Raw genomic sequence first — 284,624 nt, 5'->3', positions numbered from 1 at the left:
CTCATACCCCTGCATCCACTTGACCAGTGACTTCAGTCACTGTCCAGTATTGTGACAACTGAAAATGCCTCCTCACATTTCCAAACCAGAACAGGAACAGACTGTGGGAGTCAAAAAGGGCCCTTCTGGGTCATTGAAATGTTTAATAATTAACATTTCACTAACTTTGACTTCTAGTTCCTTAAGTATGGCCTTTTGACTGAATCCAAATTTTACAGAACAAATCTTAGATTTGTTTTCAAAATCATATAAAAGGATTTTATTAAAATAGAAGGCCACATGTTCCCTACCCCTGGTTTAACTTCTTGATATCAGTGGTAGTTACAGGCTATGTTCACTTTCTAGATATTCATTGAGTTATATTCTTAAAATGTGTACATTTTCGAGGGGGTAGAGAAAGATGGCAGCCAAGTAACAGCTTCTTTACAACCAGGCACAGCGAGTCTGGGGAGAGAAGACTTCAGTCATCTTTGGCTTGTGGGCTCTGCCCATAAACATCCCTTTGAGGATGCAGGAAGACAGTGAGAGACTTCTGGACCCCAGGAGGAGGACAAAAGCAGTGGAGAACAGGCAACTGGTTGCATCTGGGTCATGGCTGCCACTGCTGTATCAACAACAGCAGCGAAACTGCAAACAGAAAAGGCCTTTCCTGTGGGTTGCTTTTTATGGACTTGGGCACTCGGTTGAACTACCTTGGGAGAACTTGGGCGAGAATGTGGATGACATTAAGTGTTGTCTAGGGCCCTAGACTGAGCCACTGAGCCAAAACGGAGCTAATATTGTTCGGCTATGGGGCTCACAAGCAGCCATTGTGGGAGAACTGCCCCTGCAGGCCCTGCCCTCAGGGTGGCAGAGATAGGCTTGGGCTGAGCGACCTTGGACAAGTGACACTGTGACTGAGCAGGCCAAAGGCCAGGAACGAGATGCTGGGGAAGATGGGAGCGTTCAGGGTTTGGTAGTAGAAAGGCTGCCTTGCAACCTTGGCCATCAGGGGCATAGAGTAAGACTGGTTTTGGCATACTGGATAAGCGGGCAGCCTCTTCAGGAGAAATCCCAGCCACAAGTGCTTTCCTGGGTAAGCTGCTTAGTCAAGGTTAACAGTTTAAAGTGTCTTTTAAGCAGGCTGAGGAGAGATTTAGGATCTGAACCTGGCGGGGTTTGAGAAATCAGCAGAGGCCTCCAGTCGCCATCTCACACAGCTGTATCAGCATTGTAATTAGCATTTCATACCCACAAATATCACCTGTTGTCCAGACACTGGACAATATTCAACAAGATGTATATACTGCTTTGGGTATTTTTTTTTTTTAATTTCAACATTTTTCCTCCAGATTTTTCTTTTCTTTCTTCACTTTTCTAGTTTAAATAGAATTTTCCATTGTTGCCCTTGTTAATAATAAGAACTTCATTTTTGCTAGTATTTCTGCCACTATTATATGGCTTTCTCCCCAATTTTATCCTGTAAAGTTTTTTGTTTGTTTGGTTTGGTTTGATTTTTAGTATTTCTGTCTTTCCTCTCTATTTGGCAGAAGTGGGGTACTGTGTCTATTCAGGCTGGCAAAGAGCTTCTGACCTCAAGGGAACCACCCAACCCAGCACCCCCAGAGGTTGGGGTTTTTTAAGGGTGGGTCAAAGTACCCTACTGTACACCTTCATTACTTCTGTCTCCCTTTTTCTATGCCTCACTTCTTTTTGTCAAAATTCCCTTTTACTCACACTATCTCTCTCTCTCTCTTTTTTTTTTTTTTTTTATCTTTTTCCCATTCTTGCTCTTCAACCTTCTCATCCCTTTGGTCCTGTACCAAAAGGACTCATCAAAATCTTAGGCCAGAGGCACGGTAACTTAAAGAGCAAGAGAAAGTAAAAGGAAAATCAGGGCAAGGAAACAGATAAAAGAAAACACTCATGAGGAAGAATCAGCAGAAAAATCCTGGCAACACGAAAAACCAGTCCAGAGCAACCCCCCAACCCCAAAGGACTGCGAGATAGCTACTGCAGAGGATTCCACCTATAAAGAAATGTTAGAAATGACAGAAGGGGAATTTAAAATACAGATAATGAAATCAAAGGAAATGAAGGAAATTGCTGATAAAGTGGAAAATAACCAAAAGGAAATCCAAAAACAGAATCATATAAGAGATGAGTGATATGAAGAATATAGAAAGGATATAGCAGAACTGAAGGAACCAAAGAGTCAATTAGGGAACTTAAAAATGCAATAGAAAGTATCAACAACAGATTAGACCATGAAGAACAAAGAATCTCAGAGGTAGAGGACAAAGCTCTTGAGATAACTCAGATAGTTAAAGAGGCAGAAAAGAAGAGAGAGAAGGCAGAATGTTCACTGACAGAATTATGGGACTTTATGAGGCGTTCAAACATACGAGTTATAGGTATCCCAGAAGGAGAAGAAGAATGCCCCAGGGGAATGGAAGCCGTACTAGAGAATATTATAAATGAAAATTTCCCAAATATCACCAAAGATTCTGACACACTCCTTTCAGAGGGATATTGGATCCCAGGTCGCCTCAACTCTAACCAAGCTTCTCCAAGACACATTGTGATGAACCTGTCCAAATTCAAGATCAAAGAAAAGATTCTTCAAGCTGCCAGTAGTAAGCGCCAGTTGACCTACAGGGGCAAATCCATCACGGTGACTGCAGACTTCTCTAATGAAACTTTTCTAACAAGAAGACAATGATCATCTGCCTTTAATCTACTTAAACAGAACAATTTACAGCCCAGAATTCTCTATCCTGCAAAGCTAAGCTTTAAAATAGACAGAGAAATCAAATCACTTACTGATACACAAACACTGAGAAAATTTGCCTCAAGACCAACTCTACAGGAAATACTTCAACCTGTTCTAGATACTGACCATAACAATGGATCAAGAGCAAAGTAAGAACTCAGAAATTAAAGGACAGAACCTAACTTCCACAGTGATGCAAAAGATAAAACTAAGCAGTGGACTCTCACAAAATAAGATGAACAGACCACTACCACACTTATCAATTATCTCAGTAAATGTTAATGGCTTGAATTCTCCACTGAAGAGGCATAGATTGGCTGACTGGGTTAAAAAACACAAGCTGTCTACTTGCTGTCTGCAGGAAACACACCTAGATTCAAAAGACAAATTAAAATTGGAAGACAATTTTTCAGGCAAATGGAATTCAAAAGAAAAGTGGAGTTGCAAACTTATTTTCAGATACATGTAGATTTAAAGTAAATAAAGTCAAAAAAGACAAAGATGGTCATTTATATTGGTCAAGGGAAAAATACAACAAGATGATGTTTCAATTCTAAATATGTATGCACTCAATTTAAATGCTCCCAGATTCTTGAAACAGACCTTACTCAGTATGAGCAATATGATATCCTATAATACCATAATAACAGGGGAATTTAACACCCCTCTTACAGAGCTGGACAGATCCTTTAAACAGAAATTAAACAAAGATATAAGGGACTTAAATGAGACCCTAGAACAACTATGCTTGATAGATGCATATAGAACACTCCATCCTAAAGATAAAGAGTATACATTCTTCTCATTGCCCCATGGAACATTCTCCAAAATTGATCATATCCTAGGACACAAAACAAACCTCAACAGAATCACAAGAATTGAAATTTTACCTTGTATCTTCTCAGATCACAAGGCACTAAAGGTGGAACTCAACTCTAAGAAAAACGTTCAACCCCACACAAAGGCATGGAAATTAAACAACCTTCTGATGAATGACACTTGGGTGCAGGAAGAAATAAAATAGGAAATCACTAACTTCCTTGAGCATAACAACAATGACAACACAAGCTACCAAAACCTGTGGGATACTGCAAAAGCTGTTTTGAGAGGAAAATTTATTGCTTTAGATGCCTACATTCAAAAAACAGAAAGAGAGTGCATCAACAAACTCACAAGCCATCTTATGGAATTGGAAAAAGAAGAACAATCTAAGCCTAAACCCATAGAAGAAAATAAATCTTCAAAATTAAATCAGAGATCAATGAAATTGAAAATAAAAGAATCATTCAGAAAATTAATGAAACAAGGAGTTGGTTTTTTGAAAAAATAAATAAAATAGATAAACCTTTGGCCAGACTAACTAGGAATAGAAAAGTAAAATATCTAGTAACCTCATCGGAAATGATAAAGGGAAAATAACAACAGATGCCACAGAGATATAAGAGATCATCTTTGAATACTACCAGAAACTCTATGCCCAGAAATTTGACAATGTGGAAGAAATGGATCAATATTTGGGATCATACCCTCTCCCTAGTCTTAGCCAGGAGGAAATAGAGCTTGATTCAATATTATAATGTGCACATCACCAAGATAATGTTCATTGTACTGGTTAGGTAGGTTTTCACCAATCCTCTCTTCCACCACTGCTCTTTTTGATTTCCACTGAATTTTATGTACATCTGTGCACATGTGTTCATGGTTATTTACTATTTAATAGGTAGTACATGTGGTGTTTATCCATTCTTTAGATACTTCACTTAGGATAATGGTCTCCAATTCCATCTAAATGTTTGCCAAAAAGTCTAAATTCATACTTCTTCATGGCTGTGCCATATTTCATGGTATAAATATACCATGTTTTGTTGATTCACTCATAAATTGATGGTCAGTTTGATTGAATCCATATCTTTGCAATTGTGATTTGTACTGCAATAAACATTCAAGTACAAAAAAAGTGTGTATATTTTCTTGGATAATGTTACATTTCAATTTTTCTTTTGAGATAGAGTCTCACTCTGTTGCCCTGGGTAGAATGCCATGGCATCATAGCTCACAGAAACAGCAAACTTTTGGGCTTGAGCAATTCTCTTGCCTTCATCTTCCCAAAGACCTGGGACTACAGGCACTGCCAGTTATGACACTTGACTAGTTTTTCTATTTTTAGTAGAGACAGGGTCTGGCTATTGCTCAGGGTGGTCTTGAACTCCTGAGCTCAAGCAATTCCACTGCCTTGGCCTCCCAGAGTGCTAGGATTGCAGACATGAGCCACCATACCTGGCCTTATTTTTCAATTTAAATGTTTCTAGAAAACACTTGTAGAATCCAGCTTAAGGGAACATACAGAGGAAAATTTATATTGTTAAATAAACATATTGGGAAATAATGCTGAGAATATTTGGCTAAGTGTCCCCATCAAGAACCTATATAAAAAAATGATTTCAAAAAATATAAAATAGATGAAGGTAAATGAGATTTTATAAATAGCAAAAAAATACTATATTTGGTAAATTAAACCAAAACACCACTAAGAGAAAAAATTCATTCTAAAGGCAGAGTCTATTGTTAGGTCTAGGTTATAATGGAAAAATACCGGTTAACTCTTAGCAAATTTCTGGACTGCAAGCTTTCAAATGAAATGAAATAAGTCTAGTTCACTCCCAAGATAAATGAGAAAGTACTAATTGATTTCTTGTTTCTAGTTCATTTCCAGTTTCTTGCTTGGCTGACTCCCTGGGAAACAGACCAGGAAGTACCAACTGTCCCTGGACTGACCTTTAAACAATATCAGGTAGAGAAATTACTGAAACTAAGATGTATAGAAGGAAAGTACTGAAACTGAGATGTATAGGGGAAAAATGTTAAAATAAAGATGTATGACGTATGGCTAACTAACCGCAAAATCCTGCTTCTGTACAGTGCTTGCTTGCTACTCCACCCAAACGCACCTGGACAGCCTGTGTGCCAACCAGGATGCAGACCAAGCCTTAAAAACCCAATCCCTTAAGCACTCGGGGCTGCTCTCAGAAACCCCATGTTCAGACACTGAGGCAGTCACTGGCCAGCTCTTCAATAAAGGGACTCTGCTGTGAATTTGGCTTGTTTGGCAGTGTGGTCTTTGTGGAACTCCTGGGTGCAATACTATAGACCACTCAAATCTGATTAAGAGAAAATTGAGGTGAGAATAAAACAGAATCAGGGATGAGAAAGGGAACATGAGTAACATACCCAGAGATGTTGAAAGTATGAGAACACAACATGACTCTTCCAAATAAACAGGGTGGATTGGCCACAAGCATTTAACTCATTTTTTTCCCCTAAGACACAAAAATATATGTAAGCAAATTTTCTTTCTAATGCATAAACTCACCACGTGGACAGAAGGAAGAGGTGAGATGATGTGAGGACACAACAGATTTCTGTAAATTAGCCAAAGGAGTGGACAGAGACCCAGCCCAGATCATCAGTGAACATACATCCATGTCAGCCCAGAAAAAAGCCCCAGGGACACAGGACACTAGATACCATGTCCCCAGGAGGGATGGGGTGTGGCTTGGCAGCAGGCAACTAACTTAATCCCAGGTCCTTCCTTCAGTATGCTGGCAAGAATGGGAACGAGCTCAAAAGCAAGCTAGATAAATTCATGGTGACAGAGGACAGAACAGTGGTTGCCTCTGGGTGGTAATGGCTGGGAGGCAGCACAAGGGTGCAGGAAAGGCTCTAGATCCTGAAATGGGTGGTAGTCACATGAGCGGCCTATTTCAGACTTGTGCACGTCTTTGCATGTAAGTTGTACTTCAAGAGAAAATGTAATGCAGATATGCCAAAAGCCTATGCACAGCACATAGTCTTCCTCTATAGGATTTCTATTCTATTTGCCACCTCTCACCCCCTTTCTCTTACAGAATTTCTAGTATCTTCCTCTTCCCCTCCTTCCCACCTGGTTATGTTCCTCCTGTCCCCACCCCTCTGTGTTCTGCTGTGCTCTCTCACAACATTCCTTTCTTCCTTCCCTCCACATCTAGGAGCACATCATTCCACCCTCTCATTATTCTTCTCCCCACTCCTCTCACAAGACTCCTATGTCCCCTCCCTCTTCCTTCATCCACAGCAGGAAGGCAGACCAGATTCTCCAATGGCCATGCTACCACTGCCCAGTTTTCCTTCCATCCCCTTATTCCTGTAGGACTTCTGCCATCATACCTGACCCCTGACTGATGACTATAATCCCTCTTCTCACCTGCAGCCTTCCCTGCCTCCACGGTGCCCAAGGAGGCTCCCACTCCTGCAGGGGGCACTGCCAAGTCCAGGGCACTTTCTTCCACCAACTCTCCCCACTTCCAACTCATGAATTCTCTCCAGTGTAGTCACTTCATCCCAGACTCATGTCCCCTCTTGCCTCTGATATTTCATGCACATTCACTTTCTCAGTACCTGACAGGTAGTTTTTGATCCCTCCCCCCCTCCTTCTGAGTCTCCAAAGTCCATTGTACCACTCTGTATGACCATGTATACCCATCATTTAGCTAATACTTATAAGTAAATACATGTGGCATTTGTTTTTCTGTTCCTAAGATACTCCACTTAGGATAATGGTCTCCAGTTCTATCCAAGTTGCTGCAAACGACATTATTTCATTCTTCTTTATGGCGGAGCAGGATTCTATGAAGAGATCTCTCTCTCTCTCTCAATACACACACACACACACACACACACACACACACACACACACTTTATCCACTCAGCAGTTGATGGGCTGATTGCCTAATTGTGCTGCAATAAATGTATAAGTATAGATGTATTTTTTGTAAAGTGACTTCTTTTACTGTAGGTAGATACCCAGCAGTGGGTAGGTCTGCTTTTAGTTCTTTGAAAATATCCATACTATTTTCCATAGAGGTGGTAATAATTTACATTCCCACCAAAAGTGTATTAATATTCTATTTTCACCAACATACACTGACCATTCTGACAGGGGTAAAAATGGTATCTCTTTGTGGTTTTAATTTGCATTTCCCTCATGATTAGTGATGTTGAGCGTTTTTTAATATGCTTATTATTGTCCATGTGTATATATTTTTCTGTAGTATATATTTTTCTGTAAAATGTTTGTTTATATTTTTGCCCACTTTTTAGTGAGGTTATTTTTTTTTTCTTGCCAATTTGTTTGACGTCCTTGTAGATTGTGCATATTAGTCCTTTGTTGAATACAGAGTTTGAAAATATTTTATCCCATTATGTAGGTTGTCTATTTACTCTGTTGATTGTTTCTTATGCTGAGCAGAGACTTTTACCAATGTCTCATTTATTTATTTATTTGAGGTCCTAGTCATAAAAGGTCAATGTCCAGAAAAGCTTTTTCTAAATTTTCTTCTAGAATCTTTATGGTTTCTTGTCTTTCATTTAAGTCTTTAATCCTTCTTATTTTTTGTGTATGGTGAGAGATAGGGATCTAGTTTCATTCTTCTGCATGTGGCTGCCCAATTTTGCTAACACCATTTATTAAATAGGACATCCTGCCTTGGGAAGTTGGATGGCGGCTGGGTGGCGGCGGCGGAGCTGAAGACTTGAGTGTGAATTAATTACCCAGCTACCGTTGCTGAAGATATGTTGGAGTACTGGTGAAACTGCATTTTATTCACTAGAAGACAGTCTATTTGTTTCACGTCTTTTTGTTTTCTTTACTGCTTTGAGCTCTACTGTAATGGCTGAAAAACTAAGAAAATAAAATGAACATGCTGTGGTCTTGAACATAATGTTTTTGAGGAAAAATTAAAGTGCCAGAGTGAAAGCCAGAATGGCATCCAGAGAGAGACTCTTTGAACTTTGGATGCTTTATTGTACAAAGGCAAATTAACATATTTCTTGGGGCAGAGACAAGATGGCTGACTGAAGCCAGCTTTCCACAGAGGCTCGCATCCAGAAGGAGAGTTGAAAGACAGATATTTAGCAAGTAACCTGGTAGATTGGAGCTGCACCAAGAGAGAAGGTTGAAGAACGCATATCAACCCCACTGCAGTGAGCTGTGACCCCAAGGATACAAACAAAGGGTGCAAGATCCATTGCCAAGTGGATGGGAATCCCCACAAATGAGAATGGCTCAGATTGCCCCACAAACAAATGAGCAGAGTTCAAAGGTCCACCCATTATACTCCATGGGAGAGACCCTCTAAAAATTAGACCTACCTCCCCTGCTAGGGTGCCATGGCACTCTCCCGCCAGGCATGAAACTGTGTAAAACTGTGTATGCCTTCTATCTGCAGCTGTGAGCTCCCAGCACTCCCCTCCACTCTCACTCTGAGGTCTGGAGGCCTGTCCCCCAGGAGTCCAGATTCTTGGGTGATTTCTCGAGGGGTGTGGACAGGGCCTGGACTGCAGCTGATTCTGGGGCATGGGAGTGAGGAGAGGGAATCACACCAGAGTGGCAGTGCCCAAGGCACAGAGCAGCAGCTATTTTTGGCAACAATAGGCCTCACCCAGGGATATTCCGAAGTCACACCCCCTGTCTCTCTGGGCATCTTCTCAGGTGGCAGCCACCACAGAACAGATCTGGGACGGAAACACAGGCCCCGTTAGTAAAGGGTTTGCCTGAGGCGTACAGGCCTGGGTGGAGCATGGGGACTAGAAAAAGCACATGCAGAGCCAGGAGATTCCCAGGGTGGGGCTGACCCAGAAAACCACTTTACTGAGCCTAAGATGCACCCGGCCCCCAGGGGACCATCAGCTTAAACAAAGGAGGGCAGGCAGAGGCTGTATCTCACCGGTAACCATACTGTGAATACAAACAGCTGAGACTGTACAGCAGTACAGACAGGGCCTGAGGCACAGATTCTGGGAACTCAAAACAGCTTCTCTTCTGCAGGGGAATTTAGCAGAGACAGAAACAAATTCCTGCAAAGTTGTTCTGTTCTGTCAGTAACATCAATCAGGGGTCGGGCTGGAACTGAGTGAACACCCCCCAGCCTCCACCAAGCACACAAGGTTGTCAGGCCTCACCACCCCTTGCTGGATAGAGGGAGAGAGCAGCGGCCTGGCTGAGCAGATATAGATTTCCTTGTGATTCAGGCAGGTGCAATCCCCTGGAGTATCTGCTCATTGGAGGCAACTGGGTCACAGCCCTGAGGGGTTATCAGTGACTGGGTGTGACAGAGGTGCAAGGTGGGCAAGGAGGCATCAACCTTCCCAGACTAATCTATTTGCTGGGTGGGTCCTCCTGACTTTATGGAGGACTGGAGCAAGCCATATTTGAATTGTCAGCAGACCCCTGGGATCTAGTTGCCAGAGACCTTTTAAACTCTTCCACCTGAGAAAGGTGCTGACTGAGACAATTTATTTGGACCATTTGAACTGAGCCAATCACCTGAGGACTATCCAAGTGGTGCCCTGGGTGTGTGGTTGTAGGAAGGATTGATTTTCCTTTTCTAATTGTTAACTGTTGGGGGCAGGGTGACTTAATTGCTGGTATTTCTCCACAGCTGAGACTTCAACCAAGAGTAACTGTTTCACTAGGGTCGGATAGAGACAAGCTGAAAACAACACAGAGCCACTTAGCCCCACCACACCAAACAGGTCCCCAGTTTCTCAGGCCACGGCACTGTACGGGTCCTTGACAAAGCTCCAGGGGAAAAGTCAAACAGTGTAAAATAATCATGGGGCGGAATCAGCGGAAAAACTCTGGTAACATGAATAACCAGAATAGATCAACTCCCCCAAGGAAATATATGGCAGATGTAACTGAAGATCCTATACATAAACAGCTGGCCAAGATGTCAGAAATCAAATTCAGAATTTGGATTGCAAACAAGATTAATGGAATGGAGGAAAATTTGGAATTAGAAATTCAAGGAGCAATTCAAAAGTCGGAATTAGAAATTCAAGGAGAAATTCAAAAGTTGTCTCAAGAATTTAACAAATTTAAAGACAAAACCACCAAAGATTTTGCCACACTGAAGTAAGAATTTGCAGCCCTCAAAGATCTGAAAAAACAGAAGAATCCCTGAGTAACAGAGTGGACCAAGAAGAAGAAAGGATTTCTGACATTGAAGACAAAGTTTTTGAATGCTCCCAAACCCTCAAATAGGAAGAGAAACGGAGAGCAAAAATAGATCATCCTCTCAGAGAGCTCTGGGATAATTCAAAGAAGGCTAATATCTACCTCATTGGAATCCCTGAAAGTGATGAAGTGGCTTCGCAAGGCACAGAGGCCCTTCTACATGAAATTATGAAAGAGAATTTTCCAGACATGCCAAGAGATTCTGAAATTCAGATCCCCAGAACCCCAGCATGACTCAACCCGAATAAGACATCCCCCAGGCATATCATAATTAACTTTGCTAAAATTAATATGAAGGAGAAAATTCTGAAAGCAGCCTAACGTAAGAAATACATTACCTACAAAAGGAAGAATATTAGAATGACTGCAGATCTCTCTGCTGAAACTTTTCAAGCCAGAAGAGGGTGGTCATTGACTTTTAATCTCCTAAAGCAAAATAACGTTCAACCCCAGATTCTGTATCCAGCTAAATTGACTTTCATTTATGATGGAGAAATTAAATACTTTAACGACATTCATATGTTGAAGAAATTTACCATAACCAAACCAGCTCTTCAGGATATTCTCAGAGCTATCCTCCATAATGACCAGCCCAATCCTCTATCACAAAAGTAAACTCACTCAGAAACTTTTGATCAAAATCCAACTTCCAAAGTGGCAAAAGGACTAAAAATGTCCACTGGAATTCGAAAAACTAGATACCCAAAATTTTACCAGACTTATCAATATTCTCCATTATTGTGAATGGCTTAAACTGTCCTCTAAAGAGGCACAGGTTGGCTGACTGGATACAAAAACTCAGGTCAGATATTTGCTGCATACAGGAATCACATCTTACCTTCAAAGATTAATATAGACTCAGGATGAAAGGATGGTTGTCCATTTTTCAGGCAAACGGTAATCAGAATAAACCAAGTGTTGTAATTCTATTTGCAGATACAATAGGCTTTAAACCACCAAAAGTAAGGAAGGATAAGAATGGTCACTTCATATTTGTTAAGAGTAATACTCAATATGATGAGATTTCAATTATTAATATTTATGCACCCAACCAGAATGCACCTCAATTTATAAGAGAAACTCTAACAGACATGAGCAACTTGATTTCCTCCAGCTCCATAATAGTCAGAGAGTTTAACACTCCTTTGGCAATGTTGGATAGATCCGCCAATAAGAAGCTGAGCAAAGAAACTTTAGATTTAAACCTAACCATCCAACATTTGGATTTAGCATAAATCTACAGAACATTTCATCCCAACAAAACTGAATATACATACTTCTCATCAGCCCACGGAACATATTCCAAAATCGATCACATCTTAGGTCACAAGTCTAACCTCAGTAAATTTAAAGGAATAGAAATAATTCCTTGCATCTTCTCAGATCACCATGGAATAAAAGTAGAACTTAGTAATAACAGGAATCTGCATACTCATACAAAAACATGGAAGTTAAATGAACTTATGCTGAATGATAGTTGGGTCAGAGATGTGATTAAGAAGGAAATTGCCAAATTTTTGGAACAAAACGACAATGAAGACATGAATTATCAGAACCTCTGGGATACCACAAAGGCAGTCCTAAGAGGGAAATTTATAGCACTGCAAGCCTTTTACAAGAGAATAGAAAGAGAAAGTTAACAACTTAATGGGACATCTCAAGCAACTGGAAAAGGAAGAACATTCCAACCCCAAACCCAGTAGAAGAAAAGAAATAACCAAAATTAGAGCAGAATTAAATGAAATTGAAAACAAAAGAATTATACAACTGATCAATAAATCAAAAAGTTGGTTTTTTGGAAAGGACAATAAAATAGATAAACCTTTGGCTAACCTAACCAGGAAAAAAAGAGTAAAATCTCTAATCTCATCTATCAGAAACAACAAAGACGAAATAACAACAGACTCCTCAGAAATTCAAAACATCCTTAATGAATATTACAAGAAACTTTATTCTCAGAAATATGAAAATCTGAAGGAAATTGACCAATACTTGGGAGCACGTCACCTTCCAAAACTTAGCCAGAATCAAGTGGAAATTTTGAACAGGCCAATATCAAGTTATGAAATAGCATCAACCATACGAAATCTCCCTGCAAAGAAAAGCCCAGGACCAGTTGGCTTCACGTCAGAATTCTACCAAACCTTTAAAGAGGAACTAGGACCTATATTACTCAACCTGTTCCAAAAGGTAGAAAAAGAAGGAAGACTACCCAACACATTCTATGAAACAAACATCATCCTGATCCCCAAACCAGGAAAAAAACTAACAAGAAAAGAAAATTATAGACCAATATTACTAATGAATATAGATGAAAAAATATTCAACAAGATCCTAACAACAGAATACGGCAACACATCAAACAAATTATACATCATGACCAAGTCAGTTTTGTCCCAGGGTCTCAAGGCTGGTTCAATATATGTAAATCTATAAGTATAATTCAGCAAATAAACAAATTAAAAAACAAAGACCATATGATTCTCTCAATTGATGGAGAAAAAGCTTTTGATAATATCCAGCATCCCTTCATGATCAGAACATTTAAGAAAATTGGTATAGAAGGTTCATTTCTTAAACTGATAGAGGGCATCTACAGCAAACCCACAGCCAATATCGTATTGAATGGAGTTAAATTGAAGTCATGTCCACTCAGATCAGGAACCAGACAAGGTTGGCCATTGTCTCCACTGCTCTTTAACATTGTAATGGAAGTTTTAGCCATCGCAATTAGGAAGAAAAGGTGATCAAGGGTGTCCATATAGGGTCAGAAGAGATCAAACTTTCACTCTTCGCAGATAATATGATTGTATATCTGCAAAACACCAGGGATTGTAGTACAAAACTCTTAGAAGTGATCAAGGTATACAGCAGCGTCTCAGGTTACTAAAATCAACATTCATAAGTCGGTAGCCTTTATATATACACCAACAATAGTCAAGCTGAAAAAACAGTTAAGAACTCTATTCCATTCACAGTACTGCCAAAGGAGATGAAATATTTGGGAGTTTATCTAACAAAGGACGTGAAAGATCTCTATAAAGAGAACAATGAAACTCTAAGAAAATAAATAGCTGAAAATGTTAACAAATGGAAAAACATACCATGCTCATGGCTGGGAAGAATCAACATTGTTAAAGTGTCCATACTACCCAAAGCAATATACAATTTTAATGCAATCCCTATTAAAGCTCCACTGTCATACTTTAAAGATCTCAAAAAAATAATACTTCATTTTATATGGAATCAGAAAAAAATGCAAATAGCCAAGACATTACTCAGAAATAAAAACAAAGCAGGAGGAATCACGCTACCAGACCTCAGACTATACTATAAATCGTTAGTGATCAAAACAGCATGGTACTGGCACAAAAACAGAGAGGTATATGTATGGAACAGAATAGAGAACCAAGAGATGAACCCAGCTACTTACTGTTATCTGATCTTTGACAAGCCAATTAAAAACATTCAGTGGGGGAGAAGATTCCCTATTTAACAAATGGTGTTGGGTGAATTGGCTGACAACCTGTAGAAGACTGAAACTGGACCCACACCTTTCACCATTAACTAAGATAGACTCTCACTGGATTAAAGATTTAAACTCAAGACATGAAACTATAAAAATACTAGCAGAGAGTGCAGGGAAAACTCTTGAAGAAATCGGTCTTGGCAAGGATTTTATGAGGAGGACCCCGCAGGCAATTGAAACAGCTTCAAAAATACACTACTGGGACCTGATCAAACTAAAAAGCTTCTGCACAGCCAAGAACATAGTAAGTAAAGCAAGCAAACAGCCCTCAGAATGGGAGAAGATATTTGCAGGTTATGTCTCCGACAAAGGTTTAATAAACAGAATCCACAGAGAATTCAAATGTATAAGCAAGAAAAGAACAAGTGATCCCATCTCAGGCTGGGCAAGGGACTTGAAGAGAAACTTCTCTGAAGAAGATAGGCACACGACATACAGACATATATAAAAATGCTCATCATCCTTAATCATCAGAGAAATGCAAATCAAAACTACTTTGAGATATCATCTAACTCTAGTAAGAGTAGCCCATATCACAAAATCCCAAGACCAGAGATGTTGGCATGGATGTGGAGAAAAGGGAACGCTTCTACACTGCTGGTGGGAATGCAAATTAAAACATTCCTTTCAGAAAGATGTTTGGAGAACACTGAGAGATCTAAAAATAGATCTGCCATTCAATCCTATAATTCCTCTACTAGGTATATACCCAGAAGACCATAAATCACATTATAACAAAGATATTTGTACCAGAATGTTTATTGCAGCCCTATTCATAATTGCTAAGTCATGGAAAAAGCCCAACTGCCCATTGATCCATGAATGGATTATTAAATTGTGGTATATGTACACCATGGAACATTATGCAGCCTTAAAGAAAGATGGAGACCTTGCCTCTTTCATGTTTATATGGATGTAGCTGGAACATATTCTTCTTAGTAAAGTATCTCAAGAATGGAAGAAAAAGTATCCAATGTACTCAGCCCTACTATGAAACTAATTTATGGCTTTCATATGAAAGCTATAACCCAGTTATAACCTAAGAATATGGGGAAGGGGGAGAGGGAAGGGAGGGAGGGGGGAGGATGGGCAGAGGGTGGTTGATTGGTGGGATTACACCTGCGGTGCACCTTACAAGGGTACATGTGAAACTTAGTAAATGTAGAAGATAAATATCTTAACACAATAACTAAGAAAATGCCAGGAAGGCTACGTTAACCAGTGTGATGAAAATGTGTCAAATGGTCTATAAAACCAGTGTATGGTGCCCCATGATTGCATTAATGCACACAGCTATGATTTAATAAAAATGAATAAATAAATATATAGGACATCCTTTCTCCAGTGCATGTTTTCATATGCTTTGTAGAAGATCAATTGAGTGTAGGTATATGGTTTTATTTCTGGGTTCTCCATTCTTTTCCATTGATCTATGAGTCTGCTTTTATACCAGCACCATGTCGTTTTGGTTACCATAGCCTTTTTGTTCTGAAACAGGGTATCACTCTGTCACCCGAATGCAGTGGTGTAATCCTATCTCACAGCAACCTCAAATTCCTGGGCTCAAGTTATCCTCCTGCCTCAGCCTTCCAAGTAGCTGGGACTACAGGTGCACACCACCATTCCCAGCTATTTTTTTTTTTTTTTGCAGTTTTTGGCTGGGGCTGGGTTTGATCCCGCCACCTCTGGCATATGGGGCCAGTGCCCTACTCCTTTGAGCCACAGGCACCACCCTCCCAGCTAAATTTTTTTCTTGCTCTTGCTCAAGGCTGGACTATAGCCTTGTAGTATAATTTGAAGTTGGGTAATTTGATGCCTTCAGATTTGTTCTTTTTGCTTAATATTGCTTTGGCTATCTAGCCTCTTTTTTAATTCCATATGAAATTTAGGTTTTTTTTCTAATTCTGTGAAAGATGACATTGGTATGTTGATGGAAATTGCATTGAATCTGTAAATCACTTTGTACGGTATGGATGTTTTAACAATATTAATTTTTCCATTCCATGAGCATGGGATGTTTTTCCATTTTTTTGTGTCATCAATGATTTTTTTCATCATTGTGGGGTTTTTTGTTGTTATTTATTTATTTTTATTTTAGGTTAACGTGATGGTACAACCAGGTCACATTATTTGAATTTGTTAGGTAGAGTCCATCTTGTACTTATGTCCTGCCTCTAAAGGTGTGACATACACCCCTACATTGTTCCCATTCAGTGGGAGCACCCCAAACACCTCCTCCCCTTTCACCTCTTCCTTTCTCCTTCCCCACACTTGAATTGAAATGAGTTTTTCTTCTATGTGGGCGTGAATTAGATTGTCTACTGGCTTCACATTAGTATTGAGTACATTGGATATTTGCTTTTCCATTCTTGTGATACTTTAGTGAGAAGAATGTGTTTCAACTCCACTCAGGTTAATACAAAAGATGTGAAGTCACCATGTTTTTATGGGTGAATAGTATTCCATGGTATACATATACCACAGCTTGTCAATCCATTCCTGAGTTGATAGGCATTTAGGTTGTTTCCACATCTTGGCGATTGTAAATTCAGCTGCAATAAACAATCTAGTGCAATGTCTTTATGATAAAATGACTTTTCCTTCTGGGTAGATGACTAGTAGTGGGATTGTGGGGTCAAATGGGAGATCTAATTTGAGTTCTTTGAGGATTCTCCATACTTCTTTCCAAAGAGGCTGTATGAGTTTGCACTCCTACCAATAGTATGAACATGTTCTCCTCTCTCCGCATCCACACCAGCATCTGCAACTTTGGGACTTTGTGATGCAGGCTAATCTTACTGGGGGTAGGTGATATCTCAGGGTGGTTTTGATTTCCATTTATCTGATCATAAGGGATGATGATCATTTTTTCATATGTTTGTTAGTTATTTGTCTTCTTCAGAGAAGATTCTGTTCATGTCTCTCGCCCAGTGATGGATCAGATTTTTTGCTCTTTTTTCGTTGATTGATTTGAGTTCTCTATCAATCCCGTTTATCAAGCCTTTGTCAGATTCATAACATGCAAATATCTTTTCCCATTCTGAAGGTTGTATAATTCATTTTTGTGGTTGTTGCAATTGCCAGTCATCTTCATAAAATCTTTTCCCAGGCTGACATTTTCAAGAGTTTTTCTCACACTTTCTTTTTTTTTTTTTGAGACAGAGTCTCACTATGTCATCCTGGGTAGAGTGCTGTGGCATCACAGCTCACAGCAACCTCAAACTCTTGGGCTTAAGCAATTCTCTTGCCTCAGCTTTCAAAGTAGCTGGGACTACAGGCACCTGCCACAACACCCATATAGTTTTTGGTTGTAGTTGTCATTGTTGTTTGTCAGGCCCCAGCTGGATTTGAACCTGCCAGCTTTGGTGTATGTGGCTGGTGCCCCATCTGCTAAGCTACAGGCGCTGAGCCTTTCCCACACTTTCTTCTAGCATTTCTATCATTTCATGTCTTATATTTAAATCTTTTATCCATCTCAAGTTAATTTTTGTGTATGGTGTAAGATAAGGGTCCAATTTCATTGTTTTGTATTTGGATGTTCAGTTTTCCAATATCATTTATTCAAGAAACTATCCTTTCCCTATTGAGGATCTTTTGGCACCCTTGTCACAGATTAGTTGACCTTATGTGTGTGGGTTTGCTTCTGGACTTCTGGTTTATTTGATATCTTTCTTATTTATTAATGTAGACATTCATCTCTCTCAGTACTGCTTTTGTTGCATGCTATATACATTTTGATATGTTTTATTTTCATTTTGTTGGTCTCAAGATACTTTTAAAATTCCCTTTTGGATGTCTGGTGGAGATGTTGAAGTTAACATCAGATCTGAAATATTTAAAGTGGATACAAAACTATTTCAGCAATGCAGACAGTTAAGTGCATTGTGGTAGGCAATGGTGCTGTTGGTAAAACATGTCTCCTGATATCCTACACAACAAACAAATCTCCATCTGAATATGTTCCAACTGTTTTTGACAATTATGTGGTCACAGTTATGATTGGTGGACAGCCATAGACTCTTGGACTTTTTTGTTTTTTTGAGACAGGGTCTCAAGCTGTCACCCTGGGCAGAGTGCCCTGGCATCATAGCTCACAGCAACCTCCAAGTCAGGCTCAAGCAATCCTCTTGCCTCAGTTTTTCTATTTTTAGTAGAGACAGGGCCTCACTTTTTCTCAGGCTGGTCTCAAACTCGTGAGCTCAAACAATCCATCCACCTTGGCCTCCTAGAGTGCTAGGATTACAGGTATGTGCCACCGTGCCCAGCCAACTCTTGGACTTTTTGATACTGCAGGACAAGAGGATTATGACAGATTATGACTGCTGAGTTATCCACAAACAGATGTATTTCTAGTCTGTTTCTCAGTGGTCTCTCCATCCTTATTTGAAAAATGCGAAAGTGGATGCCTGAGATAACTCACCATTGTCCAAAGACTCCTTTCTTGCTTGTTGGGACCCGTATTAATCTCAGAGATGACCCTTCCACTATTGAGAAACTTGCCAAGAACAAAGAGAAGCCTATCACACCAGAGACTTCTGAAAAGCTGGCCCATTACCTGAAGGCTGTCAAGTATGTGGAGTGCTCTGCATTTACACAGAAAGGCTTAAAGAATGTATTTTACGAAGCAATATTGGCTGCCCCAGAACCTCTGGAACCGAAGAAGAGCCGCAGGTATGTGTTGCTATGAACATCTCTCGAGAGCCCTTTCTGCACAGCTGATGTCAGTATCATAATAAACACAATCTTTAAATCAAACTGAAGATTAAAAATTAAAATTCTTTTTGCAATAATGACAAACATCCTACACCTACTCACATGCACTCGTGTCATACAAGGATCCTAGGTATGGCCCCCCTTTCCACTCCCAATACTAGTTTTTTGAGTAATTGTGTATTGTCAAAAAAGTGATCAGTACTAGTTTTTGTTTTGTTGTTTCAAAAAAATTTTTTTTAAAGCAAGGCAAGCTTGTGATGACGCTGTACCAGACTAATTTGAATTGTTGAAACTACTCTCTGGTTCCACTCTGGAGAATAATCTGGGACATCTTGGTGGTCTTTTTTCCCCTCTGTTTTTGCAGGGAGGGTGTGTGGAGTTTGTTTTTTAGTCTTGTTTTTCTTTTAATTCATTAACCAGTGGACAGCCCTTAAGGGGAGGAGGATTAATTGATTCCACATTCCACTTTTTAGAGTTAGTTTAGAAAACATGTTCCCCCTCTGGTGCTCTTAGGAAGGAGTATAGTTAATGCCTCATTTAATAACATACTCCTTTTTGAAAGTTGGCTTTTCTCTCCACCCTTGAGTAGATCCAGTATTTGATGAAACTCAGGAAAGTGGGTGGAACCTGCTTTGCCCCTTCTCTTTTCTAGGATGCACTATATATGTGACTGTGACTTTCCAGGAAATTTGTTTGCCATTTGCTGATTTTTTTGAAAGTTAATTTCTAACTTCTTTCACTGATAAGTGAAGAAAAGTATTGCACCTTTGAAATATACCAAATGGATTGAGTTTATAATTAAAAAAACTTTTTTCCTGTCAAAAAAAAATTCCCTTTTGATTTCCTCTGTGACTCAATGGTTATTCAAGAGTATGTAGTTTAGTTTCTACACAATTGTGATTTTTTTCTGTTTTTCTTGCTGTTATTAATTTCTAGTTTCATTGCATTGTAGTTGAAAAAGATACTTGGAATGATTTTAATCTTAACTGTATTAAGATTTGTTTTGTGACCTTACATGTGATTGCTCCTGGAGAATGTTCTGTGTGCACTTGAGAAGAATATTCTTAGGCTATTGAGTGGAAAGTTCTGTATATGTACCTTAAATACATTTAATTTATAGTGTCATTCAAGTCTGTTGTTTTTTATTGATTTTCTGTCTGTATGTTCTATCCATTATAGTAAGTGAAGTATAGAAGCCCCCTATTATTATTGTATTACTGTCAATATCTGTCTTTATATTTGTCAATATTTACCTTACAAATGTCTTAGTCCACTTTCTGCTGCTATAAAGGGATACTTGAGACTGGGTAGGTGATACATAAAAAACAGAAATATATTTCTCACAGTTCTAATGACTGGGAATTCCATGATCAAGGTGCTGACATTTAGTATCTAGTGAGGGCCTTCTTGCTGCATCCTCACATTGTGGAAAGCAAAAGGGCAATAGAGAGACACTTACTTTCTTCATATGGTAGAAGAGCAGAAGAGTGAACCCCCTCCTACAAACATTTTAATAGTAGACTTAATCCATTCATGAGGCGGAACCCTCATGACCTCAACACCTTCTATTACAGTGGTTCTCAACCTGTGGGTCGCGACCCCTTTGGAGTTCGAACGACCCTTTCACAGGAGTTGCCTGAATACATCCTGCATATCAGATATTTACATTATGATTCATAACAGTAGCAAAATTACAGTTATGAAGTAGCAACGAAAATAATTTTATGGTTGGGGGTCACCACAGCATGAAGAACTGTATTAAAGGGTTACAGCATTAGGAAGGTTGAGAATCACTGTTCTATTATATAAAGCTCTACCTCTCAATATTGTTGCATTGGGAATTAAATTTTAACATGGGCTTTGGAGGGGACAAAAACATTCAACCCCATCATTATATTTAGGCGCTCTAATGTTGAGTGTATATATGTTTATAATTGTTATATCTTTCTGTTGATTTGGCTTTTTTTATTATGTAATGATATAATATGTATCTAGAGACAATTTTAGATTTAAAATCTATTTTTCCTGAGAGAAGTATAGTCATTCCTGCTTTCTTTTGGTTATGATTTACATGCAATACCTTTTTCTATCTCTTCACTTCAGTCTATGTGTCTCTTTAAATTTAAATTCAGTTTATTGTAGACAACATATCACTGGATCCTGGTTTATCTTTTAATCCATTCAGCACTCTATGACTTTTGATTAGTGATTTTTAACTCGTTTAGTACTTTAAATATGCCATCTCACATTTTCCTAGCTTGAAAGGTTTCTATTGATAAAGCCACTGAGAGTCTTATGGAGATTCCCTGATATGTGACAACTTGCACATATTTTCTTTCTCTTGCTGCTTTAAAAATTCTCTTTGTCCTTGACTTTAAATAATTTGTTTATAATGTATCTCAGTGAAGATCTTTTAATGTTTATCCTATTTGAGTTTTTTAGGGGGCATCATGAGTCTCCATGTTCATTTCCTTCCCTGGTTAGAAGTTTTCTGTCATTGCTGTCATGTGCCACATAATATTTTAGTCAATGACAGAACATATTGATTTCACAATCTTGTGAAAGTGGTTCCACAAGATTATAACGGAGTTGAAAAATTCCTATTGCCCAGTGATGTCTTAATGATACTGACTCTATGAAGACTGAGACTAACATATGCATTTGTGTCTTAGTTGGTTTTTTTTTTTTTTTGGCCGAGGCTGGGTTTGAACCCACCACCTCCGGCATATGGGGCCCGCGCCCTACTCCTTTGAGCCACAGGTGCTGCCCATGTATCTTAGTTTATAACAAACATGTTTTAAAAGTTAAAAATTTCTTTAAAAATAGAAAAAGCATATAGAATAAGAATATAAAAGAGAAAATATTTTGTATAGCTATAAAATGTGTTTTAAGCGGGTGGCACCTGTGGCTCACAGAGTAGGGTGCTGACTCCATATGCCAGAGGTGGCAGGTTCAAACCCAGCCCGGCCAAAAACTGAAAAAAAAAATATGTGTTTTAAGATAAGTGTTATCACAAAAGAGTCACAAGTTTAAAAATAGTTTATAATTTACTAAAAATTTTAGTAAACTAAGATTAATTTGTTATTGGAGAAAGAAAATATTTTTTATGAATTTAGTGTACCCTAAGTGTACACTGATTATAAAGACTACAGTTATGTAAAGCAATGTTCTAGGCTATCACCTTCACTCACCAATTACCCACTGACTAACTCAGAGCAACTTTCAGTCCTGCAGGGTCCACTCATGGTAAATGCCCTATGCAGGTATACAATTTTTAATCTTTTATATTGTACTTTTACTGTACCTTTTTTTATGTGTAGGTATGTTTAAATACACAAATACTTACCCTTGTGTTACAACTGCCTGCAGTATTCAGTATAGCAACATGCTGTACAGGTTTGAAGCCTCAGAGCAATAGAATACACCCCATGGTGTGGGTGTGTAATAGATTATATCATCTAGGTTTGTGTAAGTACACTCTATAATCTTTGAACAATGATAAAATCACCTAACAATTCATCTCTCAGAATATGTCCCTGTCTTTAACATAACTATATTTCTTTAAATAAGTTTTCTACCCCTTTCTCTTTCTCTTCCTCTGTTCCTTCTTGAATTCCCATAATGCAGAAATGGTTTCATTTGATGCTGTCCCATTTGTTATATATGCTTCTCCATTCTTTTCCTTCTTTTTCTTCTTCTGTCTTTGACTAGATAATTTCAAATGATCTGTCATTTAGTTTCCTGATTCTTCTGCTTTAATTGAGTCTGCTGTCAAAGCTCTCCATTGAATTTTTTAATTCAGTCATTATATTCTTCAGTTCTAGACTTCTCATTTGGTTCCTTTTTTTGTGGTTTCTATGTCTTTGTTGAACTTTTCTTTTTTTTTTTTCACATATTATGTTCCTGATTTCATTTAGTTGTCTGTCTGTGTTTCCTCTCTCTCTCTCTCTTTTCTTGAGACATAGTCTCACTGTCACCCTGGGTAGAGTGCCATGGCATCACAGCTCACAGCAGCTTCAAGCTCTTCAGCTCAAGATATACTCTTGCCTAAGCCTCCAGGGTAGCTAGGTTTGTCTAGTACTTACACAAACTTAGATGGTATAGGTGCCCACCACAATGCCAGCCTAATTTTTCTATTTTTATTAGAGACAGGGTCTTGATCTTGCTCAGGCTGGTCTTGAACTCCTGAGCTCAAGTTATCCTGCTGCCTTGGCCTCCCAGAGTACAAGGATAACAGGTGTGAGCCACTGTGCTCAGCCCCTGTCTGTGTTCTCTTGTAGCTCATTGAACTTCTTTAAGATAGTTATTGTAAATTCTTTGTCATGCAATTCATAACTATCCATTTCTTTAGGAAATTTTTGGTGTTTAGAAAATTATTATGTTCTATTGGTGGTGTCCTGTTCCTTTGATTTTCATGTTTCTTACACCCCTGTGTTAATATCTGTGTATTTGAGGGAGCACTTCTGGCCTTACAGACTGAATTAGGTAGAGAAATACTTTCACCTACATGTAGGTGTGAGGGGACCATCTGAGTGAGATACAGCACTTCCAGCTCTAGGGAAGGCATAGTGGTGTAGTCTCTGTGCTCAGCCAGTTGGCCAAGACTTTAGGGGTCCTCAGTAGCCAAGGCTGTACCTGTAGTGGTACTGAAGGATGTAGTGGTCCTCAGGAGCAAAGGATGCTGGGGTATTTCTATTTTCTTTTCTCCCCATGGGGGAAGTTATGGCCAAGGGACTCCCCATTGGTGCCAGGTCCAGTACATGTGCATGTTCATGTTGGTGCTAGTGTCCAACGTATGAGTGTGTGTGAAGAGACTATCGCTCCAAGGTACAGGGAGCAGGCATGCCTACTGTGGTAGTGGCAACAGTGTCTGGAGCACAGGTGCTCTTACTTCAATATTAATGAATATATCTGAGGTGTGGATGTGCCCATTGTAGCAGTGGTGCTAGTGTGTGTATGGCATGGGTACTTATGGTGCAGTTGCAGATCCAGAGTCAGGAGCATGGGCACATGTAGGCCAAACACAGCTCTCAGTTCTGGGTGCAATGCTGATGTCCAGGGCATAGGCATGTGTGCTTTGGTGGTGTGCAAGGCAAAGGCACTTATGGAGTAGCTATGTAGCTGGGTTCCAGAGCACACACACGAATGGTGCAGCCTAGCAATTTATTTTTATATATTAAAAATCAATTGTCTCTCTTCTTTTGAAAAACTTCTGTTCACGTCTTTTTCCCACTTTTTAATAGGGATTAACAAAATTTGGTATATGTATACCATGGTGTACTACTCAGCCATAAAAAGAATGAATTCTCCAATTTGTACAAATAATCAACACATCGAATCCCATAATGGCATAAATGTGTTTATGATCTATGTACAAATGACTTAATAAAAAACAAAGAATGAATTAATGCCTTTGCATCAATTTGGAAGGAACTGGAAACGATTATCCTAAGTGAAGTATCTCAAGAATGTAAAAACAAATACCACATGTACTCTTTAATAAATTGGAATTAATCTACAGGCACACAAGTACACAAGGGGAAGAAAAAGTTATTGGAAATCAAGCAGCATTGTGGGGAAGAAGGAAAGGGCAAAAACCCTCCTAACAGCTACAATGAACACTATGTGGGTGATGGGTACACTTATATAGTCCTGACTCAAGCCTTGTATCAAAAACATCTCTACCTCCTTAATGTTTTGAAATAAAAAAATCAATTGTATATTTTTAAAATTTGAGAAGAGTATTAAAAAATATACCTATCCATAGAAATATTATCTGACTTTAGAGCCAGTTTTCACCGTTAGACCTAACATAACTTTGGAACAGACAATGATTTAGTCTGAAGACAGTTATAGGCCTAGAAGTGCTATCTTCATCCTTGGAAAGTTAACTTGTGGAACAGGGGTGAGGCCATGAGCCCAGCAACTCAGTAAGGGTTACAGATAACAGAGGAATAGCTCTCTGTGGTATGACTCTAAGAATCATTGTCTTGAAGGTCAGAGGACAGCAATAAAACCCTTCAGGCTGAGGGAACTATGGAAAATAAGCAGAGGAGATAAGATTTGAGCTGTGTTTAGAAGCATGTAAAGGATCCAGATATAGAGGACAAGAGAGACCTCTGGGGCTATGACCATTCTATGTAGGGAGATATGGCTGGGGAGATAAACTGGAATCCAGTTGTAGAGAGTCCTACTTCACATAGTCCAGAAAAGTGGCCATGACTGACCCTGTTTGCCAGCTAGGACATTATTTTTAGACAACCGAGGTCCCAGAAACTGAGTGGAACTATGCAGACCAATAGTACTTGAGATTGAGTTTAAGGGAAACCTGAAAAGATACCTATCTTTCAGAGCCTAGACCTTTCAGCTACTATATGAAAAATGTCTTTTATACTGATGACAAGTGGATAAAGGTTCTAAGAGTCTTAGAAATTATTTTTATAGATGGATGGAGAAAAAATGAGCACCTGGCCAATCCTGGAAGTGACCAGTGAAGGCTTATGACTAATTCTTCATTTATTCAAAATCACAAACAAAGACATTCACTGGAGGAAATATAAATTAGCCTGACTCATTGTGCTTCTTGAAAATTCCACAGAGCATCTCATGTACCATGAGTACAGACTACTTTTGAGTATAACCTGAAAGACCATGCTGTCTGTAAGTCCCAAGGCCATAGCCCCATGGGAGGCCCAATCAACTTCCTTGGGAAGAGGAATTTTGGACATGAGTGCAGCTACTACTCTCTTGTGGAATTTAATTTACACAGAGTGAGGGACAGAGATGGATGTGGCAGTCACATTATCAAGCCCAAACCCACCTCTCACAGATAAATTCTTGAAACCTGAGTGGATAAAAACTTTCAAAAAAACAAAATAAAGAACTTGCATTAGTCAAAGGATGGAACTCCAGTGAGAACCACCTCATTGTATAGCTCCAGGGAAGCCATTCATATTCTACTCCTGCTAATGGCTCTCCCTGAAGTTCTGCAGTATCCAACCTGACAATGGTGGCTGTGCCAGTGAGTAGACAGAGGGAGGTATGAACAAATGAATTTTGTATTTTAACATGTTCCCAGACTCTTTTAAACTATCTTTAGCGCCTGTAACTTTCTTTCAGTACACAGCTGGTATCTCATAACTCTTCAATCCATTACGGTGCACTTAAGACTGGCATTAGTTTCTTACTATTGAGGAAACTTGTCTACAGAAAATATAGTATATATATAAGCCCTAGGAAATAGTTTTCACAGTCCCAAGTGTCAGTGAAAACAGCAGCCAGACTTAGGATTTGGCTTCATTCTGAAATCTGATTTTACATAGTCTTATTTTTCATGTATTGTCTGGAAAAGCTTTCCCTCAGTTATGGGAACGTTTTTAAAAAATGAGATTTGTTTATTTCTCCCTTTGCATTTTTTAATTATACAAATATGCTTTATTATAAGGAAAATTTAAATATAACCAACAATACTGAAAATAATGTAGCTGGCATTTATTGCCTTGGTTGGAGTTCTTTATTAAGCAGCCATTTGCTGTTCCATGAACAGTTAACAATCAGATTATGCAACAAAATAGATAACTTTAAAAAGAGAGCAAGAATACAAAATGATGAACCAGGAATTTGGAATTCTTTTATGTTTTTTTCTTGTTTAACGGAATGACTTTTAAAATAAAATCTGAAATAGAAAACAAGTCATCTTCATGTAGAGAGTTCTCTTTTCCTATAAGGCTTTGCAAAAATTTTAAACAGTGTTCTAAAAGGTGGCTGAAGTTATACTTTACAGACTTTATTTAGCTTCTCATATATACATTATCAAATTAGCATTCTTTCTTTTTTTTTTTTTGAGACAGAGTCTTACTGTGTCACCCTCAGCAGAGTGTCGTGGCGTCACAGCTCACAGCAACCTCAAATTCTCAGGCTTAAGCGATTCTCTTGCCTCAGCCTCCCAAGTAGCTGGATTACAGGTGCCTGCCACAATGCCTGGCTATTTTTTTGTTGCAGTTGTTCAGTTGGCCTAGGCCGGGTTCGAACCCGCCACACTTGGTGTATGTGGCTGGTGCCGTAACCATTGTGCTACGGGTGCCAAGCCTCCAATTAACATTCTAACCACATTTTCATATACCAGTGGGACCATAAACATTCTCCAATGAGACTACACTAGCCACAAAATAATTCTAACCACATGTATGTATATTCTTTTGAAACAGGGTTCAAAAAAGAATTTGCTTATTTAAAATCAGATAACTAGGTCAGGTACAGTAAATCATGCCTGTAACCCTAGCACTCTGGGAGGCCAAGATGGGCAGATTGCTTGAGCTCAGAAGTTCAAGACCAGCCTTAGCAAGAGTGAGACCCTGTCTCTACTAAAAATAGAAAAATCGAGGCAAGAGGATCACTTGACCTCCTTCCCTGCCCTCCCCCTCCTCTTTCCCCTTCATCTCGGGCTGTAGTTGGGTTATAGCTTTCATATGGAAGTGTGGATATTTATAAATTGGTTTCATAGTAGGGCTGAGTAAATTGGATACTTTTTCTTCCATTCTTGGGATACTTTGCTAAGAAGAATATCCATCCATGTAAACATAAAAGAGGTAAAGTCTCCATCTTTTTAAAGGCTGCATAATATTCCATGGTGTACATATACCACAATTTACTAATCCATTCGTGGGTTGATGGGCACTTGAGCTTCTTCCATGACTTAGCAATTATGAATTGGGCTGTAATAAACATTCTGGTGCAAATAACTTTGTTATAAAGTGATTTTTGGTCTTCTACATCTATACCTAGTAGAGGAATTTCAGGATGGAATGGTAGGTCTATTTTTAGATCCCTAAGTAATCTCAAAACTGCTTTCCAAAAGGAACATATTAGTTTGCATTCCCACCAGCAGTGCAGAAGTGTTCCCTCTTCTCCACATCCATGCCAACATCTATGGCTATGAGATTTTGTGATGTGGGCTAATCTTACTGGAGTTAGATGATATCTCAAAGTGGTTTTGATTTGCATTTCTCTGATGATTAAGGATGATGAGCAGTGTACAAGTTTTTGATTGAACATCTCTTTTCAATTACAGACAACTCTTGACTAACAAGTTTTGGACTTTAGGATGGTGCAAAAGCAGTATACACTCTTTGGAAGATGGTATGGTACTCTCTTATGGTACCGGGCAGCTCCAAGTCAGCCATATGATTACAAGGGTAAACAACCAATACTCTACATTGTATTATGTTGCCATATTTTGTCCAACAGTAGGCTAATGTAAGTTTTATAAACATGTTTTAGGTAGGCTAGGCTAAACTATGATGTTAAGTAGGTTAGGTATATTAAATATATTTTTACCTTATTATAGGCTTATTAGGAAGTAACCTCACTGTAAGTCCAGGAGCACCTGCATTTTGGGTATATAATTAGGAGTGGAATTTATGAGTCATATAATGATTCTATGTTAAATTTATTGAAGAACCACCAAACTATTTTCCCCATAGGCCAAACCATTTTATATTCCAACAAGCAATGCATGAGAGTTCTAATGTCTCTACTTTATTGCCAACATTTCAGAATACAAAACCTCTACCACAAAAAAAGGGGAATGAACACTTTTCAACTCATTTTATTAGGCTAGCATTACCCAAATACCAAAACCAGGAAAAGGTATGACAGAAAAAGAATACTGCAGACCAATATCACTCATGAATATGACATAAAAATCCATAAAAAAATATTACGCATGTGTTAGTTATGTATATAAAATATACAAGAACTATTATATATATATAAATAAGTACATATATAAACATATGGCAACAGAGGTGTTCCTGCCATGAACACCAATTTCCACATTGTAACCAATCATTGTAATTCACCATATTAACAAACTGAGTAAGACAAACCATGTCTCAGTAGATGCAGAGAAAGCATATGAAAAAATTGAATGAGTTTTAAAACTCACAAGCAAACTAGGAATAGAATGAAAATTCCTTAACCTAATAGATGGCACCTACAAAAACCTATAAGTTACATCACACTGAATGGTGAGAAATTGTAGGTCTTCTTTCTAAGATCAGAAACAAGGAGAGGATATTCTCTCTGATTGCTCCTGTTCAACATTTTACTAGAAGTCCTAGAAAATGCAATAAGATATGGAAAATAAATCAAAGGCATTTATATCAGAAAGGGAGAAAAAAATTCCATTTGTATACATTATTGTCTATGTAGAAAATATTAAAAATCTATAAAAATTTACTAAAATTAGTAAATGAGTTTAGCAGGGTTTTTCAGGATATACTGTCATATACAAAAGTCAATTATATCCTACATACAGCTACGAACAGTTGGGTCTTGGAATTTAAAAATATAACACATACAGTATCACCAAAATATTAAATACTCAAAGGTAGATATAATAAAATGTGTGGGATCTGTACATTGAAAAAATCAATAAAAGAAATCAAACATTACTTAAATAAATGGAAAAATAGACTATGCTCATGGATTCTAAGACTTAATAGTTAAGATGTCAGTTCTCCCTAGTTTGATCTACAGATACAAAATAATCATAACCCTTTGGTGAAGGGCTCAACTACAACTTGGACTTTACCTGACAAATACAAACAATGTACCCTAATCATTTGTACCCTTAAGCCAATCTGAAATTAATAAGAGATAATAGGCCCATATGAATGTAGTCAACAGTTTCTTTTTCCTGTTAGAGAAGTACAAATAAGCAAGGGCAGGGAGAAGACTAGAAGGAATCCTGTGGAGCTCAGTTCAATTTGGAGATATCAATGTGAACTTATGTTAATTTAAAAATATATAGAGAAATACAACAAGGAGACATTTCAATTTTAAATATTTCTGCACCAAACATAAATGTTCCCAGATTTATGAAACAGACCTTGAAGGATCTGAGCAATATGATATCCCATAACATCATACTAGTGAGGGACTTTAACAACCCTCTGACAGAACTGGACAGATCCTATAAACAGAAACTAAACAAAGACACAAAGGACTTAAATGTGAACCTAGAACAAATGGGATTAACAGACATATACAGAACACAACCATCCCAAAGCTAAGGAATATACATTTTTCTCATCAGCCCATGGTACGTACTCCAAAATCAACCATATCCTAGGATACAAATCAAACCTCAGCAAAATGAAAAGAATAGGAATTATACCCTGTATATTCTCAGAACACAAGGCAATAAAGGTGGAACTCAACTCCAACAAAAACATTCATCCCCAAAGACTTGAAAATTAAACAACCTTATGTTGAATGATAGTTGGTTTCAGGAAGATATAAAAGAGGAAATCATTAAATTCCTCACATATAACAACAATGAAGACACAAGTTACCAAAACCTGTGAGATACAGCAAAGCAGTCATAAGAGGTAAATTTATTGCATTAGATGCCTACATTCAAAAAACAGAAAGTGAATCAACAAACTCATGAATCACCTTATGGAATTAGAAAAAGAAGAACAATCTAATCCCAAATCCAGTCAAAGAAAAGAAATAACCAAAATTAAATCAGAGATTAATGAAATTGTAAACAAAAGAATTATTCACAAAATTAATGAAACAAAAAGTTGGTTTTGCCAATAAATAAATAAAATCAATAAGCCTTGGCCAGATCGACTAGAAACAGAAAAGAAAAATCTCTAACAACTTCAGTCAGAAATGATAAAGGGGAAATAACAACAGATGCCACAGAGATACAAGAGATCATCTCTGAGTACTACAAGAAACTCTATGCCTAGAAATTTAATAAGAAATGGATCTATACCTGGAATCACACTCTCTCCCTAGACTTAATGAAGAAGAAACAGGTCTCTTGAATGGACCAATTTCAAGAACTCAGATAGAAGAAACAATAAAAAAATCTTCAAACAAAAACATGCCTCCTGCTAGTGGCTTCACACAAGAATTATATCAAACCTTCAAAGAAGAGCTTATACCCATACTGCAGAAATTATTCAAAAAAATTGAGGAGAAAGGAATCTTTCCTAACATGTTCTATGAAGCAAACATCACCCTGATACCAGAACCAGGAAAAGACTCAACTAAAAAGTTGAATTTCAGACCAATTTCACTAATGAATATAGATGCAAAAATTCTCAATAAGATCCTAGCCAATAGATTATAGCTACACATTAAAAAAAATCATTTATCATGATCAAGTAGGTTTGATCCCGGGGATGCAAGGCTGTTTTAATATATGCAAGTCCATAAACGTAATTTATCATATCAACAGAAGCAAAAACAAAGACCACATGATCCTCTCACTAGATGCAGAAAAAGCATTCAATAAAATTCAGCATCCTTTTCTAATTAGAAAACTTAAGAATACAGGCATAGGTGGCACATTTCTGAATCTGATCAAAGCCATCTACAACAAACCCACAGCTAATATCTTACAGAATGGAGTAAAACTGAAAGCTTTACACTTAGAACTGGAACCAGAAAAGGTTGTCCTCTATCACCACTACTATGCAGCATACTTCTGGAAGTTCTAGCCAATACAGTCAGGCAAGAGAAGGAAATAAAGGACATCCAAATGGGTGCAGACAATGTCAAACTCTCACTCTGCTGACGATATGATCTTATACTTAGAGAACCCCAAAGACTCAACCACACTACTCCTGGAAGTGAGAAAAAAAAGTACAATGTCTCAGGATGCAAAATCAATTTCCACAAATCAGTAGCCTTTGTATGTGCCAATAACAGCCAAAATGGGAAGCTAAACAAAGACACAATTCCCTTCACAGTAGCTTCAAAAAAATGAAATACCTAGGAATATACATAACAAAAGAGGTGAAGGACCTCTACAAAGAAAATTATGAAACTCTAAGAAAAAAATACCAGAAGATATTAACAAATGGAAGAACATACCATGCTCATGGCTGGGAAGAATCAACAGTGTGGAAATGTCTATGTTACTCAAAGCAATCTACAGATTCAATGCAATCCCCATCAAAACACCATCATCATACTTTCAAGATTTGGACAAAATAATTCTTTGTTTTATATGGAACCAGAAGAAACCCTGTATAGACAAGGCAATTTTTAGTAATAAAAACAAAGCTGGGGGTATCACTCTTGCAGACTTTTGGCTATACTACAAGGCCATAGTAATCAAAAGAGCATTGTATTGGCACAAAAATAGTCATTGATATTTAGAACTGAATAGAAAACCATGAGATGAAACGAACATCTTACAACCACCTGATCTTTGATAAACCAAACAAGAACATACACTGGGGAACAGAATCCATATTCAAAGAATGGTATTGGGTATGAAAGAATAAAAAATTCTTGAAGAAAATGTGGAAAAAACATTTGAAGACATCAGCCTGGGGAAAGATTTTATGAAGAAGACTTCCATGGCAATTGCAACAACACCAAAAATAAATAAATGGTACTTAAACTGAAAAGCTTCTGTACAGCTAACGAAACAATAATCAAAGCAAATAGATAACCTTCAGAATGGAAAAAGATACTTGCATATTAAGAATTGGACAAAAGCGGAGAGGAGAGCAAGACGGCGGCCGAGTAACAGCTTCCTTGCATCTGGGCACCGTGAGTCTGGGGAGATAGGACTCCAGGCATCTCTGGCAGGTGGGATCTGCCTATCATCACCCCTGTGAGGATACAGGGAGTCAGCAAGAGACTTCTGGACACCAAGAGGAGGACTAAAACAGTGGAAAACTGGCAAGTGGTCGCGTGTGTTCAATCGGTCTAAAGCCGCCTGCAACTGTAAGTTCAGTAGCAGCGAGACTGCAAACTGGAAAGGCCTTACCTGTGAACTGTTTCGGTGTCCTTGGACTTGGCACTCAGTTGAACCACCTGGGGGAGAAGCTGAGCGGGAGTGTGGAGAACTTTGGCTGTTGTCTAGGGCCCCAGTCTGAGCTGCTGAGCCAGATGGAGCTAATAGAGTTTGGCGGTGGGCCACAGGGAGCCATTGTGAGTGATCTGCCCTGGCAAGCTCTGCCCTCAGGGTCACAGAGCTAGAATCAGGTGGGTGTTGGTAACCTAGCAACTGACTAGCCTAAGGGTGGGGGTCTGAGCCGCCTTGCAGCCGTAACCCTCAGGGGCAGAGTGAGACCGGTTTTTGCACACTAGGTAAGTGGATAGCCACTTCAGCAGTGATTCCAACGACAAGCATGATCCTGGGAAAGCTTCTGCTCAGCAAGTTTACAAGTTTAAAGTGCATTTTAAGTGGGCTGAGGAGAGAGTTAGGGTGTCCACCTGCTGGGGTTTGAGAAATCAGCAGCCTCCAGTCTTATCAGAACTGTGATTAACATCTCATACCCCAGAAGACCACGTGTTGCCCAGACAATATTCAACAACATATACATACTGCTTTGTTTTTGGTTGTGTGTGTGTGTTTTCTTTTTCTTTTTCTTTTTTTTTTTTTGGTTTGGTTGTTTTTTTGTTTATTTTGATGTTGTTGATGTTGTTTTGTTTTTTAATTTCAACCTTTTCCGTACAGATCTTTTTTCTTTCTCAATTTTCCTAGTTTAATTATAATTTCCCATTGCTGCCTTTTTCAATAACTAGAACTTCATTTATCCTAGTGTTTCTACCGCTATTATTTGGATTTTCACCCAATTTTATCCCGTAAAGTTTTCTGTTTGCTTGTTTTGGTTTGATTTATAGCATTTTTGTCTTTCCTCTCTACTTGGTGGAGGTGCGGTAGTGTGTCTGATCAGGTTAGCAAAGAGCTGCTGACCTCAATGGAACCACCCAACTGGGAACCCCCAGAAGGAGGGTTTTTATTAAGGTTGTGTCAAAGTACCCTACTGTACACCTACATTGCTCTGTCTCCCTCTTTCTGTGCCTCTCTTCTTTTTGTCAATATTCCTTTTACCCACCCCCTCTCCTTTCTCTATTTTTTTTTCTTATCACTCGGTCCTCCTTTATTTCATCCCTTTCTTGCTCTTCAACCTTCTCACCCTTCTGGACCTGTACCAAAAGGACTCATTGAACCGTTAGTCCACAGGCATGAGAACTTAAAGAGCAAGAGGAAGTGAAAGGAAAATTAGGGCAAGAAAACAGGTAAAAGAAATCACTCTTGAGGAAGAATCAGCAGAAAACTCCAGGCAACATGAAGAACCAGTCCAGAACAACCCCGCCAAGGGACCATGAGGTAGCTACTGCAGAGGATTCCACCTATAAAGAAATGTCAAAAATGACAGAAAGGGAATTTAGAATACACATGTTGAAAACAATGAAAGAAATGAAGGAAACTGCTAATAAAATGGAAAATAACCAAAAGGAAATCCAAAAACAGAATCAAATAAGACATGAATGATATGAAGAATATAAAAAGGATATAGCAGAGCTGAAGGAACTGAAACAGTCAATTAGGGAACTTAAAGATGCAATGGAAAGTATCAGCAACAGGTTAGACCATGCAGAAGAAAGAACTTCAGAGGTAGAAGACAAAGTTCTTGAGATAACTCAGAGAGTAAAAGAGGCAGAAAAGAAGAGAGAGAAAGCAGAGCATTCACTATCAGAATTATGGGACTTTATGAAGGATTCCAACATACGAGTTATAGGAATCCCAGAAGGGGAAGAAGAATGCACTAGAGGAATGGAAGCCATACTAGAGAATATTGCAAAAGAAAATTTCCCAAATATCACCAAAGATTCTGACACACTGCTTTCAGAGGGATATCAGACAACAGTTTGCCTCAACTCTAACCGAGCTTCTCCAAGACACATTGTGATGAACCTGTCCAAAGTCAAGACAAAAGAAAAGATTCCTAAAGCTGCCAAGAGTAAGCGCCAGTTGACCTACAGGGGCAAATCCATCAGAGTGACCACAGACTTCTCTAATGAAACTTTCCAAGCAAGAAGACAATGGTCATCTACCTTTAATCTACTTAAACAGAACAATTTCCAGACCAGAATTCTGTACCCTGCTAAGCTAAGCTTAAAAATTGATGGAGAAATCAAATCATTTACGGATATACAAACACTGAGGAAATTCACCACAACAAGACCAGCTCTACAGGAAATACTTCAACCTGTTCTGCACACTGACCACCACAATGGATCAGCAGCAAAGTAAGAACTCAGAAATTAAAGGACAGAACCTAACCCCCACACTGATGCAAAAGATAAAACTAAGCAATGGACTCTCACAAAATAAGACGAATAAAATACTACCACACTTATCAATTATCTCAATAAATGTTAATGGCTTGAATTCCCCACTGAAGAGACATAGATAGGCTGACTGGATTAAAAAACACAAGCCAACCATTTGCTGTCTGCAAGAAACACACCTGGCTTCAAAAGACAAATTAAAGCTCCGAGTCAAGGGTTGGAAGACAATTTTTCAGGCAAATGGAATTCAGAAGAGAAGAGGAGTTGCAATCTTATTTTCAGATTCATGTGGATTTAAAGCAACTAAAGTCAAAAGAGACAAAGATGGTCACTTTATATTGGTGAAGGGAAAAATACAACAAGAAGACGTTTCAATTCTAAATATTTATGCACCCAATTTAAATGCTCCCAGATTCTTGAAACAGACCTTACTCAGTCTGAGCAATATGATATCCGATAATACCACAATAACAGGGGACTTTAACACTCCTCTTACACAGCTGGACAGATCCTCTAAACAGAAATTAAACAAAGATATAAGAGATTTAAATGAGACCCTAGAACAACTGTGCTTGATAGAGGCATATAGAACACTACATCCCAAAGATAAAGAATATACATTCTGCTCATCACCCCATGGAACATTCTCCAACATTGATCATATCTTGGGACACAAAACAAGAATCAACAGAATCAAAAGAATTGAAATTTTACCTTGTATCTTCTCAGACCATAAGGCACTAAAGGTGGAACTCAACTCTAACAAAAATGCTCGACCCCACACAAAGGCTTGGAAATTAAACAATCTTCTCTTGAATAACAGATGAGGGCAGGAAGAAATAAAACTGGAAATCATTAACTTCCTTGAGCATAACAACAATGAAGACACAAGCTACCAAAACCTGTGGGATACTGCAAAAGCTATTTTGAGAGGAAAATTTATCGCTTTAGATGCCTACATTCAAAAAACAGAAAGAGAGCGCACCAACAATCTCAGAAACCATCTTATGGAATTGGAAAAAGAACAATCTAAGCCTAAACTCAGTAGAAGAAAAGAAATATCCAAAATCAAATCAGAGATCAATGAAATTGAAAACAAAAGAATCATTCAGAAAATTAATGAAACAAGGAGCTGGTTTTTTGAAAAAACCAATAAAATAGATAAACCATTGGCCAGACTAATGAGGAAAAGAAAAGAAAAATTTCTAGTATTAGAGGAGAAATAAAGGGGAAATAACTGATCCCACAGAGATACAAGAGATCATCTCTGAATACTATCAGAAACTCTATGCCGAGAAATTTGACGTGAAGGAAATGGATAAATATTTGGAATCACACGCTCTCCCTAGACTTAGCCAGGAAGAAATAGAGCTCCTCAACAGACCTTTCAAGCACTGAGATCAAAGAAACAATAAAAAAATCTTCCAACCAAAAAATGCCCTGGTCCAGATGGCTTCACACCACAATTCTATCAAACCTTCAAGGAAGAGCTTATTCCTGTACTGCAGAAATTATTCCAAAAAACTGAGGAAGAAGGAATCTTCCCCAACACATTCTGTGAAGGAAACATCACCCTGATACCAAAACCAGGAAAATACCCAAACAAAAAGGAGAATTTCAGACAAATCTCACTCATGAATATAGATGCAAAAATTCTCAACAAAATCCTAGCCAATAAATTACAGTTAATCATAAAAAAAGTCATTCATCATGATCAAGTAGGCTTCATCCCAGGGATGCAAGGCTGGTTTAACATACGAGAGTCCATAAACGTTATCCACCATATTAACAGAGGCAAAAATAAAGATCACATGATCCTCTCAATAGATGCAGAAAAAGCATTTGATAAAATCCAGCATCCTTTTCTAATTAGAACACTGAAGAGTATAGGCATAGGTGGCACATTTCTAAAACTGATTGAAGCTATCTATGACAAACCCACAGCCAATATTTTACTGAATGGAGTCAAACTGAAAGCTTTTCCTCTTAGAACTGGAACCAGACAAGGTTGTCCTCTGTCACCTTTACTATTCAACGTAGTGCTGGAAGTTCTAGCCAATACAATTAGGCAAGACAAGGAAATAAAGGGAATCCAAATGGGAGCAGAGGAGGTCAAACTCTCCCCCTTTGCTGATGACATGATCTTATACTTAGAGAACCCCAAAGACTCAACCACAAGACTCCTAGAAGTCATCAAAAAATACAGTAATGTTTCAGGATATAAAATCAATGTCCACAAGTCAGTAGCCTTTGTATACACCAAAAACAGTCAAGATGAGAAGCTAATTAAGGACACAACTCCCTTCACCATGGTTTCAAAGAAAATGAAATACCTAGGAATATACCTAACGAAGGAGGTGAAGGACCTCTAAAGAAAACTATGAAATCCTCAGAAAGGAAATAGCAGAGGATATTAACAAATGGAAGAACATACCATGCTCATGGATGGGAAGAATCAACATTGTTAAAATGTCTATACTTCCCAAAGCAATCTACCTATTCAATGCCATTCCTATCAAAATACCAACATCGTACTTTCAAGATTTGGAAAAAATGATTCTGCGTTTTGTATGGAACCGGAAAAAAACCCGTGTAGCTACGGCAGTTCTTAGTAATAAAAATAAAGCTGGGGGCATCAGCATACCAGATTTTAGTCTGTACTACAAAGCCATAGTGGTCTAGACAGCATGGTACTGGCAAAAAAACAGAGACATAGACACTTGGAATCGAATTGAAAACCAAGAAATGAAACTAACATCTTACAACCACCTAATCTTCGATGAACCAAACAAGAACATACCTTGGGGGAAAGACTCCCTATTCAATAAATGCTGTTGGGAGAATTGGATGTCTACATGTAAAAGACTGAAACTGGACCCACACCTTTCCCCACTCACAAAAATTGATTCAAGATGGATAAAGGACTTAAGTTTAAGGCATGAAACAATAAAAATCCTCCAAGAAAGCATAGAAAAAACACTGGAAGATACTGGCCTGGGGAAAGACTTCATGAAGAAGACTGCCATGGCAATTGCAACAACAACAAAAATAAACAAATGGGACTTCATTAAACTGAAAAGCTTCTGTACACCTAAGGAGACAATAACCAAAGCAAAGAGACAACCTACACAATGGGAAAGGATATTTGCATATTTTCAATCAGACAAAAGCTTGATAACTAGGATCTATAGAGAACTCAAATTAATCCACATGGGAAACAGCCTAAATGCCCACCAACCCAGGAATGGATTAACAAGCTGTGGTATATGTATATCATGGAATGCTATTCAGCCATTAAAAAAAATGGAGAATTTACATCCTTCGTATTAACCTGGATGGAAGTGGAAGACAATTCTTAGTAAAGCATCACAAGAATGGAGAAGTATGAATCCTATGTACTCAATTTTGATATGAGGACAATTAATGACAATTAAGGTTATGGGGGGGAAAGCAGAAAGAGGGATGAAGAGGGGGTGGGGCCTTGGTGTGTGTCACACTTTATGAGGGCAAGACATGATTGCAAGAGGGACTTTACCTAACAATTGCAATCAGTGTAACCTGGCTTATTGTACCCTCAGTGAATCCCCAACAATAAAAAAAAGAAAAGCCAACAATCCCATATATCAATGGGCAAGAGACATGAATAGAACCTTCTCTAAAGATGACAGACGAATGGCTAAGAAACACGTGAAAAAATGTTCATCATCTCTATATATTAGAGAAATGCATATCAAAACAACCCTGAGATATCATCTAACCCCAGTGGGAATGGCCCACATCACAAAATCTCAAAACTGCAGATGCTGGCGTGGATGTGGAGAGAAGGGAACACTTTTACAGTGTTGGTGGGACTGCAAACTAGTACAACCTTTGTGGAAGGAAGTATGGAGAAGTCTCATAGCACTCAAGCTAGACCTTCCATTTGATCCTGCATTCCCATTACTGGGCATCTACCCAGAAGGAAAAAAATCCTTTTATCATAAGGAAACTTGTACTAGACTGTTTAGTGCAGCTCAATTTACAATCGCCAAAATGTGGAAACAGCCTAAATGCCCACCAACCCAGCAATGGATTAACAAGCTGTGGTATATGTACACCACGGAATACTATTCAGCTATTGAAAAAAAATGGAGACTTTATATCGTTCGTATTAACCTGGATGGAAGTGGAAGACATTATTCTTAGTAAAGCATCACAAGAATAGGGAAGCATGAATCCTATATACTCAATTTGTTGTTATGAGGACAATTAATGACAATTAAGTTTATGGGGGGGGAGGAAAAGCAGAAAGAGGGAAGGAGGGTGGGGCCTTGGTGTGTGTCACACTTTATGGGGGCAAGACATGATTGCTAGAGGGACTTCACCTAACAATTGCAATCAGTGTAACCTGGCTTATTGTAGCCTCAATGAATCCCTAACAACAACAAAAAAAAAGAATGGGAAAGCAACCATCACCTGTACTAGCTATAAAATTTTTCTTGTTTTGTTTTCCCTCTTGTGTTACGGTTTATAAGATCTGTGAGCTATAACTTTTGGGTGTTTTTACACTGGTGGATTCCTATTGTGCTGTTCCATACATAAGTTACTTTTGAGAATTTCCTCTAGGGAAGGTTTTGTAGTGAAAAATTACCTTAGTGTTTTCCTGACTGAAATTTTTTTCTTTTTTTTATTGTTGGGGATTCATTGAGGGTACAATAAGCCAGGTTACACTGATTGCAATTGTTAGGGAAAGTCCCTCTTGGAATCATGTCTTCCCCCATAAAGTGTGACACACACCAAGGCCCCACCACCCTCCCTCTGTCCCTCTTTCTGCTTTTCCTCCCACCACCATAACCTTAATTGTCATTAATTGTCCTCATATCAAAAATGAGTACATAGGATTCATGCTTCTCCATTCTTGTGATGCTTTACTAAGAATAATGTCTTCCACTTCCATCCAGGTTAATACGAAGGATGTAAAGTCTCCATTTTTTTTAATAGCTGACTAGTATTCCATGGTGTACATATACCACAGCTTGTTAATCCATTCCTGGGTTCGTGGGCATTTAGGCTGTTCCCACATTTTGGCGATTGTAAATTGAGCTGCAATAAACAGTCTAGTACAAGTGTCCTTATGAGAAAAGGACTTTTTTCCTTCTGGGTAGATGCCCAGTAATGGGATTGCAGGATCAAATGGGAGGTCTAGCTTGAGTGCTTTGAGATTTCTCCATACTTCCTTCCACAAAGGTTGTACTAGTTTGCAGTCCCACCAGCACTGTAAAAGTGCTCCCTTCTCTCCACATCCACGCCAGCATCTGCAGTTTTGAGATTTTGTGATGTGGGCCATTCTCACTGGGGTTAGATGGTATCTCAGGGTTGTTTTGATTTGCATTTCTCTAATATATAGAGATGATGAACATTTTTTCACGTGTTTGTTAGCCATTCGTCTGTCATCTTTAGAGAAGGTTCTATTCATGTCTCTTGACCATTGATATATGGGATTGTTTGCTTTTTTCATGTGAATTTTTTTTTTTATTGTTGGGGATTCATTGAGGGTACAATAAGCCAGGTTACACTGATTGCAATTGTTAGGTAAAGTCCCGCTTGCAATCATGTCTTGCCCCCATAAAGTGTGACACACACCAAGGCCCCACCCCCTTCCCTCCATCCCTCTTTCTGCTTTCCCCCCCATAACCTTAATTGTCATTAATTGTCCTCATATCAAAATTGAGTACATAGGATTCATGCTTCTCCATTCTTGTGATACTTTACTAAGAATAATGTCTTCCACTTCCATCCAGGTTAATACGAAGGATGTAAAGTCTCCATTTTTTTAAATGGCTGAATAGTATTCCATGGTATACCTATACCACAGCTTGTTAATCCATTCCTGGGTTGGTGGGCATTTAGGCTGTTTCCACATTTTGGCGATTGTAAATTGAGCTGCAATAAACAGTCTTGTACAAGTGTCCTTATGCATTACTGTATTTTTTGATGACTTCTAGGAGTCTTGTGGTTTTTGTCATTGGGGTTCTCTAAGTATAAGATCATGTCGTCAGCAAAGGGGGAGAGTTTGACCTCCTCTGCTCCCATTTGGATTCCCTTTATTTCCTTGTCTTGCCTAATTGTATTGGCTAGAACTTCCAGCACTATGTTGAATAGTAAAGGTGATAGAGGACAACCTTGTCTGGTTCCAGTTCTAGGAGGAAAAGCTTTCAGTTTTACTCCATTCAGTAAAATATTGGCTGTGGGTTTGTCATAGATAGCTTCAATCAGTTTTAGAAATGTGCCACCTATGCCTATACTCTTCAGTGTTCTAATTAGAAAAGAATGCTGGATTTTATCAAATGCTTTTTCTGCATCTATTGAGAGGAGCATGTGATCTTTATTTTTGCCTCTGTTAATATGGTGGATAACGTTTATGGACCTGCGTATGTTAAATCAGCCTTGCATCCCTGGGATGAAGCCTACTTGATCATGATGAATGACTTTTTTGATGATAAGCTGTAATCTATTGGCTAGGATTTTGTTGAGAATTTTTGCATCTATATTCATGAGTGAGATTGGTCTGAAATTCTCCTTTTTGTTTGGGTATTTTCCTGGTTTTGGTATCAGGGTGATGTTTCCTTCATAGAATGTGTTGGGGAAGATTCCTTCTTCCTCAATGTTTGGAATAATTTGTGAAGTACAGGAATAAGCTCTTCCTTGAAGGTTTGATAGAATTGTGGTGTGAAGCCATCTGGACCAGGGCATTTTTTGGTTGGAAGATTTTTTTATTGTTTCTTTGATCTCAGTGCTTGAAATTGGTCAGTTGAGGAGCTCTATTTCTTCCTGGCTAAGTCTAGGTAGAGCGTGTGATTCCAAATATTTATCCATTTCCTTCACGTCAAATTTCTCGGCATAGAGTTTCTGATAGTATTCAGAGATGATCTCTTGTATCACTGTGGGATCAGTTATTTCCCCTTTATTTCTCCTCTAATACTAGAAATTTTACTTTTCTATTCCTCATTAGTCTGGCCAATGGTTTATCTATTTTATTGGTTTTTTCAAAAAACCAACTCCTTTTTTCATTAATTTTCTGAATGATTCTTTTGTTTTCAATTTCATTGATCTCTGATTTGATTTTGGATATTTCTTTTCTTCTACTGAGTTTAGGCTTAGATTGTTCTTCTTTTTCCAATTCCATAATATGGTTTCTGAGATTGTTGGTGCGCTCTCTTTCTGTTTTTTGAATGTAGGCATCTAAAGCAATAAATTTTCCTCTCAAAACAGCTTTTGCAGTATCCCACAGGTTTTGGTAGCTTGTGTCTTCATTGTTGTTATGCTCAAGGAAGTTAATGATTTCCTGTTTTAATTCTTCCTGCACTCATCTGTTATTCAACAGAAGATTGTTTAATTTCCAAGCCTTTGTGTGGGGTCGAGCATTTTTGTTAGTGTTGAGTTCCACCTTTAGTGCCTTATGGTCTGAGAAGATACAAGGTAAAATTTCAATTCTTTTGATTCTGTTGATACTTGTTTTGTGTCCCAGGATATGATCAATGTTGGAGAATGTTCCATGGGGTGATTAGAAGAATGTATATTCTTTATCTTTGGGATGGAGTGTTCTATATGCGTCTATCAAGCACAGTTGTTCTAGGGTCTCATTTAAATCTCTTATATCTTTGTTTAATTTCTGTTTAGAGGATCTGTCCAGCTATGTAAGAGGAGTGTTAAAGTCCCCTGTTATTGTGGTATTATCAGATATCATATTGCTCAGACTGAGTAAGGTCTGTTTCAAGAATCTGGGAGCATTTAAATTGGGTGCATAAATATTTAGAATTGAAACGTCTTCTTGTTGTATTTTTCCCTTCACCAATATAAAGTGACCATCTTTGTCTCTTTTGACTTTAGTTGCTTTAAATCCACATGAATCTGAAAATAAGATTGCAACTCCTCTTCTCTTCTGAATTCCATTTGCCTGAAAAATTGTCTTCCAACCCTTGACTCGGAGCTTTAATTTGTCTTTTGAAGCCAGGTGTCTTTTGTGCAGACAGCAAATGGATGGATTGTGTTTTTTAATCCACTCAGCCAATCTATGTCTCTTCAGTGGGAATTCAAGCCATTAACATTTATTGAGATAATTTATAAGTGTGGTAGTATTGTATTCGTCTTATTTTGTGAGAGTCCATTGTTTTGTTTTATCTTTTGCATCAGTGCGGAGGTTAGGTTCTGTCCTTTAATTTCTGAGTTCTTACTTTGCTGCTGATCCATTGTGGTGGTAAGTGTGCAGAACAGGTTGAAGTATTTCCTGTAGAGCTAGTCCTGTTGTGGCGAATTTCCTCAGTGTTTGTATATCCGTAAATGATTTGATTTCTCCATCAATTTTTAAGCTCAGCTTAGCAGGGTACAGCATTCTGGTCTGGAAATTGTTCTGTTTAAGTAGATTAAAGGTAGATGACCATTGTCTTCTTGCTTGGAAAGTTTCATTAGAGAAGTCTGCGGTCACTCTGATGGATTTGCCCCTGTAGGTCAACTGGCGCTTACTCCTGGCAGCTTTAGGAATCTTTTCTTTTGTCTTGACTTTGGACAGGTTCATCACAATGTGTCTTGGAGAAGCTCAGTTAGAGTTGAGGCAAACTGTTGTCTGATATCCCTGTGAAAGCAGTGTGTCAGAATCTTTGGTGATATTTGGGAAATTTTCTTTTACAACATTCTCTAGTATGGCTTCCATTCCTCTAGTGCATTCTTCTTCCCCTTCTGGGATTCCTATAACTCGTATGTTGGAATGCTTCATAAAGTCCCATAATTCTGATAGTGAACGTTCTGCTTTCTCTCTCTTCTTTTCTGCCTCTTTTACTATCTGAGTTATCTCAAGAACTTTGTCTTCTACCTCTGAAATTCTTTCTTCTGCATGGTCTAACCTGTTGCTGATACTTTCCATTGCATCTTTAAGTTCCCTAATTGACTGTTTCAGTTCCTTCAGCTCTGCTATATCCTTTTTATATTCTTCATATCATTCATGTCTTATTTGATTCTGTTTTTGGATTTCCTTTTGGTTATTTTCCATTTTATTAGCAGTTTCCTTCATTTCTTTCATTGTTTTCAACATGTGTATTCTAAATTCCCTTTCTGTCATTTTTGACATTTCTTTATAGGTGGAATCCTCTGCAGTAGCTACCTCATGGTCCCTTGGCGGGGTTGTTCTGGACTGGTTCTTCATGTTGCCTGGAGTTTTCTGCTGATTCTTCCTCAAGAGTGATTTCTTTTACCTGTTTTCTTGCCCTAATTTTCCTTTCACTTCCTCTTGCTCTTTAAGTTCTCATGCCTGTGGACTAACGGTTCGATGAGTCCTTTTGGTACAGGTCCAGAAGGGTGAGAAGGTTGAAGAGCAAGAAAGGGATGAAATAAAGGAGGACCGAGTGATAAGAAAAAAAAATAGAGAAAGGAGAGGGGGTGGGTAAAAGGAATATTGACAAAAAGAAGAGAGGCACAGAAAGAGGGAGACAGAGCAATGTAGGTGTACAGTAGGGTACTTTGACACAACCTTAATAAAAACCCTCCTTCTGGGGGTTCCCAGTTGGGTGGTTCCATTGTGGTCAGCAGCTCTTTGCTAACCTGATCAGACACACTACCCCACCTCCACCAAGTAGAGAGGAAAGACAAAAATGCTATAAATCAAACCAAAACAAGCAAACAGAAAACTTTACGGGATAAAATTGGGTGAAAATCCAAATAATAGCGGTAGAAACACTAGGAAAAATGAAGTTCTAGTTATTGAAAAAGGCAGCAATGGGAAATTATAATTAAACTAGGAAAATTGAGAAAGAAAAAAGATCTGTACGGAAAAGGTTGAAATTAAAAAACAAAACAACATCAACAACATCAAAATAAACAAAAAAACAACCAAACCAAAAAAAAAAAAAAAAAAAAGAAAACACACACACACAACCAAAAACAAAGCAGTATGTATATGTTGCTGAATATTGTCTGGGCAACACGTGGTCTTCTGGGGTATGAGATGTTAATCACAGTTCTGATACGACTGGAGGCTGCTGATTTCTCAAACCCCAACAGGTAGACACCCTAACTCTCTCTTCAGCCCACTTGAAACACACTTTGAACTTTTACATTTGCTGAGCAGAAGCTTTCCTAGGAAAGTGCTTGTCGCTGGAATCACTGCTGAAGTGGCTATCCACTTACCCAGTGTCCCAATACCGGTCTCACTCTGCCACTGAAGGTTAGGGCTGCAAGGTGGCTCAGACCCCACCCTTAGGCTACTCAGTTGCTAGGTTACCAGCTCCCACCCAGATTCTAGCTCTGCAACCCTGAGGGTGGAGTTTTCCGGGGCAGATCACTGACAATGGCTGCCTGTGGCCCACCGCCAAATACTATTAGTTCTGTCTGGCTTAGCAGCTCAGACTGGGGCCCTAGACAATGGGCAAAATTCTCTGCACTCCTGCTCAGGCTCTCTCCAAGGCAGTTCAACTGAGACCAAAGTCGAAAGACACCAAAACAGTTCACAGGTTAGGCCTTTCCGTTTTGCAGTCTCGCTGCTACTGAACTTACAGTTGCGTGCGGGTTTAGACTGATTGAGCACACACGACCACTTGCCGTTTTTCCACTGTTTTAGTCCTCCTCTTGGGGTCCAGAAGTCTCTCGCTGACTCCCTGTATCTTCACAGGGGTGATCATAGGCAGATCCCAACAGCCAGAGATGCCTGGAGTCCTATCTTCCCAGACTCACATTGCCCAGATGCAAGGAAGCTGTTACTCAGCCGCCATCTTGCTCTCAACCCCCAGACTCAAAATTTTATTTCTCCATAATTAATAAAGCTGAATTTTACCAGGATACAAAAAAAAAAAAAAGAATCGGAAAAAACTTGATAACTAGGATCTATAGAGAACTCAAATTAATCAACAAAATAGGACCAACAATCCCATATGTCACTGGGCAAAAGAGATGAACCTTTTCTAAAGAAGACGGATGAATGGCCAACGTATGAAAAATCCTCATCATCACTAATCATCAGAGAAATGCAAATCAAACTACCCTGAGATATCACCTAACCCTAATAAGATTAGCCCACATCACAAAGTCCCAAAGTTGCAGATGCTGGCACGGGATGTAGAGAGAAGGGAACACTTTTACAATGCTGGTGGGACTGCAAATTAATGCAAACTTTTTGGGAAGAAGTATGGAGAATCCTCAGAGAACTCAAATTAGACCTCCTGTTTGATCCTGCAATCCCATTACTATGCATCTACCCAGAAAAAAAATATATATTTTTATCATAAGGACATTTTCACTAGACTGTTTATCATAGCTCAGTTTACAATCGCCAAAATGTGGAAACAGCCTAAATTCCCACCAACCCAGGAATGGATTAACAAGCTGTGGTATATGTTACTACTATGGTATACTATGTGGTATATGTTACTACTCAGCCATTAAAAAATATAGAGACTTACATCTTTTATATTAACCTGGATGGAGGTGGAACACATTCTTCTTAGTAAGCATCACAACAATGGAGAAGTAAGAATCCAATGTACTCTATTCTAATATGAAAGTAGTAGATGAGCTAATACAAGGGGGCATAGGGTAATGAGCAAGTGGGGAGATTGGAGGAGGGAGGTAGATCGGGGCTAATGGTATATGGCACACCTCTTGGTGGCGGGATACAATTATAAGAGGGGACGTTATCTAACAAATGCAATCAGTGTAACCTAATTCTTTGTACCCTCAATGAATTCCAAACAATAAAAAAATTAAAAAATTGAAAATACAGAGGCGGAGCAAGATGGCAGCCAAGTAACAGCTTCCTTGCATCTAGGCACCGTGAGTCTGGGGATATAGGACTCCAGGCATCTCTGGCTGGTGGGATCTGCCTGTCATCACCCCTGAGAGGATACAGGGAGTCAGCGAGAGACTTCTGGACCACGAGAGGAGGACTAAAACAGTGGAAAACCGGCAAGTGGTCGCGTGTGTTCAATCCGTCTAAACCCGCCCGCAACTTCCCCAGGCACGAGAACTTAAAGAGCAAGAGGAAGTGAAAGGAAAATTAGGGCAAGGAAACAGATAAAAGAAATCACACATGAGGAAGAATCAGCAGAAAACTCCAGGCAACATGAAGGACCAGTCCAGAACAACCCCACCAACGGACCATGAGGTAGCTACTGCAGAGGATTCCACCTATACAGAAAAGTTAGGAATGACAGAAAGGGAATTTAGAATACACATGTTGAAAACAATGCAAGAAATGATGGAAACAATGAAGTAAATTGCTACTAAAGTGGAAAATAACCAAAAGGAAATCCAAAAACAGAATCAAATCAGAGATGAACGATATGAAGAATATAAAAAGGATATAGCAGAGCTGAAGGAAATGAAACAGTCAATCAGGGAACTTAAAGATGCAATGGAAAGTATCAGCAACAGGTTAGACCATGCAGAAGAAAGAATTTCAGAGTTAGAAGACAAACTTTTTGAGATAACTCAGATAGTAAAAGAGGCAGAAAAGAAGAGAGAGAAAGCAGAACGTTCACTGTCAGAATTATGGGACTTTATGAAGCGTTCCAACATACGAGTTATAGGAATTCCAGAAGGGGAAGAAGAATGCCCCAGAGGAATGGAAGCCATACTAGAGAATATTATAAAAGAAAATTTCCCAAATATCACCAAAGACTCTGACACACTGCTTTCAGAGGGCTATCGGACCCCTGGTTGCCTCAACTCTAACCGATCTTCTTCAAGACACATTGTGATGAACCTGTCCAAAGTCAAGACAAAAGAAAAGATTCTGCAAGCGGCCAGGAGTAAGCGCCAGTTGACCTACAGGGGCAAATCCATCAGATTGACTGGAGACTTCTCTAATGAAACTTTTCAAGCAAGAAGACAATGGTCATCTACCTTTAATCTACTTAAACAGAACAACTTCCAGCCCAGAATTCTGTACCCTGCTAAGCTAAGCTTAAAAATTGATGGAGAAATCAAATCATTTACGGATATACAAACATTGAGGAAATTCGCCACAACAAGACCAGCTCTACAGGGAATACTTCAACCTGTTCTGCACACTGACCACCACAATGGATCAGCAGCAAAGTAAGAACTCAGAAATTAAAGGACAGAACCAAACCTCCACACTGATGCAAAAGATAAAACTAAGCAATGGACTCCCACAAAATAAGACCAATAGAATACTACCACACTTATCAATTATCTCAATAAATGTTAATGGCTTGAATTCCCCACTGAAGAGACATAGATTGGTTGACTGGATTAAAAAACACGAACCATCCATTTGCTGTCTGCAAGAAACACACCTAGCTTCAAAAGACAAATTAAAGCTCCGAGTCAAGGGTTGGAAGACAATTTTTCAGGCAAATGGAATTCAGTAGAAAAGAGGAGTTGCAATCTTATTTTCAGATACATGTGGATTTAAAGAAACTAAAGTCAAAAAAGACAAAGATGGTCACTTTATATTGGTCAAGGGAAAAATACAACAAGAAGACATTTCAATTCTAAATATCTATGCACTCAATCTAAATGCTCCCAGATTCTTGAAACAGACCTTACTCAGTCTGAGCAATATGATATCTGATAATACCATAATAACAGGGGACCTTAACACTCCTCTTACAGAGCTGGACAGATCCTCTAAACAGAAATTAAACAAAGATATAAGAGACTTAAATGAGACCCTAGAACAACTGTGCTTGATAGACGCATATAGAACACTCCATCCCAAAGATAAAGAATATACATTCTTCTAATCACCGCATGGAACATTCTCCAAAATTGATCATGTCCTGGGACACAAAACAAATCTCAAAAGAATCAAAAAAATTGAAATTTTACCTTGTATCTTCTCAGACCATAAGGCACTAAAGGTGGAACTCAACTCTAACAAAAATGCTCGACCCCACCCAAAGGCATGGAAACTAAACAATCTTCTGTTGAATAACAGATGGGTGAAGGAGGAAATAAAACAGGAAATCATTAACTTCCTTCAGCATAACAACAATGAAGACACAAGCTACCAAAACCTATGGGATACTGGAAAAGCAGTTTTGAGAGGAAAATACATCGCTTTAGATGCCTACATTCGCAAAACAGAAAGAGAGCCATCAACAATCTCACAAGAGAGCTTATGGAATTGGAAAAAGAAGAACAATCTAAGCCTAAACTCAGTAGAAGAAAAGAAATATCCAAAATCAAATCAGAGATCAATGAAATTGAAAACAAAACAATCGTTCAGAAAATTAATGAAACAAGGAGTTGGTTTTTTGAAAAAATAAATAAAATAGATAAACCATTGGCCAGACTAACGAGGAATAGAAAAGTAAAATCTCTAGTAACCTCAATCAGAAATGATAAAGGGGAAATAACAACTGATCCCACAGAGATACAAGAGATCATCTCTGAATACTACCAGAAACTCTATGCCCAGAAATTTGACAATGTGAAAGAAATGGATCAATATTTGGAATCACACCCTCTCCCTAGACTCAGCCAGGAAGAAATAGAGCTCCTGAACAGACCAATTTCAAGCACCGAGATCAAAGAAACAATAAAAAATCTTCCAACCAAAAAATGCCCTGGTCCAGATGGCTTCACTCCAGAATTCTATCAAACCTTCAAGGAAGAGCTTATTCCTGTACTGCAGAAATTATTCCAAAACATTGAGAAAGAAGGAATCTTCCCCAACACATTCTATGAAGCAAACATCACCCTGATACCAAAACCAGGAAAAGACCCAAACAAAAAGGAGAATTTCAGACCAATCTCACTCATGAACATAGACACAAAAATTCTCAACAAAATCCTAGCCAATAGATTACAGCTTATCATCAAAAAAGTCATTCATCATGATCAAGTAGGCTTCATCCCAGGGATGCAAGGCTGGTTTAACATACGCAAGTCTATAAACGGTATCCACCATATTAACAGAGGCAAAAATAAAGATCACATGATCCTCTCAATAGATGCAGAAAAAGCATTTGATAAAATCCAGCATCCTTTTCTAATTAGAACACTGAAGAGTATAGGCATATGTGGCACATTTCTAAAACTGATTGAAGCTATCTATGACAAACCCACAGCCAATATTTTACTGAATGGAGTCAAACTGAAAGCTTTTCCTCTTAGAACTGGAACCAGACAAGGTTGTCCTCTGTCACCTTTACTATTCAACGTAGTGCTGGAAGTTCTAGCCAATACAATTAGGCAAGACAAGGAAATAAAGGGAATCCAAATGGGAGCAGAGGAAGTCAAACTCTCCCCCTTTGCTGACGACATGATCTTATACTTAGAGAACCCCAAAGACTGAACCACAAGACTCCTAGAAGTCATCAAAAAATACAGTAATGTTTCAGGATATAAAATCAATGTCCACAAGTCAGTAGCCTTTGTGTACACCAATAACAGTCAATATGAGAAGCTAATTAAGGACACAACTCCCTTCACCATAGTCTCAAAGAAAGTGAAATACCTAGGAATATACCTAACGAAGGAGCTGAAGGACCTCTATAAAGAAAACTATGAAATCCTCAGAAAGGAAATAGCAGAGGATATTAACAAATGGAAGAACATACCATGTTCATGGATGGGAAGGATCAACATTGTTAAAATATCTATACTTCCCAAAGCAATCTACATATTCAATGCCATTCCTATCAAAGTACCAACATCGTACTTTCAAGATTTGGAAAAAATGATTCTGCGTTTTGTATGGAACTGGAAAAAACCCCATATAGCTAAGGCAGTTCTCTGTAACAAAAATAAAACTGGGGGCATCAGCATACCAGATTTTTGTCTGTACTACAAAGCCATAGTGCTCAAGACAGCATGGTACTGGCACAAAAACAGAGATATAGACACTTGGAATCGAATTGAAAACCAAGAAATGAAACTAACATTTTACAACCACCTAATCTTTGATAAACCAAACAAGAAGAAACCTTGGGGGAAAGACTCCCTATTCAATAAATGGTGTTGGGAGAACTGGATGTCTACATGTAAAAGACTGAAACTGGACCCACACCTTTCCCCACTCACAAAAATTGATTCAAGATGGATAAAGGACTTAAATTTAAGGCATGAAACAATAAAAATCCTCCAAGAAAGCATAGGAAAAACACTGGAAGATATTGGCCTGGGGAAAGACTTCATGAAGAAGACTGCCATGGGATTTGCAACAACAACAAAAATAATGAAATAGGACTTCATTAAACTGAAAAGCTTCTGTACAGCTAAGGAGACAATAACCAAAGCAAAGAGACAACCTACACAATGGGAAAGGATATTTGCATATTTTCAATCAGACAAAAGCTTGATAACTAGGATCTGTAGAGAACTCAAATTAATCCACCTGAAAAAAGCCAACAATCCCTTATATCAATGGGCAAGAGACATGAATAGAACTTTCTCTAAAGACGACAGACGAATGGCTAACAAACACATGAAACAATGTTCATCATCTCTATATATTAAAGAAATGCAAATCAAAACAGCCATGAGATATCATCTAACCCCAGTGAGAATGGCCCACATCACAAAATCTCAAAACTGCAGATGCTGGCGTGGATGTGGAGAGAAGGAAACGCTTTTACACTGCTGGTGGGACTGCAAACTAGTACAACCTTTCTGGAAGGAAGTATGGAGAAACCTCAAAGCACTCAAGCTAGACCTCCCATTTGATCCTGCAATCCCATTACTGGGCATCTACCCAGAAGGAAAGAAATCCTTTTATCATAAGGACACTTGTACTAGACTGTTTCTTGCAGCTCAGTTTACAATCGCCAAAATGTGGAAACAGCCTAAATGCCCACCAACCCAGGAATGGATTAACAAGCTGTGGTATATGTATACCATGGAATACTATTCAGCCATTAAAAAAAATGGAGACTTTACATCCTTCGTATTAACCTGGATGGAAGTGGAAGACATTATTCTTAGTAAAGCATCACAAGAATGGAGAAGCATGAATCCTATGTACTCAATTTTGATATGAGGACAATTAATGACAATTATGGTTATGGGGAGGGAAACAGAAGGAGGGAAGGAGGGAGGGGGATGGGACCTTGGTTTTGTCACACTTTATGGGGGCAAGACATGATTGCAAGAGGGACTTTACCTAACAATTGCAATCAGTGTAACCTGGCTTATTGTACCCTCAATGAATCCCCAACAATAAAAAAAATAAATAAATAAATAAATAAAATAAAAAAAAGAAATAAAACATTAAAAAAAATTGAACATATAGCGAGAGCTTAAAAAATATGTGAATATATGTGTGTGTGTGTATGCATTTCCTAGTTCTGTGACACTGTGAGCAGTGACACAACAGTCGAAATGAAAATACCTAATGTCAAAATAAAAAAAAAAATGAGTGACTATTGAAATAATAATAATCATACCAGAATAGAGTGATTTTATAATGACTGAAGTATAGCCTCAACAAGAGGACAGAACAATCCTAAATGCTTGTGTACAGAGCTTCAAAATATACAAAGCATAAACTGATATAACTGAAAGGAGAAATAGACAAAAATGCAATTTTAGTTAGGGATTTCAATACCTTGCTCTCAATAACCAATAGAACAAATAGAGTAGTCCCTCTTTATCTGCAGTTTTCACCTTTCCACAGTTTCAGTTACCCACAACCAACTACAGTGTTAAAATATTAAACAGAAAAATTTCAGAAATTAACAATATATAAATGTTAAATTACATGTTGTTCTAAGTAGCACGATGAAATCTCATGCTGTCCTACTCCAACCTGCCTAGGAAATGACTTCCTTCTGTCCAGTGCTGCCTACCTGTTATTCACTTAGTAGCCATCTTGGTTATCACATTTAAAAAAACATAGCATGTGTAAGGTTCAATACTATCTGTGGTTTCAAGCATCCACTGGGGGATCTTGGAACTTACCCCCTGCAGATAAAGGGAAACTACTGTAGACAGAAAATCAGTTAATCTATGAAAGACTTGAACTATACTATAAAAAAATGGATAAATCATGACACACAACAATAGCAGAATGCACATTCTTTACAAGTATGCATAGAACTTTTAGCGATACAGACCATATTCTGGGCCAAGATATGAAACAACTAGAACACTTACATCCTGCTGGTAGAAATGTAACATGGTATAACCACTTTGGAAAATAGGGGATCTTGAGGAAGATGGCTGACTAGAGGAAGCTTTTGCCAGAGGCTCCTGTCTAGAGGAAGAGATACTGGACAGAAGTGGACTCAGTGACGCTAAAGGTGGGGAGCTGAGCTATGAAAGAAGATAGACAAGTGCTCATCATCTCTTCTGAGGCAAGCTGTTACTCCAAGAAAGACAACCGAAGAAAACAAATTCCAGGTACGAAGCCTATCACCAAAAGGACAAGAGACCCCCTCCCCCAAGCAGGAGGTTTGCTGTGGGCTCTCTGCAAGTGAGCAGGGAACAAAAGACCTCCCATTTTACTCCATGGGAGACAGCTTCTAAACACTGGGCCTCTTTCTCCAGGTAGCTCCCATTTGTGAACCTGTTTGGCATAAAATTGAACAAATATTTTCCCCACAATTCTGAACTCCCAATCTACCCTTCCCACTTCACTTGGCAGTCTGAAGGTCTGCCCCATGCATAATCCAGAGCATTTGGCAATTCCCTGAGAGGCCTGAGCATTGTGTGGGTCAATGGACAGCAGTGCAAAAAGAGTGACTCAAGTGGAAGTCTGGAGGGCGTGGGAAGAGAGGGATATATGGGAGAGAGATGCACCACATGGCACGTGATCTCTTCTGAGATCTCAGTGGCTCACTGGAGAAGTACAGGCTCCAACTCGCTTGCAGAATTGAATTGCCTGTGGATTTCTACTACTGGGCCACTGGAGACCCTTTGAACTTTCTCTGTTGAGCAGTGATTGTACTTTCTGGGACAATTAGAACTCTTGACCTGGGCTGTCCGCCTGGGGACCCTATGAGGTTGAGTGGCAGTTGTTTTGTAGTGGGAAAGGACTGATTCTCCTCTTCCAGCTGTCACTGGCAGGGGGTGGGGTGCCACAGTTGCTTGTATCTCTCTCTAGCTAAGATTTCAACCTAATACCATGACTCATTAGGATTGGGTAGAGGCTGGCTGAGTTCAAGACAGAGCCAGTTTGCACTATGTCACCAAGCAGGTCCTCAGAGTCTCTGACTGCAGCTCTGAAAGAGACCCTTGTAAGGCTGTATGGGAAAAGCCGCAATCATAAGCCCGAGCTCATTGGTAAAGGACTGTTTAACTATACTTCCTGGGGCCTCAAATCCAATTTCACCCTACCAGTTTTAATTGCCAAATTGATGAAAATACTCATGGGGCGGAACCAGAAGAACTCCGTAACAGGAATAATCAGAGTAGATCAACTCCGCTGCAGAATGACAAAGGAGATACAACAGAAGATGCCATCATAAACAAATGGCTTAATTGTCAGAAATAAATTCAGAATATGGATGGCAAATAAGATGAATAGAATGGAGGAAAAGATAGAAGTAGAAATCCAAAGAGTAGTTCAAAAGTTGTCTCAATAAATTAATGAATTCAAAGACAAAGTCACCAAGGATATGGACATAATGAGAAAAGATATAGCAGAGCTCAAGGAAGTAAAAAAGTTATTCAAAGAGCTTCAAAATACAGTAGAATCCCTCAGTAATAAAGTTGAGCAGGCAGAAGAAAGGATCTCAGAAATTAAAGGCAAGGTTTCAGAATGATCCCAAGCATTCAAAGAGGCAGAAAAATGGAAAACATGAATAGAACATTTCCTGAGAGAGTTGTGGGATCATTCCAAAAGATCAAACATCTGATTTACAGAAATTTCTGAAGAAAAGGATGGTCCTAAGGGTACAGATGCTTTACTCCAAGATATTATGGAGGAGAATCTCCCAGCCACTGTAAGAGATACAGAAATTCAGATAGTGGATAGTTTCAGAACCCCAGTAAGACTCAATACAAATAAAGCATCTCCTAGACACACTGTAATTAACTTTGCCAAAGTTAATATGAAGGAGAAAATCCTGCAGGCAGCCATATGTAAGAAAAGAAGAAATATTAGAATGACTGAAATATTAGAATTATCTACAAAAGAAGAAATATTAGAATGACTGCAGATCTTTCAGCTGAAACTTTTCAAGCCAGAAGAGGATGGTCATCGAACTTCAATCTTCTTAAACAAAACAACTTTCAGCCCAGGATACTGTATCCAGCTAAAATTGAGTTTCATTTGTGATGGAGAAATCAAATACTTTGCTGACATATACATGTTTAGAAAACTAAACCATAACTAAACCAGCTCTCCAGGAAATACTCAAACCCATTTTCCATAATGACCAGCACAGTGGTCTACTACCAAAGTAAACTCACCCAGAATTTATTGAACAAAACCTCACTTCCACTATGGTGAAATGATTAAAATATGCACCAAACTTGTGAAAAACATGATGACCAAACACTACCATACCTATTAAATCTCTCAATTCATGTGAATGGATTAAATTGTCCTCTAAAGAGGCATAGTTTGGCTGACTGGATACAAAAACTCAGGCCAGGTATCTTACCTCAATGGATTAAAAAAAGACTTGGGGGTGAAGGGATGGACATCTATAATACAGGCAAATGGAAATCAGAAAAAAAGCAGGGGTTGCAATTTTATTTGCAGATACAATAGGATTTAAAGCAACAAAGATAAGGAAAGAGAAGGATGGACACTACATATTTGTCAAGGGAAACACTCAACATGAAGATATTTCAATAATTAACATTTATGCACCCTACCTGGATGTCCCTCAATTTATAAAGCAAACCCTAATGGATATGAACAATTTGATATCTTACTGCACTATAATAGTTGGAGATTTTAACATCCTTTTGTCAGTTCTGGATACATCCTCCAAGAAGAAGAAACTAAACAGAGAAATAATGGACTTAAACTTGACCCTAGAAAAATAGACTTAACAGACATCTACAGAACATTTCATCCTAAGAAAACTAAATGCAAATTCTTCTCATCAGCCCATGGATCATCTCCAAAACTGATCATATCTTAGGATACAAATTTAATGTCAACAAATTTAAAAGAATAGAAATTATTCCTTTCATCTCGGACCATCAAGGAATAAAAGTTGAACTCAACAGCAAGAGAAATCTTCATACTCAGAGTAATGGAAACTAAATAACCTTAGGCTGAATGATAGCTGGGTCAAAGATGAGATTAAGAAGGAAATCATCAAATTTTTTGGAACAAAATGATAAAGACGCAAATTATCAAAACCTGTGGGATATTGCAAAGGCAGTTCTAAGAGGGAAATTTATAGCATTATAAACCTTCATCAAGAAAACAGAGAGAGAAAGTCAACAACCCTAATGGGTCATCTCAAGCAACTGGAAAAGGAAGAACAATACAACTCCAAACCCAGCAGCAGAAGAAAAATAACTAAAATTAGAGCAAAATTAAATGAAATTAAAAACAAAAGAATCATTCAGAAGATAAAGGAAACAAAAAGTTGGTTCTTTAAAAAGATTAATAAAATTGGGGAGGCGGAGCAAGATGGCAGCCGAGTAACAGCTTCCTTGCATCTGGGCACCGTTAGTCTGGGGATATAGGACTCCAGGCATCTCTGGCTGGTGGGATCTGCCTATCATCACCCCTGAGAGGATACAGGGAGTCAGTGAGAGACTTCTGGACCCCAAGAGGAGGACTAAAACAGTGGAAAACCGGCAAGTGGTCGTGTGTCTTCAATCAGTCTAAACCTGCCGCAACTGTAAGTTCAGTAGCAGCGAGACTGCAAACCAGAAAGGCCTTACCTGTGAACTGTTTTGGTGTCTTTGGACTTGGCACTCAGCTGAACTGCCTTGGGGAGAGCCTGAGCGGGAGTGCAGAGAACTTTGGCCTTTGTCTAGGGCCCCAGTCTGAGCCGCTGAGCCAGAAGGAGCTAATGGTGTTTGGCTCTGGGTCACAGGCAGACATTGTGAGTGATCTGCCCCGGCAAGCTCCGCCCTCAGGGTCGCAGAGCTGCAATTGGGTGGGAGCTGGTAACCCAGCGACCAAGTAGCCTAAGGGCGGGGTCTGAGCCGCCTTGCAGCCCTAACCCTCGGGGGCAGAGGGAGACCAGTTTTGACACACAGGGTAAGTGGATAGCCACTTCAGCAGTGATTCCAGCGACAAGCACTTCCCTGAGAAAGCTTCTGCTCAGTAAGTGAACAAGTTCAAAGTGCCTTTTAAGTGGGCTGAAGAGAGATTTAGGGTGTCCACCTGCTGGGGTTTGAGAAACTAGCAGCCTCCACTCGTATCAGAACTGTGATTAACATCTCATACCCCAGAAGACCACGTGTTGCCCAGACAATATTCAAGAACATATACATACTGCTTTGGTTTTGGTTGTGTTTATTTATTTATTTTTTTTGGTTTGGTTGTTTTTTTTTGTTTATTTTGATGTTGTGGATTGTTGTTTTGTTTTTTAAGTTCAACGTTTTCCATACAGATCCTTTTTCTTTCTCAATTTTTCTAGTTTAATTATAATTTCCCATTGCTGCCTATTTCAATAATTAGAACTTCATTTTTGTTAGTGTTTCTACCGCTATCATTTGGTTTTTCCAGCCAATTTTATCCCGTAAAGTTTTCTGTTTGCTTGTTTTGGTTTGATTTATAGCATTTTTGTCTTTCCTCTCTACTTGGTGGAGGTGGGGTACTGTGTCTGATCAGGTTAGCAAAGAGCTGCTGACTTCAAGGGAACCACCCAACAGGGAACCCCCAGAAGGTGGGATTTTTTTTAAGGTTGTATCAAAGTACCCTACTGTACACCTATATTGCTCTGTCTCCCTCTTTCTGTGCCTCTCTTCTTTTTGTCAATATTCCTTTTACCCACCCCCTCTCCTTTCTCTATTTTTCTTTTTTTTTTTTTATCACTCGGTCCTCCTTTCTTTCATCCCCTTTTTTGCTCTTGAACCTTCTCACCCTTCTGGTCCTGTAACCCTTAGTCCACAGGCACGAGAACTTAAAGAGCAAGATTAAGTGAAAGGAAAATTAGGGCAAGGAAACAGATAAAATAAATCACCCATGACGAAGAATCAGCAGAAAACTCCAGGCAACATGAGGAACGAGTCCAGAACAACCCCGCCAAGGGACCATGAGGTAGCTACTGCAGAGGATTCCACCTATACAGAAATGTTAGGAATGACAGAAAGGGAATTTAGAATACACATGTTGAAAACAATGAAAGAAATGATAGAAACAATGAAGGAAACTGCTAATAAAGTGGAAAATAACCAAAAGGAAATCCAAAAACAGAATCAAATCAGAGATGAACGATATGAAGAATATAAAAAGGATATAGCAGAGCTGAAGGAAATGAAACAGTCAATCAGGGAACTTAAAGATGCAATGGAAAGTATCAGCAACAGGTTAGACCATGCAGAAGAAAGAATTTCAGAGTTAGAAGACAAACTTTTAGAGATAACTCAGATAGTAAAAGAGGCAGAAAAGAAGAGAGAGAAAGCAGAACGTTCACTGTCAGAATTATGGGACTTTATGAAGCGTTCCAACATATGAGTTATAGGAATTCCAGAAGGGGAAGAAGAATGCCCCAGAGGAATGGAAGCCATACTAGAGAATATTATAAAAGAAAATTTCCCAAATATCACCAAAGATTCTGACACACTGCTTTCAGAGGGCTATCGGACCCCAGGTCGCCTCAACTCTAACCGAGCTTCTCCAAGACACATTGTGATGAACCTGTCCAAAGTCAAGACAAAAGAAAAGATTCTGCAAGCTGCCAGGTGTAAGCGCCAGTTGACCTACAGGGGCAAATCCATCAGATTGACTGGAGACTTCTCTAATGAAACTTTCCAGGCAAGAAGACAATGGTCATCTACCTTTAATCTACTTAAACAGAACAATTTCCAGCCCAGAATTCTGTACCCTGCTAAGCTAAGCTTAAAAATTGATGGAGAAATCAAATCATTTACAGATATACAAACATTGAGGAAATTTGCCACAACAAGACCAGCTCTACAGGGAATACTTCAACCTGTTCTGCACACTGATCACCACAATGCATCAGCAGCAAAGTAAGAACTCAGAAATTAAAGGATAGAACCTAACCTCCACACTGATGCAAAAGATAAAACTAAGCAATGGACTCTCACCAAATAAGAAGAATAGAATACTACCACACTTATCAATTATCTCAATAAATGTTAATGGCTTGAATTCCCCACTGAAGAGACATAGATTCGTTGACTGGATTAAAAAACACAAGCCATCCATTTGCTGTCTGCAAGAAACACACCTGGCTTCAAAAGACAAATTAAAGCTCCGAGTCAAGGGTTGGAAGACAATTTTTCAGGCAAATGGAATTCAGAATAAAAGAGGATTTGCAATCTTATTTTCAGATACATGTGGATTTAAAGCAACTAAAGTCAAAAAAGACAAAGATGGTCACTTTATATTGGTCAAGGGAAAAATACAACAAGAAGACATTTCAATTCTAAATATCCATGCACCCAATTTAAATGCTCCCAGATTCTTGAAACAGACCTTACTCAGTCTGAGCAATATGATATCTGATAATACCATAATAACAGGGGACCTTAACACTCCTCTTACAGAGCTGGACAGATCCTCTAAACAGAAATTAAACAAGGATATAAGAGACTTAAATGAGACCCTAGAACAATTGTGCTTGATAGACGCATATAGAACACTCCATCCCAAAGATAAAGAATATACATTCTTCTCATCACCGCATGGAACATTCTCCAAAATTGATCATATCCTGGGACACAAAACAAATATAAACAGAATCAAAAGAATTGAAATTTTACCTTGTATCTTCTCAGACCATAAGGCACTAAAGGTGGAACTCAACTCTAAAAAAATGCTCGACCCCACCCAAAGGCATGGAAACTAAACAATCTTCTGTTGAATAATAGATGGGTGAAGGAAGAAATAAAACAGGAAATCATTAACTTCCTTGAACATACAACAATGAAGACACAAGCTACCAAAACCTGTGGGATACTGCAAAAGCAGTTTTGAGAGGAAAATTCATCGCTTTAGATGCCTACATTCGAAAAACAGAAAGAGAGCACATGAACAATCTCACAAGAGATCTTATGGAATTGGAAAAAGAAGAACAATCTAAGCCTAAACTCAGTAGAAGAAAAGAAATATCCAAAATCAAATCAGAGATCAATGAAATTGAAAACAAAACAATCATTCAGAAAATTAATGAAACAAGGAGTTGGTTTTTTGAAAAAATAAATAAAATAGATAAACCATTGGGCGGACTAACGAGGAATAGAAAAGTAAAATCTCTAGTAACCTCAATCAGAAATGATAAAGGGGAAATAACAACTGATTCCACAGAGATACAAGAGATCATCTCTGAATACTACCAGAAACTCTATGCCCAGAAATTTGACAATGTGAAAGAAATGGATCAATATTTGGAATCACACCCTCTCCCTAGACTCAGCAGGAAGAAATAGAGCTCCTGAACAGACCAATTTCAAGCACTGAGATCAAAGAAACAATAAAAAATCTTCCAACCAAAAAATGCCCTGGTCCAGATGGCTTCACTCCAGAATTCTATCAAACCTTCAAGGAAGAGCTTATTCCTGTACTGCAGAAAATATTCCAAAAAATTGAGGAAGAAGGAGTCTTCCCCAGCACATTCTATGAAGCAAACATCACCCTGATACCAAAACCAGGAAAAGACCCAAACAAAAAGGAGAATTTCAGACCAATCTCACTCATGAATATAGACGCAAAAATTCTCAACAAAATCCTAGCCAATAGATTACAGCTTATCATCAAAAAAGTCATTCATCATGATCAAGTAGGCTTCATCCCAGGGATGCAAGGCTGGTTTAACATTCGTAAGTCTATAAACGTTATCCACCATATTAACAGAGGAAAAAATAAAGATCACATAATCCTCTCAATAGATGCAGAAAAAGCATTTGATAAAATCCAGCATCCTTTTCTAATTAGAACACTGAAGAGTATAGGCATAGGTGGCACATTTCTAAAACTGATTGAAGCTATCTATGACAAACCCACAGCCAATATTCTACTGAATGGAGTAAAACTGAAATCTTTTCCTCTTAGAACTGGAACCAGACAAGGTTGTCCTCTGTCACCTTTACTATTCAACGTAGTGCTGGAAGTTCTAGCCAATACAATTAGGCAAGACAAGGAAATAAAGGGAATCCAAATGGGAGCAGAGGAGGTCAAACTCTCCCTCTTTGCTGACGACATGATCTTATACTTAGAGAACCCCAAAGACTCAAACACAAGACTCCTAGAAGTCATCAAAAAATACAGTAATGTTTCAGGATATAAAATCAATGTCCACAAGTCAGTAGCCTTTGTATACACCAATAACAGTCAAGATGAGAAGCGAATTAAGGACACAACTCCCTTCACCATAGTCTCAAAGAAAATGAAATATCTAGGAATATACCTAACGAAGGAGGTGAAGGACCTCTATAAAGAAAACTATGAAATCCTCAGAAAGGAAATAGCAGAGGATATTAACAAATGGAAGAACATACCATTCTCATGGATGGGAAGAATCAACATTGTTAAAATGTCTATACTTCCCAAAGCAATCTACCTATTCAATGCCATTCCTATCAAAATACCAACATTGTACTTTCAAGATTTGGAAAAAATGATCCTGCGTTTTGTATGGAACCGGAAAAAACCCCGTATAGCTAAGGCAGTTCTCTGAAACAAAAATAAAGCTGGGGGCATCAGCATACAAGATTTTAGTCTGTACTACAAAGCCATAGTGGTCAAGACAGCATGGTACTGGCACAAAAACAGAGACATAGACACTTAGAATCAAATTGAAAACCAAGAAATGAAACTAACATTTTACAACCACCTAATCTTTGATAAAACAAACAAGAACATACCTTGGGGGAAAGACTCCCTATTCAATAAATGGTGTTGGGAGAACTGGATGTCTACATGTAAAAGACTGAAACTGGACCCACACCTTTCCCCACTCACAAAAATTGATTCAAGATGGATAAAGGACTTAAGTTTAAGGCATGAAACAATAAAAATCCTCCAAGAAAGCATAGGAAAAACACTGGAAGATATTGGCCTGGGGAAAGACTTCATGAAGAAAACTGCCACGGCAATTGCAACAACAACAAAAATAAACAAATGGGACTTCATTAAACTGAAAAGCTTCTGTACAGCTAAGGAGACAATAACCAAAGCAAAGAGACAACCTACACAATGGGAAAGGATATTTGCATATTTTCAATCAGACAAAAGCTTGATAACTAGGATCTATAGAGAACTCAAATTAATCCACATGAAAAAAGCCAACAATCCCTTATATCAATGGGCAAGAGACATGAATAGAACTTTCTCTAAAGACGACAGACGAATGGCTAACAAACACATGAAAAAATGTTCATCATCTCTATATATTAGAGAAATGCAAATCAAAACAACCCTGAGATATCATCTAACCCCAGTGAGAATGGCCCACATCACAAAATCTCAAAACTGCAGATGCTGGCGTGGATGTGGAGAGAAGGGAACACTTTTACACTGCTGGTGGGACTGCAAACTAGTACAACCTTTCTGGAAGGAAGTATGGAGAAACCTCAAAGCACTCAAGCTAGACCTCCCATTTGATCCTGCAATCCCGTTACTCGGCATCTACCCAGAAGGAAAGAAATCCTTTTATCATAAGGACACTTGTACTAGACTGTTTATTGCAGCTCAATTTACAATCGCCAAAATGTGGAAACAGCCTAAATGCCCACTAACCCAGGAATGGATTAACAAGCTGTGGTATATGTATACCATGGAATATTATTCAGCCATTAAAAAAAATGGAGACTTTACATCCTTCGTATTAACCTGGATGTATGTGGAAGTCATTATTCTTAGTAAAGCATCACAAGAATGGAGAAGCATGAATCCTATGTACTCAATTTTGATATGAGGACAATTAATGACAATTATGGTTATGGGCGGGGAACAGAAAGAGGGAAGGAGGGAGGTGGGTGGGGCCTTGGTGTGTGTCACACTTTATGGGGGCAAGAGATGATTGCAAGAGGGACTTTACCTAACAATTGCAATCAGTGTAACCTGGCTTATTATACCCTCAATGAATCCCCAACAAAAAAAAAAAAAAAAAGATTAATAAAATTGATAAACCTTTGGTTAGCCTAACCAGAAACAGAAAAGTAAAATCTCTAATAACATCAATCAGAATCAATAAAGGAATAATAACAACAGATACCACAGAAATTCAAAAAAATCCTCAACGATTACTACAAAAACTCTATTCTCAGAAATACGAAAATCTGGAGGAAATGGACCAATACCTAGAAGCACATCACCTTCCTAGACTCAACCAGAAATAATAAGAAATTTTGAACTGAGCTATATGCAGTGCTGAAATAGCATCAACTATACAAAATCTCCCCCAAATGAAAAATCCAGGACCAGATGGCCTCACATCAGAATTCTAGCAAACCTTCAAAGGGGAACTAGTACTTATATTACATAACCTTTTCCAAAACAGAAAATGATGGAATCCTCCCCAACACATTTTATGAAGTAAATATCACCTTGATGCCCAAACCAGAAAACTATAGACTAATATCATTAATGAATATCAATGTAAAAATGTTCAATAAGATCCTAGAAAACAGAATTCAATGACACATCAAAAAATATATACACCATGATCAAGTTGGATTTATCCCAGGGTTACAAGGTTGGTTTGACATATGTAAATCTATAAATATAATACACCACATAAATAAAATAAAAAACAAAGACCATATGATTCTATCAATTGATGCAGAAAAAGCTTTTGATAATATCAAGCATCCTTTCTTGATCAGAACACTTAAGAAAATAGGCTTAGACAGGTTATTTCTTACACTGATAGAGGTAATCCATAGCAAAGCCACAGCCAATATCATATTGAATGGAGTAAAACTAAAAACATTTCCACTCAGATCTGGAACTAGACAAGGATGCCCATTGTCACCACTGCTATTCAACATAGTAATAGAACTCCTAGCCATCACAATCAGGCAAGAGAAGGGGATCAAAGGTATTCAAATGGGGTCAGAAGAGGCCAAACTCTCACTCTTCATGGATGACATGATCTTATACCTGGAAAACTCCAGGGACTCAACTACAAAGCTCTTAGAAGTGATCAAGGAATACAGCAGTGTCTCAGGATACAAAATCAATACTTACAAATCAGTAGCTTTTATATATACCAACAATAGTCAAGCTGAAAATATAGTCAAGGATTCTATTTCTTTTACAGTAATGCCAAAGTAGATGAAATACCTGGGAATTTATCTAACAAAGGATGTGAAAGATCTCTATAATGAGAACTATGAAACTCTGAGGAAAAAAACAGCTGAAGATGTTAACAAATGGAAAAACATACGATGCTTGTGGCTGGAAAGTATCAACATTGTTAAAATGTCCATACTACCCAAAGCAACCTACAGATTTAATGCATTCCCTATCAAAGCACCAATGTCATACTTTTAAGAACTGAAAATGTAGTACTTCATTTTATATGGAATCAGAAAAAACCTCAAATAGCGAATACATTACTTAGAAATAGAAGCAAATCAGGAGGTATCACATTACCAGACTTCAGGTTATACTACAAATCTATAGTGATTGAAACTATATCACATATAGTATGGTACTGGCATAAAAATAGAGATGTAGGCTTGGTGCTTGTAGCACATTGGCGCCTGTGTGCCAGCCACATGCACTGACGGTGGCAGGTTCGAACCTAGCCCATGCCTGCTAAACAACAATGACAACTGCAACAAAAAGTAGCCGGGCATTGTGGTGGGCACCTGTAGTCCCAGCTACTTGGGAGGCTAAGGCAAGAGAATCGCTTAAGCCCAAGAGTTTGAGGTTGCTGTGAGCTGAAACGCCATGGCATTCTACCAAGGGTGACATAGTGAGACTGTCTCAAATTTAAAAAAAAAAATAAAGATGTAAATATATGGAACAGAATAGAGAATCTGGAGATGAACCCAACCACATATCGTCATTTGATCTTTCATAAGCCTAACAAAAACATACACTGGGGAAAAGATTCTCTATTTAACAAATGGTGCTGGGAGAACTGGCTAGTGACCTGTAAAAGACTGAACCTAGAACCTCATCCTTTCACCAATAACAAAAATTGATTCTCACTGGATAAAATATTTAAATGTAAGATATGAAACTATAAAAATACTAGAAAAGTGCAGGGAAAATGCTTGAAGATATTGGCCTGGAAAAATATTTCATGAGGAGGACCCCGCTGGCAATTGAAGCAACACCAAAAATATATTACTGGGATCTGATCAAGCTAAAACACTTCTGCACAGCTAAGGGCACTGCAAGTAAAGCAGATAGCCTTCCAAACGGGAGAAGATTTTTGCAGGTTATGATTCCGACAAAGGTCTGATGACTAGAATCTACAGCAAACTCAATTAATCAGTGAGGAAAGAACAAACAACCCCATTTCTTGTGGGCAAGAGACTTGAACAGAAACTTCTTCAAAGATGATAGGGATATGGCCAACAACCACATGAAAAAATGTTCATCATCTTTAATAATCAGGGAAATTCAAATCAAAACCTCTTTGAGATATCACCAAACTCCAGTTAGACTAGCCCACATCAGAAAATCTCAAAACTGCAGATGTTGGTGTAGATGCGGAGAGAAGGGAACACTTCTAGATTGCCTGAAGTGTTCTAGGTGGGATTGCAAACTAATACATCCTTTTTGAAAAGAAGTATGGAGAATTCTCAAGAAACTAAAAGTTGACCTACCATTTGATTCTGCAATTCTATTACTAGGTATCTACCCAGATGAACAAAAATCATTTTACAACAAAGACATTTGTACCAGAATGTTTATTGCACCCCAATTCATAATTGCCAAGTCATGGAAGCAGCCCAAATTCTCAGCAACCCATGACTGGATTAACAAATTATGGTACATGTATACCATGGAATACTATGCAGCCATAAAAGGATGGAGACTTTAAATCTTTTATGTTTACCTGAATGGAGGTGGAAGATATTCTTCTTAGTAAAGTATCTCAAGAATGGAAAAAAAAAAGTATCCAATATACTAAACACGAATATGAAACCAATATATAATCACTGGATATAGTCACCCCATCACAAATACAATCCAGCAAGAAGGACGGGAGAGGAGAAAGAGGGGAGGGAAGTGAGGAGGGTGAGTAGAGGGAGAGTATTTGGTGGGATCTCACCTAATGTACACAATGCAAGGGTACATTTCAAAACAACTAAGAGTATATTATAAATGTCTTACCACAAAAAATAAGTGAGGTGATGGTTATAACTGTATACATTTATGGGGTACAATATGATGATTTAATACACAATGTGGAATGCTTAAATCATCATATTGTACCCCATAAATGTATACAGTTATGATTTAGTAAAAATTAAGTTAAAAAATAAAAAAGAATTACATATTAAAAATACTTTAAAGACAAAAAAAGGTTTTTTTGTTTTTCATTTTTCTTGTTTTCCTTTCTTTCTTTTTTTTAATTTTCAGAGATGGGTTTCACTCTGTCATCCAAGCTGGAGTGCAGTGGCATGATCATAGCTCACCACAGCCTCCAACTCCTGGGCTCAAGGGATCCTTTCCCCTCAGCCTCCTGAGTAGCTGGGACTACAAGTGTGCACCATACCTGGCTAATTTTTTGTATTGATGGGGTCTCACTCTGTTGCCCAGGATGGTCTTGAACTCCTGGCCTCAAGCAATCCTTCTGTCTCAACTTCTTAAAATATGGGGATTACAGGCATGAGCCACCATGCCCAGCCCTCAGTTCAGCAATTTCACAAATAGGTAAGTATACGTCTGTCATATGACTAAGACATTGACTCTTGAGCATTTACCCAAGAGAAATGAAAACTATGTCCACATGAAGTCTTGTATACAAATGTTCATATCTGTTTTATTTGTAATAGGCAAAAACCAGAAACACAAATTTCCATCAATACATGAATGAACAAATTTTGGTAAATCCATACAATAAAATGCCATGTAGCAATAAAAATGAACATAGATACATGTAACACATAAATGAATCTCAAAATAATTATACTGAATGGAAGAAGCTAAAGGAAGAGTGCCTATAGTAAGATTCCATTTACATAAAACTGCAGAAAATTTAAACTAATCTGTAATGACAGAAAACAAATCAGTGGTTGTGTGTAGATGAGGGATAGGGTAGAAGGAAGGAGGAATGGATAACAAAGGAGCATAAGGAAACTTTTGGGGGGGTGATGGATATGTTCATTATTTTTACTGTGATGGCTTGAAAGATACAGACATGTCAAAACCCATCAAATTGTATACTTTAAACGGGTTTTATTCATTATATGGTAATTATATCTCAATTAAAGCTATAAAATGTATTTTAAGGACAATGGGAGAAATTGAAATAAACTTAACACAAGATATCATAGAATTAGATAATGATATTCTAGTTATGTGAGAGAACATCCTTATTTTTAGGAGACAGATGCTCAATTATTTTGGGGTATAATGTTATGTCTATGACTTACCATTGATATTGCAGGAGAAAATTTACACGTACATTGTTAAATCTAGATGGAAATTACATGGATGTTTATTGTTATTTCAATATTTCTGCATGATTGAAAATGTAAATAATTGATATTTGGGAGAAAATATTAAAATATTGTTACATTTTTTATTGCCCATCTTATTCAGAGTGAGAGCGCGAGAGAAAGAGAGGATCTTTATTAACTTGGAATATAACCAAATCTCTGGGAATATCTCTAGGCAGGAAAACATTCTCTGGAATGTTAAAAAAAATGAGAAATTTGATTATTAACGTCTAAATATGAAGAAACATGAGATGTTCATGGAGGACTGTCTCCATTCAGGAGGCTAGAGTCAATCACATAAACCAAAAAGAATAATGATAAGAAGTAACTGTAGAAGATGACAAAGATATCTTACATATGCATAACTGATGTCCCTGAAGAAGCAAAGAAATGAATCAGAGAAAAGGTAAGCAAAATAAAAATTCTGAAACTAATGGTTGGAATGGCTCATGGTAGTCTGGGTGAAACTAATACACAAAGATCAGGACCAAGGCATATGCTTCGATAGATCCTTAACTTCATGAATAAAAAAAGAATCATATGGCAGAAAGGCCCATTATGGACAAGAAAAAGGAGAGCAAGCTTCTTCTTAACAGTATCACTCAATTTTAGAAGAGCAACATCTATCAAATTCTCAGGAAAAGAATGTGTAACTGTATCAATCAAGGAAGTATAATGAATATTAAAGAATAAGGGATTTTTAATTATTGATAAGACCATGCAAAATTTATAGGAGTAGCTGAGGAAGTAAAAGTATGGAAGTGGGAGCTGGAAGATTAGAAAAGTCACTAAACCAACCCTTTTGAGACATTGGCATGAGTGTACAAACCAGAGCTTTCAGGAAAATCGGAGAATCCAGGCACATCCAGCTGCTGATGGGGATGTCTATTACAAGCTGTGGCCTTCGCAAACCTGCAGCCAACCATCTGGTAGTAGGCCTGAGGCCACTGTGGGTCAGCAGGACTGGGAGATGCAAAGAAGGGCTGGATATAGATTGGAAGAGAGTGAGGAAAAACCGGAACCTGAAGGCTACCTCTGTATCTGTCCTTCACTGTATCTAATCTCAAAGACTTGCAGGAGTAATGGTTGCTTCTTTCCTTTGACCTTCCAAATGTCATGTAATTTCTACTTATGGCCAGCTCTTATTTCTCAGTATAAACCAGAGATCAACAGAGCAATCCAGCCCAAGGCCTGATATTTTTCTATCAGAAAAGGTGCTTTATGGTGAAATAACATTACCCAAATTCAGAAATACCTTCGTTTGCTCAATTGCTTTCTTTAAATTCATTTCCAAAATTGCTTTCATCAAAGTCAAAAATGACCTCCTTGTTACAAAATCAAGAACCAGTTTTTTACCCACATATGAATTGACCTCCAATTTGGACAAGGCTTCTACTGAAACCCTCCTTGGAAATACTCTGTCTTCTTTGAGCCTCTTGCTCACCTAGTATGTTTCACCCACTCTGGCTGTTCATTCTCATTAGCTTATGTGGCTATTCCCTCCCGGGCCTAGTCCTCAAATGTTGGTACCACAAGCTTTGGTCCCACTTGTTTTCCCTGTTACTCCACCCATTTTCTTAGATAGTTAGATAAGACCAAGATGCCACAAATACACTCTTAAATCCCATCTCCATCCCAAGCACAAAGACTTGTAGAGGGACCTACACAGGCTCAGGAAGTGGGGTGTATCTAATATTCATGAATAACTTTTCTCTATGCATTGTTCTAAACGCTTTACACAAAACACATTACCTTCTTGTTATGGGTTGAATTGGTTCCTCTCCAAAACATATGTGGAAATTCTAATCCCCAGGAGTAAGTTTTTTTACCGTCTTCTCAAGAATCCCTTTCCATCTTTGGAAGCAAAGATTTTTTGTTTCACTTTCTCCCTGTCTGACTGTTGCTTGCACCTTTGCTCACTCACCTTTGTGTTTATAATGTTCTCTGCCGCCAGTGGGGGCACTAAGCTAGTTTGAAGTGCAGGTGGCCTTTGAGAAGTTTTGGAGAGTCTGAGAACAAGACAGAGAAGAAAAAGAAGGTTCCTGCTGTGCCAGAAACCCTTAAGAAAAAGCGAAAGAATTTCGCAGAGCTGAAGATCAAGCATCTGAGAAGGAAGTGTGCCTAAAAGATGCTTCAAAAGCCAAGGAGGAAGCTTACCTATGAAAAAGCTAAACATTATCATAAGGAATACAGGCAGATGTACAGAACTGAGATTTGGATGGCTAGGATGGCAAGAAAAGCTGGCAACTTCTATGTACCTGTAGAACCCAAACTGGCTTTTGTCACCAGGATCAGAGGTATCAATGGTATGAGTCCAAAGGTCCGAAAGGTCTTGCAGCTTCTTTGCCTTTGCCAGACCTTCAATGGAACTTTTGTTAAGCTCAACAAGGCTTCGATTAACATGCTGAGGATTGTAGAACCGTATATTGCATGGGAGTACCCAAACCTGAAGTCAGTAAATGAGCTAATCTACAAGCGTGGTTATGGCAAAATCAATAAGAAGCAAATTGCACTGACTGGTAACAGTTTGATTGCTCCATCTCTTAGTAAAGATGGCATCATCTGCATGGAGGATCTGATTCATGAGATCTATACTGTTGGAAAATGCTTCAAAGAAGCAAATAACTTCTTGTGGCCCTTCCAAGATATCATTTCCACCGGGTGAAATGAAGAAAAAGACAACCCACTTTGTAGAAGGTAGAGATGCTGGTAACAGGGAAGACCAAATCAATAGGCTTATTAGAAGAATGAACTAACATATCTGCCCTGATTATTTGTGTAATCTGGTCAGTTAATAAACAGTGACTGCTTTCAAACTGAAAACAACAACAACAAAAAACAAGAACAAACAAAAAAACCAAAGAAATTCTAATCCCCAGAACCTTGGAATGTGACCTTCTTTGGAAATAGAATATTTATAGAGGTAACCAAGTTAAAAATGAGGTCATTAGGGTAAGCCCTAATCCAATATGCTGATGTCCTCATAAAAGGGGAAATTTAGAGATAGACATGTAGAAGAAACATGATGTGAAGATACACAGGGAGAAAATGGCCATGTGATAGGAGTGTTGCATCTTCATATGGACAAGCCAAGTAATGCCCAAGCCTGCCAGAAGCTGGGGGAGAGGCATAAAATAATTCCTTCCCTAGTACTTTCAGAGGGAACATGGCCCTCCTGACACTTTAATTTTTACTTTTAGCCTCCAAAACTGTGAGATGATAAATTTCTGCTTTTTTAGGCTGCCTAATTTGCGGTCCTTTATAATAGTAGCCTGAGGAAACCATTATACTTCTCAGTCAAATCTATGACGCAGGTACTCATGTGAGTATCTTTTATAGTTGAATACAATCAGGATGGAGAGCTTAACTAACCTGCCCAAGGTCACATATCCAGTAAATGGTAGAGTCAGGATTGAAAACCTGGCAAACTCATTCTTGAGCCTATCTACCTCACCACTATACAAACTACCTTTTAATATTTTTTAGCAGCATTGTTCCTAGTGACAAAAAAGGCTGAAAATGGGTGAATTTTAATAATTTAATAAATACCTGAATAAATTATTGCATATCCACCCCATGAACTATCATGCAACCATTCAAGAGATATTGCTAAGTAATACAGCAAAATGCAGATATGGTTGTAACGCCATGATCCCATTTTTAAATCAAAGAAGGAAACAATCCTTATATAGCTTCTGGGTGATTCTGAGTAACATTATGTATGTCTATATATGATTATGAGCAGAGGTTAAAACATGAGAATGCTCCCAGTAGTTGATTAGTGTTGGTTATCTGTTGGGAAAAAATAGTGGAGGAGGAAATTCAGTAAATAATAAATTTATCAGTTAGCTCTTTCTAGGTTTCAAGCCACCCAAAACTTAGGGACTTAAAATAATGAATATTATTCTGTTAGTTGTTTGGGATGGGTGTGATGAATGGTAGCACTTTCCTAGTCTGGGTCAGTGCATTACTAACCTACTACCATGCAATGAATTACCCTAAAATTTAACAGCTTAAAACAACATTTATTATCTCACTCTTTCTGTGGGTCAGGAATTCAGCTGTGCCTCAGTAGGGTGCCTATGTCTGAAGGTCTCTCATGAGGTTACAGTCAATCTAGCTGGGTGTATTCTCATCAGGAGACTAGACTAGGGGAGGATATGCTTCCAAGTTCACTCACATGGGTCTTTCCACTGGTCTGCCTCATGATGTAGCACTGGGTTTCCCCTAAAGTGAACCATCGGAGTAAACGAGCACCCAAAACCTTAGAAGTAACATCCCATTACCTCTGCCTCATTCTATTCACTAGAACCAAGTCAGTAATTACAGCCTAAACTAAAGGGAAGGGGATTATATAAGAGTGTGAATACCAAGAAGTGGAGATATTCGGGGTCATCTCAGAAGCTGCCAACCGCAGGTGCCTTGACCAGGTTGGATGGCCAGGATGGCTTTATTCATGTCTTGCTTAATATCAGTTGAAAATCTGGGTATTGTAGGGTGCTTCAACTGGGACAGCTAGTCTTCCCTGAACCACTGCTCCATGTGGCCTCTCATCTTCCGATAGCATGGTTCAGGCTTTCTCACACATGGGTTCAGGATTCCAAAGAGAAGCAAGAGTGGGCAAACCTCATTATGTAAGCATTTTTCAAAGTGTCTGCTTGTGTCATATTTGCTAATGTCCTAACTGGCCAAAGAAATGGCCAAGTCCAGTTTCAAAGGCTGAAGAAACAGACTCCACCTGTTGATTGGTGAAATGGCAAAATCACACTGAAAAGGAGCACATATATTTTGATATTAGGGGCCAACAGAAACTGTCCAGACTTCTAGCTTCTGCCTGGGGATGCAGACATCTGGAAAAAATACTGCTCCCATCCTTGTAACAAGCAAAATTTTTGGTAATCGACAAAATCATAACTTTTTTTGAACCCATCAAAGAGCTAAGATCACACAGCAGTCAACTAGCTTGAAATATTAGAAAAGATGAGTGCCTCAAAGGAGGAAGTTATCACTAGGTCATATGTAGCACAGCAGGAAGGGAGATGGAGCCACCATATGTATAGTAAGAATTCAGCAAGAATTTTTAATGGATTACTAAAGGCTGAGCATGGGAGACCCCTGAGAGCTGTAGACCTAAGAGTAGTTGGCCCCACTTGTAGACTTTTCTCCACAGATCTCTACTGAGTGCCCACAAGAAACACTGGGGACAGGACAGGAGACTGGAGAAAGCCTCTTCCATGGCGTATGCCTTCAAGGGACCAGGTGCTAATAAAAAAAATGGCACAAAGCCCCAATAGGGCATTAATCCTCTATATAACAAAAGGCTTAAGCCACTGGAGGAAGTGCAGCACATCCTGTTGTCCTAAATATACAGGTGAAGATCTGTGATGAGGATGAGGAAAGGGGGAAAAAAATCTCTCACCCATGATAGAAGGGCAAGAAACCATTTTAGGCCCAGACAATTAAAAGTCAGGATAACTGGCTCAGTGCCCATAGCACAGTGGTTAAGGCACTGGCCACATACACCGAGGGTGGTGGGTTTGAACCCAGCCTGGGCCAGCTAAACAACGACAATTGCAACAAAAAATAGCCGGGTGTTGTGGTGGGTGCCTGTGGTCCCAGCTACTTGGGAGGTTGAGGCAAGAGAATCGCTTGAGCCCAAGAGTTTGAGGTTGCTGTGAGCTGTAACACCACAGCACTCTCCCAAGGGTAACACAGTGAGACTCTGTCTCCACAAAAAAAAAAAAAGAAAGAAAAGAAAAGAAAGAAAGAAAAGAAAAAGAAAAAGCCAGGATAACTGAAAAAAACCTACCTTCAAGGCCCAGGGATATAGGGCCTGACAAAAACTGAGGCTGGCTCAAGATAATCCCTGTCCCCCACTCACCAGGTCAGCAACAACCAAGTAGTTAACAGCAGCCTAAAACTAAAGTAGAAGCAAGAGCATGGAGAGACAGATTTCTGAGATGTAGGCACACAGGAAAAGCCTAAAGGTAAGTGCAGTTCAGGATCATTGAGAAAAATTTTCTGGGCAAGCCAGTGGCTACTCCAAACACAAAAAGGAGCTCAACTCAAAATAACATTAGAGGAATTTGAAATCTATGGTATACTGAAGGTGTACACAGTAACAACAAAACCCAAACCCAGCCCAGCTCTATTAGGGGACTCAATCCTGTCATGCTAATGGCCTATCAAAAGGGCAGCCATGTCTATTTTCAGGAGTAGATACTATTTATCTCAGTTTCTACTGTCCTACATACCACACCTGACATTCAGCTCAAAATTATTAGACAAAAAACAGCAAGAGAAAACAACTCACCATTGAGAGATAAAGCAACCAACTGACCCAGATTCAGTTGACCTAGTTTGTTGAACTTGATAGTTCAGAATTTAATACAAGTATGATTAATATGCTAGAGGGTGTTATGGGCTGAATGCCTGTGTCCCTCCAAACTTCCTATGTTAAAGTCCTAACCCTCAATGTGATGGTTTTAGGAGGTCGAGCCTTGGGAGGTAGTTAGGTAACGGAGGTTGAGCCCTCATGAATAGAATTAGTGCCCTCATAAAGGGGATCCCAGAGAGCTCTCTAGCTCTGCCCATAGGTGAATTCAGAAAGTTGGCAATCTGCAACCTGCTGCAACCTGGAAGAGGGCCCTTTCCCAAACCTGACCATGCTGTCCTCTGTTCTCAGACTTCCAGCCTCCAGAACTGTAAGGAATACATTTCTGTTGTTTATAAACCACCTACTCTATGTACTTTGTTATAGCAGCCCAAACTAAGACAAAGGGTACAGTGGAAAACAGGAAAAAATGCATAAACAGATGGAGAATTTCAGTAGAAATATGAAAAATGTAACAGTCAGATGGAAACATTAGAAGTAAAAAATTAAACTGAGATGAAAAATGCCGTCAATGGGTTCATCAGCAGACTTGGTAGAGCCAGAGTGGGAGTAGAAGTCAGCAAACCTGAAGAGAGGTCTACAGAAATTATCCAACTGAAACACAAAGAGAAAAAAAGGCTGAAAAGGGACACACACATAAGAATGAAAGAAATTTGTAGCATTTTTCTATCTAACAATGTGTCTTCTAGTTATAAATTATTTACATTAGTACCCCATGCTAAATATGTTCACTCCCCTTCCTGGACCTTAATATGCCTCATCCAAAACTGTATCATCAAACTCAAATCCAGAATCGCAAGTCTTCTGTACCAGGTTCAGATGTGGCCGATGCTTCTTGGGCATAATTTTTAAGTTTCTTGATCCAGATACCTGTGAGCTAAATGACAAGTTATGTGCTCCCCAAATACATACAGTATATATACAATGGTAAGATAGGGATAGATTAACTACAATACTTCCATTCAAAAAGAGGAGGACCGAGAGGCACATAGCAGTCACTGTTCCACAGCAATTCTGAAATCCGACAGAGTAAATATTGTCCATATTCCCAGATCTATCTGTTTCTTGATTAGGGCACAGTTCTCCCTGGGAATGGCTCCACAGTCCATTTTAATAAATTGTTCTTGGGCCTTCCCTTTGAGACATCTTTCATTTCCCATAAGAAATGGCCCATTTTGCAGCTGAGTAACTCTCTCAGCTTGCATCCTGTTCATAGACATCAGGGAATTGAATCCAGAAGCCACTTTCATTTTGAACTTTTTTTGTCCCTATTAGTCTAACCTGCAGGTAGTTTCCTTGGTAAAACTCTATTTAAAATTTTTTCTCGTTTTTTTATTCTGCTATCTTTTTTAAAAATTTCAGACTGATATATGGGTACAAATGATTAGGTTACATTGTTTTCGTTAGATAGGCAAAGTCCAAGTTGTAGTTAAGCCCTTTACCCAGGATGTATGCCATATACCCTTATATTGTACCTGTTAAGTGAGTCTATTTAAAACTTTGTTTCCTATAAACCTGGTTTAGAGCTACTCCATGCCTCAAATGCCACATCAACAATTCTTTTTAAGATAGGCTTCTCCCCACTTGAGCATTGTGTAGGCAACTGTGAGATAATGTCATGATGATTTTTAGAAGCCCTTAAGTTTAGCTGAGAGGGTCTTACAAGCACCAACCTAAACATTTCACACACTGTAAAAGGGTCTTACAGACACACCCATGATTTCATCTTCACCATGAGGCCACTTTTTACCTTAAGCCTCTTTTTACCTTAAGAACATTCTGATGGCTGGAGAGACTAACGATGTGAAACAGTTATTTTCCAACCCAGCAAGTCCTGGCTTTTCTATATTTCTTTGGAATGCTGCTTTCCAATGAAGTTATTTCTTTAGTTCATTTCTCTCTTTCTATACCTTATCATATGCAGCTAAAAGAAGCAAACTGATACTTCTGGTATTCTGCTGTAATCTCCTTAGCCAGATCCACACATCCATTTGATCCATTCTCTTATCTTCCCACAGAGCATGGTGACTACTTTGCCATTTTTCCCCCTACTAAATACTAGAGCCTGCCATCTTCCCAGCCTTTTAAAACAGTTTTCCTCACTGTTTTTCCAGTCTTCACCTGATGCCCTGGCCCAAAGCCAAAGTCAATAATGTGACATGTCTTATGTTTTGGTCAAATATTCCCTCCCCAAACACACATATACATTTTTAAGTATCACTCAGAATTTACTGTACCCCAAAACATAAGTTGATTAAAATTATAATCATTTTATTTATCTCAGTTCTGTAAGGTGGCTTGAATACCTGGTATGGCTCTTGTGGAGGGTGGACTGGCTTGGCTGGGGCTAGGGATCTAGGAAGGCCTCATCTTCATGTCTAACAGTTGGCAGGCTACTTTGTCTTAGGGGTGTCAGCAGGGATGAATTGCCTTTGCTCTAGGTGGTTTCTCATTCCCCAGGAGAGTAATCTGAGCTTCTTCACACAGAGGTCTCAGAATTCCAGAGAGCAGCAAGAGAAGGCAAGCCTCAAGGCAGGCTTTTCACACTTCTCAAGCCCCTTCTTGAATCTCTCTGCTAATGTCCATTTGGCCAAAGCAAGTCACATGGCCAAGTTCAAAGTCAAGGAGTAGAGAAAGAGACATTGCTTCTTAAATAAGAGAAACAACAAAGCAATATTTCTTTTTTTTTTTGGCCGGGGCTGGGTTTGAACCCGCCACCTCCAGCATATGGGACCGGCACCCTACTCCTTGAGCCACAGGTGCCGCCCAACAAAGCAATATTTCAAAGTGGCACACCTAAATGGGATGGGAGGAATCTGTGGCTATTTTGCATTGTACCACAATGAAAGAAAATAAGAATACTATGTCATAGAAACCAGCATGAATGATTGGATTATATTTACATATTTATGTAAAATTATATCTTCAGATATATGTATATATAATACCAAAGTGACTTTTAAATTATGGATTCATTTCATAGAAACATTCGAGATAAGAAACATATTTCATAGATACAATTATTCTCAATTTGAAAAAGAATTTCAATTAAATTATCCTTCCTGTTATGTAATATGCTCTGCTGCAAACACCCCACAGAACTGAGAGTAGGTTTACACATCAATTATATTACTTTGTTGTCCTTTCATTTTGTTGTCACTTTAAACTGATCAACATAGTATGTATAGTAAACATAACTGTCATTTAGATAATTTTGCACATTTCTTCTAAAAAGAATTTGGTAACAATCTGCCTTATAATACTTTCTATAGGAAGGCTCTTCCTAACACATCAAATTGACATTATTTTCTTCAGTATAACTTCTATTATATTTTGTGAGGCTGTGCAAATAATGGAAATTCTCCCTCCTCTAGTGCATATTTAGAGGGTCTCTTCAGAATAATTTTTTTCATCCTAGGTGAGACAGCCTGATGAATGTTTTGTTATACAACATATTCACATAGGATGTCTTGGATGAATTTTCTAACATACACTTAAACCTGACTTCTATGATAAGGCTCTCTCATTTTCAAGAACCAGGGTTACTCTTGAGAATCAGGGTTACTTTCATGTATGAATATTGCGATGCATACTGAGAACTGATTTTTGCGTGAAGCCCTTTCCACAGTCACTGCATTTATATGGTTTATTTCCAGTATGAATTGCCTGGTGTTTATTAAAATTTGACCTGTCAGTGAAGGCCTTCCCGCATTCTGCACATATATATGGTTTCTCTCCTGTGTGAATTCGCTGATGTACTTTGAGATGTGGTTTCTTGGAGAAGGATTTCTCACAGTCAGGACATTTGTAAGGCTTCTCTGTAGTATGAATTCTCTGATGTGTAATTAACTCTGACTTCTGGATGAAAGCCCTCCCACAATCCACACAAACGTAGGGTTTCTCTCCAGTATGAATGGTCTGGTGTTTATTGAAATTTGATCTGTCAGTGAAAGCCTTCCCACATTCAGCACATATATAAGATTTTTCTCCAGTATGAGATTTCTGGTGAGTATTGAGATTTGATCTGTTGGTGAAGGCCTTCCCACATTCAGTGCATATATAGGGTTTCTCTCCTGTGTGAATTCGCTTATGCATCTGGAGCTGTGACTTAGAAGGGAAAGATTTCCCACAGTCACTGCATTCATAAGGCTTCTCTCCAGTATGAATTCTTTGATGTGCAATCAAGTGTGCCTTCTGGATGAAGGCCTGCCCACATTCTGTACATATATAGGATCTCTCTCCTGTATGAATTCTCTGATGCATCCTGAGTGTTGATTTTTGGGTAAAGGCTTTCCCACACTCACTACATTTGTGATGTCTCTCTCCAGTATGAATTTTCTGATGTATATTGAGGGCTGAGTTCAGGGAGAAGCCTTTCCCACATTCACTACATTCATAGAGTTTTTCTCCAGTATGAGTTGTCTGATGCCTGAGTAGAGATGACACCTGGAAAAATGATTTTCCACATTCACTGCACTTATAGGGTTTCTCTCTAGTATGAGTTTTCTCATGAACAATTAATTCTGAATTCTGTATGAAGGCTTTCCCACATTTAGTACATACATATAGTTTTTCATCCCTATGAACTCTCAGATATATACTAAGTAGTGGTTTCTGTGTAAAAACATTTACACATTTGCTAAGTTCATGAGGTTTTTCCACAGCATGAATTCTCTGAGGTGCAAAGAGGTGTGACTTCTGAGTAAAGATCTTCCCAAATTCAGTACATGTGTTTGCTTTCTCCCCAACAGGCAATTTCAGATTTTGACTGAGTGAGTGTTTAAAGCTGAGGACTTTTCCACATTGATTATGTTCACAGAACTTCACTTCCATCTGTGTGTTTTCATGGAGAGTACAGGAAGAGCTCTGGGTAAAAACATGACCATTTTCAATAGTTTTATCAAAGTTCTTTGCTGTATTGTTTTTATTATGAATATGTAAGTTTAAATTATGCTTAAAACTCTTCCCAAATGAGCCATATTTATGGGGTCTTTTCTGTGAAAGAATGAGTTTAGGGTTTGGATGAACAAATTTTCCAGTATCTTTATGTTCATAATCCCACTGTGTATTCAATATTTTCTTATTGATAAAAGAACCATAATTCAAAACTTTGTTTTGTTTTTTCTGGCATCTCTTTATCTGTTTAGCATCTTGCCACAGTTCTTCTAAAATGGAATACAGTGAATCATCGCTTGCATCTTCACTCTCCATTTCACTATGAAATGTAGCTTTTCCAGGAATTCTTTTTTGTGAAATCTTAATTCCAAACTTCCCATCTAAAAAGAGAAAGAAAAACTAAACTAGTCACAAGGAACAGATAGCAGAATATTAAAAGGTACACATAAGCTAATCCAAATTGAAGACATAGAAATCAGTGAATCTAATGATGATGATGTCAATGATGACAGAAAATGTATATGTATCACTTATTATATACCAATCTCTTACACAATATTCCATGCATTGCTTTAAGAAATACATACAGCCATGCATCACTGAAGGACAGAGACATGTTCTGAGAAAAGAGTCACCAGGCAATTTTGTCATCAAGCAAACACCGTAGAGTGTACTACATGCCTAGGCTATATGGTCTAGTTTATTGCTCCTAAGCTACAGTAACATGTTACTGTACTGAATACTGTAGGCAATTAGAATACAGTGGTAAGTATTTGTGTATGTAAACATAGAAAAGGATACACATTGTACTATGATGATAAAACAGCTACAGTGTCACTAGATGACAGAAAGTTTTCAGCTCCATTACAATCTTACAGGTTCACCATCATATACATAGTCCATCATTGACCAAAACATTATCATGTAGCACATGACTGTGAATGAAGGGGTTTGGGTTCACCAGATTAGGGGTCACCAGATTAGGGGTTTTTGATGCAAAGAATGAAGAGGCTTGATACAAAGTCTGTGTCAGGGGACTGAGGAAGTCTAGGAGGAGCCCTCCTGAGCTAACCTCAGGTCTGTATTTATTATCGTAAATCATGAAAAAGTAGTTAAAAGTTACTTATCAAACATCAGCACGAAAAAGTTGGAACATGGAACGTGTTAGACAGAATGTCTCTAACTTGTTTTTGCAACACTGCAGACCTCAAGCAAGACCTCTGCCTCCAGCATCAAGACATCTTGGAATCTGGAGAATCTTCACCATAACCTTTATTCCTGCTATTGCCACATGTCACATATACATTCTCTCTTGGAGGCCAGTTTTCTGGCCTCCTGCATGCACACAACTCACATGCCATTCTCGTGATTCTCTAGATCTCTCAAGCAGGAAGAGAGTCTTATGCTGAAGATCAGGGCTCAATTTAACCAACATGTGCATATGAATTCATTTAATGCTTTCCAAAGCCCCACAAGGTATCTACTGTTACCCATCTTTTGTAGATTAGGAAAACGAAGCTCATAATGGTTGCATAATTTGCCCTAAAACACAGTTATTAAGTGTTGTAGGCTGTAGTTCAACATAAACAGTTTTAGCTCTATTTTGGTAGAAATCTGAACTATCAAGTAGAGTGGACAAAGGACTGATAAAACAAGGATTTTCTGTAAAAATAACTGTGGAGAGCCTAGGACTGAAGGAGGTAATTCAAAGTTTAAGTCTTCATTAGCTTTCAATTGTAAATCTTCACTAATCTCACTGCTTCATCTTACTTATTAGCAAAAATACCAAATTAATGTGATAAAAATGATTTATTCATGTCTATAGAAAAAATATTATGGTCATAGCCATCCTCACCTATAAAAACAACAAATAGGCAGCCCAACTCTCTATCCAGATATGATTGTTTCCTTGGACCTAAATTATACAGGGTGTCCATAAAGTTTGTGTGCGATTTAAAATAGTTTTAAGTTTTAAATTGCACATGAACTTTATGGATATATATATATGTATATGATAAGAAATATAAAATAAGAGAGGGGACAAGCCATCTATGGTACCAACTGAAAGCTGTCCACTAGAATCTGATTCTCTGTTCTTTTGCACTAACAGAACAGCAGCTAGATATATGGCTGCCTGGTCATATAACATTTCTCAGCCCCCTTTGTAAATTGGTGTGGCCATCTCATCAACAGAATGTGAAAGAAAACAATGGTGCCACTTTCAAATAAGAGCACGGACACAGTAGGCATGTTTTCTCCACACTTACTTCTACCTTCTTATGTACTAAAACCTGGGCTTGGTAGCAACACAGATTCAAACAGACAAATGCCACAGAAAACCTAAGAGATGATAGAGTAATGTGCTGGAAAAAGCCTGGATTCCTGAACAAACATGAGCAAGGAGGTTTTCTACAAGAGAGAAATAAAATTCTTTAGTATTTAAGTGACTGTATCATACAGTATCTCTGCTATTGCAAATTAGCATTGACATAATTTATATACTATTCTTGCCCAGGGTGGGTGTTACAGACACTTCCATTCCTAATACAGTGCATGAGACTTACTAGATAATTGATCATTTTTAAATGAAAACAATATACCACTGACTTATCCTAAGAGATTTTAGACACTGAAAATGTTCTGATGTCATGAAATCCAGTTTCCCCCTTAGTCAGTTTGATACTGTATTCCAGACACATGACCCATCCAAAATCTCATCCCCCTATTCTTAAGTTGCATTTGCATTCACACTTATGTGGTTTTAATTTATTCTGGATATACTGAACACTGTATTCCTAGGTATGGTTTTATTTATTTTTATTTTGTTAAGACAGAGTCTCACTCTGTCACCATGGGTAGAGTGCCATGCTGTTATAGCTCACAGCAACCTCAAACTCTTGGGCTCAAGAAATCCTCTTGTCTTAGCTTCCCGAGTAGCTGGGACTACAGGTACCCGCTGCAATGCCCAGCTATTTTTTGTATTTTTTTTTTTTTTTTGTACAGACAGAGTCTCACTTTATGGCTCTTGGTAGAGTGCCGTAGCATCACAGCTCACAGCAACTTCCAACTCCTGGACTTAGGTGATTCTCTTGCCTCAGCCTCCTAAATAGCTGGGACTACAGGTGCACGCCACAATGCCCAGCTATTTTTTGTTGCAGTTCACCGGGGTCAGGTTTGAACCTGCCACTCTTGGTATATGGGGCCAGCGCCCTACTCACTGAGCCACAGGCACCACCCTATTTTTTGTATTTTTAGTAGAGACAAGGTCTCCCTCTTGCTCAGGCTAGTCTTGAACTCCTGAGTTCAAGGGATCCATCCACCTTGGCCTCCCAGAGTGCTGGGATTACAGGCATTAGCCTGGCCCCAAGGCATGGTTTTAGAAGCAGTTCTGCTTTTCATTTTATTTAACTTATAAATCCCTTGCTGTATCAGGCCATATTTATTAAATCACTAGTAACAGTATTCATTGTAAAAAAAAAAATTTCTCTTGCAATAATACCTCTCCTGAGCTCACAAATTCTGCATAAACAGTACACAAATGAAGAGTCACAGTCTAGAAAAAAGAGTGGGCCATATAAACTTACATTCTACTTGTTGCTGACAAAAATGCCTCAAAAAGAATCTAGCCCATTTTCAAAGCAAAGGACATATTCATGTCCTTTCCCCAAACTAGCATTTTCCGTTATGCTACTTGAAAAAGTATGTGTGCTTCAGGAAGAAGTTTAAGATTTTACTTTGAAAGTTAATCTGATCATATTGCTAGTAAGATTTGTTTCTGAGTTTCAAAAGCAGACACTCTCTATGCTATTCATTTTGCTAATCGCATAAAATACATCTATTATAACAGAAACATAATACGCAGAAGATAAGTGTTTTAATATTTGATCCCACTGTCTCTACTTTCTAACAAAAATCTAGGTCTGTTGAATTCCTCTCAGTAGAATTTTTAAAAATCCTTCTGGAACAGGTGGGAGGTGGAGCAAGATGGCGGCCGAATAACAGCTTCCTTGCATCTGGGCACCATGAGTCTGGGGAGATAGGACTCCAGGCATCTCTGGCTGGTGGGATCTGCCTATCATCACCTCTGCGAGGATACAGGGAGTCAGTGAGAGACTCCTGGACCCCAAGAGGAGGACTAAAACAGTGGAAAAACGGCAAGTGGTCGCGTGTGTTCAATTGGTCTAAACTCACCCGCAACTGTAAGTTCAGTAGCAGTGAGACTGCAAACCAGAAAGACCTTACCTGTGAACTGTTTTGGTGTCTTTGGACTTGGCACTCAGTTGAACTGCCTTGAGGAGAGCCTGAGCGGGAGTGCGGAGAACTATGGCCGTTGGCTATGGCCCCAGTCTGAGCCGCTGAGCCAGATGGAGCTAATAGTGTTTGGCTGTGGGTCACAGGGAGCCATTGTGAGCGATCTGTCCCGGCAAGCTCTGCCCTCAGGGTCACAGAGCTAGAATTGGGTGGGAGCAGGTAACCCAGCGACCAAGTAGCCTAAGGGTGGGGTCTGAGCCGCCTTGCAGCCCTAACCCTCAGGGGCAGAGTGAGACCGGTTTTGGCACACTGGGTAAGTGGATAGCCACTTCAGCAGTGATTCCAGTGACAAGCACTTTCCTGGGAAAGCTTCTGCTCAGCAAGTGAACAAGTTCAAAGTGCCTTTTCAGTGGGTTGAAGAGAGATTTAGGGTGTCTACCTGCTAGGGTTTGAGAAATCAGCAGCCTCCAGTCGTATCAGAACTGTGATTAACATCTCACACCCCAGAAGACCACGTGTTGCCCAGAAAATATTCAATAACTTATACATACTGCTTTGTTTTTTTTTTTTTTTTTTTTGGTTTGGTTGTTTTTTTTTTGTTTATTTTGATGTTGTTGATGTTGTTTTGTTTCTTAAGTTCAACCTTTTCTACACAGATCCTTTTTCTTTCATAATATTTCTAGTTTAATTATAATTTCCCATTGCTGCCTTTTTCAATAATTAGAACTTCATTTGTGCTAGTGTTTCTACCACTATTATTTGGTTTTCCACCAATTTTATCCTGTAAAGTTTTCTGTTTCCTTGTTTTGGTTTGATTTATAGCATTTTTGTCTTTCCTCTCTACTTGGTGGAGGTAGGGTACTGTGTCTGATCAGGTTAGCAAAGAGCTGCTGACCTCAAGGGAACCACCCAACTGGGCACCCACAGAAGGTGGGGTTTTTTTAAAGTTGTGTCAAAGTACCCTACTGTACACCTATATTGCTCTGTCTCCCTCTTTCTGTGCCTCTCTTCCTTTTGTCAATATTCCTTTTACCCACCCCCTCTCCTTTCTCTATTTTTCTTTGTTTTTCTTATCAATCGGTCCTCCTTTCTTTCATCCCTTTTTTGCTCTTCAACCTTCTCACCCCTCTGGTCCTGTAACCAGTAGTCCACAGGCACGAGAACTTAAAGAGCAAGAGGAAGTGAAAGGAAAATTAGGGCAAGGAAACAAATAAAAGAAATCACTCATGAGGAAGAATCAGCAGAAAACTCCAGGCAACATGAAGAACCAGTCCAGAACAACCCTGCCAAGGGACCATGAGGTAGCTACTGCAGGGGATTCCACCTATACAGAAATGTTAGGAATGACAGAAAGGGAATTTAGAATACACACGTTGAAAACAATGAAAGAAATGATGGAAACAATGAAGGAAACTGCTAATAAAGTGGAAAATAACCAAAAGGAAATCCAAAAACAGAATCAAATAAGAGATGAACGATATGAAGAATATAAAAAGGATATAGCAGAGCTGAAGGAACTGAAACAGTCAATTAGGGAACTTAAAGATGCAATGGAAAGTATCAGCAACAGGTTAGACCATGCAGAAGAAAGAATTTCAGAGGGAGAAGACAAAGTTCTTGAGATAACTCAGATAGTAAAAGAGGCAGAAAAGAAGAGAGAGAAAGCAGAACGTTCACTGTCAGAATTATGGGACTTTATAAAGCGTTCCAACATACGAGTTATAGGAATTCCAGAAGGGGAAGAAGAATGCCCCAGAGGAATGGAAGCCATACTAGAGAATATTATAAAAGAAAATTTCCCAAATATCACCAAAGATTCTGACACACTGCTTTCAGAGGGCTATCGGACCCCAGGTCGCCTCAACTCTAACCGAGCTTCTCCAAGACACATTGTGATGAACCTGTCCAAAGTCAAGACAAAAGAAAAGATTCTGCAAGCTGCCAGGAGTAAGCGCCAGTTGACCTACAGGGGCAAATCCATCAGAGTGACCGCAGACTTCTCTAATGAAACTTTCCGAGCAAGAAGACAATGGTCATCTACCTTTAATATACTTAAACAGAACAATTTCCAGCCCAGAATTCTGTACCCTGCTAAGCTAAGCTAAGCTTAAAAATTGACAGAGAAATCAAATCATTTACGGATATACAAACATTGAGGAAATTCGCCACAACAAGACCAGCTCTACAGGAAATACTTCAACCTGTTCTGCACACTGACCACCACAATGGATCAGAAGCAAAGTAAGAACTCAGAAATTAAAGGACAGAACCTAACCTCCACACTGATGCAAAAGATAAAACTAAGCAACGGACTCTCACCAAATAAGACGAATAGAATACTACCACACTTATCTATTATCTCAATAAATGTTAATGGCTTGAATTCCCCACTGAAGAGACATAGATTGGTTGACTGGATTAAAAAACACAAGCCATCCATTTGCTGTCTGCAAGAAACACACCTGGCTTCAAAAGACAAATTAAAGCTCCGAGTCAAGGGTTGGAAGACAATTTTTAGGCAAATGGAATTCAGAAGAAAAGAGGAGTTGCAATCTCATTTTCAGATACATGTGGATTTAAAGCAATTAAAGTCAAAAAAGACAAAGATGGTCACTTTATATTGGTCAAGGGAAAAATACAACAAGAAGACATTTCAATCCTAAATATTTATGCACCTAATTTAAATGCTCCCATATTCTTGAAACAGACCTTACTCAGTCTGAGCAATATGATATCTGATAATAGCATAACAGGGGACTTTAACACTCCTCTTACAGAGCTCGACAGATCCTCTAAACAGAAATTAAACAAAGATATAAGAGATTTAAATGAGACTCTAGAACAACTGTGCTTGATAGACACATATAGAACACTCCATCCCAAAGATAAAGAATATACATTCTTCTCATCACCCCATGGAACATTCTCCAACATTGATCATATCCTGGGACACAAAACAAGTATCAACAGAATCAAAAGAATTGAAATTTTAACTTGTATCTTCTCAGACCATAAGGCACTAAAGGTGGAACTCAACTCTAACAAAAATGCTCGACCCCACCCAAAGGCATGGAAATTAAACAATATTCTGTTGAATAACAGATGGGTGCAGGAAGAAATAAAACAGGAAATCATTAACTTCCTTGAGCATAACAACAATGAAGACACAAGCTACCAAAACATGTGGGATACTGCAAAAGCTGTTTTGAGAGGAAAATTCATCACTTTAGATGCCTACATTCGGAAAACAGAAAGAGAGCGCATCAACTATCTCACAAGAGATCTTATGGAATTGGAAAAAGAAGAACAATCTAAGCCTAAACTCAGTAGAAGAAAAGAAATATCCAAAATCAAATCAGAGATCAATGAAATTGAATACAAAAGAATCATTCAGAAAATTAATGAGACAAGGAGTTGGTTTTTTGAGAAAATAAATAAAAATAGATAAACCACTGGCCAGACTAACGAGGAATATAAAAGTAAAATCTCTAGTAACTTCAATCAGAAATGATAAAGGGGAAATAACAACGGATCCCACAGAGATACAAGAGATCATCTCTGAATACTACCAGAAACTCTATGCCCAGAACTTTGACAATGTGAAGGAAATGGATAAATATTTGGAATCACACACTCTCCCTAGACTCAGCAGGAAGAACTAGAGCTCCTGAACAGACCAATTTCAAGCACTGAGATCAAAGAAACAATAAAAAATCTTCCAACCAAAAAATGCCCTGGTCCAGATGGCTTCACTCCAGAATTCTATCAAACCTTCAAGGAAGAGCTTATTCCTGTACTGCAGAAATTATTCCAAAAAATTGAGGAAGAAGGAATCTTCCCCAACACATTCTATGAAGCAAACATCACCCTGATACCAAAACCAGGAAAAGACCCAAACAAAAAGGAGAATTTCAGACCAATCTCACTCATGAACATAGACGCAAAAATTCTCAACAAAATCCTAGCCAATAGATTACAGCTTATCATCAAAAAAGTCATTCATCATGATCAAGTAGGCTTCATCCCAGGGATGCAAGGCTGGTTTCACATACGCAAGTCTATAAACGTTATCCACCATATTAACAGAGGCAAAAATAAAGATCACATGATCTTCTCAATAGATGCAGAAAAAGCATTTGATAAAATCCAGCATGCTTTTCTAATTAGAACACTGAAGAGTATAGGCATAGGTGGCACATTTCTAAAACTGATTGAAGCTATCTATGACAAACCCGCAGCTAATATTTTACTGAATGGAGTAAAACTGAAAGCTTTTCCTCTTAGAACTGGAACCAGACAAGGTTGTCTTCTGTCACCTTTACTATTCAACATAGTGCTGGAAGTTCTAGCCAATACAATTAGGCAAGACAAGGAAATAAAGGGAATCCAAATGGGAGCAGAGGGGGTCAAACTCTCCTTCTTTGCTGACGACATGATCTTATACTTAGAGAACCCCAAAGACTCAACCACAAGACTCCTAGAAGTCATCAAAAAATACAGTAATGTTTCAGGATATAAAATCAATGTCCACAAGTCAGTAGCCTTTGTGTACACCAATAACAGTCAAGATGAGAAGCTAATTAAGGACACAACTCCCTTCACCATAGTTTCAAAGAAAATGAAATACCTAAGAATATACCTAACGAAGGAGGTGAAGGACCTCTATAATAAAACTATGAAATCCTCAGAAAGGAAATAGCAGAGGATATTAACAAATGGAAGAACATACCATGCTCATGGACAGGAAGAATCAACATTGTTAAAATGTCTATACTACCTCCCAAAGCAATCTACCTATTCAATGCCATTCCTATCAAAATACCAACATCATACTTTCAAGATTTGGAGAAAATGATTCTGTGTTTTGTATGGAACCGGAAAAAACCCCGTGTAGCTAAGGCAGTTCTTAGTAATGAAAATGAAGCTGGGGGCATCAGCATACCAGATTTTAGTCTGTACTACAAAGCCATAGTGGTCAAGACAGCATGGTACTGGCACAAAAACAGAGACATAGACACTTGGAATCGAATTGACAACCAAGAAATGAAACTAACATCTTACAACCACCTAATCTTCGATAAACCAAACAAGAACATACCTTGGGGGAAAGACTCCCTATTCAATAAATGGTGTTGGGAGAACTGGATGTCTACATGTAAGAGACTGAAACTGGAAAGGCGGAGCAAGATGGCAGCCGAGTAACAGCTTCCTTGCATCTGGGCACCGTGAGTCTGGGGAGATAGGACTTCAGGCATCTCTGGCTGGTGGGATCTGCCTACCATCACTCCTATGAGGATACAGGGAGTCAGCGAGAGACTTCTGGACCCCAAGAGGAGGAATAAAACAGTGGAAAACTGGCAAGTGGTCGCGTGTGTTCAATCCGTCTAAACCCGCCCACAACTGTAAGTTCAGTAGCAGCGAGACTGCAAACCAGAAAGGCCTTACCTGTGAACTGTTTTGATGTCCTTGGACTTGGCACTGAGTTGAACTGCCTTGGGGAAGGCCTGAGCGGGAGGGCGGAGAACTTTGGCCGTTGTCTAGGGCCCCAGTCTGAGCCGCTGAGCCAGACGGAGCTAAAACTGTTTGGCGGTGGGTCACACGGAACCATTGTCAGTGATCTGCCCCGGCAAGCTCCGCCCTCAGAGTCGCAGAGCTAGAAACGGGTGGGAGCTGGTAACCCAGCAACCAAGTAGCCTAAGGGTGGGGTCTGAGCCGCCTTGCAGCCCTAACCCTCAGGGGCAGAGTGAGACCGGTTTTGGCACACTGAGTAAGTGGATAGGCACTTCAGCAGTGATTCCAGCAAGAAAGCTGGGAAAGCTTCTGCTCAGCAAGTTTACAAGTTCAAAGTGCCTTTTAAGTGGGCTGAAGAGAGATTTAGGGTGTCTACCTGCTGAGGTTTGAGAAATCAGCAACCTCCAGTCGTATCAGAACTGTGACTAACATCTCATACCCCAGAAGACCACGTGTTGCCCAGACAATATTCAATAACATATACAAACTGCTTTGCTTTTGGTTGTGTATTTTTTTCTTTCTTTCTTTTTTTTTTTTTTTTTGTTTGGTTGTGTTTTTTTTGTTTGTTTATTTTGACGTTGATGTTCTTTTGTTTTTTAATTTCAATCTTTTCCATACAGATCCCTTTTTCTTTCTCAATTTTACTGGTTTAATTATAATTTCCCATTGCTGCCTTTTTTAATAACTACAACTTCATTTTTGCTAGTGTTTCTACCACTATCACTTGGTTTTTCACCCAATTTTATCCCCGTAAAGTTTTCTGTTTGCTTGTTTTGGTTTGATTTATAGCATTTTTGTCTTTCCTCTCTACTTGGTGGAGGTGGGGTACTGTGTCTGATCAGGTTAGCAAAGAGCTGCTGACCTCAAGGGAACCACCCCACTGGCCACCCCCAGAAGGTGGGGATTTTTTAAGGTTGTGTCAAAGTACCCTACTGTACACCTATATTGCCCTGTCTCCCTCTTTCTGTGCCTCTCTTCTTTTTGTCAATATTCCTTATCCCCACCCCCTCTCCTTTCTCTATCTTTCTTTTTTTTTCCTATCACTCGGTTCTCCTTTCTTTCATCCCCTTTTTTGCTCTTCAACCTTCTCACCTTTCTGGTCCTGTAACCCTTAGTCCACAGGCACAAGAACTTAAAGAGCAAGAGGAAGTGAAAGGAAAATTAGGGCAAGGAAACAGATAAAAGAAATCACTCATGAGGAAGAATCAGCAGAAAACTCCAGGCAACATGAAGAACCAGTCCAGAACAACCCCGCCAAGGGACCATGAGGTAGCTACTGCAGAGGATTCCACCTATAAAGAAATGTTAGGAATGACAGAAAGGGAATTTAGAATACACATGTTGAAAACAATGAAAGAAATGATGGAAACAATGAAGGAAACTGCTAATAAAGTGGAAAATAACCAAAAGGAAATCCAAAAACAGAATCAAATCAGAGATGAACGATATGAAGAATATAAAAAGGATATAGCAGAGCTGAAGGAAATGAAACAGTCAATCAGGGAACTTAAAGATGCAATGGAAAGTATCAGCAACAGGTTAGACCATGCAGAAGAAAGAATTTCAGAGGTAGAAGACAAAGTTTTTGAGATAACTCAGATAGTAAAAGAGGCAGAAAAGAAGAGAGAGAAAGCAGAACGTTCACTGTTAGAATTATGGGACTTTATGAAGCGTTCCAACATACGAGTTATAGGAATTCCAGAAGGGGAAGAAGAATGCCCCAGAGGAATGGAAGCCATACTGGAGAATATTATAAAAGAAAATTTCCCAAACATCACCAAAGATTCTGACACACTGCTTTCAGAGGGCTATCGGACCCCAGGTCGCCTCAACTCTAACCGAGCTTCTCCAAGACACATTGTGATGAACCTGTCCAAAGTCAAGACAAAAGAAAAGATTCTGCAAGCTGCCAGGAGTAAGCGCCAGGTGACCTACAGGGGCAAATCCATCAGAGTGACCGCAGACTTCTCTAATGAAACTTTCCAAGCAAGAAGACAATGGTCATCTACCTTTAATCTACTTAAACAGAACAATTTTCAGCCCAGAATTCTGTACCCTGCCAAGCTAAGCTTCAAAATTGACGGAGAAATCAAATCATTTACGGATATACAAACATTGAGGAAATTCGCCACAACAAGATCAGCTCTACAGGAAATACTTCAACCTGTTCTGCACACTGACCACCACAATGGATCAGCAGCAAAGTAAGAACTCAGAAATCAAAGGACAGAACCTAACCTCCACACTGATGCAAAGGATAAAACTAAGCAATGGAGTCTCACCAAATAAGACGAATAGAATACTACCACACTTATCAATTATCTCCATAAATGTTAATGGCTTGAATTCCCCACTGAAGAGACATAGATTGGCTGACTGGATTAAAAAACACAAGCCATCCATTTGCTGTCTGCAAGAAACACATCTGGCTTCAAAAGACAAATTAAAGCTCCGAGTCAAGGGTTGGAAGACAATTTTTCAGGCAAATGGAATTCAGAAGAAAAGAGGAGTTGCAATCTTATTTTCAGATACATGTGGATTTAAAGCAACTAAAGTCAAAAAAGACAAAGATGGTCACTTTATATTGGTCAAGGGAAAAATACAACAAGAAGACATTTCAATTCTAAATATTTATGCACCCAATTTAAATGCTCCCAGATTCTTGAAGCAGACCTTACTCAGTCTGAGCAATATGATATCTGACAATACCATCATAACAGGGGACTTTAACACACCTCTTACAGAGCTGGACAGATCCTCTAAACAGAAATTAAACAAAGACATAAGAGATTTAAATGAGACCCTAGAACAACTATGCTTGATAGACGCATTTAGAACACTCCACCCCAAAGATAAGAATATACATTCTTCTCATCACCCCATGGAACATTCTCCAAAATTGATCATATCCTGGGACACAAAACAAATATCAACAGAATCAAAAGAATTGAAATTTTACCTTGTATCTTCTCAGACCATAAGGCACTAAAGGTGGAACTCAACTCTAACAAAAATGCTCGACCCCACCCAAAGGCATGGAAATTAAACAATCTTCTGTTGAATAACAGATGGGTGCAGGAAGAAATAAAACAGGAAATCATTAACTTCCTTGAGCATAACAACAATGAAGACACAAGCTAGCAAAACCTGTGGGATACTGCAAAAGCAGTTTTGAGAGGAAAATTCATCGCTTTAGATGCCTACATTCGAAAAACAGAAAGAGAGCACGTCAACAATCTCACAAGAGATCTTATGGAAATGGAAAAAGAAGAACAATCTAAGCCTAAACTCAGTAGAAGAAAAGAAATATCCAAAATCAAATCAGAGATCAATGAAATTGAAAACAAAAGAATCATTCAGAAAATTAATGAAACAAGGAGTTGGTTTTTTGAAAAAATAAATAAAATAGATAAACCATTGGCCAGACTAACTAGAAATAGAAAAGTAAAATCTCTAGTAACCTCAATCAGAAACGATAAAGGGGAAATAACAACTGATCCCACAGAGATACAAGAGATCATCTCTGAATACTACCAGAAACTCTATGCCCAGAAATTTGACAATGTGAAGGAAATGGATCAATATTTGGAATCACACACTCTCCCTAGACTTAGCCAGGAAGAAATAGAGCTCCTGAACAGACCAATTTCAAGCACTGAGATCAAAGAAACAATAAAAAAGCTTCCAACCAAAAAATGCCCTGGTCCAGATGTCTTCACTCCAGAATTCTATCAAACCTTCAAGGAAGAGCTTATTCCTGTACTGCAGAAATTATTCCAAAAAACAGAGGAAGAAGGAATCTTCCCCAACACATTCTATGAAGCAAACATCACCCTGATACCAAAACCAGGAAAAGACCCAAACAAAAAGGAGAATTTCAGACCAATCTCACTCATGAATATAGATGGAAAAATTCTCAACAAAATCCTAGCCAATAGATTACAGCTTATCATCAAAAAAGTCATTCATCATGATCAAGGAGGCTTCATCCCAGGGATGCAAGGCTGGTTTAACATACGCAAGTCTATAAACGTTATCCACCATATTAACAGAGGCAAAAATAAAGATCACATGATCCTCTCAATAGATGCAGAAAAAGCATTTGATAAAATCCAGCATCCTTTTCTAATTAGAACACTGAAGAGTATAGGCATAGGTGGCACATTTCTAAAACTGATTGAAGCTATCTATGACAAACCCACAGCCAATATTTTACTGAATGGAGTAAAACTGAAAGCTTTTCCTCTCAGAACTGGAACCAGACAAGGTTGTCCTCTGTCACCTTTACTATTCAACATAGTGCTGGAAGTTCTAGCCAATACAATTAGGCAAGACAAGGAAATAAAGGGAATCCAAATGGGAGCAGAGGAGGTCAAACTCTCCCTCTTTGCTGACGACATGATCTTATACTTAGAGAACCCCAAAGACTCAACCACAAGACTCCTAGAAGTCATCAAAAAATACAGTAATGTTTCAGGATATAAAATCAATGTCCACAAGTCAGTAGCCTTTGTATACACCAATAACAGTCAAGATGAGAAGCTAATTAAGGACACAACTCCCTTCACCATAGTTTCAAAGAAAATGAAATACCTAGGAATATACCTAACGAAGGAGGTGAAGGACCTCTATAAAGAAAACTATGAACTCCTCAGAAAGGAAATAGCAGAGGATTTTAACAAATGGAAGAACATACCATGCTCATGGATGGGAAGAATCAACATTGTTAAAATGTCTATACTTCCCAAAGCAATCTACCTATTCAATGCCATTCCTATCAAAGTACCTACATCGTACTTTCAAGATTTGGAAAAAATGATTCTGCATTTTGTATGGAACCGGAAAAAATCCCGTATAGCAAAGGCAGTTCTTAGTAACAAAAATAAAGCCGGGGGCATCAGCATACCAGATTTTAGTCTGTACTACAAAGCCATAGTGCTCAAGACAGCATGGTACTGGCACAAAAACAGAGACATAGACACTTGGAATCGAATTGAACACCAAGAACTGAAACTAACATCTTACAACCACCTAATCTTCGATAAACCAAACAAGAACTTACCTTGGGGGAAAGACTCCCTATTCAATAAATGGTGTTGGGAGAATTGGATGTCTACATGTAAAAGACTGAATCTGGACCCACACCTTTCCCCACTCACAAAAATTGATTCAAGATGGATAAAGGACTTAAATTTAAGGCATGAAACAATAAAAATCCTCAAAGAAAGCATAGGAAAAACACTGGAAGATATTGGCCTGGGGGAAGACTTCATGAAGAAGACTGCCATGGCAATTGCAACAACAACAAAAATAAACAAATGGGACTTCATTAAACTGAAAAGCTTCTGTACAGCTAAGGAGACAATAACCAAAGCAAAGAGACAACCCACACAATGGGAAAGGATATTTGCATATTTTCAATCAGACAAAAGCTTGATAACCAGAATCTATAGAGAACTCAAATTAATCCACATGAAAAAAGCCAACAATCCCTTATATCAATGGGCAAGAGACATGAACAGAACTTTCTCTAAAGACGACAGACGAATGGCTAACAAACACATGAAAAAATGTTCATCATCTCTATATATTAGAGAAATGCAAATCAAAACATCCCTGAGATATCATCTAACCCCAGTGAGAATGGCCCACATCACAAAATCTCAAAACTGCAGATGCTGCCGTGGATGTGGAGAGAAGGGAACACTTTTACACTGCTGGTGGGACTGCAAACTAGTACAACCTTTCTGGAAGGAAGTATGGAGAAACCTCAAAGCACTCAAGCTAGACCTCCCATTCGATCCTGCAATCCCATTACTGGGCATCTACCCAGAAGGAAAAAAATCCTTTTATCATAAGGACACTTGTACTAGACTGTTTGTTGCAGCTCAATTTACAATCGCCAAAATGTGGAAACAGCCTAAATGCCCACCAACCCAGGAATGGATTAACAAGCTGTGGTATATGTATACCATGGAATACTATTCAGCCATCAAAAAAAATGGAGACTTTACATCCTTCGTATTAACCTGGATGGAAGTGGAAGACATTATTCTTAATAAAGCATCACAAGAATGGAGAAGCATGAATCCTATGTACTCAATCTTGATATGAGGACAATTAATGACAATTAAGGTTATGGGGTGGGAAGCAGAAAGAGGGATGGAGGGAGGGGGGTGAGGCCTTAGTGTATGTCACACTTTATGGGGGCAAGACATGATTGCAAGAGGGACTTTACCTAACAATTGCAATCAGTGTAACTGGCTTATTGTAACCTCAATGAATCCCCAACAATAAAAAAAAAAAAGAGAAAAAAAAAAAAAAAAGAGACTGAAACTGGACCCACAGCTTTCCCCACTCACAAAAATTGACTCAAGATGGATAAAGGACTTAAATTTAAGGCATGAAACAATAAAAATCCTCCAAGAAAGCATAGGAAAAACACTGGAAGATATTGGCCTGGGGAAAGACTTCATGAAGAAGACTGCCATGGCAATTGCAACAACAACAAAAATAAACAAATGGGACTTCATTAAACTGAAAAGCTTCTGTACACCTAAGGAGACAATAACCAAAGCAAAGAGACAACCTACACAATGGGAAAGGATATTTGCATATTTTCAATCAGACAAAAGCTTGATAACTAGGATCTATAGAGAACTCAAATTAATCCACATGAAAAAAGCCAACAATCCCATATATCAATGGGCAAGAGACATGAATAGAACTTTCTCTAAAGACGACAGACGAATGGCTAACAAACACATGAAAAAATGTTCATCATCTCTATATATTAGAGAAATGCAAATCAAAACAACCCTGAGATATCATCTAACCCCAGTGAGAATGGCCCACATCACAAAATCTCAAAACTGCAGATGCTGGCGTGGATGTGGAGAGAAGGGAACACTTTTACGCTGCTGGTGGGACTGCAAACTAGTACAACCTTTCTGGAAGGAAGTATGGAGAAACCTCAAAGCACTCAAGCTAGACCTCCCATTTGATCCTGCAATCCCATTACTGGGCATCACCCAGAAGGAAAAAAATCCTTTTATCATAAGGACACTTGTACTATACTGTTTAGTGCAGCTCAAGTTACAATCGCCAAAATGTGGAAACAGCCTAAATGCCCACTAACCCAGGAATGGATTAACAAGCTGTGGTATATGTATACCATGGAATACTATTCAGTCATTAAAAAAATGGAGGCTTTACATCCTTCATATTAACCTGGATGGAAGTGGAAGGCATTATTCTTGTAAAGCATCACAAGAATGGAGAAGCATGAATCCCATGTACTCAATTTTGATATGAGGACAATTAATGACAAGGTTATGGGGGGGGGCAGAAAGAGGGACGGAGGGAGGGGGGGTTGGGCCTTGGTGTGTGTCACACTTTATGGGAGCAAGACATGATTGCAAGAGGGACTTTACCTAACAATTGCAATCAGTGTAACTGGCTTATTGTACCCTCAATGAATCCCCAACAATAAAAAAAAAAAAAAAGAAAAAAAAAAAGAAAAAAAAAAAAGAGGGACTCTACCTAACAATTGCAATCAGTGTAACCTGGCTTATTGTATCCTCAATGAATCCCCAACAATAAAAAAAAAAAAAATGGAAAAAAAAATCCTTCTGGAACAGAGTAAAATACTCTTTTATTCTTATCCCCCACAAATTCAGAAAGTTAACATTGGTATTTTCTCTATACTGAACATTTGAATAATGAAAATAAGCCACAAGGTCTTATTTTCAGACAGCTTTGGAAATTACTAGAGGCAAAAGCATCTGGGACATGGGGAAACAGAAATGGGGAAGAGTAATAAATTTGGAGTAGGCACATGCCATTTCATAGAATACATAATAGCCTGATACAAAAGGAAAATTTCTATTGCCTGATAGGCAGGAACACAAAGTAATAAAAAGTCTAGATGCACAGACATACTTTACATACAGTAAGCATTAAAGACAAAGTGAACAATTTTAGGAAAGTATGAATTAAGGAAACTGTACAGATATAATGTTAAATTGGAAATAATGACCACGTTGTACTAAAGCCTGGGCTTGGTAGCAACACAGATTCAAACAGGCAGATGCCACAGAAAACTTAAGAGATGGTATGGAGTATATATAATATATATAATATGTGTAATATGGAGTAACTCTGCACTTACTTCATAAAGCTAATAACAAAGACAGATGCAATGTCTTAGGTAATGAAATCTATCAGTAACATTTAAGATCAACCAGAAACAAGGATAAAATTTGCAGCTCCCATTAGGAACAGAATAATCTAAGCGTAAGAAAATATAGATCTGTTTTTGGGTAGCTACTAGGAATTAAGATGAGAGACTACATTTTTGGCAATTAGGCTAAAGCTGGTATCAACATATTTATACATTTCTTTTAGTAGACGTATGCACTCATTTCTCTTAAATATGCCTAGGAGTGGCCTTACTGGATCACAGAATTGGTGTACATTTAGCATTAGTATTTGTTGACTGTCTTCCAAAGTGGGTGAAATAATTTATACTCCTACCATCAATGTGAATTCCAGTTACTCCAAATACTGAAAACTTAACCATTTTAGTCTTTTAAATTTTAGCCCTTCTTTTGTATGTATGCGTGTAGGGCTGCTTCATTGTGATTTTAGTTTGCATTTCCCTGATGAGTAATGATATTTAGCATCTTTTCATATGTATAATGCCCAATTGGATACTTCCTTTCTGAAGTGCATTTTATAACTTTTACTCACTTTTTCCCTCTTGATTTGTAAGAGCTCTTTTTATATTCTGAATATAAAGTCATTTGTCAAATCAATGTATTGAAAATATCTTCTTCCAGTTTATGGTGTGCCTAATTATTTTCTTAATGATAACTTTTGAAAAAGAGTAATTCTTTATTCTAATATAGTTCAATTTGTCATAAAACTAGAAGTAAAATGTTCTCTTTTCTTTTCCTCAGAAGAACTTAAATAATAATGGTATTATTTCTTCTCTAAATTCCTGGAAGAATTCAACAGTAAAACCATGTCGTTTGAGAGCTTAATATAGAAAGGATTTTTTTTTAATTTCAGGTAAATGTGAAGGTACAAATAACCAAGTCACAATATTTGAATTTGTTAGGTAGAGTTCATCTTGTAGTATTGTCCTGCAACAAAAGGTGTGCCATACACCCCTACATTGTGTCCATTCAGTGGACCCCCCCTTTTCTCCCCTCCCCCAAAGTTGAATTGAAATGAATTTTTCTCCTAAGTGGATGTGAATTAGTTTTTCTCCTAAGTGGGTTTTTCTCTACTGGCTTCATATTAGTATTGAGTACATTGGCTATATGCTTTTCCATTCTTGTGATACTTTACTAAGAAGAACGTGTTTCAAATCCACCCAGGTTAATAAAAAAGGGTAAAGTCTCCATCTTTTTATGGCAGAATAGTATTCCATGGTATACATATACCACAATATGTTAATCCATTCCTGAGTTGATGGATATTTAGGTTGTTTCCACATCTTGGTGACTGTAAATTAAGCTGCAATAAATAATCTAGTGCAAATGTCCTTATAATAAAATGGTATTTTTTCTTCTGGGTAGATGCCTAGTAGTGGGATTGCAGGGTAAATGGGAGATCTAATTTGAGTTCTTTGAGGATTCTCCATACTTCTTTCCAAAGAGGCTGTATGAGTTCGAAGACCTACCAACAACATAAAAGTGTTCACCTCTCTCTACGTCCATGCCAGCATCTTCACCTTTGGAACTTTGTGATGTGGGCTAATCTTATTAGGGTTAGGTAATATCTCAGGGCAGTTTTGATTTGGATGTCTCTGATGATTAGGGATGATGCGCATTTTTTCATATGTTTGTTAGCCATTCATCTGTCTTCCTCAGAGAAGGTTCTGTTCATATCTCTTGCCCAGTGATACATGGGATTATTAGCTCTTTTTATATTATTTTGAGTTTTGTATATATTCCATTTATTAAGCCTTTGTCAGGATCGTAATATGCAAGTATCTTTTCCTATTCTGAAGGTTGTCTATTAGCTTTGATTGTGGTATCCCTAGCTGTGCAGAAGCTTTATAGTTTAAGTCTTGTTTATTTTTGTTGTTGCAATTGCCACAAACATCTTCTTCATAAAATCTTTCCCCAGGCTAAGATCTTCAAGAATTTTCCCCACAATTTCTTCTAGGATTTGTAATATTTCATGCCTTAGATTTAAATCTTTTATCCATCTTGAATCAATTTTTGTAAGTGGTGAAAGGTACAGGTCCAATTTCAGTCTTTTGCATGTGGTTATCCAGTTCTCTCAGCACCATTTATTGAATACAGATGCTTTTCCGCAGTGTATGCTTATCTGGTTTATCAAAGATCAGATGGCTATAAGAAACTGGTTTTATCTCTTGGTTTTCTAATCAGTTCCAAATGTCTATGTCTATATTTTTGTGTCAATACCATGCTGTTTTGATCACTGTGGACTTGTAATATAGACTAAAGTCTGATAGAGTAATGCTTCTGGCCTTGTTTTTAGTCCTAAGAATTGCCTTGGCTATACAGGTTTTTTTTTTTTTTTCTGGTTCCATACAATATGAAGAAATATGTTTTCCAAATCTTCAAAATATAATGTTGGTATTTTAATTGGGATTGCATTGAATCTGTAGATTGCTTTGGGTAGAACAAACATTTTAACAATGTTGATTCTTCCCAGCCAGGAACATGGTATGCTCTTCCATTTGTTAATGTCTTAAGCTATTTCTTTTCTTAGGGTTTCATAATTCTTTTTGTAGAGGTCCTTCACCTCTTTTGTTATGTATATTCCTAGGTATTTAATTTTCTTTGAAGCTACTATGAAGGAACTGTGTCCTTGATTTGCTTCTCAACTTGGCAGTTATTGGTGTATACAAAGGCTACTATTTTGTGGACATTGATTTTATACCCTGAGAGGTTACTGCGTTTCTTGATCACTTCTAGGAGTCTTGTGGTTCAGTCTTTGGGGTTCTCTAAGTATAAGATTATATCATCAGGGCAGCACCTGTGGCTCAAAGGGGTAGGGCGCTGGCCCCATATGCCGGAGATGGTAGATTCAAACCTAGCCCGGGCCAAAAACTGCAAAAAAAAAAAAAATTATATCATCAGCACACAGTAAGAGTTTGACCTTTACTTCCCCTGTTTGGGTGCCCTATATATCCTTCTTTTGCCTGATTGCATTGGCTAAAACTTCCAGAACTCTATTGAATACTAGTGGCAATAGAGGACATCCTTGTCTGGTTCCAGTTCTAATTGGAAAAGCTTTCAGTTTTACTCCATTTTGTATGATTTTAGCTGTGGGTTTGTCATACATGGTTTCGATCAGTTTAAGAAATGTGCCACCTATGCCTATTTTCTTAAATGTTTTTGTTAGAAAAGGATGCTGAATTTTATCAAATGCTTTTTCTGCATGTATTGAGAAGATCACATGGTCTTTGTTTTTGCTTCTGTTGATATAGTGATTTGCATATGTTAAACCAACCTTGAATCACTGGGATGAAGCCTACTTAATCATGATGTATAATTTTTTTAATGTATAGCTATAATCAACTGGCTAAGATTTTTTTGAGCATTTTTGCATCAATATTCTTTAGTGAAATTGGTCTGAAGTTTTCCTTTGTAGTTTGGTCTTTTTCTGGTTCTGTTATCAGGGTGATGTTTGCTTCATAGAACGTGTTGAGGAAGATTCCTTCCTTCTCAATGTTTTAGAACAGTTTCTGCAGTATGAGTATAAGCTCTTCTTTGAAGGTTTGATAGAATTCTGGTGTCAATCCATTTGGTTTAGGGCTTTTTTTTTTTTTTGGAAGATATATATATATATATATATATTTTTTTTTTTGAGACAGAATCTCACTGTGTCGCCCTTGGCAGAGTACCGTGGCATTACAGCTCATAGCAACCTCAAACTCTTGGGCTTAAGCAATTCTCTTGCCTCAGCCTCCCAAGTAGCTGGGACTACAGGTGCCAGCCACAATGCCCAGCTATTGTTTTTTTTTAATTGTTGTTGCCATTGTTGTTTTAGCTGGCCCAGGCTGGATTCAAACCCACCAGCCTTGGTGTATGTGACAAGCGTCCTACCCACTTAGCTATGGGTACTGCCTTAGAGATATTACTTTTCTATTTCTAGTTAATCTGGCCAATGGTTTATCAATTTTATTTATTTTTTCAAGAACCAAATTTTTGTTTCACTAATTTTCTCAATGATTCTTTTATTTTCAATTTTATTAATTTCTGATTTAATTTTGGTCATTTTTATTCTTTAGCTAGATTTGGGATTAGATTGTTCTTCCTCACCATTTCCTTAAGATGATTCATTAGTTTGTGGATGTGCTTTCTTTCTATTTTTTGGATACAGGCATCTAATGAGATAAATTTTTCTTTTAGGACTGCTTTTACAGTATCTACGGATTTTGGTAGCTTGTAGCTTCATTGTTGTTATGTTCAAGGAATTTAACAATATCCTTCTTTACCTTTTCCTTGACCCAACTGTCATTTAGGAGAAGTTTATTATTTCCATGTCTTTGTGTGGGGATGAATTTTTTTGTTGCAGTTGAGGTCCACCTAGTCTGAGAAGATACAGGTATAATTTCAATTCTTTTAATTTTGTTGAATTTTGATTTGTATCCTAGGATTTGATCTATTTTGGAGTATATTCTATGGGCTGACGAGAAGAATGTATATTCCTTAGCTTTGGGATGATATACTCTGTTTATGTCTATTATGACCAACTGTTCTAAGGTTGTGTTTAAGTCCCTTGTATCTTTGTTTAGTTTCTGTTTAGAGGATCTGTCCAGTTCTGTCAGAGGGGTGTTAAAGTCCCTAGCTATTGTGGTGTTATGGGATATCATATTACCCAGACCAGTCAATGTCTGTTTCATAAGTCTGGGAGCATTTACGTTGGGTGCATAAAGATTTAGAATTTAAATGCCCTCTTGTTGTACTGTTCCCTTGACCATTATGAAGTGACCATCTTTGTCTTTCTTAACTTTAATTGCTTTAAATCCACTTGTATTTGAAAATAAGATTGCAATTGCTCTTTTCTTCTCATTTCCATTTGCCAGGTGTGTTTCCTGCAGACAGAATATGGATGGCTTGTGCTTTTTATCCAATCAGCCAGCCTGTTCTTTTTCAATGTGGAATTCAGGGCATTAGGACATTCAGGATATTAACATTTATTGATAGAATTGACAAGTGTGGTGGAGTTCTAGTTATTTTGTGAGAGTCTGTTGCTGAGTTTATCCTTTGCATCATTGTGAAAGCTAGGTTTTGTCCTTTAGTTTCTGGGTGTTATTTTGTGGGTGGTCCATTGTGATGGTCAGTGTTGAGAATAAGTCTAAGTATTTCCTATAGAGCTGATCTTGATGCTGTGAATTTCCTCAATGTTTCCGTATCAGTAAAAGATTTGAATTCTCCACCAATTTTGAGACTTAATTTGGCAATTTGGCAGGATACAGAATTCTGGGCTGAAACTTGTTTTGTTTAAGAAGATTAAAGATAGATGATCATTCTCTTCTGGCTTGGAAATTTCCAGCTGAAAAGTCCACTGTCACCAGGATTGATCTGTAGGTCAGTTGGTGCCTACTACTGGCTGCTTGCAGAATTTTCCCTTTCATATTAACTTCAGAGAGGTTCATTATAATGTGTCTTGGAGATCCTCTGTGTTGAGGTGACCCAAGATTTGATATCCCTGTAAAGGGAGTGTTTTGGAATCTTTAGTTAAACTTGGGAAATTTTCATTTATGATATCCTCCAGTAGGGCTTCCATGCCTTTGGGATAGTCTTCTTCCCCTTCAGGGATCCCTATAATTTGTATGTTTGCTTCATGAAGTCCCACAATTCTTTGAGTGAATATTCTGCTTTCTCTCTCTTATTTTCTGCCTCTTTAATTACCTGGGTTAGCTTAAGAGTTTTATCCCCTAGCTCTAAGATTCTTTATTCTTCATGGTCTAATCTGTTATTGGTACTTTCTACTGCATCTTTAAGTTCCCTCATTGACTCCTTCAATTCCTTAAGCTCCAGCAAATCCTTTCTATATTCTTCACATCTTTCATCCACTTTCTGTTTCTGTTTTTCTACTTTCTCATCAATCACTTTATTGCCTTTGCCATCCATATATTAAATTCCATTTCTGTCAATTCCATTAATTCTTTATAGGTAGGGTCCTCTGTAGTAGCTGCCTCATGTCTCTTGGTGGGGGGGGTTGTTCTGTTTTGGTTTTTCATGTTGCTGAAATTTTTCTACTGGTTCCTCCTCATGTGTGTTTTCTTCTTTTTCACTCCCTTGCCATTCTTTTTCTTTCTCACTGTCTCCTTCAGTTTAAATTACCTTATCTCAGAGCTTAGGCATTGAAGTGGCCTCTTGGTATAAGGCCAAAAAGGATTGAAGGGTAAAGACTGAGTAGTGAGAACAGGCAGAAAAAGAAAGGAAATTTAAAAAAGAAAAAGAAAAAAAAAAAACAAGGACAGTGAAAGAAAATAATTGAAGAAAAGGAGAGAAGGACAGAAAGACAGAAAGAGATCAAGCAGAGAAATGGAGTTGTTTGGCAGGGTACTATGGCCACATCTGCAATTCTAGGATTTTGGGGTGCTGGGCTGGGAAGGTCCCTTAAAACCCAGAGATCCTTATTAGGGTAGGCAAAAGCAAGATCCCTCCTTTGACAAATATAGTAAGAGAAGGAAATAAAAAAAAAAAAGAAAGAAAGAAAAATTCCATAATATGTCACAGTGGGGCCTGCCAATACTGTCTTTCCAAAGGCCAAAGCTAGAAGAACAACGTGGACTGTGAGCTTGTGATGTCTTTGAGCCAGACCCACTGCCAAACCAATGCTGTGGCCTCCCAGCAAAGAAAAATAATAAAAAAAAAAAATAAAGAAAATGTTGCATGAGAAATTCATGTGGGAAAAATGAGAAAAGTAGAAAAGTCTCTACCAAAAGAAAGAAAAAAGAAGAGAAATAAAAAAGGAGAGAATGCCCCAACAATAAAAAAAAAGGAGAGAATGAAAGAGCCTGAAATACCTTAACAAAAATGGAAGATCCCTTGCTATTGAAGAAAGTAAAAATGAAGATTAAGAATACAACCGATCAGGCCCAGCACGGTGGCTCATGCCTGTAATCCTAGCACTCTGGGAGGCCAGGGCAGGTGGATAGCTTCAGCTCATGAGTTTGAGACCAGCCTGAGCAAAAAGTGAGACCCCATCTCTACTAAAATTAGAAAAACTGAGGCAAGGGGATCGCTTGAACCCAAGAGTTGGAGGTTGCTGTCAGCTATGATGCCACTGCACTGTACCCAGGTGACAGTTTGAGACTGTCTAAAAAAAAAAATTAGGAAAGGGGAGCAAAAATAATAGAAATATATATACATGTATGTATATATATGTATATATAACTATATATATATATAAAACTATACATATATATATTTTGCCTGGATAACAGGTGGCACTGTGGTGTTAGGAGACAGAGAACATGCCACCAGAAACTACTCTTTAGTTACCAAGGAGATGGGGGTCCTGTCTTCCTGACTTAATTGCCCTCAATTAGTGCCTGGTTATTTCATCAGTATTCAATCCCTGGAGGGTTGAGTCTTAAAGCTCTGGCCAGAATTCTTAGGCTTCACATCTCAAGTGCCCCCTAACATCAATTCCCAGGGGTGCAAGAACCACTCAGTTCACCCCAAGAGTGGATGTCCAGGGTCATCAGGCTCACCACAGCCAGCCCTGCACTAGGACCCTGTGGACCATTTCTCCCTCACAACCTTCCCACAATGGCAACCCAGCCCTCAGCCACTCCGATGAAAGATCCCCCCACCCAGTATTCAAATCCAGCTGCTGAACACAACTTTATGCCAAAAATTTGACAACTTAGATGAAATTCACAAACTCCTTGAAAGAACAGGGTTTTTTTGTTTGTTTTTTCTTTCTGTTTTATTACAGATTGATATGAGGATATAAATGTTTAGGTTACATTGTTTTCATTTCTAAGGTAAAGTTCAAGTTGTAGTTGAGACCTTCACCCAGGGGGTGTGCTCTGTACCTTCACATTGTGCATGTTAGGGGCGAACATGCCAATCACCCTTTCTCCTCCCCTTTACCCTTTCCCTCCTCCCCCCACTAGAATATACTTGTGTTTGTCTTTCATGTAGGCATGTAGTTGTTTATATATTGGTTTCACATTAGTATTGAGTACATTGGATACTTGCTTTTCCATTCTTTTTTTTTTTATTGTTGGGGAATCATTGAGGAATTGTTTTTTTATTGTTGGAAAATATAATGATCCAGGTTATACTGCTTGTGTTTGCTGGGTGAAGTCCCTCTGCTTTTCCATTCTTGTGATACTTAACTACAAAGAATATGCTTCAGTTCCATCCAGGTAAATACAAAAGATGTAAACTCTTCGTCCATTTTTATGGTTGAATGGTACTCTAAAGTATACATATAACACAGTCTGTTAATCCATGCATGAATTGATGAGCACTTGGACTACTTCCATGTCTTAAGAGATTGTGAATTGAGCTGCAATAAACGTTCTAGTGCAAATGTCCTGGTGGTAAAAATATATTTTTTTCTTCTGGGTAGATACCTAGCAATAAGACTGTGGCATCAAATGGAAGGTACACTTTTAGTTCTTTGAGAATCTTCCATACTTGAAAGAACGAACTACTAAAATGAGAAGAAACAGAAACTCTAAATATCCCTATATTAACAAAACTAAATTTGAAATCAAAGATAGTCCCACAAAGAAAACTTTGGATGACCCAGATGAGTAAACTGATGAATTTTGTCACATATTTAAGGAAAAAAATAGAAAATTTAAAGCAATCCTGGGGCGGCGCCTGTGGCTCAGTGAGTAGGGTGCTGGCCCCACATACTGAGGGTGGTGGGTGCGAACCCAGCCCTGGCCACACTGCAACAACAACAACAAAAATAGCCAGGCGGGGCATTGTGGCGGGCGCCTATAGTCCCAGCTACTAGGGAGGCTGAGGCAAGAGAATAGGCTAAGCCCAAGAGCTGGAGGTTGCTGTGAGCTGTGATGCCACAGCACTCTACCGAGGGCGACAAAGTGAGATTCTGTCTCTAAAAAAAAAAAAAAAAAGCGAGGGAAGAAGGGAGAGGGGGTGGGGCCTTGGTGTGTGCCACACCTTCTGGGGGCAAGACATGATTGCAGGAGGGACTTTACCTAACAAATGCAATGGGTGTAACCTGGCTTATTGTACCCTCAATGAATCCCCAACAATAAAAAAAAAGCCAAAAAATAAAAAATAAAAAAAGAAATCCTGCATAAAATCACAGAAAGAAGAGTAAATGTTGAAAACTTCCAGTAAATATAGCCAATTTCACAAAAGTCCTTAAGAAAACAGAGCAGGCATGAAATTTCCCAAATCATTTTATGATACCAAAATAAAAAATATTATCAGAGAAACCCCCCAAAAAATAAAGACCAATATCTCTCACAGACGTATACATTAAGATCTTTACTATTAGCAAATTGAATCAAGAAATATATAAAGAGGATAATACACCATGATCAACTAAGATTTATCCCAGGATGAAAGGTCAGTTTAACATCTATGAAATGGATTTAGTAAAATAAAATGCTTATTTCAATATGAAGTATTTGGAAAATTCAATATCTATTCATGTTTAAGACTCTCATCAAACTAGCAATGGAAAGAAATTGCCACAAATTAATAAAGGGCATCTATGAAAAACCACAGCCGATACACCTAATGGTAAAAGACTGAAAGTTTTTGCCTTCAGATTGGGAACAAGATAAAATAAAAATTGTCACATCTCACTTCTGCCACCACTTGTCAGGGCCCGGGACTGGCCAGGTCTTGGCCCGGCTTAACTAGGTTCCGGACGTGGACCGCTAAGTTACCTTGCTCAGGTACAGTTTCTCTTAGGTACCTGAGGGCTATCTACTTTAGCTGGAAAGAGAGAGTGTGTCTTAGAGAGAGTAAAGCAGTCTTCTTAGAAAGACAGATCTTAGTCTTTAGTAGAGCTTGGTAATCTTCAGCAGAGAGACGCGGTGTTGGCGTTCTGCAGGCAGAAGAGGAGACGGAGTCAGAGTAAGGGGGTCCGTGATAGAATGCACATGCTCCTGACTGCCTTCTCCTCCAGCCTAATATAAGGCTGATCTTGTGCCTCTCAACACGACAGGTGCAGAGACTGCCAGTTCACCACTGTTCTCATCTCGTGAGCTCTCATTTGGAGAACTAAATTCCTCTCCATGCCCTTTCCATCAAGGTGTTCCCTTATTGAGTTATAAAGGTATTTCTTATAACTGTCACTCCTCCTAGCCATAGGCTATATGGGCTACTACAAAAAATAAACAGCATATAAACTAAAAAGGAAATGATAGAAATACTTAATTACATATGCATAACATTTTAAAGTACTTACAAAAGACCCATTAGAATTAATATGTGGATTTAGCAAAGTCTCAGAATACAAGGTCAATGTACAAGGATCAGTTTTAAGAGTTATATTGTGTAAGTTCTGTTATGTAAGCCCCTAAAAAGGATCCATCTACAGACAGTAATTATAATCCATAGAAGAACAACTCAGAACAAAACAAAACAAAAAAAGACAAGACAAAAGCAGGCAGATTTTGGACGGGGTCAAAAGTTAGAGGAAGTGACCAGCAAGTAGTATACCCCTGATTTCTCATGTTTCTGTTGAGAGTAGCTGCAGTCCTAGCAGCAGTCCAAAGCACTAAACCCCCCATAAATGTTTGTCATCTTTATGTCAGAGCAATCAGAAGCAGAAGGCTGCGGCACCCAGGGTGGGGGGGACAACCCAAGAGAAATAACCAAATCAATCAAACCCTCAGTTCTGTGCTACTCTCTGCTTACATCATTGGCTGACTCCTCAACCCTGCCTGGGTGGGACAAATCAACAGAGTCTGAACTGAAATCTGAGTTGCTACCCACTTTAGGAAAAACAGTATTTTCTGTTTGAGTCTAACCTAGTAAATTAATAGGCTATGGCAAGAAGACCGATGCTCTTCAGAACAATATAACAGAATACAGTGTTATTATAACATAACATTAATAATGTTCAGGACACAATCCAAAATTATTCAATATTTGATGGACCAGAAAAATGTTCTTTTGATCATTCTCTAGTGTCTTTGGTGGCTAGTTTATAGAATGTATTTTCCAAGGGTAACAGTTTTTAATCTGCAGGTGGGTTGATCCAATAGAAACAATTCAATAATACTAGAACTTGAGTTAATTTTTGCATATGGTATAGTATGGGTTAAACTATCAACTTTCCCCCAGTACTGACATTCATTTGTTCCAGCACAATTTGTCAAAAAGACTCCCTTTGAATTGCATTAGCACCTTTGTCAAAAATCTTGGATACCCCTAGATAAACCATATGCTGAAATCACACAGAGTATGTTCTCAGACCACAACAGAATTAAATTAGACAACATAGAGAAAATAGTCAAATTTCTTGAAAAACATACCTACTATATGAGCAAAAGATGAAACCAAAAAATAGAACAACCCTAGGTCTATTAAAGAAAATGAATTTGTTATTAAAATTTTCCCATCAAGGAAACTCTAGGCCCAGATGGTTTTCCTAGCAAATTCCATGAAATATTAAAAGAAGAAATAATTCTTACACAAACTATTTCAGTAAATAGAGAAGGGGACACCTCAAAATTCACCGTATGTGGCCCATATAACCGTAATATGAAAACATTGACAAAAAAGTCTATGAACCAAAATCACTCACGAAAAATACAGATATTTTTAAACAAAGTATCAATAAATAGAAGCCAACAATATAAAACAAGACTAATGCATCATAATCAGCTAGTATTTATCTTAGAAATGCAAGGTTAATTCAACATTTAAAGATCAATAAAGTCACCATAGTAACAGAACAAAAAAATAAAAACTTCTTATTATCCCTCTAATTGATGTAGAAAAAGTATTTGAAAAAATTCGACACTCAATAATGATTTTAAAAACTCAGCAACAAGCTATGAAGGAACCTACATAACCTTATAAAGAGCAGCTACAAAAAAACCCTATAGTTAATAATCATACTTAATAGTAAAAAACTGAATTTTTGGCCCTGATATTGGGATCAAGGCATGTCCACACTCATCATTTCTATTCAACATTGAACTGAAAGTCTTAGGACAATAGAATAAGAACTATATTTTTAGGTGATAATGATTGCATACATGAAATAGGTAGATTTAGCAGTCCCTTAGCATACAGAGTCAATGTACAAAACTCAAGCACTGGCAACTTATACTAGCATTAAACAATCTAAAATAAAATTTTACATCTATATATTACCAATGAACAGTCTAAAATAAGTATCATTTAAAACTATCAATTAACATCAAATACTTAGAAATAAACTTAATGAAGGATTCAGAAGACTTCTATGTTGAAAACTATAAAACCCCACTGAAAGAAATTAAAGATCTAAATAGTTGCAGATATATACCATGGTCACAGATAAGGAGGCTCAAAATAGTTAAGATTTCAATTGTCCTCAAATTAGTTTAGAGTCAATTTGATTCCAAATAAAATTCTAATAGGATTTTTTGTAAAAAATCACAAACTGATTATAAAATTAATATACAAATGCAAATAACCAAGAAGAACCAAAGTAATTTTAAAAAGTAAAATTGAAAGAATTATACTACCTAACCTAAAGACTTACTACAAAAGCTACAGTAATAAAGATAGTATGGGTTTACCGAAAGGATAATGTATTGACTATATTTTCTTACATTCCTTTTTTTTTTTTTTTTGAGACAAAGTCTCACTCCGTCACTTGGGGCAGAGTGCTGTGGTATCATCATAGCTCACAGCAACCTCAAACTCTTGGGCTCAAGTGATCCTCCTGCTTTAGCCTCCTGAGTAGCTGGGACTACAGGTGCCCACCATGGCGCCCAGCTAGTTTTTCTATTTTTAGTAGAGATGGGGTCTTGTTCTTGCACAGGTTACTCTTGAACTAGTGAGCTCAAGCAATCCTCCTGCCTCAGCCTCCCACAGTGCTAAGATTATAGGTGTGAGCCACTGCACCAACTTTCTGTATTCTTGATGTTCTGGATCTGGGGCTTAACCGATCCTGGAAAGATTGCCCCTCTAAGGGATAGCTAATTCCTAGAGATTGCAAATAACTTGACTTCGAGCATGCCTTTCCTATTTAAACCGATTAATACACAGCCCCTACCCACAACTACCGCCTTTATTGAGCTCTCACAGGTTGAACCACTATCCCCCTGCTCTTAAACCTGCCTAGCCTGTATATACTGCTTTATCCATTCCTTCCCACAAAATCACAATGAAGGCTCTGATCAGTGCTTTCCCCTCACTCCTACCTCCTGACTGATCCTGATGCTTTCCATGTGGCCCTAAAGAATGTGGTATGCCCTATTCATTCTTAGAAACTGTAAATAACAAACTATCTTTTCAATAGCAGTTGTCTGCTGATCTGTTGGCTTCAGCATACCTGAATAATAATAACACCTACCTTTTAAAATAGATAGAAAAACATATTAATTGAATGGAAAAGAGAGCCCCCAAACAGGCTCATATATATAAAGTCAATTGATTTTGATAAACATGCCAAGGAAATCCAATAGGAAAAAGAAAGTCTCTTCAACAAATATTTCTGGAATAACTAGATATTAGTATTAAAAAATGGAACATCAATCCTTCTATTAGATAAAAAATGAATCATAGAGCTAAACTGAAAATGCTAAAATGACAAAACTTATTTTAAAAATGAGAAAATATTTGTGACCTTGCAATAGGCAAAGATTTCTTAAACATATAAGAAAAAGTACTGACAATAAAAAAGATGATAAATTAAGCTTCATCAAAATTAAATGTTTGTTCTTTGATAGGCACCAGTAAGAAAATGAAATTGCAAGCCACAGATTAGAAGAAAATATTAGCAATATATATATATACACACACATATATGGCAAGGGAATTGTATCCAGCAAATATATTAAAGCTTAATAACAAGAAGACAAATGACCCGATAAAATATGAAAATGATATGTAAGCACATCATTACTCTCATCAAAGGAAGGCAATTTAAAATCACAATGAGATAACATTACACAATCAGTCTAACAGCAAAAATTAAAGCGACTGATGATAATTGGCATTGGTAACGATGTGGAACAACAGTAATTTTCTTTTTTTTTTGTAGAGAAAGAGTCTCACCTTATCGCCCTCAGTAGAGTGCCATGGTGTCACACAGCTCACAGCAACCTCCAAATCCTTGGGCTTAGGCAATTCTCTAGACTCAGCCTCCCAAGTAGCTCGGACTACAGGCGCCCGCCACAACGCCCGGCTATTTTTTTGTTGTTGTTGTTGCAGTTTGGCCGGGGCTGGGTTTGAACCCGCCACCCTCGGCATATGGGGCCGGCGCCCTACCCGCTGAGCCACAGGCGCCGCCCGGAACAACAGTAATTTTCATGTATTACTGTTAGGAATGTAAGATGGTAAGACGTAATTACCTAATTAGGGTAGTTTGGCAATTTCATATAAAGGTAAGTATATACTTATTACATGACCCAGCAAATTCAATCCTAGGTTTTTACTCAAGATAAATGTAAACAGATGTTCACACAAAGACATACCAGGATATTCATTCCAACTTTATTTTTAATAGGTAAATATCCACTTATCCATCAATAGGTGTATAGATTTAATAAATTGCAATATATTCATATCATGAAGTACTATTCAGCATCCAAAGGAAAAAACTAGTGATGTACCCAATAACATGAATGAATTGCAAAATCATTATGCTGAGTGAATGGCATCAGATTCAAAGTGTACACACAGTATGATCCATTTATATGAAACCCTAATAAAGACAAGTCTAATGTGTAGTGATAAAAAGCAAGTCAGTTGTTTCCTGGGGTCAAATTGGTGATGAGTATTGACACAAGGGGCTTGACAAAGCATTCTCTGTGATGGAATGTTATATATCATTACTTCCACGTCCCCACCCCCCTGGGTCACATTCACTCACCTGAACCACTCTGGTGTGGGGCTCCCTCCTCCAACATCCATGGCTCTTCTCCTTGCTCCAACTTGAAAATGACCTCTGGTTTGGGAACTTCAAACCCTATTAAAAGGACATGATAGAGAATTGGGACCAGCTAATTTCTTTGTATTTGTTTTTTGGGAAAACAAATTTCATTGAGGACATAATAATATTCACAGAGGTGAAAAGGAACTGAAGAATCTCAGACAGATCAAGGAAGATACCATTGCATACCTCAGATGCCCCCAAAGTCTCAGCAGCTAAGAATGCAAACACCCTCACAGAGGTGTTGTATTAGTTATTGCTACTGCAACAAAGTACCAAAAACTGGGTGGCTTCAAACAACACCATTTTATTGTCTCACATTTGTAGAGGCTAGTAGTCTGAAAGCAAGGTATCAGCAGGGCCACACTCTCTCTGCCAGATCTGGGATAGAGTTCCCTGGCTTGAAAGGCACTCCAGTGACATAGCCACCTTCTCCTTGGGTCCTCACATTGTATTCCCTTTATATATACTTGTGGAACCATCACCCTAATCTTTTCCTTCATCTTTACATGGCATCCTCCCTCTGTGCATGTCTCTGGGTCCAAATTGACACTTTCTATATGGATAGGAGTCATATTAAATTAGAGTCTACCCTAATGACCTCATTTTAGCTTGATTACTTCTATAAAGACTATTTCCAACTAAGGTCACATTCTGATGTACTAGGGGTTAGGATTTCCACACAGCTTTTGGGGAAGACACAATTCAACTCAAAAGAGTCTACCCTTTATCCCCTCAAAATTCAGGTCCTTCACACACACAAAATATATTCACTCAGTATCAAGTCAAAAATCACATCTAACTAAACATTTTCAACCAAATGTCTCAAATCTCATCATCTAAATCATCCAAATCAGTTAGGGGTGAGACTTGGGGTATGAGTCATCCTGGGTAAAAATTCCTCTCCATCTGTGAATCTGTGAAATCAGACAAGTTATCTGCTTCCAAAATATAACGGTGGGACAGGCATAGGATAGATATGTCCATTCTGAAAGGGAGAAATCAGCATAAAAAAAAGATCATGGGTCCTAAATAAGAAAATACAGCAGGGATTGGTGGGATTACACCAGCGGTGCATCTTACAAGGGTACATGTGAAACTTGGTAAACGGTCTGTGAAGCTAGTGAATGATGCCCCATGATCATATCAATGTACACAGCTATGATTTAATATATATAAAAAAAAAGAAAATATAGCAGGGAAAATTTCATTAGATTTTAAGTCTTGACAATAATCTTCATTGGCTCTAAGTTCTGTCCTCTGAACCCACAAGAGTGGTGGTGCTGTCCTATCAGCCCTGCGCTAGGAAAGATATCCCTCATTATTACCCCTAGTGCTGTACTAGCAAAAATTTTGCTTCCCATACCTGTAACCTTATGCTTCACTACTCTAGAGGTCTTAATTCCAAAGGGAAGAATGAATCATATCAAAAATACACTGGGACCAAGGTCATTCCTATAATCCAGAGGCCAAGGGAGGAGGATTGCTTGAGCCAGGAGTTTGAGATCAGCCTGAACAAGAGCAAGGCCCCATCTCTACAAAAAATAGAAAAATTAGCCAAGTGTAGTGGTACACACATGTAGTTCCATGTAGCTACTCAAGAGGCTGAGGCAGAGGGATCTCTAGAGCCCAGCAGTTTGAGGTTGCTGTGATGAAGGCACCGCACTGTAGCCAGGGTAACAGAACTAGACCCTGTCACACACACACACACACACACACACACACACAAGTACACTGATGGCAAAGCTAGAATTTGCTTTTCTGTCCACTGAAATGACAAAGTTTTCTTGGATTATTGGTCTGCTCTTAGTAGAAGATTGTAAAAGTTTTTCCTTACCTTTTAAGTAATCTGCCTAGGAAATAGGATTTTGTGTATTATAAGAATAATTTCCTATACTAATCTTTATTGTGTCCTTGACTAAGATATCTAAGACTTTCCACTTTTAAAATAATTAATTCTTTTCATTTCTGATAACTTCATTTTCTCCAAATCAAATCTTCCACAAAATCGTGATCTTGGGCAGCACCTATGGCTCAGTAGGTAGGGCGCCAGCCCCATGTACTAAGGGTGGCGGTTCGAACCCTGTTCCAGCCAGCTAAAACAGCAGTGGCAACTGCAACAAAAATAGCTGGGTGTTGTGGGGGGTACCTGTTGTCCCAGCACCTCGGGAGGCTGAAGCAAGAGAATCACCCTAGCCCAAAGAGCTGGAGGTTGCTATGAGCTGTGACACCACAGCACTCTACTGAGGGAGACAAAGTTGAGACTCTGTCTCTTAAAAAAAAAAAATCGTGATCTCAAATTGACCTTGAGCTTTTTCAGAGAACCCCTGGAAAATCTCAAAGCTTGTTTTTTTTACCTTATAAAAAGGGAAATGTTAAAACTATTTTCGGGCCAAATGTGGTGGCTCATGCCTATAGTCCCAGCACTTTGGGAGACAAAGGGAAGAGGACCATTTGAGGCCAGGAGTTTGAGACCAGCCTGGACAACATGGCAAGACCATAACTCTACAAAAAATAAAAAAAATTAGCTAGTCATGGTGGCACAGACCTGTAATCCTAACTACTTAGGAAGCTGAGGTAGGAGGATTGCGTACCACCACACTCTACCCTGAGCAAGAGAACAATTCCCTTTCTTTAAACAACTAATTTTAAAATGAAAAGTAAATTAAATTTTAAAAACCTTAGTTTATTTGATATGTTTAATTGCATGAAAAGGCACTGTCTAATAGGAAGGGACACTTAATTTTACTTGGGTTACATTTGTGTAGGTAAATATGTAAGTTTTTCAAAAATTATACAAAGCTCATAGAAATCTGTCATTTCTATCAGCCCTCATTGTCTGTGGTTAAGTTCTCATATAATGTTATCAGTCATAATTCTGATTATTATTTTAAAATGTTGATGCCACGAAAATAAAGTTTCTTGTCAAATGAACTTCTCATCAGATGTTTGACGATGGCCATTTTAACTTATCATTCATAGATAAATTTTTATTTTATTCTAATTTGTCTCTGAATGTGTTTTCAATAAGCCACAGGTTAGAATTCTTCATGATGGCATCACTTGAATAACTTTGTGACCTTACCAGTGGACTGAGTAAGGATTTCAATGGAGAAGCTGATGGGTTCATAAAACGGCTAACCCAAGTTAAAGCAGATTAAGAATTACTTACTTATTTATTAGGGGCTGAATGAACTGACAAAGGATGATAGAGGGTTTTGTTTGGAACAGTGTTCATTGTTTAATGTTCTGTTTTCCAGACATAAGGAATTTCTTTTCCTTTTCTCCTAAGCTCCCTTTACTATCCTTTTATAAACAGAAATGAAACATTTATCTTTTCTCTCTGCCTGATCCCTCCAGAATTCAGAAAATCTTATTTGAGTGCTCTTATTTTCATAGCAATATAATTATTGGCATATGTTCAGTAAGAATCTGTTCTGCTTCTAACAGGTCATAATTGGAAACACTGGTTATATAACCAAGACTTGACTGGGATGTCATATTTTCAGACATGACCAGATGGTTTTAAGAAACTAAGATTGACTTTATGGAGCCAATACTTATAAAGAAACTGGCCCGGGACCTGGCTTATAGGGTTCTCAGCCTTACAGATGAGTAAGAAAGGTCACTTTCTGCTGGCCCAGGAATGCTGGAGTATCTTGGGGTCTGCAAGAAGAGAGGAATTCATCTGAATCTCAAGAGAAGAGGAATCTGAAGTCTGGTGGTTGAGCTTCTAGCCTCAAGAGGTTTTTAAAAGTCTATAATTCTCAAGGCTGGGTGCAGTGGTTCACATCTGTAATCCTAGCACTCTGGAAGGCAGAGGCAGGTAGATTGCTTGAGCTCAGGAGTTTGAGAGCAGCCTGAGCAAGAGTGAGACCCTGTCTCTACTGAAATAGAAAAATTAGCCAGGTGTTGTGGCAGGCACCTGTAGGCCCAGCCACATGGGAGGCTGAGGCAAGAAGACTGCTTGACTCCAAGAGTTTGAGGTTGCTATGAGCTATGACTCCATGCACTCTACCTAGGCCAACAAAGTGAGACTCTGTCTCAAAAAATAAAAATAAAATAAAATAAAACAAAATAAATAAAATAAAAGTCTAAGATTCCTTACCAAAAGTTCTAGCAAAGCAAACTCCAAAAGGCCTATGCAGTCAATTATCATTCTTGCTCCACTTACATAAATAATCAGGCAAATCTAATGAGACCAGACTTACTTTGTAAACAAGAATAATCTCATATTGGTTATCTTTGAACAAAGAAAAAGGGGTTACCGTGAAGAGAAATTTTGTTTTTCAATGGAATGCTATAGCACACCCTTGTGGATTACAACCTGTAAACTACATTAGATCAATTCTAGTTTCCTCTAATATCTGGCTATAACTCTCAAAACTAACATTTCCAATTTTTCTCCCACTCTCTTGACTTGGCATCTTTGAGAACTAAGCTGCCTTTCCTGATGCCCTATAAGCTAAAGCTGGATTTGATATAAACTTCAAAGAAATCAGCACAAGTGATCATATACAACCTTCATTCCTGCTTCCATAAGCCAATCAGAAGGTGCACAGGAACACCTGATGCCATCAGCAGCGATTCAAACTGTAAACCAGGAAATCCGGTTTGCTGCTGCCATCCTCTCTCTACCATCTAAAGATGCTTTGACCCCAGCATCTACAACAGTGGTTCTCGACCTTCCTAGTGTCATGACCCATTATACAGTTCCTCATGTTGTGGTGACCCCCAACCATAAAATTATTTTTGTTGCTACTTCATAACTGTAATTTTGCTACTGTTATAAATCGTAATGTAAATATCTGATATGCAGGATAACCCCTGTAAAAGGGTCGTTCGACACCCAAAGGGGTTGTGACACACAGGTTGAGAACCACTGATCTACAATCTTCTTGACTGGCTGCTCTCTGGATTCAAAAATGAAGTTTCCAAGTATTAATCTTTGTTTTTCTTTTCTTTTCATAGAAATCCCATTCATTAAATGTCTGTTTGCCAGAAACATCCAGCAAATGTCCTCCACTACCAAGTCTCAGCAGATGGTTCAACTGATCCATAATGAACAAAAGGTGACTGAATGAGAAACAGACTTACATTGTTCAAAGGAAAGAACAGTGTTTCTTCTTTTCTTAAACAAGAGGAGGAACAAAATAAAGAGGCTTTCCTAGCCCAAGCTTTAGTCAAGTTCTTCTGAATCCTCTTCCCAACTAGGACTCCAGCTTTGCATTGCCCAATTTTATCAAGAATTCTGTTAAATCAATTCAGCCAGATCCCTCAACCTTGGCATTGATCCCTCTCAATATCTGATCAGGTTCCTCATCCTGAACCAGCCCTCAGGTGATGTCTGACTCCTCTGGCCTGTCTTTAGCAGGAATCCTGTTAAGTCAGTTTAGCCAGAATCCTCCCTTAGCCCACTGTTCCTCTCAGTCATTTTCTAGTCACTGATCCCCACCCTTCCCCTTGGCTGTAGATTCCCACTTGTTCATGTTGTATTTGGAATTGAGCCCAGTTCTACACCAAAGTCTCTGTTCCCCTACTCTAAAAGTTTTAGATAAAATATGCTTTTATAGTTTTAACTACTATCAAGCTTTGGTTTTCTTTGACACAGGAATGAAGGTTTGGGTCTCACCACCAGGTAAAGAACTACATGTATGACCAGCTAAGGTGCTTGCTGAGAGAGTGGAAGAAGAAATTCTGCCTAAGACAGCTGCATAAAAACCTTGCCTCAGTTTTCTGCTGGACAGCCTCCATAATTGGGTGATTCAATTCCTTAAAATCAATATCTCTCTTCCTCTCTCTCTCTTGATTATGACTACATAAATAGATATCTCCTATATCCTATTGGTTCCATTCCTCTAGAGAATCCTAATACAGATTTTGATGCCAAGAGTGGTTCTAGATGAACAGAATCTGAAGTGTGAGTTTTCTGAACTGCTTCTGGGATTTCTGTAATTGATCCTCTAAGTAGAATAGATTTCAAGACACTAATAACTCTATTTCCAATAGTAAAGAGAGCACTGGCTTGAACAGAGCTATGGTGTTGACTAATCACAGTATTCCTAGAAGTTAAATAGATAGAAAGCCTCCTAAATTCTTACTTGATCTGTAAAATCAGAAAACTTCCAGGTTAACTGAATGGAAGTCTAACTCAAATCATAAAAGCAGAGAACCATGCCCCCTCATTCAATTCCCAGATTTGAGCCAGCTTACAGACCCAGAACCCCTTGAATGAAGGGATGTCAGGTCCTCTTGACAATAGACCATGGTATGCTACCAAAAATTTATACTGATAATCTGTTTCCCAGCCTTCCCCAAAGGGACCTATGGCCTTTTATCAGATAATTGTGCTTTAGGAAAAAGGAAATAATCAGACATTTGGGGACTTAATGGATACTGGCTCTGAGCTGACACTAATTCTAGGAGACCCAAAACACTACTGTGAGTCACCAGAGTAGAAATTTACGGAAATGAAGTGATTAATGGAGTTTTACCTCAGGTCCATCTCACAGTAGGGCCAGTGGGTCCCTGAACCCAATCTGCGCTTACTTCCCCAGCTCCTGAATATGAATTTGGAACAGGCATACTCAGCAGCTGGCAGAATTCCCATATTAATTCCCTGACCTATAGAAAGAGGGCTATTATAGTGGGAAAGGACAAGTAGAAGTTACTAGACCTACCTTCACCTAGGAAAATATATAAACCCAAAGAAACACCAAATTCCTGGAGAGATGGAAGAGACCAGTGCCACCATCAGGGACTTGAAGGATGCAGGGGGTGTGGATTCCCTCCACATCCCCATTAAACTTGCCTATCTGGCCTGTGCAGAAAACAGATGGGTTCTGAAGAATGACAACAGATTATCAGAAGCGTAACCAGGGTGTCACTCTAATTGCAGTTGCTCTTCTAGAAGTGGTTTCACTGCTTGAACAAATTAACACATTCCCTAGTACTTGGTATGTTTTTTTTTTTTTTTTTTGTGGTACCATTGCTTACACCTTCACTGTTCTACCTCAGGGGTATACAATTCTTCGGCCATGGGTCAGAATTCAGTCTTCAGGGAGCCATCACTGTCTTCCCCTTCCACAAGATATCACACTGGTCCAAGTCATTAAGGATACTGCGCTGTATGGACCTAGTGAACAAGAAATAGCAACTACTCTAGACTATGGGCAAGACATTTACATATCAGAGGGTGGGAAATAAATCTGACAAAAACATAAGGGCCTTCCACCACAGGGAGATTTCTAGAGGCCCAGTGGTATGAGACATATCAAGCTCTCCCTTCTAAGATGAAGGATAAGTTTCTATATTTGTCCTTTCCTAAAAGCAAAAGAGAGATACCCCTCTGAACCTCTTTGTACTTCAGAAGCAACACATTCCTCCATTGGGTGTACTACTCTGGCCCATTTACAAAGTGATCCCCAAAACAGCCAGTTTTCCATGGGGTGCAGAACAAGAGAGTGTCTTGCAACAAGTCCAGGCTGCTGTCTACACTGCTCTGGCACTTGGGCCATTTGATCCAGCCCACCACTTCACTGGTGCTTGAAGTGCCAACAGCAGACAGAGATGCTGTTTGGAGCCTTCACCAGTCCTCTCCAGGTGACCTACAGCACAAATCATTAGGATGTGGGAGCAAAGCCCTGTCATCTTCTATAGATAACTACTCTCCTTTTGGGAAAGACCTTTAGGCTGCCGTTGGGCCTGAGTTTACTCACCTGCTAAATTTAAGCATATTAGTTAGTAGAAGAGAAGAAACTTAAAAAGGGTTCCCTCAGTAACAGCAAGTGAACAGGGCTGAATCTCTGCCCCACAGTGGGGCACCAAAAAGGTAGCATACAAAAGACCTGCTCCCCAGTGCTGCTCATGGCTGAAGTCCTAATTGAGGCCCAGCCTGTGGATGGTGTTAGCAGCTCCTGGTACACTAGGCCTGGGCATTATTGGAGTCGTGTTGCTTGAGATTGTAGCCCAAAGTGGGTGGCAAACTCCATCTCAGGCTAAATGCCAGCACAAATTGACAGTTAACAAGTACCATAAGGAGAGCTGAAAAGAATTTTAAAAGAGACAGTTCAAGAGTATATGAAACTGGCCCAGCACCTGCAGCACAGTGGGTATGGCGCCAGCCACATACACCGAGGGTGGTGGGTTCAAACCTGGCCTGGGCCAGCTAAACAACAATGACATCTGCAACAAAAAATAGCCAGGTGTTGTGGCGGGCACCTATAGTCCCAGCTACCTGGGAGGCTGAGGCAAAAGAATCACTTAAACCCAAGAGTTTGAAGTTGCTGTGAGCTGTGATGCCACAGCACTGTACCGAGGGTGACATAGTGAGACTCTGTCTCAAAAAAGAGTATATGAAACTGTTAACAGGTATAACCTCAGATCAGACATGGCAACCTCATATCTTTGGCCCTGGGAGGTAGCACTGGCCCCTCAACTCTGGAAACAAAAAGATAGCCCTGCCTTCCAAAACTCAGGAGGCAGTGGCTCCCCCATCTCCCCAGGCTGTGTCCTCAGGGACTCAGGTAACAGCTGCAGCCATACTGGCCTCTGAACCACCCTTGAAGTCATTCTTGCCTTTTCTTGAAGGATAACTCATGTTCACAATCAAATAGCCTTACCATCCCATTTCCCGTCTTATAGAATCCCAGAAGTCAGCTTGGCGCCTGTACTCAGTGGTTAGGGCGCCGGCCACATACACCAGGGCTGGCAGTTTCAAACTCAGCCAGGGCCTGCTAAATAACAATGACAACTGCAACAACAACAACAACTCCCAGCTACTTGGGAGGCTGAGGCAAGAGAATTGCTTAAGCCCAAGAGTTTGAGGTTGCTGTGAGCTGTGACACCATAGCACTCTATCCAAGGTGACATAGTGAGACTTTGTCTCAAAAAAAAAAAAAAAAACTGTGGCACCTGTGGCTCAAGGAGTAGGGTGCCAGTCCCATATACTAGAGGTGGCGGGTTCAAACCTGGCCCTGGCCAAAAATTGCAAAAAAAAAAAAAAAAGAATTCCAGAAGTCTAACCACCTTCCTTCATTCTCTTCTATCTCCATCTCCTTCAGCCAACCTGGAAGGGTTTCTACTGAGACATTTGATTCAAGCCATAATGATACACCTAATCTTTTTAGCAATCAGGTGTCCAGACACACACTTGATGTTCCACACCCTTGATGTCCTTCCCAGAGTACACTTTGTCAACTTTTGCACTATAGGTAGGATGAGAGTTTTCCAAACCTTCAAGTTCTAGTACCTTTGTTCTCCCTCTCACATTTTACTATAAGCAACAAGGAGAAACCCAGCTGTGCTTTCAAACACTGCTTAGAAATCTCCTCTGCCAGGCCAGGTGCAGTGGCTCACACCTGTAATTCTAGCACTCTGGAAGGCCCAGGCAGGTGAACCTCTGAGCTCACAGGTTCAAGAGCAGCCTGAGCAAGAGCGAGACCCCGTCTCCAAAAATAGCCGGCCCTGTGGCAGGCATTTGTAGTCCCATCTGCTTGAGAGGCTGAGGCAAGAGGATTGCTCAAGCCCAAGACTTTGACATTGCTATGAGCTATGATGTCACAGTACTTTACCCAGGGTAACAGAGTGAGATTCTGTCTCAAAAAAAAAAAAAAAAAAATCTCCCCAGCTAAAAATTCAAATTTGTCAGTTACAAGATCTACATTCCACTCAACAGAATACAATTCAACCACATTCTCTGGTAGCTTATAACAAGGATCGCTTTTCCTCCAGTTTACAATAATATGCTCCTAATTTCTATCTGAGACCTCAAAGCATATCAAAATGCAGCCTCTACCTATTACCCAATTCCAAGGCCTACTTTCATGTTTCTTTAGATGTTTGTCACAGCAACACCCCATTTCCAAGTATAGAAATCTATATTAGCTTTCTAGGTCTTCTGTAACAAAGTACCGTAAATTGGGAATCTTAGAATGCCAAAAATGTATTGTCTCACAGTTCTGGAGGTCAGAACTCCAAAACCAAGGAGTCAACAGGACCATGCTCTCTTTGAAAGTACCAGGGAAGGAACTATTCCAGGACTCTCTGATAGTTTCTTGGTGGCCTTAGGTGTTTTTTGACTTACAGATGAATCAGACATATCACATGCCATCTCTTCCCTCTGTGTCTTCACATTGTCTTCCATCTCTGTGTGTGTGTCTGTATCCAAAATTCCCCTTTTCGCAAGGACACAATTTATATTGGATTAAGGCTCACCCTAATGACCCTGTTTTAGCTTGGTTACTTCCAAATAAGGTCACATTCTTAGGTACATATAGGGGCCAGGACTTTAACATACTTTATTTGAAGGACACAACTGAACCCATAACAGACTCCTCACTGCTTCACAGGATGGCTGTGCTTACCCACTGAGAGTAGGTGGCTGTAGTTCTCCAGCATTACATCCTGGTATAGGCGTCTTTGAGTAGAGTCTAGCTGCTGCCACTCCTCCTGGCTGAAGTCCACAGTCACATCCTCAAATGACACTGGTACCTGTAACAAAAGAATCCTGTTCAAGGCAACATATTCAACACTAGAGGATGGAAGAAGACAGATAGGAAGTTGTTTTTAATTATTTTTAATCATAATATACCATATGGTATACCTATTTAATATCTAGTTTTACACATCTATTTATCTATATATAATGCTATGCAGAGGCCAGGTATAGTGGCTCACACCTGTAATCCTAGCACTCTGGGAGGCCAAGGTGAGTGGATAGCTTAAGTTCATGGGTTCGAGACCAGCCTGAGCAAAAAGTGAGACCCCATCTCTACTAAAAATAGAAAAACTGAAGCAAGAGGATTGCTTAAGCCTAAGAGTTGGAGGTTGCTGTGAGCTATGATGCCACAGCACTCTACCCAGGGTAACAGCTTGAGATTCTATATCAAATAAATAAATAACAAAAAAATAATGATATGCAGAATATAAATGCTAATCATAAATTTCTGCTATTCATTACATATGACACCTAGTCTTTCATTTTAAAAAATAATTTTATATAGGATTTGACCTTGATCCTATTTTATTTGCTCAATTTTATTGAAAATTTGGGTTCTATAACTTTTAAAAGGAAGCATGTATATCGTCCCCCCATTTTTAACTTCATATAATGCCTTCTAACATTGATTCCATTTACTCTTTAAAAATGCAGCCATTTTCTCTTGATGCCTTTTTATGATCATTTCTAATTTAATTCCATGGTGGTCACAAAATATACTCTGTATGATTTCAACATATGGTCTACCAGTCCAGGTGCAGTGGCTTATGCTTGTAATCCTAGCACTCTGAGAGGCTGAGGCAGAAGGATCCCTTGAGCTTAGGAATTTGAGACCAGCCTGAGCAACAGTGAAAGCCTATCTCTACTAAATAAATAAATAAATAAAAAATAAAAAGAAGGAAGGAGGGAGGGAGGAAGGAAGGAAAATTAATTGGATATTGGGGCAGGTTCTTTTAGTCCCAGCTATTCAGCAGGCTGAGGCAAGAGGATGGTTTGAGCCCAGGAGTTTAAGGTTGCTGCTGGGCAACAGTGAGACTCTGTCTCAAACAAACAACATATGATCTATCTAAGAGAATGGTCCATATTTTCCTGAAAAGAATGTATATTTGACTGTTGGTGAGTATAATATTCTATAATATATAAATCAAATTGGTTGAGTGTTCCTGACATTTCTTATTGCCTCACCAAATTGTTTTCCACTTGTTCATTCACATATTTGTCAAACTTTGGTAAAAACTGACAAGATGTTAGTTTATATGACTTTGAAAAGAACCTAGAATATCCAAAAGCAAGAAAAAGTATGCAGAATATATACTACCTAATGTTAAGATTTAAATAAAACTATAGTAATTCTGATTGTAAGGACAGACAGATATATCATTGCAATGGGAGAGAGTCCAGAAATGTAACCACACATATGTGAACAACTGTTTTTTGACAAAGATGTCAATGAGTTTCAATGGCAGGAGGAAAGTGTTTTCAACAAATTGTTCTAGAAGAAATGGGTATTACTTCTGGGGAAAGAATAAACCTTGACTCATACCTCACATTGTATACAAAAATTAGCAAAATTAAGTTTCATTTCTTTTTTATTTTTATTTTTTGAGACAGAGTCTCACTCTTTCACAGTGGGTAGAGTGCTGAAGCATCATAGCTCACAGCAAACTCAAACTCCTGGGCTTGAGTGATCTTCTTGTTTCAGCCTCCCAAGTAGCTGGGACTACCAGCGCCGGCCACAACACCTGGTTAGTTTTTTAATTTTTAGTAGAGACTGGGTCTGCTCTTGCTCAGGCTGATCTCAAACTCCTGAGCTCAGACAATCCACCTGCCTCGGCCTCCCTGAGTGCGAGGATTGCATGATGTCAGCCACTAGGCCTGGCTCGAAATTAAGTTTCAGTTTGACTGCATTATATTTATTAGACCAACCCTCATACAGAGAACAACTATAAATTCTGAACAAAATATAAAAAATAACTATCTGAAGATGCTAAAGAGCAACTCAAATCAGGCATCTACTGGAGGAAAACTGATACTAGGAAGAAGGGATGGCACTTCAACTTGTGAACAGGCTTAGCTGGTGCCATGCAGGGTAACATAATTCCAATAGAATGCCATAAAGTTTTTTTTTTTTTTTTGAGACAGAGTCTCATTATGTTGTACTTGGTAGAGTGCTGTGGCATCACAGCTCACAGCAACCTCAAACTCCTGGGCTCAAGTGATTCTCCTGCCTCAACCTCCTGAGTGGCTGGGACTACAGGAGCCTGCCACAACGCCCAGCTACTTTTTCTTTTGGTTGCAGTTGTCATTGTTGTTTAGCAGGACCCGGCTGGGCTCAAACCCACCACCAGCTTCGGTGTATGTGGCCAGTGCCCTACTTATTGAGCTATGGGCGCCAAGCTAAGCCATTAAGTCTTATTTGACTTGAAGAATCAAAGGAGAGTTTGAGTCATCACTACCACTGGAAACTCAGGATGCGGGGGATCCAGAAAGAGATCTAGAGAAAGAAAGGTGCTTAAATTCTATGAATGAACGCTGCCCAGATCTTTGGTTGAACACTTAAAGGAACTGAAATTTGAGCTAACCCATACCAACCATAATTTCTAGTTTGAGTCAAACCAAGTTAAATCCTCACTATCCAGGAAAAGAAATCAGCAATATTAAAACATATCAAATATCTCTACAATATATGTTTCATAACCAAGATACAATCCAAAATAACTCAACATGGAAAGAGACAGAAAGGTGTGAAGAGACTGACAAAAGGTTCAAGATAAAATGCAATCTGAGACTAACATAAGGTGATCTAGATGCTAGAATTAGCAGGAATTAATTTTAAGCTAGTTATTTATAATTATGCTCAAGAACATAAAAAAAAAGAACACAGAGAAAAAATATGTTCAAAAATGAATGGAAAAAATAGGATAGTTTCAAATGAGAAATGTAAACTATAAAAAATAGGGCTAGGTATGGTGGCTCACACCTGTAATCCTCACTCTCTGGGAGGCTGAGGCAGGTGGATTGCATGAGCTCAGGAGTTGAAGACCAGCCAGAGCAAGGGTGAGACACAATCTCTACTAAAAACAGAAAAACTAACTGAGCATAGTGGTATATACCTCTAGTTCTAGCTGCTCAGGAGGCTGATGCAAGAGGATTGCTTAAGCCCAAGAGTTTGAGGTTGCTGTGGACTACAAGGGTGCCATGGCACTCAACCTATGGTTACAGAGTAAGACCCTGTCTTTAAAAGAAAAAAAAAACTATAAAAAATAACCATCTGAAAAATTGTGAACTGAAAAATACAATCTGAAACTAAAAAATTCTCTGGATAGGCTTAACATAAGAATGGAGATAACAGAAGAAAGAGGTAATGAACTTAAAGACAGACCAACAGAAATTAGGCAATTTGAAAGGTAGAGAGAAAAAAATGAAAATAAAAATGAACAGATTCTCGGGGATGGTGGTGTGGTTTGAATGTTTGTGTCCTCGCTAAAATTCATGTTGAAATTTAATTTCCAATGCAACAGTCTTGAGAGGTATAACCTTTGGGAGGTGATTAGGTCATGAGGGCTCTACTCTCATGAAAGGATTTGTGCTCCTATAAAAAGGCTGGAGGGGGCTTGGCGCCCGTAGCACAGTGGTTATGGCGCCAGCCACATACACCAAGGCTGGCAGGTTTGAATCCGGCCTTGGCCAGCTAAAACAACAAATGACAACTGCAACAAAAAATAGCCAGGGATTGTGGCAGGTGCCTGTAGTCCTAGCCACTGGGAGGCTGAGGCAAGACAATCGCTTAAGTCCAAGAGTCTGAGGTTGCTGTAAGCTGTGATGCGACAGCACTCTACCGAGGGTGACAAACTGAGACTCTGTCTCAAAAAAGGGGGAGGGGGCTGGAGGGAACTAGCTAGGCTCCTTCCTTTTTGCCCTTCCATCTTTTCCACCATTCAAAGACACAGCATTAGTCCCCTCTGGAGAGGACAGCAACAGACGCCATCTCGGAAGCAGAGAACATCCCTCACCATACACCAGATCTGCTGGTTGCCTTGATCTTAGACTTCCCAGTCTCCAGAACTGTGAGAAATAAATTTCTATTATTTATAAATTACCTAGTCTTTGGTATTTTGTTACAAAGCACAAACAGACTAAGACAGATAAGTCAAAACAGATTAATTTTACATCCATGTAATTTGAGACCTGGAAGGAGAGCAGAAAAGGGCAGAAAACATATGTTTAAAAATAATGGTCAGAAACCCCCCAAATTAGGTGAAAGACATACATTTGTAGATTTAAGAAGTTTGGCAAATCCACAGAAAACCGTACCTAGGACACATCATAGGTAAACTGTTGAAAATCAAAAAAGAAAAGATTTTGGAAGCAGCCAGAGCAACAAAAAACAAAAACACACTGAAACACTACATACAGGGATTAGTGATTCAAGTGACTGCTTACTACTCAACAGAAGAAATGAAGGCCAAAAGATAGTTGAATGGTATTTTTTTTAATTGAAGAAAATAAAATATTATCTGTCTGGAGAAATGTTAAGAGTTCTTTGAATAGGTCTCAAGGCCTAAAAACAGTTCTTTTTTTTTTTTTTGAGACAGAGTCTCAAGCTGTTGCCCTGGGTAGAGTGCTGTGGCATCACAGCTCACAGCAACCTCCAACTCTGGGGCTCAAGTGATTCTCCTGCCTCCACCTTCCAAGTAGCTGGGACTACAGGCACCCACCACAACGCCTGGCTATTTTTTGGTTGCAGCCGTCATTGTTGTTTGGTAGGCCCGGGTTGGATTTGAACCCACCAGCTCAGGTGTATGTGGCTGGCGCCTTAGCCACTTGAGCCACAGGTGCTGAGCCCAAAAAACAATTCTTCACAGTTTTTGACTCCAGTTTCTTTGTTCTTAGCCCCAACATCTGAGTCGTACTTCCTTTTTCATGAATGCCAGCAGAAGCATCTTGCTTGACCTGGCTCCTGCTAGAAGAATTTTAGAGGTGTAAACATCTTCTTTTCATTTTGTATTGTTTGCATCCATTTCAGTCCAAGGTGGTAGTGTTGCGCTTACATGGTTTACCCTAAAATTATTGATTTTCTGTGAATCTCATTGGGGTTACTCCATTAGACAAAAGCTGCACCCAGAGATCTCTTCACAATAAGCCTTTCTCTACCTTAGACCACTGAGGCCTGAAGGATAATACTCTTCAGCTTCCTAGAGGCCCCACTGTTTGAGAAGATCTGTGAGGCACCTTTAATCTCTTTGAAGGGGCTTTTGTGTACCTGAATACTCTGATCCTCTGATCTTTCTGACATCTTAAAGCAGTGGTTCTCAACCCACAGGAACTGTATTAAAGGGCCGCGGCATTAGGAAGGTTGAGAACCACTGTCTTAAAGGGTTGTATAGTCACATCCTTTGCACTGTATCTCTAGATCACATTTTCCTCATGGTACTGCAAAGCCATTTCTTAATTTTAGCATCTTGTACTATCTGGAGAGGCTAATAATTTTCAAAACCATCAAGTCCTGGATCCTCTGTATTTAATAGTCCTTTCTTTAATTTATTTGTTTCCTTTCACATTTTGCTATAAACAGCCAAAGGAAGTCAGGCACTTTCAACATTTTACTTGGAAATATTAGATCACCAAGTTCATTTTCACATTAACTGCAGATGACAGTGTTGCTAAGTTTTCTGTCACTCTATATCAAGGATCCTCCATTTTCCAAAACATGTTCTCAATTTCCTTTTGAGCCCTCCTTGGCAGCATACACCAAGTCTGAATTTCTACCAACAGTGTGTTTAATCAATTTAGAATTTTTCAAACATGCTCCTTAAATTCTTTTCCAGCCTCTACCTACTTCTCAGTTCATTTGTTTATTTATTTAATTTATTGAAAGAGTTTCACTCTGGTGCCCTGGGTAGAGTGTGTGGCATCATAGCTCACAGCAACCTCAGAAAGATTTTGGAAGCAGTCAGAAAAACAAAACTCAAACCTCAAACTCTTGGGCTCAAGAGATTCTCTTGCCTCAGCCTCCCAAATAGCTGGAACTACAAGCACCTGCCATAACACCCAACTTGTTTTTCTATTTTTACTAGAAACAGGGTTTCACTCTTGCTCAGGCCGGTCTCAAACTCCTGAGCCAGGCAATCCATCTGCCTCAGCCTCCCAGAGTGCTTGAATTACAGGCATGAGCCACTGCACCCACTTCCACTTCCCAGTTTGAAGGACACTTTCTTATTTTCAGGCTGTTCCACTCTCAGTACCAAAATCTATGTTAATTATCTATCTTATACATAACAAATTACCCTAAAACATAGTGATTTCAAACAACATCTATTATTTCATAGTTTCTGTGGGTCAGGAATCTAGATGCAAATCCAGGTGTTAATCAGACGGGTCCTCTTCCTCACGGACTGTCAAGAGGCTACTATAATCAAGGCTTGGCTGAGGCTACATTCATCTTGAAAATTGGGGAAAGATCCTCTTCCAAACTCACTCAAAGTGATCACCAGTAAGATTCTGTTTCTTGTGGCTGTTGTCTTAATGACTCAGTTTTTCACTTGCTGCTGGCCAGAGACAGCCCTCAGTTCCTTTCCAGGTGAGGGTCTACATAGGGTAGCTCACACCATGGCAGCTTGTTTCATTAGAACAAGCAAACCAGGAAAGCCAGGGAGAGTGCACCACACCAGCAAGACAGAAGTTATAATCTCTTATAACCTGACCTCAGAAAGGCCATCTCAACACTTTTGCCACATTCTATTGATTAGAAGAAGCAAGTCACTAGGTCCAGCACACACAAAGGGGAGTGGAGTACACAGGATGTGAATATTGAGCAGTGGATCACTGAAAGCCATTTTAGAAGGCTTCTTACTATAACATATCAAAATCTGTGAGAGGCAGATAAAAAACAAATTATAAGAAAATTTACAACTCTAGAAAAGTCTAAAATTAATCTCCTAAAATTTAGCCTCAATGAGCTAGAAAGTGAAGGATGAAAGAAACCTAAAGGAAGTAAAAGAGAGAAACTAGTAAAGACCAAAAATTAATGAAATAGCGAAGAAGACACAGGAAAAAAATAAAAAAAAAATTAACTCAATCTGGATTATAGACCTCAACATAAAAGCTAAAACTAACAATGCCATAGAAGGAAACATAAGAGAATGTCTTTGCAATCTAGAAGTAAGTATGGATTGCTTGACACAGTACATAAAGCAAAACCATAACAGAAAGTTTTGATAAACTAGACCTTATCAAAATTAAAACTTCTGGGTGGCACCTATGGCTCAGTGAGTAGGTACCAGCCCCATATACTGAGGGTAGCAGGTTCGAACCCAGCCCCAGCCAAACTGCAACAAGAAATAGCTGGGCATTGTGGCGGGCACCTATAGTCCCAGCTACTTGGGAGGCTGAGGCAAGAGAATCGCCTGAGCCCAAGAGCTGGAGGTTGCTGTGAGCTGTGACGCCACAGCACTCTACCGAGGGTGATAAAGTGAGACTCTGTCTCTAAAAGCAAACAAACAAAAAAAAAAACACTTCTGCTCATCAAAAGAAGCTACTGAGAAAATGAAAAGTCAAGCCACAGACTGGAAGAAAATATTTATGATACATATACAAAACACCCATATTAAGGATGTAGAAAGGGCTCAGTGTCCATAGCACAGTGGTTAAAGCATCAGCCACGTACTCCGGGGCTGGTGGGTTCGAACATGGCCCAGGCCAGCTAAACAACAATGATAACTACACAAAAGAATATCCGGGTATTGTGGCGTACGCCTGTAGTCTCAGTTACTTGACTGAGGCAAGAGAATTGCTTAAAACCAAGAGTTTGAAGTTGCTGTGAGCTGTGAGCCATGGCACAGGGCAACACAGTGACACTCTGTCTCAAAAGAAAAAAAAAAAAAGAATGTAAAAAGAACTATAAAGTAACAAGTAAAAGATATGTAACCCAGAATTCAAAAGGACAAAATAGTTGAATAGCCACCAAAAAGATAGACAAATGGGCAAAAAATTACATGAAAAGATGTTCAACATCATTTGTTGTAAGAGAAATGCAATTTAAACTATACTGCAATAGCACTATACAACTCAGTAGAAATGCTATAATTAAAAAGAAACTAAAAAATTGCTGATGGAAATGCAAAACTGAACCATCCTTTTGGAAATCTGTTTGGCAGTTTCTAATAAAGTTAAACATGCAACTACCCTATAGTCTAGCAATTCCATTTCTTGGCAGTTGCTATAAAGAAATGAAAATATATATCCTCAGAAAACTCCTATAGGAATTATCCACAGCAGGTACAGGCATGATAACCGAAAGCTAGAAACATTCCAAATGTTCACCAACACATGAATATCCAAACAAATCATGATGTGGGCATACTACAGAACACTCAACAATAAAAAAGGAAAGAACTAATGATAGATACAGCTACTTGGGAGGATAAGGCAAGAGAATCGCTTAAGCCCAAGAAGCTGCTGTGAGCTGTGACAACATGGCACTCTAACCAGGGCAACATAGTGACACTTTGTCTCAAAATAAAAAAAAAAAAAAGGAGAGGGAGACAAGATGGCGGACTGAAGCCAGCTTTCAACAGAGGCTCCCGTCCAGAAGGAGAGTTAAGGGACAGGAATTTAGTAAGTATCCTGGTGGACTTGAGCCACACCAAGAGAGAAGGTTGAAGAACGCACATCAACACCGCTGAAGCAAGCTGTGATCACAAGGACACAAACAAAAGGTACAAAATCCACCACCAAGCAGACGGGAGTCCCCCTCCCCCATGAGACTGGCTCAAGAGCCCCACAATTAAACAAACGGGCAGAAATTAAAGGCCCTCCCACTACACTCCACGGGAGAGACCTTCTAAAAACTGGACCTACCTCCCCTACTGGGGTGCCGTGGCGTTCTCCTGCCGGGCATAAAACTGAATAAAACTTTAAAAATCCTTTGCCAGCAACCCTGAATCCCCAACACTCCCCTCCCGCCCACTGAGGTCTGGAGGCCTGTCCCCCAGGAGTTCGGATTCTTGAGTGATTTCTCAAGGGGAGTGGACAGTCCCCGAGTTGCGACTGGTCAGCATTGACTCTGAGGCACGCGAGTGAGGAGAGGGCACTGGGCTGAGGGGGAGTCATGCCTCGGCAGCACTTCCCTGTGGTGTGGTGCAGCAGCCATCCCCGTGCATCAATACGGCCAGGCATAAAACTGAATGAAACTCTAGCTTCCCCCCCACTCTCACTCGGGGTCTGGAGGCCTGTCCCCCAGGAGTTCAGATCCTTGGGTGATTTCTCGAGGGGAGCGCACAGTGCCCGAGCCGCGACTGGTCAGCGCTGACTCTGAGACATGCGAGCGAGGAGAGGGCACCGGGCTGAGGGGGAGTCACGCCTCCGCGGCACTTCCCTGCAGTGCGGTGCAGCAGCCCTCCCCGGGCAACATTACCGCCGGGCACAAAACTGAATAAAACTCTAGCTTCCCCGCTGAGCGCCCCTACTCTCACTCGGGGTCTGGAGGCCTATCCCCCAGGAGTTCGGATCCTTGGGTGATTTCTCGAGGGGAGTGCACAGTGCCCGAGCTGCGTCAGGTCAGCGCTGACTCTGAGACACGTGAGTGAGGAGAGGGCACTCTGCTGAGGGGAAATCAAGCCTTGGTGGCACTTCCCTGCAGTGCGGTGCAGCAGCCCGCAACAATACGGCTGGGCATAAAACTGAATGAAACTCTAGCTTCCCCCCGACTCCCACTCGGGGTTTGGGGGCCTGTCCCCCAAGAGTTCAGATTCTTGGGGGATCTCTCAAGGGGTGTGGACCCAGCATAAACTGCGGCTGCTCAGTGCTGACTCTGGGGCGCGAGACAGAGGAGAAAAGGGTCGGCTGAGTGCCCACACCAGAGCGGCAGTTCCCTGGAGGCAGAGCAACAGCCATTTTTTCTTTAATGGCAGAACAGCTCACTTCTGGATATTCTGAGGCCACACCCCCTGTCTCCCTGGGCAACCAGAGGAGGCCACCGGTGAGCGGGGGATTTCCTGACACTGCTCACAAACCCGGGAAGCTTCCAGGGCGGGGCCCACCCAGAGAGGTGATCCGACGCAAACCTTCAGCAGCAAAGACGTTTGAACTCAGAACAGCCCATCTTCTGTAGGCAGTTTGGGCAGGAACAGAGACAGAACCCCGCAAAGTTGTCTGTTCTGTTCTGTTCTGTTAACAGCATCCATCAGGGACGGGGCTAAGCCTGAGTGAACACCTCCTTCCCATCACCTGCATCAAGCACTCAAAGATGTCAGGCCCCATCTCCTCCTGCTAGATAGCGGCAGTCTGCGGGGGCCTGGCAGACTTCCTTGCAATTCAGGCAGGTGCAAACACCTGGAGTGTCTGTTCACTGCAGGCAACTGGGTTAGCCATCTGCAGATATACCAGTGACTGGGTCCGACGGAGGGGCAAAGCGGGGAAGGAGACGTCAACCTTCCCAGACTGCTCTGTTTGCTGGGTGGCTCCTCCTGACTCCACACTGCACTGGGATGAGCCGTGTCAGAGGAGTCATCAGGCCCCTGTGATCCAGTTCCCAGAGACCTCTTGAACTCTCCCACCGGAGACAGGTGCCGATTGAGACAGTTGATTTCGACCTTTTGAACTGGGCTAATAGACTGAGGACTTTTCAGGCGGTGCCCTGGGTGTGCGGTTGTAGGAAGGTTTGATTCTCCTTTTCCAAATGGGGCCAGAGGGGGGCAGGCGGGGTGACTTAATTGCTGATTTTTCCACACAGCTGAGACTTCAAGCCAGAGTAGAAGTTGCAATAGGATCGAACAGAAACCAGCTGAAAACAAGACAGAACCACTTAGCTCCACCACACAAGACAGGGCCCCAGAATCTCAGGCCACAACACTGTATGGGCCCTTGATAAAGCCCCAGGGGAAAAATCAAAGGGAGTGAAATAACTATGGGGCGGAATCAGCGGAAAACCTCTGGTAACATGAATAACCAGAATAGCTCAACCCCCCCCAAGAAAAGATACGGCAGATGTGATTGAAGATCCCATTCATAAACAACTGGCTGAGATGTCAGAAATCGAATTCAGAATTTGGATTGCAGACAAGATTAATAAAATGGAATTAGGAATTCGAGGAGAAATTCAAAAGCTGTCTCAAGAATTTAACGAATTTAAAGACAAAACCACCAAAGACTTAGACACACTGAAGCAAGAACTTACAGCCCTCAAAGATATGAAAAATACAGTAGAATCCCTCAGCAATAGAATGGAGCAAGCAGAAGAAAGGATTTCTGACATTGAAGATAAAGTCTTTGAACGCTCCCAATCTCTCAAAGAGGAAGAGAAATGGAGAGCAAAAATGGATCACTCACTCAGAGAGCTCTCAGATAATTTGAAAAAAAGCAATATACGAATTATTGGGATTTCTGAGAATGATGAAGTGGCCTCGAAGGGCACAGAGGCCCTTCTGCATGAAATTATGAAAGAAAATTTTCCAGACATGCCTAGAGAATCTGAAATTCAGATAGCAGACAGCTTCAGAACCCCAGCATGATTCAACCCCAATAAGTCATCCCCCAGACATATCATAATTAGCTTCACTAAAGTTAACATGAAAGAGAAGATTCTCAAAGCAGCCCGGCGAAAGAAAACTATTACGTACAAAGGTAAGAATATTAGAATAACTGCAGATCTATCTGCTGAAACTTTTCAAGCAAGAAGAGAGTGGTCATCAACTTTTAATCTCCTAAAGCAAAATAACTTTCAACCCAGGATCTTGTATCCAGCTAAACTGAGTTTCATCTATGATGGAGAAATTAAATACTTCAATGACATTCATATGTTGAAAAAATTTGCCATAAGTAAACCAGCTCTTCAGGATGTTCTCAGACCTATCCTCCACAATGACCAACCCAATCCTATACCACAAAAGTAAACTCACTCAGAAACTTCGGATCAAACTCCAACTTCCACACTGGAAAAGGATTAAAAATGTCCACTGGACCTTTGAAAAACTCGATACCCAAAATTCCACCAGACTTATCAATACTCTCCATCAATGTGAATGGCTTAAACTGTCCTATAAAGAGGCATAGGTTAGCTGAATGGATACAAAAACTCAAGCCAGATATTTGTTGCATACAAAAGTCACATCTTAACATAAAAGACAAATACAGACTCAGGGTGAAAGGATGGTCATCCATATTTCAGGCAAATGGTAATCAGAGAAAAGCAGGTGTTGCAATTTTATTTGCAGATACAGTAGGCTTTAAACCATCAAAAGTAAGGAAGGACAAGAATGGTCACTTCATATTTGTTAAGGGTAATACTCAACATGATGAGATCTCAATTATTAATATCTATGCACCCAACCAGAATGCACCTCAATTTATAAGAGAAACTCTAACAGACATGAGTAACTTGATTTCCTCCAGCTCCATAATCGTCGGAGATTTCAACACTCCTTTGGCAGTGTTGGATCGATCCTCCAGCAAGAAGCTGAGCAAAGAAATCTTAGATTTAAACCTAACCATTCAATATTTAGATTTAGCAGACATCTACAGAACATTTCATCCCAACAAAACTGAATACACATACTTCTCATCAGCCCACGGAACTTACTCCAAAATTGACCACATTTTAGGTCACAAGTCTAACCTCAGTAAATTTAAAGGAATAGAAATTATTCCATGCATCTTCTTGGACCATCATGGAATAAAACTTGAATTGAGTAACAACAGGAATCTGCATACTCATACAAAAACATGGAAGTTAAATAACCTTATGCTAGATGATAGCTGGGTCAGAGATGAGATTAAGAAAGAAATCGCCAATTTTTGGGAACAAAACGACAATGAAGACACAAACTATCAGAACCTCTGGGACACCGCAAAGGCAGTTCTAAGAGGGAAATTTATAGCACTGCAAGCCTTCCTCAAGAGAACGGAAAGAGAGGAAGTTAACAACTTAATGGGACATCTCAAGCAACTGGAAAAGGAAGAACATTCCAACCCCAAACCCAGTAGAAGAAAAGAAATAACCAAAATTAGAGCAGAATTAAATGAAATTGAAAACAAAAGAATAATACAACAGATCAATAAATCAAAAAGCTGGTTTTTTGAAAAGGTCAATAAAATAGATAAACCTCTGGCCAACCTAATCAGAAAAAAAAGAGTAAAATCTCTAATATCATCAATCAGAAACAACAAAGACGAAATAACAACAGACTCATCAGAAATCCAAAAAACCCTTAATGAATATTACAAGAAACTTTATTCTCAGAAATATGAAAATCTGAAGGAAATTGACCGATACTTGGAAGCACACCACCTTCCAAGACTTAACCAGAATCAAGTGGAAATATTGAACAGACCCATATCAAATTCAGAAATAGCATCAACTATACAAAACCTCCCTAAAAAGAAAACCCCGGGACCAGATGGTTTCACGTCAGAATTCTACCACACCTTTAAAGAGGAATTAGTACCTGTATTACTCAACCTGTTCCAAAACGTAGAAAAAGAAGGAAGACTACCCAACACTTTCTATGAAGCAAACATCACCCTGATCCCCAAACCAGGAAAAGACCCAACAAGAAAAGAAAATTATAGACCAATATCACTAATGAATATAGATGCAAAAATATTCAACAAGATCCTAACAAACAGAATCCAGCAACACATCAAACAAATTATACATCATGACCAAGTTGGTTTTATCCCAGGGTCTCAAGGCTGGTTTAAGATACGTAAATCTATAAGTGTAATTCAGCACATAAACAAATTAAAACACAAAGACCATATGATTCTCTCAATTGATGCAGAAAAAGCTTTTGATAATATCCAGCATCCCTTCATGATCAGAACACTCAAGAAAATTGGTCTAGAAGGGACTTTTCTTAAACTGATAGAGGCCATCTACAGCAAACCCACAGCCAATATCATATTGAATGGAGTTAAATTGGAATCATTTCCACTCAGATCAGGAACCAGACAAGGCTGCCCATTGTCTCCATTGCTTTTCAACATTGTAATGGAAGTATTAGCCACCGCAATTAGGGAAGAAAAGGCGATCAAGGGTATTCATATAGGGTCAGAAGAGATCAAACTTTCACTCTTCGCAGATGACATGATTGTATATCTGGAAAACACTAGGGACTCTACTACAAAACTCCTAGAAGTGATCAAGGAATACAGCAGCATCTCAGGTTACAAAATCAACATCCATAAATCGGTAGCGTTTATATACACCAACAACAGTCAAGTTGAAAAAGCAGTTAAGGACTCTATCCCATTCACAGTAGTGCCAAAGAAGATGAAATATTTGGGAATTTACCTAACAAAAGATGTGAAAGATCTCTATAAAGAGAACTATGAAACTCTAAGAAAAGAAATAGCTGAAAATGTTAACAAATGGAAAAACATACCATGCTCATGGCTAGGAAGAATCAACATTATCAAAATGTCCATACTACCCAAAGCAATATATAATTTCAACGCACTCCCTATTAAAGCTCCACTGTCATATTTTAAAGATCTTGAAAAAACATTACTTCGTTTTATATGGAATCAGAAAAAACCTCGAATAGCCAAGACATTACTCAGAAATAAAAACAAAACAGGAGGAATCACACTACCAGACCTCAGACTTTACTACAAATCGATAGTGATCAAAACAGCATGGTATTGGCACAAAAACAGAGAAGTAGATATCTGGAACAGAATAGAGAACCAAGAGATGAATCCAGCTACTTACCGCTATTTGATTTTTGACAAGCCAATTAAAAACATCCAGTGGGGAAAAGATTCCCTATTTAACAAATGGTGCTGGGTGAACTGGCTGGCAACCTGCAGAAGACTGAAATTGGACCCACACCTTTCACCATTAACTAAGATAGACTCTCATTGGATTAAAGATTTAAACTTAAGACATGAAACTATAAAAATACTAGAGGAGAATGCAGGGAAAACCCTTGAAGAAATTGGTCTGGGTGAGTATTTCATGAGGAGAACCTCCCGGGCAAGGAATACAGCAGCTTCAAAAATACACTACTGGGACTTGATCAAACTAAAAAGCTTCTGCACAGCTAAGAACACTGTAAGTAAAGCAAACAAACAGCCCTCAGAATGGGAGAAGATATTTGCAGGGTATATCTCTGACAAAGGTTTAATAACCAGAATCGACAGAGAACTCAAATGCATCAGCAAGAAAACAACAAGGGATCCCATCGCAGGCTGGGCAAGGGATTTGAAGAGAAACTTCTCTGAAGAAGACAGGCGCACGGCCTTCAGACATATGAAAAAATGCTCATCATCTTTAATCATCAGAGAAATGCAAATCAAAACTACTTTGAGATATCATCTAACTCCAATGAGACTAGCCTATATCACAAAATCTCAAGACCAGAGATGTTGGCATGGATGCGGAGAAAAGGGAACACTTCTGCACTGCTGGTGGGAATGCAAATTAATACATTCCTTTTGGAAAGATATATGGAGAACACTCAGAGATCTAAAAATAGATCTGCCATTCAATCCTGTAATCCCTCTGCTGGGCATATACCCAGAAGACCAAAAATCACAACATAACAAAGATATTTGTACCAGAATGTTTATTGCAGCCCAATTCATAATTGCTAAGTCATGGAAAAAGCCCAAGTGCCCATCGATCCACGAATGGATTAATAAATTGTGGTATATGTACACCATGGAATACTATGCAGCCTTAAAGAAAGATGGAGACTTTACCTCTTTCATGTTTACATGGATGGAGCTGGAACATATTCTTCTTAGTAAAGTATCTCAAGAATGGAAGAAAAAGTACCCAATGTACTCAGCCCTACTATGAAACTAATTTGGGGCTCTCACATGAAAGCTATAACCCAGTTACAACCTAACAATAGGGGGAAGTGGGAAAGGGGGGGTGGTGGGTAGAGGGAGGGGGAGCAGAGGGATCACACCTGTGGTGCATCTTACAGGGGTATTTGCGAAACTTGGTAAATGTAGAATGTAAATGTTTTGGCACAGTAACTGAGATAACGCCGGAAAGGCTATGTTAACCATTGTGATAAAAATGTGTCAAATGGTCTATGAAGTGAGTGTATGATGCCCCATGATCATATCAATGTATACAGTTATGATTTAATAAAAAAAAGAACCTAGATGAATCTCAAAAATATTACAGTATTTTATAAACAGAAGCCAAACACAGAAGCCAGACACAGACTGTATGATTCTCCTATAAGGACAGGATGATCAAGGATTTTTAATTCCTGTAGATTAAAAATCTTCCCAGTGTTGCCTCACGGGGAAAGTACTGACTGGTGAGAAGGAACTTTATATATTTTAATTTAAGTGATGGCTACATGGGGGTAGAGTGTGTGTGTGTGTGTGTATATACACATTTGTTGAACCCATCAAACGCCACATTAAGATCTGGTTAATTCAGTGTGTTTCAACTATAAATGAATTTTAAAAAAACAAAAGGGCATATTAGAAATATATTCAGGGTACACTGTGTTCTCCAAATAGAAAACAGTCAATTCTTTGACAGGTGTAGGTTTAGGTTACATAAGTTGGTACAATTTATATTAAATCTTGGGGCCGGGTGTGGTGGCTTACACCTGTAATCCTAGCACTCTGGGAGACTGAGGTGGGTGGATTGCTTGAGTTCAGGAGTTTGAAAACAACCTGAGCAAGATCGAGACTTCAGCTCTACTGAAAATAGAAAAAAACTAGACAGGTGTTGTGGTGGGTGCCTGTAATTGCAGCTACTCAGGAAGCTCCGGCAAGAGGATCACTTGACCCCAGGAGTTGGAGGTTGTTGTGAGCTATGTCCATGGCATTCTACCCAGGGCACAGAATGAGACTCTGTCTCAAAAAAATTGAATCTTGGACAAAAATAAATGTGAAGATAAAAGAGAGAAATATTTTCCAGAAGAGACAAGGAGAATGGTATAGAGACAGGAAAATACATGGTGAATTATGGAATGAATGAATGAATAGTTCTATAAAAAAGAAAAAAGATTATTTATATATCAGTACTATGGTTTTAATATTTTTCCCCTTCAAAATTTATGTTAAAATTTAATCCTCAATGTATTGAGAGGTGAGGCCTTTAAGAGATGATTTGTTCATGAGGGCTCTGCCTCCATGAACAGATTAATTCATTGATGGATTAATGGATTATCATGAGAGTGGGACTAGTGGCTTTATAAGAAGAGGAAGTGAGACCTGAACTAGCATACACAGCCCCCTCACCATGTGCAGAGACCCCACCAGCAAGAAGGTTCTCACCAGATGTGGTCCCTCAACCTGGGACTTCTCAGCTGCTGTAACTACAAGAAATAAATTTCTTTGCTTTATAAATCACCCAATCTCAGATATTCTGTTACAAGCAATAGGAAACAAAAATAAGATAAGAAGGTAACTAAAAACCAAAAAAACTAAGTATGCTAGAGTCTGATCATGGAAATAGCTTAAGATTCTTTCAGTAATAGATTGACAATGAAGTGTTTGATATATCAGGAAAAATATATGACTTGAGATTTATATTAAAATGATTATCCGACTTATAAGTACTTCACTTCAGGGTAAACCAATAGTTTATGATGGCAATTTATTCTTTACAGAAGAATCCCAGCTAAGAAATGCTAATAAAAGCAATGATCATCAATGGCTGGGCTGTTAAAACCACTGGATGAAAGATTGAAGGAATTTTATAATCTATGGATCAGGCTGATGAGCCCTGAACACAGAGGGATAACCAGGTATTATGTGCCTCCTGGGGGAATGATTAGCAAGCATTAAACACTGCCTATGAAGTGTTCTTGCCAAAATACTGAATATGAATTGATTAAGCCTTTAGAGCTCAGTTAATATAAAAATAGGGATACAGAAATGCATTAAATACCACCATAAGAACATGACTAGCAAATTCCAAAATGTGGGACACAATACAGGGAAAATAGCCCAGTTTCTTCAACAAATATATAGCAAGGTAACAAGAGGGAGGAGAATCTAGTGGATCTGCTATAGATTAAAAGGGACTGGAGAGAGAGTTGGGAGATGATTCTTCAAGGACTCTCATATTTCTGCACATCTTGCAAGCAGACTCACTGACTGCCTTTTTTCCGACCTATCTTTTCAAGATTTTTTTTAATTTTAATTTTTACATATACACAGGTTAATTAGGTTTCCATTTTTTTGCCTTCAAAAAATTAAAAAGACATAAAATATAATAACAATAACAATGTTTAAGATAAGGATTAGAAACAAAAACCTTGTAAAGAACAAACAAACATAAATACATTCAGAAAAGGAATCAGACAATTGCTACATTGAAATATTAAGCAATAATAATAATGCAAAGAAAGTAACATTCACATTGTCAAATAAAAGTACATCTATTATAGAATGCTTTGACTCTGATATTCAATATGGAGTCATCAGTTAATTTATTATTTTTCTTTTAAGTATCAGAAAATAAACAACTAATATTTATAAATAAAAGTAAAAGATAATTTCAAAAAACAGATCATGCTAAATCTTATAGACAATAGAAAAAGAAGAAATACATCAAAATCATTCTACTTGATCTGGGTATGCCCGACATTAAAGTTGGAGAAAATATATTATTATAAAGGAGAAATTACAAATATATGTCACTTATAAATGAGGATACAATATCTTAAACAACATATTAGCATGTTGAGTTGAAAAATTAATGTTTAAGTAATATACTTGGTCAAAATTAAAACCAATTTATGTAAAGATTAGTCACCATTTTCTTTTCTTTTCTTGTTCTTTTTTTTTCTTCTTTTCCTCTCCCTCAGCCCTTCCCTCCTTCTCTGTCTGCTCTCCCCTGCCCCCATGCTCCACCATGTCATTAATTGTCTTCAAATCAAAGTTGAGTACATAGGATTCATACTTCTCCACTCCTGTGATGCTTCCTTAAGAATAATGTGTTCCACCTCCACCCAGGTTAGTACAAATGCTGAAAAATCTCCATTTTTTTATGGCTGAGTAACATTCCATCGTATACATATACCACAGCTTACTGATCCATTCCTGGGTTGAAGGACATTTAGGTTGTTTCCACATTTTGGCAATTATAAATTGGGCTGCAATAAACAGCCTAGTACAGGTGTCTTTATAGTAAAAGATTTTTTTTCCTTCTGGATAGATGCCCAGTAATGGGATTGCAGGATTAAATGGGAGGTCTAGGTTGAGTCCTTGAGGTTTCTCCATACTTCCTTCCAAAAAGGTTGTACTAGTTTGCAGTCCCACCAGCAATGTAAAAGTGTTCCTTTCTCTCCACAACCATGCCAGCATCTGCAGTTTTGAGATTTTGTGATATAGGCCATTCTCACTGGGGTTAGATGATATCTTGGGTTGGTTTTAATTTGCATTTTTCTAATAATTAGGGATGATGAACTTTTTTTTATATGATTGCTGGCCATTCGTCTGTCATCTTTGGAGAAGATTCTATTCATCTCTCTTCCCTATTGATGTATGGGATTGTTGTTTTTTTTTCTTGTGAATTAATTGAAGTACTGTATAGATCCTGGTTATTAAGTGTTTGTCTGATTCAAAATATACAAATATCCTTTCCCATTGGGTAGGTTGTCTATTTGCTTAGGTTGTTGTCTCCTTGGCTGTACAGAAACTTTTCAATTTAATTAAATCCCGTTTGTTTATTATTGCTGTTGTTGCTATTGCCATGGCAGTCTTCTTCATAAAATCTTTCCCCAGGCCAGCATCTTCCAGTGTTTTTCCTATTTTTTCTTTGAGGATTTTTATTGTTTCATGCATTAAATTTAAGTCCTTTATCCATCTTGAATAAATTTTTGTGAGTGGAGAAAGGTACGGGACCAGTTTTAGTCTTTTACATGTGGATATCCAATTCTCCCAGCACCATTTATTGAATAGGGAATCTTTCCTCCAGTGGATGCTCTTGTTTGGTTTATCGAAGATTAGGTGGGTATAAGTTGTTGATTTCATTTCCTGGTTTTCTATTTGATTCCAAGTGTCTATGTCTCTATTTTTTGTGCCAGTACCATGCTGTCTTGACCACTATGGCTTTGTAGTACAGCCTAAAATCCAGTATGGTGATACCCCTGGCTTTGTTTTCATTACTAAGAACTGCCTTAGCTATACGGGTTTTTTTCTGGTTCCATACAAAACACAGAGTCATTTTTTGCAATTCAAAATAGGATGTTGGTATTTTAGTAGGGATGGCGTTGAATCAGTAAATTGCTCTGGGAAGTATAGACATTTTAACAATGTTGATTCTTCCCAGCCATTAGCATGGTATGTTCTTCCATTTCTTAAGGTCCTCTGCTATTTTCTTTCTTTTCTTTTCTTTTTTTTTATTGTTGGGGATTCATTGAGGGTACAATAAGCCAGTTACACTGATTGCAATTGTTAGGTAAAGTCCCTCTTGCAATCATGTCTTGCCCCCATAAAGTGTGGCACACACTAAGGCCCCATCCCCCTCCCTCCATCCCTCTTTCTGCTTCCCCCCCCATAACCTTAATTGTTATTAATTGTCCTCATATCAAAATTGAGTACGTAGGATTCATGCTTCTCCATTCTTGTGATGCTTTACTAAGAATAATGTCTTCCACTTCCATCCAGGTTAATACGAAGGATGTAAAGTCTCCATTTTTTTTAATGGCTGAATAGTATTCCATGGTATACATATACCACAGCTTGTTAATCCATTCCTGGGTTGGTGGGCATTTAGGCTGTTTCCACATTTTGGCGATTGTAAATTGAGCTGCAATAAACAGTCTAGTACAAGTGTCCTTATGATAAAAGGATTTTTTTCCTTCTGGGTAGATGCCCAGTAATGAGATTGCAGGATCAAATGGGAGGTCAAGCTTGAGTGCTTTGAGGTTTCTCCATACTTCCTTCCAGAAAGGTTGTACTAGTTTGCAGTCCCACCAGCAGTGTAAAAGTGTTCCCTTCTCTCCACATCCACGCCAGCATCTGCAGTTTTGAGATTTTGTGATGTGGGCCATTCTCACTGGGGTTAGATGATATCTCAGGGTTGTTTTGATTTGCATTTCTCTAATATATACAGATGATGAACATTTTTTCATGTGTTTGTTAGCCATTCGTCTGTCGTCTTTAGAGAAAGTTCTATTCAAGTCTCTTGCCCATTGATCTATGGGATTGTTGGCTTTTTTCATGTGGGTTAATTTGAGTTCTCTATAGATCCTAGTTATCAAGCTTTTGTCTGATTGAAAATATGCAAATATCCTTTCCCATTGTGTAGGTTGTCTCTTTGCTTTGGTTATTGTCTCCTTAGCTGTACAGAAGCTTTTCAGTTTAATGAAGTCCCATTGTTTATTTTTGTTGTTGTTGCAATTGCCATGGCAGTCTTCTTCATGAAGTCTTCCCCCCGGCCAATATCTTCCAGTGTTTTTCCTATGCTTTCTTGGAGGATTTTTATTGTTTCATGCCTTAAATTTAAGTCCTTTATCCATCTTGAATCAATTTTTTTGAGGGGGGAAAGGTGTGGGTCCAGTTTCAGTCTTTTACATGTAGACATCCAGTTCTCCCAACACCATTTATTGAATAGGGAGTCTTTCCCCCAAGGTAAGTTCTTGTTTGGTTTATCGAAGATTAGGTGGTTGTAAGATGTTAGTTTCATTTCTTGGTTGTCAATTCGATTCCAAGTGTCTATGTCTCTGTTTTTGTGCCAGTACCATGCTGTCTTGACCACTATGGCTTTGTAGTACAGACTAAAATCTGGTATGCTGATGCCCCCAGCTTTATTTTTATTACTAAGAACTGCCTTAGCTATACGGGTTTTTTTCCAGTTCTATACAAAACGCAGAATCATTTTTTCCAAATCTTGAAAGTACGATGTAGGTACTTATAGGAATGGCATTGAATAGGTAGATTGCTTTGGGAAGTATAGACATTTTAACAATGTTGATTCTTCCCATCCATGAGCATGGTATGTTCTTCCATTTGTTAATATCCTCTGCTATTTCCTTTCTGAGGATTTCATACTTTTCTTTATAGAGGTCCTTCACCTCCTTCGTTAGGTATATTCCTAGGTATTTCATTTTCTCTGAAACTATGGTGAAGGGAGTTGTGTCCTTAATTAGCTTCTCATCTTGACTGTTATTGGTGTATACAAAGGCTACTGACTTGTGGACATTGCTATTTTCTTTCTTAAGGTTACATAATTTTCTTTATAGAGGTCCTTCACCTCTTTTGTTAGGTATATTCCTAAGTATTTCATTTTCTTTGGGGCTATGGTGAAGGGAGTTGTGTCTTTAATTAACATCTCATCTTGGCTGTTGTTGGCGTATACAAAAGCAACTGACCTGTGGACATTGATTTTATATCCTGAAACATTACTGTATTTTTTAATGACTTCCAAGAGTCTTGTGGTTGAGTCTTTAGGGTTCTCTAAGTATAAGATCATATCATCAGCAAAGAGGGAGAGTTTTATCTCCTCTGCTCCGATTTGGATGCCCTTTATTTTCTTGTCTTATCTAATTGTATTGGCTAGAACCTCCAGCACTATGTTGAATAGTAATGGTGACAGAGGACAACCTTGTCTGGTACTAGTTCTAAGAGGAAAAGCTTTCAGTTTGACTCCATTCAGTAAAATATTAGCTGTGGGTTTCTCATAAATAGCTTCGATCAGTTTCAGAAATGTGCCACCTATGCCTATACTCCCCAGTGTTCTAATTAGAAAAGGATGCTGGATTTTGTCAAATGCTTTTTCTGAATCTATTGAGAGGATCATATAGTTTTTAATTTTACTTCTGTTGATGCGGTGGATAACGTTTATAAACTAGTGTATATTAAACCAGCCTTGCATCCCTGGGATGAAACCTACTCAAGGATGTTTTTGCATCAAGTAGTCTTAGAAAATAGTTTCCCTCCAGAGCAACGGGCAGGGTATACCAGAAATTATACTATACATAATTTCTCCCTCTGAGACAAAAAATCAGGCAGACTAACTGCCCATTTGGAAAGATTTGGGGTCCACAAGCTTGGAGTTTTTCTCCTATGATGTAACCCACTGTATTTGCAGGCCCTCTGCAGTGCCAGTAGAAACTGAGGGTTGGAGAAGCGGCACAAATGCTGATACTCTGGCTACCATTATTACTAGGAGTATTAAAGTCCTTTGTCTCTTACCGAGGAGTCTTTTGTTTTCTGCCAGCACCCATGAAACAGTGGCAGGCTAACTTGTTAGTTTGCAACTAGGGTAAAAAATCTCAGACACTTCATACTTTTGGGAATTTTGGTGATTAGGATGGGCTTTTCACAGAGATGTGGTTTTCTGGAAAGGGAAAGATGAGGGCCTGGTGGATCCCTGGAAGAAAAATGCCCTCCCTACGATGTCAGCATTCTAATCCCTGGAACCTGTGGATATGTTATACTACATGGCAAAGGGGAATTAAGGTTGCAGATGGACTTAAAGTTGCTGGTCAGCTGACCTTAAAATAGAGAGAGTATCCTGGATTATCCATGTGGGGCCTATGTAACCACAAGGATCTTTAAAAGTAGGAGGAGGCAGAAGAGAAGATCAGGGTGATCCAATGTGAGAAGAGCTGGACCTACTGTTGCTGGTTTTAAAGATGCAGGAAGGCCACCAGCCAAGGAATAAAGGTGGCCTCTAGAAGCTGTAAAAAGGAAAGGAACGGGAAGGAAAGGAAAGAAAAGGAAAGGATTTTTCCCTAGTGCCCCTTGAGAAATGAATGCAGCCCTGCTAGCATCTTGATTAATTTAGCTCAGTGAGAACCATTTTGGACTTCTGAACTACAGAGCTATAAGATAAAAAACTTCTATTGTTTTAAGCCACTAAATTAGTGCCACTTCGTTATAACAGTGATAGAAAACTAATACATGGGACAATTAAGGGATTTAAGGGAATTCCAGGGAAATCAGTAGTGAATTATGTTGATCAAATTGCCTGGTCAACTGTGCAATAAATGGGCCTCTACTGCACTGCCTGTTAATGAGGAGGAATTGGGGAAGTTATTGCACACCAAGTATCAGGAAGTAGGTTTAAAGAGTCTCCTGTTGTTTCTCTCTTCCAGACAGAGGACTTCCTCACCAATCTGGTGGCCAGTCCCAGATCCTCCACTGGGACAATTAGAACTAAGAATTGTGGAGGGCGGGGGACTTTCCCACATTTCTTCAGAGAACAATTACAGAAATAAGCCTCTACATCCAGAGTGCAAGGAGGGCCATCTGTGACCAGTACGGGCAGAGACCAGGCAGATGGGCAGAACTTGGCTGATTGGGTCGCAGGATGATCAGGAGGGCATGTTAAGCAAGAGTGACAACAGCTGGGAAGTCTGATGGCTCAGCCCCTCGTACAATCTAACACGCCAACCGTACAGCCACCCAGAAGCAACAGAAAAAGGTCTCAGAGGTTTTCCGCAGTAGATCCTGGCTGCTATAATTTAGCCTATTCTTAGCCCACTCAGCAAACCTCCCCTGAGACAAATCCCTGTGGGCAGCCACGGATGAGGTAATGACCCGCACTGGCTCTTACTGCTCCATGCTGGATCTGCAACACTGACAAAGATGATTCACTGGGAAATGAGAAACTAACCCAAAGAATTCAAGGTAAGTTTTTTTTTTTTTTTTAATTTTTTTTTATTAGTTTTTGAGATTATCCCCACTGCCCTGGAACACTCCCTTATCTTTTATGTTTAAAAGTAAGCAAAAACTTAATATATGCAATCATGAAAATGGGCAGCAATGTGGCAGATTAATGTGGACACAGTAAGAAGTTGCTACTGTGCTGGTAAAGCCTGAGTCTGCCGACAGGCATGATCAAAAAGCAAGGTGACTGTGGCTGTGGCTGTGGTATTGAGACATCAGAAGCTGAAATAGTCAGTAATGATGCCCTTGCCACCCAATACAGAGCTCTGGGCATATGGAAAATACCAGAAGTTCATGGGGTTGAGTCCTGAGCAGTTGCCACAAGGCTTGAAACCAAAAGTTAATGTTAGGCTGGCACGGAGGCTCACGTCTGTAATCCTAGCACTCTGGTAGGCCAAAGCGGGTGGATTGCCTGAGCTCAGGAGTTCGAGACCAGCCTAAGCTACAACAAGACGCTGTCTCTAAAAAAAAAGCCAGGCGTTGTGGCAGATGCCTACAGTCCCAGCTACTCGGGAGGCTGAGTCAAGAGGATCGCTTAAGCCCAAAGGTTTGAGGTTGCTGTGAGCTATAACGCTAAAGCACTCTACCAAGGGCAACAAAGTGAGACTCTCTCTCAAAAAAAAAAAAAAAAGTAAATGTAAAGACTCACTTGTTGGCAGATCCCACCATCCCCTTCTACCCTGAAATCAGATGCTTTTAATAAATGATTAAGGATGGAACAGAGGTCTCCTCATTTCTAAGAGGGACCAAATGCCATACACACCCTTCTGAGTGTGCTGGAGAACTTCAGGGAAGGGAGAGACTCAGACTTTTAAGGCTTGATTGGATACAGTCACCCAAGTGACCATCCTCTCTGATTTTGAGAGGGTGAGGGAACATCCAAATTCAACTGATGGTGTGTAGGCTGGGATTCATGAGCAAAGAAACCTAAAGTGACCTTGCAGGTGGAGGCCCTTAAAACAAATTCAATGTACTATTATTGTGGCTTCCACAGCTGAATGTATAATTGGTGTGTTTTACCATGCTTGTCCTGTAAATGCTCGTCAAGTCTAAAGGGGATTCTCCAGTCCAGGGACAGCCATATGCAGACGCATGGTAGTGGGACATGCAAACCACTCCCCACTCCCCAGTCCTTCTCCCTTTCTCTCCCAGATGGTCCAACAGAAATAAGCGATAGGGGCTTGGCACCTGTAGCTCAATGATTAGAGCAACAGCCACATGCACCAGGGCTGGTGGGTTCAAACCAGGCCAGGGCCTGCCAAACAATGACGATAATAACAACAACAACAACAAAAAATAAGACAGCCAGGTGTTGTGGTGGACGCCTATAGTACCAGCTACTTGGGAGGCTGAGGCAAGAGAATCGCTTAAGCCCAAGAGTTTGAGGTTGCTGTGAGCTGTGATGGCACAGCACTCTACCGAGGGCGACACAATGGGCACTCTACTGAGGGCGACACAGTGAGACTCTGTCTCAAAAAACAAAAAAAGAAAAAGAAAGAAAGAAAGAAGACATATTTCCTGGAGGACAAAGGGAAATCACAGACTTGACTGAGGACTAAAAGGCAGCAGGTATAGTAAGATATGTATATATGTCAATACAACAGCCCTGCGTGGCCAGTGAAAAAGATTACAGGAACTGGAGGCTTACAGGCTTCCTGCTAACTGAACTCAACTGTCGCTCCCAAGCCTTGGCTGCTGCAGGCATCGTGGCTGTAACTGGATACAGCACACAAACTGATGGCGTTTAGGATGATGTGTTGGACACTGCCTAAGTTTTCTTTTCTATCCCACTGGAGTTGGGAGACACTCTTCCGTGAGTCTCTTGTGCTCCTACACAACTTTCTGGCTATGAACAGAAACTAAGGCCCTCAATGCTCTTGATGTGGGTATTCCTCACGTTTATGCCTGCAGCAAGCCACTTTAACACTTGCTGGCAGGCTGCTATTAGACAGCAGGTACACCAGGCTCAGCATTCATTTCCTATAATGCACCCCACTGCACACACAGACGTCCATCAAGGACAACCTGAGCTGCCCCTGAGGGAACTGGGCTTTAGGGAACCTACAAGGTTAAAAAAAATTGAATTTTCCTATTGCCAAAAAAGGGGAAAATGCCCTTTCCCCCTTTTCTTTTCTTAGAGCATTTTCTTGAGAAGAATTTGTATTTGTAAAGCTTTCCACTATCCCTTCAATATGTATGTATTTTTTTAAAAAGTTACATGAGCCTTTTTTTCAGTATTATAGCCCAGGATATTTTTCTTAAGAGCTTGGGAGCTAGCTTCCTATTTGCATCCACAACAAAGCTGATGCTATTAAGAAGCTATCCAGACTCACAAGGGGAACTGGAAACAGTAAGAATCTACAGGCCCTCACAGCCACCTGATCTTTGATAAACCAAACAAGAACATACACTGGGGAAAAGAATCCCTATTCAATAAAGGGTGCTGCTAGAACTGGATGACCACATGTAAAAGACTGAAACTGGAATTACACCTTTTACCACTTACAAAAATTGATTCAAGATAAATAAAATATTTAAATCTAAGGCATGAAACAATAAAAATCCTAGAAGAAAGTGTGGCGGAAAAACTTGAAAATATTGGCCTAGGGAAAGATTTTATGAAGATGGTAACTGCAACAACAACAAAAATAAACACACAGGGCTCGGCGCCCATAGCTCAGTGGTTAGGGAGCTGGGCACATACATGGAGGCATGCAGGTTCGACCTGGCCCAGGCCTTCTAAACAACAATGACAACTGCAATAAAAAAATAGCCAGGTGTTATGGTAGGTGCCTGTAGTCCCAGCTACTTGGGAGGCTGAGGCAAGAGAATTACTTGAGCTCAAGAGTTTGAGGTTGCTGTGAGCTGTGACATCATGATACTCTACTGAGGGTGACATAGTGAGACTCTGTGTCAAAAAAAATTAATAAATATATGGAATCACACCCTCTCCCTAGACTCAGCCAGGAAGAAATAGAGCTCCTGAACAGACCAATTTCAAGCACTGAGATCAAAGAAACAATAAAAAAGCTTCCAACCAAAAAATGCCTTGGTCCAGATGGCTTCACTCCAGAATTCTATCAAACCTTCAAGGAAGAGCTTATTCCTGTACTGCAAAAATTATTCCAAAAAATTGAAGAGGAAGGAATCTTACCCAACACATTCTATGAAGCAAACATCACCCTGATACCAAAACCAGGAAAAGACCCAAACAAAAAGGAGAATTTCAGACCAATCTCACTCATGAATATAGATACAAAAATTCTCAACAAAATCCTAGCCAATAGATTACAGCTTATCATCAAAAAAGTCATTCATCATGATCAAGTAGGCTTCATCCCAGGGAATGCAAGGCTGGTTTAACATACGCAAGTCCATAATCGTTATCCACCATATTAATAGAGGCAAAAAAAAAGATCACATGATCCTCTCAATAGATGCAGAAAAAGCATTTGATAAAATCCAGCATCCTTTTCTAATTAAAACACTGAAGAGTATAGGCATAGGTGGCACATTTCTAAAACTGATTGAAGCTATCTATGACAAACCCACAGCCAATATTTTACTGAATGGAGTAAAACTAAAAGCTTTTCCTCTTAGAACTGGAACCACACAAGGTTGTCCTCTGTCACCTTTACTTTTCAACATAGTGCTGGAAGTTCTAGCCAATACAATTAGGCAAGACAAGGAAATAAAGGGAATCCAAATGGGAGCAGAGGAGGTCAAACTCTCCCTCTTTGCTGACGACATGATCTTATACTTAGAGAACCCCAAAGACTCAACCACAAGACTCCTAGAAGTCATCAAAAAATACAGTAATGTTTCAGGATATAAAATCAATGTCCACAAGTCAGTAGCCTTTGTATACACCAATAACAGTCAAGATGAGAAGCTAATTAAGGACACAGCTCCCTTCACCATAGTTTCAAAGAAAATGAAATACCTAGGAATACACCTAACGAAGGAGGTGAAGGACCTCTATAAAGAAAACTATGAAATCCTCAGAAAGGAAATAGCAGAGGATATTAACAAATGGAAGAACATACCATGCTCATGGATGGGAAGGATCAACATTGTTAAAATGTCTATACTTCCCAAAGCAATCTACCTATTCAATGCCATTCCTATCAAAATACCAACATTGTACTTTCAAGATTTGGAGAAAATGATTCTGCGTTTTGTATGGAACCAGAAAAAAACCCATATAGCTAAGGCAGTTCTTAGTAATAAAAATAAAGCTGGGGGCATCAGCATACCAGATTTTAGTCTGTACTACAAAGCCATAGTGGTCAAGACAGCATGGTACTGGCACAAAAACAGAGACATAGACACTTGGAATCGAATTGACAACCAAGAAATGAAACTAACATCTTACAACCACCTAATCTTCGATAAACCAAACAAGAACATGCCTTGGGGGAAAGACTCCCTATTCAATAAATGGTGTTGGGAGAACTGGATGTCTATATGTAAAAGACTGAAACTGGACCCACACCTTTCCCCACTGACAAAAATTGATTCAAGATCGATAAAGGACTTAAATTTAAGGCATGAAACAATAAAAATCCTCCAAGAAAGCATAGGAAAAACACTGGAAGATATTGGCCTGGGGAAAGACTTCATGAAGAAGACTGCCATGGCAATTGCAACAACAACAAAAATAAACAATGGGACTTCATTAAACTGAAAAGCTTCTGTACAGCTAAGGAGACAATAATAACCAAAGCAAAGAGACGACCTACACAATGGGAAAGGATATTTGCATATTTTCAATCAGACAAAAGCTTGATAACTAGGATCTATAGAGAACTCAAATTAATCCACATGAAAAAAGCCAACAATCCCATATATCAATGGGCAAGAGACATGAATAGAACTTTCTCTAAAGATGACAGATGAATGGCTAAGAAACACATGAAAAAATGTTCATCATCTCTATATATTAGAGAAATGCAAATCAAAACAACCCTGAGATATCATTTAACCCCAGTGAGAATAGCCCACATCACAAAATTTCAAAACTGCAGATGCTGGCGTGGATGTGGAGAGAAGGGAACACTTTTACACAGCTGGTGGGACTGCAAACTAGTACAACCTTTCTGGAAGGAAGTATGGAGAAACCTCAAAGCACTCAAGCTAGACCTCCCATTTGATCCTGCAATCCCATTACTGGGCATCTACCCAGAAGGAAAAAAATCCTTTTATCATAAGGACACTTGTACTAGAGTGTTTGTTGCAGCTCAATTAACAACTGCCAAAATGTGGAATCAGCCTAAATGCCCACCAACCCAGGAATGGATTAACAAGCTGTGGTATATGTATACCATGGAATACTATTCAGCCATTAAAAAATGGAGACTTTACATCCTTCATATTAACCTGGATGGAAGTGGAAGACATTATTCTTACTAAAGCATCACAAGAATGGAGAAGCATGAATCCTATGTACTCAATTTTGATATGAGGTCAATTAATGACAATTAAGGTTATGGGGGGGAAGCAGAAAGAGGGACGGAGGGGGGTGGCCTTGGTGTGTGTCACACTTTATGGGGGCAAGACATGATTGCAGGAGGGACTTTACCTAAGAATTGCAATCAGTGTAACCTGGCTTATTGTACCCTCAATGAATCCCCAACAATAAAAAAAATAAATAAATAAACACATGGGACTTAATTAAACTGAAAAGCTTCTGTACAGCTGAGGAAACAATAACCAAAGCAAACAGACAACCTTCAGAATGGGAAAAGATATCTGCATATTATGAATTGGACAAAAACTTGATAACTACGATCTATAGAGAACTAAAATTAATCAACAAAAAAAGACCCTACAATCCCATACATCCCTGGGCAAGAGAATGACTAGAACCTTCTTTTGATGTTAACAAATGGAAGAACATACCATGCTCATGGTTGGGAAGAATCAACATTTTAAAATGTCCATACTACCCAAAGCAATCTACAGATTTAATGCAATCCCTATTATGGCACCGTCATCATACTTCAAAGAGCTTGACAAAATAGTGCTTTGTTTAACATAGAACCAGAAAAAAACCTCAAATAGCAAATATGCTATTCAGAAATAAAAACAGATCAGGAGGTATCATGTTACCAGACGTCAGGCTATACTATAAATCTATGGTGATCAAAATAGCATGGTACTGACACAAAAATAGAGAGGCAGATGTATGGAACAGAATAGAGAACCAAGAGATAAACTTTGACAAACCTATTAAAACCCTTTAAAAACATTAAATGGGGGAAAGATTCCCTATTTAACAAATGGTGCTGGGTGAACTGGCTAGCAATCTGTAGAAGTATGAACTGGACCCTCATCTCTCACAATTAACAAAGATTGATTCTCACTGGATAAAATTTCTAAACTTAAGACATGGAAGTATAAAAATATTAGAAGATAGTGCAGGGAAAACACTTGAACAAATTGGCCTTGGAGAATTTTTTATGAGGAAGACTACCTGGGCAATTGAAACAACACCAAAATTATATTACTGGGATCTAATCAAACTAAAAAGCTTCTGCACAGCCACAAGCACAGTAAATAAAGCAAACAGACAGCCTTCAGAATGGGAAAAGATATTTGCAAGTTATGCTTCTAACAAAGGTCTGATAACTAGAAACCACAGAGAGCTCAAACTCATCAATAAGAAAAAAAAATGACCCCATTCTATGTGGGCAAGAGACTTGAACAGAAACTTCTCTGAAGAAAACAGGCACATGGCTTACAAACACATGAAAAAATGCTCACCATTTTTAATCATCAGAAAAATGCAAATCAAAACCACTTTGAGATATCATCTAATTCCAGTAAGATTAGCCCACATAACAAAATCCCAAAACTACAGATGTTGGCATGGATGTGGAGAGAAGGGAATGCTTCTACACTGCTGGTGGGAATGCGAGCTAATAAAGCCTTTTTGGAAAGAAGTTTGGAGAATACTCAAGGAACTAAAAGTGGACCTACCATTTGATCCTGCAATCCCCCTACTAGGTATTTACCCAGATGATCAAAAAATCATTTTACAATGAAGACATTTGCACCAGAATGTTTACTGCAGCCCAATTCATAATTGCCAAGTCATGAAAGCAACCCAAGTGGCCATCAACCCATAAATGGATTAACAAATTGTGGTATATGTACACCATGGAATACTATGCAGCCATAAAAAAGATGGAGACTTCACATCTTTTATGTTTACCTGAATGGAGGTGGAACATATTCTTCTTAGTAAAGAATCTCAAGAATGGGGAAAAAAGTATCCAATGTATTCAGTACTACTATGAAATCAGTAAATAATCACCTACACATTCATAGGGATGATAAAACATAACTATAGTCCAGAAAGAAGGAGGGAAGAGGAAATAGAGGGGAGGGGAGAGGAGAGGGAGGCCAAGAGAAGGGAGGGTATTTGGGAGGATCCAACCTAATGTGCATAATGCAACAATACATTTCCATACTATTAAGAATAGAGTATGAATGTTATTGCCACAACAATAAGTAAGCAAGGAGACAGTTATGTTAATCAGTTAGATATAGGCATTCCACATTGTATATCAAATCAACACATTGTACCCATAAATGCATTAATGTACACAGTTATGATTTAATAAAGAATTTTTTTAAAAAAACAGATGAATGGCTAACAAACATATTTTAAAAATGCTCGAGTTTTTGTATCCAGTCAGCTAACCTATGCCTCTTTAGAGGACAGTTTAAGCCATTCACATTGATGGAGAGTATTGATAAGTCTGGTGGAATTTTGGGTATCAAGTTTTTCAAAGGTCCAGTGGACATTTTTAATCCTTTCGCCAGGGTGGAAGTTGGAGTTTGATCCGAAGTTTCTGAGTGAGTTTACTTTTGTGGTATAGGATTGGGTTGGTCATTGTGGAGGATAGGTCTGAGAACATCCTGAAGAGCTGGTTTACTTATGGCAAATTTTTTCAACATATGAATGTCATTGAAGTATTTAATTTTTCCATCATAGATGAAACTCAGTTTAGCTGGATACAAGATCCTGGGTTGAAAGTTTTTTTGCTTTAGGAGATTAAAAGTTGATGACCAGCCTCTTCTGGCTTGAAAAGTTTCAGCAGAGAGATCTGCAGTTATTCTAATATTCTTACCTTTGTACGTAATAGTTTTCTTTCGCCGGGCTGCTTTGAGAATCTTCTCTTTCATGTTAACTTTAGTGAAGCTAATTATGATATGTCTGGGGGATGACTTATTGGGGTTGAATCGTGCTGGGGTTCTGAAGCTGTCTGCTATCTGAATTTCAGATTCTCTAGGCATGTGTGGAAAATTTTCTTTCATAATTTCATGCAGAAGGGCCTCTGTGCCCTCAGAGGCAACTTCATCGTTCTCAGAAATTCCTATAATCCTTATGTTGCTTTTTTTCGAATTATCTGAGAGTTCTCTGAGTGAGTGATCCGTTTTTGCTCTCCATTTCTCTTCCTCTTTGAGAGATTGGGAGCGTTCGAAGACTTTATCTTCAATGTCAGAAATCCTTTCTTCTGCTTGCTCCATTCTGTTACTGAGGGATTCTACTGTATTTTTCATATCTTTGAGGGCTGTAAGTTCTTGCTTCAGTGTGTCTAAGTCTTTGGTGGTTTTGTCTTTAAATTCGTTAAATTCTTGAGACAATTTTTGAATTTCTCCTCGAATTCCTAATTCCATTTTATTAATCTTGTCTGCAATCCAAATTCTGAATTCGATTTCTGACATCTCAGCCAGTTGTTTATGAATGGGATCTTCAATCACATCTGCCGTATCTTTTCTTGGGGGGGTTGATCTATTCTGGTTATTCATGTTACCAGAGTTTTTCCGCTGATTCCGCCCCATGGTTATTTTACTCCCTTTGGTTTTTCCCCTGGGGTTTTATCGAGGGCCCGTACAGTGTTGTGGCCTGAGAAACTGAGGCCCTGTCTGGTGTGGTGGAACAAAGTGGTTCTGTCTTGCTTTCAGCTGGTTTCTGTTCGATCCTATTGCAACTTCTACTCTGGCTTGAGGGGGTGGGTAGAGGGAGGCGGATCGGTGGGATCACACCTGTGGTGCATCTTACAGGGCTATTTGTGAAACTTGGTAAATTTAGAATGTAAATGTTTTGGCACAGTAACTGAGATAACGCCGGAAAGGCTATGTTAACCACTGTGATAAAAATGTGTCAAATGGTTTATGAAGCAAGTGTATGATGCCCCATGATCATATCAATGTATACAGTTATGATTTAATAAAAAAAATAAAAAAAAATAAAAATGCTCATTGTCCCTAATCATCCAGAGAAATGCAAATCAAAACTACCCTGAGATATCACCTAGTCCCAGTGAGAATGGTCCACGTCACAAAGTCTCAAAGCTGCAGACGCTGGTGAGGTTGGAGAGAGAAGGGAATACTTTTACACTGCTGGTGGTACTGCAAACTAATACAACCTTTTTGGAAGGAAGTATGGAGAACCCTCAAAGAACTCAAATTAGACCTCCCATTTGATCCTGCAATCCCATTACTAGGCATCTGCCCAGAAGAAAAAAAAAAATCCTTTTATCATAAGGACATGTGTACTAGACTGTTTATAGCAGCTCAATTTACAATCACCAAAATGTGGAAACAACCTAAATGCCCTCCAATCCCAGGAATGGATTAACAAGCTGTGGTGTATGTATAGCATGGAATACTATTCAGCCATTAAAAAAGATGGAGACTTTACATCTTTTGTATTAGTCTGGATGGAAGTGGAACACATTCTTCTTAGTAAAACATCACAAGAATGGAGAAGCGAGAATCCAGTATACTCAATTCTAATATGAAGGCAGTAGGTGAGGTAATACAAGGGAATGGGTAGGGGAATGAGGGCGAGGTGAGGAGGAAGTGGGATGGGGGTCATGGTGTATGTCACACCTCTTTGGGGTGGGACACAATTATAAGAGAGTCTTTACCTAACAAATGCAATCAGTGTAACCTAATTCTATGTACCCTCAATGAATCCCAAATGATAAAAAAAAAAAAAAAAATTAAAAAAACATGCCCTCAACTCAGCCAGTATTACTCATTTAAGGGTTTCTTTTCCTGTACCCAGGCAACCCATAGGATTTTGCACAAGAACTCGGCAGCCTGCAAACTCACACAGGGGCTTTGCACTAACACCTGCATGGAATTCTGCCAACAGCAGGCTTTGCTCATTTGATGAAACAAGTTATGTCAGGGACCCAAAGGTGACCCATTGCAACAAGGGGTACTGTAGACAAAGACTCTATCTGCCGCTCTCCACAGCCATGGAAGTACTTCAGGAACCCACTGAAAAGGGCCACTAAGGGCCATACTTGGATTTTTTCTACTGAAAGTGAACTGGGAGAAATTACAGCAGTGGATCCAGAAGAAGAGTGAGTCTCTTGTTGATTTCTCTCAGCAGTCTGTTGAGGCCTTCTCAAAATTTACCAGTACAGATCTAGGGACAGATAAAAAACACCCACTAGGCTGACCACCCATAGCTCAGTGGTTAGGGCACCAGCCACATACACCAGGGCTGGTGGGTTTGAACCCAGCCCAAGACTGCTAAACAAACAAACAAACAAAAATAGCCGGGCATTGTGGCGGGTCTGTAGTCACAGCTACAAGGGAGGCTGAGGCAAGAGAATTGCTTGAGGCCAAGAGTTTGAAGTTGCTTGAGCTGTGACGCCACTGCACTCTACCCAGAGTCTCAAAAAAAAAACCACCCCCTAGTCCTATCCATCTTTGTCTTGACCAAAGATAGATTATTATTCAAATCTTAGCAGCAGCTACTCAGTTTCGGGACAAGTTAGAGAAAGATAAGGAAGAAAAGCAGCAATTAAAGACGAGTGTGTTAGTCGCTTGGTAACAACTATTTTCTAAAGAATTATGACTATCCTAGACAATCTATGAAGGGAACCGAGGACAATTAGAAAACTCTATGTCATTATTGGAAGCCAGGACATCAGAAGAGGGATTATAGAAAGAGACTCCAGAGGATGCAGACATTGCAGGATAAGGGGGCATCACAAAAGCCCAGGATAAAACCCTCAGCTAGAGAACACTGGCAGTTGGCTCAAAATTGAGATTTGAGGGAATTTCAGAGGTGGAAACTGGTGAGCCCCAAGTGTCGATAACTTTCCCTCCGGCTAACCTATCTTTCAGGTAGTTTCTGGTGCTACTTATTCAGAATAGCTCACTTGCCATCTGGTGACGGGCCACCACAGGTTGCTAACATTTCAGGTCAGCCTTCTACCTGTTTCTTTCCCTTCACAGGTTTCATAGATGGGCCTTCTGATGAAAAATGTGCTTCTTTGCTTTTTTTCTGATAATACTAAAATAACATAAACATCTAAGTACTCAAGCCCTAAATCTGATGCAAAAATGTTTTGTTAACTGGTTTGACTGGAAGAGTCCTTACCAAAAAAAGGAATTCATTAACTACACTAACAATCCATGTAACAATAGTTACGAGTAAGGCCACTTGAGATTTGTCCTCTTACCTTTACTATGGTAGGGGTTTGGTTCTACTGATGGTGGTAAAGATAGTGAAGGTACATCCAAACTGGTTGAAAGAACTGTTCTCTAACAAGAAAAGTTTCTAACTAGCAGTCACTTAGAGTAGCATGAAACCTGCCTCTAAGGTTAGGTATCATGAGTCTCCCTCCTACAGAGATGTTTGCCCAGCAACTAAAAGAAGCTGAGCAGACAGAAGAAGGTATAAATCCTCAATGACATTTGCCAGAGCTGGTCAATTCACATTCCAAAGGGAAAAGGAGTCTCTGGAAAGGGGAGGAAAGAGGAGACTATCTGATGGACTGTCACTGCCTGTAAAAAAAAAATTTTTTTGAGTTTGTTTAAAAAGCCTTGACGAGTTCCTGAGCAGGCAGTGAGTATGAGCTTCCTCCACCTCCTCATAGACAGATGGCACCAGATGTCTCCCTCTGTCAATCTATGGCCAAGAAGCAAGAAGAAACCAATTCCTGTTATGAACCTGCTGTGGGAGAAATGGAAAAAGACAAGGTCAGCAGTTTCTCAACTATCTCCTGCTAATGAGGCTATGGTCATAAATCCCTCCCACCACTCCTCAGCCTGCCCTGATAAAGAGTCAGGGTTATTTGGCCTCGGGGCCAGAATCCCTCTCATTTCTGGTGCTGGGCCCTCCTTTTCTTCAGAGAAAGAATAATGTAGTAAACTGTATGCTTCTTTCTAACCTGAACTCTGTCTGAGAACTTTTCCTCACCCATATATGGATTTCATACCCCAATACTGCTCGGAATGTTTTCAACATACCCCTCAAAATACAGATAGTAGAGATCCTTCTACTATGTTTGGGACATGGCAATGCCCTGAGCCTATATTAGTAGCCTCCAATATTATAGGTGGATGGTTTTCCTTAAAATATCTGAGGCTAAGTCTTCATAACTAGATATGTATCTCTAAAGCCCTTCCAATATGATATTTGTTTATTAAGAGTTCTTATTTGGGACCATCCAAGGGCAAAAGGAAACTTACTAGAACATAATCCCGGGAGGAATAGAAACAGGCACAAGCATACCTAACTTTTTTGAGATTTAGACTTTAAATAATAAACCTAGTGTTTTGTGACAATTACAAAAACACATAGTCGCAAACTGGATGGAATCATATCATGCAAGATATTTAAAAACAATTTCAATCAGAATGAAAATGAGAAAATTTGGGTATTGGACTGGTTACAATAATGATGGAACAAAAAGAATCACCACAAAGGTCTCAGGTACTCATTTGTAAAGCAATTAGCTATGAGATAGCTGCAAGATACCATCACTAGTTTAGAATTATAGGGCTGTTCATATCTAAGGGAACAGATAGGTGCTGGACTACCACTATACCAGAAGAGAGAGAAGAATGGTGTAAAAGCACTTAATTAATAGACAGATCTAGCATTTACAGATAGAGACTGCAGAAGATAGGTATAACATCACTGCATTAAGACACAAGTTTTTTCCAATCCTAGTATATACAGATAAACACAGGTGGATGCCTGTTATTCATGGAGATTTTACTAGCCTGGGATCACAACTGATTTAGATGGAGGCAAGCAATGGAATGAGCTTCAGAGTTTTCGTTGTACAGCACACAAAACCCTGCAACAATAATGAATGCCACTCAGCAAGACACCACCACACATTAACACAAACACAGCTATGAGACCCTGATATACCAAGGTTATGAAACCTTACCAGTTCTTTGAACAGTGCTGCCAATGTAAATTCACAGTGGCAAGTTTGCAAACTTAATTTTCAGTCCCTGTACAACAACAGCTCTAATAGTCATTCCAGAAAAAGAGTTCCAAAATTGCTATGAAGGGCAGACTAGGTGCTGGCGGTAATGCACAGCTTCCCAAGGGCAGTATTTCGAAGATGACGGTAGTGATATCAGCAATGAGGTGCCTAGCACTTTTTCTAGGATGAGTTCCTGAACTTAATTGTCTTATCTCATATGTAAATAGACCTCATTTAGAGATCCACAAGTCTCTGTCAGCATTACAGCCCAGGAATGTTTTCCCTGAGAGCTTGGGAGCCAGCTCTTTGATATTTAAACATCAAAGGTGCCTTCTCCCAGACACCCTGGGAGTTTAGCCTTAGGTTTTTGGCTCTAATCTGCTTGTCATAGATAGAAGCTTGGTTTTTTTCCTGCAGATGAAGGCAATTAGCCAGCACAGATGGCCACCTGAATTACTGGTGAATTTAGGATGAACTAAGAATGTAGAGACAGGTTATCATTTATCTTGAGAACTTGTATCTGCTCAGCTACATTAAAAGAGTGAGATTTCTTCCTGTCTTTGCAACCTGATTATCAGATTGCTTGAGTTACACATTACAGTCTGGTTTAATTTTTTCAATAATAAAATTCTTTTCTTTCTATTCTTGATTTGTAGAGAGATTTCCTGGGTTGCCTGGAGATTTTAATTTTTTCCTGCAACATGCAACCAAGCTAACTCTAGCTATTACTTTTTCTCTGAGTAGTAAGTCTTTTGTCACTGATTCCAGAATCCTGTGACTTCTACCAACACACTTGCAAATGTGGCAAGCCTACTTACTCACTTATAAATAAAATCTCAGACCTTTTACAGTTCTTGACACCAGGGGCCAAGACCAATTTGCATTCATGCGGCTAGCCATTCAATTCAATTTAGCTGCACTCCCTAGAGGCAATGAGTACCAAGTACCTTGTCATTTAACACCAGTGAGTGGGGCAGACCTTAGGGTGTCTCTAGCCCCTGATGTCCAAAATTTTCACTATAGATTTCAGTCTTCTTGGTTGGCAAGTCAGAAACTTCAGTCTCAATGGCTCTGACTATGGTATTAGCATGTCTTTGCCATCAGGGGTGGCTGGTAAACCCTGACAAAATTCAGAGGCCTGCTCACAAAGTAAGTGTCTGGGACCTCTGGTGGATTCACCATGCTCTATATCTCTCACAGTCAAGAAAATACTTCCATCACGTTGAACGCCACACCAAAAAGGAAACTCAAAACGAGAACATACTGGGCACCTCAGTTATAGGAGACATTACATGCCTCACTTAGACATTCTACTAGATCCTTTATACTGACTAAACTGAGAACCAATGTCCTTTGAGCAGGACCCAAACCAACAGGCAACGTGGGCTGCTGTCCAGCAAGCTGTGGCATATTCTCTGCTCTCTACCTTCACGGCCTCCTAACCCTCAGTGACCCTGAGCTCCTAGTCTTTGTAACTGACCATTTTACCTAACAGGGTCTCTAACGAAGGAGGCAGTCTCCATCTAGAAGAGCATCTTGGGGTTTTGGATTTGTCATGTTCCTTACATGCTACCACCTATGTCCCTTATTAAGGCAGCTATTAGCCTAGTGTTAGGCCCTTGTCAAAACTAAACTGACCAACGGAGGCATTGTGACTCTCTGCCTGATGGATATTCCCATTTTGTGGTAGGTTGAGTCAGACTCCATGACTAACAAGGTGGAGAGGGCACAGCATGCCTCACTTATCAAAAGGAAAAGTGTATTCAAAAGCACAATTGGCTGAATAGTATTCCACAGCCATAAAAAAAAATGGAGACTTTACACCTTTTGCATTAACCTGGATGGAGTTGAAGAACATTCTCATTAGTAAAGTATCACAAGAATGGAAAAATGGCTCGGCGCCTGTGGCACAGTGGTTACGGAGCCGGCAACATGCACCGAGGCTGGCGGGTTCAAATATGGCCCAAGCCAGCTGAACAACAATGACAACTGCAACAAAAAAAATAGCTGGGTGTTGTGGCAGGTGCCTATAGGCCCAGCTACTTGGGAGGCTGAGGCCAAAGAATCTCTTAAGCCCAAGAGTCTGAGGTTGCTGTGGGCTGAGATGCCACAAAACTCTACCGAGGGCAACATAATAAGACTCTGCCTCAAAACAAACAAACAAAAAAGAATGGAAAAGCAAGTATCCAATGTACTCAATACTAATAGGAAACCACTAGACAAACAACTACATGCCCACATAGGAGAAAAAAACAAATAAATTCAAGTAAAGGGAAGGCAGAAGGAGGGGGATTCATGTGCTCTCACCTAATGGGCACAATATAAGTGTACGTGGCACACTTTCTGGTTGAAGGGCTCAAGTACAACTTGGACTTCACCTAACAAATGCAAACAACATAATCATTTGTACCCTCAAATTAATCTGAACTAAAAAAAACACACACGACTGGCCTGGTCCCAGCAGCATCTCAGCTTTATGTGAAAATGGGACGACTATCCTTTGGGGGGTAAATTTATTTCCCAATCTGCCAACCAAAGCAAGGCTGCTAGACTTAATGGGGCCCTCAATTCACACAGTTTCACCCAAATGCCTAGACACGATCTACTAATGGTTTGGCTAAACTGAAATCTGATGGTCCACTGGCTGTGTGACTGTTCAGCCACAGCAGAACTGGGAATAGATGTGGATGCTCGACTTAGCAGGCCATTGTCATACTCTCCCCAATATTCCCTTCAATATTTATTGACTCTTGAGCTATTTCCAATGGCCTAGCTGTTCAGTCTACCACTCAGAAGACTACAGACTGTGACTAGTCAGCCCTCTTTGGTATCACAGACTGTGGAAACAAACTGCAACTATCGATTGAATAGTCAGGGTCATCCATGTAGATTCCCATGGCAAGAGTCCACTCTCTGATGAAACTGAGTGGAATCAAGAGCTGATTGAGCCTTAACTGCCCAGAATACTGCCATTGCTGCCTGGATCCATCATCACATTGGACATAGCAATGCATCCATTGCCATAAACTGGACACAAATTACAGGACTCTATGTTTCTGAGGCAGAAGCTACTATTATACCCCAAACTTGTGACTCCTAAAAGACGACCTATTGTGATAAGGAGGGTCACATCATATGAGGTATGGCCATACTTGCTCCTGGCAAATTTATATCACCCCTCAGACCCCCTTTCAGAGCTTTCTCTAAGGCTGACATTTTTTCAAGTTAAAATATGGAGACTTTAGCTATTTCGAGCCACACAATTATAGCAGTTTTCAGGTTGTTTAGGGACTACTTGCAGCCTGAAAATGGTACTACTTTTATTACAAAAGCCACATAACAACATGCTGATGTCAAGGTATTCGATGGGATTCCTTACTCCTTACCAGCCACAGGTATCTGGTATTGTTTTTTAATTCTTTTTTTTTTTTTTATTCTTGGGGATTCATTGAGGGTACAATAAGCCAGGTCACACTGATTGCAATTGTTAGGTAAAGTCCCTCTTGCAATCATGTCTTGCCCCCATAAAGTGTGACACACACCAAGGCCCCACCCCCCTCCCTCCTTCCCTCTTTCTGTTCCCCCCCATAAACATAATTGTCATTAATTGTCCTCATATCAAAATTGAGTACATAGGATTCATGCTTCTCCATTCGTGTGATGCTTTACTAAGACTAATGTCTTCCACGTCCATCCAGGTTAATACAAAGGATGTAAAGTCTCCATTTTATTAAATGGCTGAATAGTATTCCATGGTATACATATACCACAGCTTGTTAATCCATTCCTGGGTTGGTGGGCATTTAGGCTGTTTCCACATTTTAGCGATTGTAAATTGAGCTGCAATAAACAGTCTAGTACAAGTGTCCTTATGATAAAAGGATTTCTTTCCTTCTGGGTAGATGCCCAGTAATGGGATTGCAGGATCAAATGGGAGGTCTAGCTTGAGTGCTTTGAGGTTTCTCCATACTTCCTTCCAGAAAGGTTGTACTAGTTTGCAGTCCCACCAGCTGTGTAAAAGTGTTCCCTTCTCTCCACATCCATGCCAGCATCTGCAGTTTTGAGATTTTGTGATGTGGGCCATTCTCACTGGGGTTAGATGATATCTCAGGACTGTTTTGATTTGCATTTCTCTAATATATAGAGATGATGAACAATTTTTTCATGTGTTTGTTAGCCATTCATCTGTCGTCTTTAGAGAAAGTTCTATTCATGTCTCTTGCCCAATGATATATGGGATTGTTGGCTTTTTTCATGTGGATTAATTTGAGTTCTCTATAGATCCTAGTTATCAAGCTTTTGTCTGATTGAAAATATGCAAATATCCTTTCCCATTGTGTAGGTTGTCTCTTTGCTTTGGTTATTGTCTCCTTAGCTGTACAGAAGCTTTTCAGTTTAATGAAGTCCCATTTGTTTATTTTTGTTGTTGTTGCAATGGCCATGGCAGTCTTCTTCATGAAGTCCTTCCCCAGGCCAATATCTTCCAGTGTTTTTCCTATGCTTTCTTGGAGGATTTTTATTGTTTCATGCCTTAAATTTAAGTCCTTTATCGATCTTGAATCAATTTTGGTGAGTGGGGAAAGGTGTGGGTCCAGTTTCAGTCTTTTACATATAGACATCTAGTTCTCCCAACACCATTTATTGAATAGGGAGTCTTTCCCCCAAGGTATGTTCTTGTTTGGTTTATCAAAGCTAAGGTGGTTGTAAAATGTTAGTTTCATTTCTTGGTTTTCAATTCGATTCCAAGTGTCTATGTCTCTGTTTTTGTGCCAGTACCATGCTGTCTTGAGCACTATGGCTTTGTAGTACAGGCTAAAATCTGGTATGCTGATGCCCCCAGCTTTATTTTTGTTACTAAGAACTGCCTTAGCTATACAGGGTTTTTTCCGGTTCCATACAAAACGCAGCATCAATTTTTCCAAATCTTGAAAGTATGATGTTGGTATTTTGATAGGAATGGCATTCAATAGGTAGATTGCTTTGGGAAGTATAGACATTTTAACAATGTTGATTCTTCCCATCCATGAGCATGGTATGTTCTTCCATTTGTTAATATCCTCTGCTATTTCCTTTCTGAGGATTTCATAGTTTTCTTTATAGAGGTCCTTCACCTCCTTCGTTAGGTATATTCCTAGGTATTTCATTTTCTTTGAAACTACGGTGAAGGGAGTTGTGTCCTTAATTAGCTTCTCATCTTGACTGTTACTGGTGTATACAAAGGCTACTGACTTGTGGACATTGATTTTATATCCTGAAACATTACTGTATTTTTTGATGACTTCTAGGAGTCTTGTGGTTGAGTCTTTGGGGTTCTCTAAGTATAAGATCATGTCGTCAGCAAAGAGGGAGAGTTTGACCTCCTCTGCTCGCATTTGGATTCCCTTTATTTCCTTGTCTTGCCTAATTGTATTGGCTAGAACTTCCAGCACTATGTTGAAAAGTAAAGGTGACAGAGGACAATCTTGTCTGGTTCCAGTTCTAAGAGGAAAAGCTTTCAGTTTTACTCCATTCAGTAAAATATTGGCTGTGGGTTTGTCATAGATAGCTTCAATCAGTTTTAGAAATGTGCCACCTATGCCTATACTCTTCAATGTTCTAATTAGAAAAGGATGCTGGATTTTATCAAATGCTTTTTCTGCATCTATTGAGAGGATCATGTGATCTTTATTTTTGCCTCTGTTAATATGGTGGATAACGTTTATAGACTTGCGTATGTTAAACCAGCCTTGCATCCCTGAGATGAAGCCTACTTGATCATGATGAATGAGTTTTTTGATGATAAGCTGTAATCTATTGGCTAGGATTTTGTTGAGAATTTTTCCATCTATATTTATGAGTGAGATTGGTCTGAAATTCTCCTTCTTGTTTGGGTCTTTTCCTGGTTTTGGTATCAGGGTGATGTTTGCTTCATAGAATGTGTTGGGGAAGATTCCTTCTTCCTCAATTTTTTGGAATAATTTCTGCAGTACAGGAATAAGCACTTCCTTGAAGGTTTGATAGAATTCTGGAGTGAAGCCATCTGGACCAGGGCATTTTTTTGGTTGGAAGATTTTTTATTGTTTCTTTGATCTCAGTGCTTGAAATTGGTCTGTTCAGGAGCTCTATTTCTTCCTGGCTGAGTCTAGGGAGAGGGTGTGATTCCAAATATTGATCCATTTCTTTCACATTGTCAAATTTCTGGGCATAAAGTTTCTGGTACTATTCAGAGATGATCTCTTGTATCTCTGTGGGATCAGTTGTTATTTCCCCTTTATCATTTCTGATTGAGGTTACTAGAGATTTTACTTTTCTATTCCTCGTTAGTCTGGCCAATGGTTTATCTATTTTATTTATTTTTTCAAAAAACCAACTCCTTGTTTCATTAATTTTCTGAATGATTCTTTTGTTTTCAATTTCATTGATCTCTGATTTGATTTTGGATATTTCTTTTCTTCTACTGAGTTTAGGCTTAGATTGTTCTTCTTTTTCCAATTCCACAGGATCTCTTGTGACAATGTTGATGTGCTCTCTTTCTGTTTTTTGAATGTAGGCATCTAAAGCGATGAATTTTCCTCTCAAAACTGCTTTTGCAGTATCCCACAGGTTTTGGTAGCTTGTGTCTTCATTGTTGTTATGCTCAAGGAAGTTAATGATTTCCTGTTTTATTTCTCCCTGCACCCATCTGTTATTCAACAGAAGATTGTTTAATTTCCATGCCTTTGGGTGGGGTCGAGCATTTTTGTTAGAGTTGAATTCCACCTTTAGTGCCTTATGGTCTGAGAAGATACAAGGTAAAATTTCAATTCTTTTGATTCTGTTGATATTTGTTTTGTGTCCCAGGATATGATCAATTTTGGAGAATGTTCTATGGGGTGATGAGAAGAATGTATATTCTTTATCTTTGGGATGCAGTTTTCTATATGCGTCTATCAAGCACAGTTGTTCTAGGGTCTCATTTAAATCTCTTATATCCTTGTTTAATTTCTGTTTAGAGGATCTGTCCAGCTCTGTAAGAGGAGTGTTAAGGTCCCCTGTTATTATGCTATTATCAGACATCATAATGCTCAGACTGAGTAAGGTCTGTTTCAAGAATCTGGGAGCATTTGAATTGGGTGCATAAATATTTAGAATTGAAATGTCTTCTTGTTGTATTTTTCCCTTGACCAATATAAAGTGACCATCTTTGTCTTTTTTGACTTTAGTTGCTTTAAATCCACATGTATCTGAAAATAAGATTGCAACTCCTCTTTTCTTCTGAATTCCATTTGCCTGAAAAATTGTCTTCCAACCCTTGACTCGGAGCTTTAATTTGTCTTTTGAAGCCAGGTGTGTTTCTTGCAGACAGCAAATGGATGGCTTGTGTTTTTTAATCCAGTCAACCAATCTATGTCTCTTCAGTGGAGAATTCATGCCATTAACATTTATTGAGATAACTGATAAGTGTGGTAGTATTCTATTCGTCTTATTTGGTGAGAGTCCATTGCTCAGTTTTATCTTTTGCATCAGTGTGGAGGTTAGGTTCTGTCCTTTAATTTCTGAGTTCTTACTTTGCTGCTGATCCATTGTGGTGGTCAGTGTGCAGAACAGGTTGAAGTATTTCCTGTAGAGCTGGTCTTCTTGTGGCAAATTTCCTCAATGTTTGTATATCCGTAAATGATTTGATTTCTCCATCAATTTTTAAGCTTAGCTTAGCAGGGTACAGAATTCTGGTCTGGAAATTGTTCTGTTTAAGTAGATTAAAGGTAGATGACCATTGTCTTCTTGCTTGGAAAGTTTCATTAGAGAAGTCTGCGGTCACTCTGATGGATTTGCCCCTGTAGGTCAAGTGGCGCTTACTCCTGGCAGCTTGCAGAATCTTTTCTTTTGTCTTGACTTTGGACAGGTTCATCACAATGTGTCTTGGAGAAGCTCGGTTAGAGTTGAGGCAACCTGGGGTCCGATAGCCCTCTGAAAGCAGTGTGTCAGAATCTTTGGTGATATTTGGGAACTTTTCTTTTATAATATTCTCTAGTATGGCTTCCATTCCTCTGGGGCATTCTTCTTCCCCTTCTGGAATTCCTATAACTCGTATGTTGAAACGCTTCATAAAGTCCCATAATTCTGACAGTGAACGTTCTGCTTTCTCTCTCTTCTTTTCTGCCTCTTTTACTATCTGAGTTATCTCAAAAACTTTGTCTTCTCCCTCTGAAATTCTTTCTTCTGCATGGTCTAACCTGTTGCTGATACTTTCCATTGCATCTTTAAGTTCCCTAATTGACTGTTTCAGTTCCTTCAGCTCTGCTATATCCTTTTTATATTCTTCATATCGTTCATCTCTTATTTGATTCTGTTTTTGGATTTCCTTTTGGTTATTTTCCACTTTATTAGCAGTTTCCTTCATTGTTTCCATCATTTCTTTCATTGTTTTCAACATGTGTATTCTAAATTCCCTTTCTGTCATTCCTAACATTTCTTTATAGGTGGAATCCTCTGCAGTAGCTACCTCATGGTCCCTTGGCGGGGTTGTTCTGGACTGGTTCTTCATGTTGCCTGGAGTTTTCTGCTGATTCTTCCTCATGAGTGATTTCTTTCATCTGTTTCCTTGCCCTAATTTTCCTTTCACTTCCTCTTGCTCTTTAAGTTCTTGTGCCTGTGGACTAAGGGTTACAGGACCAGAAGGGTGAGAAGGTTGAAGAGCAAAAAAAGGGATGAAAGAAAGGAGGACAAAGTGATAAGAAAAAGAAAAATAGAGAAAGGAGAGGGGGTGGGTAAAAGGAATATTGACAAAAAGAAGAGAGGCACAGAAAGAGGGAGACAGAGCAATATAGGTGTACAGTAGGTTACTTTGATACAACCTTAAAAAAACCCCACCTTCTGTGGGTGCCCAGTTGGGTGGTTCCCATGAGCTCAGCAGCTCTTTGCTAACCTGGTCAGAGACAGTACACCACCTCCACCAAGTAGAGAGGAAAGACAAAAATGCTATAAATCAAACCGAAACAAGCAAACAGAAAACTTTACAGGAGAAAATTGGGTGGAAAACCAAATAATAGCAGTAGAAACACTAACAAAAATGAAGTTCTAATTATTGAAATAGGCAGCAATGGGAAATTATAATTAAACTAGAAAAATTGAGAAAGAAAAAGGATCTGTATGGAAAAGGTTGAACTTAAAAAACAAAACAACAATCAACATCATCAAAATAAACAAAAAAACCAAGACAACCAAAAACAAAGCAGTATGTATATATTATTGGGCAACACGTGGTCTTCTGGGGTATGAGATGTTAATCACAGTTCTGCTACGACTGGAGGCTGCTAGTTTCTCAAACCCCAGCAGGTAGACACCATAAATCTCTCCTCAGCCCACTTAAAAGGCACTTTGAACGTGTTCACTTGCTGAGCAGAAGCTTTCCCAGGGAAGTGCTTGTCACTGGAATCACTGCTGAAGGGGCTATCCACTTACCCTGTGTGCCAAAACTGGTCTCCCTCTGCCCCCAAGGGTTAGGGCTGCAAGGCGGCTCAGACCCCGCCCTTAGGCTACTTGGTCCCTGGGTTACCAGCTCCCACCCAATTCTAGCTCTGCGACCCTGAGGGTGGAGTTTGCCGGGGCAGATAGCTCACAATGGCTGCCTGTGACCCAGAGCCAAACACTATTAACTCCGTCTGGCTCAGCGGCTCAGACTGGGGACCCAGACAAAGGCCAAAGTTCTCCGCACTCCCGCTCAGGCTCTCCCCAAGGCAGTTCAGCTGAGTGCCAAGTCCAAAGACACCAAAACAGTTCACAGGTAAGGTCTTTCTGGTTTGCAGTCTCGCTGCTACTGAACTTACAGTTGCGGGCGGGTTTAGGTGGATTGAACACATGCGACCACTTGCCGGTTTTCCACTGTTTTATTCCTCCTCTTGGGGTCCAGAAGTCTCTTGCTGACTCTCTGTATCCTCTAAGGGGTGATGATAGGCAGATCCCACCAGCCAGAGATGCCTGGAGTCCTATCTCCCCAGACTCCCGGTGCCCAGATGCAAGGAAGCTGTTACTCGGCTGCCATCTTGCTCCGCCTCGGTATCTGGTATTGTTAAGCACTGGAACAGCCTCCTCAAAAATTGACTCACACAGACTTCAGACTCTATCTATCTCCCTCCCCCACTCCTGGTCCACAAACCTTAGTAAGGCAGTTTGGTCAATGAATATGGCTGGCCCCAGAAAGGCATCAGCTTTCAGCAGCTCTCTGGTTAAGGATCAGAACAAAAGGTGTTCAGGGTAATGTGGACATTTTTTATTTATTTTTTTTTATGAGACAGAGTCTCACTCTGTCACCTTGGGTAGACTGCCGGGGGCATCATAGCTCACAGCAATCTTAAACTCTTGGGATCAAGAGATTCTCTTGCCTCAGTTTTTTCTATTTTTTTTAGTAGAGATGGTATCTCACTCTTGCTCAGTCTGGTCTCAAACTCTTGAGCTCAGGTGATCTACTTGCCTCAGCCCTCCAGAGTGCTAGGATTACAGGTGTGAGCCACCGTGCCTGGCCCATGTAGCCATATTTTAAAAATCTGAGATTCTGTCTTAAACATTTCTGGATACAGTCTTCTTTCTTTCCTCTACCAGCAATTCCAGACTAGAGTGGTTGGTAATCCACTGGGTTGTAGCCCAGCCAGAAGGGCGCCTAAAAGATTACATTTAATTCTGTTTCAGACACCTGGATTCTCTGGTTGGATCGACATTGTCCTAGATGCAAGGAAAACTACCACTTGGTTCAGTACATTGCTCATTGTGTCCCCCTACAGTGACTCATGTGGGCCAAAGTACAGAACATAATAGATCTCTGTAAATTTATAAAAAGTGCCTTTGTCCATCTTGCACCTAACCCACTCAGATGAAAGGTCTGGGAACTAGCAGGGGACGGCTGTAAGGCAAATTTACAGCTACTAGAATGGACCACAATGATTTTGCATCAGTTGAGGGAAAACAACAACTCAGAATTTAAAGAGGGACCATCTTAGACCCCAGGAGGGACAAGGGGGGAGGACTTTTATGATCTTTGTCTTTCAGAGCTACCTCTGGAACATTTCTTAAAAGGAAAATGCCCTGATGTGCCTCTCTTCCCAAACAGTTGCAAAAGCCTTAAATTTAACTGTTGAGTTTGCCAACAACTCATCCAACTCTATGCCAGGGAGGGTCCCAGCTCCAGTATCTCACTTTCAAAACACCTATCAACACCTCTAAATGTCTTCCCTCTGCCCAGCTATCACTCAGTCATTGTGCAGGGTAGGAGAATGTCCTGCGGCTAGTGGCATGGATGTGTAGGACTGGTTGAAATGACTGCCTGACTGCCCTCAGGTAGCCTCTCCAATAACAAGAACTAGCCTCAAATTTTCGAACAGAACTGAGAACCCTCAACAACCCTGAACTTCACCTGTGCCCTTGAAACAGTGACAGATAAGAAATCTTCCCACCTATTTGTGTTCCTTAAGAAATGATTTAGCACAAAGAACCATTCTCCCTATAAAGTTTGATGTCATGACACTCTGTCATGACTCCACTATGACTCACAGGGGACTCTATTGTCTGTGACAAGACCAAACACAGACTTTTTCCCTTTTGTCTGAACCTGTGGCCCACACAGACTCTCAACTCCGCCTTCTTTGTCTCATGAATGCTTAGACACACAGTTGTCCTGAAAGTAGCCAAACACAAAGATAAACATTTCCTGGTCAGCTGACTGAGACCTCCCCTGATCATAAAAACAATCTTCCCTATAAATCTCTGCACCTATAACTTGCCTACTACTCCTCCCTACAAAAGTATAGGGTGAAAGTACCCTGTCCAGACTCCACCATGCAGATCTGGGGCACTCTTCCTATTGTGATGGCCTGGATGAAATCAATTTTCTTACTTGTTCTATTTGTCTTAGAGAGTTTGGTGCCAAACTTGAATGAGACGGAAGCCCCTTGTGACCACGTTCTCCACCTCTCCAGCCCACTGCTTGCCTCCCCTGGCTGGCAGTCCAGGGATCCATGATAAATCCCGCCCCCGATCCCAGTGCTCTGGATGTTTGTCCACAGTAGCATAGTAAGGAGTGATTTTCATTCTTTGAGTCATCTTTTGATTTTGTTTTGTTGCCAGTTTTTGTTTAACCTTGGTGCGCATTTCAAACTCTCAATCCAATTCTCAACCCTCTTAAAAAACTCCTGCCAATTATAGAGTTTGAGGTTGTTGTGAGCTATGACACCACAGCACTCCACCAAGGGCAACAGCTTCAGACTCTGTCTCAAAAAAAAAAAAATTAATCTAGGGTGGCGCCTGTGGCTCAAGGAGTAGGGCGCCGTTCCCATATGCCGGAGGTGGCGTGTTCAAACCCAGCCCCAGCCAAAAAAAATTAATCTAACAATGCTGTATGTTGGACACCATATAACTCATATCCTATATTCAACAATGTATAGCCGATCACTAGTCAATGTTACTTCTGTAAAACAATGAGGATTACTATCAAATAACTTTATATCAGTCTACCTCTTCTTCCCTTTTTCCTATAAAAACCTGCTTGTAACAAAGGTCAAATAGCACTCCCCAAGACAACTTGGAAGCATTTACCATGCAGCTATCCTCACTCTGGCTCAAAGAAACTCTTTAAAATCATATTTTGTGCCTCAGCTTCTTTCTTTAGGTCTGTATCATCAATGGTCAGCTTACTGTGTTTGGTATGAGGAAGCTAAAAAAATTAGAAAATGTCTCCAATCTATCTCAAAGTGTTCGTCTCGAAGAACTGTCTCTCCCCCCCACCAGTCCACTCCTCCTGCCCCTCATTCACCCCAACTAAACCTCACAACCTTTCTCACCCAAATCCTCCATGTATGTCACCCCTACCCTTTCTTTACCCATTAATTCTACAGATTCTCTTCTTCCTATACAGCCCCCTCTCCTCTTCTTTACCCTATCTGGCTCCATTAAACTCCTGTGCTCCCAATTCCCCATCATAACATGCATTATTTGCCTTACTCCACCTGGGATGATGGACGGTCAATGACCTGAGCGCCCACCTGGCCTTGGTCTTGCTCAGATTTACATGCTATTGTCAAATACTTTATATACCCCTGTAAGAATGGAGAATAATTTAGTAATCAATTCAGACTGGTACTCAGAACATATTTTCCTGGGCTCTCTGTCTTATATCAATTTGTACAACTGCTTAGTGGGCCCCCTAAGAGGGACCTTCAAAGAAATCAGAAGGCTCTATGGCAGTCTACAGCCATACCACCCAAAACTCTCCATCTCAGAAGCTAAACAGGGTCAGACCTGGTTAGTACTTATATGGGAGAATACCCTGAGGCTTACAGGTAAGTTAAAACCATAGGAGAGAGGCTTTTAGAATACATTCCCACTGTCTTCACCTTCAAAAATTTATTAGTCAAATAAAGAAGATTATAGGCAACAAAGAGATTAATAGATCTCTAAATAGAGATTGAGATTAGAAAACGTTTGGAAGGACTACTCCAGTTTTGGTCTTGAAGATTAAACCTTATCTGTCTTGGTCATTAACTTTGTAAACAGCTTACAACCAGAAATTAGAGACATTATTCAAAAATATGATGTAAATCGGTGAAATGCTCCTCTTTCCTAAATGCACACTAGTTCAACACCATATAGACTTCACTCCAGGGAGGGTTTTTTCCCACTAGACTGAAAGGTGGCTGCAAACACTGAAGGACACTGGCTGTGGAATTTGTGACTTTGGTGAGATTGGAATCATGGTAGATCCAGAAACTGATGCCCAATTCTAGTTCGCTGGTATTAAAAAATATTTCAACTCTTATACTCTCACAGGTAGAATGAATTGTGTACTGGCCACATATAGAAGCATTGTTTGATGATCTTCTTATACTTCAAGTTAAGATCTAAAAAACTCCAGCGGTGAAAGCAACATAAATGGATTCTAACCTGTACGCCATCTGCCAAGTTCCCATGCCTGGAGAAGCTAATGTCACCTCATTATATGATACTCAATTTGTACAATAAATTATGAACCTGGGGGGGGATTTCACTCCAGAAAAGGCCAAATCAGCACAATGCAAGCCTGTGGCTTTACAGCTTAAATAATAAGAAGGGAACAAGCCAGGGCAATCTGTTCCTCCGAACCCTCATAAATAGGGACATTTGCAAATATCATTATAACAAAAGATAAGACACTGAAATTCCTAGCCCTAAAACACAAAAGGGAACAAGAGTATAAAAATCCATCTCCCCAGTGACTTTCCTTGGAGAGAACTTCCATATTGTGTCCACAACTGACTCAATGGGCAAGGAGAGACAATCATCCCCAGCCATGGACATCCTGCCACCTTCCTAGTACATATAAGGGGAACACTTTCCACCATTAATGCCTTTTATTTTCCCACTACTCTGCCTCAGAGTATACAAACCATACCTGTGGTGGAACTCTATAATCTATCATAAGATTTGCCTTCATCTACGCAGTGTTACTAGGGCCTCATTACCCAGCAGAGCTTTCTTCTTAGCTTCAATGTGCCAGTAAGCCCACTGGGGAGAGAAGAGCTCTTTTATATGATGCAGTGAACTATAACCTACTTGTGTCCATATGTATGCTTGTGTGTCCGTAATTAATATTTTTCTACCTCTGGGAAAAATGAATATTCCTAAATTTACCCCCAAATAACTTGAACTTAATAAAAAGGTAAAGTATTCCCTCTTATCCATGGGGGATAGGTTCTAAGACCCCAGTGGATGCCTGCAACCACAGACAGTACCGACTTGGCAGGGTTCTTTCCCATTTGATAATTGAGACAGCTGTTAAGTTACTAATGGGCAGGAGTATAGACATCCTGGATCCACTGCACAAAGGGATAATTCACATCCCTGGTGAAAGAGCGTGACAGCACAAGATTTTATCACACTACTCAGAGCAGTGGCAACTTCAAACTTATGAATTGTTTACTTCGGGAACTTTCCATTTAATATTTTCATTTTAGTTTGACCATGGAAAACTAAAACCAAAGAAATCTAAACTGCATATTGGGGGGGACTACTGTATGCTTTTTTTTTTTTTTTGTGAGACAGATTCTCTTTGTCACCCTCAGTAGCATCATAGCTCACAGCAACCTCGAGCTCTTGGGCTCAAGCGATTCTCTTGCCTCAGCCTCGAATAGCTGGGACTACAGGCACCCACTACAATGCCCAGCTGTTTTTAGAGACAGGGTCTCGCTCTAGCTCAGGCTGGTCTCCAACTTGTGAGCTCAGGCAATCCACCCACCTCAGCCTCACAGAGTGCTGGGATTATAGGCGTGAGCCACTGTGCCCAGCAGGACTACTGTATTCTCATAGAAATTAACACAAATATTTTGGGAATTCAAGGTCACATAATTTAGGTAAATCTTTGGCAAACAACACTAATAATATTTAGTTAGTTAATAAAAATAGCTGTGCCTTCTGCATCATCAGCATCAAGTATAATACATACATACATTTTTTTTAAATTGTAACCTGAATTTATTTTTAATGAAACAGAGTAGAGAAGATAAAATATCCCAGAACATCTTTTCCAAAGACTATTGCTTCTAAAACTTTTGTTTCTATTACATTTTATGTGTGTGTGTGCATGCATGCATGTGTGTAGCACAGTGGGGAGAAATACAGCATGTTCATGAAGTTTGTGTGCAATTTTAAAATGCACATGAACTTTATGGATACTCTGTACACACACACACATATATATACACACACACACATACATATACACACACATATATACTATTCACTGTGTAAAATGTGCTTCTCACTGTGCACTGTGTATCATAGTCAAAAATGTTGGGAAAAAAAATTCAATGACTCTTCAAGAAATGTTTGAAAGCCTCTGTTCTATAACCTAGCTTGCCTTAAAGAGCAAACAAAGCAACAGACTACAATGCCATTTTCTATTAGATAAAATATTTTCCTGAAGCATATCAAGTATCTGGTTGAAGCCTACAAAGTCAGCATCTTTCTCCATGGATAGGCAAAATACCAGGGAGCTTCTCATCACAACAGTGCTTCGTGGACAATAACCATCTTGCTCTTCATTCCAAATTACCATCTATCACTACATCACTGGCTTCACCACATTCCCCCAGAGGCTAAGCAGTTCTTGATCATTCCTGGTACAGCTACAGCATAAAAAATAAATAAATAAATCTATAAGTAATTCAAGAACTTCGTTTCAGGTGATTGTCTACATAAAAATTTAAACTGAACAGAAAGAAACATACATTTCTACTCCACTTTGGTATATTCTTTCTAAGTTTATCCAGTTTACTGATTAAATAAGCTATTGTTAGATGTACCAGATATTCAAGATTATGAAAAATGTGTATCTGTCTTTAACAAAATTGAATCATTATTCTGACAAACCTTATTTCAACAGTAATTATGTTTTATAGTATGTCAATTTGAAGATAGTTGCCAATATCTTTAGTAACTTAGGATCACACCTGTAATCCTAGCACTCTGGGAGGCCGAGATGGAAGGATCACTTGAACTCAGGAGTTTAAGACTAACCTGAGCGAGAGCGAGACCCCGTCTTCACTAAAAATAGAAAAATTAGTGGACTGTCATGGCAGGTGCCTGTAGTCCAACCTACTCAGGAGGCTGAGGCAGGAGGATCACTTGAAGCTGGAGTTTGAGGTTGCTGTGAGGTAGGCTGATGTCATGGCACTCTAGCTCAGGCAACAGTGAGACTCAGTCTCAAAAAAATAAATCTTGGACTTATGTCAAATTATGTTAATTACTGATTATTTGTTAGATACACAGATCATTTGTAAGTAAGGAAAAAATGAAACATTAAGCAAAAATTTAAGTTTATGTACATATTGCATCTTATTTTTATAGGGTACAGAGAGGCTATATATACATATAAACATATATACACATAAACACACACATATACACAAATATATACATATACACACACGTATATATATACATACATGTATACATATATGTATATGTACATATGTATATATGTATGTATTTGGGTCTGTTAATGACCATGTTCAGTTTGGCCATTTTGAGAAGTTATAATATAAAGTATGTATATGGCTATAAAAAATTATGAGACAGTGCGGTGCCTGTGGCTCAAAGGAATAGGGTGCCTCCCCATATGCCAGAGGTGGTGGGTTCAAACCCAGCCCCAGCCAAAAACTGCAAAAAAAAAAAAAATTATCCTGATACCAAAACCAGGAAAAGACCCAACTAAGAAGGAGAATTTCAGATCAATTTCACTAATAAATATAGATGCAAAAATTCTCAACAAAATCTTAGCCAACAGATTACAGCTTATCATCAAAAAAGTGATACATCATGATCAAGTAGGTTTCATCCCAGGGATGCAAGGCTGGTTTAATATACGCAAGTCTATAAACATTATTCACCATATCAACAGAAGTAAAACCAAAAACTATATGATCCTCTCAATAGATGCAGAAAAAGCATTCGATAAAATCCAGCATCCTTTTCTAATTAGAACACTGAGGAGCATAGGCATAGGTGGCACATTTCTGAAACTGAATGAAGCTATCTATGACAAACCCACAGCTAATATTTTACTGAATGGAGTAAAACTGAAAGCTTTTCCTCTTAAAACTGGAACCAGACAAGGTTGTCCTCTGTCACCATTACTATTCAACATAGTGCTGGAAGTTCTAGCCAATACAATTAGGCAAGACAAAAAAATAAAGGACATCCAAATCGGAGCAGAGGAAGTTAAACTTGCTCTCTTTGCTGATGATATGATCTTATACTTAGAGAATCCTAAAGACTCAACCACAAGTCATTAAAAAATACAGTAATGTTTCAGGATATAAAATCAATGTCCACAAGTCAGTTGCTTTTGTATATGCCAACAACAGCCAAGATGAGATGTTAATTAAAGACACAACTCCCTTCACCATAGCCCCAAAGAAAATGAAATACTTAGGAATATACCTAACAAAAGAGGTGAAGGACCTCTATAAAGAAAATTATGTAACCTTAAGAAAGAAAATAGCAGAGGACTTTAAGAAATAGAAGAACATACCATGCTAATGGCTGAGAAGAATCAACATTGTTAAAATGTCTATACTTCCCAGAGAAATTTACTGACTCAATGCCATCCCTATTAAAATACCAACATCCTATTTTCAAGACTTGCAAAAAATGATTCTGCATTTTGTATGGAACGAGAAAAAAAACCCGTACAGCTAAGGCAATTCTTAGTAATAAAAACAAAGCCGAGGGTATCACCATACCGGATTTTAGGCTGTATTACAGGGCCATAGTGGTCAAGACACCATGGTACTGGCACAAAAATAGAGACATAGACATTTGGAATCAAATAGAAAACCAGGAAATGAAATCAACAACTTATACCCACCTAATCTTCGATAAACCAAACAAGAACATCCACTGGGGGAAAACGTTTTATTCAATAAACAGTGCTGGGAGAATTGGATATCCACGTGTAAAAGACTGAAACTGGACCCGTACCTTTCTCCACTCACAAAAATTGATTTGAGATGGATAAAGGACTTAAATTTGAGTCATGAAACAATAAAAATCCTCAAAGAAAAAATAGGAAAAATACTGGAAGATATCAGCCTGTGGAAAGACTTTATGAAGAAGACTGCCACGGCAATAGCAACAACAGCAATAATAAACAAATGGGATTTAATTAAACTGAAAAGCTTCTGTACAGCCAAGGAGACAACAACCTAAGCAAATAGACATCCTACCCAAAGGGAAAGGATATTTGCATATTTTGAATCAGACAAACACTTAATAACCAGGATCTATACAGAACTTCAATTAATTCACAAGAAAAAAAACAACAATCCCACACATCAATAGGGAAGAGAGATGAATAGAATCTTCTCCAAAGATGACAGACGAATGGCTAGCAATCACATGAAAAAATGCTCATCATCTTTAATTATTAGAGAAATGCAAATTAAAACCACCCTCAGATATCACCTAACCCCAGTGAGAATGGCCTATATCACAAAATCTCAAAACTGCAGATGCTGGTACAGATGTGGAGAAAAAGGAACACTTTTACACTGTTGGTGGGACTGCAAACTAATACAACTTTTTTGGAAGGAAGTATGGAGAAACCTCAAAGAACTCAACCTAGACCTCCCATTTGATCCTGCAATCCCATTATTGGGCATCTATCCAGAAGGAAGAAAAACCTTTTATTTTAAAGATACCTGTACTAGGCTGTTTATCACAGCCCAATTTACAATTGCCAAAATGTGGAAACTACCTAAACATCCTTCAACCCAGGAATGGATTGGTAAGCTGTGGTAAATGTATACCATGGAATATTATTCAGCCATAAAAAATGGAGATTTTTCAGCATTTGTACTAACCTGGGTGGAGGTGAAACACATTATTCTTAGTGAAGCATCACAGGAATGTAGAAGTATGAATCCTATGTACTCAATCTTGATATGAAGACAATGACAATTAATGACATGGTGGGGCACAAGGGAAGAGGAGAACAAACAGAGAAGGAGGGAAGGGGTGAGGGAAAGGAAAAGAAGAAAAAAAAAGAACAAGACAATAGTGACCAATTTTCACATAAATTGGTTTTAATTTTGATCAAAGTACATTACTTAAACATTAATTTTTAACTCAACTTGTCAATGTTCTTTAGGATATTGAATCCTCATTTATAAGTGACATATGTTTGTAATTTCTCCTTTATAATAATATATTTTCTCCAATTTTAATATTAGGTGTACCTAGATCAAGTAGAATGATTTTGAAGTATTTCTTCTTTTTCTATTATCTGTAAGATTTAGCATGATCTATTTTTTGAAATTATCTTTTACTTTTATTTATAAGTATTAGTTGTCTATTTTTTGATACTTAAAAAAAATAAGTTAATTGATGACTCCATACCGAATCTCAGAGTCAAAGAATTCTATAATAGACATACTCTTATTTGACAATGTGAATGTTACTTTCTTTGCATTATTATTATTGCTTAATATTTCAATGTAGCAATTGTCTGATTCCTTTTCTGAATATATTTATGTTCGTTCATTCTTTACGAGGTTTTTATTTCTAGTCCTTATCTTAAACATTGTTATTGTTATTAAATTTTAAGTCCTTTTAATTTTGTGAAGGCAAAAACAATGGAAACTTAATTAACACATGGACATGTAAAAATAAAAATAAATTATGAGACATATGTTAATAAGCTCTGCTAGTCTGTTACTAAATGCTAATGTATGACAATTCACATTTATTCACAGTTTTCTCTGTGAAATAGAAGTTATTGTGGTTAAAAGTTATAATCAATATATGTCAGTGAGACTCTACTAGAACGTAAGTGGCAGACAGGAGTAACTTTGTATGCAAGGTACCCAGTATATGTTTTTATTGAGGAAAAAGTAAGTAGTTTTATCCTAAAGTGAAATAGTTGTTATAGAATGAGAAAAACATAGGACAAAACTTGACTTAATATAAAAAGTTATAGAAGACCCACAGAAAGGAAATTTTATTTGTTGTGGTCAAAGTTTAATGAGTTTATTTGTAAGAATTTCAAAATGAGCTTTGGTATCAAATATTATATTGATGCCAAATTATTATTATTATTGTTATTATTTTTTGCAGTTTTTGGCCGGGGCTGGGTTTGAACCTACCACCTCTGGCATATGGGGCTGGTGCCCTACTCCTTGAGCCACAGGCACCACCTCCAAATTATAATTTGATTTCTTCTGTTAAAATTAGCCCCTGCCATTTTACTTCTTTGTCTGCTCTTTATCATATTTCTCTTTCTTTTCCATTGACCTCTGACCCAACCATGTCCTTCTGATCCAGAACTCCAAGATGGCTTTGTCCCTCATGGTGCTCTCTGTCCTCTTCCTCCTTTTACATTCCCATGGTACAAACAAAGAGGGGGACTAAATTCCTCGTTTGCTTTTCAACTATTGCTACGGCTCTCAATCTCACTGGTTGTTGGATATGTCCTCCTTCCCCTGACTCCCAGGACAGACGTCTAATCACCATTCTCCTTAACACATCCCTTTTCTCCTTTAATGGTCCATTTTGGTATTTAAACCACCCCACATCATTCAACTCCAACCTTCCGGCACATACCAACTTCACTTTATCTCCCAACATAATCAAAGCTTCTCTTGAAATCTCCAAACTCCATAATTCTACTTCCTCAGAATTAGGCCCAGGAAAAAAACATGGCAGAGCTTTTATCCCCAATAACCACCATTCTCTCCTGCACCATTTTTCATTCAGCCTTATAGACTTTGTTCTACTCTACACGAAGTCTCTGCCCTCCTGAGGAGAGGTCTACTCTATGATGAACTGCAATTATTATGAATAATTCCTACACCACAAATATTGTACGTCACACCTATGATACTACTTTTCATGTAGCCAGCCAGTCTACACCTGTTTTCCCCACATTAATCTTTTCTGTGTCCTTGGAATTTTTGTCCAGGGCCTCCAAATATTGAAAATCACCAGCCCATCTGTCAACCATATGTCCCTCTGGAGACTTAATCACTTAGTCACAATGAGGCAACTATATAGTTTTCAGGAAAACTCTTTAGGGGAATCAGTAATTCTTTATGCACATTATAAGGGTCATTTTACTAAGAAAATTATACAGTTAGAAAAAGTAGGTCAGAACCTCTCCTAAACCCTTGTAGAAGTAATAAATGATACCACTTCTGCCCTAGCAAAGAAGTTGAAACTCACTGGCCCAAATTAGTACAATCTAGCTCTCCACTGCCACCTAGCTAGCCAGGGCCAACACCTCTTGCTGCAACTGCATGAACACCAAGCCATGAAGAATGAATGGCCAATCACTAAACTCAAGGGAAAGACTACTTGCCTATCTAAGGTGGATATGAATGGCCTATGGAGCACATTCTCCTTGGAAAAATTTGTAAACATGGCTTGGCGCCCGTAGCACAGTGGTTACAGAGCCAGCCACATACACCTGGGGTGGCAGGTTTGAACCTGACCCGAGCCAGCTAAACAACAATGAAAACTGCAACAAAAAATAGCTGGGTATTGTGGTGGGCACCTGTAGTCCCAGCTACTTTGGAGGCTGAGTCAAGAGAATTGCTTAAGCTCAAGAGTTTGAGGTTGGGTAGCGCCTGTGGCTCAAGGAGTAGGGCGCTGGCCCCTTATACTGGAGGTGGAGGGTTCAAACCCGGCCCCAGCCAAAAACTGGAAAAAAACAAAAAGAGTTTGAGGTTGCTGTGAGCTGTGACACCATGGCACTCTACCAAGGGTGACATACTGAGAAAAAAAAATTTGTAAACATAGGAACATAGCTTCAAGATACAGTGAAAAGATTACTAATCCTTCTTCTGTTTATAATCTTAAGCCTTGCAGTTGGGGGTGCGGCCTGCCTAGAGTCTTAGATGCTACTATGCAGCTAGTCTTGACATTTTTAAACCATTACTCAATCCATATCATAATCTAGCCCAGGCGTCCTCAAACTGCGGCCTGTGGGCCACATAAAGTGGTGTGAATTGTATTTGTTCTCATTTTGTTTTTTACTTCAAAATAAGATATGTGCAGTGTGCATAGGAATTTGTTCATGGTTTTTTTTTTTAAACTATAGTCCAGCGCTCCAATGGTCTGAGGGACAGTGAATTGGCCCCCTGTTTAAAAAGTTTGAGGATGCCTGATCTAGCCCATCTGAGAACAATTGCACTTTCAACTGACTTTGTGCACAGAGACTAAATCTGAGCCAACAATTTTATGTGTAGAGGTCAAATGTGGAATGATGATGGTATAGACCAGGACATTTCCAGTAGCCTTGTTTCCAGAAATAGTCATTCAAGGACAACCTTATGGCCACCTTGAACAAGAACAAGAAGCATTCTGACAATGTTGAATTCCATCCGAGCCCTGAAAATAGCAACAATTAAAAAAAAAATTCTACTACCCTTGGGTGGTGCCCCTAGCTCAGTGGGTAGGGTGCCAGCCACATAAACCGAGGCTGGCAGGTTTGAACCCAGCCCTGGGCCTGCTAAAACAACAATGGCAACAACAACAAAAATAGCCAGGTGTTGTGGTGGGTGCCGTGGTCCCAGCTACTTAGGAGGCAGAGGCAGGAGAATCGCTTAAGCCCAAGAGTTTGAGGTTGCTGTGGGCTGTAATGCCACAGCACTCTACTCAGGGTGACAGCTTGAGACTCTGTCTCAAGAAAAAAAAAATTCTACTACCCTTTTATGTTTTGGAAACAACTGACTGCAAAGGTCCACCCTCCCCTATGTGACTTAGATAAAAGGTTCCCTATCCACTCTTTCTCACTACTCCTGCGGTTTACCTGTGACAAAGCCAACACAAGCCTTTCTCCTTTTGCCTGTACCTGCTGAAAGACCTGAGACAGACTCTCCAACTCTCTGTTTTTTGTTTTATGTATAACTGAGATTAGAAGCTTGTCCTCCTGAAACTAGTTAGCCACAAAGATAAACATTCCCTGTTCTGGTATGACTTCCCCAACTGCAAACCCCCATAAAGCTCCCCACTCTAGGAGTTAATTTAGATTTAAGGATTGAGCTTTTTTGCTGATAGATGCTATGAGAGTGTCAGAACACTTCAGCTGAACTTTATCAAACTGAGTGGCAGATTGGTTTATCTAAATTGAGGGCTTTTCCCCCCTCTACCTTTTAATTGTGGATTATTCTTAAGGTGTTCTATTATAATTGTTCACAGCTTGTGCTGCTTTATTGATTAAACTGCTGTGAAGCTTTCAGTGAAAGTACAGCATAAACTATGTGATGCAAGCCTTTTAATGTTATTATTATGCTTGTAGTCAGATGGCTGTACTTGTGAGGGCTGTGATTGAAAAACAAATGAGGAGTCCCTGGGGGAGCAGAACAGACACCACACACAGCCAGAGCTTGGTGCTAGGATTCAGTAGATCGCAGCCGCAGATCTGAGTCATAGATCGAAGCCAGAGTGTGGAGGAATTAATGTCTGGGAGAGACTCAGCAAGATGGCGGCAGAGTAACAGCTTCCTAGCAACTGGACACAGTGAATCTGGGAGACAAGACTCCACGCATCTCTGGCTGGTGGGATCTTCCCATAAACATCCCTTTGAAGACACAGGGAGTCAGCAAGAGACTTACGGACCCCAGGAGGAGGACAAAAGCAGTGGAAAACTGGCAAGTGGTTGCGTATGTTCATTCGGTCTAAACCAAATGGCAGCTGTAAGTACAGCAACAATGAGACTGCAACCTGGAAAGGCCTTACCTTTGAGCTGCTTTGGTTTTTTTGGACTTGGCACTCAGTTGAACTACCTTGGGAGAACTTGGGCAAGAGTGCGGAGGACTTTAAGTGTTGTCGAGCAAGGATCGGGTGGGAGCTAGTAATCTATTGACTGAGCAGCCTAAAAGCAGGGACTGAGACACCTTGCAGCCTTAGCCCTCAGGGGCATAAGTGAGACCAGTTTTGGCACACTGGTTAAGTGGATAGCCACTTCAGGAGTGATCCCAGCAACAAGCACTTTCCTGGGAAAGCGTCTGCTTAGCCAAGTTTAAGAGTTTAAAGTGCCTTTTATGTGGGCTCAGGAGAGATTTAGGATCACCACTTTAGGCTCTTCGCCCTGCAGGGTTTGAGAAATCAGCAGAGGCCTCCAGTCTCCATCTCATACAGGCTTATCAGATTGTGATTAACATCTCATACCCCAGAAGATCACCTGTTGCCCAGACATTCAGCAAGATATATATATATACTGCTTTGTTTTGGGGTTTTTCTATTTCTTTTTTCTTTTTTTTTTTTTTTGGTTGTTGTTGTTTTGTTTTGTTTTTTAATTTCAACATTTTCCCTTCCCATTGTTGCCTTTTTCAACAATTAGAACTTCATTTTTTCTAGTATTTCTACCACTATTATTTGTTTTTCCCCCAATTTTATCCCGTAAAGATTTCTGTTTGATTGTTTTGGTTTGATTTATAGCATTTTTCTCTTTCCTCTCTACTTGGTGGAGGTGGGGTACTGTGCCCAAACAGGCTAGGAAAGAGCTGCTGACCTCAAGGGAACCACCCAAACTGGCAACCCAGAGGTTGGGGGGTTTTAAGGTTGGATCAAAGTACCCTACTGTACACCTATATTGCTCTCTCTCCCTCTTTCTGTGCCCCTTTTCTTTTTGTTAATATTCCCTTTTACCCACCCCCTCTCCTTTCTCTTTTTTTATTCTCTTGTTTTTTTTTCTTTCTTTTTTCCCTTCTTGCTCTTCAACCTTCTCACGCTTCTGGTCCGGTACCAAAAGGACTCATCGAAACCTGGTCCAGGGGCACAGCAACTTAAAGAGCAAGATAAAGTGAAAGGAAAATTAGGGCAAGGAAACAGATAAAAGTAATCACTCATGAGAAAGATCAACAGAAAAATCCTGGCAACATGAAAAGGATTCTACCTATAAAGAAATGTTAGAAATGACAGAAAGGGAATTTAGAATACAGATGATGAAAACAATGAAGGAAATGACGGAAACAATGATGGAAACTGCTGATAAAGTGGAAAATAACCAAAAGGAAATCCAAAAACAGAATCAAATAAGAGATGAATAATGTGAACAATATAGAAAGGATATAGCAGAGCTGAAGGAACTGAAGCAGTCAATTAGGGAACTTAAAGATGCAATAGAAAGTATCAACAACAGATTAGACCATGCAGAAGAAAGACTTTCAGAGGTAGAGGACAAAGCTCTTGAGATAACTCAGATAGTTAAAGAGGCAGAAAAGAAGAGAGAGAAAGCAGAACGTTCATTGACAGAATTATGGGACTTTATGAAGTGTTCCAACATATGAGTTATAGGTATCCCAGAAGGGGAAGAAGAATGCCCCAAGGGAATGGAAGCTATACTAGAGAATATTATAAATGAAAATTTTCCAAATATCACCAAAGATTCTGACACACTCCTTTCAAAGGGATATCAGACCCCAGGTCGCCTCAACTCTAACCGAGCTTCTCCAAGACACATCGTGGTGAACCTGTCCAAAGTCAAGACAAAAGAAAAGATTCTTCAAGCTGCCAGGAGTAAGCGCCAGTTGAACTACAGGGGCAAATCCATCATGGTGACTGCAGACTTCTCTAACGAAACTTTTCTAACAAGAAGACAATGGTCATCTACCTTTAATCTACTTAAACAGAACAATTTCCAGCCCAGAATTCTATATCCTGCTAAGCTAAGCTTTAAAATTGATGGAGAAATAAAATTACTGACCAATATACAAATACTGAGGAAACTTGCCACAACAAGAGCAGCTCCACAGAAAATACTTCAATCTGTTCTACATACTGACCATCACAATGGATCAGCAGAAAAGTAAGAACTCAGAAATTAAAGGACAGAACCTAGCTTCCACAATGATGTAAAAGATAAAACTAAGCAATGGACTCTCACCAAATAAGATGAATAGAACACTATCACACTTATCAATTATCTCAATAAGTGTTAATGGCTTGAATTCCCCACTGAAGAGACATAGATTGGCTGACTGGATTAAAAAAAACAAGCCATCCATTTGCTGTCTGTAGGAAACACACTTAGCTTCAAAACACAAATTAAAACTCTGAGTTAAGGGTTAGAAGACAAATTTTCAGGCAAATGGAAGTTGGAAAAAAAGAGAGGTTGAAATCTTATTTTAAGATACATGTGGATTTAAAGCAACTAAAGTCAAAAAAGACAAAGATGGTCACTTTATATTGGTCAAAGAAAAAATACAACAAAAAGACGTTTCAATTCTAAATATGTATGCACTCAATTTAAATGTTCCTAGATTCTTGAAACAGACCTTACTCAGTCTGAGAAATATGATATCCTATAAGACCATAGTAACAGGGGACTTCAACACTCCTCTTACAGAGCTGGACAGATCCTATAAACAGAAATTAAACAAAGATATAAGGGACTTAAATGAGACCCTAGTACAACTGTGCTTTGTAGATGCATATAGAACACTCCATCCCAAAGATAAAGAATATATATTCTTCTCATCACCCCATGGAACATTCTCCAAAATTGATCATATCCTAGGACACAAAACAAACTTCAATAGAATCAAAAGAATTAAAATTTTACCTTGTACCTTCTCAGACCACAAGACACTAAAGGTGGAACTCAACTCCAACAAAAACGTTCAACCCCACACAAAAGCATGGAAATTAAACAACCTTCTGATGAATGACACTTGGGTACAGGAAGAAATAAAACAGGAAATCACTAACTTCCTTGAGCATAAGAACACAACCTACCAAAACCTGTGGGATACTGCAAAAGCAGTATTAAGAGGAAAATTTGCCACTTTAGATGCCTACACTCAAAAAAACAGAAAGAGACTGCATCAACAAACTCCCAAGCCATCTTAATGGAATTGGAAAAGAAGGAACAATCTAAGCCTAAACACAGTAGAAGAAACTAAATCTCCAAAATTAAATCAGAGATCAATGAAACTGAAAATAAAAGAATCATTAAAAAAAAAGAATCATTCAAAAAATTAATGAAACAAGGAGTTGGTTTTTTGAAGAAATAAATAAAATAGATAAACCTTTGGCCTGAATAACTAGGAATAGAAAAGTAAAATCTCTAGTAACCTCAATCAGAAATGATAAAGGGGAAATAACAACTGATGACACAGATATACAAAAGATCATCTCTGAATACTACCAGAAACTCTATGCCCAGAAATTTGACAATGTGAAGGAAATGGATCGATATTTGGAATCACACCCTCTCCCTAGACTTAGCCAGGAAGAAATAGAGCTCCTGAACAGACCAATTTCAAGCACTGAGATCAAAGAAACAATAAAAAATCTTCTAACAAAAAAATGCCCTGGTCCAGATGGCTTCACACCAGAATTCTATCAAACCTTCAAGGAAGAGCTTATTCCTATACTGCAGACATTATTCCAAAAAATTGAGGAGGAAGGAATCTTTCCCAACACTTTCTACGAAGCAAACATCACCCTGATAGCAAAACTAGGAAAAGAGCCAACTAAAAAGGAGAATTTCAGACCAATTTCACTAATGAATATAGATGTAAAAATTCTCAACAAAATCCTAGCCAATAGATTACGGCTTATCATCAAAAAAGTCATACATCATTATCAAGTAGGTTTCATCCCAGGGATGAAAGGCTGGTTTAACATATGTAAGTCCATAAATGTTATCCACCATATTAACAGAAGCAAAAATAAAGACCATATGATCCTCTCAATAGATGTAGAAAAAGCATTCAATAACATCCAGCACCCTTTTCTAATTGGAACACTGAAGAGTATAGGTGTAAGTGGCACATTTCTGAAACTGATTGAAGCTATCCATGACAAATCCACAGCTAATATTTTACTGAATAAAGTAAAACTGAAAGCTTTCCCACTTAGAGCTGGAACCACACAGGGTTGTCCTCTGTTACCATTACTTTTCAATATAGTGCTAGAAGTTCTAGCCAATAAAATTAGGCAAGACAAGGAAATAAAGCGAATCCAAATGGGAGCAGTGGAGGTCAAACTCTCCCTCTTTGCTGATGACATGATCTGATACTTAGAGAACCCCAAAGACTCAACCACAAGACTCCTGGGAGTCATCAAAAAATACAGTAATGTCTCAGGATATAAAATCAATGTCCACAAGTCAGTAGCCTTTGTATACACCAATAACAGTCAAGATGAGAAGCTAATTAAGGACACAATTCCCTTCAACATAGCTGCAAAGAAAATGAAATGCCTAGGAATATATGTAACAAAGGAGGTGAAGGACCTCTATAAAGAAAATTATGAAATCCCATGAAAGGAAATAGCAGAGGATATTAACTATGGAAGAACATACCATGCTCATGGCTGGGAAGAATCTACATTGTTAAAATGTCTATACTTCCCAAAGCAATCTACCTATTCAATGCCATTCCTATTAAAATACCAGCATCGTACTTTTGAGATTTGGAAAAAATGATTCTGCCTTTACTATGGAACCAGAAAAAACTCCGTATGGCTAAGGCAGTTCTTAGTAATAAAAATAAAGCCAGGGGGCATCAGCATACCAGATTTTAGGCTGTACTACAAAGCCATAGTGGTCAAGGCAGCATGGTACTGGCACAAAAATAGAGACATAGACATTTGGAATCAAATAGAAAACCAGGAAATGAAACTAACATCTTACAACCACCTAATCATTAATGAACCAAACAGTAACATACACTGGGGGAAAGAGTCCCTATTCAATAAATGGTGCTGGGAGAACTGGATATCCACATGTAAAAGACTGAAACTGGACCCACACCTTTCTCCACTCACAAAAATTGATTCAAGATGGATAAAGAACTTAAATTTAAGGCATGAAACAATAAAAATTCTCAAAGAAAGCATAGGAAAAACACTGGAAGATATTGGCCTGGGGAAAGACTTCATGAAGAAGGCTGCCATGGCAATTGCAACAACAACAAAATAAACAAATGGGATTTAATGAAACTGAAAAGCTTCTGTACAGCTAAGGAGCTTCTGTACAACAACCAAAGAAAACAGACAACCTACACAATGGGAAAGAATATTTGTATATTTTGAATCACACAAAAGCTTGATAACTAGGATCTATAGAGAACTCAAATTAATCCACATAAAAAAAAGCTAACAATGCCATATATCACTGGAGACATGAAATGAACCTTCTCTAAAGAAGACAGAGGAATAGCTAATAAACATATGAAAAAATGCTCATCATCCCTAATTATTAGAGAAATGCAAATCAAAACCACTCTGAGATACCATCTAACCTCAGTGAGAATGGCTCACATCACAAAATCTCAAAACTGCAGATGCTGGCATGGATGTGGAGAGAAGGGAACCCTTTTACACTGCTGGTGGGACTGCAAACTAATACAACCTTTTTGGAAGAAAGTATGGAGTACCCTCAAAGAACTCAAGCTTGACCTCCCATTTGATCCTGCAATCCCATTACTGGGAATGTACTCAGAAGGAAAAAAATCCTTTTCTCATAAGGACACCTGCACTAGACTGTTTATTGCAGCTCAATTTACAATCGCCAAAATGTGGAAACAGCCTAAATGCCCAACAACCCAGTAATGGATTAACAAGCTGTGGTATATGTACACCATGGAATACTATTCAGCCATTAAAAAAATGGAGACTTTACATACTTTGTATTAACCTGGATGGAAGTGGAACACATTATTCTTAGTAAAGCATCACAAGAATGGAGAAGCATGAATTCTATGTACTGAATTTTGATATGAGGACAATTAAGGACATGGTGGGGGTGGGGGATGGGGAGAGCAGGGAGAGAAAGAAGGAGGGAGGGGTGGAGAAAGGAAGAGCAGAGAGAGGGGAGGGGGGTGATGTCTCGGTGTGTGCCACATCTTTTGGGGGCAAGACACGATTGTAAGAAGGACTTTACCTAACAAATGCAATCAGTGTAACCTGGTTTCTTGTACCCTCGATGAATCCTCAACAATTAAAAAAACAAACAAACAAAAAGAAAAACAAATGAAATGTTTTTAAGAAACTGTAATTACATTAGTCTTGACATTTCACTACTTCCCCATAATAGATTCTTTCCATCTATGAAAGGAAACTTCTTATTACATATTATTTTTCTTCTAAAAAAAAAAAAAAAACTCCCCACTCTAACTATCCCTTCCTGTGAAAGTAAAAGGCAAAACCACCCTGCCCAGACACTCTGATGTCCAGATGTGGGGCTCTCCATTACAGTAGCCTGAAAAATTCAATTTCTTAACTTGCTTCCTTTTTGTCTTTAACAGCCAACTAAGGGGTCACACTGGAAGTACTCTCACCCTGTGGTCTCCTGACTGCTGTGGTTTTTACTTATGGGGCCCTATTAGTTGTAAAGAACACTTTCTTCCCAGGAGCACCCCAGGATTGTACTGTTTGTGTGGAAGTCAGACAGACGGTCACTAACTTGCTCCCTGCCAAAATATGCTGATTTGGAGCTTGGGTAGGGTGGAGGGTCATAAGACATCTACAAGTGTTTAAGGAATCACCAAGAGTGGTTCATGGAACTCGTAAATGACTCTGGAGAGCTCTCTACCCTTGGTTGCTAGGAGCAACTCCCTAGAGCAGGCGTCCTCAAACTTTTTAAACAGGGGGCCAATTCACTGTCCCTCAGACCGTTGGAGGGCCAGACTATAGTTAAATAAAAAAAAAAACTATGAACAAATTCCTATGCACACTGCACATATCTTATTTTGAAGTAAAAAAACAAAATGGGAACAAATACAATCACACTGCCTCATGTGGCCCACAGGCCGAAGTTTGAGGACCCCTGCCCTAGAGGGATAACTGGCTCGCTATTTATGTGCACCCTGTGGGCAGCTGTTCCTATGATAGTAATCATCCAATTAAAACAAGTGGTAGGGTAAGACCAAAAATCACATTATAACAAAGATATTTGTACCAGAATGTTTATTGCAGCCCAATTCACAACTGCTAAGTCATGGAAAAAGCCCAGGTGCCCATCGATCCACAAATGGATCAATAAATTGTGGTATATGTGCACCATGGAGTATTACGCAGCTTTAAAGAAAGATGGAGACTATACCTCTTCCATGTTTACATGGATGGAGCTGGAACATATTCTTCTTAGTAAAGTATCTCAAGAATGTAAGAAAAGGTATCCAATGTACTCAGCCCTACTATGAAACTAATTTATGGCTTTCATAGGAAAGCTATAACCCAGTTATAACCTAAGAATATGGGGAAGGGGGAGAAGGAGGGGGGAAGTTGGGCAGAGGAAGGGGGATTGGTGGGATTACACCTGTGGTGCATCTTACAAGGGTACATGTGAAACTTGGTGAATGTAGAATATGATTGTCTTAACACAATAACTAGGAAAATGCCAGGAATGCTATATTAACCAGTGTGATGAAAATGTGTTGAACTGTTTATAAAACCAATGCATGGTGCCCCATGATCGCATTAATGTACACAGCTATGATCTAATACTAATAAAAAAAAAAAGTGGTAGGTAGGCTCAGCGCCTGTAGCTCAAGCGGCTAAGGCACCAGCCACATACACCAGAGCTGGAGGTTCAAATCCAGCCCAGCCTGCCAAACAACAATGACAACTACAACCAATGTGGCAGGCGCCTGTAGTCCCAGCTACTTGGGAGGCTGAGGCAAGAGAATTGCTTAAGCCCAGGAGTTGAAGGTTGCTGTGAGCTGTGAGGCCACGGCACTCTACCCAGGGAGACAGCTTAAGGCTCTGTCTTAAATAAATACATAAATAAATAAAGTGGTAGGAAGTCTGTCCCTGATTTTAGCTGATGCAATCAATGATGTTAACTTGGCCCTGGAAGCATACCACTCCACCTCAACTTCGTGTCTGAGGTTGTTACAGATGATGAAATTGCCCTCTGGGACCAAGGCAGACTTCATCTATTGCTAATACATCCTGTTATACCTAGACTAGTGCCTCCAGCCAAGTGGAAAGGTCACTATAGAAACTCAAGGAGAAAAACACCTGGCTTTGTAAGGTAGACTTTGATAGTTTATAGCATTTATTCAGCTGGTTGGGTCCAGAGACCTGGGAGTTATAGATGAGGAGAACATTTGGAGATTGGCCCAATATTGCTAGTTTTGGCATAGTATTGCTGCTACTGGCCCAGTATTGGACAGATTGCTTTTTATTTTTTTATTTTTTAAGACAGAGTCTTACTCTGTCACCCTGCATACAGTGCAGTGTCGTCATTGTAGCTCACAGCAACCTCAAACTCCTGGGCTCAAGGGATTCTCCTGCCTCAGCCTCCCAAGTAGCTGGAACTACAGGCACTCAATTAATTTTTCAATTTTTTTTTTTGAGACAGAGTCTCAGTATGTCGCCCTAGGCAGAGTGCCGTGGCATCACAGCTCACAGCAACCTCAAACTCTTGGGCTTAAGTCATTATCTTGCCTCAGCCTCCCAAGTAGCTGGGACTATAGGCACCCACCATAACGCCCAATTATTTTTTTGTTGTAGTTGTCATTATTGTTTACCTGGCCTGGGCCAGGTTCGAACCCACCACCTGGGGGCATATGACTGGCACAGTAACCACTGTGCAATTTTTTAGTAGAGGTAGGGTCTCACTCTTGCTCAGGCTGGTCTCCACCTTCTGAGCTCAAGGGATCCTCCTGCCTTGGCCTCCCAGAGTGCTTGGATTACAGGCATCAGTCACCGCACCCAGCCCAGATTGCTTTTTAGAATACTGTTAATAAGACCTTAAGTGCTGCATGAGACAAACTGAACAGAACGCAAGCTAGTGTAGAAGCAAGAGGCAGATATTATTGGGAATTCTCCATGGGGCTCTCACATTTCTGCACATCTTGTGAGCATAGGCACTGATTGCCTAAAAACGGAAAAAAAAACTATTTTTCCTTCTACTCACACAAAATACTTCTGACACCAAATGTGTGGGTTTTCCACATCAAGAAATTCTCTGTGGATACCAACAGGTATTCTACAATTTAATTCTGAACAAACTACCTGGAGTTAGCACTGATTCCCACAGATTAAGTCTCTGTCCTAAAAAACTGTCCCTGCTTCAGACCCCCTCACAAGTCTAAGCCTTCTGTACTTCTGACCAACTGGTTATAAAGCAGGGTTCCCATGACCCCCTTCTCAGGTTCAATAATTGACTAGAATGGCTCATAGAACTCTGAAAAACACTTACATTTACTAGTTTATTATAAAGGATAGAACAGCCAGATGAACGGGTACACAGGGCAAGGTATGTGGGAAAGGGCATGGAACTTCCCAGCCCTCTCTGGGTACACTGCCTTCCCAGCACCTCCATGTGTTCACCAACACAGAAGCTCTCCAAACCCCATCTTTTAGGGATTTTATGGAGGCTTCATCACATAGGCATGATTTTTTTTTTTTGAGATAGTCTCACTTTCTCACCCTTGATAGAGTGCCATGGCATCATAGCTCACAGCAACCTCAAACTCTTGGGCTCAAAGCGATTCTCTTGCCTCAGCCTCCCAAGTAGTGGGGACTATAGGCACCCACCACAATACCTGGCTATTTTTAGAGACAGGGTCTCGCTCTGGCTCAGGTGATCCACCTGCCTCAGCCTCCCAGAGTACTGGGATTACAAGCAGGAGCCACCACTACATAGGAATGATTATTAACCCAATATCCAGTCCCCTCCCCAGACAATGGGGCTGAAGCTGAAAGTTCCAAGCTATGAATAATAGCATAGTCTTTCTGGTGACCTACTTCCACTACTGAAGATAGCCAGGAGCCCATCAAGAGTTGCCTCATTAGAATAAAAGCTCCTCCTATTACCCAGGAACTTCCAAAGGATTCGGAGATTTGTGTCAAGAACTAGGTTCAAAGACCAAATATTGGAACAAAAGATGCTCCTAGCACCCCTATCCACCTAGGAAATTGCAAGGGTATTAAGAGCTCTCTGCCAGGAATCAAGGATAGAGACCAAAAATTGAAAAATATATATTTTTGTTATGCTACATTGTCGCTTTGTTTCAGAGTATATTTTCAAGGATGTTCTCATAGCAAACAGCCTTAAAAGATGTTGTGTCTCCCTCCAGAGCAAAAGACCAGTTTGCTTACTGCTCAGTATAAAAGACTTAGGATACCTAAGCAACCCCCATGTGTCACCTGGCCCTCTTCACGTCACCCTGTAGGAACCTAGACTTGACTTGGGGAACTGGCATAAATGCTAAGATTATGGCTCCTGCAGTTGCTGTGGGTAATAAAGTCCTTTTGCTTTAGCCCAGTTTTGTGTCTTTTGCCAGCATCCAGGGCGCGGCCAGGCTAACCTGCGAGCTTACAAGTAGGGTCAAATCTCAGCCTCTTCACAGCTCTTGACAAAGACATACAAAACAAAATGCAATGCGTAGACCTCATCTGGCTTCTGTTTGAAGCAATCTACTTTAAAAAGACAAAGAAGTGACACAACCAAAAAATAATAGTAAATGGAGGTCTTTAATAGTTCCTGTCAAAAGAGGTGGGGACAAAAAAAGGATTATGTCCAGTAAACAAAATGAAGTATTTAAATATAATAGAAAAAAATGACAAAAATAGGGAAGAGAGGAAATTTAGTACATAATTTTTATACCTAAAAAGTTGACCCAGAAAAACTGAACAAAGATAAAGGTAAACTAATAAAAGAACTTTTGAAATAGCATATATAAATCTTGTCATTACCCATAATAGACAGTTAACAGATACTGTTATAATAATTGAAATATTAATGATATTTTACAAAGTTAATGCTATAAAGGTAACCACTTAAAAAGAATTCAACATTCAACCCTTTCAAATTATTAGAAGGAACACAAAACAAAACAAAATTGAACATATAGTACAAGACATTAAAAAGAATTAAAATTAGAAATCATAAAACACATTTTTCATAAATTGTATAGAAAAAAAGAATAAAAACTCAAAACAATGATGCCAAAACAATTTAAAAAAAAGGTGTATCAGAAAAAGCCAACAGAAAGGAAGCCAGGTTTCTACCTTAGTATCAACCAGAGCACAATTTAGGAGCAAAAGAAATAATACAAAGGAAGACACTTTATAAAGTATCGATAAAGAGTCAACCCAGGCTCAATGCCCATAGCACAGTGGTTACGGCACCAGCAACATACACCAAGGCGGGTAGGTTCGAACCCAGCCTGGGGCCTGCCAAACAACATTGAAAACTACAACCAAAAAATAGCTGGGTGTTGTGGTAGGCACCTGTAGTCCCAGCTACTTGGGAAGCTGAGGCAAGAAAGTCGCTTAAGCCCAAAAGTTTAGAGGTTGCTGTGAGCTTCAACATCATGGCACTCTGTTGAGTGCTACATACATAGTAAGAGTCTGTCTCAAAAAAAAAAGACTTAATCTAAAATAAATCATTCTGAACATCAGTAAGGTATAAGGAAGGCCCAACAGAATGGAAGCAAGGTCTCCATCTAGTCAGTCAGAAGAGAATTCTAGAAAAATATATAACAAGACAAAGGAAGACAACTTATATGGATAAATTATTTGATCCAAAATGAAGAATACTGGACATTGTTAACCAGCTTCCATTACTTCAGTGACAATCCCTAGGGTAAGTGTGGGGAAGGAATTAGAATTGTGGGATGGTCAACTTCGACACATTTTCAAATCAAGATGTTGACTTTTATCCCATTATTCTCTTCTGATATGTTAATGTGGTGAATTATACATAGATTTTATAATGCTGAAGTTGTGGTCAGAAGGAGTGATTATTTTTTTAAGGAACTGCTGGATTCTGCTTGATAATGTCACTTATAAATGCTCCATCCCAACCCACAAGTAAGACACTTGTTATAGTTAGTGCTCCCTTTAAGCAAGCATTTGTATCATATTAGGCACAAAGTGTAAGAGACCTCTTGGAAGACAAGATCCTGGAAAGGATGTAGTGGGAATAGCATCTTAGAGCCTAAGAGGGTAAGTGTTGAGGGCTGGGGATTGGCATAATTAAGACTCCCAGGACCTGCATAGAAGAAGTATACCACAGGGACTACAGTCAAGTGATCTCCTATGCAGTTTGAGAAAGCAAGTCCCTGGCCTGAAACCTACCCAACAGGAGAAAACATTGAACTTACAGAGAGCTGCAGGTTTTATCAGTGAGCTTGCAGAAATTACTCACTTCTCCAGTGAAACAACTTGGCTGGGCGTAGATATGGAGTCAAGGAAGGATTTTTTTGAGACGGAAAATATGTTGCATGCTTGTGAGAATGGGCCAGCACAAAAGGGGAAAAGTGACATGACAGAAGAGGTGAGATAACTGTAGAGGAGAGGGGAGAGAACTCAGTGGAGAAATCATTTCTTTCTACAGGAAGGAAAATTCATACACACAGTAACGGAATAAATGAAAGCATTCAAGTCTATAATTTTTCTGCTAACTACAAGTTTAGCTTTACTTCTAAATTTTGAAATGTGCCCTTTGAAGTTTATCTGTATGGATTTTATAACATGACTTATGTTTTCTCTTTAAAATATATTTACGGGGAATTCTAGGAAGATGGGCAACTGGTAGCAGACTCTAGAGCAGAGGAAGAAAAACTGGACAGAATCAGACTCTACAAAGCCAAAGATGGGGAGCTGAGCCAAGAAAGAAGTGCGGCAAGCTGTAACTCCAAGGAAGAGCATTCAAGAAAACAAATTACAGGTACAAAGCCTGTTGACTAGAGGACAGAATACCCCCTCCCCCAAGCAGGAAGCCTGCTGCAGGCTATCTGCAAACAAGCAGGGAAAAAAAGACCTCTCATTTTACCTTGCTGGAGAGAGCTGTTAAACTCCAAGTCTCTTTCTCCAGGGAGGTCCCAATTATGAACCTAGACACCACCCCACCAGGCATATAATTGAACAGATATTTTTCCCCACAAGCCCAAACTCCCAGTCTACCATTTTCCCCTAGCATGGTGGTCTGAAGTTCTGCCCCCTGCAGAGCATAGAGTGTTTGGTCTTGTCCTGAGAGATCTTGGCATAGTGTAGACCGCCAACCATCAGGACAGAATCTGTGACTAACAGGGAAGAAAGAGGGTGTGGGAAGAAAGGGACACTCAGTGAGAGGAGGAGCAGTCCCCTGGTTATGACTATGCCCAGCCAGTGGTAGTGTTGCCCCTTGGTTCGGGCTGTGTCTGGCAGGATGGGGTGCAGAACCCCAGACTCTGACAGAACCCACAGCAGGACAATGGTTGCCTTGTGTGGACTGAGTTTGGCAGACAGGCCTGGTCTCTGCTGGGCCTGTGAGCAGAGGCTTGATAGGCATGGACTGCGACCTGAGAGCAAGGGCATGGTCTCCTGACTCCAACAGAATCCTCGAGCAGTGGCTTACTGGGTGTGAACCAAGCTCTAAAGGCTAGGGCATGTGCCACTGCCCCCAGCGGGGCTGGTGAGCAGAGGCTTACCAGGTGAGGACTGAGACCTGAGGGCGGAGTGTGGTCCCCTGGCTCTAACAGAGCCTGCAAACAGAGGCTTGCCAGGCAGTGGACTGAGACTGGCAGGCGTGGCGTGGTCCCCTGACTCCAAATGGTCTGGCAAGCAGAGGCTAGCTGTGTGTGGACTGAGACAGAGGGCAGGCTTGGTGCCCTGACTCCAACAGAGCCTGCAAACAGAGGCTTGCCTGGCAGGGGACTGAGACTGGCAAGGGGTGGGGGCATGGTCCCCTGACCCCAACTGGTCTGTCAAGCACTACTCCAGACCCTACTCCAGAGGCTAGCTATGTGTGGACTGAGACCGGTGGGCAGGGGTGTTACCCCTGGCTCCAGCTGGGCCTGTGAGCAGAGAAACAGACAATAGTGTAGACTGAGTCTGGTGGGTGGGAGTGTGGATCCCTGGCTCCAATTGTGCTTTGAAGCCCTTTGCTTTGAATTGTCCTTGAACCCCTCTCTGTTGGGCAGGTTTTGCACTGCCAGAGACAATTTGGTTGGAACCCATGTTTGGGGCTGTCTGCTCTGGGACATTCTGAGGTTGACCTTTGAAGTTCTGTAGTGGAAAAGAACCGAAGGGTGGGGGCTGGGTGCCACAGCAGTTTGTATCACTTCATAGTCGAGATTTAAATCTTAGGATAGGGTAGAGGTTGGCTGATATCAAAACAGAGCTAGTCTGCACTATCTCACCAAGTAGGTCCTCAGAGTCTCCGGCCAAAACTCTGAAAGGGGCCTTTGTAAGGTTGTAGGAGATAAGCCACAATTACAAAGCATAGAGCTTCGGCAAGGGGCTATCTCTACTACCTGGGAGCCCCAATTAAGTCTCACCCTACCAGTTCTAATAACCAAACAGTGTAAAATAATCATGGTGCGGACCCAACAGAAGAACTCTGGCAACATGAATAACCAGAGTAGATCAAACCCCCCCTCCACAGAAATGACAAAGGAGATACAACTGAAGATGTCATGCATGGACAAATGGCAGCAATGTCAGAAACTGAACAGAATATGGATTGCAATACGATAAATAGAATGGAAGAAAATATGGAAAACAAATTCCAAAGAATAGTTCTAAAGTCATCTCAAGAAATTAATGAATTCAAAGCTCAAGTCACCAAAGACATGGACATAATGAGAAAAGAGACAGCAGAGCACAAGGAAACAAAAAAGTTAGTTGAGGAGCTCCACAATACAGTAGAATCCTTCAGTAACAGAGTTAACCAGGCAGAAGAAAGGATCTCTGAAACCGAGGACAAAGCTTTTGAACATTCCCAAACACTCAAAGAGACAGACAAATGGAGATCAAAAATTGATCATTCCCTGAGAGAGTTGTGGGATCACTCCAAAAGATCAAACATTCATCTTATAGAAATTCCCGAAGGAGAAGAGGATGGTCATAAAGGTACAGATGCTCTACTCCAAGAGATTTTGGAGGAGAATTTCCCAAACATTGCAAGAGATACAGAACTTCAGATAGCAGACAGTTTCAGAACCCCAGCAAGACTCAAACCAAATAAAGCATCTCCTAGACACATTGTGAGAAACTTTGCCAAAGTTAACATGAAGGAGAAAATTCTGCAAGCAGCCAGATGTAAGAAAAGCATCACCTACAAAGGGAGAAATATCAGAATAACTGTAGATCTCTCAGCTGAAACATTTCAAGCCAGAAGAATATGGTCATCAACCTTTAATCTCTTAAAACAAAACAACTTCCAGCCCAGCATCCTCTATCCAGCTAAACTGAGTCTCATTTGCAATGGAGAAATCAAATACTTTAATGACATAGACATGTTGAAGAAATTTGCCATAACTAAACCAGCTCTCCTGGATATTCTCAGACCCATTCTCCACAACAACCAGCACAATGCTCTATCTCCAAAGTAAAGGCACCTAGAAATTTTTTGAACAAAACCCAACTTCCATAGTGATGAAAGGATTAAAATTGTCCGCTGGACATCTGAAAATCATGGACCCAAAACACAACCAGGCTTATCAAATTCTCTCAATTAATGTGAATAGTTTAAATTGTCCTCTAAAGAGGCACAAGCTGGCTGACTGGATACATAAACTCAGAAGGGAAATCTGCTGTATACAAGAATCTCACATTAGGTTAAAGGATAAAAATAGACTCAAGGTGAAGGGATGGACTTGTATACTACAGGCAAATGGAAACCAGAAAAAAGCAAGAGTTGCAATTTTAGTAGCAGATACAATTGACTTTAAACCAACAAAGATAAAGAAAGATAAGGAAGGGCGGTGCCTGAGGCTCAGTGAGCAGGGCGCCGGCCCCATATACCAAGGGTGGCAGGTTCAAACCCGGCCCCAGCCAAACTGCAACAAAAAAAAAATAGCCGGGCGTTGTGGCGGGCGCCTGTAGTCCCAGCTACTCGGGAGGCTGAGGCAGGAGAATCGCCTAGGCCCAGGAGTTGGAGGTTGCTGTGAGCTGTGTGACCAAGGGCCATAAAGTGAAACTCTGTCTATACAAAAAAAAAAAAAAAAGAAAAAGAAAGAAAGATAAGGAAGGTCACTACATGTTTGTCAAGGGAAACACCCAACATGAAGAGATTTTGATAATTAACATTTATGCACCCTACCAGAATGCTCCTCAATTCATAAAGCAGACCCTAATGGATATGAACAACTTGATATCTTCCTGCACTATAATAGTTGGAGATTTTAACACCCCTTTGACAGTTTTGGATAGATCCTCCAAACGGAAACTAAACAAAGAAATATTAGACTTAAACCTGACCCTAGAACAAATGGACTTTACAGACCACTACAGAACATTTCACCCTAATAAAACTGAATATACATTCTTCTCATCAACCCACGGGTCATCCTCCAAAATAGATCCTATCCTTGGACACAAGTCTAACCTTAGCAAATTTAAAAGTACAGAAATTATTCCTTGTATTTTTTCGGACCACCATGGAATAAAAGTTGAACTCAACAGCAATGGGAATCTCCATACTCAAACAAAGTCATGGAAGCTAAATAATCTTAGGCTGAATGACAGCTGGGTCAAAGACGAGATTAAAAAGGAAATCACCAAATTTTTGGAACTAAATGATAACAAAGACACAAATTATCAAAACCTGTGGGATACTGCAAACGCAGTCCTAAGAGGGAAATTTATAGCACTAGAAGCCTTCATCAAGAAAAAAGAGAGGAAGCCAACAACTTAATGGATCATCTCAAGCAACTGGAAAAGGAAGAACATTCCAACCCCAAATCCAGCAGAAGAAAAGAAATGACCAAAATTAGGGCAGAATTAAATGAAATCGAAAACAAAAGGATCATTCAGAAGATCAAAGAAACAAAAAGTTGGTTTTATAAAAAAAATAACAAAATTGATAAACCTTTCGCCACCCTAAACAGAAATAGAAAAGTAAAATTTCTAATATCATCTATCAGAAAATGATAAAGGAGAAATAACAACAGACACTTTAGAAATTCAAAAAATCCTCAATAATTACTACAAAAACCTCTATTCCCAGAAATATGAAAATCTGAAGGAAATGGACCAATACCTGGAAGCACACTACCTTCCTAGACTCAACCAGAAAGAATTAGAAATCTTGAATAGACCTTTACAAACCACTGAAATAGTATCACCAATACGAAATCTCGCTAAAAGGAAAAGTTCAGAACCAGATGGCTTCACATCAGAATTCTATCAAACCTTTCAAAAGAAACACTAGTACCTATATTATACAACATTTTCTAAAGCATAGAAAAAGATACGATACTTCCCAACACATTCTATGAAGCAAATATCACCCTGATACCCAAACCAGGAAAGGATCCAACAAAGAAAGAAAATTATAGACCACTATCATTAATGAATATCAATGCAAAAATATTCAATAAGATCTTAGCAAACAGGATTCAACAACACATCAAAAAAATTATACACCATGATCAAGTTGGTTTTATTTCAGGGTTACAGGTTTGGTTCAACATACGCAAATCTATAAATATAATGCATCACATCAATAAAAAAAAAAAAACAAAGACCATATGATTCTCTCAATTGACGCAGAAAAAGCCTTTGATTGTATTCAGCATCCTTTCATGATCAGAATTCTTAAGAAAATAGGCGTAGAAGGGATATTTCTTAAACTGATAGAGGCCCTTTACAGCAAACCCACAGCCAATATCATATTGAATGGTGTAAACTTGAAAACATTTCCACTCAGATCAGGAACGAGGAAAGGGGATGTCCACTGTCTCCACTGCTATTTAACACAGTAATGGAAGTCTTAGCTATCGCAATCAGGCAAGAGAAGGCGATCAAGGGTATCCAAATAGGGTCAGAGGAGATCAAACTCTCACTCTTCACTGATGACATGATCCCATACCTGGAAAACCCAGGGACTCAACTTCAAAACTCTTAGAAGTGATCAAGGAATACAGCAGCATCTCAGGATACAAAATCAATACCTACAAGTCAGTAGCTTTTATATACGCCAACAATAGTCAAGCTGAAAAAACAATCAAGGACTATATTCCTTTTACAATAGTGCCAAAGAAGATGAAATATCTGGGAATTTACCTAACAAAGGATATGAAAGATCTCTATAAAGAGAACTATGAAACTCTGAGAAAAGAAATATTGAAGATGTTAATAAATGGAAAAAACATACCATGCTCATGGATGGGAAGAATCAACGTTATTAAAGTGTCCAAACTACCCAAAGTAATCTACAGATTTAATGCAATCCCTATTAAAGCACCACTGTCATACTTTAAAGAACTTGAAAAAACAGCACTTCATTTTATATGGAATCAGAAAACCTCGAATAGCAAATGCATTACTCAGAAATAAGAACAAATCAGGAGGTATTACATTACCAGACTTCAGGCTATACTACAAATCCACAGTGATCAAAACAGCATGGTACTGGCACAAAAACAGAGCGGTAGATTTATGAAACAGAATAGATAACCAAGAGATGAACCCAGCTGCTTATCGTCATTTGATCTTTGATAAAATTACCAAAAATATTCAGTAGGGGAAAGACTCCCTATTTACCAAATGGTGCTGAGTGAACTGGCTGACAACCTGTAGAAGACTGAAACTGGACCCCCACCTTTCACCATTAACAAAAATTGATTCTCACTGTATAAAAGATTGAAACTTAAGACATGAAACTATGAAAATACTAGAAGAAAGTGCAGGGAAAACACTTAAAGAAATTGGCCTGGGAGAATATTTCATGAGGAGGACTCCCCACGCCCAGGCAATTGAAACAACACCAAAAATCCATTACTGGGATCTGATCAAACTAAAAAGCTTTTGCACAGCCAAGAGCACAATAAGTAAAGCAAATAGACAACCTTCAGAATGGGAGAAGAATTTTTCCTTTCTATTTATTGTTGGAGATTCATTGAGGGTACAATAAGCCAGGTTACACTTATTGCAATTGTTAGGTAAAGTCCCTCTTGCAATCATGTCTTGCCCCCATAAAGTGTGGCACAAACGAAGGCCCTACCCCCCATCCGTCTCTCTTTCTGCTTCCCCCACCATGACTTTAATTGTCATTAATTGTCCTCATATCAAAATTGAGTACATAGGATTCATGCTTCTCCATTCTTGTGATGCTTTACTAAGAATAATGTCTTCCACTTCCATCCAGGTTAATACGAAGGATGTAAGGTCTCCATTTTTTTAATGGCTGAATAGTATTCCATGGTATACATATACCACAGCTTGTTAATCCATTCCTGGGTTGGTGGGCATTTAGGCTGTTTCCACATTTTGGCGATTGTAAATTGAGCTGCAATAAACAGTCTAGTACAAGTGTCCTTATGATAAAAGGATATTTTTCCTTCTGGGTAGATGCCCAGTAATAGGACTGCACGATCAAATGGGAGGTCTAGGTTGAGTGCTTTGAGGTTTCTCCATACTTCCTTCCAGAAAGGTTGTACTAGTTTGCAGTCCCACCAGCAGTGTAAAAGTGTTCCCTTCTCTCCACATCCACACCAGCATCTGCAGTTTTGAGATTTTGTGATGTGGGCCATTCTCACTGGGGTTAGATGATATCTCAAGGTTGTTTTGATTTGCATTTCTCTAATATATAGAGATGATGAACATTTTTTCATGTGTTTGTTAGCCATTCATCTGTTGTCTTTAGAGAAAGTTCTATTCATGTCTCTTGCCCATTGATATATGAGATTGTTGGATTTTTTTCATGTGGATTAATTTGAGTTCTCTATAGATCCTAGTTATCAAGCTTTTGTCTGATTGAAAATATGCAAATATCCCTTCCCATTGTGTAGGTTCTCTCTTTGCTTTGGTTCTTGTCTCCTTAGCTGTACAGAAGCTTTTCAGTTTAATGAAGTCCCATTTGTTTATTTTTGTTGTTGTTGCAATTGCCCTGGCAGTCTTCTTCATGAAGTCTTTCCCCAGGCCAATAACTTCCAGTGTTTTTCCTATGCTTTCTTTGAGGAATTTTATTGTTTCATGCCTTAAATTTAAGTCCTTTATCCATCTTGAATCAATTTTTGTGAGTGGGGAAAGGTGTGGGTCCAGTTTCAGTCTTTTACATGTAGATATCCAGTTCTCCCAACACTATTAATTGAAGAGGGAGTATTTCCCCCAAGGTATGTTCTTGTTTGGTTTATCAAAGATTAGGTAGTTTTAAGATGTTACTTTCATTTCTTGGTTTTCAATTCGACTCCAAGTGTCTATGTCTCTGTTTTTGTGCCAGTACCATGCTGTCTTGACCACTATGGCTTTGTAGTACAGACTAAAATCGGATATGCTGATGCCCCCAGCTTTATTTTTATTACTAAGAACTGCCTTAGCAATACGGGGTTTTTTCCGGTTCCATACAAAACGCAGAAACACTTTTTCCAAATCTTGAAAGTACGATGTTGGTATTTTGATAGGAATGGCATTGAATAGGTAGATTGCTTTGGGAAGTATAGACATTTTAACAATGTTGATTCTTCCCATCCAGGAGCATGGTATGTTCTTCCATTTGTTAATATCCTCTGCTATTTCCTTTCTGAGGATTTCATAGTTTTCTTTATAGAGGTCCTTCACCTCCTTCGTTAGGTATATTCCTAGGTATTTCATTTTCTTTGAAACTACGGTGAAGGGAGTTGTGTCCTTAATTAGCTTCTCATCTTGACTGTTACTGGTGTACACAAAGGATACTGACTTGTGGACATTGATTTTATATCCTGAAACATTACTGTATTTTTTGATGACGTCTAGGAGTCTTGTGGTTGAGTCTTTGGGGTTCTCTAAGTATAAGACCATGTCGTCAGCAAAGAGGGAGCGTTTGACCTCCTCTGCTCCTATTTGGATTCCCTTTATTTCCTTGTCTTGCCTAATTGTATTGGCTAGAACTTCGAGCACTACGTTGAATAGTAAAGGTGACAGAGGACAACCTTGTCTGGTTCCAGTTCTAAGAGGAAAAGCTTTCAGTTTTACTCCATTCAGTAAAATATTGGCTGTGGGTTTGTCATAGATAGCTTCAATCAATTTTAGAAATGTGCCACCTATGCCTATAGTCTTCAGTGTTCTAATTAGAAAAGGATGCTGGATTTTATCAAATGCTTTTTCTGCATCTATTGAGAGGATCATGTGATCTTTATTTTTGCCTCTGTTAATACGGTGGATAACGATTATGGACTTGCGTATGTTAAACCAGCCTTGCATTCCCTGGGATGAAGCCTACTTGATCATGATGAATGACTTTTTTGATGATAAGCTGTAATCTATTGGCTAGGATTTTGTTGAGAATTTTTGCATCTATATTCATGAGTGAGATTGGTCTGAAATTCTCCTTTTTGTTTGGGTCTTTTCCTGGTTTTGGTATCAGGGTGATGTTTGCTTCATAGAATGTGTTGGGGAAGATTCCTTCTTCCTCAATTTTTTGGAATAATTTCTGCAGTACAGGAATAAGCTCTTCCTTGAAGGTTTGATAGAATTCTGGAGTGAAGCCATCTGGACCAGGGCATTTTTTGGTTGGAAGATTTTTTATTGTTTCTTTGATCTCAGTGCTTGAAATTGGTCTGTTCAGGAGCTCTATTTCTTCCTGGCTGAGTCTAGGGAGAGGGTGTGATTCCAAATATTGATCCATTTCTTTCACATTGTCAAATTTCTGGGCATAGAGTTTCTGGTAGTATTCAGAGATGATCTCTTGTATCTCTGTGGGATCAGTTGTTATTTCCCCTTTATCATTTCTGATTGAGGTTACTAGAGATTTTACTTTTCTATTCCTCGTTAGTCTGGCCAATGGTTTATCTATTTTATTTATTTTTTTAAAAAACCAACTCCTTGTTTCATTAATTTTCTGAATGATTCTTTTGTTTTCAATTTCATTGATCTCTGATTTGATTTTGGATATTTCTTTTCTACTGAGTTTAGGATTAGATTGTTCTTCTTTTTCCAATTCCATAGGATCTCTTGTGACAATGTTGATGTGCTCTCTTTCTGTTTTTCGAATGTAGGCATCTAAAGCGATGAATTTTCCTCTCAAAACTGCTTTTGCAGTATCCCACAGGTTTTGGTAGCTTGTGTCTTCATTGTTGTTATGCTCAAGGAAGTTAATGATTTCCTGTTTTATTTCTCCCTGCACCCATCTGTTATTCAACAGAAGATTGTTTAATTTCCATGCCTTTGGGTGGGGTCGAGCATTTTTGTTAGAGTTGAGTTCCACCTTTAGTGCCTTATGGTCTGAGAAGATACAAGGTAAAATTTCAATTCTTTTGATTCTGTTGATATTTGTTTTGTGTCCCAGGATATGATCAATTTTGGAGAATGTTCCATGGGGTGATTAGAAGAATGTATATTCTTTATCTTTGGGATGGAGTGTTCTATATGCATCTATCAGGCACAGTTGTTCTAGGGTCTCATTTAAATCTCTTATATCGTTGTTTAATTTCTGTTTAGAGGATCTGTCCAGCTCTGTAAGAGGAGTGTTAAGGTCCCCTGTTATTATGGTATTATCAGATATCATATTGCTCAGACTGAGTAAGGTCTGCTTCAAGAATCTAGGAGCATTTAAATTGGGTGCATAAATATTTAGAATTGAAATGTCTTCTTGTTGTATTTTTCCCTTGACCAATATAAAGTGACCATCTTTGTCTTTTTTGACTTTAGTTGCTTTAAATCCACATATATCTGAAAATAAGATTGCAACTCCTCTTTTCTTCTGAATTCCATTTGCCTGAAAAATTGTCTTCCAACCCTTGACTCGGAGCTTTAATTTGTCTTTTGAAGCCAGGTGTGTTTCTTGCAGACAGCAAATGGATAGCTTCTGTTTTTTAAACCCGTCAGGCAATCTCTGTCTCTTCAGTGGGGAATTCAAGCCATTAACATTTATTGAGATAATTCATAAGTGTGGTAGTATTCTATTCGTCTTATTTGGTGAGAGTCCATTGCTTAGTTTTATCTTTTGCATCAGTGTGGAGGTTAGGTTCTGTCCTTTAATTTCTGAGTTCTTACTTTGCTGCTGACCCATTGTGGTGGTCAGTGTGCAGAACAGGTTGAAGTATTTTCTGTAGAGGTGGTCTTCTTCTGGAAAATTTCCTCAATGTTTGTATATCCGTAAATGATTTGATTTCTCCATCAATTTTTAAGCTTAGCTTAGCAGGGTACAGAATTCTGGGCTGGAAGTTGTTCTGTTTAAGTAGATTAAAGGTAGATGACCATTGTCTTCTTGCTTGGAAAGTTTCATTAGAGAAGTCTGCAGTCACTCTGATCGATTTGCCCCTGTAGGTCAACTGGCCCTTACTCCTGGCCGCTTGCAGAATCTTTTCTTTTGTCTTGACTTTGGACAGGTTCATCACAATGTGTCTTGGAGAAGCTCGGTTAGAGTTGAGGCAACCTGGGGTCCAATAGCCCTCTGAAAGCAGTGTGTCAGAATCTTTGGTGATATTTGGGAAATTTTCTTTTATAATATTCTCTAGTATGGCTTCCATTCCTCTGGGGCATTCTTCTTCCCCTTCTGGAATTCCTATAACTCGTATGTTGGAACGCTTCATAAAGTCCCATAATTCTGGCAGTGAACGTTCTGCTTTCTCTCTCTTCTTTTCTGCCTCTTTTACTATCTGAGTTATCTCAAGAATTTTGTCTTCTCCCTCTGAAATTCTTTCTTCTGCATGGTCTAACCTGTTGCTGATACTTTCCATTGCATCTTTAAGTTCCCTAATTGACTGTTTCAGTTCCTTCAGCTCTGCTATATCCTTTTTATATTCTTCATATCGTTCATCTCTTATTTGATTCTGTTTTTGGATTTCCTTTTGGTTATTTTCCACTTTATTAGCAGTTTCCTTCATTGTTTCCATCATTTCTTTCATTGTTTTCAACATGTGTATTCTAAATTCCCTTTCTGTCATTCCTTACATTTCTTTATAGGTGGAATCATCTGCAGTAGCTACCTCATGGTCCCTTGGCGGGGTTGTTCTGGACTGGTTCTTCATGTTGCCTGGAGTTTTCTGCTGATTCTTCCTCATGAGTGATTTCTTTTATCTGTTTCCTTGCCCTAATTTTCCTTTCACTTCCTCTTGCTCTTTAAGTTCTCGTGCCTGTGGACTAAGGGTTACAGGACCAGAAGGGTGAGAAGGTTGAAGAGCAATAAAGGGATGAAAGAAAGGAGGCCCGAGTGATAAGAACAAAAAAGAAAAATAGAGAAAGGAGAGGGGGTGGGTAAAAGGAATATTGACAAAAAGAAGAGAGGCACAGAAAGAGGGAGACAGAGCAATATAGGTGTACAGTAGGGTACTTTGACACAACCTTAAAAAAACCCCACCTTCTGTGGGTGCCCAGTTGGGTGGTTCCCTTGAGGTCAGCAGCTCTTTGCTAACCTGATCAGACACAGTACCCCACCTCCACCAAGTAGAGAGGAAAGACAAAAATGCTATAAATCAAACCAAAACAAGCAAACAGAAAACTTTACGGGACAAAATTGGGTGAAAAACCAAATAATAGCGGTAGAAACACTAGCAAAAATGAAGTTCTAGTTATTGAAAAATGCAGCAATGGGAAATTATAATTAAACTAGAAAAATTGAGAAAGAAAAGGGATCTGTATGGAAAACGTTGAAATTAAAAAAGAAAACAACACCAACAACATCAAAATAAACAAAAAAAAAAAACAACCAAACCAAAGAAAAAAAAAAAACACAACCCAAAACAAAGCAGTATGTATATGTTATTGAATATTGTCTGGGCAACACGTGGTCTTCTGGGGTATGAGATGTTAATCACAGTTCTGATACGACTGGAGGCTGCTGATTTCTCAAACCCCAGCAGGTAGACACCCTAAATCTCTCTTCAGTCCACTTAAAAGGCACTTTGAACTTGTAAACTTGCTGAGTAGAAGCTTTCCCAGGAAAATGCTTGTCGCTGGAATCACTGCTGAAGTGGCTATCCACTTACCCCGTGTGCCAAAACCATTCTCACTCTGCCCCTGAGGGTTAGGGCTGCAAGGCAGCTCAGACCCCACCCTTAGGCTACTTGGTCGCTGGGTTACCAGCTCCCACCCGATTCTAGCTCTGCGACCCTTAGGGCAGAGCTTGCCGGGGCAGATCGCTCACGATGGCTCCCTGTGGCCCACAGCCAAACACTATTAGCTCCGTCTGGCTCAGCGGCTCAGACTGTGGCCCTATACAATGGCCAAAGTTCCCCAAATTCCCGCTCAGGCTCTCCCCAAGGCAGTTCAACTGAGTGCCAAGTCCAAAGACACCAAAACAGTTCACAGGTAAGGTCTTTCTGGTTTGCAGTCTCGTTGCTACTGAACTTACAGTTGCGGGCAGGTTTAGACGGATTGTACACACGCGACCACTTGCCATTTTTCCACTGTTTTAGTCCTCCTCTTGGGGTCCAGAAGTCTCTCGCTGACTCCCTGTATCCTCACAAGGGTGATGATAAGCAGATCCCACCAGCCAGAGATGCCTGGAGTCCTATCTCCCCAGACTCACGGTGCCCAGTTGCAAGGAAGCTGTTACTCCAGAATGGGAGAAGATTTTTGCAGGTTATGTTTCTGACAAAGGTCTGATAACTAGAATCTATAGAAAACTCAAACTAATCAATAAGAAAAGAATAAATAATCCCATTTCTATTCGGGCAAGAGACTTGAATAGAAACTTCTCTGATGAAGACAGGTGCATGGCCTACAAACACATGAAAAAATGCTCATCATCCTTAATCATCAGAGAAATGCAAATCAAAACCACTTTGAGATATCATCTAACTCCAGTAAGATTAGCGCACATCACAAAATCCCAAAACTACAGATGTTGGCGTGGATGCAGAGAGAAGGGAACGCTTCTACACTGCTGGTGGGAACGCAAGCTAATACGACCTTTTTGGAAAGAAGTTTGTAGAACACTCAAGGAACTAAAAGTAGACCTACCGTTCAATCCTACAATTCCTCTAATAAGTATATACCCAGATAATCAAAAATTATTTCACAACAAAGACATTTGCACCAGAATGTTTATAGCAGCCCAATTCGTAACAGCCAAGACATGGAAACAGCTCAAGTGCCCAAGTGCCCATCAACCCATGAATACATTAACAAATTGTGGTATATGCACACCATGGAATACCACGCAGCCATAAAGCACATGGAGACTTCACATCTTCTATGCTTACCTGGATGGAGCTGGAACATATTCTTCTTAGTAAAGTATCTCAAGAATGGAAAAAAAAGTATCCAATGTACTCAATACTACTATGAAAATCCTACGCATTCATATGAATGGGAAAACATAACTATAGTCCAGAAAGTAGAAGAGAGGGAGGTAGAAGAGGAAAGTAGAAGAGGAGAGAGAAGGGAGGTGAGGGGGAATATGGGAGGAGGGAGGGTATCTGTGGGTACCTCACCTAATGTGCCTGATGCAATGGTACATTTCAAAACTATTAAGAAATGAGTATAATTGTGATGGATGTGTTACTTACTTCAATGTAAACATTTCATATTGTATATCGAAGCAGTACCCTGAACCCCATAAATGCATCAATGTACAAAAAAATAAAATAAAATAAAATATATTTACAGGCTCAGTGCCCGTAGCTCAGTGAGTAGGGCACCGTCCACATACACCAAGGCTGGTGGGTTCGAGCCTGGCAAGGACCTGCTAAACAATGACAACTGCAACCAAAAATAGCCAGGCGTGGAATCAGAAAAAACCCTGTATAGCTAAGGCAGTTCTTAGTAATAAAAACAAAGCCGGGGGGATCAGCATACCAGACTTTAGGCTGTACTACAAGGCCATAGTGGTCAAAACAGCATGGTACTCACACAAAAATGGAGACATGGACATTTAAAATCAAATAGAAAACCAGGAGACGAAACGAACATCTTACAGCCACCTAATCTTTGATAAACCAAACATGAACATACACTGGCGGAAAGACTCCCTATTCAATAAATATTACTGGGAGAACTGGATATCCACATGTAAAAGACTGAAACTGGACCCACACATTTCTCCACTCACTAAAATTGATTCAAGATAGATAAACCTAAATTCAAGGCATGAAACAATAAAAATCCTCAAACAAAGCATAGGAAAAACAGTGGAAGATATTGGCCTGGGGAAAGACTTTATGGAGAAGACTGCCGTGACAACTGCAACAACAACAAAAATAAATAAATGGGACTTCATTAAACTGAAAAGCTTCTGTACAGCTAAGGAGACAATAACCAAAGCAAACAGACAACCTATACAATGAAAAAGGATATTTGCATATTTTGAATTAGACAAAAGCTTGATAATTAGGATCTATAGAGAACTCAAATTAATCCACATGAAAAAGCCAATAATCCCATATATCAATGGGCAAGAGACATGAATAGAACTTTCTCTGAAGACGACAGACGAATGGCTCACAAACACATGAAAAAATGTTCATCATCTCTATGTATTAGAGAAATGCAAATCAAAACAACCCTGAGATATCATCTAACCCCGGTGAGAATGGCCCACATCACAAAATCTCAAAACTGCAGATGCTGGCGTGGATGTGGAGAGAAGGGAACACTTTTCCACTGCTGGTGGGACTGCAAACTAGTACAACCTTTCTGGAAGGAAGTATGGAGAAACCTCAAAGCACTCAAGCTAGACCTCCCATTTGATCCTGCAATCCCATTACTGGGCATCTACCCAGAAGGAAAGAAATCCTTTTATCATAAGGACACTTGTACTAGACTGTTTATTGCAGCTCAATTTACAATCGCCAAAATGTGGAAACAGCCTAAATGCCCACCAACCCAGGAATGGATTAACAAGCTGTGGTATATGTATACCATGGAATACTATTCAGCCATTAAAAAAATGGAGACTTTACATCCTTCGTATTAACCTGGATGGACGTGGAAGACATTATTCTTAGTAAAGCATCACAAGAATGGAGAAGCATGAATCCTATGTACTCAATTTTGATATGAGGACAATTAATGACAATTATGGTTATGGGGGGGAAACAGAAAGAGGGAAGGAAGGAGGTGGGTGGGACCTTGGTGTGTGTCACACTTTATGGGGGCAAGACATGATTGCAAGAGGGACTTTACCTAACAATTACAATCAGTGTAACCTGGCTTACTGTACCCTCAATGAATCCCCAACAATAAAAAAAAAAAAGAGACAGATGAATGGCTAGCAAACATATGAAAAAATGCTCATCATCCCTAATTATTAGAGAAATGAAAATCATCGGGTGGTGCCTGTGGTTCAGTGAGTAGGGCGCCGGCCCCATATACCAATGGTGGCAGGTTCAAACCCAGCCCCGGCCAAACCGCAACAACAACAAAAAAAATAGCTGGGTATTGTGGCAGGCACCTATAATCCCAGCTACTCGGGAGGCTGAGGCAAGAGAATCACCTAAGCCTAAGAGCTGGAGGTTGCTGTGAGCTGTGATGCCACAGCACTCTACCAACAGCAACAAAGTGAGACTATGTCTCAAAAAAAAAAAGAACATCAAAACCACCCTGAGATATCATCTAACCCCAGTGAGAAGGGCCCACATCACCAAATCTCAAAAATGCAGATGATGGCATGGATGTGGAGAGAAAGGAACACTTTTACACTGCTAATGGGACTACAAACTAGTACAACGTTTTTGGAAGGAAATATGGAGAACTCTCAAAGAACTCAAGCTAGACCTACCATCTGATCCTGCAATCTCATTACTGGGCATCTACCCAGAAGGAAAAAAAGTGTCTTTTACGATAAGGACACTTGCACTAGACCAGAGGTTCTCAACCTGTGGGTTGTGACCCACAGGAACTGTATTAAAGGGCTGCAGCATTATGAAGGTTGAGAACTACTGCACTAGACTGTTTATTGCAGCTCAATTTACAATCGCCAAAACGTGGAAACAGCCTAAATGCCCATCAACCCGGGAATAGATAAACAAGCTGTGGTATATGTATACCATGGAATACTATTCAGCCATTAAAAAAAGGAGACTTTACATCTTTTGTATTAACCTGGATGGAAGTGGAACATATTATTCTTAGTAAAGCATCACAAGAATGGAGAAGAAGAATCGTATGTACTCAATTTTGATATGAGGACAATTAATGACCTAATAATTGTCTTCCATCCACAGCACTCTACCAAGGGTGACACAGTGACACTCTGTCTCAAAAAATAAAATAGGACGGCGCCTATGACTCAGTGGGTAGGGCACCGGCCCCATATACCAAGGGTGGTGGGTTCAGGCCCAGCCCCAGCCAAACTGCAACAAAGAGGTGGCCGGGCATGGTGGTGGGCGCCTGTAGTCCCAGCTGCTCAGGAGGCTGAGGCAGGAGAATCGCCTAGGCCCAGGAGTTGGAGGTTACTGTGACTGTGACGTTGCAGCACTCTACCAAGGGGGATAAAGTAAGACTCTGTCTCAAAAAAATAAATAAAATAAAATAAATTTACATAAAATATTTTAATGTCTGTGAGATGATTTATTTTTCACTAATTTTTTACTTTTTATTTTAACTTAATGCTCTGTGGTCACAAAATGTCGATTCAATTATTTAGCAAAACTTCAGATTTGTTTTTTGCTTGATATCTAGCTTCCGAAAAGGGTAGGTTAAAATAGCTAATGTTGAATTAACTGTTTCTGCTAATTTCGCACAGTTTAAGGATATATCATTAGTTATACATGTACTGATAATTTTTATAATTCTTGGTATTTAACAGTCTGAACCATTTACCTTCATCTCTTGTAATGTTTTTCACCTTACGTTCCCTCTAGGTTTATAGTGGTTCTGCTTTGCCCAGTTTATCATTTTCTGTTCTTCTATTTTCATATTTTCTGGGTCTTTTAAGTGTATCTCATAAAATAACGCTGGATCTTAGGGAATTTGGGGTTGTTATTTTTTTCCCATTTGCTGAGAATATTTTCCTTTTAATAATTTTAACCCATTTATAATATGTAATTATTTTGACACTAAGATGGATTTCTGCTATTTATATATTTCTTTTGGTTTTCTTCAATCTCCTTGCCATATTAAATTTTTGGCATTTACCCCCTTAATGCTCATTTTAAAATTACTATTCAATTTTTAGTCTTCTTTCTTACTCCAACATAGCCTTATGTCATACAATAACATGAATGTTTCTCTAGCAAGGTCTATCAAAAATCTATGTTCTTCTCCTGAATCATAGGATTCTTTACTTTTCCTTTCACATAGTTTTCTCAACTACCTTTTGTCTGGGCATAATTGTAATTTTAGTTCCAATTTATGACACATATTCATATGTATTCACATTGTTTCTTTTAGGCAATGGAAACAAAAGCTGATGTCAAAAACATATTGAAGAAAAATGTTAACACACCAATGGGAAATAAAAAGATTATTTGAAAAATGCAGACAAACCCAATTCTTTAATAGGAAATCTGAATGATCATAAAGAAATAAATGGCCCTATCTTGAATATAAATTTATTTCAAGTTTATTGACAGAAATGAGAATTATTTTTAAATTTAATAAACTAATTATAAATTGTATACAGAAAACAATCAAGAATACAGTAAATTCTTGGACAAGGATAATCAGAGATAGACCTACCATCTATTAGAATAAATTATAGAGGAATTAGAAATCATAAAGATTTATGACTATTAAACAGCTCAATGGAACAGAGTAAGGTCCAGAAATATATCTAATATGCCCAGAGCTATATATGTCTATACAGGAAAAAAAACAGCCGTGTATTGGAAGAAGATGCCATCCTAGGACTTTGATAGCTAGAGAAGAAAAGTGAATGCCTGACTTCAAAGCTTCAAAGGACAGGCTGACTCTCTTGTTAGGGACTAATACAGCTGGTGACTTTAAATTGAAGCCAGTGCTCACTTGCCATTCTGAAAATCCCAGGGCTCTTAAGAATTAAGGGCTAAATCTACTGTGCCTGCTCTACAAATAGAATAACAAACCCTGGATGACAGCACATCTGTTCACAGCGAGATTTACTGAAGATTTTAAGCCCACCATTAAAATTTACTGCTTGGGAAAAGGTTCCTTTCAAAATATTACTGCTGGTTGACAATGCACGTGGTCACCTAAGAGTTTGATGATGTTATAAGCAGATTAATGTTGTTTTCATGCCTGCTAACACAACACCCATTCTGCAGCCCCTGGATCAAGGAGTAATTGCTACTTTCAAGTTTTCTTGAATTACTTTCTTTAAGTAATAAGAAATACATTTCATAAGGCTATAGTTGCCATAGATGGTGATTCCTCAGATAGGTCTGGGCAAAGTAAATTGAAAACCTCCCAGAAAGGATTCACCATCCTAGATGCCATTAACAACACTTTTGATATGTGGGAGGAGGTCAAAATATCATTATTAACAGGAGTTTAGAAGAAATTTCAGCCCTTGTGGATGACTTTGAGGAGTTCAAGACTTCAGTGAAGGAAGTAACTGGGGATGTGGTAGAAATAACAAGATAACTAGAATTATGAGTAGAACCTGAAATGCTGCAATCCATGATAAAACTTGAATGAATGAGGAATTCTTTCTTATGGATGAGCAAAGAAAGTGGTTTCTTTACATGGAAACTACTCCTGGTGAAGATGCTATGAATATTGTTGAAATGACAATAAAGGATTTAGAACATTACATAAACCTGCTTCATAAAGCAGCTGCAGGGTTTGAGAAGACTGATTCCAATTTTGAACAAAGTTCTACTGTGGGTAAAATGCTACCTATTAGTCTTTTGTGAAAGGAAGAATCAATCAATGTGGCAAACTTCACTGTTTTATTTTAAGAAATTGCCAAAGCCACCCCAACCTCCAGCAACCACCACCCTGATCAGTCAGCAGCCATCAACATCAAGGCAAGACCTTCCACCAACAAGAAGATTATGACTCACTGAAGGCTCAGATGATCATTAGCATTTCTTAGTAATAAAGTATTTTTAACTAAAGTATGTATGTTGTAGACATCATACAATTGCACACTTGACAGACTATAGTATAAACATAACTTTTATATTGAACTGGGAAACCAAAAAATTCATGTGACTCAATTTCCATATTTGCCTTATTATGGTCACCTGGAACTGAACCCACAACATCTCCAATGTATACCTGTATGTGCCAACACAATGCATGTTGGTGAGGATAATGTAGTTACTCAATAAATGGTGTAGAAACAGATGTGTAGGCATCTTGAAGAAAATGAAGATGGATCCCTAGCTTAGGCTTTACAACAACAAAAAGAATCCAGCTAGTCACAGAAGTAAAAGTAAGAAATAAAAATATGAAGTTACTCAAATTAAAATATAAGAGTTTGGGTTTTTTTTTTTCCAAATACAGTTGAGAGATGAGGAAGGCCTATCTAGTTATGACACAAAACTTGGAGGACACAAAAGGCTGATAAATTCACTTAAGTGAAATGTGTGAAGAAAACACCAAAATTTTCATTTAGAAGACAAACGAGACATCAGGAACAATATTTGGGTCACATATAAAAGACAAAGAGCTAATGCCCTTAATGCATAAATAGCAACAACCCAATAGAAAAATAGGAAAATGAAAATTTAAAACATTTCTCCCAGGCGTGGTAGTTCATGCCTATACTCCTAGCATTCTGGGAGGCTGAGGCAGGTGGATTGCTTAAGCTCAGGAGTTCAAGATCAGCCTGAGCAAGATTGAGACCCTCATCTCTAAAAACAGTTGGGCATGGCTCGGTGCCTGTAGCTCAAGCAGCTAAGGCGCCAGCCACATACACCAGAGCTGGCAGGTTCGAATCTGGCTCAGGCCTGCCAAACAATGACAACTACAACCAAAAAAAATAGCTGGACATTGTGGCGGGCGCCTGTAGTCCTAGCTACTTGGGAGGCTGAGGCAAGAGAATCGCTTAAGCCCAGGAGTTGGAGGTTGCTGTCAGCTGTGACGTCACAGCATTCTACCCAAGGCAATAGCTTGAGGCTCTGTCTCAAAAAAAAACCAAACAAAAAACTGAATATATGGGCATGAGCGGGATGCCTTTGGCAAGAATACATGGGCTATTTGGGTTAAAATTAGAAGGTACTTTTTTCCTTTTCAAAATATTTTTATTATGAAATATAATATCATGCATAAAAATACAGGGAACAAATATTCAGCTTACCTAATTATTCAAGGCAAAAATCTATACATCCCACCCTGGTCTGGAAACAGAACATTCTAGCTCCTTTCCTAGAAGGCTTCTTTATGGCTCTTTTCCTCCTTCCCCTCTACTCAAGGAAACCACTACCCTGCCTCTGATGTTGAACACTTCCTTGTTTTGCTTTGAAGTATCATCACCTCCATATGTAGCCCTACACAATATGGTTTTGTTTTCTCTTTCTTAACATTTTGTATAAATTGGCCAGGTGCAGTGGCTCACACCTGTAATCCTAGCCCTCTGGGAAGCCTAGGCAAGAGGATCCCTTGAGCTCAAAAGTTAGAAACCAGCCTGAGCAAGAGTGAGACCCCATCTCTATTAAAAATACAAAAACTAGCCAGGCATTGGCTACAGTGCGTACCTGTAGCCCCAGCTACTTGGGAGGCTGAGGCAGGAGGAACCCAGGAGTTTGAGGTTGCTGTGAGCTAGGCTGATGACAAGGAACTCTAGCCTGGGGTAATAAAGTAGAACTGTCTCAAAAAAAAAAAAAAAAAAAACTTTATATAAATTGAAGTAAACACAAAAAATTATTTTGTGCCTGATTTCTTTCACCCAATATTGTCTTCAATTTATTTATCTGTTTTACTTTTGATGGATAATAATTCTAATATTTTCATTATTTCCAGTTTCTTTCTAAGTAATACTAAAATGAGCATTTATAGATGTGCCCTAGTACATCAATGAAGAATTTCTGGGGCAGCGCCTGTGGCTCAGTGAGTAGGGTGCTGGCCCCATATACCGAGGGTGGCAAGCCCCAGCCAAACTGCAACAAAAAAATAGCCAGGCATTTTGGCAGGTACCTGTAATCCCAGCTACTTGGGAGGCTGAGGCAAGAGAATCGCCTAAGCCCAAGAGCTGGAGGTTGCTGTGAGCTGTGATGCTACGGCACTCTACCAAGGGCGACAAAGTGAGACTCTGTCTCTTACAAAAAAAAAAAAAAAGAATTTCTGGTAGGTGTTTCCCTAGGAAAAACATTGTTTCCTTATATGGTCTATATATGCTTGGAAGAATGAAACTAAAGTGTTTTGCAAAAAGATTATACCAATTTACATCTCCATCAGCAGCACATAAGAGAACATGGTACTCCTCATCTTTGCTAATACTTACCATTGTACTTGCTATTGTCAATCTTCTAAATTTTAGCTATTCTGGGGTGGGTGTAGTGATACTGCACTCTGGTGTAAATATGCATTTCCCTGATAACTAATGAGACTAAGCACTGTCTCAGGTGTTTATTAGCCATTTGGATATCTCCAGTGATTACATACCTGTTCCATAGGCCTCTGACTACTGGGCAGTCTGCTTTTCCTTATTGTTTTAGATATTTTGGGTATAAGTTCTCCTCTGTTTTTATATCTTCCCCACTCTGTGGATTATAATTTTCATCTTAATGGAAGTGATTATAATAAAAGTCAGGGTAGTAGGGGGATTATGGAATGCTGACTATGGACTCTTTCTACACCTATATAAGGATAAATCACTCAGCTGTATATGTCTGTTTTGTATACTGTTCTGTGTGTTATATTTCACAATAAAACCATTTTTAAAAGGATAGACATATGACCCATTAACTTCATTCCACACATATACTTAAGGTGTACACATGTGCATGTAGAGACATAAATAAGATGTTTGTAGCAGTATTGTTTATAATTCATTTACTATATTTCACCATATTTTATTTTTATTTATTTATTTTTTCGTGAGACAAGAGTCTCACTCTGTTGCCCTAGGTAGAGTGTTGCGGTGTCAGAGCTCACAGCAACTTCAAACTCCTAGGCTCAAGCCATCCTCTTGTCTCAGCCTCCAGAGTAGCTGGTACTACAGGCACCCACCACCATGCTGGGAAAGTTTTTCTATTTTAGTAGAAATGGGGTCTGACTCTGGCTCAGGCTGGTCTTGAACTCCTGCTTGTATTTGCATAAAGAAACCTTAATCATACAAAGAAAACTGACTGACCTGATCATGTATATTAAACCAAGATGAGCAGACTGGAGAAAGAAAAGAGAAGTTACACTATATAGGTTGAATATCCATCATCCAAAATATTTGGGACCAGAAGTGTTTCATGTTTCAGATTTTCTCAGATTTTGGAATATTTGCATTGTACTTACTGGTTGAACATCACTAATCTGAAAACACAAAATGCAAAATGCTCCAGTGAGTATTTCCTTTGAACATCATATCAGCACTCAAAAAAGTTTCAGATTTTGATAGCCAGGTGTTTTGGTGGGTGCCTGTAATCCCAGCTACTTGGGAGGCTGAAGCAAAAGAATCACTTAAGCCCAAGAGTTTGAGGTTGCTGTGAGCTGACGCCACAGCACTCTACCGAGGGTGACAAAATAAGACTCTGTCTCAAAAAAAAAAAAAAAAAATCAGATTTTGAAGCATTTTGAATTTTGGATTGTCAGATTGGAATTTGGATTGTACAGCTGCACTCAAACTATATAGCTTTTTATATTTTTTAAATTTTTTGAGTCATGTATGTATATTGTTACTCAAAAAATTAAATTAGAGATTACTAATATCCTTAGAGTGATAAGATGCTGCATCCATAGAAGAAAAATTACGTGTGGGTGGCGCCTGTGGCTCAGTCGGTAAGGCACCGGCCCCATATACTGAGGGTGGCGGGTTCAAACCCGGCCCCGGCCAAACTGCAACCAAAAAAATAGCTGGGCGTTGTGGCGGGCGCCTGTAGTCCCAGCTACTCGGGAGGCTGAGGCAAGAGAATCGCTTAAGCCCAGGAGCTGGAGGTTGCTGTGAGCTGTGTGAGGCCACGGCACTCTACCGAGGGCCATAAAGTGAGACTCTGTCTCTACAAAAAAAAAAGAAAAGAAAAATTACGTGCTATTAAAAGGGAATATTCTGCATATAAAAAACAGGTATTTGAAGTAAAAAATATAACAGCATTAATGAGAGACACAAAATATTTAGAAGATAAAGTTCTTTAAAAAAATCTTTTAGAAAGGGGAGTAAAAGAAATATAAATGAAGATTGGTAAAGCAAAGAATGACAAAAAAGGAGGATCAAGAGGATCAACAACCAAATACAATGAGTTTTTGAAAAGCAGAGAAAATGTATCCGTGAGTCGAAAGGCCTGAAAAGACCTTTGGAAACAGGCTTTTAAATTTTGGCATAAAAATCATTTCCAACCTAGAATTCTTTTTTTTTTTTGAGACAGAGTCTCACTTTGTCACTCTTGGTAGAGTGCCATGGTGTCACAGATCACAGCAATCTCAAACTCTTGGGCTTAAGCCACTCTCTTGCCTCAGCCTCCCAAGTAGCTAGAACTACAAGCACCTACCACAACATCCCCAGATGTCTTTTGTTGCACTTGTCATTGTTGTTTAGCTGGCCCAGGCCAGGTTCCAACCTGGCCAGCGCCGTAACCACTGTGCTATGGCACCAAGCCCAACCTAGAATTCTTAACTCTAGTTAAGCTAAAAATTCAAATTTAGTGTCGTGGTCACTAAATTTTTACATTTCTACAAATATGCCTATATAGTTCTATATATTAAATATATTTTTTGCAAGACATTTTCAAACACCCAAAGTTTCATAAAGTTTACCTGTCATGTATCCATTTTCAAGGATATCTAGGAGGATATGCCCCACGAAATGAAGGGGTAAGCCAAGAAAGTAGAAGATATAGGCTCCAGGAAACAGGAGATCTGATATAAGGCAGAGGTGAAAGAGATTTCCAAGGAGATGGTAAAAGGTAAAAGGTAATAGCTATATGTCAAGTGGAGAGTCAATCCAGACTTCAGCAAGTCAAGCTCCAGGAAAGATTTCTTCAAAGAGAAGACAGCAATGCCCAGAGTTAAAAGCAGCCTCAATTATTATTAGGTGTATGAATTTGAGCCAGATAGTTTTTCTCTGTACCCCAGTTTTCCCCTCTATAAAATGGGGATAATAATGGCACCTACTTTATAAGGTTGTTGTGAAGACAGTACAGATAGTGTACATGTAACAGTCCTGGGCACTAGTAAATTTTGTATGAGTGCTTATAATTATTATCATTATGATTATTACCTAATGTGCTTGAATATATGGAAAGGAGATTTAAACAATGGGAAGAATTTGGAGATGAATTATTGAGACATATATAGTAAAGTGAACAAATGGCTAAACCAGAACATTGTTGATTCCAAGGAAAAGAAAAAGTTGTGCAGAAATAATAATCCTAGCATAGATACTATGTGATTCAACTATAAATTATCATAGTAATAAACACTGGCAGTGAATTTCACCAAAACAATGATACACCTATCTTAGGAGGATGAAGTTATGGGAAATGTGTATGTCAGTGGAGATATATAGAAAAGCTCCATTTCTTTCTTTCATAATGGAACGTCAATAGATAATGCCCAAAACATAAAAAAGTACATATTATAAAGATTAAGAGTGTTTGCCACTGGGGAGCTAGAATCTGGAAGAAAATAAAGCAGGGAAGAGTCATTTTTTTAACAAGACTTAAAGAACTATTTGATAACTTTCACCACTTGTAAACAAAACTGAAAACTAATTTCAAATTACAAAGTGGCAAAAAAGTTCACAGAAAGATACAAGCATGACAAAGGTTTATTACCTCACTACAGGTATTTTCTAAAAACCTCTAAAAATCCATTAAGGCTGGGTGCAGTGGCTCATACCTATAATCTTAGCACTCTGGGGGAGGCTGAGGAGGGTGGATTGGTTAAGTTCAGGAGTTTGAGACCAGCCTGAGCAAGAGTGAGACCTGGTCTCTACTAAAAACAGAAAAACTAGCCAGGTGTAGTGGCATATGCCTGCAATCCCAGCTACTGGGAGGCTAGGGTAACAGGATTGCTGAAGCCCAAGAGTTTGAGGTTGCTGTTACCTATGATGTCACAGCACTCTACCCAGGGTGAAAGAATGAGACTCTGTCTCAAATAAAATAAAACAAAATAAAAAATACATAAAAATTTGTTAAGATGGCTCATCACAATTGCTCACGCCATGAGTAATCCCAGCACTCTAGGAGGCCAAGGCAGGAGGATTCTTTGAGTTCAGGAGTTTGACACTAGCCTAAGCAAGAACAAGACCCCTGTCTCTACCACAAATAGAAAAACATTAGTGGGGCATGGTAGTGCAGGACTAGTCCTAACTACTCTGGAGGCTGAGTGGGGAGGATCTCTTGAACTCAGGAGTTTGAGGTTACAGTGAGCTATGATGACATCACTGCACTCTTACCCAGGGTGACAGAGCAATACTCTGTCTCAAAAAGAAAATTCATTACAATAAATAAATCAGCAACAAGAAACAGAGGTGTTGTATAGAAAGAGCATGGCCTATGGAGTTGTTAGGCCTGGATGACTCAACTTTGCCCCTCTTTAGTTGCACAACTTTAAGCAAATCATCTTTCATCTTTGAGCTTTTGGTTTATCTTCTTTAAAAATACGGTAGACTGTGTTTCCTGTTTTTCTAAGAGTGGCTGTGACGATCAACTCAGTGACATAAGGATGCTACTGAGAAACATCATCCCCTCTGAGAGTACCATGGAATGTGTTTGTATCAGTTCTGTCTTCTTATACAACAAATTAAGGCCTAGTGATTTAAAACTAATAATAAATATTTACCATTTTACACAGTAGCTTTGGGTTAGGAATTCAGAAATCACTCACATGGGTGGTTCTGGTTTGTGGCCTCTCAAATGGTTGCAGTACTGTTGTTGGCTGGAGCCAGAGATACCTGAACATTTGAGAGGAACAACATAATCCATTTCCAACATAGCTCATTTGCCTGGATAGCAATTTTGAGATGGCTGTTGACAGGAAGCCTCAGTTCTTTGCCACACGCTGAATGCTCATATTCTTCCCCCATTTATGTATTGAAATTTTAACACACAAGTCAATGATATGAAGAAGTGAGAAATTTAGAAGGTAGTTAGATTGCAAGGATGAAAATGTCATGAGTGGAATTAGTACTCTTATAAAAAAGAACTCAAAGAGAAGCCTTAGCCTTCCTGCTACATGTGACTACAGGAGAAGACAGAAGACACCAAACCTGCCAGTGCCTTGATTTTGGACTTCCCAGCCTTAAAAACTATGAGAAATAAATTTCTGTAATCTATAGAAATCTAAAAAAGAAAAAAAAATAAAAATAAATCAGCAATGGACAAGAGAAGAAAATTCACAAAAGGGAAGTAAATAACCAATGAAAATGTGAGGAAAAAATTATCCTGCCTAAAAAAAGTAACTCAAATGAGAACAGTTAAATAGTAACTTTCCTTCAGGCTCTGAAGTTCCAGATGAATTCCTGCCCGTGGGCACTTCTTCCCCCTCCTCACCTCAGAGGTGTTGCCATGTCCCCCAGGCTGGGAAGAGTCCACATTAGCTGGCATGTTCCCGCTGGACCTCAGCCCTAGGGCACTCTTGCTGACAACTCCGCTCTTGGATCTAAGAGTTCGGTGGAGTCCATGGACTCAACTAGAGCTGCTGGGATCAGAAGGAAGATACTGCAGCCTCACTCTGGGGTCTGGCTCAGGGACTCTGCAGAGACTCCAAGACCCTAGAAAGACAATTTCCACATGGTCAGAGTCACTCACCACCTACCACACAACCATTGCCCCAGGGCATCACAGGGTAGATAAATCCAGGAAACAAGTATTCTAGTTATGAATTAAAATGGAATATGAACAAGACAATGAGATTTGGACTAAACTTACTAAGGTTTAAATTCTAGCTCTGTCAACTTTTAGCTATGAGAATACGAAGAAACTTCTTCAGTTTTATTTTTCAAAATAAATCAAAACTATCTCAAGGGGATATGAAAACAAATTAGATGTTATTTGTAAGGCACTTAGCACTAGACTATTACAAGGTAAACATTTAACGCCTTAGCAAGTACTTTTTTTTTTTTAATTGGGACAGAGTCTCATTATGCCACCCTCGGCAGAGTTTAGTGGCGTCACAGCTCACAGCAACCTCAAACTCTTCTGCTTAAGCGATTCTCTTACCTCAGCCTCCCAAGTAGCTGGGACTACAGGTGCCCACCAAAACGTCTGGCTAATTTTTTTGTTGTAGTTGTCATTGTTTGGCAGGCCCAAGCCAGATTCAAACCCACCAGCCCCAGTGTATGTGGCTGGCCCCAGAACTGCTAAGCTATAGGCACTGAGTGAGCAAGTAATGGTTTCTTCGCAGTTTTTGGCCGGGGCTGGGTTTGAACCCGCCACCTCCAACATATGGGGCCAGTGCCCTACTCCTTTGAGCCACAGACACTGCCCAGCAAGTAATGTTTTTATAAGGAACCATGTAACATGCAGAAGCAGTTACCTCATTTATTTGCACAAGAAGGCTACTCCGCTAGCTCAGTCCCTAGAGCACATAATTTGTACAATAATCCTGTCACATAGGTGTGACAGGATTATAATAATTATTATTATTAGTTTTAGTAATATTAATAATAATATTCACTAATATTAGTTCATTTTATGCATATAGATAACAAAGGTTTAGAGCCCTCAAGTCAAACCTCGTCTACCTAGCTCCAAAGTTCATGTTGTCAATTTTATATCATATGGTGCCTTTTACATGGTAGGCTCAAAATAAATATGATTATCGTTAACACATATTGAAAACATAGTCATAAATTCAGAATAAAAAAAATCAAGTAAAGTTTCTTGAAACAGAAGAGATATGCCTTAAGGAAAATATTATTAACAGTCTGGAACTAAAGTTTTTAAATGAGTGGACCTCTGTGCCCAAGTAGAGGTGCAATTTTATTGTAATCAATTAATAGAAGCACTATAGATTTAGTCATTCCTGTTGGGAAAAGGAAAATGTCTGCTTAAAATGAAGAGGAACTTAATTAAGACAACAGAAGAAAGAGATGAAGAGGAAAAGAGAAAGTAAAATAAATAATAAGTAGAATAAAAGGCATGTGTAGTCCCAGCTACCTGGGAGGCTGAGGCAAGAGAATTGCTTAAGTCCAAGAGTTTGAGGTTGCTGTGAGCTGTGACGCTACAGCACTCTTCTGAGGGCAATAAAGTGAGACTCTGTCTCAAAATAAATAAATAAATAAATAAACAAACAAACAAACAAATAGGGGCGGCACCTGTGGCTCAAAGGAGTAGGGTGCCAGCCCCACATAACGGAGGTGGTGGGTTCAAACCCAGCCCCAGCCAAAAACTGCAAAAAAAAAGAGACTAAATAAATAAATAAAAGGCATGAATAAGTTAAATTTTAAAAAGATAAGATGTGATTTGGTGCCTGTAGCACAGTGGTTACGGCGCCAGCCACATACACTGAGGCTGGCAGGTTCAAATTCATCTCAGGGCCAGCTAAACAATGACAACTGCAACCAAAAAATAGCTGGGCATTGTGGCGGGTGCCTGTAGTCTCAGCTACTTGGGAGGCTGAAGCAAGAGAATCGCTTTAGCCCAAGAGTTTGAGGTTGCTGTGAGCTGTGACATCATGGCACTCTACCAAAGGTGACATATTGAGACTGTCTCAAAAAAAAAAAAAAAAAGAAAAGAAAGACTATGTTATATCAAAGAAACAGATAATATGCTTTCTAGTCTTATACTCACAGAAATTTTACAAAATTCCTTCAAATAACTTAGCCACAAATTAAATCTGATAAATGTTTGAATGCTGGCAATCAACAGGCTACATCCTCTGATAATACCATAAAATGTCTGACATTATTCATTAGGAAAATGCAAATCAAAACCAAATTCTTTCATTCATTAGGAGATCACTTCACATCCAATAAGATGGCTAAAAGGGGAAAAAAACAATAATAATTGTTTTTAAGATGTGAATAAATTGGAGCTCTCATATATTCCTAGTAGGATTATAAAATGGTATACACACTCTGAAAAACATTCTAGCAGTTCCTCAAAATATTAACTACAACGTCACCTAGGAATTTCACTCATAGGTATCTACCTAAGTATCCCACTTATACACAAATATTCACAATAGCATTATTCATAATAGCCAAAAAGTATTGTACTCCTATGTATCTACCTATATATTCACTTGTACACAAATATTCACAATAGCATTATTCATAATGGCCAAAAAGTGGAAACAATGAATGGATCAATTTAGCCACAGATGAAATGGATAAACAAAATTTGGAATATCTATACAATGGAATAATATTTGGCAATGGAAAGTACTGATATCAGGGCAGTGCCTGTGCTCAGTGTGTAGGGCGCCGGCCCCATATACCGAGGGTGTCGGGTTCAAACCCGGCCCTGGCCAAACTGCAACAAAAATATAGTCAGGCCCTGTGGCGGGCGCCTGTAGTCCCAGCTACTCGGGAGGCTGAGACAAGAAAATCGCCTAAGCCCAGGAGTTGGAGGTTGCTGTGAGCTGTGATGCCACAGCAGTCTACTGAGGGCGATAAAGTGAGACTCTGTCTCTACAAAAAATAAAAATAAAAAAGGAAAAGTACTGATATCTGCTATAACATGGATGAACCTTGAACCCACTATCCTATGTGAAAGAAGCCAGTCACAAAAGACCACATATTTTATGATTCCATTCATGTGAAGTGTCTAAAATAGTAAAGCCCATAGAGACAGAAAACAGATTAATGGCTGCCTGGGGATGGGAGTATGGGGTGGTAAAATGGTGAATGTCTGCTAATGAAGATGGGGGTTTCTTTTTGAGGTGTTGAAAAGGTTCTAAAATAGATTTGCGGTGATGGCTACACAATTCTCTAAATATACTAAAAAATCATTGGGCTGTATACTTTAAATGGTTGAATTTTATGGTATTAGAATATAGCTAAATAAATTTGTTTTCTTTTCTTTTCTTTTTTTTTTTTTTTTTTTGAGACAGAGTCTCACTTTGTCATCCTTGGTAGAGTCACATGGCATCATAACTCACAGCAACCTCAAACTCATGAGCTCAAATGATCCTCCTGCCTCAGTTTTTCACTTTTAGTAGAGATGGGGTCTCACTCTTGCTCAGGCTAATCTCGAACTCCTAAGCTCAACCGATCCACCCACCTCAGCCCCCCAGAGTACTGGAGTACAGGAGTGAGCCAATGGGCCTGGCCTAAATTTGTTTTCTTATAAAAGGAAAAAAAAAAATAAATGTTTTCCTAAATAACTCAGGCTCAAAGTAGGAAATCAATACAGAAGCAATGTAAATTTTATCAAAAGTTGTGGAATACAAAATTGTATTTAGGCTCAGCGCCCATAGCACAGTGGTTACCACGTCAGCCACATACACTAAGGCTGGCGGGTTCAAACCCGGCCTGGGCAAGCTAAACAACAATGACAACTGCAACAAAAAATAGCCAAGCAGTACAGTGGGTACCTATAGTCCCAGCTCCTTGGGAGGCTGAGGCAAGAGAATCTTTTAAGCCCAAGAGTTTGAGGTTGCTGTGAGCTGTGACAACACAGAACTCTACTGAGGGCGACAGAGTGAAACTGTGTGTCAAAAAAAAAAATTGTATTCAGAGTAAAGTCTATGAGTTTGAGTGGCTTTATTTTATTTATTTTTTTATGATTAAATCATAGCTGTGTATATTAATGCAATCATGGGGCACCATACATTGGTTTTATAAACATTTTGACACATTTTCATCACACTGGTTAACATAGCCTTCCTGGCATTTTCTTAGTTATTGTGTTAAGACATTTATATTCTACATTTATTAAGTTTCACATGTACCCTTGTAAGATGCACCGCAGGTGTAATCCCACCAATCACCCTCCCTCTGCTCATCCTCCCGCCCCTTCCTCTCCCTCTCCCCCTCCCCCCTATTCTTAGGTTATAACTGGGTTATAGCTTTCAAGTGAAAGCCATAAATTAGTTTCATAGTAGGGCTGAGTACATTGGATACCTTTTCTTCCATTCTTGAGATACTTTACTAAGAATAATACGTTCCAGCTCCATCCATGTAAACATGAAAGAGGTAAAGTCTCCATCTTTCTTTAAGGATGCATAATATTCCATAGTGTACATATACCACAACTTATTAATCCATACGTGGATCGATGGGCACTTGGGTTATTTCCATGACTTAGCAATTATGAATTGGGCTACAATAAACATTCTAGTACAAATATCTTTGTTATAATGTTTTGGTCTTCTTCGTATATACCTAGTAGAGAAATTATAAGATTGAATGGCAGATCTATTTTTAGATCTCTAAGTGTTCTCCAAACATCTATCCAAAAGGAATGTATTAATTTGCATTCCCACCAGCAGTGTAGAAGTGTTCCCTTTTCTCCACATCCACGCCAACATCTCTAGTCTTGGGATTTTGTGATATGGGCTAATCTTACTGGAGTTAGATGATATCTTAAAGTAGTTTTGATTTGCATTTCTCTGATGATCAAAGATGATGAGCATTTTTCATGTCTGTAGGCCATGCGCCTGTCTTCTTCAGAGAAGTTTCTCTTCAAGTCCCTTGCCCAACCTGAGATGGGATCACTTGTTCTTTTCTTGCTTATACATTTGAGTTCTCTGTGGATTCTGGTTATTAAACCTTTGTTGGAGACATAACCTGAAAATATCTTCTCCCATTCTGAGGGCTGTTTGCTTGCTTTACTTACCGTGTTCTTGGCTGTGCAGAAACTTTTTAGTTTGATCAGGTCCCAGTAGTATTTTTGAAGCTGCTTCAATTGCCTGGTGGTTCCTCCTCATAAAACACTCACCCAGACTGATTTTTTCAAGGGTTTTCCCTGCACTCTCTTCTAGTATTTTTATAGTTTCATGTCTTAAGTTTAAATCTTTAATCCAGTGAGAGTCTATCTTAGTTAATGGTGAAAGGTGTGGGTCCAGTTTCAGTCTTCTACAGGTTGCCAGCCAGTTCGCCCAGCACCATTTGTTAAATAAGGAATCTTTTCCCCACTGAATGTTTTTAATTGGCTTGTCAAAGATCAAATAACGGTAAGTAGCTGGATTCATCTCTTGGTTCTCTATTCTGTTCCATACATCTAGCTCTCTGTTATTGTGCCAGTACCATGCTGTTTTGATCACTGTCGATTTATAGTATAGTCTGAGGTCCAGTAGCATGATTCCTCCTGCTTTATTTTTATTTCTGAGTAATGTCTTGGCTATTCGAGGTTTTTTCTGATTCCACATAAAACAAAGTACTATTTTTTTCAACATGTTTAAAGCATGACAGTGGAGCTTTAATAGGGACTGCATTAAAATTGTATATTGCTTTGGGTAGTATGGACATTTTAACAATGTTGATTCTTCCCAGCCATGAGCATGGTATGTTTTTCCATTTGTTAACATTTTCTGCTATTTCCTTTCTGAGAGTTTCATACTTCTCTTTATAGAGATCTTTCACGTCCTTTGTTAAACTCTGAAGTATTTCATCATCTTTGGCACTACTGTGAATGGAATAAAGTCCTTAACTGTTTTTTCAGCTTGACTATTGTTGGTATATATAAAGGCTACCGATTTATGAATGTTGATTTTGTAACCTGAGACGCTGCTGTATTCCTTCATCACTTCTAAGAGTTTTGTAGCAGAATCCCTGGTGTTTTCCAGATATACAATCATATCATCTGCGAAGAGCAAAAGTTTGATCTCTTCTGACCCTACATGGATACCCTTGATCGCCTTTTCTTCCCTAATTGCCATGGCTAAAACTTCCATTACAATGTTAAAGAGCAGTGGAGACAATGGGCAGCCTTGTCTGGTTCCTGATCTCAGTGGAAATGACTTCAATTTAACTATATTCAATACGATACTGGCTGTGGGTTTGCTGTAGATGGCCTCTATCAGTTTAAGAAATGTCCCTTCTACACCAGTTTTCTCAAGTGTTCTGATCATGTAGGGATGCTGTATATTATCAAAAGCTTTTTCTGCATCAAGTGAGAGAATCATACGGTCTTTGTTTTTTAATTTGTTTATGTGCTGAATTATACTTATAGATTTACATATATTGAACCAGCCTTGAGACCCTGGGATAAAACTGACTTGGTCATGATGTATAATTTGTTTGATGTATTGCTGGATTCTGTTTGTTAGGATCTTGTTGAATATTTTTGCATCTATATTCATTAGTGATATTGGTCTATAATTTTCTTGTTGGGTCTTTTCCTGGTTTGGGGATCAGGGTGATGTTTGCTTCATAGAACGTGTTGGGTAGTCTTCCTTCTTTTTCTACTTTTTTTTTTTTTATTAAATCATAGCTGTGTACATTAATGTGATCATGGGGCACCATACACTAGTTTCATAGACAGTTTGACACATTTCCATCACACTGGTTAACAGTCTTCCTGGCATTTTCCTATTGTGCTAAGACATTTACATTCCACATTTACTAAGTTTCACATATACCCTAGTAAGATGCACCACAGGTGTAATCTCACTAATCCCCCTCCCTTTGCCTACCTCCCCCCTCCCTTTCTCCTTCCCCCTGTTCTTAGGTTGTAACTGGGCTATAGCTTTCATGTGAAAGCCATAAATTAGTTTCATAGTAGGGTTGAGTACATTGGATACTTTTTCTTCCATTCTTGAGATACTTTACTAAGAAGAACATGTTCCAGCTCCATCCATGTAGACATGAAAGAGGTAAAGTCTCCATCTTTCTTTAAGGCTGCATAATATTCCATGGTGTACATATACCACAGTTTATTAATCCATTCGTGGATGGATGGGCACTTGGGCTTTTTCCATTACTTAGCAATTGTGAATTGGGCTTCAATAAACATTCTGGTGCAAATATCTTTCTTATAATGTGATTTTTGGTCTTCTGGGAATATACCTAGTAGAGGAATTATAGGATTGAATGGCAGGTCTATTTTTAGATTTCTAAGTGTTCTCCAAACATCTTAATAAAACAAGCAGACAGCCCTCAGAATTGGAGAAGATATTTGCAGGTCTCTGACAAAAGGTTTAATAACCAGAAGCCACAGAGAACACAAACGTATAAGCAAGAGAAGAACAAGTGATCGTATCGTAGGTTGGGCAAGGGACTTGAAGAGAAACTTCTCTGAAGAAGACAGGCGCACAGCCTACAGACATATGAAAAATGCTCATCATCTTTAATCATCAGAGAAATGCAAATCAAAACTACCTTGAGATACCATCTAACTGCAGTAAGATTAGCTCATATCACAAAATCCCAAGACCAGAGATGTTGGCATAGATGTGGAGAAAAGGGAACACTTCTGCACTTCTGGTGGGAATGCTCAGCTTCTTATTGGAGGATCTATCCAACACTGCCAAAGGAGTGTTGAAATCTCTGACTATTATGGAGCTGGAGGAAATCAAGTTGCTCATGTCTCTTAGAGTTTTTCTTATAGACTGAGGTACATTCTGGGTTGGGTGCATAAATATTAATAATTGAAATCTCATCATATTGAGTATTACCCTTAACAAATATGAAGTGACCATTCTTATCCTTCCTTACTTTTTTTGTTTTAAAGCCTATTGTGTCTGCAAATAAAATTGGAACACTGGCTTTTTTCTGATTACCATTTGCCTGAAATATGGATGACCATCCTTTCACCCTGAGTCAATATTTATCTTTTAAAGTAAGATGTGACTCTTGTATGCAGCAAATATCTGGCCCGAGTTTTTGTATCCAGTCAGCCAACCTGTGCTTCTTTAGAGGACAGTTTAAGCCATTCACATTAATGGAGAATATTGATAAGTCTGGTAAAGTTTTAGGTATCGAGCTTTTCAAAAATCCAGTGGACATTTTTAATCCTTTCAGCACTGTGGAAGTTGAAGTTTGATCAAAAGTTTCTGAGTGAGTTTACTTTTGTGGTAGAGGATTGGGTGGTCATTATGGAGGATAGGTCTGAGAATATCCTCAAGAGCTGGTTTAGTTATGACAAATTTCTTTAACATACGAATGTCTTTAAAGTATTCAATTTCTCCATCATAAATGAAACTCAGTTTAGCTGGATACAGGATCTGGGGTTGGAAGTTATTTTGCTTTAGGAGATTAAAAGTTGATGATCACCCTCTTCTGGCTTGAAAAGTTTCAGCAGAGAGATCTGCAGTCATTCTAATATTCTTCCCTTTGTAGGTAATGGATTTCAACTTTCAGAATTTAATCCTTGATATTAACTTTAGTGAAGTTAATTATGATATGCCTGGGGGATGTCTTATTCAGTTTGAGTAGTGGTGGGGTTCTGAAACTATGCTATCTGAATTTCAGAATCTCTTGGCATGTCTGGAAAATTCTCTTTCGTAATTTCATGGAGAAGGGCCTCTGTGCCTTGCGAGACCACTTCATCACTTTCAGGGATTCCAATGAGACAGATATTAGCCTTCTTCGAATTATCCCAGAGCTCTCTGAGAGAATGATCCTCTTTTACTCTCCATTTCTCTTCCTCTTTGAGAGTTTGGGACCGTTCAAAAGCTTTGTCTTCAATGTCAGAAATCCTTTCTTCTGCTTGCTCCACTCTGTTACTGAGGGATTCTACTGTATTTTTCAGATCTTTGAGAGCTGAAAATTCTTCATTCAGTGTGTCAAAATCATTGGTGGTTTTGTCTTTAAATTCGTTATATTCTTGAGACAACTTTTGAATTTCTTCTCGAATTTCTAATTCCAACTTTTGAATTGCTCCTTGAATTTCTAATTCCAAATGTTCCTCCAGTCTATTAATCTTGTTTGCAATCCAAATTCTGAATTCTATTTCTGACATCTCGGCCAGCTGTTTATGAATGGGATCTTCAGTTACATCTGCCATATCTTTCCTTAGGGGTGTTGATCTATACTGGTTATTCATGTTACCAGAGTTTTTCTGCTGATTCCACCCCATGATTGTTTTACACCATTTGATTTTTCCCCTGGAGCTTTGTCGAGGACCAGTACAGTGCTATGGCCTGAGAAACTGGGGACCTGTTTGGTGTGGTGGGGTTAAGTGGTTCGGTCTTGTTTTCAGCTGGTCTCTGTTCGACCCTAGTGAAACAGTTACTATGGGTTGAACTCTCAGCTGTGGAGAAATACCAGCAATTAGGTCACCCTGCCCCCCACAGGCAACAATTTGAAAAGGAAAATCAAACCTTCCTACAACCACACACCCAGGGCACCACCTGAATAGTTCTCAGGAGATTGGCTCAGTTCAAAAGGTCCTAATCAATTGTATCAGTCAGCACCTGTCTCAGGTGGGAGAGTTTAAAAGGTCTCTGGCAACTGGATCGCAGGGGCCTGGTGACAACTGAGATATGACTTGCTCCGGTGCTCCGTGAAGTCAGGAGGACCCACCCAGCAAATAGATTAGTCTGGGAAGGTTGATGCCTCCTTCCCCACCTTGCACCTCTGTCACACCCAGTCACTGATAGCCCCGCAGGGCTGTGACCCAGTTGCCTCCAATGTTCAGATACTCCAGGGGTTTGCACCTGCCTGAGTCAGAAGGAAATATATATCTGCTCAGGCACACCACTGTGCTCTGCCTCTATCCAGCAGGGGGAGGTGAGGCCTGACAACCTCGGGCACTTGATGGAGGCTTGGGGTGTTCACTCAGTTCCAGCCCCGCCCCTTTTTGATGTTACTGACAGAACAGAACAGAACAACTTTGCGGGAATTTGTTTCTGTCCCTGCTAAATTCCCCTGCAGAAGAGAAGCTGTTTTGAGTTCCCAGAGCCTGCACCTCAGGCCCTGTCTTTGCTCCTGCACGTTTGTATTCGGTTAGCTGTCAGTTCTAGCCTCCTGCCTTCCTTTGTCTATAGGCTGACGATTCCCTGAGGGCCAGGTGCGTCTTAGGCTCAGTAAAGTGGTCCTCTGGTCAGCCCCGCCCTGGGACTTTCCGGGCTCTGCACATGCGTTTTCTAGTCCCCAAGCTCCACCCAGGCCAGTACCACCTCAGGCAAACCCTTTACTCATGGGGCCTGCATTTCTGCCCCAGATCTGTTCCACAGTGGTTGCCACCTGAGAAGATGCCCAGCCTCCTCTGGTTGCCCAGGGAGACAGGGGGTGTGGCTTTGGACTATCCAGGAGTGAGCCCTATTGTTGTCAAAAACGGCTATTGCTCTGCGCCTCCGGGCACTGCCACTCCGGTGTGGTTCCCTTTCAGCCGTCCATCCTCTCCTCACTCCCGTGTCACAGAATCAGCACTGACCAGATGCAGTCTAGGCCCTGTCCCTCGAGAAATCGCCCAAGAATCTGGACTCCTGGGGGACAGGCCTCCAGACCTCAGAGTGAGAGTGGAGGGGAGCGCTGGGAGCTCAGAGTTGCAGGTAGAGAATATATACAGTTTTATACAGTTTTATTCCTGGCAGGAGAATGCTGTGGCACCCTAGTAGGGGAGGTAGGTCCAGTTTTTGGAGGGTCTCTCCCTTGGAGTGTAGTTGGAGGACCTTTGAACTCTGCTCATTTGTTTGTGGAGCACTCCGAGCTGTTCTCATGGGGGAAGGGACTCCCATCCGCTTGGTGATGGATTTTGTACCTTTTGTTTGTATCCTTTGGGTCGCAGCTCACCTCAGTGGGGTTGATGTGCGTTCTTCAACCTTCTCTCTTGGTACAGTTCTAATCCACCAGGTTACTTGCTAAATTTCTATCCTTTAACTCTCCTTCTGGATGGGAGCCTCTGTGGAAAGCTGTCTTCAATCAGCCATCTTGTCTCCGCCCCTAAATGGCTTTATATTTAATTAAAAATAAATATAACCCCCAACTGAGCTATGTATTCAACCTAAAATGTTAGAAGTAGGAAAAACAAACTTAAGCAAAATTAAAACCAGGAAATAATTAATAAAAATAAAATTTTAAATCAAATAAACAAAATATGAGATTTAAAGAAAAATAGAGCTGGACCTTTGAAATGATCGATGTCTTAGAAAACTCCCTAGCAAACAAGATAAAGGAGAGGAGCCAAATATATATATATATATATTTGAAATGAGAGGAAAATCTTTCCCAGACAGGAAAATGTTTAAAGTAGTTATTGTGGAATATTATGGACAACATTTTAATACTGATGTGAAATAAGTGCTTCCCTAGTAAAATGTAAATTAACATTAACTTTTCCCCCTTGTATGTTAATTTACATATGCTAATTTACATACAAGGGGGAAAAGAGACAAAGAAGAAAATAGTGAGTATAGAAGAGACCAGAGGAAAAAATGAACATAACACAACAAACACAAATGGGAAGACTCTAAAAGGTAGAAAGGTAAGGTGGACAGCCTACAGACCCCAGGACTTGAGGGACAACACGGTGGTGAATTCCTAGGGTTTCCTTCTACCCTCCTGTATTTCACAAAAGGGTCTTGGAGAAGATTACAATTCAGAGCCACCAACAGGCACAGATTACAAAAAAAAATTCCAAGACAAACCACTCCTTTTAATTAAAGGACCAAGAGAAGTGATTTCACAAAAATCATTTTTTAAAAATACCTGGCCTATCCCACCCAAACACTAATGGAATGCATGTTCCTTTTTTTTTTTTTTTTTTTTTTTGTAGAGACAGAGTCTCACTGTACCGCCCTCAGGTAGAGTGCCGTGGCATCACACGGCTCACAGCAACCTCTAACTCTTGGGCTTACGCGATTCTCTTGCCTCAGCCTCCCGAACAGCTGGGACTACAGGCGCCGGCGTCCGGCTATTAATGCATGTTCCTTTTAATCACCCACTGAACATTCTCCAAGACAGGCCATTATTGGGGTCTTAAGACACTTCCACAAACTGAAGTCATGCAGAGTATGTTCTCTGATTATAACAACATAGAAGTAGAAATCAATAGCACAAAGATAACAGGAAAATCACCAAACACTTGAAAATTAAACAGTATGTTTTTATATACTACACAGATAAAAGACAAAGTCTCAAAGGAAAGAAAGCACTATTGAGAGAGAACTTTATAGTACTAAAAATTTACACTTAAAAAGAAGAAAAGTTTTAAATTAATAATCTAAGCTCCCACCTTATGAAACTAGAAAAAGAACAAAATAAACTCAAAGTAAGCAAAAGGGAGACAGTAATAAATACAAAAGCAGAAACTAATGAAAATGAAAGCAAAAAAAAAAACAGAAAAATCAAAGCCAAAAGTTGTTCCTTTGAAAAGATCAAGAAAATTGCTAATCCTCTAGCAATAGATAATCTGTATAGCTATATGACTATTACAATCAAAGCCATAATCAAAATCTTCCAAATGGAAATTTCCATGCCGAGAAGATTTCACTGGAGAATTCCATAAAACATTTAAAGAAAAATTAGCATTAATCATATACAATCTCATTGAGAAAACAGTCCCCAACTCATTCTACAAAGCCAGTGTTACTCTAATACTAAAACCAAAGACACTAAAAAAAAAAAAAGAAAAAAACTATAGACCAATATCTCCCATGAACCTAATGCAAAGATCCTCAAAGAAAGTATTAGCTATGGGTGGTGCCTGTGGCTCAGTGAGTAGGGTGCCGGCCCCATGTACCAAGGGTGGCAGGTTTGAACCTGGCCCTGGCCAAACTGCAGCAAAAAACAGCTGGGCATTATGGTGGCACCTGTGGTCCCAGCTACTTGAGAGGCTGAGGAAAGAGAATCGCTGAGCCCAGGACCTGGAGGTTGCTATGAGCTGTGATGCCATGGCACTCTACCAAGGGTGATGGAGTGAAATTCTGTCTCTAAAAAAAATAAATAAATAAATAAATAAATAAATAAATAAAAAGTATTAGGAGGCAGCACCTGTGGCTCCAAGAGTAGGGCGCTGGCCCCATGTACTGAGGGTGGCGGGTTCGAACCTGGCCCCGGCCAAACTGCAACAAAAAATTACCGGGCATTGTGGAGGGCGCCCATAGTCCCAGCTACTGGGAGGCTGAGGCAAGAGAATCGTCTAAGCCCAAGAGCTGGAGGTTGCTGTGAGCTGTGACACCACAGCACTCTACGGAGGGCAATGGAGTGATACTCTGTCTCTAAAAAAAAGAAAAAAAAAAGTATTAGCTAATCAAATCCTGTGATACATCCAAAGAATTATATACCATAACCAAGAGGGGTTTATTCCAGGAATGTAAGGTTGGCTCAATATTCGAAAATCAGTAAAATCCCCATATTAACAGCCTAAAAAGAAAAAATCTCCAGATCATATAAATTCATATAGTATTCACCGAATTCAATACTAATTCATGATAAAAACTCCCAGGAAATTGGGAGTACAGTGGAATTTCCTCAACCTGGTAAAGAGCATCTAAATAAAAACTCTGCAGTTAACATAGTTAATGGTTAGAGCCTGAATACTTTCCCTCTAAGACAAAAACAATGCAAGGATGTCCACTCTCACCACTCTTATTCAGCATAGTACTGGAAGTTCTAAACAGCATAATAAAGCAAGAAAAGAACAATGCAGAAAGACTGGAAATGAAGGAATAAAATTATTTGTATGTAAAATGATTGTTCATGCATAAAACCCAACAAATCTACAAAAAAAGCTGTAAAACTAATAATTGAGTTCAACAAGATTGTAGGATACAAGATCATCAAACAAAACTCAACTGTATTCCCATATACAAGCAGCAAACATGGAGAGATTAAAATTTAAAAGGCAATACTATTTATAACCACTCCAAGAAAATTAAATACTTAGGCATAAACTTAACTAAACATGTACAGAATTTGTATGATGAGAATTACAGTGAAAGAAATAAAAGATCTAAATAATGGAAAGACATACTGTGAACATGGATTGGAAGACATGACATAGCTAAGACTTAAATTCTTCACACATCAACTAAGAAAATGCCAAAAAAAAAGTTCTTCACACATCAATATACATTTTTTTTTGAGACAGTCTCTCTATGTCACCCTCATTAGAGTAAGGTGGTGTCACAGCTCACAGCAACCTACAACTCTGGGCTTAAGAGATTCTCTTGCCTCAGTCTCCAGAGTATCTAGGATTACACAATACACAGGTTTAATGCAATTTCTATTAAGATGTTTTGTAGATAGAGGTGAGATTTTCTAAAATGTATATGGGGAAGGTAAAGAATCAGAAAACAGCTCAGTGCCTGTTGCTCAAGCGGCTAAGGCGCCAGCCACATACTCCTGAGCTGGTGGGTTCGAATCCAGCCTGGGCCCACCAAACAACAATGATAGCTGCAAAAAAAAAAACAGCCGGGCGTTGTGGCAGGTGCCTGTAGTCCCAGCTAGTTGGGAGGTGGAGGCAGGAAAATTGCTTGAGCCCAGGAGTTGAAGGTTGCTGTGAGCTGTGATGCCACAGCACTCTACCCAGGGCGACAGCTCGAGGCTCTGTCTCAAAAAAAAAAAAAAAGGAACCAGAAAAGCGTGAATGATTTTGAAAAAGAATAAAGTGGGAGGAATCACTCTACCTGATTTCAAGAGTTACATTGCTACAGTAATTAAGACAGTACACTATTACTCCCAAAGGGATAAACAGATTAATGGAACTGAATGGAGAACCCCCACACAAGTATGGCCAATTTATTTTTTAGAAAATTGAAAACCAAGTCAAGAGAAGACATACAATCTTTTCAACAAATGGTGCTGGAATAATCAGACATCCGTTAAGTAAATTAACACACTTTGACCTAAGTCTCACATTTTTGTTTTTTGAGACAGAGTGTCACTATGTCACCCTGGGTAGAGTGCTATGACATCACAGCTCACAGCAACCTCAAACTCTTGGGCTCAAGTGATTCTTTTGCCTCAGCCTCCCAAGTAGCTGGGACTACAGGCGCCTGCCACAACGCCCAGCTATTTTTTTTTTTTTTTTTGCAGTTTTTGGCCAGGGCTGGGTTTGAATCCGCCACCTCCGGCATATGGGGCGGGCACCCTACTCCTTTGAGCCACAGGCGCCACCCAGCTATTTTTTTTGTTGCAGTTGTCATTGTTGTTTTTTTTTTAATTGTTCTGACTTTTTAAAATTAAATCATAAATGTGTACATTAATGCAATCATGGGGTACAATGTGCTGGTTTTATATACCATTTGAAATATTTTTATCAAACGGGTTAACATAGCCTTCACTGCATTTTCTTAGTTATTGGGTTCAGACATTTATACTCTACATTTAGTAAATGTAACAAGTACCCTTGTAAAATGCACCTTAGGTGTGGTCTCACCAATTACCCTCCCTCCACCTATCCCCGCCCCTCCCAGTTGTCACTGTTGTTTAGCTGGCCCAGGCTGAGTTCGAACCCGCCACCCTCAGTGTAGTGGCTGGTGCCATAACCACTATACTAGGGGTGCCAAGCCATAAGTCTCACACTTTATACAAAAATTAACTCACGATGGATCACAGCAAGGAGAAATGGACAAATTACTATCACAGCAGAGAATTTTTGTCTCCTCTCTCAGTAATAGAAGAACAGACAAAAAAAGGTCAGATTTTGTATGACACACTGACAACTAATAATTAAATATTATTTTCAAGTTGTCATATGGAACATACCTAAAAATTCGTCACGGACTAGGCCATAAATCTCATATATCAAGGAATGAATGTCACACAGGTAGTTTTCTGACACCAAAAAATAAGGTTTAGAAATCCGTTAAAAAGATAAACTTTCGGGGTGGCGCCTGTGGCTCAAGGGGGTAGGGCGCCGGCCCTATATGCTGGAGGTGGCGGGTTCAAGCCCAGCCCCGGCCAAAAACTGCAAAAAAAAAAGATAAACTTTTGGAAACTGAAAATCCGCTTTTGAATAACTCCTTGGTAAAAGACAAATTAATACAAGTTAACACTCTTAATTAAGAACACGTAATACACCAAACCCAGTGGGTTTCTGAGTGAACTTTATGATCTTAACGTTGATATTAGAAAAAGAAAAGCCTGCAAAATAATGAGCAAATCGTCCAACTCAAGTAAGCCAAAGGACTCCATCATTGACCACACAGAATCCCCCAGCACTCACCCTCCCCGGTCCGCATCACCTCCACATCCCTCCGTCAATGAACGTCGAATCCTGCAGACAACTATCAAACCGCAGCTGAGACCTGCAGCCGTTTCCGGTCACTACCTTTAATCCCGCCCCTTCTCGGAGTTTGGGCTTCTCACAGAAAAAAAAAAATAGGGATCTGCGCGTGCGCAAAACCACCTCGGAAGCCGCAGTCAGCTAAGAGTCAACATGGAGGTACAGAGTCAGTGCTTTGGGGCGTTCGTTGCTCTTCAGGTGGAAGTCAGGCGGGGAACATGGCCGCGCGCAGGTCGCATTTCTCTATGGGGTATACCATGTTGGAGGATTGTCCGTTCCGTACTAAAGATGAAGACTCCTCTAAACTCACAGAACAGGGGTGCAGAGCTGTCCCACTGGCGGCGGGGAGCCGGGGTGGGGACGTTTCTCTGCGCCGGCTTACTGGGGAAGGGGTCTTTGGATCTGTAGTCTCCGGATCTGTGGAATACTCTTCCGAGAAGCTGAGGGGCCTCCTAGACACAGAGGGTCCCGTGGCTGTTACCTTCTGGCGCATAACACCGGATGGAAAGAGAAAAGTCAGGCTGATTACAAGTATCTCCTAGAACATACCACAAGGGAATAAAAGAGGAGAAAGCAGGGTTGTGCGAGTCCTCCTAGGATATGCCACGGGATGGGAAAAGGAGAGAAATTCAGAGTGTTCTGTTGCCCCCACCCGGCTGTGTCTGTAGGGCTTGGCTGTGAGGTTTGAGCGCTCCCATACCTTGTCTCCCATTCCATCTATCTCACTGATGCAACATGCCAATAAAACAATCTTTAGGAAACTTTTATTTTTATTTCTTCATAAAGTAAAATATATAGTGATAGTGTCCTTACTTTTTAATTGTGGCTTTAATGCAAGACTCCGATTCTGCCCTTTAAACAGTTTGCTGCCCCTTATCACCTCCAATGTGGTAATTCTGGAGATGCTCCTGCCTTCCTCCCAGAAGGCCTTCTGTGTCTCCGTCTGCCTTCCGTCACTGTAGCAGAAGGGGAAGAAGTTGGTTTGCCCTTCACCTAAAAAAATGTCTATTCATCCTTCAAAACCAAGTTCAAATATCTCCTATTCCCAGAGAATCCTCCTGACAAAGGTAGAAGGTTCTGTGCCTGCTGAAAGCCTTTCTCAATCAGATGAAAAATTACTTGCTGGGGGCTCTCAGTCCAGCCCCATCCCTTCTGGGCCTCAGTTTAACAGTCTGGAACGTGGGAAGTGTCCTAGTCCAATCAGCCTGAGACCATCAGGGACTAACTTTTAGTCTGGCAGATCCACCAGTCAGAGAGACTCACACCAGGGGAACCACGGAGCAGCTGATTAAACAAAGGAAAAAACAGAGTTCTTATAGGATTCTGAGGAATGGTAGAGTCTAGATGAAATTTAAATAAAGCAGTCTTTTAATAAGTTCAGAGCAAAGTAGGGCTATATGTAAAGGGTCAACATCAGGTCTAGACTGTGAAGTTCTGATTCCTTGTGAACAATTAAGATATGTATGTGTCTCCAGATATCCCTGACCTAAAAAGCTCTGCACCTGAGTTGGAAATTGAGGCTTGCTTCTCTGTGTCTAAGTGACTTAAAAATCTCCTGTAGGAATCAGGTGTTTTGACTGGGCGAGGTGGCTCACACCTGTAATCCTAGCACTCTGGGAGGACGAGGCACATGGATCGCCTGAGCTCAGGAGTTTGAGACCAATCTGAACAAGAGTGAAACTCTGTCTCTACTAACGTAGAAAAACTAGCTGGGCATTGTGGTAGTGCTTATAGTGCTTGGGAGGCTGAGACAAGAGGATTGCTTAAGCCCAAGAGATTGAGGTTACTGTGAGCTATGATGATGCCTCGGAACTCTACCCAGGGTGACAGAGTGAGACACTGTCTTAAAAAAAATCAGGTGTTTCACTGTTACTACTATCATTTCAAACAGCAAAGTTTCTGATAGATTATGACTGTAGAGGCTCGGCGCCTGTAGCACAGTGGTTATGGCGCTGGTCACATATACCAGGGTTGGCGGTTTCAAACCCGGCCCTGGCCAGCTAAACAACAGTGACAACTGCAACAACAACAAAAACATATCCGGGTGTTGTGGCAGGTGCCTGTAGTCCCGGCTACTTGGGAGGCTGAGGCAAGAGAATTGCTTAAGCCCAGGAGTTTGAGGTCCCTGTGAGCTGTGATGTTACAGCACTCTACAGAGGGTGACATAGTAAGACTCTGTCTCAAAAAAAACAAAAAGATTATGACCGTAGGGAACAAAGTTTCTCAGTGACTAAGAAAACAGTCAATTAAAGTAGATGTTCTTTATGGCATTTTAACTGTAGCATGTCCTTGAGAGAAATGTTTTCCTGTGAATTTTTCTTCTGGTTTTATCTGTCCTCCCAGCTTGATGAATGGCAGGGAAGATAGTTATAGCCTGAGTTCATTTTTACTTTCTTAGTGGCTTGGTGTCTCAGTCCATGTTCTGCTGCTATTAACAGAATACCATAAACTAAGCAGATGCCAGTGGCTCATGCCTGTAATCCTAGCACTCTGGGAGGCCGAGGTGGGTGGATTGCTTGAATTCACGAGTTCGAGACCAGCCTGAGCAAAAAGTGAGACCCTATCTCTACTAAAAATAGAAAAACTGAGGCAAGAGGATCACTTGAGCCTAAGAGTTGGAAGTTGCTGTGAGCTATGATGCTACGGCACTCTACCCAGAGCAACAACTTGAAAAAAAAAAAAAAAAAGAAGAAGGGAAAACCATAATCCCAAAAGATTATATAAAGTATACATACTTTTATAAAATTAAAAGCTACTGGCTTGGCGCCTGTAGTTCAAGCAGCTGGGGCGCTAGCCACAATACACCAGAGCTGGCGGGTTCAAATCCAGCCCGTCAAACAACAGTTACAACTATAACCAAAAAATAGCCGGGTGTTGTGGCAGGTGCCTGTAGTCCCAGCTACTTGGGAGACTGAGGCAAGAGGATCGCTTAAGTCCAAGAGTTTGAGGTTGCTGTGAGCTGTGATGCCACAGCACTCTACCAAGGGCGACAGCTTGAGACTCTTGTCGCTAAAAAAAAAAAAATTAAAAGCTACTAATATAAAGAGCATGGACTATTTAGGATTTTGTGTAGTTACAATAAAATTTAAAAAGAAATCTAAAACTGATGAACCTAGGATTTAGGATAATGTTAACCTCACTTGACAGGAGGCAGGGCAATGAATTGGGGGACTACATGGATAGATGGAGGTTACTGACAAGGCTATACCTTTTTTGGGGGGGTGGTAGGAGTATAAGTGCTAATGATATTAAAACTAGCTAAATATTTAAATTGTGAAAATTAAAATGTTGCATAAATATCTAAATGACAAATAGAGAAAATCCATATGAAGAAAAGTGCTATCCCTTGCTTGATTTGGGGCAAGAAATCTTTGGCCTCAGCCCAAAGATGCCACCTTGTGGTGGGATGAGCAGGAAGGCAGGAGCTCCAGACCTTGACGCTTACTGCGGCCCCTGGCTCCATGGCTCCCTCTATGGCATCACTTTTACTATCTGCTCATGTCTTTCTTGGTACCAAACTTCTTGTCTCTATAGACCCCTGCTTTCTCTCTCTCCTTGCAGTTTGCATGCTTTGTTTTAATGTTGGTAAATGGTTGTTTTATATATTTAAGTTTGGTACTTACTCTTTCTGGTATTTTTCAGATGTTGTAAGTGGGTTTTAAGGTCCTTTTCATTGCCTTTCACTGCAAAATTAAATTCAATTGGCTTTTTGTGTATGCTTGAGGAAAAAGGCTGAACCATTTTTTTTTTTATTATTTATTTATTTATTTTTGAAACAAGAGTCTCAAGTTGTCACCTTGGGTAGAGTGCCTTGGTGTCACAACTCACAGCAATCTCAAACTCTTGGGCTTAAGTGATTCTCTTGTCTCAGCCTCCCAAGTAGCTGGGACTATAGGCACCCGCCACAACACTTGGCTAGAGACTAGCTGAACTATGTTAACAGAGGCCTAGAAGAAGGCTCCCACGGGCAAAATGACTCCCCTACTTGCCTTCTCTGGTCCACCAGAAGCCTGTGAGGGGAAGCCCAGGGCAATCCCCTGAGGCAAGAATGGCTCTAAAACCTAGGCTACAGTTCAGTCTTTAAAGCAGTGGTTCTCAACCTTGCTAATGCTGTGGCCTCTTAATACAGTTCCTGTGGGTTGTGACCCACAAGTTGAGAACTACTGCTTTAAAGGAAAGAAAAATGAAGAAAGGCAAAGAAAATGACCCTGGGTGTTTGGTTTTTTTTTTGTTTGTTTGTTTGTTTTTTGTCTATTAGTGTGAATGGGAAGGTCATTCCAGGTTTCTCTAAGACTGGCTGTAACTAATTCTAATGCAGAAATTTTAAAGTGTCTCTCAACACTGATTTTTTACTGAATTTGTTGTTGCCTTGCTAACTTTAGGGAAAGAAAGGAGGGTCGAAAACATAGCATTTAAGACCTGCTCATAATAAAAAATCCTATTTCTCTTGTTACTGGAAATTTTTAAAAAGCTTGTGAAAATTATAAAGAGTTACATGTTTTTGCACCATGAAGCCATTTTCTCCAGGATGAGGCTCATCTTCACATTGATTAACAGGTATATACTGGCAGGTGCAGAAAGGGGCAGAACTTGCATTAGGTGGGACCAGCCTCCCGGATACCTGATTTCTCAGGCTGTGCTGCCAGCAAGTAATAAGCCCAGGAGAGCCCACAGGTATAAAGTGCTACATTGGTAAGAGTGGCTAAATACAGATAAGTGCAGGGGCTGGGGAGGCCACTCTCCTCAGGAATTCTTCCCCAAGCATTGGAAGGGTGCTTCCTTTTGTTTGGCTGGAAGGCTTCTTGGGTTGGTGAGAGGATGCTTTGACAACCCAGGAACACAGAAGGTGCAACTGATTAAGATGATGGACATTTATTTTTTCCCACATGTGGGTAATGTTCTGTCTCTAAGAGAACACCTGGTAATATGTTCTCTCATCAAGAGAACTTTCATTCAATGGTACCACTATGCTCCCGGATACCTGATTTTTCGACCTATACTGCCAGAACACCATACTGGGCTTTGTTCTGAAACACTGGGACATGTTTGATCCCCAGAGACTCAAAAAAAGAATGTATGGTTTTCTTCTGCACCCAGACCTGGCCTCTGTATCAACTCTCCAATGGTAGCAGTGGCCATCAGAGGATACTCTAAATTATGGTACCATTTTTCAGTTAGATCTTTTTTGTAAACAGGAAGGGTAGTGGTTTGAAGTACCCTATGTACAAGCTTTCTTTTTTTCTCAGAGATAAACCTGAACTGTGTAAAGCCTGTCAGATAGATCCAGCTCTCCTGGAAGTAGTAACTTCTCCAAAAGGCCAGGGATTCCTGAGAGAGATGCCTCACTACCTAGTTCAAACTTGCCATCTACTTCTCCTGTACTTTCCCTTGTGCCCTTAGAAACCCCCAAGAAGGAGTATGTTCCAAGAGTTTCTTCTGGTCCTATTGGGACCCCCAGAAAGCAACTTTATGTCCCTTTGGTCAAGACTGTGGGTGGTAAAAGGAGAAATATGTGAGTGTTCACTCTATTTTCTCTGGCGGATTTAAAACAAATCGAGGTTGATTTAGGAACATTTTCTGATGACCAATATAGGTACACAGATGTTCTCCAAGGGTTAGGACAATGGCTTTGACCTCTCTTGGAGAGATTTAAAGCTACTACTAAATCAAACTTTAACTTTGAATGAAAAAAATGAAGTCTTAGATGAGTCTAGAAAGTGGGGTGATTTGTGGTTCATATCCAATACTAATAGCAGTCTCTCCTCTAAGGAAAGGAATGAATATCCCTTATGGGAAGACAAGCAGTTCCCTTTGATAATCCCAGATGGGACCCTGAGAAACAAGGTGACTAGTGGCGCAAACATTTTCTAACATGTATCCTGAAAGGTTTACATCGATTCAAGAAAAAGTCTGTAAATTATTCTAAGTTATCTACTATTTACCAGGACCAAATGAAAGTCCCTCAGCCTTTCTTGAGTGGCTTAGGGAGGCGATGAGAAAACACACCCAGAAGGCTAAATTATTTTAAAAGATAAATTTATCATTAAATGACTCAGACATTAGGAAAAATTCCATAAATTGGCTCTAGGCCCTGATCATAACCTAAATAACTTTCTTAATATCACTACAGTGATTATAAAATAATCAAGATTGGGAGGAAGAGGAGAACAAAGGGATTTAAAGAAAGAATGACAGCTGTAGTAATGGCACTCCGACAAACAAGCACCATTTGGGGCAGAGGGAAGCCAGAGGAGCTAAGAATAAGTGTTTCCAATGTAGTCAGACTGGCCATTTCAAGAGAGACTGTCCCTGGCAGCACTGCCTGTTGGGCAAGCCATTGGACCCCTGTCCAGAATGCAAGGGTGACCACTGGAGGGCAGCCTATCCCCAGAGGTGAAGGCCTCCTGGGACAGTGACGTCAGCCCCTCCCCCCAACTGGACTGAGGGTGCCTGGGGCAGTTTCTCATGGCTCTAGCTTGTGTCATCACCCCTCGAGAGCCCCAGATGTGCCTCACAGTGGAGAGCCAAGAGACAGAATTTCTTCTGGACCCTGGAGCAACCTTTTCTGTACTCCTCTCTAACCCTGGTCTTTCTGTTTCCCCAATCTGTAACTATACAGAGTGTGTCTGGAAAGCTGGTTACCAAATTCTTCTCTCAGCCTTTAAGCTGCAATTGGGGTAACTGGCTGTTCTCTCACACCTTCCTAATCATGCTTAAAAATCCTGTTCTTTAGGGGAGAGACAGACTAAACCAGGAACAACCATTTATGTGAATATGGGACAGGAACCTATAATATGCCTTCCCTTGTTAGAGACAGATATTAACCCAGAAGTATGGGCTACTGAGGGACAGGTGGGAAGAGCAAGATGTGCTCAATTGGTCCAAATTAAGTTTAAAAATGCTACTAGCGTCGCTGGGCACAGTGGCTCACTCCTGTAATCCTAGCACTATGGGAGTCTGAGGAGGGAGAATTGCTTGAGCTCAGGAGTTTGAGACTTGCCTGAGCGAGAGTGAGACCCTGACTCCTAAAAAAATGGAAAAACCCAGCTGGGCACGGCAGCAAGAACCTGTAATACCACCAGCTTCCAGAGGCTGAGGTAGCAGGATGCCCACAGCCCGAGTCTGAGGTTGTAGTGAGCTATGATGCCATTGCACTCTGCTCAGGGCATAAGGTGGGACTCTTGTCTCAACAACAACAAAAAGAGCAAAGAAAGAGTTTTATCTCAACTTCAGTTTCAAAGTAGGCAGAAAAAAAAATAGAAAGAGAGCATAACAGACTCAGTAAGCTGTACTAACCAAAACTTTGTAAATTTCTGTTGCACTGATGCATTACTTTTGAGTTTCTTTCCCAGAAATGGCAGAACTTTCTTGCAGCCACAAGATAACTATAGAGCCTTAAACCACCTGTTTGTCTGGAAAAGACAAGACAGCCCACCACAGACTGTACCCCAGAACCTTATTCCTCGCATCCCACCTGCACACAAGGTTGAACCAATGACCAATATTAACCACTAGCTCATTATACTACTAAAGCCTCCTCCCTGGGAGGGACTTATCCACCATTTTTGATCATGCAATGTATGTACTCACTGCACACTGTATGTACTCCCTCCACCCCAAATGGTGTTCACTCCCCTCATGCATTATTCACTTCATCTCCAGAAAAGCTATTGAGGCAGTCCACTCCTCCTCCCTGTTGACAACATCCTCTGCAATATATCCTTTCTTCCTTGACAATCTTCTTTATCTCAGTCAATGGCTTTCTGTGCAGTGAGCAACAGAGAATCACCCCACTTGCAATTTGTTAACATTAACACTCCAGTGGGGAATAGAGGCAATAAGCACTTTAAAAGCAAATTACATTGTTTGTTAAAAGGTGATACTGCTTAAAAAAGGAACTGTGGCTAGGGCAGAGAGATGTGAGTTGTAGTTGCAGGGGGGCCTGCCACTTAAAATAGGGAGGTCAGTCAGGAGTGTATACATTTACATGGGTATCCCTTGAAAACTAGGAAGAAGGCAAGGACAGAATATTTTTATATCTTCAGCTAGGGACATAATAATGAGAACCTTTGTCCTACAGTCGATACAAGGGATAATCCACAGTCTTCTGATCCTACTTGTCTTTCAGCCTCCCTTTAGCACAGCAGTTCTCAACCTGTGGGTCACGAACCACAGGAACTGTATTAAAGGGTCGTGGCATTAAGAAGGTTGAGAACCACTGCTTTAGCAGGTAAAAAGCATTATACAAAGTTTTCCTCTGACAGAAGTCAAAGAAAACTTTATGAAAAGTATCAGGATCAATGGCTTGAGCAGGCACCTCAGGACCAATAGCCAGAACAATTTACATACTTACATACTTCACTGGATAGCTGGCAATGATAGCTTATTTTACATTCAGTTTTTATTCTTTTGTTTTCTTTTCTTTTCCTTTTTTTTTTTTTTTTTTTTTTTTTGAGACAGAGTCTCAATCTGTTGCCCTGGGTAGAGTGCAGTGACACTATAGCTCATGCCTAGCAACCTCCAACCTTTGGGCTCAAGTGATCCTCTTGCCTCAGTTTTTCTATTTTTAGTAGAGACAGGGTCTTGCTTTTGTTCAGGCTGGTCTCCTGGCAAGCAATCCACCAGCTTCGGCCTTCCAGAGTGCTAGGATTATAGGCATGAGCCACCAAGCCTGGCCATACACTTAGCTTTTTAATGGAAATATTTCACACCTACACAAAAGTTGACAGAATTGCTCTATGAACATCCAAATACCTGCTTCCAAGCCGGGTGCTTAACTCATTCCTGTAATCCTAGCACTCTGGAAGGCTGAGGTGGGCGGATTGCTTGAGCTCAGGAGTTCAAGACTTACCTGAGCAACAGTGAGAACCTATCTCCACAAAAAAAAAAAAAAAATTTTTTTTGAGACAGAGTCTCACTATGTTACCCTTGGTAGAGTGCTGTGGCATCACAGCTCACAGCAACCTCAAACTCTTGGGCTTAAGCGATTCTCTTGCCTCAGCCTCCCAAGTAGCTGGGACTACAGGTGCCCAACACAACACCCGGCAATTTTTTTGTTGTAGTTGTCATTGTTGTTTTGGCAGGCTGGGGCTGGTTTAGAACCCACCAGCCCAGGTGATCATAAACAATTTTTAAAAACCAGCCAAGCCTAGTGGCAGGTGCCTACACTCCCAGCTACTCCACAGGCTGAGGCAGCAGGATCCCTGGAACCCAGGAGTCTGATGTTGCTGTGAGCTATGATAACACCCCTGCACTCAGGGCACAGAGTGAGACTCTGTCAAAACAACAACAAAACCCTATCTAAATGTAACAATTGTTAGCCTTTGGCACATTTGCTTTATCTCTGTACGCATATACAGACCCCATCTTTTTAAAATAATGTTAAAAGAAAATGATTTAGTGGTGGCAATAGAGCTTAACGCTTTATTCATCTGAGATGCTTCAGGTAATGGCCTAATTGAAGCAAGATCAGGGTTTTCATAGGAGAAAGTGGAGTATATGTCCTTGCAGTTTGGGGTTTGGTAGAAGTTTTTGACTTTGAATGACACTTGCAGTTGAGGGATCACCCCTTGCTCAATCAGAGCCCTGATTGCTAACCAAACAGTATTTTGTGACAATTGTTTTTGCTAGCATTGTGGTTTACCCACTAGTCAGAGTTTCATGGGAGAGATAGAAAAAAAGAAAGGAGCAAAAGAAGGCAGCAGCAAAGAAACTGACTACTCCATTGTTTTTTCTATAATTCCTTTATTTTTATTTATTTATTTATTTGCAGTTTTGCCGGGGCTGGGCTTGAACCCGCCACCCCCAGTATATGGGGCCAGTGCCCTACTCTTTGAGCCACAGGCGCTGCCCTTCTATAATTCCTTTTTACAGTAAGCTGCAGACATCATGCTCCTTCCAAGATACTCAGTATATTATCTCTTGAGGGACAGAACATACAAACAGACAATAGCCAGACCATATAAAACAATAGAACTCTGACCTATACCTTCTGCCTGGGAAGCCAAACCATGTCTGCAGCAATTAGCCCTGCTGGTCTGGACTTGATTGATGGCATCCAGCTTCCCCATATTTTACCCTCCTCCCTACTTCCAACTCAGGACCAACCAGAGAAAGTAGAATCTATTCTGCAAACCAATCACATAGGATGCCCTGTTTCAATTAGCTCACCTCCAGCTTCCACATGCCAACAGCCTCCAATCAGGGCATATCTAAAGCCTTCCCTTTTTTCTACTGCATATAAAGCTTTCCCACCCTTTGCCTGCCTTTGAGTCTCTGACAAACGCCAAGTGATCGTGGCTCACTCCATTGCTATAGCAAACTGAATAAGTAGTCTCTGCTTATTCTCATTTGGGTTATCTTTGTATATTTCTGCACTCCTAAGAACAAGGACACTTTGTTGCATAGCCACAAGCTGAGTCTCACACCTAAGCAATTTGAGTTTTTTATTATTATTTATTTTTACTTTTTCTTTGGAGACAGAGCCACAAGCTATCACCCTGGGTAGAGTGCCGTGGTGTCATAGCTCACAGCAACCTCAAATTCTTGGGCTTAAGCAATTCTCTTACTTCAGCCTCCCAAATAGCTGGAACTACAGGCGCCTGCCACAATGCCTGGCCATTTTGTTGTTGTTGTTGTTGTTGTTGTTGTTGCAATTGTCACTGTTGCTTTAGCTGGCCTAGGCCAGGTTTGAACCCGCCAGCCTCAGTGTATGTGGCCGGCGCCCTACCCACTGAGCTACTGGAACTGCCTTTATTATTTTAAATGTTTAAATTATCATATATTAAAATGATAGTTGTCATTTTGGTGTACAGTTATATTAATTTTAATGCATGGATAGATTTTTATAACCACTACCACCATCAGCATGCAGAACAGTTCCATGACACCTTCCCAATAATCTAATCACACTTAAGAAATAATAATACAATATTATTCCCCCCCCCATTTTTTTTTTTGCAACTTCAAAAAACTCCAAATCCAAATGGGGTTCATGCATTGTATTTGGTGGTCATATATCTTTCCCCTCTAATCTCTTCTTTAGCCTTTACTCTGCAATAGTTTCCCAGCCTTTTTTGTCTGTCAGGATTTTAATATTGTTGGAGAGCCTATAACAATTGTGTTGCAGATGGTTCTGCATTTTTTATTGTTTCTTCATGAATAGATTCAGGTCAAATGACTTGGGAAAGAAAACTACATGGGTGTTGTGTCTCTCTCAATAAGTCACTCTATTGATAATGTTAAGTTTGATTTCTTGGTTAAGGATGGTTCTTCAAATCTTTCCATTGTTTAAAAAAAAATAAAAAACACGGTGGCTCACACCTGTAATCCCAGCACTCTGGGAGGCCGAGGCGGATGGATTGCTTGAGCTCATGAGTTTGAGACCAGTCTGAGCAAGAGCGAGACCTCATCTCTACTAAAAATAGATAAACTGAGGCAAGAGGCTCACTTGAGCCCAGGAGTTGGAGGTTGCTGTGAGCTATGATGCCACAGCACTGTACCCAGGGCCACAGCTTAAGACTCTGTCTCAAAAAAATAAATAGAAAAATTTTAAAAACCATCTTTTTCCTTTTGTGTTTAGTTATTTACCTATGGGTAATTCTTTAGTGACCCTGTGAATAATCTTTTCTTTCTTGAATAGAATGGTTTTAGTATTCATTGATGATCCTTGACTAAAACGATTATTAGTGTGAGGGTTGCAAGATGGAGATATTCTAATTTTATCATCTGTCTATTTTTATTAGCTGACATTCTTGGATAAAGAGTTTTCTATCCCCTTGCACATAGCTGGAGTGTTTTGGGAATTACTACATTTATGTTCCAGCATCCGATTTGTTGCTTTTCTGATTGCAGACACATCGTATGACACACAATTAGCACTTAAGAAATATCAGTGTAGGCTAGGTGCAGTGGCTCACACCTGTAATCCTCCTCACTCTGGGAGGATAAGGTGGGTGGATTGCTTGAGCTCATGAGTTTGAGACCAGCCTGAGCAAAAGCGAGACCCTATCTCTACTAAAAATAGAAAAAGCTGAGGCAAGAGGTTTGCTTGAGACCAAGAATTGGAGTTTGCTATGAGCTATGATGCCACAGCACTCTACCCAGGGTGACAGCTTGAGACTCTGTCTTTAAAAAAAAAAAAAGAAAGAAAAGAAATATCAGTGCAATGAATAAATAGTAAGTACTGCCATAATATTCTACCAGAACTCCTAGGCACATAATCTATGCTCATTGATTCCAGTTTACTTCCTCTATTGCAGTTTGCAAAATATACCATTCCACAGATCTTTCTTGGTCTTGGCTCTGAAACCTCATTTTTTCTTACTAATGCTATTACATCTTGATGCTTCTTGGTGCTACTGACTGGAAATATGCTGATGACTTAATTTTATTGATTTCTGTGAGCCCTTCTGATGAAGACTTGGATGGGTGTCCTGTATTTTCTATTTCAAGCAATACCACCTTTCATGCATGTATAGGTGTATTCTCATTTTTTTTTTTTTTGCAGTTTTTGGCCAGGGACAGGTTTGAACCTGCCACCTGTAGTATATGGGGCTGGCACTCTACTTCTTTGAGCCACAGGTGTCGCCCTAGGTGTATTCTTATAATGGATTCCCAGAAATGTGTTTGCTGAGTAATAATTAAAAGTATTTTTATTTAGTAAATGTTGCCATGTTCACCTCCATAGGATTGTATCATTTTGAATTTCCCTAGCAATGAGAGTGTCAGTATTCCCAGAACTTCATTAACAGAATGCATTGTTGAGCTATTAGATTTTTGCCAATTTGAAAGGTAGGAAACTATATCTCAATTGTAGTTTTAATTTGTATTCTTAGTGTAAGGGTGATTGAGCCTTTCACGTGTTTAAAATATTATGTATTGGCCAGGCACGGTAGCTCACACCTGTAATCCTAGCACTCTGGGAGGCCAAGGCAGGTGGATTGTTTGAGCTCAGGAATTCAAGACCAGCCTGAGCAAAAGAAATAGAAAAATAGAAAAATAGAAAAATCAGCCAGGTTGGTGGTGGGTGCCTGTAGTCTCAACAACTTGGGAAGCTGAGGGATGAGGATAGCTTGAGCCCAAGAGTTTGAGGTTGCTGTGAGCTATGATGACACCCTGGTTACTCAAATGTAGGGCAACAAAATGAGACTCTGTCTCAAAAAAAAAAAAAATCTTATGTACTGGGGTTTTGCTCAATGACTTTTGCCCATGTTTAGTTCAGTTATGAGTTAATATACTTCCAAATTGTAAAATTTCCCTTTAATACAACTATAATCCTACTTGGTTATATCATGTTATTCTTTAAAATGTTTTATTATGGCACAGGAGCAAGATGGCAGCTGAGTAACAGCTTCCTTGCAATTGGGCATAGTGAGTCTGGGGAGACAAGACTCCAGGCATCTCTGCCTGGTGGGATCTGCCCAGAAACATCCCTTTGAGGACACAGGGAGTCAGTGAGAGACTTCTCTGGACCCCAGAAGGAGGACAAAAGCAGTGGAAAACTGTTAAGTGGTTGTGTGTGTTTGTTCGGTCTAATCCTGCCGGCAGCTATAAGTACAACAGCAGTGAGAATGCAAACTGGAAAGGCCTTACCTATGAGCTGTGTTGGTTTTTGTGGACTTGGCACTCAGTTGAACTACCTTGGGAGAACTTGGGCAAGAGTGCAGAGGACTTTAAGCATTGTCTAGGGCCCCAGACTGAACTGCTGAGGCAGATGGAGCTAATAGTGTTCAGCTGTGGGCCACTCAGAGCCATTGTGGGAGAAATGCCCAGGCAAGTTCCATACTTAGGGTCGCAGAGCAAGGATCAGGGGAGAGCTAGTAATCTAGTGACTGCACAGCCTACAGGCGGGGACTGAGATGCCTTGCAGCCTTAGCCGTCAGGGACATAAGTAATATCAGTGTTGGCACACTGGTTAAGTGGATAGCCACTTAAGGAGTGATCCCAGCAATAAGCACTTTCCTGGGAAAGCTTCTGCTTAGCCAAGTTTAGCAGTTTAAAGTGCCTTTTATGTGGGCTGAAGAGAGATTTAGGCTCTCCACCCTGTGGAGTGTGAGAAATCAGTAGAGGCCCCCAGTCTCCATCTCGTACAGGCGTATCAGCATTGTGACTAACATCTCATACCCCAGAAGATCACCTGTTGCCCAGACAATATTCAGCAATATATATATATATATATATATATATATATATATATATATATATATATATACTGCTTTGATTTTTTTTTTTTGGTTGCTGTTGTTGTTGTTATATTATTTTTTAATTTCAACATTTTCCTATAGATTTTTCTTTTCTTTTTTCTTCATTTTTCTAGTATAAATATAATTTCCCATTGCTGCCTTTTTCAACAATTAGAACTTCATTTTTGCTAGTCTTTCTACCCCTATTATTTGGTTTCCCCCCAATTTTATCCCATAAAGATTTCTGTTTGCTTCTTTTGGTTTGATTTATAGCATTTTTGTCTTTCCTCTCTAATTGGTGGCAGTGGGGTACTGTGTCCAAACAGGCTAGCAAAGAGCTGCTAACCTCAAGGGAACCACCCAATCTGGCACCCCCAGAGGTTGGGGATTTTTAAAGTTGGGTCAAAGTACCCTACTGTACACCTATATTGCTCTGTCTCCCTCTTGCTGTGCCCCTCTTCTTTTTGTCAATATTCCATTTTACTCACCTCCTTTCCTTTCTCTTTTTTCTTTACTTCTTTTCCCTTTCTTTTTTTCCCTTCTTGCTCTTCAATCTTCTCATCCTTCTGGTCCTGTACCAAAAGGACTCATCGAAAATCCACTTCAGAAGCATAGCAACTTAAAGAGCAAGAGAAAGTGAAAGGAAAATTAGGGCAAGGAAACAAATAAAAGAAATCACTCATGAGAAAGAATCAGCAGAAAAATCCTGGCAACACGAAAAAACAGTCCAGAGAAATCCCACCCCCCAAGTGACCATGAGGTAGCTACTACAGAGAATTTCACCTACAAAGAAATGTTAGAAATCACAGAAAGGGAATTTAGAATACAGATGATGAAAACAATGAAAAAAAAGATGGAAACAATGAAGGAAACTGCTGATAAAGTGGAAAGTAACCAAAAGGAAATCCAAAAACATAATCAAATAAGAGATGAATGATATGAACAATATAGAAAGGATATAGCAGAGCTAAAGGAACTGAAACAGTCAATTAGGGAGCTTAAAGATGCAATAGAAAGTATCAACAACAGATTCGACAATGCAGAAGAAAGAATCTCAGAAGTAGAGGACAAAGCTCTTGAGATAACTCAGATAGTTAAAGAGGCAGAAAAGAAGAGAGAGAATGTTCACTGACAGAATTATGGGACTTTATGAAGCATTCAAACATATGAGCTATAGGTATCCCAGAAGGGGAAGAAGAATGCCCCAGGGGAATGGAAGCTATACTAGACAATATTATAAATGAAAATTTTCCCAAATATCACCAAAGACTCTGACACACTCCTTTCAGAGGGTTATCGGACCCCAGGTCGCCTCAACTCTAACCGAGCTTCTCCAAGACACATTGTGATGAACATGTCCAAAGTCAAGACCAAAGAAAAGATTCTTCAAGCTGCCAGGAGTAAGCGTCAGTTGACCTACAGGGGCAAATCAGGGTGACTGCAGACTTCTCTAATGAAACTTTTCTAAGAAGAAGACAATGGTCATCTATCTTTAATCTACTTAAACAGAACAATTTCCAGCCCAGAATTCTCTATACTGCTAAACTAAGCTGTAAAATAGACAGAGAAATTAAATCAATTACCGATATACAAACACTGAGAAAATTGGCCACAAGATCAGCTCTACAGGAAATACTTCAATCTGTTCTACATGCTGACCCTCACAATAGATTAAGAGCAAAGTAAGAACACAGAAATTAAAGAACAGAACCTAACTTCCACAATGATGCAAAAGATAAAACTAAGCAATGGACTCTCACAAAATAAGATTAATAGATCACTGCTATACTTATCAGTTATCTCAATAAATGTTAATGGTTTGAATTCTCCACTGAAGAGGCATAGATTGGCGGAATGGATTAAAAAACACAAGCCGTCCACTTGCTGTCTGCAGGAAACACACCTAGATGAAGAAGACAAATTAAAACTCAGAGTTAAGGGTTGGAAGACAATTTTTCAGGCAAACAGAATTCAGAAGAAAAGAGGAGTTCCAATCTTATTTTCAGATACATGTGGATTTAAAGTAACTAAAGTCAAAAAAGACAAAGATGGTCACATTATATTGATCAAGGGAAAAATACAACAAGATGATGTCTCAATTCTAAATATGTAGGCACCCAATTTAAATGCTCCCAGATTCTTGAAACAGACCTTACTCAGTATGAGCAATATGATATCGGATAATACCATAATTACAGGGGACTTTAACACTTCACTTACAGAGCTGGACAGATCCTCTAAACAGAAATTAAACAAAGATGCAAGTGACTTAAATGAGACCCTAGAACAACTGTGCTTGATAAATGCACATAGAACACTACATCCCAAAGATAAAGAATATACATTCTTCTCATCACCGCATGGAACATGCTTCAAAATTGATCATATCCTAGGACACACAAAAAACCTCAACAGAATCACAAAAATTGAAATTTTACCTTGTTTCTTCTCAGACCACAAGGCACTAAAGGTGGAACTTAACAAAAGCGTTCAACCCCACAAAAGGCATGGAAATTAAACAACCTTCTGATAAATGACACTTGGGTGCACAAAGAAATAAAACAGGAAATCACTAACTTCCTTGAGCATAACAACAATGACAACATAAGCTACCAAAATCCTTGGGATACTGCAAAAGCAGTTCTAAGAGGAAAATTTATCGCCTTAGATGCCTACATTCAAAAAACAGGAAGAGAACACATGAACAAACTCCTAAGCCATTTTATGGAATTGGAAAAAGAAGAACAATCTAAGCCTAAACCCAGTAGAAGAAAAGAAATCTCCAAAATTAAATCAGAGATCAATAAAATTGAAAACAAAAGAATCATACAGAAAATTAATGAAACAAGGAGTTGGTTTTTTGAAGAAATAAATAAAATAAATAAACCTTTGGCCAGAATAACTAGAAATAGAAAAGTAAAATCCCTAGTAACCTCAATCAGAAATGATAAAGGGGAAATAACAACTGATGCCACAGAGATACAAGAGATCATCTCTGAATACTACCAGAAACTCTATGCCCTGAAACTTGACAATGTGAAGGAAATGGATCTATACTTGAAATCACACCCTCTCCCTAGACTTAGCGAGGAAGAAACAGAACCCCTGAACAGACCAATTTCATGCACTGAGATTAAAGAAACAATAAAAAAGCTTCCAACAAAAAAATGCTCTGGTCCAGATGGCTTCACACCAGAATTCTATCAAACCGTCAAGGAAGAGCTTATTACCGTACTGCAGAAATTGTTCCAAAAAATTGAGGAGGAAGGAATCTTCCCCAACACATTCTATGAAGCAAACATCAACCTGATACCAAAACCAGGAAAAGACCTAACTAAAAAGGAGAATTTCAGACCAATTTCATTAATGAATACAGATGCAAAAATTCTCAACAAAATCTTAGCCAATAGATTACAGCTTATCATCAAAAAAGTCATTCATCATGATCAAGTAGGTTTCATTCCAGGGATACAAGACTGGTTTAACATACGCATGTCCATAAACATTATCCACCATATTAACAGAGGCAAAAATAAAGATCACATGATCCTTTCAATAGATGCAGAAAAAGCATTCAGTAACATCCAGCACCCTTTTCTAATTGGAACACTGAAGAGTATAGGCATAAGTGGCACATTTCTGAAACTGATTGAAGCTATCCATGACAAATCCACAGCTAATATTTTACTGAATGGAGTAAAACTGAAAGCTTTTCCTCTTAGAACTGGAACCAGACAAGGTTGTCCTCTGTCACCATTACTTTTCAACATAGTGCTGGAAGTTCTAGCCAATACAATTAGGCAAGACAAGGAAATAAAGGGAATCCAAATGGGAGCAGAGGAGGTCAAATTCTCCCTCTTTGCTGATGACATGATCTTGTACTCAGATAACCCAAAAGACTCAACCATAAGACTCCTAGAAGTCATCAAAAAATACAGTAATGTTTCAGGATATAAAATCAATGTCCACAAGTCAGTTGTCTTTGTATACGCCAACAACAGCCAAGATGAGAGGCTAATCTTCCTTCACCATAGCACCAAAGAAAATGAAATACCTAGGAATATACATAACAAAGGAAGTGAAGGACCTCTATAAGGAAAAATATGAAATCCTAAGAAAGGAAATAGCAGAGGATATTAACAAATGGAAGAACATACCATGCACATGGCTGGGAAGAATCAACATTGTTAAAATGTCTGTACTTCCCAAAGCAATCTACCTATTCAATGCCATTCCTATTAAAATACCAACATCGTACTTTCAAGATTTGGAAAAAATTAGTCTGCATTTTGTATGGAACCAGAAAAAAAAAGAAAAACATAAACGTATAGGTAAGGCAGTTCTTAGTAATAAAAACAAAGCTGGGGGCATCACCATACCAGATTTTAGGCTATGCTCCAAAGCCATAGTGGTCAAGAGAGCATGGTACTGGCACAAAAATAGAGACATAGACATTTGGAATCAAATAGAAAATCAGGAAATGAAACTAACATCTTACAACCACTTAATCTTCAATAAACCAAATAATAACATACCTTGGGGGAAAGACTCCCTATTCGATACCTGGTGCTGGGAGAACTGCATATCCACATGTAAAAGATTGAAACTGGATCCACACCTTTCTCCACTCACAAAAATTGATTCAAGATGGATAAAGGACTTAAATTTGAGGCATGAAACAATAAAAATCCTCAAAGAAAGCATAGGAAAAACACAGAAAGATACAGGCCTGGGGAAAGACTTTGTGAAGAAGACTGCTGTGACAATTGCAACAACAACAAAAATAAACAAATGGGACTTAATTAAACTGAAAAGCTTCTGTACAGCTAGGGACACTACAACCAAAGAAAATAGACGACTTACACAATGGGAATTTGCATATTCTGAATCAGAAAAAAGCTTGATAACTAGGATCTATAGAGAACTCAAATTAATCCACATGAAAAAAGCCAACAATCCCATATATCAATGGGCAAGAGACATGAATAGAACCTTCTATAAAGAAGACAGACGAATGGCTAATAAACATGAAAAAATGCACCTCATTCCTAATTATTATAGAAATGCAAACCAAAACCACCCTGAGATATTATCTAACCCCAGTGAGAATGGCCCACATCACAAAATCTCAAACTGCAGATGCTAGTGTGGATGTGGAGAGAAGGGAACACTTTTACACTGCTGATGGGACTGTAAACTAATACAAACTTTTTGGAAGGAAGTATGGAGAGCCCTCAAAGAACTCAAGCTAGACCTCGCATTTGATCCTGCAATCCCATTACTGGGCATCTACCCAGAAGGAAAAAAATCCCTCTATCATAAGAACACTTTCACTAGCCTGTTTATTGCAGCTCAATTTACAATCGCCAAAATGTGGAAACAGCCTAAATGCCCACCAACCCAGGAATGGATTAACAAGCTGTGGTGTATGTACACCATGGAATGCTATTCAGCCATTAAAAATGGAGACTTTACATTCTTTGTTTTAACCTGGATGAAGTGGAAGACATTATTCTTAGTAAAGCATCACAAGAATGGAGAAGCATGAATCTTATGTACTCAATTTTGATATGAGGACAATTAATGACAATTAAGGACACAGTGGGGGTGTGGGAAGGGGAGAGCAGAGAGAGAAAGAAGGAGGGAGGAGTGGGGAAAGGAAGAGCAGAGAAAGGGAAGGAGGGAGGGGGTGGGGCCTTGGTGTATGCCACACCTTTTGGGGGCAACACACGATTGTAAGAAGGACTTTACCTAACAAATGCAATCAGTGTAACCTGGTTTCTTGTACCCTCAATGAATCCCAAACAATAATATATACATATATATATATATATATATATATATGAATACAAAAAAAAGCAAAGCACACTAAGCAATACATACATTTTCTTAATAAATGGTTATTTAGATGGAACCTTTTACTCATCACAAAGGAAGAACTAATTTAATGATGAGAAAAACCTATATGGTGGAGAAATCTTCCATGAAATATATAACCAAAAAAAAAAAAAAAAGAAGAAGAAGAAGAATTAAATAATTACAAAGGCAATAGACCACAAACTGGCTAAAAGAATAGACTCTGAAGTAAGATTGATCTAGGTTCAATTGTGGCTTAACTAATTAGTCTTTGACCTTGAGGAAATTGCTTAATTTCTCTAGTATCAAGTTCTTTTGTAAAATGAGAAAAATATTAATAAATATCCGCGTAAAAAAATAAAAAAAAAGTGCAGAGGTGAAATGCAATCAGTGCAACCTAATTCTTTCAACCCTCAGTGAATCCCAAACAATAATAAAAAAAAATTGATGGGACTTCAAGCCAGAGTAGAAGTTGCAATAGGATCGAACAGAAACCAGCTGAAAACAAGACAGAACCACTTTGCTCCACCACACCAGATAGGGCCCCAGTTTCTCAGGCCACAACACTGTACGAGCCCTCGATAAAACCCCAGGGGAAAGACCAAAGGGAGTAAACCATGGGGCGGAATCAGCGGAAAAACTCTGGTAACATGAATAACCAGAATAGATCAACCCCCCCAAGAAAAGATACGGCAGATGTGATTGAAGATCCCATTCATAAACAACTGGCTGAGATGTCAGAAGTCGAATTCAGAATTTGGTTTGCAGACAAGATTAATAAAATGGAATTAGGAATTCGAGGAGAAATTCAAAAATTGTCTCAAGAATTTAACGAATTTAAAGACAAAACCACCAAAGACTTAGACACACTAAAACAAGAACTTACAGCCCTCAAGGATATGAAAAATACAGTAGAATCCCTCAGTAACAGAATGGAGCAAGCAGAAGAAAGGATTTCTGACATTGAAGATAAAGTCTTCGAACGCTCCCAATCTCTCAAAGAGGAAGAGAAATGGAGAGCAAAAACGGATCACTCACTCAGAGAACTCTCAGATAATTCGGAAAAAAACAACATAAGGGTTATAGGAATTTCGGAGAACGATGAAGTGGCTGCCAAGGGCACAGAGGCCCTTCTACATGAAATTATGAAAGAAAATTTTCCACACATGCCTAGAGAATCTGAAATTCAGATAGCAGACAGCTTCAGAACCCCAGCACGATTCAACCCCAATAAGCCATCTCCCAGACATATCATAATTAGTTTCACTAAAGTTAACATGAAAGAGAAGATTCTCAAAGCAGCCCGGCGAAAGAAAACTATAACGTACAAAGGTAAGAATATTAGAATAACTGCAGATCTCTCTGCTGAAACTTTTCAAGCCAGAAGAGGCTGGTCATCAACTTTAAATCTCCTAAAGCAAAAAAACTTTCAACCCAGGATCTTGTATCCAGCTAAACTGAGTTTCATCTATGATGGAGAAATTAAATACTTCAATGACATTCATATGTTGAAAAAATTTGCCATAAGTAAACCAGCTCTTCAGGATGTTCTCAGACCTATCCTCCACAATGACCAACCCAATCCTATACCACAAAAGTAAACTCACTCAGAAACTTCGGATCAAACTCCAACTTCCACACTGGCGAAAGGATTAAAAATGTCCACTGGACCTTTGAAAAACTCGATACCCAAAATTCCACCAGACTTATCAATACTCTCCATCAATGTGAATGGCTTAAACTGTCCTCTAAAGAGGCATAGGTTAGCTGACTGGATACAAAAACTCAAGCCAGATATTTGTTGCATACAAGAGTCACATCTCAACTTAAAAGACAAATACAGACTCAGGGTGAAAGGATGGTCATCCATATTTCAGGCAAATGGTAATCAGAAAAAAGCAGGTGTTGCAATTTTATTTGCAGATACAGTAGGCTTTAAACCATCAAAAGTAAGGAAGGACAAGAATGGTCACTTCATATTTGTTAAGGGTAATACTCAATATGACGAGATATCAATTATTAATATCTATGCACCCAACCAGAATGCACCTCAATTTATAAGAGAAACTCTAACGGACATGAGTAACTTGATTTCCTCCAGCTCCATAATCGTTGGAGATTTCAACACTCCCTTGGCAGTGTTGGATCGATCCTCCAGAAAGAAGCTGAGCAAAGAAATCTTAGATTTAAACCTAACCATCCAATATTTAGATTTAGCAGACATCTACAGAACATTTCATCCCAACAAAACTGAATACACATACTTCTCATCAGCCCACGGAACTTACTCCAAAATTGATCACATTTTAGGTCACAAGTCTAACCTCAGTAAATTTAAAGGAATAGAAATTATTCCATGCATCTTCTCGGACCATCATGGAATAAAACTTGAATTGAGTAACAACAGGAATCTGCATACCCATACAAAAACATGGAAGTTCAATAACCTTATGCTGAATGATAGCTGGGTCAGAGATGAGATTAAGAAAGAAATCACCAATTTTTTGGAACAAAACGACAATGAAGACACAAACTATCAGAACCTCTGGGACACTGCAAAGGCAGTTCTAAGAGGGAAATTTATAGCACTGCAAGCCTTCCTCAAGAGAACGGAAAGAGAGGAAGTTAACAACTTAATGGGACATCTCACGCAACTGGAAAAGGAAGAACATTCCAACCCCAAACCCAGTAGAAGAAAAGAAATAACCAAAATTAGAGCAGAATTAAATGAAATTGAAAACAAAAGAATAATACAACAGATCAATAAATCAAAAAGCTGGTTTTTTGAAAAGGTCAATAAAATAGATAAACCTCTGGCCAACCTAATCAGGAAAAAAAGAGTAAAATCTCTAATATCATCAATCAGAAACAACAAAGACGAAATAACCACAGACTCATCAGAAATCCAAAAAATCCTTAATGAATATTACAAGAAACTTTATTCTCAGAAATATGAAAATCTGAAGGAAATAGACCGATACTTGGAAGCACGCCACCTTCCAAGACTTAACCAGAATCAAGTGGAAATGTTGAACAGACCCATATCAAGTTCAGAAATAGCATCAACTATACAAAACCTCCCTAAAAAGAAAAGCCCAGGACCAGATGGTTTCACGTCAGAATTCTACCAAACCTTTAAAGAGGAATTAGTACCTATATTACTCAACCTGTTCCAAAATGTAGAAAAAGAAGGAAGACTACCCAACACGTTCTATGAAGCAAACATCACCCTGATCCCCAAACCAGGAAAAGACCCAACAAGAAAAGAAAATTGTAGACCAATATCACTAATGAATATAGATGCAAAAATATTCAACAAGATCCTAACAAACAGAATCCAGCAACACATCAAACAAATTATACATCATGACCAAGTTGGTTTTATCCCAGGGTCTCAAGGCTGGTTCAATATATGTAAATCTATAAATGTAATTCAGCGCATAAACAAATTAAAACACAAAGACCATATGATTCTCTCAATTGATGCAGAAAAAGCTTTTGATAATATCCAGCATCCCTTCATGATCAGAACACTCAAGAAAATTGGTCTAGAAGGGACTTTTCTTAAACTGATAGAGGCTATCTACAGCAAACCCACAGCCAATATCGTATTGAATGGAGTTAAATTGGAATCATTTCCAGTCAGATCAGGAACCAGACAAGGCTGCCCATTGTCTCCATTGCTTTTCAACATTGTAATGGAAGTTTTAGCCACCGCAATTAGGGAAGAAAAGGCGATCAAGGGTATCCATATAGGGTCAGAAGAGATCAAACTCTCGCTCTTCGCAGATGATATGATTGTGTATCTGGAAAACACTAGGGACTCTACTACAAAACTCCTAGAAGTGATCAAGGAATACAGCAGCGTCTCAGGTTACAAAATCAAAATTCATAAATCGGTAGCCTTTATATACACCAACAACAGTCAAATTGAAAAAGCAGTTAAGGACTCTATCCCATTCACAGTAGTGCCAAAGAAGATGAAATATTTGGGAATTTACCTAACAAAAGACGTGAAAGATCTCTATAAAGAGAACTATGAAACTCTAAGAAAAGAAATAGCTGAAAATGTTAACAAATGGAAAAACATACCATGCTCATGGCTAGGAAGAATCAACATTATCAAAATGTCCATACTACCCAAAGCAATATATAATTTCAACGCACTCCCTATTAAAGCTCCACTGTCATATTTTAAAGATCTTGAAAAAACATTACTTCGTTTTATATGGAATCAGAAAAAACCTCGAATAGCCAAGACATTACTCAGAAATAAAAACAAAACAGGAGGAATCACACTACCAGACCTCAGACTTTACTACAAATCGATAGTGATCAAAACAGCATGGTATTGGCACAAAAACAGAGAAGTAGATATCTGGAACAGAATAGAGAACCAAGAGATGAATCCAGCTACTTACCACTATTTGATTTTTGACAAGCCAATTAAAAACATTCAGTGGGGAAAAGATTCCCTATTTAACAAATGGTGCTGGGTGAAGACCTGCAGAAGACTGAAATTGGACCCACACCTTTCACCATTAACTAAGATAGACTCTCATTGGATTAAAGATTTAAACTTAAGACATGAAACTATAAAAATACTAGAGGAGAATGCAGGGAAAACCCTTGAAGAAATTGGTCTGGGTGAGTATTTCATGAGGAGAACCTCCCGGGCAAGGAATACAGCAGCTTCAAAAATACACTACTGGGACTTGATCAAACTAAAAAGCTTCTGCACAGCTAAGAACACAGTAAGCAGAGCAAGCAGACAGCCCTCAGAATGGGAGAAGATATTTGCAGGGTATATCTCTGACAAAGGTTTAATAACCAGAATCCACAGAGAACTCAAACGCATCAGCAAGAAAAAAACAAGGGATCCCATCGCAGGCTGGGCAAGGGATTTGAAGAGAAACTTCTCTGAAGAAGACAGGCGCAAGGCCTTCAGACATATGAAAAAATGCTCATCATCTTTAATCATCAGAGAAATGCAAATCAAAACTACTTTGAGATATCATCTAACTCCAATGAGACTAGCCTATATCACAAAATCTCAAGACCAGAGATGTTGGCGTGGATGCGGAGAAAAGGGAACACTTCTGCACTGCTGGTGGGAATGCAAATTATCCTTTTGGAAAGATATATGGAGAACACTCAGAGATCTAAAAATAGATCTGCCATTCAATCCTGTAATTCCTCTGCTGGGCATATACCCAGAAGACCAAAAATCACAACATAACAAAGATATTTGTACCAGAATGTTTATTGCAGCCCAATTCATAATAGCTAAGTCATGGAAAAAGCCCAAGTGCCCATCGATCCACGAATGGATTAATAAATTGTGGTATATGTATAGCATGGAATACTATGCAGCCTTAAAGAAAGATGGAGACTTTACCTCTTTCATGTTTACATGGATGGAGCTGGAACATATTCTTCTTAGTAAAGTATCCCAAGAATGGAAGAAAAAATACCCAATGTACACAGCCCTACTATGAAACTAATTTGGGACTCTCACATGAAAGCTATAACCCAGCTACAACTTAACAATAGGGGGAGGTGGGAAAGGGGGGGGTGGGTAGAGGGAGGGGAATCGGTGGGATCACACCTGTGGTGCATCTTACAGGGGTATTTGCGAAACTTGGTAAATGTAGAATGTAAATGTTTTGGCACAGTAACTGAGATAACGCCGGAAAGGCTATGTTAACCACTGTGATAAAAATGTGTCAAATGGTTTATGAAGTGAGTGTATGATGCCCCATAATCATATCATTGTATACAGTTATGATTTAATAAAAAAAAAAAAAAGTTTTTGTTGCAGTCAGGTTCCTGAGCAGAAGAGTTTGGTTATCAGATTCACAAGTTTCTGCCGGAAATTCAGTTTGTCTCCCAGTCTCCTGAGCTGAACGGCACACTCCTTTTTGAGCTCAATCCGCCCGGGGCTCCGTTGCGCGTTCTTAGGTGCCCTCTTCCCGGCCCTCTCGGCAAGTGCCACCGCGAACTCTGCTGCGGATCCTGGGGTCTCAGTCTCTCAGCCTGAGCGTCTGCAGGATACCAAGTGCACGCGGGCAACCGTGGCGAGATGGGAAAAACGAGAAGCACGAAGCTGCCAAGCGCGCACAGTCGTGCCGGGAACCTCTAAGGTCCCCCCACCTCAAACTCTTGGGCTCAAGTGATATAGCCTCAGCCTCCTGAGTAGCTGGGACTACAGGCGCCTGCAACGACGCCCGAATTTTTTTTTTCTTGAGACAGAGTCTTAAGCTGTTGCCCTGGGTAGAGTGCCGTGGTACCACAGCTTACAGCATCCTCAAACTCTTGGGCTTAAGCGAATCTCCTGCCTCAGCCTCTCAAGCAGCCAGGACTACAGGCACCTGCCACAACGCCCAGCTATTTTTTGGCTGCAGTTGTCATTGTTGCTTAGCAGGCTCAGGCTCCGTTCAAAACCACCAACCTAGGTGTATGTGGTCAGCGCCCTACCGACTGAGCCATGGGCGCCACCTCTGGCTGGTCTTGAACCTGTGAGCTCAGTCAATCCACCCACCTCAGCCTCCCAGAGTGCTAGGATTACAGGTGTGAGCCACCGTGCCCACAGTTTCTCATTCTTGTCATATTCATGGTTGAGTAGGCCAAAGAGGAAGAGGAAGAATTGATTTTATTGTATCCAGGATGCCAGGGGTAGAAGAAAGTACTCATTTAAGTAGACTATGCAATTCACACTGATACTGTTTGAGAGTTAGTTGTATTTGTCAAAACTGTGTATAAATTTTACAACAAAAAACTGATTAAAGGAAACCAAACTATTTCAAAATACCACAGAGGGGATTTATAAATACGTATTTTTGTTTTTGTTTTTTTGGTTAGGGCTGGATATGAATCTGCCACCTCTGGCATACGGGGCTGGTGCCCTACTCCTTTGAGCCACAGGCGCTGCCCTAAGTACTTATTTTTGAAAACGAGTGTTACTCTCCGTGAGTTCCTAACCCCTAAACAAGGAAGAAAAGTAGAGGGGTACTGACTTTGCATCAAGCCTCCTGAAAGGAACATCCATGATTTGTTTCATTTAAGAACCAGAAATGTGTCCCTTATCATCCCCCAGATGATTAGGTCCATAGATGGTTAATTTTATTTGCCAACTTAGTGAGGATACAATGACCAGTTGTTTGATCAAACATCAGTCTAGAAATTGCTTGGAGAGGTTTGGTTGTTTTTTTTTTTTTTTTAAAGATGTGATTAACATTTAAATAAGTAAAGTCAAGTTTCAATTGAGTCTTTCAACCAGGAAATGTGCCATATACACCTACAACAAACGCAAATGCCATAACCTAATCACATGTACCTTCATATTAATCTGAAATAATTAAACAGAAAACATTTAAACTAGTAGCATTTGATTAAAACAGATAGTTGGGCTGCATCTAATCAGGATTACGTGCAGACTAAAGTGGGAGGAAATAATCTAGATGGGAGATGATAGTGGCTTGGAATTCACGAATGACAGAAGTGATGAATTCTGGATGTGTTTTGAAGCTAGCACCAACAATATTTCCTGGTGCACCCAGTTAGACCACTGGACTTGCTCTTGTGCTCACGCATGCACTCTCTTCCTCTCTTTCTCTCTCTCAAAAATAGTTTGCTTCTTTACATCTTAAGTTAGCACATTCTGATGAATATGTGACCTGTAGGTTAAGCAACCTATAAAAAGAGCATTGGTGGTGACAAAGGCCTCCCGTCTCTTGCGGTTTTGCTCCAGCCTCTGCTGCCAAGCGTTCCCTCCACTTCACACCTATCTACCTCTGTTAACTGTTTTTATACTCTGTAAATTAGATAAATAAATATAGTTTAAATTACTACTTTTAAACTCATAAATTCTACCAAGAAAAAGAACAAATATAAGAATTTTAACCAGACTTGTTTAAACAATGTAATGTCATTATAATAATTCAAGGATCCATTTAAAGGTCATTTTCCTCCAGAGTCAAGATAAGCCATCTACCAGGCTGTGTTACAGTAAAATTTCATTGCTTTTTACCCTGTTTCCCCGAAAATAAGACATCCTCTGAAAATAAGACTTACTTACAGGAAAGATAAGACGTCCCCTGAAAATAAGACCTAGCGCATCTTTGGGAGCACTCCTTAAAATAAGACACTGTCTTATTTTCGGGGGAACAGGGTAGTTATAGGTGGGTAGCCATACTGAGACCAATCAGACAGAATAGACCCCAGTGGGCTATCATTTGGGATTGAGGCCTGAGCTCCTGTAATATAGACTACATACAGAAGCACCAAATTTCTCAAGAACAAACTCAGAACTGAGGAAAACTAAAGTTCTCAGCATGCAACCAGAATAAAGCAGGTGGACCTTAGGGAGTGATGTTAAATGGTGGTGGGTGCATGAGAGAAAAGCCCCAAAACTCCCAAGAGAAATCTCCCGGCAGCACTGCTGGGAGCATTGGAGCACTGCACCCCTGGCTCTGCCTGTCCAGGAGACCTTAGGCTTCCCCGGCAGCACTTACTGAAGCAGTCTAGGGGTCCCTTCATAATCACCAGAAATGTTACCAGAGGGTCCAGCTGACTATCACTGTCAGCTAATATGCAAAAATGGAGATAGGTCCACTAAACTTTGTCAGAAAGCCAGTGATTCTGGAGAACAGTGAGAGTAGCCTCTCCAAGACTGTTCTGTTCCTCCATTTCCAAAATCACAGTGATACCGGAGTTTCAGGTTCTTGGTCTCAGCGATTCGAAGAATGAATCCATGGACCACAGGATCAGTGGTAAGTCAGGATTTATTTACAGAAACAAAAATTGCAACAACTACAAAAACCAAACCTCCTGGCAGAGAGAACCCAGGAGGGGAACAAACTCTTCTGCTCCCTCTTCCGGGTCTGTCTTCGGGCTCTCTGCTCAGGGGGTTATATAATGGCAGGGGTGGGGGGTTGTTCTGCTAGGGCGTGGGTCTTGTCAGTTACAGCCAGCCTTCTAAAGAACTCTCAGGCCTTGGAAACTGACATGAAATCCACAGTCAGAAGTACACAGTGGAGAAGACAGCAATCTGCGGTCCATGAAACTGACCAGTCAGAAGTGCAGGGGAGGAGACAACAAGGCACCAGCTCTCCCCCACAGGTGTCTGGCACTTCCAACAAGCTGGTTCCTCCATCCTCAGGAGCATCAACAGGTAAGGCAGCAGGTCGTGGTGCTTCCTTGTCCTGCATCAACAGTTTTATACAAAAAGGTTCAAAGCAAAGACTACTTTAACCCTTATTTTAAATAATAATCAGCATAACTCAGTGACCTATTACAACATTCCAGTTCACAAGTTAATCTCCTAAATCAATCCACCTAAACTACACAAGATAGGTACCTTTAGAGTGAAAACTAAATTTACAAAACAGTAAGAATGGGAGACAGAAGGTAAGGGTCACTTAGGACTTAAATGGACCAGACCAGCTGTGTCATGTAGGTCATAGCCTGACAGACTCCACCTTATTGTCACTACACATGCTTTCACCATCTCTACTAAAAATAGAAAAATTAGCCAGGCATGTTGGTCCCACCTACTCAGGAGGTTGAGGCAAGAGGATGGCTGAAACCTAGGAGTTTGAAGTTGCTGTGAGCTAGGAAACCACACTGCTCTATCCAGGTGAGACTCTGTCTCAAAAAATAAAATTATTCACTTTGAAATCTATTTTCTCATGTATTAATATTGTTACTTGTGAATACTTCCATCTATTCATTTTTTAAAAACTTTGTTATAAACTTTGTATATGCATGTGTATATATGTTTATATACATACACATATATATACTATACACACTAAGGTTGAGGAAATAGTATAATGACTCCCACATACCCAAAACTCAGCTGCAACAGTTATCAACATTCTATTTGCTTTCATTGCTTCTCCATTCCTAGTTACACACCCCATTGGTTAAGTATTTTAAAGCCAGTACCAGAATTCACATAATTTCCATGGATTCAACTTCTTCTTTTATTTGTTCGCTCAACAAACAATTTTCTAGTACAAGGCTGTGGGAGAGACAAAGAACTATGTGATAATGATCAGAGAGTTTAATGCTCTAATGTCTAGTATGAACTTGGGTCCAAAAAGTATGTGACTGATCTGAAGGCACAACATTAGAGAATGTGAGAGCTTACCAAATCCTTTCAAAAATCCTTCCTCATTGGATCAGCACCCATAGCACAGTGGTTACAGCGCCAACCACATACTCTGAGTCTGGCAGGTTGGAACCCCACCAGGGCCTGCTAAACAACAATGACAACTGCAGCAGCAGCAACAACAAAAATAGCCAGTTGTTGTGTGTGTGGCGGGTGTGTGTGTGTGTGTGTGTGTGTGTGTGTGTGTGTGTGTGTGTGTGTCTGCAGTCCCAGCTACTTGAGAGGCTGAGGCAAGAGAATCGTTTGAGCCCAACAGTTTGAGGTTGCTGTGAGCTGTGACACCATAGTGCTCTACAGTAGAGGGTGACATAAGTGAGACTCTGTCTCAAAAAAAAAAAAAATCCTTCCTCACTTGTTGGGTCAGAAGGGGTTTTAGCTGACATAAAGTCTCCTACCTGTTAGGGTGTTGTAAGGATGGTTATTCTTTATAGTGAAATAATAGAAAAATTATTAACTCATCATTTTTCAATAAGGTCTAAACAAAATCTATCTCTTTGCCTGCTTTCTTTCTCTTGCTAGCAGCTCCCCACCTATCCCAGTGGATTTCTGTTTTCCCAAACCTTTGAAGAGCCCAACAGTGCAAAAAGAACTGTCAATTCATCTTTTTAGATTCATCACTCCTTTGTCTTCTAGAATTTGTTCCCATAGCCTCAAGTGATTCCTGAGTGTCTTTGACAAACAATGGAATAGGAACAATCAGGCCTCAGGATTGGAAAAACTTGTCTGCCTTCAACCTTGCTGGAGGAAAAATGGACACAGCATTCACGTCACAAAACCTTGGGAATTGGGCTACTATTATTTTCCTTGTCCGCCTTGAATTCTGCTACCCACGGGAACTCAGCGGGGGCATTCTTTTCTTTTTTTGGGATACCAACCATCTCCCTTCTCTGCTCTCTCCCTTGCCCCCTTCTCTCTAATATAAAGGAAAATTATACTTTTATATCCTAATTTTAGTCTAGAGAAATTCTTTTCTCAGCCATGTGCAGCACCTGCTGAGCTTTCCACCCTACCAGGTGGGAAGTCCGTCCGCCGGTGAGAAAGATTTCTCAAAGTTTAGGATAGAAAGGAACACAAAATTTGTGTTACTCTTCTGAAGAAAAGGAGGGCACAGCACCCAGAAATGAGACAGGCGCGGGCCGTGAGGCCAAATGACCCGGCAGGCTGAGGAGGAGTGGGGGGATTTATTACTGTAGCCACTTTAGCAGAAGACAGTTGAGAAACCGCTGTGCTGGCCTCTTCTGTTTCTCCTGCTGCAGACTGATAACAGAACTTAGTTTCTTCTTTTCTCTTGCTTAGTTTCTTTTCTCTTGATAGCAGGAGGCATCTGGTGCCAGTCTCGCCTGAAGGAGGTGTGGGAAACTCCACTCCTACTGTCTGCTCAGGAACTTTTTCAAGGCTGTTTAAACAATACTCAAAAAGACCTTTTTTCTAGGCAGTGAATTTTTGCTGACAGTCCTTCTCATAGTCTACCCTTTCCCCAGAGACTCCTTTTCCCTTTGGAAAGTGAATTGGCTCTGGCAATGTTAATGAAGATTTACACCTTTTTTTCTGCTGTACTTCTTTTAATTGCTAGGTAAATATCTTCGTAGGAGAGAGATTTGAACATGTTACTATCCTTAGATGCAGAGTTCATGCTATTCTAAATGACTGCCCTTAGAAACATTCCCCTTGGGCTGGGCTGGGCTGGTGACTCATGACTGTAATTCCAGCACTCTTGGGAAGGTGGATTGCTTGAGCTCAGGAGTTCAAGATCAGCCTGAACAAGAGTGAGACCCCGTCTCTACTAAAAATAGAAAAAATAGCTAGGCATTGTGGCTGGTGCCTGTAGTCCCAGCTGCTAGGGACACTAAGGCTGGAGGATTGCTTGAACCCAAATGTTAAATTTCATGCTGTTTTTCTGGGTATACAATATTACCTGCAAATAAAAATGATTTTTCCTACTTTCTCTTATTTACTCTGTTTATTTCCTGCTTTCTCTGGTATTCAATTAGTTTGTTATCTGTATATTTCATTGCATCGGCTAGAGCTTTCAAAACCCTGTTGTGGGCGGCGCCAGTAGCACAGTGGGTAGGGCATCAGCCACATACACCCAGGTTGGCAGGTTCAAACGCCTGGGCCAGCTAAACAACAATGGCAACAGCAACAACAACAACAACAAAAAAAATAGCCAGGCTTTGGGGCAGGTGCCTGTAGTCCCCGCTACTTGGAAGGCTGAGGCAATAGAATCTCTTAAGCCCAGGAGTTTGAGGTTGCTGTGAGCTGTGACGCCATAGAACTCTACTGAGGGCGACACAGTGAGACTCTGTTTCAAAAAAAAAGAAAAAGAAAAACCCTGTTGTGGCTCGGCGCCTGTAGCTCAGCGGCTAGGGCGCCAGCCACATACACTGGAGCTAGCGGGTTCGAATCCAGCCCTGGCCTGCCCAAAAACAATGACAACTACAACCAAAAAATAGCTGGGCATTGTGGTGGGCATCTGTAGTCCCAGCTACTTGGGAGGCTGAGACAAGTGAATCTCTTAAGCCCAAGAGTTTGAGGTTGCTATGAGCTGTGATGCCACAGCACTTTACCAAGGGCAACAAAGTGAGATTCTGTCTCAAAAACAAACAAACAAACAAACAAACAAAAAACCCTATTATGATAGGAACAACAGTATGTTGTTACTAGTTGGTTTGGGGGGATTGTTTTGTTTTGTTTTGTTTTTTGAGACAGGGTCTCACTCTGTAGCTCTGGGGAGTGTGCTGTGACATCATAGCTCACTGCAACCTTCAACTCTTGGGCTCAAGCGATCCTCTTGTGCCAGCGGAGTTAGGAAACACTCATTTCGGGCCTAATGGTATCAGTGATGGGAAGTCCTGTTGGAGTTACTCATTTGTTGTCAGTGAACTTGCACTTGATGGAGCCCTTAGAAAATAATGCTCGGATGTATTTTAGGAAAGTCATTTCATCTCTGCAGGAATCATTAACTGAAGGAGTCAGTGATTCAGGCTTCTGCAATCCTGGGAGCCTGGAAGCTTTGAGAATTGGAGACTTTTGGGGGTCATATTTGGAAAATACTTGGGATCAGTGACTTTGGTCTTATGTGTATCAGGAATTGTGACCATATAGAACCAATTAACCGGGACCTGGAATATCAGTGTTTGGCCTCTCCAGAGGTCAGTTTTAGATACTATAGTAAGGAGAAATGATTGGATTCCTGTTGAGAGAGGAACTCTCAAGGAACCTCCTGAGAGATGCCTGTAGTAGGGATTATTTGAGGGACTTTTGGAAGCCAGGTAATTACCTTTTCAGAAATATAATTTGCAGTATGTTTGAGTTAATAAGAGGTAAGTTTGGTGAATTTTTTGATAGCTCCCCACATGGTTCAATCAGTCATTGCTGGCTTCTGCTATGAGCCGAAGGTGACAGTTATGTGGTCTGAAAGACCTGGGGACTGTGGCGACCAATTATCAATAGGCTAGAGCAGGTCAGAGATTAGAAACTTGATGCAGATATGCTGGTTTTCGTGTCCAGGGAGGAGCTGGGAAGGGGGAGTCTGACTTTTTTATATTCTTCAGGGGAAGGTGGCCCATGCTGGTTGCCCTGGATGTGCACTGAAACGTCTAGGAGTGTGCCTGCAGCATGGTAGCCTGGAACCCCAGTTCTTTGACAGTAATGAGATGCAGAAGTAATGTTTATTATGCACTGAACATTTGTAGGATGTGAGTGTGGTCAAGACTGTATGAGTAATTAGAGAGTGGATGAGTGTGAAAGTTGAAACTAGCAGATGTGGCTTGAATCTTGCTCTTCTACTTGCTAACTTTGTGACCTACATGCACACAACTTAAAAGCTCTAAGCCTCTATTTTCTTATCTGTAAATTGAGTAGAATAATATTAATAATAGTAACAAATAATAGTAATTAACTGCAAGAGTTGTTGTGAAAATGAAGTGAGGTACTTGATGTGTGCCTTTGTACCATCTGTGGTCCTTTATAATAACAGTAATTTTTAATATTTATTCAATGTGTATACTTAGTATTAGTATTAGTATTATCTCATGTATGTGTCCTTGTTCCTTAAGGTAGACATGTTGATCCTTGTTTTGAAACCTGAATTCAAAAGCAGCTTCTTCATATTCTCCCACCTAACCTGTGAGAGAGCTGGGATTCAAACCTTCATTCCTTTTAGAGCAAATTTTATTATCTTTCCCACATTGCACCATGACAATTAACTAGTTAGATTTTTCTGAACTTAATTTCACAGAATCCAGGGTGGCGCCTGTGGCTCAAAGGAGTAGGGCGCGGGCCCCATATGCCGGAGGTGGCGGGTTCAAACACAGCCCTGGCCAAAAACTGCAAAAAAAAAAAAAAAAAAAATTCACAGAATCCAGCACAGTGAGCTGCCCCTCGGTGCCCCCAGGAAGCGTTTGTGAGTGAGTGTGGAGCGGCTAACATGTGGACATTGTCTTTCCAGAGTTTCTTGGAGCCTCTACGGCAGCCATGTATAATTTTTGTGTGTGGGAGTTGCACATTGGAAGATCAAACAGATTGCAAACCTTCTTCTTTTTTTTTTTTTTTTTTTGTAGAGACAGAGTCTCACTGTACCACCCTTGGGTAGAGTGCCGTGGCGTCACACGGCTCACAGCAACCTCTAACTCTTGGGCTTACGCGACTCTCTTGCCTCAGCCTCCCGAGCAGCTGGGACTACAGGCGCCCGCCACAACGCCTGGCTATTTTTTTGTTGCAGTTTGGCCGGGGCTGGGTTTGAACGCGCCACCCTCGGCATATGGGGCCGGCGCCCTACTCACTGAGCCACAGGTGCCACCCAGATTGCAAACCTTCTTAATGCCGTGGCCCTTTAATACAGTTCCTGTGAGTTGCAACCCACAGGTTGAGAACCACTGCTCTACAGAGTACAGGGTCCAGATTGCTTAGTGAGAACTACAGGATCTTCCTTCTGACCCCAACTCTCTTCACCCTGTCAGCTCTGGTTGATTCCACAGATGCTAGCCCAGCTTCAAGCTCTCGGGCGATGTGGAGCTGTCAGCAATAGGGCCTGAGACCTGAGGCCCAGTGCGCACATGGCAGCTAATGGGGACTCTCCCCTATAGTCCCCAGCCCTGGCTGCAGAGGGACATGGCAGCTTATGTGAGGTAAGGATAGAGAGGATCCCAAGGACAGGAGTTCATTCAGTGAGGAGATACCCCTGATTTGTTCCCAGGGCCTCAAGGCAGGGACAGGTAAGTCACAAGAAGCAGCAGATTCCAGACTTGCTGCTCCAGAAACAAATCAGGATTCTCCACTAAGAGTGAGTTCCACATGGCTGATGTCACCACATGCAGAGGGTTTCAATGGAAAATGTGCCTTGGCTGATGGAGGGTAGGATGTGGAGGTTCTAGCCGCAGGGCCTAGGCGTGGAGAAGGCAGCGCCCTGCTGATTCCAGACTCTACAGGGCACCCACCCTTTCATCTATACCTTCTCACTTCCCCAACCCTGACTTTGTAGATTGCTTTATTTCCCATAAAGAATCAGTAAATAAACTAGTGGAAATCACTTATGTATTTGTTTAGTTACTGCTTTCATTTACCATTGTATTTATGAGGCCTATAATAATCTGAATAATAAAATAAACACATAAATCTATAATAGTATCAGAAAAAATATAAGCAGCATGGACACACTGAACAAGAGAACATCAGTGGACTGTAAATATTCATGCAATGTTGGATGGAGTCTAGTAACATTGTTGTGAGCAGGTTCACTGTGCACTGATTATCAACTTGCCCGAGTTTGGTTAGACACAACTCCCACACACAAAAAATTATACAGAGTGAGTTTATTACTTGCAGATAAGCAGCAAAGGACAATGGAAACCTAGGAATCATTGTGAGCCAGACCCCAAGACTCAGGAAAGCTGCTGGAGAAGGAAGGTCTCATCTATACATACCCAACTTGTCCCCATAGCTGAGGGACCCTGGAAAGCAGCCCCCCCACCCCGGGTTTCATACCCCAGGGCAACATAACATGTTGGGCTAGAGCATTAAAGGACATCTTGTTTCTAGGGGCAACTGGGACGGAGCCTTCATTGCCCTGGCCAGTCCCTCCTTATCTCAGGATTCTACAGTTTGGGTAGAGTACTCCCAGCACTTTCTACAGTTATTCTCAGAAACTGTAAGTGAGAAAAGAGGGAGAACTGAGTTGATCCAAGGACACCCAGGGGATGGTCCTGCAATCATTATTAAAATAATGCTGCAAATTTATGTTCTTTGTAGCAGATACGGAATGAAAGAAATGTAAATAGTTATATGATATACATTTAATTGTCACAAGGACAATATGACAATTCATCTGTAGTAAAGACTTTCTGGGATGAAGTTTTCAAAAGATTCTGATAGATCTTCATGTGAATGAATACACAGGGGCTCTGTTCATAATTATGCTGTGACAACCAGTATAACCATAGAAGCTCTGGAAGTTGACCACCAAGAGACTGTAACAAACTGGCCAACCTACAGAAGTGGTCAACATAAGGAAATTCCATTGAGTACATGTGGTGCATGTCTGGTCTATGAAAATTAGGTCAACTTAAGGAAGTGGTCAATGCATGGAGGTAGTCAACTATGGATGCTCTACTGTAGTAAGCCTAATAATAGAGAACAATGTTGACTCGGTGCCTGTGGCTCAAGTGGCTAAGGAATCAGCCACATACACCTTGGCTGGCAGGTTCGAAGCCAGCCCAGACCTACCAAACAACAATGATGGCTGCAACCAAAAAATAGCCGGGCATTGTGGTGGGTGCCTGTGGTCCCAGCTACTTGGGAGGTGGAGGCAAGAGAATTGCTTGAGCCCAGGAGTTAGAGGTTGCTGTGAGCTGTGATGTTACAGCACTCTACCCAGAGCGACAGCTTGAGGCTCTGTCTCAAAAAAAAAAAAAAATAGAGAACGATGTCTTTCATAGCAATCCCATTATTCATGATACAGTTGTCCTCCCTTATCTGCCAGGAATAGGTTCCAAGACCCCCAGAGGATGGCTGAAATTATGGACAGCACCAAATTGTATGTATATTATACCCAAATTTCTTTTTCTTTCTTCATAATTTCACGGATAGAAGATTTGTTCTTACTGTAGATCTTAGCAACCTCAGCATATTGGTATTTTGTTTATTAAGTCAAGAATTTTTGGCCAGGCATGGTGGCTCATTCCTATAATCCTAGCACTCTGGGGAGGCCAAAGCAGGAGGATTGCTTGAAGTCAGAGGCTTGAAACCATGCTGAGCAAGAGCAAGACCCTGTCTCTACTAAAAATAGAAAACTTAGCCAAGCATTGTGGCAGGTGCCCACAGTCCTAGCTACTCAGGAGGCTGAGACAGGAGGATTGCTTGAGTCCAGGAGTTTGAGGTTGCAGTGAACTATAATGATGCTACTGCACTCTACTCAGGGTGACAGGGCAAGATTGTGCCTCAAGAAAAGAAAAAAAAAAGACACAACAGATATACATATATGATCTTGCTCTCTCAGCCATATGAGTATACAAGAAGATGGTTGTCTGCAAACCAGGAAGAGAGGCCTCACCAGACAATTGATCTGCCAACACTTGGATCTTGAACTTCCCAGCCTCCAGAACTGTGAGTAGTAAATATGTGTTATTTAAATCACCAGTCTATGGTATTTTGTTATAGCTTCCTAAATTGACTTAGACAGTTGCCCATAAATATTATAAGATTAATATTCAGCCCATCTGCTGATACATATAATTTTGCTTTTTTTGCTCTGTATGAAGTCAGACCATCAGAAAAGTGTGTACTTAGACATAGTTTCAGTTACCCACAGTCAACCATGGTCCTAAAATATCAAATGGAAAATTCCAGAAATTTGCACGGGTTGATCCTGTCAGTTAAAGGAAAAAAACTTCCAGAAATAAATAATTCGTAAGTTTTAAATTGAGCACTATTCTGAGTAGTGTGATTAAATATCACACCATCTTATTCTGTTTTTTAGAGGATGTGAATCATCCCTTTGTTGGTCACTTAGTAGTAGGCTCAGTTAGTAGGTCATTTGTTGAGGTGCTTGTGTTCAAGCCACCTTCATTTTATTTCATAATGGCCCCAAAGTGCAAATGTAATGATGCTGGCAATTTGGAGATGTTAAAAAGTAGCTGTAAAGTACTTCAAGTAAAAGGGTAAAAGTTTTATTATTTATTTTTTGGAGACATAGTTTCATTCTGTTGTCCCAGGCTAGAGTACTGTAGTGTCAGCTTAGCTCATAGCAAACTCAAACTCCTAGGCTTAAGCGATCCTCCTGCCTCAGCCTCCTGAGTAGCTGGGAATACAGGTGCCTGCCACAATGCCTGGCTAATTTTTCAATTTTTTTATAGAGACGGGTCTGTCACTCAGGCTGGTCTCGAACTCCTAGCCTCAAGCAATCCTCCTGCCTCAGCCTTCAAAGTACTAGGATTAGACGTAAGCCACTGCACCCAGCTCTTTGTGTCTTGTCTTTTAAAGGCATTGATCTCATTCATGAGGGCTCTGCCTTATGACCAAAGGCTCCACTTCCTAATACCATCACATTGAAGGTTAGGATTTCAACACATGAATGTCAAGGGAGCACATTCAGTCCGTAACAGCAGCCTTTTGATATTGCTTGAGCCCCAGGTAGATTAAAATTATAAAGGGAATAGATATAATTTTTAGTTCAGTTTTAGACTGCCTTTTCTGTGTTTCTTTCTTCCCTTTTTTTTTTTTTTTGAGACAGAGTCTCAAGCTGTCTCCCTGGGTAGAGTGTCGGGCATCACAGCTCACAGCAACCTCCAACTCTTGGGTTCAAGTGATCCTCTTGCCTCAGTTTTTCTATTTTTTTTTTGTTTGTTTTAGAGACAGAATCTCACTTTGTCACCCTCAGTAGAGTGCTGTGACATCACAGCTCACAGCAACCTCCAGCTCTTGGGCTTAGGCCTCTTGCCTCAGCCTCCCAAGTAGCTGGGACTACAGACACCTGCCACGATGCATGCCACAGTGCCTGGCTATTTTTGTTGTTGTTGCAGTTGTCATTGTTGTTTGGCAGGCCCGGGGCCAGGCTTGAACCCACCAGCCTCTGTGTAGGTGGCTGGCGCCCTATTCACTGAGCTATGGGCGCAACCCCCCTACTCCCTTTTCTTAAAAATTAACTTTTAGAACTTTTCTATGTGTAATTCATAACATTCAAGCTAATCAGAAACACAAAAATAGTATAATGAACTGAAATCATACCATTTTATCCTTACTACTTTAATATGCATCTTTGTTTAACTCCAGTACTTAAAACATTAACAGTATTGGCTTGGCTCCTGTAGCTCAGGGGCTAGCGCACCAGCCACATACACCTAAGCTGGCGGGTTTGAGCCCAGGCCAGGCCTGCCAAATAACAATGACAACTGATACTGAATATGATACCGGTGTTTCAGGTTCTTGGTCTCTGTGACTGAATGAATCCACAGACCACAGATCAGTGGTAAGACAGGATTTATTCACAGAAACAAACAATACAAAAATACAAAAACAAAAGCTTCTGGCAGAGAGACCCAGGTGGGGAACAAGCTCTCTTGCTCCCTCTTCAAAGTCTGTCTCTAGGCTCTCTGCTCAGGGGTATATATAGTAGCAGGGGGTTGTTTTGCTAGAACTCAATGTTTACTTTTAGGGCATAGGTCTTCTTCAGTTACAGCCAGCCTTCCTTTTAGCAGCAGGGGGTGGGAACTCTCAGGCCTTGGAATCTCACATGAAATTGACTAGGCCATGGAATTGACCAGCCCTAGAAAAAGGTGGGGTTTCCAGAAGGAGACACCAAGGCGTGTTGTCTCCCCCCCAGTTATCTGGCCTCTGCAGCTACTGGAGCCTCCTAGGGCCCCCCTGCCCATCCTCTAGCACACTGGTTGCGCCAACCCAGCCAGGGCTAAGACGGCAGGTCTTGGCGCCACCTGTCCTGTATCACAACTACAACCAAAAAATAGCCAGGTGTTGTGGCCGGCGCCTGTAGTCCCAGTTACTTGGGAGGCTGAGGCAAGATAATTGTTTAAGCCCAAGAGTTTGAGGTTGCTGTGAGCTGTGACATCACAGCACTCTACAGAGGGCAACATAATGAAACTCTGTCTCAAAAGAAAAATAAAAAAAAAACATTAACAGTAGTTTCTTAATATCATGTGTGCCTGCTCTGTTTACAAATTTCCTATCTACTTCTTCAGTTCTAGGGGCTGTCCCACCTCATAAAGCTTAACACTAAGACTTTAAAGGATAAACCAGGGCAGTGCCTGTCTCTCAGTGGGTAGGGCGCTGGCCCCATATACCGAGGGTGGCGGGTTCAAACCCGGATAAAAATATAGCTGGGCCTTGTGGCAGGCGCCCATAGTCCCAGCTACTCCGGAGGCTGAGGCAAAAGAATTGCCTAAGCCCAGGAGTTGCTGTGAGCTGTGATGCCACAGCTCTACCAAGGGCAATAAAGTAAGACTCTGTCTCTATAATAATAATAATAATAATAATAAATGAAGGATAAACCAGTTTCCAAGTAACTGAGTCACAAAGCAAAGCTCAAGAACATTTGTAGGAATGGAAATATATTCAGGATTCAAAATGGTAAAATTCAAAATGTCTATCATCTAATAAGAAATTACCAGGCTGGAAAATATGGCTCATAATGAAGAGAAAAATTAATCAAAACTGACTCAGAAAGGACAGAGATGATAGAATTAGTAGACAAGGACATTCAAACAGTTATTACAGGTGTATTTCCTATCTTCAAAACTGGACAAAAGCCTGATACTGAGTGGAGATATGGATTTGATGATAGAATTTAATATATAACAAGGTGGGTATATTACTCCAGCTCAGGAGTTCCAAACCAACCTGAGCAAGAGCAAGATCCCATCTCTAATAAAAATAGAAAAACTAGGCTTGGTGTCTGTGGCTCAAGCGGCTAAGGTGCCAGCCACATACAACTGAGCTGGTGGGTTCAAATCCAGCCCAGGCCCGCCAAACAACAACAATGATGGCTGCAACCAAAAACTAGCTGGGTGTTGTGGCGGGTGCCTGTAGTCCCAGCTACTTGGGAGGCAGAGGCAGGGGAATTGCTTGAGCCCAGAAGTAGGAGGTTGCTGTGAGCTGTGATGCCATGGCACTCTACCCAGGGCAACAGCTTTAGGCTCTGTCTCAAAAAAAAAAAAAAAATAGAAAAACTAGTTGAGTGTTGTGGCGGGCAACTGTAGTCCCAGCTACTCAGGAGACTGAGGCAAGACAATCCCTTGAGTCTAAGAATTTGAGGTTGCTGTGAACTATCACACCACCACACTCTACTGAGGGTGATAAAGTGAGACTTTGTCTCAAAAAAAAAAAAAAGAGAGAGAGAGAGAGAATTTAATATACAATGACTAGGAGAAATTTTCATTAAGATATTTTCTTTTCTTTTCGTTTTTTCTTTTTTTTTTGCAGTTTTTCACACCAGTGAGCTCAGGACAACCCACCGGCCTTGGCCTTCCAAACAATACACTTATTGTTTAAACCCACCACCTCTGGTATATGGGGCCAGTGGCTCCACTCCTTTGAGCCACAGGCACCACCCGATTAGATATTTTCTCCAACACAATGTTAGGTATTTAATAGGCACGCTATATGGAATATCATGGCGAGAAAGCATTGAAAACAACTTCCTATCTATCTTCCATCCTCTGGTGTGGACCATGCTGCCCTGAACAGGATTGTGTTGTTACAGGTACCAGTGTCATTTGAGGATGTGACTGTGGACTTCAGCAGGGAGGTGTGGCAGTACTTGGACCCTGCTCAGAGACGCTTGTACTGGGATGTGACACTGGAGAACTACAGCCACCTGCTCTCAGTGGCTAAGCACAGCCGCCCTGCACACCTGAGGGGAGCCCCAGTGAGGGTGTTTCCATTCTCAGCAGCTGAGCGCTGCCCCACATCTGAAGTGTTGCTGGTGTCATCCCTGATTTGTCTGGGATTCTTCAGTCCCTTTTCACCTCTGTGACTATTACTCTGCTCCTAGTGAAACGTGGTTACTTTTCTGAAGAGCAAATGGAAAGTGTCACTGAAAGGCCCCTGAAACTCAGTCACCTGGACCCGATCCTGTATCATGTCCTGTTAACAGGGTACCTAGTTCCCAAGCCAGAGGCCATCTTCCAGCTGGAGCAAGGGGAGGGGAAAGCCCCACACCAGAGTGGTTCAGGTGAGTGAGTGATCGGGCAGATAGGGATATGGAAGTAAATGTCACTTTCCCTAGAAGAGGCTGATGCCTTTAAACACTCAGAAGATAGCCCATTTTGAACCTCCAAACTTTTGGAGTTGCTTAGAAATAGTTGGCATTGGCCCCTCACATACCTAAATGCCATCACCAAGCATGACCTTTGCCAATATTCACTGTCATCATTGCTCAGCTGTTTGGCTGGAAAGTGACCTGCCTCCTCTCCCCCAGACCTTGTACTCTGGATCACATGCCAACCAGCTCCTGCAAGGACCTCCCTTTCTTGATTGTTTTCTCCTTCTCTAACATTTTGTGCTTTTTCTGGCCTTCCTTCCCCCATTGTCTTTGAGTCCGTTCTTATGTATTCAAGTTTTTATGGATCTGCCTCCTTTCAAAATCACCATGTCTCACTCTTGTTCCTGCTTAATCCTCTCTCATTTCATTTCCTCTCCAGCTTTTTTGAACTGTCACGTACGTACAACCAGCTTCAGATTGTTTCTGTCCACACTGCCAGCAGACTCTGTACTCTTCCTCCCACCCAGGCCTCAGCCCCAGATGCTCACATTGCAGTGTTCATGCTTTCATTCCATTCTTGTAGAATAAGCCACTTTGAACATGTAATTATATTTGTCATCCATGTGGACTCCCCTTCTGTAAATGGCTTGTTTCTATTGTTATATTCATTTCTAACCACAGATCTTTCTATCTTTTCCTTGTTGATGCGTACCTTGTTTTCCTACCTTTGCAGACTTTTCTTCCTCCATTCCTTCTAGTGAGAGGCCCTTAGCTAGGGCCTTGTAGACTGTCCTCTGTTCTTCCTTTTATTGGTTATCTTCCTTATAGGAATCTTCCATCCATTCTGAACACATGTTTTGTTTTCCTGCTCTCTTGGCTTATGTACAGTTGTCACTCAGCATCTGCTAGAGATTGGTTCCAGAATCCCCACGGATGCCAAAACCTGTAGGTGTGCTCAAGTCCCTATATAAAGTGGTGTAGTATCCTTTCATATACTTTAAATCATCTCTGGATTACTTACAATACATAATACAATGCAATGACATGTAAATAATTGTTATACTATATTGTTTAAGGAATAATGGCAAGAAAAAGTCTGTATATGTTCAGTATGGATACAACTCTCCAGATTTTTTACCTGGGAGGCTGAGGCAAGAGAATCGCTTAAGCCCAAGAGTCTGAGGTTGCTGTGAGCTGTGATGCCACAGCACTCTGTCTGCCGAGGGTAACATAGTAAGACTCTGTCTCAAAAAAAAAAAAAAAAAGAAAAAAGAAAAAAACCTCTCCTGCAGTTGGTTGAATCCACAAATGCAGTACCTGTGGATACAGAAGACCCACTGTATCTTTAGTTCTTGCATTGTAACTGTGCTGTAGTACATGTTTACCTGTGAAAAATGACATTTATCATCCAATTCCTATTCATTTATTTCACTTCAATATACTAGAGTAAATGAAATTGCTAATGCCTGAATCAGAATTTTTTTTTTTGGCCAGGGCCAGGTTTGAACCCATCACCTCCGGTATATGGGGCCGGTGCCCCCTGAATCAG

The 284,624-nt window shown here is 39.6% G+C and overlaps 2 protein-coding genes and 3 pseudogenes across 2 annotated transcripts; 4 read left to right on the top strand and 1 right to left on the bottom strand.

Annotated features, from left to right (window-relative positions):
* Positions 1-18,197: 18,197 nt before the first annotated feature.
* LOC128577444 (cell division control protein 42 homolog) lies at positions 18,198-19,021 on the top strand (annotated as a pseudogene).
* A 50,837-nt stretch (positions 19,022-69,858) lies between these two features.
* On the top strand, positions 69,859-70,653 carry LOC128577445 (60S ribosomal protein L7-like). Its single transcript, XM_053579671.1, has one exon. It carries the CDS (start codon positions 69,959-69,961, stop codon positions 70,493-70,495), a length of 537 nt encoding a protein of 178 aa, XP_053435646.1. The 5' UTR covers positions 69,859-69,958; the 3' UTR covers positions 70,496-70,653.
* A 6,463-nt stretch (positions 70,654-77,116) lies between these two features.
* Positions 77,117-240,676, bottom strand: ZNF81 (zinc finger protein 81). The gene is made up of 5 exons (XM_053579668.1): positions 240,592-240,676; positions 224,143-224,363; positions 122,347-122,473; positions 111,923-112,018; positions 77,117-79,500 (listed from the first exon to the last, which is right to left on the bottom strand). Exons 2-5 carry the CDS (start codon positions 224,194-224,196, stop codon positions 77,792-77,794), a joined length of 1,986 nt encoding a protein of 661 aa, XP_053435643.1. The 5' UTR covers positions 224,197-224,363; positions 240,592-240,676; the 3' UTR covers positions 77,117-77,791.
* Positions 174,040-174,217, top strand: LOC128577446 (ATP synthase membrane subunit K, mitochondrial-like; annotated as a pseudogene).
* Positions 240,520-241,613, top strand: LOC128576808 (uncharacterized; annotated as a pseudogene).
* Positions 241,614-284,624: the final 43,011 nt, after the last annotated feature.

Source organism: Nycticebus coucang, chromosome X (genome assembly GCF_027406575.1).
Source record: "Nycticebus coucang isolate mNycCou1 chromosome X, mNycCou1.pri, whole genome shotgun sequence".
NCBI classification, from domain to species: Eukaryota; Metazoa; Chordata; class Mammalia; order Primates; family Lorisidae; genus Nycticebus; species Nycticebus coucang.
The sequence above is the reverse complement of the archived record's forward strand: the minus strand, read 5'-3'. Positions and strand labels throughout refer to the sequence as shown.

Bases quoted from the DNA above. Each gene is read 5' to 3' on its own strand.
- LOC128577445 (XM_053579671.1), top strand. From the start codon at position 69,959: ATGCTTCAAAAGCCAAGGAGGAAGCTTACCTATGAAAAAGCTAAACAT.
- ZNF81 (XM_053579668.1), bottom strand. From the start codon at position 224,196: ATGCCAGCTAATGTGGACTCTTCCCAGCCTGGGGGACATGGCAACACC. The intron at 122,474-224,142 runs GTGAGGAGGGGG...CTTTTGTTACAG, and splicing joins GACATGGCAACACCTCTGAG to GTACCAGTGTCATTTGAGGA. The intron at 112,019-122,346 runs GTAAGCACAGCC...TCCTTTTAATAG, and splicing joins CAGCCACCTACTCTCAGTGG to GGTTTGAAGTTCCCAAACCA.